Source organism: Lethenteron reissneri, chromosome 19 (genome assembly GCF_015708825.2).
Source record: "Lethenteron reissneri isolate LAM-NWPU_2019-01 chromosome 19, ASM1570882v1, whole genome shotgun sequence".
NCBI classification, from domain to species: domain Eukaryota; kingdom Metazoa; phylum Chordata; class Hyperoartia; order Petromyzontiformes; family Petromyzontidae; genus Lethenteron; species Lethenteron reissneri.
Window position 1 is genome coordinate 6536903 of NC_083797.1, and position 259454 is coordinate 6796356.

The 259454-nt window shown below is 43.9% G+C and overlaps 6 protein-coding genes across 10 annotated transcripts; 2 read left to right on the forward strand and 4 right to left on the reverse strand.

Moving 5' to 3' along the window:
* The first annotated feature begins 6843 nt into the window (after positions 1-6843).
* Positions 6844-158215, forward strand: LOC133344209 (microtubule-actin cross-linking factor 1-like). Of its 2 annotated transcripts, XM_061554252.1 has the most exons (94): positions 6844-8202; positions 15489-15655; positions 23221-23336; positions 23563-23669; positions 24285-24404; positions 24971-25066; positions 25529-25656; positions 29201-29294; positions 30052-30206; positions 31073-31271; positions 32281-32409; positions 32795-32872; positions 33491-33652; positions 33912-34016; positions 34479-34574; positions 34752-34877; positions 35708-35860; positions 36180-36334; positions 36962-37088; positions 37447-37630; positions 38038-38195; positions 39944-40122; positions 40837-40975; positions 42171-42364; positions 42907-43069; positions 44037-44120; positions 44634-44732; positions 46311-46409; positions 66064-66222; positions 68257-68345; positions 68976-69099; positions 70151-77656; positions 77810-77896; positions 78987-79130; positions 80933-81166; positions 82534-82665; positions 82943-83497; positions 84542-84718; positions 85857-85980; positions 86998-87206; positions 87924-88244; positions 88847-89013; positions 89740-89896; positions 91477-91606; positions 91936-91986; positions 93182-93417; positions 93667-93796; positions 94314-94513; positions 95725-96220; positions 97029-98284; positions 99188-99406; positions 106257-106418; positions 107189-107359; positions 108696-108862; positions 109933-110092; positions 110570-110896; positions 111149-111233; positions 111498-111739; positions 112579-112905; positions 117430-117537; positions 118005-118223; positions 120128-120331; positions 121882-122113; positions 123378-123604; positions 124050-124172; positions 124476-124577; positions 125364-125465; positions 125941-126114; positions 128084-128239; positions 129199-129396; positions 130170-130298; positions 131425-131589; positions 132133-132288; positions 132826-133032; positions 133872-133991; positions 135104-135273; positions 136460-136619; positions 137419-137613; positions 137897-138025; positions 138669-138812; positions 139713-139901; positions 140817-140931; positions 141698-141861; positions 142426-142588; positions 142726-142880; positions 144481-144555; positions 146462-146479; positions 147356-147473; positions 148055-148087; positions 149250-149318; positions 150313-150557; positions 152810-152923; positions 154173-154296; positions 156099-158215. In XM_061554252.1, exons 1-94 carry the CDS (start codon positions 7078-7080, stop codon positions 156356-156358), a joined length of 24543 nt encoding a protein of 8180 aa, XP_061410236.1. In that variant the 5' UTR covers positions 6844-7077; the 3' UTR covers positions 156359-158215. The 2 variants fall into 2 exon arrangements, with proteins under 2 accessions (XP_061410236.1, XP_061410237.1); XM_061554253.1 differs by lacking the exons at positions 6844-8202; positions 15489-15655; positions 23221-23336; ... (23 more) ...; positions 44634-44732; positions 46311-46409 and adding an exon at positions 61312-64187.
* Positions 51070-60382, forward strand: LOC133344210 (plectin-like). The gene is made up of 2 exons (XM_061554254.1): positions 51070-55101; positions 60246-60382. The coding sequence occupies exon 1, from the start codon at positions 51180-51182 to the stop codon at positions 53616-53618; it is 2439 nt and encodes an 812-aa protein (XP_061410238.1). The 5' UTR covers positions 51070-51179; the 3' UTR covers positions 53619-55101; positions 60246-60382.
* A 15481-nt stretch (positions 158216-173696) lies between the features above and the next one.
* ADHFE1 (alcohol dehydrogenase iron containing 1) lies at positions 173697-188992 on the reverse strand. Of its 2 annotated transcripts, none has more exons than XM_061554001.1 (14): positions 188830-188992; positions 187240-187280; positions 186973-187007; positions 186476-186529; positions 184822-184976; positions 183875-184071; positions 182781-182858; positions 182315-182420; positions 180322-180474; positions 178925-179023; positions 178566-178644; positions 178086-178182; positions 175492-175649; positions 173697-174197 (listed from the first exon to the last, which is right to left on the reverse strand). In XM_061554001.1, exons 1-14 carry the CDS (start codon positions 188889-188891, stop codon positions 174114-174116), a joined length of 1398 nt encoding a protein of 465 aa, XP_061409985.1. In that variant the 5' UTR covers positions 188892-188992; the 3' UTR covers positions 173697-174113. The 2 variants fall into 2 exon arrangements, with proteins under 2 accessions (XP_061409985.1, XP_061409984.1); XM_061554000.1 differs by having other exon boundaries at positions 186973-187010.
* Positions 188993-193844: 4852 nt separating this feature from the next.
* On the reverse strand, positions 193845-197145 carry LOC133344055 (adhesion G protein-coupled receptor F5-like). Its single transcript, XM_061554002.1, has 4 exons — positions 195709-197145; positions 195275-195316; positions 194424-194468; positions 193845-194060 (listed from the first exon to the last, which is right to left on the reverse strand). The coding sequence occupies exons 1-4, from the start codon at positions 196747-196749 to the stop codon at positions 194049-194051; spliced, it is 1140 nt and encodes a 379-aa protein (XP_061409986.1). The 5' UTR covers positions 196750-197145; the 3' UTR covers positions 193845-194048.
* A 4203-nt stretch (positions 197146-201348) lies between these two features.
* On the reverse strand, positions 201349-209692 carry LOC133344037 (uncharacterized). Its single transcript, XM_061553988.1, has 11 exons — positions 209607-209692; positions 209428-209455; positions 209156-209293; positions 205836-205939; positions 205521-205579; positions 205288-205436; positions 204525-204628; positions 204232-204290; positions 203999-204147; positions 202486-202707; positions 201349-201380 (listed from the first exon to the last, which is right to left on the reverse strand). Exons 3-11 carry the CDS (start codon positions 209265-209267, stop codon positions 201349-201351), a joined length of 990 nt encoding a protein of 329 aa, XP_061409972.1. The 5' UTR covers positions 209268-209293; positions 209428-209455; positions 209607-209692.
* A 5114-nt stretch (positions 209693-214806) lies between these two features.
* On the reverse strand, positions 214807-232386 carry LOC133344212 (adhesion G-protein coupled receptor F2-like). Of its 3 annotated transcripts, none has more exons than XM_061554257.1 (14): positions 232346-232386; positions 231144-231231; positions 228279-228291; positions 227895-228008; positions 227637-227737; positions 225481-226042; positions 223685-223791; positions 223000-223058; positions 221571-221710; positions 219894-220072; positions 219489-219659; positions 218038-219381; positions 217887-217928; positions 214807-216369 (listed from the first exon to the last, which is right to left on the reverse strand). In XM_061554257.1, exons 6-14 carry the CDS (start codon positions 225782-225784, stop codon positions 216289-216291), a joined length of 2427 nt encoding a protein of 808 aa, XP_061410241.1. In that variant the 5' UTR covers positions 225785-226042; positions 227637-227737; positions 227895-228008; positions 228279-228291; positions 231144-231231; positions 232346-232386; the 3' UTR covers positions 214807-216288. The 3 variants fall into 3 exon arrangements, with proteins under 3 accessions (XP_061410241.1, XP_061410240.1, XP_061410239.1); XM_061554256.1 differs by having other exon boundaries at positions 227637-227743; XM_061554255.1 differs by lacking the exon at positions 227637-227737.
* Between the last annotated feature and the right edge of the window lie 27068 nt (positions 232387-259454).

The following is a 259454-nucleotide window of genomic DNA, read 5'->3' on the forward strand; positions in this document are numbered from 1 at the left end:
ACAGTCAGTTTAGCCACAAACTGTGTTGAACAGCATGCCATTTAGATTAGCGGTTTTTATCCTTTATGGACCCGTTGACCCGATGTCAACCCTTAACATTTTTTCATGGACCGCAATGCACCAATAACATATTTTTGTTAACTACTCTAAAAGCGCTTTAAAATGGTAGTTAATAAAACCATACTTAAAATAATTAACCTGGGATTTGGTGAAATACATTTTAATTAATCTGGAACAGTTTTGTGGACCACTTCCCACGCAATGGCGGAGCCAGGATTTTCAGGTAGGGGGGGCAACCCCTCCAACAATGAAAAATTATAGAGTTGTTAGTTAGTAACGACTTGTCCCTTGCTTTTTATTTGACGCGTGTGCGGCGATGGCGCAGCCATCGATCGAGGGTTGAATTTGAACCATGTGTGATCGGCATCGCGCTCGCTGAAGGTGAATGCCTTCAGGGAAGTCGTGTACTGTATACGCAACTGCGCACAATTCTGTGAATCACTTATAACTGCTTTGCCGTTACTTATTGCCAATTATGGACTCAGACTATTGTCCTATAATCTCATAGAGTCCCTGGCACATCATAATATGCTAAACAGTGGCAGTGGGGGCTGCAAAATGCCGATTTATTACTAATAAACCGCAATGATCCGATCGAAATTAGGGATCCGATCGAAATTAGGGATTTTGATCGGATGATTGGCAGGACACGTGCCACCCCACTCCCCCCACTGGCTCCACCAGTGTTCCCACGGGCATGCGGGGACCACCAGTTATCCGCAGAGCACAAGTTAGGAACTGCACATTTCCCACGTACGATAGTGTGAGGCGTCATGGTGAGCATGCATGCACATTTTCCAAATTTGGCCACATTTATTTGTATGGGGTCAAAGGGAAACTTCAAGAAATGACTCCTCCTATCTTTCCAAAAAAGCATTACCTGTCATGCCAATGTAAACAGGGTGCTGATGTGATTATGGATTCAGGCTGGAATCAATAGCCATCTCACAGCTAAAATTATTCCCTGTGATGATCCATGCTGTAGCCTATGGAATGTTAATTTTTTTCCCAATGTGCACGTTGCTAAGGAGTTATGTATGTGTGTGTGTGGGTTTGCGTGTATTTTTATCATGCAGGTCCGGAAGCATGTCAATGACCTCTACGAAGACATGCGGGATGGGCATAACTTAATCACGTTACTGGAGGTGCTTTCTGGGGACACGTTGGTAAGCCTCGTGATGCATCTACATGTTTTATGGTTGTATAACCACACAATGTTATTCGTGCATAAATTAAGGATTAATGCAGAGTAGGGCATTACAAAATGACGTACCCGGCGACTGGGTTTAGTAGAAAAATACCTTCGGTGGGCGTGCATCCTCACAGTTGTTTTGAAACTACCATAGTAAAATAAGTATAACACATGTGCCCGGAGATGATAGTTTACAATCGGTGGACTGTTAACCTTTCCATGACATGGATTGGTAATGTGGCCTTTGACACACTATGGAACACAGGCTGCAAAGTATGAAAATTAACATGGAGAGCTGCATGCTGGGACTTGCATTCGGAGACAGAGAGATAAAGATGAATCGGAAAACAAATGCAAATTAGAGACTTTTACGGTCAGGAATATGAAGTGCGCTTGGGTAGGACCTATCATGTATGCATTTATGTTGAACTTATTTTGCACTGTACGTAGCCAACCATGCTTATCGTAGGAGCGGGGGCAGGACAACAAAAAATAAACACAAAAGGCAGCTCTACAGAAATGAGTTTTCAACCTAGTTTTAAAAGGGCATAACTCCTGTGTGCTTCCTAATATTGAAAGGAAGATCATTCGAGGAATGTCTGTGGCCAAAGGATGATACTGCTCATGAAATGCCAACCAAAGGCAGGCACAAACCCCAAGCAGGAGACCACCACCGATATGGAGTGATGAGATCGGCTTATGTGCAGGACCTCTAGATGGATTGTGGCAGTGCCGGACTGTGGGGGGGGGGTGGCAGCGACATGGGGAGGTTTTTATCCAGGAGTAGCTCAAAGACCGTCGGATGAAAAGAAAGTATCTCTAAATGCAACGGTGCTGAATCCTTGTATAACGTAACATTGTTAATACGTGTGTTGTCTTGCGTACTTCTCATACTTGAACATTATTTTCGTAGACAATAAGTACACGTTTAGAATAATAAACAACATAAATAGTATTGTTAGCTAAAAAAACTAAATGATTTGTGAACCCGCGAATGGCATTCTTTGTGTCACACGTTTATGTTTTATTATTATTATTCTTTGAGCACACCGGTGCCTAAGCTAATGTATCGTTAATTTATAGATTTAATACAAGTATCACTATATTGCTTTGTGAGGTCTGTGAACAGCTGTCAGTGGGTTAACGGTTAGTTTTGGTGGTACACACATGGAGTGGTATATGCGTCTTAATATAAAAAATGATTTTGGGAAGGTTTTTTCAAGATTCAGATTGAATTAACCTATTTGCAATTGCCTCGTCAATATTTCTAGATTTATATCTGAAGCTGCAAATAGAAAATCCCCATTCATCATTGGTGGTGAATTACAATTATCACTTGGGACGTTGTATCATTATTTCTCAAATGCATAATCTCTCAAATTACATCAGTCATTTGTAAAATATAAAGGTGCTTTTAACGTGACTACATATTTGTGTTCGTTATTGATAAGACTTTCAAATGTACATAAAGTGTATTTACCAGCTTGGCGTGATATTGACCAAAATGTAACATATTGCGGGTTTACTCTCCAACACACCGGTGTGTTGAACTAGTAACTAATTGGCACGTCTTGTTTTCGTGACAAGCCTTTTCAAATTGGCTGTGTTGGGGAGGCGGAGGCGACGGGTTTCCCTAAACATGTATATTTACGCGACCTAATCCCAAAGAAGAAACCCCTTATGGATGTCTGTTTCTTTTTCATATCGCTTCTTCCTGATCCTCCCACGCAACAGCAAAGGGAAAAAGGGCGAATGCGATTCCACCGACTTCAGAATGTCCACATTGCACTTGAATACTTACGGCACCGCCAGGTATGAAACTCACACTTTCATTCCATTCCCGTGCCGATCTTTTAAAATTCACACTCATGTGATGAAACAATAAGAATAGGTTTCACCATTTCTGACTTTAAAATAAGAGGCGTTAAGGTGTTCAAACACCAAATATATACCTTTTTGAATGGCATCAAGTCTGCATTAACCACACATCCTTGTGGGAAAACGTGCAAACAATAATGCGTTTAGAATAAATGCATTTTCTTTAAAACTGATTGGCTTACACCAGAGACAACCTTCTTGATGGCCTTGTCTTTCCACCAGTGTTAGACCAGAGAATACTAAAAGGCGAACAGTACAAGGACAATGCACGTGTCAGAGCATTTGTAGTTCGGAATGAGCCGTTCTATCGATTGATATCTATAGAGCTGTAGATTTAACTGTTCGACCCGAGCTGTACCATTTTGGTGTTTGAACATCTTTATGCCTACTGTTTAATTGCCAGAAATGGTAAAATTTCTTCTTATAATTAATCATTTTGATACTGGCAAAAAAGGTATCCCATAGATCGCACTCGCACGTTGGGTCAGAACATTCAATTGTTTTTCCGCTGGTCAACGTCACCATGCGAGTATCTCACAAGACCCTGTGACATGTGGTGAAATAAATGGCACGAGTGTGTCAATTTAGCCCTTTTCAAATTCCATGCCAGGAGTAGTTTTGTAGCACTGCTACCATTTAATTATTCGTCACCATGCTTACATATATTTTTTAATCAGGTGAAAGCCAGTTGAGATTGTCTCATTCTCAAGGGAGACCTGAGTCAAATAAAGCATGGTAGTAATAATGTGATCAAAGGTCAACAATAAGAATGTACAGAGCCTTGACTATTATTAATGCATTTCGAAATAAATATTTTCTAAGAATGAAACATTCACATGTCCAGTGAATACATTTTAAAATCAAGTACAAGGGATAGAGTGCAGCAGTGGTACAGTGGTTCATTATGAACCTGGTGACCTGAATGTTATTCCTGACCACGGCTAAAGTCTGTGGAGGGTGATACCTGAACCAAACCAACTCTGGGCTCTCATACCAACCTGAAACTGGCCAGAGTATTGAAGTATGGTGACACAACTCAATGAAATAGTTCTGGCATATATTTATTGCACGCACAATTATTCTAACAAGGGGGTTGTAAGGATCTGTCAGAGTTCTAAATGAATTATTATTCTCATGGCATAACACCAAGAGCACAATGAGAATACAATTGGGGAAAAGGCAAAAGCATATGAGGAAAATGCAATTATTTTAAATTACATCTGAAATGTATGGATATTCAAGTATTTATATCGCCTCCTGTTTACTGCCCACAGATCAAACTCGTCAACATCAGAAGTGATGACATTGCAGATGGGAACCCCAAGTTGACCCTGGGATTAATATGGACCATCATCCTCCACTTCCAGGTAGTGAATCGTTTTCAGACTTTCACAAGTGACTTGAAAACCACCGCTGCAGCGAGCATTTTCATACGGGCGATCTTTGTGACCGTGCTACTGAGGACGCCTAACCGTCACCGAAACGTCGTGTTTGTCATCGGTTAGCAGAGACCAACTGGAGCCAGCCGCCTTCAGGGGGCGTGTTGGCGTGACGGCGGCGTGGGGGAATGTCTGTGCGGCGTTTGCAAACGGCCTTTGTCAAAGGTCACGTCTATTGCTTACTTACCGCTGAACGGCTGTTGGTCTTTGCAAAGTCAACAAGCCCCCCTTTAATGATTACTTGCACGCAGTTGAGTTTCGTTTGCACGGTACGTTTCTCATCAAAATTAACGTTGCAGATCAACGTCAGTGTGTACGTATCATGATTGTGTATCTACCTAAATTTGTATGTGTGCCGACCTTTGGTCACATGCCTGAGGTAACGACTGTACAACTGTTGATGGTTCCAAGACAGGAGAACAAACATGACATGAATCATTGTTGAGACTTTGTAGTTTAATACACGTGTCGACACCTCGTTATACAATTGATAAATGCCAGATGTTGGGCAGCTATTCTTCTTCCACGCGTTGGTTGGGGAGCTATTGGGCTTACATTTTTTGGTTTACATTTTTTTTATCAAAGGCGTTTTACATTACTTCGAGGCAAAGGCCTGTTTGTCAGCCATTACCAGGATAATTAGAGACTAAACGTTATCTTGTAAGAATATAAACGCTTAAAAATGTAACACGACCCCACTAACATTCTCAACAGTTTTAAAACACTGTGTCATAGTAATGCTTATCCATTTATAGTTTCCCATATTCCAGTTGGTATTTTCCAAAGCTGATGCCAAGCCAACAGCAGTGTTTCATATTCACTGTGGCCTTCCCAACCACGACGCTGAATGACGCATGTGAAAAAAGATTTGCTTTTCATTTAGATCATGTCGCCTTGTGAGTTGGTGAAAATATTATAGGGAGACATTTGTTTACATCTACAGTATACCAAACCTACAGTGGCATATTTTGTTTTAATCATTGTTATATGTGCACTTATTATTGCCATCGAATTCAGGAACATACAACATATATGTATTAAGAGTAACTCTAGATTTGAAGCTTTTGTGACTGCAAGGATTCATATTTTTAGGTTTTTTCGGTAAAGTCACGTAGGTAAGAAATTAAAATTAATAAAAGTTCAATAAATAAAAAATATCACGACGTTTCGGAGGCAACACAAGACGGAAGCTTGTGTTGCCTCCGAAACGTCGTGATTTTATTTTATTTTTATTTTACTTTTATTAATTTAAATTTCTTACCTACGTGACTTTACCGAAAACACCTAAGAATATTAAGAGTAACGTTCCAAATTGTGACCACATTACTTACATCACTTGTGGGGGAGGTACATTCCACGGTCCTCGTGTTGAATACCAGCAACAGATTTATGAGCAAAGCAAAGGACGTTGCACACAGGCTCTTGATGTTTAGAACTAGACTGTAAGGATAACGCACTTTGTCCTTGTGAAGTCTCAGTATACTCTATGAGACCTCCTTTACCAGTGGCAAAATATAGTAGTAGGTTTTTACCCTTTAAACTGGTACAAAACTGACACCTTTAGACAAGGCATCATGTTTGCAATAACCACAACACAAGCAGTCAAAATGCAAACAAAAAGAAACAACTCTGATAATGATATGCACTGTCCTTGAACGTGCATATCATTATCAGAGTTGTTTTTTTTTTGTTTGCCTTTTGACTGCTTGTGTTGTGGTTATTGCAAACATGATGCCTTGTATAAAGGTGTCAGTTTTGTACCAGTTTAAAGGGTAAAAACCTACTACTAAGTCTCAGTATATCTGTGAAAAAAATAAGCGCATTTCACACATTGTACTTTTTCATACTTGGCGGATTATGGTCGTGTCTATGAATCATTCCAGGTGCGGGGATCGATGCTAGGGATGACCTTCACTGATATATATAACAGCTTACATATTTTCAGCGACAAGAGCACAGTACCTGTTTCCCTTTTTCGTACGAAAAAGCTTTTCGTACCCCAGTGCACGTTGTCTCGTGCGGTTAAGAATCGGGGGGGGGGGGGGGGGGTGTGAATGTGTTACTGGTTTAGAGTTGCTGGTGTTGTCTAAGCTTCCAGGAAATGTATTCTCCCAGCCTGCCAGCATTTTGGAACAGTAGCCTGGGGCGGTGCAAAATATTACAATGAGCACGGGCGGGCAGCCTATGGGCGCTGCTTGCTTGTTTGGCAGCCTCTCCCCTCCCGACCCTTCTCGCCACACTCACTGCTCTGGTCGCAGAGCAGCTGATTCCGAAGTGAGCTGTCTGTTCATTTGCGGCAGCAGGCTACGTATGTAGAGGCCGGCGTAAAAGGATGGCCATTCCGCTGAGTGCCGTGCCGCTGCGGTAGTACGTGTCATCAGGATTTCAGCGTCAGCGCTAATGGCTGAGTGCTCAAGGAGCTCCGAAGGTGATTAGATTTTGCTGCCTGCCTGGCCCCCTGGATTATGGTCGTATCGATGAACGTCGCCAAGCTTAGGAATCGGTGCCATGGGGAATAGGTGCGGCTGCGTCAGGGAGCAGAAGGAAGAACTGGTCGTTGATCCGAGCAAAGCGCCGCTGGACTTTGATCCAGCAAAGGATAAGGACTCCTCCAACAGGAAGAGGTGGAAAAAATGGAGCAAAAGGCAAGCATCGTCTGTAAAGTCACAGTTGTCGCAAGACCTCGACCCGCATGCGAGAGAAGCCGAGACCCCGACGCAAGCTTTTCATCCATGGCAGGTCGGTGACGTTAGCAACAGAAGCATTTTGCCGGCAGAAAATATCGACCATGTTGACATGGGGATGTTAAAAAATCCAATTGTCTACCCTGCTGAACGTGAGCTCGCTGGATATGGACGTGAGGCTGAGGCTAGCAAGAAGACACAACCTATGAGCGGGAGAGATAATAGTCATCTGGAAAACTGTTCAAGTAATAATTGTGTGATTGAGCCCACTGGTGGTTCAGAACTGTGCAGGCAAGAGAAGTTGAAACCAGATTCTGTGTCGACCGACCGTGGCTCAGCGGAGCACGTTAATAATAGATTTACTACACACGAGAGCGGCTCGCCATCGTTTCAACAAGATAATGAAGACGACCGCAAAAGACCAGCTTCGTCAAGTGTGTTGGCCAGTTCCAGTAGCGAAGACAAAGTTGACAGCAATGCGCCTGGATTGTTTAGATCTGGATCTGCCGTCTTCGAGCAGCCAGTCACAGATGGGTTGGCAACAGATAAGAGGGCAACTGTGTTGGTCAGCCACGAGCATGTCTCATCGGAGCTTGTGGATAATATCAGCGGTGATGCATCAGATCTGGGGGAGGATAACAATCCTGCTTCCGCTGATTTTGAGAGGCATTTGACGTTTAGCTGCGATGAAGTTCTACACATTAATGAGGACAGTTTGCAAGATGACGACACGGTTGGCGATCTTCCCAGCGCTGTGGCTGGCTGGGCAAGAGGTCAAAGGGTTGATGATAAGGCACGTCCACGTGAAGAAGGAGCTCTTAAGCCAGTTAATTCCCCATCTGTTGTTGGGAAACCAGCCTCGGGAATTAATGACTCGGACCATGGTGGTGAAGTATGTCAAAGACACATTCATCAGAGCGACATAATTAAGGCTGTTCACAGGCAAGAGGTAGGACCCTTTTCCGTTTTAAAAATCAATCACTTTCAACGCAATGACCGGTGGTGATGTTTTAGTCCCATAACATTGGTTGCATGTTTTAAAATTGGAAGCGTTTACAACACTACTGTGTTGCCCTCATGTGTGCTCGTGTAAAGCATCGTCCAAGTGAAACACATTGAAGGGCGTTTTTAGCTGTGTGAAAAAAATAACTCCTATAAAATATAAACTCAATACATTGCCAATATTGAGTGTGAACCATGCGGCAATGCACTCCACTGCGGAGTAACCCACCGTAAGTGAGCAGGCAATTTACTTGAGCAGATTAAGTTCTTACGGTGGCCAGAGCTGGTACAGTGGGGCGTTTGTGTGGTTCAGTTGCTTTATTCCAGAATGGTTGGCAGATGTTGAAAATGTGCTCATTATGGATGGGTTGGGGCCTCTATAAGTAATCGTGCACACCCTCAAGAACTGTAAAGCATGTGTTTTTCATTGAGCTCCTGCACGTATTGATTTGCAGCAGAAGCAGCTGCGTTGAACAGGACGTTTTGTTCGCTTGGCACAATCGGCGTTCATTATTTTTTGTCGTTTGTTCGGGACATGTATTTGTTTTGTGTGTACCTTGTTTTGAATTGACTTATCCGCAAGATGTGTCATTTCGAGGACCTCGGACAACAACAATAAATGTAAAACTTTACGAATAATGGCTGGAGATTCATAGGACTTAAAATGTGTATTCGTTCATCACTTATATAAATAACTTCTATTTCTTCACGTTGGAAACTCTGATGGCAGATTTTTATCCACCTTAAATAATTTCCATTTGTGTCTACCCACAATAAATATTTTTAAAAAATCGAAAACTTATTTCGGATGATTTTTGTTTTGCTAGTTTTTCTTGAGCCTAACTTTGCAGCCTTCTTTATTACATTCTTAGATAATTTTCGGTTATTTATTTCCATATATTATGAGTGTCATCAGAAAACATGTCTCAATTCATGGCCGTTCCTTTTTTCTCCAATATAATTGTACAAAAATACCTTCTGATGTCGCTGGGAATATATGTATGTTGAAGTTGTTTCACACAGTACGTAGCCAACCATGCTTATCGGAGGTGCGAATAACATTAGTGAGAGTGCATCTCATTACCTGGCTCTGCTTATGATATGTTATTTGTTACTCTCTTCATGTGTTACTCTCTTCATGCAGTCTCAATATAGCTTTTCCATCCTTGTAGATGGTTTCATAATTTGTAATATGTTTTATTTTATTTCATACTGTACCTGCTTTGTGAGGACTTTGATGACTGCAGACAATTTGTTTGAGTAAAATTCGTTTCCTTAGTCGACAATAGCAAAATAATGTTTCTAGATTTGAAGATAATGTTTAGTCTTTACTAGAATATGATCTCAATCTGATTTCAGAATCTGATAGGGCGCCATGGTGGTCAGATGTTAACCAGCTCGCCTGGTATACAGGAGGTCGTGGGTTCGATCCCAACCCTGATGCCTGTTGTGTGTTCTCCTCTGTGGTCGCATGGATTTTTTTCCGGGTCCTCCGGTTTTTCCCTCCACATTTATAAACATGCGTTTAAAGTATTTGGCTGATAGAAATTTCTACATCATAATCCACTTAATTAAGCTATTATTTGTGGGCAGGTCGTTTCTTAAAAAGAGCTTTGTAGCTCAGTGGGCCGTACCTGGCAAATAAAAATTGTTTTTTTATAGTTTATAGTTTGATTTCGAGTATAAAAGTAGTCTCTTGGTAGAAAACCCTTTCCTAAATCCGGCTTAGCTGGCCTTTAAATTGGCCATAGTAAATAATTTATATACATAAGATATAAGGCTCACGGTTCTTGTAACCCTTCAAGTAGTTCAAGTCACTAAGAGGTTGGAGTGCATATGGAGAACTGAATTTGCTGAAGCAATACAACTTACCACAATTCCTCAAGAATAACGTTTTAAAATCAGCTTTCATTCGCTGATGTAACATATGGATTGGGAACACGACAACGGCAAATTAAATTTAGCAAATCATAAAACGTTTGCAAATTAACAAGAAAACGTTCATTCTTGGAATGACACTGAACCTGAAATATGGAAGGCATGGATCAGAGAACAAAAACATATTGTCTACGTGGTATTTTTACTGTTAAATCTCCTCACGAAATCAAACAGAATCTCCAACACGATTTTGAATTAATTCAAGATCAATTGTCAACAGTAAGATTGCTCCTAAATCGTAAAAAACAAAGTCATGGTCTTTCCCTCAAACAAAAATCCAGTTTCATTCTCTTCACCTTATACTGATATCAGAAACAACATTATTGAACAAACGGAGCGCTTAACTACTTGTGTTTACTGATTGATTCCAAACAAAATAAAAAATAGGATTTTTATATTTAGAAACAAACATGGAAACAAACATTGTTTTTCCATTCGATTATGCCTGCAAATTTTGAAGCTATCACTGTTTGACTACGGTGATGCTGCTTACAGATCATCTTTTAATAAATTACTAAACAGACGAAACCCACTTTATAATTCTGCTATTCGATTTGCACTGGATGCACCATACAGGACCCACCATTGTGACCTCGACCTAAAATCCGATCGCTCATCACTTGATGTAACAAGAAATATAAATTGGGTCATGTTTATCCGTAACATTTTTTATTGCCAAATCTGCGCTATACTTAGCTGATTCATTTTACGCCATTGTCAAATCCAAGAAACCTAAGGTGTCCATCTAATTGCCTTTTAACCATCTCAAGAACACGATTTGGTAAAGGTGACGAAGCCTTTGCCATTGCAGCACCAACGTTTTGGAACAACCTTCTTTTCTGCCTTTTCACTTAAATCTTCCTTCAAAAAATATTTAGAAGCAAAAGATTAGTGCTGCATACAGCCACATTTCCAAATGTGATTTGTAAATGTGATCCTTAACAATATATTGAGATGAACACGTAGGCTTTCGCGACCAATATTATTCATAATAAAGGTTTATGGGTTAGATCGCGTAAGTGTAAATGTGTCGTAACCCTCCACCACCTGACACAGCCAGTAAGATTTGTGATGTAAACAAAACGTGCTATTTAGATTATTTTGCTGCTATAAATGTGTAGCTTCTGAAAACGAGCTATATAGCTACGTGGGCCTTACCCTGTAAAATACAAAGATTAGTTAAGTAAGCATGGGTTTTCTCCAAGTACTAGAATTGATTTACACAAGCCAAACATTTTCGTGCAATTGATGATCCTTCTGAATTGCAGGGCCTTCCTTATGGAGGAGCCTTCTGAAAAAGGTTTGAGGACTGAGTGAGCATTTGCAGGGTAAATAAAAGTCATGGTTAAATTTTATATTAAACTAGTTCATAAAGCCTGTCTTCACCAGGCAAGTTTCAATAAATATAAGAATTAACCTGATCTAATTTTTTTTATCTACGATCAGACACCAACAACTACTCCAAAAATGTGTATTTTTCCACAAAAAATAACACATTGTTGACGACTTGATTGAACTTGTTATATTTAACGATGTACCAATCGGAAATCACTCAATTTAAAGATTGTTATTTTTATATTTGGAAAGAACAAAAATGAATGAACTTAATATTATATGACAGGAAGCTTCTACCTTTTACCGTTTTCGAAATATTCAGATTTGAACATCATAAAATCAGTATTTTTTCATTCACAACCGCTTTAATCTGAAATATCTCAAAAAATAAAAGATAGAACAATGGTTCTCACTTGAATTTTATTTGCTGTTTAACGCTCTATCAATCTAAAAGAGAAACGAAATCTTTTTTTTGTACGGTTTCTGATTGCATTGGATACGTCTCAATCATTCAATGTAGAATATAAAAATGTAAAATGGGAAGCTTTGACATGTGCAGATAATTTACGTTAGTTGATCTAAATATAGATCAAAATACATTTGAATCATGTAAAGAACTGAGCTGGCTACCTTTCCTCTGCGCGTATGCATTTATATACATATCCTTAAAGACAAAGAGTAGTACAGTAGTGCAGTGGTTAGCGCGTTGCGCTATGAATCCAGCGCAGCCACCCAAGTTCGATTCCCACTCGTGGCCAATTTCTCACTACTGCTGGGCCTCCCGTGGGTCTATTCAGCCTTATTTAGTATCTGGTGCATGTGCAAAGAGCACTGGGAAGACCAAAGCGGCCGGGCGTGGTGCTGGCCTGTGTCGTGCCGATCTTAAGGGGTGCTCGCTAGCAGCACTTTCCCCAACAATCTGTTGAAAGCTATATGGGGGATTTTGACTTAAAACTTTCGTGACTGCAGGAATTCATTTTCTGGGTTCTTTTCGTTAAAGTCACTTAGATAGAATAAAAAAAAAATTAACATAAATAAAAATTCTACATGACTTTACTGAAAGAACCAAGAATATATATGGAGATCTTTTTTTTTCTTTCAGAAAAGCCTCGTATGAATCCTTGCAAAAACATACCGGGTCTAAGTGATTTATCCCTTATTTTGAAGTCTTTTTTCTCATGGATGGTCATGTCAGCTGTTATAAACATATCATAAAAAACCATGTTCTCTGTATATATGTCTCAATCCTGTAAAAATAATGGACTCAGTGGACCAACAGCGATGAGGCATCATTGACATCTGTGAGCCACCAGCTGTAAATCCAAAGGATTTTTTTCTTTTTAATCACGGAAGCACTAATTTCTAATACGGGCGACACCTGTAAAGGTTTACTTGACATGTTTTGTTTTAAATAAATATTTTGTTCGTGCACGATGTGCACTTGTTTTACTTAAATGGCTTTGTGCGGGGTCCGCCGATGATGCCGTAGAATTCTTGTACATTTCCGAGGTATAAACACGACCGAGGTTGTGTTCACGTACGGGACACTCTGTGCCCATCTCACACTCGTCACACAAGCTTGCCGTTGCCTAATTTAGTCTGAAACAGCGCGAGACCACACCTTGCAGGAGAAAAACCTAAGGGACCCTTAGATTTGTATTTTTTTACGGATAGTATTGAACAACAACTTGTAATTGTTTTTTTCATTTCGAATGGGGCTCCCAACCGTACACCGCTGCATTAACTTTAAAAAAAATCTAAACACTTCTACCGTGCACTGAAATAATGCGCACAAGACCCCCGTAATAATGCCGTGCGCACGATGTCGCCCCGCGTGTGAGGAGCTGATATGATTATGGTCTCGTTTATGCGAAGAATTTGGCGCACGCTCCGACATTGCTGTTGATAGCGGTTGTCTTTGTGGCGGCACCGTTTGATTGTTTTTGTAGCCGCTGCGGAATGTTAAGTGTCAATTTTCCCCCATTATCTAGGCACCGTTGGACAAGCGCCTAAATGGCTGTCAAAATGGCTGTCAAATTGCAAACAGCCATGGTGTCCTCTGTTTACCCACGTTAGTAGGTCATTTGTTTCCAGCATTAATTCACGTAATTGTTTTTGGCATGGAATACTTTCCTTAATTTTTTTTATGCGCTTAGCACAATTTTGCAGCATACGCTGGGATAGACGATCGCACATTTTAGTTTCGTAGGGTTTCTCTTCCACTGTGTAATTTTATTTTATTTGAAATTAACTTTTGGAAGGATGCAACCCCGGTGTAATGCTTCACGCGCACTTGACTTGCGATCCAGAGGCCTTCCAGTTCGATCTCCTGGCGCAGCAGTTGACACGATTGTGCGAGTTTCTTAAATCTCCCCAACCACCACCGCTTCTGTCCACCCAGCAGTATAAATGGGTGCACCGCAGTAAGCCGTTGGGCAGGAGGTGACGTGAGGTGGGGTAAAGTGTGGGTAATCTCACCTCCATCAAGACGTCTAGCCAGCATGGAAGAACAGGGCCACAAAATCACCTATAGCAGGGTTTTCGAGGGCCCCCTCTAGAGGAGGCCCTTCCACCAGTAGTGGCATGAGCAAAACATTGCAGGGTTGTGCCTTTACCTTCTATATGTTTGAATTTATAAAAAAAACGAGTAGGAAAAAAAGAGGCCAATGCATCTAAAGAAATTTAAAATAGTGAGCAGATCAATGGCTCACTTTTTGCTTGGATATTCTGTCTGCAAAGCAACGATTTAATTGGTAGTCCTGAAGGCAGTTGTTACCAATGTCTGGTTTTTCTTTTCTTAATGCCAAAAAAAGCTGAACTGTACCGTTAGGTTTGGTTTCCGTCTCGTGCTAAAGGAATGTTGGAAATACAGTGATGTAATTCCACTCATCGAAAATTTGCTCCAAAAGTCTTTCGGAGTGTTTTTTTTTTTAAACTTGCACTTAACCGGAAATTGTTATTAACGACACATATGCCATGTAAAAATAAGCACTGTATGCACGGAAGAAATGTGTAAACCCTGTAAATTTTCACATTTTGAAATCATATCTTTAAAAGTTATGGACACTAGTGACATTCACAGGAGGTGTTGATTCACCATTGGCACTGTGAAACAGAGTCGAGTGAGATGAAAGCTCGCCCGAGTTTTCCATAAAGGGTTATGTTCATTGTAGAGCAAGGTGCTATTTATGGAAAATGTATCGTTTCATCCTCGCCTCTCTGCTTAAATAACCGGGTGCATATTGACAAGTATGCACCGCTTGGTGGCAGCATTACGTTGTCTTTTTAAACGGCAATAATTTCCGAATGCAGATCTCCAACATTGAGTGATGTGTACCGTAATACACGATATAAATGATGTCTTTTGTTTTATGTATTTCCGCAAGGCTATCTGGTGAAGGGTTGGGGGTCCTTTTAACTTTTTAAAGGCACAAAGCAATCAACATTCTTGACCTCGTCCAATCAAGAAGGGGCGCTGTTGCTTCTTTGCTCTGCCCACGTGATTTTCTAAAAAAAGTTTTAATTGGTAATTTCAACAATGTCCAAAACACGTTAGATGCTGCTGCTGTTGTGTTGATGGTTAGCTCCGTTCAGAGATCGATCTCCTGGCGTGGCAGTTTTAGTAGAGGCCCTTCTCTGCCCAGATATGGCATGGGCAAGCGATTGCATCGATGCATCTTTACCAAAAAATCTGGTTAAATCTGCAACTTGCACTACTTAAAACTTTATTTAAGCAGTATCTTTTACATCTTGCGCTGTCTTACACTACCTAAACTGTCATCGAAATTGTAAAGATGAATGTAAGTTAAACTTCTTTCACACTGCATAGCCATCCGTGCTAATCAGAGGTGCGTTGGAGTATGGCTGTGCGCTGCCTCCAACATAAAGTTCAGTTTAACCTCATTGAGGTCGCGTGCATCCGTGACCCCATCTGACCCGCCTCGCTGGTGTTGCTGACAGATCTCGGAGATCCAGGTGACGGGACAGTCGGAGGACATGTCAGCCAAGGAGAAGCTGCTGCTGTGGTCCCAGCGCATGGTGGAGGTCTACCCTGCCGCCTCATGCCAGAACTTCTCAACTGCTTGGCGGGATGGACACCTCTTCAACGCCATCATCCATCGACACCGGTATGTGTGCGTGTGTAGTGTCGAACCTCTTTGGCGCACCGTACGTAGCCAACCGTGCTCATCGTAGGTGCTAGGGAAGGACAACAAACTGGAACAGGTGCTCTTTGCAGCCATTACCCGCCAGCTTGGCTTAGCCGTGTGGATGTATGTTGAACTTCTTTCACATCGTACATAGCCAACCGCGCTAATCGGAGGTGCCATGTTGGTAAGCCATTGCTCACCACCAACATGTTGTGTTTTTATACCCTGCTGTTTGGCCATCTCAACCGCTTATTGTTTCTGGGTTCAAGTCTTTAATCTTTTTTCCGTGGGTTAAAGATGAATTGTTAATTGTCATCGTCAATCATCAGCCATGATGAAGGCCTTCTCAAGCCGTTACCATCTCTCAGGCTTTATCGATGTTGCAATCCAGTGGACACCTTCTCGGGCGTGTTATAAATTTTTGAAACATGCGTCTCGATTATTTTGATTATTAGGCTGCGATACATATCCACAAGATAAGCCACTTAGTTGAGCTATTATTTTTGGACAGGTCGCTTTTGAAAAAGAAGCTAATAGCTCAAATTGGCTTTGACTTGTAAAATAAAATAGTTTAGTTTTATCTATAGATTTTAGTTATTTGTTTAGCTCTCCGAGACTTTACACTCCTATCGTGTTGTGTTGTTTGTTGTTGCAACGTTCTCACCCGCCCCTCTTAGACATCTGTGAAACAAGAGCTTTATAGCTCATCGGATTCCTTCAGTGTGAATACATATTCTGATTCTATTCCCTTAGCTAGCGACTTTGGTTTTTTCAGTTTTAATTTATTAGGTATAGCCCTGTGAGCCATGAGGCTCTTGACTCGGGTGCAACCGCAACAAACAAAAACATGAACAAAGAACATCTTTAAGTGACGACGCGCAACAGAAACATCCAGGAAAAAACTGTTAAATCTTCCAGAAAAAAGCACCGTATATCAACGATGTGTGCAAAAATCCCAATGGGATGCAAGTCTAACAATAACAACCATAAGACAATTTAGATTAAAGTTATCAGGCTGTCTCCATACTTCAACAAACATGGCTTAACCATACTTTTTCGAAATCACCAAAATACAGCTATAAAAACAATGTAACAGTGATCATAGGAACTGTGATTCAAATTTAGCAATAAACGATATCCATAACATGTACGACCAAACTTTACGGCCATAGCTGGCAGCATGAGTCACTTCATAACATCAAAATTTGTCAATGCACCTTTCAAGTTCAGCACACTATAATCGAAACTCAAGATTATACTTTGCAGCGGACATCTGGAGTGGTGCTGTCCAAGTCTACTTACTTAGTTTTTTTTAACCGATATAACGATGTCTTTAACATGCTTTTGTTTCTTTATGAATGTTTATGAAATGCACGGATACTCGGTGCTATTATATTCGCAATGAAGTTGTTGATGCTGTTGCGTGCATAATCGAAGTAATATAGCAAATAGCCCAGTGCACTTTTGGACTCATTTCTTCCGTTGAATTGTCAAATATTAGACATGTTATGTCAAGTGAGTTAAGCACACTGTCATCTATTTGATATTAGATTGCTTAATACCAGAGCGATGACATGATTAGAAACAAAGGCAGCATTTTAAGTTATTTATGTGTTTGTGTTTTAAATTTCAAACAAGACTGCATAAGTTCAGAAGAAAAACAAGACATTCACAGATGGAACTCATTATTTATTCAAATCAACATGCTTGCTCAGTTTGCTGACGTTAGCATCTGCTTGTCTAGACTTGCAATCTTGGCGTATATCAACAGTGTTACATGTGTATTTGACTATGAGTTAATTAACTTCGTTAAATGGGTTCATCACTTGATTTACCCTTGTTATCTTTACCTGAATGTTTGGGTCACGTTTAACCGACAAAGGTCATTAACAATTAAGGCAAGTGTCTTTTTTTTTAGGAATCTGCCAATTTTACATTTCAGTCCCCATCATTAAAATAAAGGTGGATATGTTAAGCTTTCACCAAACTTGACACATTTAACGTAAGTTTTGTTACCATGAATTAATGATTCTGCGTACAATCCCTTGCAATGTCCCTGTAGTGGAGATCACATTGCCGCCAATATCTGTTGGCTGCGGTCAGTGTGAGGTGTGTCCTCTGCTGACCACTTATTTGAGCCCTAAAGGATTTATCGTTGAGACTTGTTGCGTGAGTGTGGTATGCTGCTCCACAGCCAAGTATTTAGCTGGGGAAGCCAATCTACAGAGCGAGATGTGGCATTGCATTTGACAAAGTCGCATTGCTGTTTAACCGCAGAATTGACAAGAGTATAAAATTGACTCTTTCACGAAGGAGCCCCAGAAATCGCAGATGTCCGTAGACCTTACTTGAACCGATGTGTCTTCGTATGCACAGCAGTCATTATAGCTGATGGTGATACCGGTCTGTGTGCGTCAATGCAAACTCGTTTCAAAATCGCATTCCAGAAGTTGTTCCGTTGGCCGTTGCAGCTCTACTTTTCCCAAATAATGTTGGTAAACGTTTTATCGATGGAACTGATTATTTCTTCAGATGCTGTCGGTTTAAATCGACATGCTTTCTCTCATTTGCTGGCATTGGCAGCTGCTAGTCTAGACTCGTAATGTTTGGGTATATCAGCAGTATCACTTGTGCGCAACCATTTTTCTTTGCCGTAAAAACATTTCTTGTTACTCTTTGGTGTGTTACTCTTTGGTTCTTTCGGTAAAGTCACGTATTTTCTACCTACGTGACTTTACTGAAGAACCAAAGAGTATGGATTCCTGCAGTCATGAAAGCTTCAAATCAACATGTATTGTTATTTTATATCTCTCCTGTAATTCTTACACATTCACCTCTCCTCCTTCAACCCCACTGGCTTCCCGTTTACTACACCGCTCTCTTATCAAATACCTGATGCTCGTCTTTACATCTTTACATGGTCTTGCCCTCTCATCTCCTTCCAGGTCCCCTTCTCATCTTCTTCATTTCTAATCTTCTCTGTCTCTGTCTGTCCTTCCGTCTCCCTGTGCCCAATCCCATGTTTGGCACTTCTTCCTCCTTGCACCCCTCCACTGGAATCAACTTCTCTTGTACATTTCGATTTAAAGCTTTCGTGACTGCAGGGATTCATCTTCTTGGTTCTTTCGGTAAAGTCACGTAGAAGGGAAATAATAAAATAATACAAATAAAACACAATAAAATACAATTCTCACGACGTTTCGGCCACAACGCAAGGACGGCTGCTTGCGTTGTGGCCGAAACGTCGTGAGAATTGTATTTTACTATGTTCTCTTGTACATTTAGCAGTCCCCCTCAATAACATCCTTCTGTTTTGCTCTCAAAGCTCACCTCTCCTCCTCCAGTGCCCATTCCCTTCCCTCCCCTCGCTCCTCCACTTCTTCCCGTCCCTCCCATACCCTTTCGTGATCCCTAAGTACCCTCTATCGCTCTCACTCATTCTTATATCCTTGTACGCACCTGAAATTTAAATAATTATATTCTGTTACCATTTGGTAAGCTTTGTCAAGCGCCTCGAGTGAAGTTGCTCTATAAATATAAATGAGATTAGATTGTACATTTTATCCTTACAGTATACAAATTGTGGAAATATAAGTCAACGAAATTGCAAAAGAATCATCTTAAAGTGGTTTCATGCTCCAGCTTAGCATGGGGTGGCACTCCTCTCCTGCTTACTTCCATGAGCTTGTGGTGAAAAAAATTCCACATTCCTATGATGGGGGTGAGTCTACCCATAGGACAACCACTACTGACTGTAATGAGGTGATGTAATCAAAGGCAATGCCACGTGGCGAACTGTCACATCTGAGTGACTTGTGTTTGAAAATAGGTCGGTGGCTTTAAAAAAAACATATCTATAAGATGAAGTGAAGTGTATCCCGTTGATTCACTTGGTCCCAGAGGCCCTGGCTGAATGTTGACGGTCTCAGTGCAGAGTTGCTGCTTGTCGGGACAGGACTGGGCTTTGCCACTGGGCTGTGGTTCAGGAATTCAAGGCCCTGAATGTGCGGGTGTCTTTTCAAGTCGTCACAAGCATGGCTAACGTGGTGCAAACACGTGATGGGAATTTCAATGGCAGGCCACTAAATTGACTCGCTTGTAATGGATAGAATTTCAGCAGAACGTGGAATTTGCTTTTGTGAGCGAGGGTTTGAAAGGCGTGACCAAAAGCGACTTTCTTCAGTTACGTAAACGTGCAAGCAATTGGCTCTTAATCCCTATTGAAATGTCGTACAGGCAGCCACGTGCAATTACGTGGTTTGGACACTTTGGGTGTCTGGACAACGGTTCCGCTGGTGTATTCAGGTTACTGGAAATGTCTTGAAAAATCGCACAAATCTATGTAGAAATGATGAAGATGTTGAAATGGCCTCCATCACTTATCCCGTTCATCTTGCATTTAAAACGAATTTTTCACACCCTCTTGAAACATTCTGCACTGCAGTATCATTTGTCAGAACCCATTTTGTCCACACCATAGATAATCTCAGTCAAATGCTGTACCAAACAGACTGCAGTACATTCCAATAAAATGCACATATACAGCTGTCAGTGCTCCACACATGTCAATGATATTATTTGGACTATTTGAGATGTAATTTTCAGTTATCTGCATTCCACTACTAATTCCGTATGAGGCCAGCTTCCACCCATTTGGAGGAATGGTCTCTGATTTTTAGATTGGATTGAAAAATTGAAACACTTTAAGGACAATGTTTCAGTTTCATTTATTAGGTGTAGCCCTGTGAGCCATGCGGCTCTTGACTCGGGTGCAACCGCAACAAACAAAAACGTGAACAAGAAACATCTTAAAGTGACTACGCGCAACAGAAACATGCAGGACAAAAACAGCAAAATCTTCCAGAAAAAACCCACCGTATATCAACGCTGTGTGCAAAAATCCCAGTGGGATGCAAGTCAAACAATAACACTTCACCTCTCCTCCTTCAACCCCACTGGCTTTCCGTTTACTACACCGCTCTCTTATCAAATACCTGATGCTAGTCTTTACATCTTTCCATGGTCTTGCCCTCTCATCTCCTTCCATGTCCCCTTCTCATTTTATTAATTCTTAATCTTCTCTGTTTTATTGTTTAAAGAATAGCAAACGATGTCTCACGATGTGTGCTCTGTCAGTACATTGCATTGGTAGACGGTGATTGTTTCTAACTGATGGGTTTAATCGGAAGTATAAAGCTGCTGTGATAAATCGGTAATGTATGAAGTGACACGAGTCTACTTATGCAGGTTAAGACTTGAATTAACAACTATTCTGTGGTGCGCGGATCTGTCTTTAAAGGCTTAAACACCCAAACCACCAAATCCACGATTATCTCTTTTTTTTAATTGCGGCTAAGCATGAAGCTTGCATAACCACTGCATAACACATGTGGCATACTTAACATTAACACAATTTTATGATGTGCTGGTTTACCAGCTTGTGCACTAAACTGTGCATATTTGATTGTACCAGAGTGGAATGGGGTGGTGCGGTGCCACGGCAGTTACTGCCATCTGACTTTCATTCACAGCCTTGGGTAACATTAGTAGCGATTTCTATCTAAACCCTTCACCAGCCCGTATTCACCAGAATGGCGAAGTATGGCCGATCAACTCCCTAAACTGGTGTTGTGTGAAGAGGCCTTCATCAGCATTTGGTTGACAAAGGGATGTAAATAATTGTTATTTATATCACTTACACAAGTGTTGTAAATACATTTCACACCCACCATAACTTTAGTTTGTTTGCTTTATTACGATTATGTATTTGTCCCGATTAGCATGTTGGTACATTTTACTCTGCATTTTAGCAAACCGGTAATGTTGGTAGGCATATTCACTTCTTCACTCTGTAGGTATTGTGCCCAGGGCAATATAAGTGGTTTGCTAATGCCACACATTGTAGCCTCGGTATGATGCCTCTCATGAAAAGGCTATTTGTCTAAAAGCACACATGGTTGGATTTCAGTTCTTGAACTTTGTTTACGTGCAGTTGTGTTTTTTTGTGGATGTTGCAACTTTATACTCACAGGTTTTACCACGTGACAGTAATTTGATTCATAGATCAAAATAGCTTCAGATGTTAAGCAGAACATATTTCATTACGAGTATAAAACACATGGATGTCACGTGAACTCCATGTTGAGATTTCTTCAAGCAAAACAAATAATCCTGTGCAGTACGTACACATATATATGTTACTCGACATTCTTTTTTGAAAGGCTGACCATCTGTAGATAAATCTCATTCTAGAAAAGCAACAAGCAAAATGACACGAACGCGAGGGGTCAATCGAGGAGGATTTGCAGTGACGTAATGAGAGTGATTGGAGGTCTGGGATGGATTGCAGCTGTGCAGCTCTGGGGACATAACCGAGGGCAGTTGCTGTGACGAAGGCTGCTGAGTTAGAGCCTTTAAATTAGTTGGGATCATTGGAGGTGGCCAACTGGCACAAGGGGTCACGGTATTGAGTTACCACTGCTTGGATATACCAGGTGTGAATCTGGGCATCGAGTTAAACCGTAGCTACCTGTGATTGTAAAAAAAAACCTCTATGTTGAAATTGTCAGGTTTTTTTATTCACTTGCCTGAATTATAGCTCTGATTATTAAAAAAAAACGTACACATTCGATTGTCTTGCAAATAAAGTTGCTGTGTACCGGCGCATGATGAAGAATATGCCCTTTGGGTGTGTGGATTAAATTCTCATTTGAAGCGCTCTCAAAATTAGTTCTGTGATGTCTGCTTCGAGCAGGCTATTCTCCAGTATAGGGTGATACGTTGGTCGGCAATATTTCTGAATGGATGTTTTTCTATATGACGTGGTGTCAATTGTAATGAAGTTGAGTCAAAGACCCAAGCAATATCATTTATAGGTAGGATTTACAATATGTGGTCTTATAACACTGCAATCTTTGGAAGTTTGTTAGAAAACATGAATTAAAACAAGTGTATCACAATCGGGGAAAAAATGATAACAGATAAATAACACAGATTTCTAAGATTTTGGGGGTAATGACTCTTCTCACACCCAGTTTTTAAGTAAATTGTTTCATTAGATATTGGAAGAAACAGTGCTTTGATGAATCAATTAAAACATATTCTTAGGCTCAGAATAATTGCATCGGAGTCACTGACGTTCGAGGTGTGAAGAGCAGCTAATAATTGAACCAGCATGCGTCAAAATATTTGATTTCGTTATTAGGTAGCAACCTGGATAATCTGCTCACAGGTAATGCAGAGTTATTCGTAGTTTTACCGACATGTGAAGCTCTGTGTGTTCTCCTGGCAGCGTTCATGGCCGAACAAAGAAAATAAAATAATCTAGGTGGAGATAAAATGTAACGTTCTAGAATGGGTTTTCGGGGTGTGCCACGTGTTTGACATGATGCCAAACGACACAAAGAGCGCAACGAAGAGCTGAGAGGCACAATCGCGAAATCCTACGCATGAAAACCAATGTTGGCATTTCCTCAAGTCTTATTACAATGGGATTAACCCGCGTCTCACACATCACATTTCCTTTGTTGACTCACACTTTGCAGGCCGGATCTTGTGGACATGGAAAAAGTCAACATCCAGAGCAACAGGGAAAATCTGGCGCAAGCGTTTGCCCTTGCAGAAAAGGAACTCGGGGTCACAAGTCTACTGGACCCTGAAGGTGAATCTGTCTGCAATAATGAAAAGAAAACACGTATGGCAAGCCAATGCGGGTTTAATTATCTTGCGCTAATTACTGTTGTAACCAGGTATGTTTAATGTAAACCAGCTGTCGAAGCAAGTTCTAGTTTTTAGAGTTGCTCTTGAATACGTTTCTGAATTTAGGCTGTCAAAAGAACTCGTTTTTGTTGTTGTAATGAGATGGGTTTTTGTTGTTGTTGTTGCAGACATTGATGTTGTATCTCCGGATGAAAAGTCCATCATCACGTACGTGTCTTCGCTGTACGACGCAATGCCTGTTGTCCCTGACGTGTTCAATGGAATCAGTGCGGATGTAAGTACTTTTGCCATGCACACACAATATACTTCCTGGAATGAATGCATCCAGTGAAGAATTATCTAAGCAGTTAAAATGTTTTTAACTGTATTTTCACACAGAAGATGTACATTCTTATTATTTGTTTCATAATGAAGGTTTTTGGGTTATATCGCATAAATATAAATGTGTCATTAACCCACCACCACCCGATACTGTTAATTAGTAAGGTTTGTTGTCACGTGAACAGAACGTGCCAATTAGTTACTACTTCAGCACACCGGTGTGTTGGAGAGTAAACCCACAACATTTACAATCTGAGTAAACCGTTTTGCTGGTGATTACAACGAGCTTCATCAGGCGATTTTCCAGAATTGTGAAGAAGTCTTCCTTATCGGTCGCGAAAGCTAACGTGTTAACCTTATTATTTGCTTGTTTTCTTCTTGGCTTTTACTTACGAGCATGTGCTGTCAGCGAGCACCTGTGTAGTCCATCACCCCCTTCACAGAACTTGCTGTGAGTGCTAAAGACTCTATGGAGGGAATATTTGTGTCTGAGTTTGTTTGCGTAGTGAAAATAAAAACAAAAACTTTCCTTTGAATTGGAACTTACACGTTTATCTTATTTCACCAGGAGGCCGATCTGAAGTGGTCGGAGTACCAGGAGATGGTGAAGTCGCTGCTGCTTTGGATTTCACGACAGATTGAGATTATGGAGGACAGAACATTCCCTGACGACTTGGAACAGTTGAATGTGAGACACTACCTCGACATCTGGTGCCTGTGCCCTGTGGCTTAATTACCCCCCCTCTCCCTGAATCATATACATTGGTGAAATATAAGTTGACAAACAGATGTTAGATAAATTATTCTGAGATGTGTAATCTTTAATTAGAATAATCAAGTATGTCTTAAGCTTGTTAAAAGCAGAATACACAAATAGCACACTGCAATACGTTGTTTCACTCTTTGTCTTATAAGTTTTAAATGCTTGATATGTGTATTCCCATAAGTATTAAATACTTAAGTCACTGTGGAATTTTCTTTCCAATACATAAACACAGCACCTTCTTTCAGGAATGATGAACTTTTTTGTGTTATTCATGTAACTTACTGACGAAAAAAACTACAAACTAAACAATGTTCTATTTTACCAGGTAAGGCCCACTTGAGCAGTAGAGCTTTTTTTCAAAAGCGACCTAGGCCACAATTGATAGCTCAACGAAGTGGGTTATCACATGGGCATTTATTTCAGCAAACAAAAATGCTGTGTTGCAGCCACAATCTGAAGTTCCTCTTACCCGATGTTCTGTTCTGCAGGCACTTTATGCCCAATTCACCCACTTGAAAAACACCGAGTTCACGACGAGGCTGTCGGAGAAGCACAGAATCCACGAGCTCTACAAGACGCTGGAGGTGCGGATCGCACGGCAGCCACAACGCTCGTTGATTTTTTTAAACGACCAACACTGTTTCGATTTAAAGCTTTCGTGACTGCAGGGATTCGTCTTCTTGGTTTTTTCGGTAAAGTCACGTACAATGGAAATAATAAAATAATAAAAATAAAACAATAAAATAATTTTTTATTATGTTTCATTTTTATTCTTTTATTATTTCGGTAAAGTCACGTAGAATGGAAATAATAAAATAATAAAAATACAACATAATAAATAATTATTTTATAATGCTTCATTTTTTTATTTCCATTCTACATGATAAAGAATTATTTTATTATGTTTTATTTTTATTATTTTATTATTTCCATTCTACGTGACTTTACTGAAAGAACCAAGAAGACCGACACTGCGTCGCGCTCCGTTCATCCTCTTCTTTTTTGCGAGAGCAATTGCGATCGCTTCTGTGCCCTTGTCTTGGCAGGGCTGGTTTCAGTCAGGTCGAATCAAGCTGCCCGAGAAGAACCATCCCAACGATGTGGAGCGGGAGTGGAGCAGGCTCTTTAAAGCCATGGGCGAGCGGGAGACCACTCTTCGATTTGAAATAGCGAGGTCGGTAATGATTCGTCGTCGTGTTTAAATCAATAAGCCCTAAAGTGAAATATAGAGCGTTGCTGTATTTTATTTCCATTGCTGTCCAGTAGTTTTCCTTTCTGCTTGCTGTGTAGCTTCTTGAATTTTAGGATTTTTTAATGCATACATTTTTTCTTCTTACTATTTTGTTTAAATAATATTACCTGGATGCAATTAACAGAAATCCATTTTGTTAATTTTTTTCGTAACTCATTGGTAGCTTGTCATACAGACATAATAACATATTCATCTCTAAGTATATATATATATTTTTTAAATGTGTGGTCGGGGGGGGGGGGCAGGAAAACATAACAGGCTGAGGAATGTGGTGTAACTGACAAAAATGTGATCTGAGAGCGCCTGCCGTGCCTTGGCTTGTCAGGCTTGACAATGGTCCGTGGCAAGTGCGGTCTGGATTAATTTCAGTGCACTAAGCCAACAACGTTTAAGACCTCCGGGGCGAATTATTACAGGTACGCCCATCATGGCCGGACCTATCGGGACGCATGGGGAGTTTTACTTTTCGCCCGATTGGCGCGATGCTTTTCGTGGCCGGGGAGAAACTCCTTAAATAGCGCCTGCTCGCCGCGAAAAGCTTTCGTTTTTGGGAAGTTCATCTCAACTTGCCATCGTGAAAGATGTATTCTTAACTGTGGCAGTAATTTAGGATTCTTCGGAGAAACGTGCTCGTGTTTTTTTTTTATTTTCTTACGTAATTATTAGTACATTCAATCAAGATGGGGTAGCACGTGTTAGCGTCAGTTTGTCATTTGCAGCCCTGCTGAGGAAAGGGGTAAAAATACAGGAAATAGTCAAGGGAGGAAATTTTGATAAAAACAACTGGACTTAGGAGGGAAGCTTGACTTCCTTCAGCACTAGGAGCATGTCGAGTAGCTCTGCCGTGCATTATGGCTCTCTGCCACGCTCGTACGCTGGAGGTTTGCATGACATGGTGATGAATAGGGGGCAGTCTCCTGTAGGCATGTCCTACAGCAGTCACCCTGGAAGTACCATGCAGTATGCTTCTCTTCCAAGGTCATTCTCTGGCGGTGGTGGTAGCGGTGGTGGTGGTGGTGGCGATGGTTGTGGCTCATATGGAGTGATAATGGATGGAGCACAGTTTCCTGGTGACATGTTTTACAGTGGACAAGGTGGGAGTACAATGCAGTATGGCTCTCTTCCAAGGTCATTCTCTGGTGGTGGTGGTGGTAGTAGTGGTGGTGGTGGCGGTGGCTCATATGGAATGACAATAGATGGAGCACAGTCTCCTGCTGGCATGTCCTACAGCACTCAAGCTGGGAGCACCATGCAGTATGGTTCTTTCCCAAGGGCATTCTCTAGCGGTAGTGATGGCGGTGGTGGTAGCGGCTCTTATAGAATGACAATGGATGGGGCACCACAGTCTGCTACTGGCTTGTCTCCTCACGACAGCCAGGTTGCGAGCGCCGTGCGGTACGGTTCTCTGCCACGAGCTTTCTCTCGTGCTTGTCCTAGTGCGTCATATGGAATGGCTGTGGATGGGGCACAGTCTGCTGCTGGCTTGTCCTACAGCAATCCGGCTGCCAGCACCATGCAGTATGGTTCTCTGTCGCAGACAGCTGCTGGTGGCTCGTATGGGATGGCTTTAGGTGGAGGACAGTCTGGTGGTGGTATGTCCTACAGCAGTCAGCCTGCAGGCACCGTCCATTATGGATCTTTGCCAAGGTCGATGTCTGGTGCGTCATATAGAATGGTCGCTGGTGGGAGCCAGTCTGGACGTGGCATGTCGATCAGAAGTCAGTCGGTCAGCTCAAATGTTCGTGTTCCTGATGGGGGCCAGTCTGCGGGATCTTTACACCTAAACAATGCCGCGGGCAAAAGCGTGTCCTTTGCAGGAGCCTCTGCTGATAATTTTGACAATGCAGACGTGTACAGAAGCGTTTCTTACAGTAGCGGTAGCGGCCAAGGCCAGACACTTGGCAGAGCCACGAGCCCTCTGCCTTCTCCACAGTACGGTGCTGATGTCGCAGCGTCCGTCATGCGGCAGCGATCTCCCAGTCCGGCTGGTGTTGACCGTGGCCAGGTGGTCGGGCCAGTTCAGTTTGGCAACGTCGTGTTGAGGGGCCAGCCGTCGCAGTACAGCGGCGGGGTCGCGTCGTCTCTCGCCGATCGCAGTCAATCGGGCGGCATGACGCTATATACCGTCGAGCAGATACAGGCCTTCGCCCCCTCTTCAGACATCGGCATAGTGGATAGCAGCCAGGTGTTGACCCCAGCGCAAACGGGCAGCGGTCTCAGCAGCGCAGCTCACCTGAGGAGCAACGCCAGCCAGATGGCTCAAGCCAGCTTCGGAGGGGGGGGTGGGCACGGGTTGACAGGCATGCCGGCGTACGGTCAGTTGGTGGACACGGGTGGAGAGATGGCCAGGTAACGGTGATGACAGTAACCGCGCGTGTCGATGGCGGTGTGAAATTCCAGCGCTTGCTTGTGCGTCGCTGTTGCATAGGTGCGTACGCGTTAATGCATGCAATGCCGCATTGCATTGCTCGAGTCTAATTGTTATTTGTATATAAGCATTATGCACAATGCACATACATATTCAGATGTTTCATTTTTAAGTCGATGGCTTTTAATTTTAATCCCTAATCGAATTTGCATATAGTTATTCTATAATTATTGTCACCATTGTCATGGTGACACAAATATATAGTCTTTTCTTCAGCACTTTGTTGAAAAAAGTTAGACATCTCAAAAATAGTATAACGCATTGCAGTTATATACTGCAAATAGTCATTCTATTTAAATTAAATAAGTCACAAAATATACGTGATTAATTGCCATGTTTTCTTCATTTGGATATAGAACCGGCCGCATGCTTTCACAGCGATGCATGAGCCCCACCTGCTCACACCAAAACAAAGCGTGAGCACGTGAATGAGGGATAATTTTACAATGTCGTTTTTGAACAATGATCCGATATAAATATACCTGACGTAGTAGGTAAACTGCCATGTCGTTCGTGGGCACAAGAACAAAAATTCAGCCGCGCTGAATTAGCTCATTCGCTCTGCGGAAAGGTGACGGGAGAGGGCTGCCCGCTTCTCGCAATGGGAAGAACCGGGCATGCAGTTCCAGTTGGAACAGGAGAGACATTTCACATGGCGTATTTCATTTCAAGTGCCAGCTGCGGTGTAGCGGTTATGACACTGGACTTCGCCAGTTCTATTGAATCTCCGCACCTATATTCACGCGGCAGTACAGATGGCGTGAATGGTTTGCATGTCATTTTGTGGATCGGCGGATCGCACGTGGTGGGGTTAAGTGTGGGTACTCTCAACGCTTTCACGTCGTCTGGCTGGTGTGGACGAGTCTGCTAAATTAACTGTAGCGGCGCTCTCTAGATGGTTTATTTATGTATTATGCTTGTTCACCTCGGCAAGTGCAGCCGAGTCTCATGACAGTTTTTTTTCAGGAGGGTAATTGCGGGCCTGCGCCTTTATCGTATTCCTCTTGTGCTATCGCCACTCTGCCCTTTGATTGCCAGGCTCGAGGCGCTGCAAAGGTTGGCGAGGACAGCGGAGATGGACACGAGCCAGTGCGGTGACCTCCTGGCCAAAGCGTCGTCGGCCCTGCAGGCCGTATGTGTCACACCGCATTCTCTGCGCGTCTCTATTTATAGCCTAGCAGTGGAGGACAAAGGGACAAAGGCAGCAGCCTCGTGATGAACTGCACACGGTCTGCTGGTGGCAATGACATCCCTACGTGTGCTGTTTTAATGAGACGGCGGTTGGAATCCATTGCTGGCGCCTGCCTAATGAGCGAGATGTTAACTTTCTCTCCCCTGGAATACCGGAGGTTGTGGGTTGGAATCCCAACCCTGACGCCCGCATATTTGGAGTTTGCATGGTCTCTCCATGGTTGTGTGGATTTTTCTCCAGGTCCTCCGGTTTTTTTCTCCGCATTTATAAACACACGTTTAGAGTATTTGGCTGCTATAAATTACCACATGATCAGCCATTTGGTTGAGCTATCATTTGTGGACAGGTCTCTTCTGAAAAAGAGCTGTTTAGCTCAGTGGGCCTTTCCTGGTGAAAGAAAAATAGTTAATATTCAGTTAGTTGTCCCGAATCCCATTTGGATTCTGCAATGGGCTTTTAAAGATGTGGAAATTGATCTTTACAAAGAAGGAAACTTGCATAAGGCACCATTATAATGGCGTTAAAACAATTAAATGTAAATTCTGTGTTAATGTATTATTATAGCGTAGAAGCAGTTTCATAAGTTAATGTTTTGTCTTTAGTAAATAGTGTTTATTGGACAATTGTATTTATTTGTGTATCCTGTTCTCGCGTCAATACAGAACGTAATAGATGATCCATGTTTATTCATTCTTAGGACTCGAATCGAATTTCTTCCGGGCAGCAACCACAGAGCATGGCTGAGATTGCACAGTATTTAACGGAAACTGAAGTGAAGATCAGCAAACTCTTTGTGGACATCCAGAGTCTCAGAGAAGCAAAATATCTCCACTCGGAGCAGCTCTACTCCAGGTACGACATGTGGCTTCTTTCATTCACCCTGAATGCCAAACCAAAACAAATATCTCTAAGTATACTTCCGGGGAAGTGGCATGGTTGCCTTCCCGTCTCCGGCTGAGCACCACGGCGGCGAGATGTTGACTACCTCACCTGGTATACAGGAGGTCATGGGTGCGATCCCGACCCTGACGCCTGCTGTATATTTGGAGTTGACATGTTCTCCCTGTGGTCGCGTGGATTTATCTCCGGGTCCTCTGGGTTTTCTCTCCACATTTAGAATTGCGCGTTCAGATTTTTAAGAGTTTTTGGCTGCTATAAATTTCCATGCAAGGAGCCACCTCGTTCAGCTACCATCTGTGGCGAGTTTTGTTTTTGAGAAAAGAGGTATGGTAGCTCAGAGGGGCCTGTACCTGGTTAAATAAAAAAGTAGTTTTAGTTTAATGGAGCATGAGCTTTCTCCTTGTAAAAAGGTTTCAGTTTTGTTGCCAGAAAAAAGGGGGAAAACCCTATTATATTTGGTACTGGTAAAGGAGGTCTAATGATGTAGATGCTCACCCCGAGCCCTCATTACTTTGATAGTGACGTTGTCTTTGAGCTCTACGCCTTTTGGCGTCCTCTGGTCGAGCACCAATTGGGTCGAGGCTCAAAAGAAAGCCGTCCCTTGGTGTGGACAAATCCGTTTCAAGGACAATGCATATATTAGTGTGTTTTTTGTTTGCATCTGACTGCAAATATTGTGGTTAATGCAGACATGAATCCTTGTAAAAAGGTTTCAGTTTTGTTGCCAGAAAAAAAGGGGAAAAACCCTATTATTATATTTTGGTACTGGCAAAGGAGGTTTAACGATGAAGCTTTCTCGTCGTGCCGCGGCCGCACAGGGTCCTGCAGCTGCACGAGCAGTTGACGAGCATGCGCGCCGAGCAGGGCAAGCTCCTGGGCAGGGTGCAGCAGCTGCTGGAGGACAAGGCAAGGGACGCGGCCGCCTCGAGGGCGGCGGACGCAGAGCGCGTGCGGACCGAGGACGACTCCAACTTGAAGTATGCTCATGAGCTGCTCGCCTGGGTGGAGCACAGCCAGGTGCGTTTGTGGCTGCCCGGGGTTACGACACGGCAGATAAGTTGTATTCGCTCCTGATGTGCTCGTGGGTTTGCTGTAAATCGCGTGTTTCGGCGGCTTAGCGGTTAGCGCACCGTGCTATACGAGCCCGGGCCACCCGAGTTCGATTCCTGCTCACGACCAACGCCGGTGACAATGGGCCTCCCCCTATGTCGACTCGGCCTCAAATGAGTACCTGGTGCGGTGTGTAAATATCGCCGCTAGGGAGAGGAAGGCGGCCGGGCGTGGTGCTGGCCACCCACCCCCCTCGTGTGGCGTGCTGGCCTTCATAGGTGCTTGCGAACAGCACTTGTCCAAACAGTCTGTTCAGGCTATACGGAGGATCTTTGTATTTTGCTCGGCATGATTTTCTGACACGTCTGACATTTGGCTTCGCATTATGCCAGCAGCTGCCCAAGGGCATCGTGCTGTACAGCACGCACACACGATCCGCGCATACTCCGGAAAGCCGTTCAGCAACACGATCCGTGAAAACATATGCAGTCATAGTAGTAGTAGTAATAATCATGATGGTGTCGCAACTTGTACTCAATTGCTGTGTCGGCTGGAAACAAAACATGCAAAGTCTGCCATGCCCATCATTCAACAAAGACTTACAATTTTAAATATATCTCATGAGTAATCTGTGAAAGTTCTGAAGGCCATTTTCTGGATTTTGTTTTGTAATTACATTACTTATTTTAGTCTCTGTTAATACAAGTGCAGTCGCTTCTGTGCAAATACAAATAATATTGACTAAAATTTTATAAACAGAAAATTAAGTGTATTCTGTATGTGGTGGAAAATGGTTGCTGGTCACAAGATGTAACTTTCCACATTGGTGAAACACAGTTTAATAGCAGCTTTGCAAATTCCGCCATTCCAACAGCTTGACATATTTAAAAAAAATACAAATGTAAATGCATTAACATTACAACTGGCTCGCCCATGATGCTTGTGTAACCTACCTGGTGCTTCTGGGTTCTTACAGTTACAAATCGACTCGGGTGACTGGGGCTCCGATCTTCCTTCTGTCGAGGCGAATATGGAAAGCCACAAAACTCTACACAGATCCATCGAGGACTTCAGGTCAAGTGTGGAAGAAGCCATGGCCAACAAGGTACGGTTTATTACCACATCATTGATTCCCATAAAAATGTAATAAATTTGCTCTCCGGGAAGAGAGGCTTTGTTTATTCATAATCACGTTTTCATGGGTTCGATCACGAAAATGTAAATGTGTCGTTAAACCCATCACCACTCCCGACACAGCCAATTAGTAAGGTTTGTCACGTGAAGAAAACGTGCCAATTAGTTACTACTTCAGCACACCGGTTCATCGGAAAGTAAACCCACAAGATTTACGAGTTGCCTACTGCGTAAACCCACCGCATTTACATTTTGAGTGCTGTACTCAAAAGCCAACACGTTAAAATGGTTTGTAAAGTTGCACAAATGTGAGTGGAGTGCGACGTGTGTGTGCCATGTCCATTGTTGTTTTACAGAGCAAGTTGTCATCGACTGTGAAGGCCGAGTACGTTGGGCTTGTGAACAGCCTGGAGATAAAGTACACGAAACTCATGGTTTGTAACTTGGCTTATGCTTTCACACAGTGCAGCAAAGCCTAATGAGTACTCGTAATTAAGCATCGGTGTCTATCACGTAATTTAACTCTCTAATACTTTCTTGTAAATTTGAAGCTTTGAAATGTAGTTCGTGGATATCGGTTGAAGTGACCTCCTATTTAGGTCGGGATTCTGCCGTGGGTAGCGCACCGGACTTTTTGATCTCCTGGCGCAGCGGCTAACATAATGGGTCAAGTTTCCCGCCTCCGTCCACCCATGAGTATAAACGGGTTACAGCACATGAAGTAGATCAGCAGGTCCCATGCGATGGGATAAAGTTTAGGTACTCCAAAGACGTCTGGCCGGCATGGAAGAGATAGGTCAAATACCGTCTAGAGAGTCTCTTTCGAGCTTCCTAGAGCGTGGCCAAGAAACCAGACGGCTAGACCTTTACCTATTAGCTATCGTGATCTCTCTGTAAACACCAAGATTACCTTAGTTTAAAATAAAATTGCAATATTCCTCGTGAAACAATGTCATTTTTGCTCTAACTAATCCAAAGGGCACATACTTATTGACCACACCCTTTGGGCGATGGGAATTCTGAGCGGTTTGCATTGTGTGCCTTGAATTCAGAACGCGTCACGGAGCAGAGGGAGGCACCTGGACAGCTTGCACAGCTTCATCACACGCGCCACCAAGGAGCTCATCTGGCTGAACCAGAAGGAGGAAGACGAGGTGTCCTATGACTGGAGCGAGAAGAACAGCAGCACTGCCGTGAAGAAGGAGGCCTACGGTGTACGTTTATCCACTGCCCATAAGTCACTCGCACATCGCCGGAGAGCGTAAGAGGCGGTTTGTTTCACTGGTATAACTTTGTCCAGAAATATGTGGTTCTCAAGGGCCGATGTGAAAATGTGAAAAGCAAAGCAAGCCATGTAATTGTATGCATGCATATTGAACTTAATTCGCACCCTACGTAGCCGACCTTGGTAATATATTCGGAGGCGCAATGAAGACGTCATGTGATCGTCGTCATCTTTACTTCCTTGTGCAGGAATTTATGCGAGAGCTCGAGGAAAGGGAATCGAACATAAAGAGTATCCAGGAGAGTGGCGAGCAACTCCTGGCTGATGCCCACCCTGGCAAGCAGTCGATTCAGGTATGCAGCTTCATTACAAAGATGCACGTGATCATTGGTATAGCCGTAATGACGATATATATTCTTAGGTTTTTTCAGTAAAGTCACATAGGTGAAAATTAAAATTAATAAAAGTAAAATAAATATAAAATAAAAATCACGACGTTTCAGAGGCAACACAAGCTTCCGTCTTAAAGAGCTTGATACAGCTATCGTGCTGTGACGGTTCCATCTGAAGACGGAAGCTTGTGTTGCCTCCGAAACGTCGTGATTTTTATTTTATATTTATTTTACTTTTATTAATTTAAATTTTTCACCTACGTGACTTTACCGAAAAACCTAAGAATATGAATCCTTGCAGTCACGAAAGCTTCAAATATAGAAGTAATGACGATAATTTATTTCGCTAACCCAACCCTGACGTGTGCTTCCACTGAACTCTCCTTTGGAATTGGGTTGTTTGACTGTAATTGTGTGTTACAGGCCTACATTGCAGCCATGCAAACGCAGTGGAACTGGGTCCTCCAGCTGTGCTCTTGCGTAGAGACTCACCTGGCCGAGAACACCGCCTATTTCCAGGTACGCTTACGGCACTGAGTGACGTGTAAGTCGCTGTTATCCCTCTTTCAAAACTAGGAAACGTATTTGCGTGCGCATAGCTACTTCCTATGCAGCACATCTAAACGATGGAATTCTTCGTCTATTAATCTTGTCAAGACGGTGCGATGATCACGAACTTCCTTTACTCGTTGCCAGTTCTTTCAAGATGCCAAGGAGGTGGAACAGCAGCTGAACAACCTTCAGGACACCATCTGGAGGAAGTACAAATGCGACAAGTCGACAAGTTTGACCCGCCTAGAGAATCTCCTGCAGGACGCGATCGTGAGTACTTTTGAGTGTTTGAGAGTTTAGAGTGTTGGCTGCTATAAATGTCCACGTGATAAGCCACTTCGTTGAGCTGTCATTTGTGGCCAGGCCGCTTCTGAAAAAAGACCTATATCACTCAATGGGCCTTACCTGATCAAATAAAATAGTAGTAATATTTGTACTTTAATTCCTTTTTCATCCGAGATCCTAATTAAGTTGATTACGTGTGTAATGCTTACCCCAGTATTGATCCTTGTGGGTTGCCCCTTTTCCACGTTCATAACCACAATGATAATCGCAAGTCACCTGTGCCTTTTAACACGGGTTAGAATTGGAATAAATATGGTGAGGAAATATCCATGACTAGACTTAATGAAAACGTAGTTTGATGACGGGACGCTGCCATGGTATAATGGTTAGCATGCTCTACTTGTGATCCACGGGTCGCCAGTTCGAACTCCCTGTCATGATAGTTGAAGTTTTTAAAATCCCTCCTCCACCCATGTCCCCACAGCAGCAATACGAATGGGTGACACCGAGAGGTCAATCGATTGGAAGGGTCGCGTGTGGGTGGGATAAACAGTGGGTGTCTGCCACCTCTTCCAAGACGCCTGGCCGGTGTGGAATAGTCGGCCGATTCCCTTCTCAGAGAGCTTTCCAGAGCTCCCTCTAGTGGAGGCCTCTTTTGGCAGCAGTGGGAAATGAGCCAAGGCATTACACAAGGGCCGTTATCCCCTGTTACCTTTTCATCTCTCGGTTTATTGAATCATTGTAGTCCGTGACCGCTTGCTGTTCACCGACGCAGCACGTTCAATCGGGCTCGAATGTGTGATCGTGTTTCCTAGGAGGAAAAGGAGCAGCTCTCAAGCTACAAGAGCCGCGTGAACAACCTTGCGAGCAGAGCCAAGACTGTTGTGCAGCTCAAGCCCAGAAACCCGGACAGTTTCCTGCACGGCACCATTCCCATCAGGGCCATCTGTGATTACAAGCAGCTGGAGGTATGGATGCCCTCAGCGTGGCAACGTGTACTTCCACGGAATAAGTTCAGTACTTGCGAACTTTGTGTCGGCGTGCATCTGTTACGTGCACATGGCCAGCAGGCGACAAGGTTGCTTAAGGGATTGTTAATGTACGCATGCCCGCTCGTACTGTCTTATGTTTCAATATATGGCGACGACTAACAGCAGTGCACACGTGTTATTCTAATACTACATGAAGGCGTGCCGTGCAGGCCTTCATGGGTGCCACTCGCTAACAGCGCTTGCCCTAACAGCCCGTTAATAGGCTACGTGGGGGATACCTGTCTTTGTGTTGAAGATCACGCTGCACAAGAATGCCGAGTGCGTCCTGGAGGACAACTCGCAGCGCTCCAGGTGGAAGGTGATCAGCTCGAGCGGCAGCGAGGCCATGGTGCCCTCCGTGTGCTTCTCCGTGCCGGCGCCAAACAGGGAGGCGATCGACTTGGCCAGCAGGTGTGGCCCAGTGTGCTGTGGGTTCTATCATTGGCAGTTTGGCACGGTGATTAGAAGGCAACACTTAGTGCAATGGGTGTTGGCGGCAGCGGCACAGTGCGCTCTGAATTTGGCGATCTGCGTTCGATTCTTGGCCGCGGTTAACATCGGCGGTTAGTTCCTCCTGGGTGGCTCTCCCTTTCGACCAAATCCACACTGACCACTGTGGTGAAGTATGGTCAGACAGCCCCCCGATTGAGATGATGTGGAGAAGCCTCCATAAAACTTCTGGAGATTATTGATATTATTTCGTGTTATTTATAATGGGCATGTATTGACATACCCATTACATGTTTAAAGTGAGAAATAACCAAATCGTAACCTAAAGTTCTGGCTCATACTCCCTTTTCATATATTACACAGATATGGAATTATAATGAATTGGTTTATGCTAGGAATTCAACGAATGAACAAATACATTGGCTACCTTATATATCCCATTATGTAAGTATTTTTTTCTTTTACGGTTTTATACATGTTTTTAGTTTTTCTCAGGTTCAGTGTAAATAAAAATGGTGAGTTTGTTGTGCATTGCTGTTTCCAAGGATACTTCTGTAACCAATAAGCGACGGTGCGGTTCCTTGGCAGACTTGAGCAGCTGTACCATGACATAGGGACGCTCTGGCACCAGCTGTACACCAATATGCAGAGCGTGCTTTCCTGGCACTACTTTGTGAGTGACATCGACATCATCCGCTCTTGGAACACCAACATGGTATGGAAACACGCTGCGACCTTTCAACCAATGTTTATGAAATGCAAAGTCCATTGCTTTCGCCCTCGCTAAGAAAGATCGATAGAAAAAAGTGCCATTGTAAAAATAATCTCGGGCAAACATTAATACAATTAACACTTTTTTTTGGCATGTTAGTTTACAGCACAAACTTTAAACACGATTTTTACAATCGGACTTTTAAATGTTATCTTCAGGTAGTTTCGGTATGGATACGTGTGATAGTTAGTTCGATGCACTCCTGCTGTTGGACTTTTAATATACTCGCTAGAATTCCGCGACGTAGTTTGCTCCTTGTGATTTGCTGTGGCTTTGCGCGTTGTTCCGACGTCCACGACAGTTTCGCAACATTTCTCCGGAGGAGCACGCCAACGTCATGCATGATCTGACGGTGCATTACGAGGAGTTCTTGAAAAACAGCCGGGAGTCCGAGGTCTTCACCCCGTCGGAACTCTCTCAGCTGGAGCGCGACTTCAACTTCTGCCGACAGCACTACGAGGAACTGCTTCTGACGGTCGAAAAAGGTAATGTGAGGACAGTGGTGGTTCCTGCTTTGTTGACGGTGCTAATTTAGCAGATCGCATTTATCAGCTTGAAAGTACGTCTCGCAGTTTTCTCTGATGTTGCTGATATTGTCAGCAAAGTTGACAAGGTGCTTTTATTCCGTCGTCTCTAAACACATAATTTATATGATGTCACTCATGTTCACATCTGTGGGAAACATCAGCGGCAATCATCTGTCAGTCGGTGTCTGTATATCTCCAACATTCAGTCTTTTGTTTCTTCTGATGCAACGCATTGGGTTGATGTAGGTGCCAAGAAATTTGACAGCCGTGTCTGATTCATTGTATTCTCGGCGCCGATAGCTATCGCTTTCATTTGATTCACAATGCGAGTCCGTCTCTCTATCGCGTGTCTGGATGGCGTGCAGAGGACCAGGACGAGACTGCGTGTCGCAGTCTGATTGCCGAACTGCAGGGCGTGCAGCAACGCTTGGATAGCTGCGAGGAGCGCATGGTCCGCATGATCCGCACCCCCTTGGACCAGGATGCCCTGCAGGACAATGCCAACCGCATCTCCGAGCAGGAGGTGCGTGACTGCACGGCGCTCGCTCACAAGCAGTGCTGCCTAAGTGCCAGTGCCTTCCTTTTTGGGAGTGTCTTCTTCAGCCACAATCAGTTCCCTGCTGCATGATCGCGTAGCCCAACCGAGGCCATCTCTCATGGTTCTGCGATGTAACAATCCACCCACTCCTGTGATGTAACAATTCAGCATGGTTGGCTACGTGCGGTGCGAAAGAAGTTAAACGTACATGCATGCATACTTTCTGGAGTGGAAATAATATAACTTGACCAGTTGTTGACAAGTTTACCGAGCATTACATATCCTTACTTTTCTTTCGTCTCCGATGAGTTCAGTTATTTTTGTAAAAAATAATGTACATTCTTGATTTGAAGCTTTCATGACTGCAGGAATCCATACTCTTTGGTTCTTTCGGTAAAGTCACGTAGGTAGAAAATAAAATAAATTGCAACGTTTCGATCGCAACACAAGCGGCCGTCCTAAGGCGGAAAACATATAATCCAGCAGTGGATCAAAACGTCGTGATTTATTTAATTTCATACCTACGTGACTTTACCAAAAGAACCAAAGAGTATAAGTATAATGTACATTGTTATTTTTATTACAAAAAAAACTATTATAGTGAGAACAGCATTGCTCAATAAAGTAGGTTACATTTTGTGAAAGTGTAATTATTTTCGCTTCCAGAATGATGCGGTATATACTATTGCCAAGTGGTGAATTGAAACCGTTGTGCGAGGGACGTGACCGCGGTTGGGGCGTGTGTGGAACGACAGAAATGTCCACAGCCTTGCGACCGCTTGCCCGTGGCGCTACCCCAGCTATCTGGGGCCTGTGCATACACGTTTTGGGAAAGCAAGAAGGAATTTGCAGTGTTAAAATGCTTCTTGAGAAGCTCCGAGTATTTTTTGTTTGGCATGTCAGAATGTTTTTAATCATTTATTCATTGTTGTTGATGCTTTTTTTCAGCTCGAGCAAGAATGTGTAAAAATAGGTTGCTGTTGAACAGCGCAACTTTTATCATTTGTGTTCATTATAGGATTATATTCTGATAATAATTCGACATACCTTCATCATTAATCTTTCTTTTTATTGGTAGGCAGTTCCAAATCAGTATGTTTAGTATCATGGAAGTTTTCAATATTACGCATGATTTAGGTTTTGTATAACAAATGCGATCAACACATGATCTCATCGATGTAAATATCGTGTTCTTGAACATTCCTTGAATAAATAATGTTTCTTTGCCTGCTTATTCACAAGTTCCAATCATGTTTTTCTTCTACGGTAATTATGATTTTCGTACAAAATGTATTAGCATGTGGAAAATACGCTTCTGGAATTTAAATACATTTACGTGCAACTCTATGCTGGGAATTTCATCGACGAGCAAGTTGTAAGTTCGCAATGGAAGATGCCAGGCAATCATTCTGAATGCAATCTAGTAGGGTGTGATGGGCAGGGCACACGTGCAGTATGAAAAAGGGCCGGTTACAGAGACTGGCATTGGAGTATCACCCAGAGGTCAGCCAGACGATGAGACAATTGTCAACTGTCAAATAAACAGGAGCCGGCAAGGGGAGCAATGAAAAGTTGTGGTGGCATCAGCAGGGTTGCCATTGATAACCTTGATTCATTCAGCAAACCGGTACGGGGCACTCTTAACATGCTATTGCCGCGCCAGGTCATCTTGCTGACGCTGACGTTGATCGCTTTCGTCCCTTCCATTCTGTGCTCCTCCCTTTTCTGGGCAGCGCTTGCACGGAGACGTGGAGGAGGTGAAGGCCGGGCTGCAGCGCACGAGCGCGAGCTGCGAGTCCGTGCTCGGTCAGAGCGTGGCCGTGCCGAGCCAGACCCAGCTCCGCTCCGAGCACGCGGTCACCCTGCAGAGGATGGACCAAGTCTACTGCCTCTCCTCCGTCTACCTGGAAAAGTGAGGACGGCGCCACACCGACCCACACGCAGTCGTAGCCTTTGTCTCGTGTCACTCACAATCTGCTTCGGGACACCAAGGTCTCAAACTGTTACAGCCTCACGTCGGTTCTCTGCTGTCACCCCCCTTGGTGTGGAACTCTCTATCCCTTTACGTATCCACAACATCAAATGCACTCTGACTGTCAAAAGACATCTAAAGACCTCCATCTGTTTGGTCAGAGCTTTCGAGCTGCCCTGAGCTTGGCTCCGCGCCTCTGAGTTGTTGACTTGTCTGCAAGATCTGGCGCTTTATAAATGTCATTATTATTACGTGACCTTAATGGACCGATGTTTTTGTTGTGATGACGTTTTTTTGTTGTTTTGTGCTCTTTGTGTTTTGGTGCAATGTCTTAATTTAATGCTTTTTGATTTTGCTTGGTAAGTAGGTGTTTTAATTCACTTGGTAGTGGCTGTGTATGGGATTTGGTCCTCATATTTCATTGATGTACAGGGTTATGGGACGCTGTTAGTCTGAATGGCGCTATATAAAATTAAAGTGTTTACTTAATGTCATTTTTACGTTCATTTTATGATAATTTACTGATTTGGAAAAATGCTGCATAATTGGGTTCATAAAGACCCTACAAAACTATTTATGGAGAACATGAACTTAAAATGTTTATATAATAATTATTTTATTATATAATTGCTTTTTTAATTGTTTTCCCCGTAGGCTGAAGACTGTGGATTTGGTGATAAAGTCTGTGCAAGATGCAGAAGTTCTCGTGAAGACGTTTGAGACCAGGCTATGCGAGGAAGAAAGAGTTCCAACTGACCCACAGGAAATACAGCGCTATAAAACCATTCTCAAGGTGACACATCGATCAGTTTTTTTTCTTGTTGCCATTTTTGGCATTTACATTGCGTCACCCGCGCAGATTGAACCCTAATATGTTCCAGATACCACAATCCCTTGCTGGTAAGGACATAGGTTGTTAGCCTCCTAGTTTTGTTGCCTTGTTCGCATGTTTTTTTTTCTTTCCGAGCACTCTAAGATTCTTTTCACATGCAAAAAAAAAATAACAGAAAGAATTGGTCGCATATCCCAAAGCTGAATTCTCCTGAAAAATGACCCGGAGTCATAGTTATCACAGACACAGGTGTAGCCATGCAATTACCTGCTCACATCACTGTTGGAGGAAGGGCCTCTGCTAGAGGGAGCTCTATAGGTATTTGGCCTACTCTTCCACCCTGGCCGCACGTCTTGGACGAGGTGGGGGAGCGCCCACACTTCACCCCTCTGCACATGACCTGCCAGTACACTAACTTTATGCAGCTTGGTGGACAGCGGCAGAGGATTTTTTGTAAACTTTACCAACTGTCTTCTTGGTTCTTTCGGTAAAGTCACGTAGAATGGAAATAATAAAATGATAAAAATAAAACATAACAAAATAATTCTCACGACGTTTCGGCCACAACGCAAGCAGCCGTCCTCAGGTGAAGAACAGGTCTGTCGAGAAGACAGAGTCTGTCTTCTCGACATGTGACTTTACCGAAAGAACCAAGAAGATGAATCCCTGCAGTCACGAAAGCTTTAAATCGAAATGTACAAGAGAAGTTGATTCCAGTGGAGGGGTGCAAGGAGGAATAAGTGCCAAACATGGGATTGGGCACAGGGAGACGGAGGGACAGACAGAGACAGAGAAGATTAGAAATGAAGAAGATGAGAAGGGGACATGGAAGGAGATGAGAGGGCAAGACCATGGAAAGATGTTTCAGCTGCCGCACCGTATTGCAATTCCAATGACGCCAACCGCTTGTTGGCAATTCCCACTTCCAACTACCATTGAATATGTACATGCCTCTGGCATGACCCTGCCAGTGTTGTTCAACATAACTGCACGCGTTGTTAGTACAACTCATGGGCAGGCTACCTCATCCTGGCAGCCCGCAGCGTGCCACTGATGAACTTCTTGTTTTGTCGGCAGCACACCCCCCTCTCCCACATAGCCAAGAGCGCAAGTTTTGTAAATGCGGCACCGTGTCTGTGTCCCCCACCACCGCCAGCAATGGCGCACCGAGGTGGACCAGCAGCAGGACCTGTTCCACTCGCTGGAGGACGAGGTGCAGAGGGCGCGCGCCGTCAACGAGCGCATGTTCCGCGCCCACAGCGAGCGCGGCCCGGACGTCGATCGCTTCAAGGAGAGGGCGGATCAGCTGTGCGAGCGCTGGCACGGCGTCCACAGCCAGATCGACGCCAGGTGCCCCGCCCGCCCCCCTTTTAGTCGTTGTGATGACAATGACCGGAATAATAACTCTGCACGTTTGGTATTCACGGCCCATCCCAACAGACGGGGCGAGGCGATCGCGACGGGCGCTATGTTTCACTGCCTGTTGGGGGGGGGGCAGGGCGATGTTGTAATTGTTTGTTTTGACTCAATGAAGTAATTTGCGAGTCGTTTGCCTTGTGACGCCGCCAGCACGCTTGGCCTACTCGTTCACAAAGGGATCTTGATCGTCTGCAGTGGAACAGAGGGGAGAGATGTACTTTTTTTTGGTAAATACACCCGCGGTTTTGACCAGGGCGTTTGCCGGACCGCGAACCTCTGCAACAAGCGGGGAAAGGCGTTACCGCTTGGCAGCCGTGTCAATGCCTCGCATACATTCGCGCAGCTTATAGCCCGCTGAAGCGTTGCGCGCATGTAACAATTTCACCTACCAGCACGCGGAGGCGAAACGCTGGGCATCGTGCCGAACAACAACATGCGGCCCTTTGTGCAAACGTATCGCGTTGACATTGCAGAGCGCGGGAGCTGGAGGGCCTGCAGAAGCAGCTCGGCTACTACACGGAGACGTACGTGTGGCTGGACAGCTTTGTGCAAGAAGCCACGGGGCTCCAGGAAAGTCTCCAGTCCGCCAAGGCCACCGACAGCCGCAGCCTGACTGAACAGCTCCACCAGCAGCAGGTGTGTTGTGTGTACGAGCAGCCACTCGATCTGGCCTCTATATGTGTGTCAGGCCCTCTGGAAATCAGTGGAAGTAGTCTGGCTCTTCTTAAGATAAAATAATGAGCAAACAGATTGTTCTTCTTGGTTCTTTCGGTAAAGTCACGTAGAAGGGAAGTAATAAAATAATAAAAATAAAACATAATAAAATAATTCTCACGACGTTTTTTTGAAGACCTGTCTCCCCAACAGAGCTGGTCTTCACCTGAGGACGGCTGCTTGCGTTGTGGCCGAAACGTCGTGAGAATTATTTTATTATGTTTTATTTTTATTATTTTATTACTTCCCTTCTACGTGACTTTACCGAAAGAACCAAGAAGATGAATCCCTGCAGTCACGAAAGCTTTAAATCGAAATTTAAACAGGTTGTTGTTTTTTCCTTTGTTCGCCTTCCTTACTTCAACGTCAACATTCGTGTATTTTGTTTATACTTAGGATAATGAACGCTTGCTCACATGCCTCAGGAACTGAAAGTGCCTTACATCACACCTCATGTGAGCTATTCCAATGCCCTTCTACAGTCTAGCCAAGGGCACCCTCAGTGGCAGTTGTCCCTGTGCAGCACTAGATGTTTACGGTACCGGCTCTGTGGTTTTTCCCCATTGAGTAACTTATCAATCACAAATACAATTTTGCTGATTTGGACCATGGTACCTGTACACATGGACTGCTATTCTTCGTGTAACGTCACAGGAACTCCAACGTTCCACTCAGAATCAGACATGGCGCATCTATTTATTTATTTATGGTAAATAGACCCTGCTGTTTCAACCAGGGTGGCCACTGGTCTAGAACCGTGAACCTCTGTAACAAGCGGCAATGAGGGCTTGCCGCTGGGCCGTGGAATGTTTTGCTGGGCCAAGTGCTCCAGATGGAATTGTTGGTAAGCATTCGCACGAATATTGCGAGGCTGCGTTTTTTTTTTCAGAATTTGGTTGTGGAGTTGGAAAAGAACCTTCCCAAGCTGAACGAGTGCCAGGAATACTCCAACCAGTTCTGCACTGGAGTCAAGGTGAGCTCTAACCCTTTGCCGCTTTCAAATCACCATGCTCGTCCGACGTGTGCTCCCGGAGTGAGGCGGTGAGGTAAATACATATCAGGGAGCGGCCTCGTGACACGATTCGGCAGAACTAATTCTGGAATCGCTCGATTAGGTCTCTGTTACCAATACTAGGCAGCATTCTATCGTCCTTTTTAGAGAGTGGCTCACCAAATTTAAGTAATCCGACATGCAGTCGTGATATACAGCCTATGTGGCTTTACAAATAAATTACCACAGTGTTTTGTGTGTATGTGTGTGCATTCATACATACACGATTAGCCTCAGACTATCTACTTATAACATTAGAATGCCTGGTATAATTTGGGATTTTTATAAAATCAACATTCAAATCCGGCATCGCGTCGGCAGTTATTCCAGTACCGCATTATCACGTTGGCTGTTTCATCTCCGTGATAACGGGAGTACTGAGCTACCCAGTTTGCATTCAGTATTCCAATGCTGCCCCTTTTTCTCTCCAACCAGGACTACGAGATGCAGCTGATGACCTACAGGGCCATGGCGGAGAAGGCACCTGTGCGCAAGCGAATGCTGCAGTCGTCTGCTGATGTCACAGGGCAGCAGGTAGTAGGGATTTGGAGCCACGGGCTCTTTGCCACAAAAGTGGATCTTGCATTAAGCAGGGGGACTACAGTATCAATGTCACGATTGCGTAGTTTTACAGAGTTGTGCGTTGTACTGATCCCCGTTGTGTTTTTCGGGATGTATCACCGCGTGTTGTTTGGCACAATGTCCGACTTTTCACTCCATTTGCTGGGAGCTTATTCAGGAACTGGATGAAGCAGTTGACGTTCTCCGTCGGTTACATTGATCTTGTATGCACAAGAGATGAAACACAACATTGGCTGCTCAACTTAATTTATATTATCAAGGAAACTGTTGGTGAACTGCTACATTCAGTTCCCGAAGAAGCTCTTAGCAAGTGGAGCAAAGCATGATGCCAAACAACACGCAGTAAACAACGCACACGAAAAACTTACAATTTTTGTGTGTTTCATGCATAATTGGGAAACTTATTTTTTGCAAGCTTCTTATGCACTTAAGTAGGTTATATCAACGATAAAGTTATTTGTTCAGGAAAGCTTCCATAAGGGTTAAGACTTTCGTTCTTTGTTTTTCACGGAGATCCTGCAATGGGATGTTTGGCCAATTCTATTGCAAGGAATAGTTGGAATGTGGGACAACACTGGAGTCACCCGGAGAAAACCCACATATGTTCATGAGGATAGCGCAAAAAAAAAAACTTTTGCGGCACTGCCATCTCCGGGCTCCATCTTCCACCCAGTGGGTTTGGGAGTTGTCAAAATCTACTTGATCCATTGCCCCTCGCGTCCAAAAGTGCCGGATCACAGATATTCAACACCAAATGCGCCTGTGACTTAATTGTTCCTTCATTCTCAACAGAAAATTATTGACTTGATAGGTTCCAAGAACACAGGATGAGATGTTACTATTCTTTGTGCAATCACTTCCAAGAGTTCATTAACAGTGAGCCTGGTGAAATTTGGGGAGCGCATCGTCAGTAGTGAACGTTTGGTTCCTAGGGTGTTTCGGTCTTTCACACTATACACCCTCCCCAAAGGCGGCCAGCGACAGGGTGATCAATCCTACGCTTGCGTCCCATTCCCAATTAGTCATAGGAGTTGCCTTGTTGTTGATAGCCAACATCCCATAACATATTCGTTGTTAAAGATTGGCTTTTACCTTTTAGGCAATGTGGCCCTTTATTTTGATACAGATGCACGTCCTTGACGATATGTCTGTGCATTATGACAGACATGCAATCGACGTAGATACTGATGCACCTATTGGCTTCAGTATTTAATAATTTCAGCCCAAGACGTATTTGTGCGCGCTGGTTTTTCTACCACGAGAATCTGGATAACTAGTGGCTTATGCATATATGAGAAAGTGGGTCTGAGTTATATTAGCCTGAATCACGACCGCTTTATGAACAACACTTCTCTACAGCAGCGTTGACATTAATCACACTCTCGTGTTGTGCAAGTTGTTTTTGCTTTAATCCAGCCCCCTCGGCGAGAACGCTCCTCGTTCGCGGAGCGGATTGTGTACATCTCGGTTGACCGCTGCGCACGTGTTTGGATCGCCAATGACTTTGCGAAATGTTGTTCCCCCTTACAGTTCATGGAGCTGCGTAACCGTTACAGTAGCCAGATTACTCTGGCTCGACAGAACGAGAAGTTCATCGGCGACACGCTGCGGCGTGCCCGCGACGACGAGGTAGTGTCGCTAACGAGTTTTACTAACGACGCGTCGTGCGGTGACGTCGAACAACACTGGGCAGGGTCATGCCAGAGGCATGTACCTTGTATTCAACTCGAGTTGTCGGTGGGAATTTACCCACAACTATTGCAATTAATGTCACATTTTTGCGAAAATTTGAATGATGAAAAATATTTGATCATATTTGGATTCGGCGCCTTGGAAAATCTCTGAATACAAACTTCCCCAGTGCTCAGTTAAAACACAGAATAGCTCAACATTTATTTTATTTCCCCCATCAATTTTCTGGTGCTCAATTTTTTTTTCGGTTGTGTAAATTTATAATCATAGGTATGACTACTATATTGGCATGTTTCAGCTTTATACCCAACATCATCAGAATTTTCATGAACTACTTGCTAACTTATGCCCATCTGTATTTATGAAATGCCTGTATGTTCATATCGATTGACATTGATGGCAGTCAACCACAAACAGTGCTCATGGGACAGTGTTCCGTCTGCTGATTTGTTTAATTCCAAAAATCGCTGTTTGTGCGTGGAATTGGCATGGGCTCCATGTAAAATAGTTTTACGTGAATCTTGACGAAGGCTCATTAATTGTAAATAGTGTTAACCAGTCACGATGTTATTCCTTCATTTATCTTTTAATTTAGTTTCTGACATCTCGTTCTGCATTTGACATGTAGCGCACATGACCACTACAGTGCTCCACTTGTGAGGCACAGTGTGTGCATTGTGTGACATTAAATGTTTGAGTAACGGACCTGAAGTTATGGTCATTTTAGATTCTAAATATTGAAATTTTTTTTTTACTCGGTTGAAAGTAAACCAGTGTTGTTTTGACTAAACAGATTCTCTCTCAAATGCTGAGAGAAACTGTTGATTCCTGCAGCGATTAACGACATAAATGTTTTTTCGTGCAAAAACATTTTGTTACTTTTGTGGTTTGTGTAAGCAGCTTTTGTATCTAACACTACTAACATTTACGAAATGTAAATATGAAGTGATCTGAACTGTTGTTCAGTTCACTTTGATTGTACGTGTGTGCGCTCGTATGTGTGTGGGAGTTCATGCGTTGCGTTTGAAACAAACATTTGCTGTGCTGCAGAATGCTTGCTTGTCTGCATTATGAAGCAATACTGTGGCACATCCCGATAAGCCCTTTAGACTCTTCCACCAAACTGATCTGGTGCACCGTTGTTGCAGCACACGACCTGTGATGGACAATACAGCGTGCGCGCGATGAATTGTTTCCGAAAACTAAAATCCTTCGTTATTTGCCTTCACTTGTGTATGCTGAAATATAAATCTATATATACATTAGGGTTGCCATGATGTATGTAGCAATGCTACGATATATCGGATGATATCAAGTCCACAATAATATCGTCACTTCCTGACAATATTTATAACGTTCACGTGAAAAATATACGTAGTTTTTCATTCAATTGCTGCTTCATAAAACGTGTTTTGCGTAACTTGACAGCATGGTGTTTATACAATGCCATCAGCATCATGCATTGTCAAGTAATAATGAATAAAAACGACTTCTGCTCAGTTTATTTTGCGTGAACTGCAGTTTAATAACTTTTGAGCACTCTTTATTTGTGCTAGAAGTACATAAAGGCACAATAATAAGACGAGGCAGATGTGAAATACAGATTGAAGGTTAAGGAAAACTTTTATCGAGATTCTAAAATCATGAAATGTAATATCACAAAGTAAAAAAATTGTACCGTGGCAGCCCTAATATACACTTAATTGCCCAACATACAAAACTAAAAACTATCCTGCATGCTATGAAAGGTATCCCAGTGCAGGCCAAGTTAAACAAAAGATATTCCCCATAATATTTTGTAGTGGCAGCATCCTGTAGTAAGCAACACAGGTGTCGGCTATACTCGAAGGAACGGTATACTTTTTTTATCGAGGTAACAGTGTGATTTGCAGCTCCTTCAACTTAGCGGTAAGATAACGCGATGGAAGATGGGACAAGATATCTACAGCCGATGGCCAACACGTGGACAAATGTCTTATCTGTGATGTGGTTTTCCTGTCTTTGGTGTTTTTCTCTCTCTCCTATTAAGTATTCAGTTGTATTTTTACATTGCGTTACCATGTTTCCAAGGCAATGTGTAATTGGTGATCGTGAACACGGAGTGATTAGGGGTGAATCACACCATTTTAACCGTTTCATTGTTAATTGCTCGTTATGGATTGCAATGTTATTTAGTTTAATTGCTGAACTTTACAGTATTTGTAAACACCAAGAGCTGGTAAACCTATGGCATGTCACCTAGTACAATTATTTCGTGGCATTATATTTGACTGAACACTTCCAGATTATTGGTAGATTGCTTTTCATTGCACTAACACTTGGTTATTCTCCAGGATTTTCACTATCATTTGCAAGTGTGTGTTTGTGTGTAAATAGGATATATTATCCATTTTGTAGTTTGACATCCGTGTGATGCCATGTCCCTTTCTTCCTCTTTAACTCATTGCACATACAGTAATTTTGAATAACATATTAACTTACGTAATTATTTTACATGATGTCAGCATCACAAGAAGTGATCTAGAACAAAAAACCAAGTCGATTGCACGACATTTTATATACTTAATTTTCTCAATGTCCTTTGCCTCACTCGAATTACTTTCATACAGGGGAGAGCAATCGGCAATGTGCTCGCTCTGTGTTGTCGAGATCATGTGCAGAGTTTGCCACTACATGCGTTTAACACAATTCCTGTCTTTTTCTGCAGCGACCTCACGCAATAGTGAGTGTCTGCACGTGTCTGTGTTTTGTGACTCATCACAGTAACCCTATTTTCTGGCTGATGTTTGAAAAAAAACGACTAACTTTCACCCGTGACCTACTCGTTCTGCAAAAAACACACGTCTCTTTGTTTTGTATTTAAGAGGTAAACGCTGGTGGCTTTCAGAGTATCTGCCTAAATAAGCAAGGCGATGCAATTTACAGTAGTTCAATAAAAAAAGATACCTTTGTAACTAGCATCGCATAAAATAATTAAGGATTTCTACAGAACTTTTATATTTGTGTTTTCTCAGATCGTACCAAGTGTTAGCTTGGCATCCGACGTTTCGCTCCATGTGCTGGGAGCTTCTTCGGGAAATGAATTGGGCCACTCGCTGTAATCGGGGGAGAAAGTTAGTCGCTCCGTTAGGCTCCTGAAGAAGATCCCAGGATGGGGAGTGAAACGTCGGACACCATGCCAAAAAATATGCTGTACAATCTGACAACGCATCGGAGCTATCGTTAAGCATGACTTAAGCATGTGTTTACGATCATCGTAAGCTTTTAAACATTTAGCAACATTTATTTTACACACATTTTAATTAGCTTTCAGTGCAGATATTCGTTCGCAAAAAAATATTACGAATGCAATTTTTGACTACTTTGAAGTGTACATTTTTAAATTCCAGAAACATATCTTGAACATAAATGAATCTTTGTATATTTAACGGAGGGAATGGAAGCGGGAGTCGTAAGCGTTCACGGATAACTCGTTCATGTCAGTGGAGGTCATCACAGCTTCAAGTCGGCTCCCAGCGACGATGAAGAACCTGTATTGCTGCTAAAGCCTTTATCCAAGGGGCATTTGTGTGACTGCCATAACACCATGCAAGTGGCTTTGGAATCATCAGCCACACTGACTACTGCCCGCATTGCGTTGAAATGAAACTCTACATGTGTGACGTGAAGAATTAATGGCTTCCATGGCAGCTAAATTCTAGAAGTTGTGTGGCTGTGTGCTCTTCATGTGTGACTCCATAACATTTTGTTTCACTGCTTTTTCTTAACCCCTTAATACCCCAGTGTTTAATATCTTGTTTTCTACATTTCATTACCGTTTTCTTCCCCTTTCAATGTCTTTTTTCCCATTTTTCACTTTAATTTTTCCCCCTCACTTTTCTTCTTTATTCTTTCCTCTTGGTTGCGATTCTGTGTGCGTGCGGTGTGCGGGGTTGGCTCAAAGCAGGCACAGATGAGGCAGCAAACGGCGCGAGAAACACTCAGAAAGCAAGCGAAGATGGAAGCCGAGCTGGAGAAACAAAAGCAGATCTCGCAAAACTATGCCCAGGAAAAAGCACAGGCTGAGGCCGAGGCTGACAAACTGCGCCGGCAGATGCACCGAGAGACCCAGAACCGCCTCTCCTACACGGAGACGGTGACGCTGCAAAAACTGTCTATTGAGCGCCAGCTGATGGAGCTCAAGAGGCAGACGGAGCAGGAAATCGATCGGCAGACAACGATCGTTCAGGACGTTCTCTTGCAGCAGAAGCAAACCGAGCTGGAAGTGCAGAGCCTCAGGCAGGAGCTCAAGAAGTTGTCTCTGCAGAAAGAGGCCTTCGAGAAAGAGGTCATGCGCCTCAGGATGGCCGCGGAGGATGCAGCGCTTCAGAAGCTGCGTACCGAAAAGGAAACTAAAAAAATGAAGGACCTGGCTGAGGAGGAAGCCTGTAAGAGGCACAATGCTGAGCAAGAACTGAGAGCGAAGGCCATAGCAGAGCAAGAAGCGGCTCGTCAAACACAGTTTGCCCTCCACGAACTCGACAAAGTGCGCAGGGAAGTTGAAGAGGCTCAAAAACACCATGACATGGCTGAGACCAAGGCTAGAGAACAAGGGGAATTGGCTAAAGTAGCTGAACAGCACAAACAAGAAGCTGAAATAAAATTGAAGCATTCATCATTTCACGAGGAGCTCGAGGAAGGTGGCTTGCTAATGGAACAGCAAAAATCATGAAGTCGCTGATCACCGAAGTGGAACGGTGCAAAAAGTGGGCCGAGGAGGCAGAAGTTTGTCGTGATGCAGCCGAGAGGGAGCTGGAGAAGTGGAGGCAAAGGACCGATGAAGCGCTTCACTTTAAAGTCTTGGCAGAGGAGACGGCTAAAAAGAGAGCTCGTGCACAGGAGGAGGCCGAGCGCCAGAAGTCACTCGCTCAACACGAGGCGAAGGAATGCGCCAAATCGGAGGAGGCGGCTCTCCGGCAGAAACGGCACGCCGAAGACGAACTGGAGAAAATGAGAAAATTGGCCGCGGAAACCGCAAACGAGAAACGTTTGGCGGAGATGGAACTTGCGCGTTTGCGCACGTGCATGGAAGAAAATGCTCAGCACGTTGTGCTCCTGGAAGAGGAGGTAACGCGCGCCAGGGCTCACGCGTCAGAAGCGGTGCGTCAGAAAAGAATCCTCGAGGAAGAGCTCGCTAAAGTCAAAGCGCAGCTCCAGGAGCTCATTAAACTCAAGCTGCGTAACGAGAACGATCAAAGGAGATGGTCAGAACAGGAATTTAGTAAGATGCAGAAGGCCCTTGAGGAAGAAGCGGTCGCAAAGTTGAAGGACATGGAACAGGAGACTGTACAACTGAGAGCTCTGGCTGAGCAAGCAATGCAACAGAGCCTCCAAGCAGAGGCGGCCTTGGCTCAGCAGAGGGAAGATGCAAAGCAAATGTTCAGAGATAAGTTGGCTGCCATTCAGGAGGCATGCAGACTCAAGGAAGAATCGGAGCTGGCGCTCAAGGAAAAAGAGCAGGAGGCAGAGAGGCTGAAGGTTTTGGCCAAAGAGGAGGCATACCAGAGGCAGTTGGTTGAAGAAAAGGCAGCCCGAGAAAAAAAGGCCATAGAAGAAGAGAAGGAGCAAATGCGACTGCAGTCTGAGGACGAGATAAGGAAACAGCAGGTCATCGTTCAAGAAACATGTTTCCAGCGAACCTTAATACAAGAAGAAATCCAGCTGCTAAGAAATAAGGTGGATGATACTCTTCAGGAAAGGGTTAATTTGGAAGGACAGCTCCTGCAGCTGAAGGAATTGGCTGATGAAACTGCACGGCTGAAGGAACAGGCCGAGTTGGAGGCGCAACAGCAGAGACAGTTTGCCCTGCAGGAGGCCCGGAAGAAACGAGAAGCTGAGGATCACGTCCAGCGTTTGATGAAGGCTGAACGAGACGCGGCGCAGCAGTGTCGGTGCGCGCTTGACGAGCTTGAAAATCTCAGGCAACGGGAGCGCGAGGCACTGATTCTGAAAGAGCAGTCTGAGCAGGAAGCGGTCAGACAGATCGCGTTGGCAAAAGAAGCCGCTCAAACGCAAATAGAGGCGGAAACGCAGGCCAGTTTGGCGCTGCTGGAAATGAAGTGCGCGGAAAGTGAGAAATTGGCTTCTGAGGAAAAAGAGAAAATTCTGCGGATTGAAGAGGAGGCCAGCCGAGCCAAGAGGCTTGCTGCGGAGGCAGACCTCGCGAGGAAGCGGGCGGAGATGGAACTGCTTCTCTTTCAACAGCAGGCTGAAGAAGCACGGCGCCTGAAAGCTCAGGCTGAAGACTCTGCCGTGCATACTGCTCAGGCTCAGGAGGAGGCCGAACGGCGTCGAAAGGAAGCGGAGGAGAACGCGGGCAGATGTGCGGATGCTGAGGCCGAGGCCCTGCGGCAAAAGGCACTCGCGGAAGCTGAGATTGAACGACAAAGACGCATTGCTCAAGAGACGGACAACCAAAGGGCGTCGACTGAACTAGAATTGAACGAGCTACGCTCCCAGTTGGGTAAGACCAAATGTCAAAAGAAGGATCTAGAAGAAGAGCTGATTTCTCAGAAAGCTGAAGTAGCAGAGGCCGTGCATCAGAAGAGCATTGTGGAAGAAGAGCTGGCAGATCTTAAAGCTCGGATGCAAAAGGTGCTTGAAATGCACAACAACGATGAGCAAATGAAGAACCTTCATGAAAAAGCCGAAGAAGAGAAGAGTGTGCTACTGCTAGGAGAAGAAGAAAAGTTGAGGGTGGCCACGATGGAAGCAGAGCATCTCCGTGCAGAGGCGGACGAATCCGCCAGGCTGCAAAGGAAATCTGAGCAAGAATTGCAAAATCAGAGAGAGCTTACGGGGAGGATGGAGGAGGAGAAGCTCCAGGCAATCCTGGAAGGACTGCGGCTCCAGCAAGAGACGGAGGCGGTGCAGAGACAGCAAGAGAATGCGGAAGAAAATCTCAAAGCGTTGGCCGAAGACAAAGAGCGCTACCAGCAGCTGCTCGTGTCCGAGTCGGAGCTTTTCAAGAAGACGCTAAACGAAGGAGCACCGGCGTCAGGAAGCGCTGCTGGAGGAGGCGGATCGCCTCCGCCGACTCGTGGAGCAGCTCACCCTGGAGCGCTCGCAGGCACAGGAAGCGGCGGCGAATGCCAAAGCGCAGTTTGACAAAGCACCGACGTTGGTCACGGATGCTGGGCAGCAGACAGACCTCCACAAGCAAATGAAAAACATTGGCACCGACACCGTTTTTCTTTCGGATAAGGAATGCTCACGTGTGCATTGGCAAGACGGTGAAGACAAAACAACATCGAGCAGCGATGAGCGTCGTGAGGACAGCATTCCGCACGTGTCTGTGGGGGAGAGTGTGAAGCAAGGCGACGAAGATGTCATTCCGGGAGGCAGAAAATTGCAGCTTCAGCCCCGCGTAATGGTTGACACTGAGAAAATAATTCACCAAGCGGAGATTGATCAGGGACAGATAGCAAGCGCGTGCCATGATTTTGAATCTGGCAGCAAGATATGTCTAGAAATAGCAGTCCAGACCGAGCCAGGAGATTTTAGTTCAGAAAATAAAAATGGGCACCAAACAAAGCCAACGCGACTTGCTGAAAGAGATGAGTTAAGTGACGAAAAAACCAAAGAGTATGATGAAGGCACTGTTGGTCAACCTATATCAGTTGATGGGTCTTTTTTGAAAGAGTCTGAGATTAGTGCAAGCAATGCGGTAACATTGCCTACGGATGAGCATCATGTTTTGTCTCAGTGCGTGCAAGATGAGACGCTAAGAAAAGAAGAACCACTTAATATTGAGGTTTCGGCGAACAAAGCACGTGGTCTTTTCATTATCGAAGATATGTCTGTGGATGTAACATCTGGCTTAGATGAGGTTTCACTGCTCGAAGGGGAAGAACATCTTGGCAGAAGTGAGAATTCAACAGTTGTTCTTGAGCAGGGAGGAATCCGTCATGCGTTGGAAATGGGAGGTACTACTTTAACATCTGACCATCAGTGCGCAGAGGTTGAGCTCATTGCAGTTGAAGATGACAAACCATCAAATGTAGAAATAACCGGTGGAAGACAAGAAGATCAATGTGATGCCAGACTCGAGGCAATGGATACCCGTGCAGAAAGTGGAGTGGTTGAAAAAAAAGAAAAGAAACCACGCGATGAAATTATTAGCTTGAGTGATCATCTGAAGGCTGGCGATAAAGCAGGTTTAGTGACGGAAGGAGCTGAACCTGTATTTGAAACAGAAAAATTGCCCATAGACAAATCTCGTGAAACTGTAGTACAACAAGAATCCCATAATGACTACACGGGAATACTGCCTACATATGTTGACGCTACTACGTTAGTCGGTGAACAACCGTTGGAAATGACGGTCACTGAGGGTGGTAGTGCACGTGATTCACAATCAGAAATTACGGGTACTCGCTGTGATCAGGGGCCTGTCGTTGATGCCAGTGTTCAGCAAATGGGACCTTCCGATTCAACAGCAACCACATTCGGGGCTCAATCTGAAGTCGACGCAAAGACGCACCCAAGTATCGTAAAACTGGCGGTGGGTGCCGAAAGGACGACACTTCGAATAACAGGGGGTGCGCAAGGTGGTCAGACGGAGCCCATCGCAGACACCAAATTTACAGAGGTATTGGTGTGGTCATCTTTGACATTAAGTAGACGTGTGGTCTGCAGTCGTATGAATACCGTGAATATTCTCGTCACACAGAAGGTATATTTTACTGGTGAAAGTCAGGGTCGTTTTTTCATGCGTTGCCATTTTATTACATTTGATTAGTGTCTTTTTGACATGATTCTGAAAGCCACCAAGCCCTCCCTATGCATGCATAGCTTTGATCTTGTATTTGTGCGTGTTGTGTTTCGTCTGTGTGATTTTAAAACACACCAAGCTTCACCTATTGTTTTGTCTTCCACACTGGAAGCAGGGACTGCACTTGCATATTGACAAACGTTAGCCATGCCGTTTTACATATATAACTATTCCACACCTCAAGAACAAAAGTTAACATTTTCACACCTGGGACTGTTTTAAACATGTCATCGTTGCGGGTGACTACACCTTATTCTTTTTTTTTTTACCACCAATCGTTGCCTTGTTTTTTAGGATTATTTGCCTCATGACATCCGTTCTTATCGCTGTGAAAGTGAGCGTGTTTGCCTGACTACTTTTAAAGCAAGTTTTTGTCTTCTATGAGAATAGGCAGATTACTTTGCTATAATATTCCGTTTCTTTAACTCTGTATTCTACACAATACTTACAAGCGTATGCCTGGATAAACATCACAAGCCATTCATTCCTAAGTAGTTCACGTTATGGCCCCATGATGAACGATTGTAGGGTTTGAAATGGAACAACTCCGAATTATTGATCAAGAGTTACAGTATTGAAAATGTTTGAGCTATTTTGCATGATTTTGGAAATGATGGAAAAACTCCAGTCTTGCATCAAAGTGGCAAGAGATGAATAATGCCTTTAGGACATGATTCTATGAATCATTGTGCCAATGAATGTTCATTCCAGGGCATTCATTACTAGCTTGTTCAACTGGTGGTGGAGGGAAATGGCCTTGCTGACATTTGCTTTTTTTGCAAAGGATGCATCTCATGATGCATCCTGCCCTGGGCTGAAAGCTGCACTGCCTCTGCAAATCCTCTTGCCCTGTCGCCACCCCTTCAAGATGATGCACCGTGCCAAAATTCAACTCTGATCGTCACTTTAATTCTATTGTAGAAAACACAACTTTCAGAAGCAGCCCTGCAACGTCACACTGAACAGCAACACAGGCTGCAAGAGGAGCAGAGGCATCGGCAGCAGTGTGAATTCTTACTATTGCAGCAACAGCAGCAACAGCAACAGCAGCAACAAATGGCGGCAGAGATGTCACCTGAAAGGGGCGGAGGAAGACGGGAGACGATACAGGTCCTCAACGGGAGCCCTCTTCAGCAGCCAAAGATGTACCAAGTAGAAATGAAACAGCACGCCAACGTTGATCAGCCGAACTCGCCGACCAAAACGCGACGGAGGTTGTCCAGTGGCCGCGACGTGTCGAGGAGCAAGCAGGCAAGCAGCGTGCACGAGCAAGCTCTTTTGGCTGACAACATCGCAATCAAGTCGGCCGCCGAAATGGAAATAATGAGCTTGAAGTTGAACGCGGAGGACGAGCTGAGGAGGCAGAGGCGTTTCGCCAGCGACGTCCAGCGGCAGAAAGACCAGGCTGAGCAAGAAGCGCAGTACTTGCGCGTCCAGGTGGATAAGCTGACGAACCAGAAGGACGGGGTGGAGGCGGAACTGGAGAAGATGCGAGCGTGCTGCAAGCAAACGGAGCGCAGGAAGCAAGTGTCGGAGGAGCAGCTGGTGCTGTTGCAGAGAGAGATGCAGGATGGTCACTTGATCCGGCATCAGCTGGAAGAGGAGCTGCAGCGTAGGGAGAAGGAGCTGCAGGACAGCATGGCCCAGAAGCAGAGAGCCGAGGAGGAGGTAGCCCGGAGGACGTGGACGGAGGAGAGGCTGAGCATGCAGTGCAAGCTGTCCGAGCAGGAGCTGCAGCGCCAGAAGGCGTTGGCGGAAGAAAAGTTCCGCCAGCGCGAGACGGCGGAAATAGAGGCCAAGCGTCAGCTAGCCGTGGCGAGGGAGGCTCTCCAGAAGGAGGCGGTGCGGCACATGGACATGGTGACGAAGGAAAGACAATTGCTGCTGGACATTGAGAGTTACGTCCGAGCCAAGGAGAAAGATGAGAAAAGCATGCAAGTGCTTAAGCAGCGGATTGACGAACTTTCCAGGTCGAAGAATATGTCTGAGCAGGAGCTCGGCCTGTTGAGAAATCAAATCCACATGGTGCAGCTGGATAAGGCGAAAGCGGAAAAGCGCATCGTGGCCCAAGAGGAGCAGATCACGCTGCTCACACAGAAGCTGCGCAAGGCGGAAGAGCTCACACAAGAGAAACTGAGGGCGGAAAATGAGTACCTTAGAAAGATTACGAATCTTGAGCAGGAGCTGTTAAGCAGCAAGCGGTCGGCCGAAAGTCTGCATGGTAACTTGACTGAATTGAAGAGGGAGTATGACCATCAGCTGCAGAAGCTGGGAGAGCAGTCGCAGCAGGACATTTTAATGCGGGAGTCCGCAACCAAGATTTCCATGGAAAGGAAGGAGATGCAGCTGAAACAGAAGCTGGATGAGATGGCCAAAGAGCGATCTGTGCTGGATGAGAAGGTGGTGCAGATGAAGAGCTACTCGGAGCAGATACAGAAGAGCAAGTGTGAGGCGGAAAAGGAGGCGAGGGACTTGAAGGCGAAAGTGGATCTGGCGGACCGCGACAAGTCAAAGCTGGAGCAGGAGATCGTGAAACAGAAGGCCTACCTCGAAGAGCTGAAGAACCAGAAGGGCCGAATGGAGAAGGAGATGCAAATGAAGCAGGCGTCCGAGCGAGACGCCATCAGAAAACAGAGAGAGTACGAGTCGGAAGTGGTGAAGCTGAAGCAGACTGTGGTGGATACGGAGCGCAAGCGTCAGCTGTCGGAGCAGAGAATGCAGCAGCCGGGCGTCAGCAGCAAGCAGGAGCGCGAGATGGAGCAGAAGCTGATGCAGGAAATGGAGAAGCTGAGGGGACTTGAGCAGAAGCAGGAGGAGCAGCGGCGCTCGCGCGACTTGCTCGAGATGCAGAAAAGTAGCGCGGAAGCGGAAGCCGAGCGTCAGAAGAGGCTCGCTGGCGAGGAGAAGCTGAAGCAAGAGGCTCTCAAAACGCAGCTGGACTTGATGCGCAGGAAGCTGGAGATGTCCGACGTGGAGAAGAAGAGAATCGTGGATGAGCTTGAGCACTTAAAAAAAATGGCAGAGGTATCTTGCCCATCGCACACTGGCAGTTGCGTCTAAGTCGTGCATAGGGTGTTTCATAATAATTATGAATTTTTTTATAATTGGCATGAAATTTAGTCAGACGGGATTGTTTTTCGACAGTGTTACTGTATCAGTAGAAGAGGATATATATTTTTAATATAGTGGGATTATTCCTATGTTTATAACATTTGTGAGACAGATATTTTCTGGTAATTTAGCAATTCTAAAGAATATATGCAATTATAAATAATGCAAAATGCACTCTTACAAAAATTACGTGGAAGAAATGGCCAATTTATTTGAGAAAGGTTATGCGTTTTAACGTATTCATATTATTGGTCTGACTTGGTAAGCTTTTGGACAGCCCACATTCATTTACACAATCCCAATTTAGAAAAAACAGGCAAACATGTGCAGGTCTGAATGTGTTCCTTTTGTATTCCCTTTCAAAACTTTTCTGTCCTATCAACTTTTTTTTTCCGGGAAACATTGGTGGTGGTAAAAAAAGAAAAAAACATCCGTGTTTGTTTGTGCACAACCCTTGCAGGATGCATGAACCAAAACTTTTGTGTCCCAAGGCTTCTAACAGTTTTGCCACATCATAATTACTTCCTAACATTGGCGCGGCACTTGTGTGACAAGCGCGATGCAATTCAAACGTGCTAATAATGTCCTTGGCTAAGCCAGTTTTTCACTTCATCAGCTATCTTATACCCCACTGTTTTATTACAAATTAACACACTTATCCTGATGTGACTGTGACCACTCTCTGTTTTGACAGAGCATTTAAAATACCTGTTTGTGGAGAGAGGATATATTTTCATTACTCTTAGTCACAGTTGTGTTTTATTTAACTATCTCAGGTTGGCACTGGCCCTCTTCGTGTGTTCAAAAAGAAAAGAAAGCTAACTAGCTGGACAAATGGGTCTTACGAATGTGGGAAAAAAAGTAATGTGTGCCTTAAAAATACTGACTTTTTGTAATTTTCCGTCTTGGTGGTGGGTGCTTAATTTTTTATCATACCTCGTAGTTTTAACGCCGCAGGATATAACAACATTCTATACACATGCAGTCGTGTTATATCCCCTGAAGGTTTTATTTTTTCTAGTTTTTTTTTCTGCTTGGTGGCTGTAACTTTTCTGGAAAATCCATACCTTCCGCTGGGATTATTTTACTATTTATATATATTCTATTTCCTCGTTCTGTATTTGGTAAGCTTGCGATCCATTATTTGTTTTCCAAACCCTGACTTTTTTCCTTTTACCTTCTGTCATTCTGAATACAAAGGACCTCTACCTGTTATTGTAGACATCTATATACTTAAAATATCATAATATACCAAAAACATGGAGTGTAGTTATGTAAGCCCTTATGTGTATAAAATATATTTTATGCATGCTCTCTTTAACATTATGAATCCCATGGCTTCTTTCAGTTGCATTATATGTAGTGCATATAATCACTTTCATCTATAATTATTTGCATGTTCATAAAGTACAACTAACCATATTTCATTATACCGTTCTTAGAATTGTAAAGGCAATATACTAAAATATGCAGTCTATTTAAATATCATGTATTGCAATAGACATGCAAATGTTGGGGCCAATATTGGTTGACATTGGACCAACGTTGGCCCAGTGTCATCCAGCATTGACCTAACGTTGCATCTTATTGGGATGCTATGCAATAATATTTTTTAAAAATCACACTATTAAGCTGAACTAAAGTAGCATGTAATTATTGTCTTAAAATATTCATGTTTTCTAGATTTCCCTCACATCCATACTTAAGAAACACCACTGCTCCCTATTTACAATATGCATGCTTCATCAAAGCCACAGGGCTTGCCTGCTGGGAAAGAGCCATGGGAAAAAAAGCATTTTGAAACCTTGGCCTGACAAAAATATGTCTTGCCAATTTTTTTTCCCCCGCAGAGGACTAAATTAGACGAGTCGCAAATATCTCACGAGACTCAGGTGCTGCACAAGAAAATTGAGGAAGAAGCCTTTAAGCACAAGACTGAGAGGGAGACGCTCTTAATGAAGCAGAAGCTTCTCGACGAGGAAAAAGGAAAGCTGGAACAGATGTACGAGGAGGAACTCGACAAGGCCAAGGCCTTGCTGATGGCCGAAACGCGGCAGAGAAGGCAGCAGGAGGAAGAGAACAGGAATCTGCGTGCGCAGATTGAGGAGGGCATGAGAAAGCAGAGGAAGAGTGAGACGGAAATACAGCAGAAGCAGAAGGAGCTGATGGACATGGAGAAGAAAAAGTCTGACGAGGAGAAGCGCAGATGGGAAGGGGAGAACCGACTGTTGCAGCAGAGGCTCCGAGACTTGGAGCACCAGCAGCGGATTTTGGAGGAGCAGAAGAAATTGGACATGCAGCGTCTCGAAAAAGAGAGGAAACTAGAGCTTGAAAAGTTAGAGCAGAACAAAAAGCGAGAGATGGAGGCTCTGCAGAAGCTGACCATGAAGACCGACAAGGTCGCCGAGAGCAATGTCACTATAACTAGGTCAGGTGTCACTCACACAGAAAGCAACAGCAGCAGTCGCCAAACAAGCGAGCAGCAACAAAGTCCTGGCGATAGATACAGCCAGGTTGCAGCGACGCTTCTCGGCGCCTCGGGCAAAACTGTAATAGAGACATACACTGAATATCAAATGGAAATTGCTCTTAAGAAACCATTTTTAACCATACCGTCCGGTGTGTTGGCAGGAAAAACCCTTTCAATTTGGGAGATCCTTAATTCCAGTATTATTTCAGAAGTAAAGAGGAGGGATCTAAAGGCATCCTACAAGCAAGGTGTCACAACCGTGGAGACAATTATCATCATAATCATAGAAATTATTGAGGGCAAGGGTCCGAAGATTGACAGGAAAAAGCTCATCGGCGTCCAAGGAGTGAGACGCCCAGTTAGTCTGGAGGCACTGATTAACGCCGGATTGCTAAGCGAGGCGAAAGCTTCTCAGTCTTGCAGGGGACAGTGACCCTCGAGGAAATATCGCAGTCTCTGAAATCGCAATTACAGAGCGGCGGTGGGAATTGCTGGGATCCTTGTTGAGTCCACGAATGAAAAGGTGGGCATTTACAGTGCAATGAAACGAGGGATTCTAAGCCCGACCACTGCCTTGGAATTGCTCGAGGCTCAGGCTGCCACTGGCTACATATTAGACCCGGCTAACAATGGCAAGCTGACGGTAGATGATGCTTTCAGGAAGGGGTTGGTTGGCTCTGAATTTCGCGAAAAGCTGCTCACTGCTGAAAAAATTGCAACAGGCTTTACTGATATGCTCACGGGGAAAGTGCTGACACTGCAGAGGGTATTACAGAAAAGACCCGATTTGAAGGTTATGGCTGTTAATTTGTTGGAGGTACAGGCGGCCACAGGTGGGATAATTGAGCCACAGGCAAGCATTCGCCTTCCTCTGAAAATGGCTTATGAGCACAATGTCATAGACACGGATATGTTCCGAATTTTGTCAGGCGTTGGCGAGCAAGCCAAAGGTTTTCATGACCCAGACACGGGTGACAAAATCAGTTACAAAGACCTGTTGGGCAAATGTGTGTGCGATTCAGAATTTGGTTTATCTCTGCTTCCGGTGAAAGAAAAGGAAAAGGACAGGAGACCCTCGTCCAAATCATCTGTACGGGCCCGTAAGATCATTATCATAGATCCCGATACAAAGAGGGAAATGACTGTGTATGAGGCATACCGAAAAGGTTTCATTGATGTGCACACATATTATAAGCTCACAGAACAAGAAGGTGAGTGGAAAGAAACTGTAACAATAATGCCAGACGGCAGTGTCTCCACTCTTTTGATGGACAGCAAGTCCGGAAAAGAGTTTAACATTGATGATGCACTTGCGAAAGGCATATTAACCGAGGCTAGCTTTAAACAGTACAAGGAAGGATCTATTTCTGTCTCAGAATTGGCCGGTATGCTGAGTGCAAGCGCGCCTGTCCATGAAGTCCAACCATCATCTCCAAGATCACCACAAACTGGCAGTAGTGATGTGTTTGTGGAATATGGCAGCTTGTGTTCATTCAATGACCCCACAGAGGAAACCACGCCAGTCGCAGGGATTTTAGATCTTCACGAAAAGGAATACATTACCATCAAAGAAGCAATGAAGAGACATTTAGTTGATGGATCAACGGGTCAAAAGCTATTTGAGGCTCAGGCATGCACTGGGGGAATCATAGATCCAGCAACAGGGCAGAGATATTCCCTTGATGAAGCAGTTGCAAAACATCTTATTGATAAAATAATGAAAGAAAGGATTCAACTCGCTGAGAAGGCGTTCAAAGGGTTTGAAGATGCCCGTAATAAAACTGTCATTTCCACAGCGCAGGCCATGAAAAAAGGTTCCTTGTATACTGAGGCAGGGCAGAGATATCTTGAGGTGCAGTACTTAACAGGAGGCCTCATTGAACCTGGTATAAAAGGCCGAGTGCCAATTGATGAAGCTCTTCGGAAGGGCACAATTAGCGAGGTAATGATCAAGAAACTGCGCAATGTGTACGCTTACGCAAAATACATGATTTGCCCTAAAACAAAAGCAAAAATATCCTACAAGGAGGCGATGGATCGTTCCAAGATAGACGCCCCGACCGGCTTAAGGTTCCTCGAAGCTTCTACGCTGACCAGCTTGGGAGTGTCGGCCCAGCAGGCCATTGCTGTGTCTGGGTCTAGCTCGAGCTTTGGAAGCACTTCCTTCTTTGGCTCAGGTTCAAGTTCTGTTGACAGTGGTGGCCATAGCACAGGGTTTAGCACTCATACATTTTCTGGTCAGACTAGTTTTAGTTCTGGTCAGAGGGTTGCGACTTCTCCTACGATGCTTTCTAACGAGTCCGATCATTTTTTAGGGGTGGGCTCCGTGTCTGAGAGTTCTAAATTGCTCTCGGACACGGAGGCTCCCGAAATGATGATGCACGTTGCCGAGTCAGATTCCAGCCGATCCCTCCAGCCTTCCTGCGATGGCGCTTCGCACAAAGTAAAGGCGGCAGACGGCAGTGCCAACTTGTTCAATTCGGCTGGAACATATCGATCCCCTCCTTTGTCTAGCTATGCCATTTCCCATGATCACGTCGATGGGTCCATGCTTGGAAATACACCTGAGCAATTAATTGAGCATCACCATGGACATGATTACCTTACCCCTCCTGAAAAACAAAATGCGGAAGTTAAAGATGATGAAAATGTAACCTACTATATTTTGAAAAAGTCACCACCAGGGTCACCTCCAAATAAGATGTCCGATACTGATTTTGACAGTTCGAAAATAAATGTCACATCAGTAGTTTATTCTTCTGGAAGTTTGGCTGATTATATGGCACAGCCAACCAAAGAAAATGTCATCCCCGCAATCACAGACGTAGTAAACACCCTTGGTGTAGAAGGTTTATCGTATGGAAATGTAAGTGGCTCCAAAACTACATCTCCATCAACACAGAATTTAAAGTGTGTTTATTCTGACGAAGGCCTATGCATTAAGGCTTCAAACCAGCATCGTGAAGATGAACCGTGTGCTCCTCTCGATATCTGCGAAAGTGAATTGTACAACCAAGAAGGGAAAAATGTCACCGGAACCTCCCAGACGATTGAGGGTGCTCCACAAAGTGAGAAGAGATCTTATTTTGAACACGAAAAAGGGGAGAAGCCTTCAATGTCTGAGAACAGCTTCTACAATTTCTCCTGGGCACAACGGTGGCAGAAGGAGCAAGGCTGCTTGGTGCCACAGAATGAACTGGTAGAGTGCCCTCGCAATGGGGTTGCTGTGTACTTTGGGCTGGACAAGACACTGCTAGGGGACAGCGATGATGATGACCTCTCCTGTGATAACAGCCCGAAAGCTCAAGCATCTTGCAGTGTGGTGCGTAGCACTCAAAGCTGCATATGTTATCGGTTTAATAATCACTTTGTGATACTTTGCGCATTATTATGTATTCATTAACAAAACAAATGGGGGGGGAAACTAATTCTTTGAGGTATGTACCCTGTAAATGTGTAGCATCCAAGCTAATTTGATAAATGTATATTAGCAATAACTATGTGCATGGAAGCAACTCATTCAGTTACAGTCCATCATTTGAATATTTGTGTAAAATTTTACTTTTTATTCCTCTCTTCTGGAAATACACTTGGGTTGGGTGCTTTCAATGCAATATATTCTGTTTTTCCTTGCTGTGGTTTCACTTTCAAGGTCATCTCCATCCCTGCTGTCCCTCTCTAGCCACTAAGCTTTGTGCAGTGTTTTTTTTAATTAAAACCAGTGCTCAACATATGTGTGGAGTACAATGTTGAAACAAACCTGTGTGTGTGTGTGTACTTGTGTCACGTTAAGAGCCAAACCTATTGTGCGAATTTCTCATGGCGTTCAGCTCCTAAAACAAAGCTAGCTGCAACTTTTACTTTTAATCTCAACGTTGGGGCTATCCAGTGTCTAGTATCAACGTTGTATTGGATGTTTTTAATTGGGTATAATTGTGAACAACAGCCATATCACACATTAGTACTTCTAATCGGCATAATCATTGGTTCACTGCAGCTCAATGACTGAATAGTCCCGACAAGGCGTATGGTGACGTTAGGAGATATCCATGTGTGTGCTCGGCATTTGAAGGCCTGAAGACCAGAATCAGTGATTTTGCCGACAATGTGTTCAGGGAGGCATTTCCATACCATATCCGGACAGCAGATCTAAGGAAGCTTCTGTCCAGGGAGCATGTTCTGGCAACTGGTGGGCTAGGGCGAGACTTGACAGGGTTGTGCAGAAGCGCGTGGCACGGCGTCTTTCATACGGGGGTGGAAGCATGGCCTGGAGGTCTGTGGGGCAGTGGTTGGTGTGCATTTTGTACAAAACTGTGACAGCAGCAACTTGTTTGTCTTTATTCATCCACACGTGTATTCACTTTATCGGGATGTGCCATATGTATTTTTTTCGTTACATCCGTACTTAACCAAATGATGGAAATTTCAATGTTTTGACAAGGAAAACAACAAAACTGGCATGAGCCAAAATGGCGAGTGCATATTTTTGCAACGCTTAAATTCTTGGAACGTTTTGCTTCCGTTGACTGAGAGTTTGTTGGTGTTTAATGGTGGTGATGCTCTGAATGTGTGTGTTATGTCTAAAGTAGGGTGTGTTAATCTTGCTCAAAGTGTATTACCAAGCTGCAACAACTTTTAAGATATGCGAAGGCTCTTTATACAAATTTCTCATTAAAACTATTGGATATGTCCCATCTGCTAACGAGGTGTAGTGCCCTATATGTTGTACTATGCCTTTCACACTCCCTTTGAATTATCTGTGGAGAATTATAGAAAAAAATTCCAGTTTTATGGCCAAAAGTGGGAGTTGTGCAGCTGCTTGGTATGCATGCTTGGCATTATATTTGCCTAAAATTGTGAAAAGGTGAACTTTTCCAATTTGAAAGTGTTACTCTACGGTGTTACAGATATGCAAATTATATTTCAATAAAAAGTACATGAAAGTCATTGCAAATATAAAACCGTCCTGAAACATATAACTGTAGCACCGTACAGTCTCGACACTTTCGCAGAAACTGCGTTGAACTCTGCATGCACCGTGCTTGTATTTTCAATTGCCAAGCTTAACTCCACCTTGAGACGTTGGTGTTTTGACGTTGAAATGTGACGACGACGACCACAAAAAAAAAAAATCACGTGTACAATTTTTTATTTTTGCGCCACTAACCGGATTCTCGGCATCCTCGCCGCCCACCCAGACGTCCCTGGAACAGTCCAGAGAAGGTCACCTGTCAAAGGTGGACGAGCTTCTCTCGTGGGTGTCGGGCATCGGCGAGAATCTCCAGAGCAGACGAGCGCAGTCCAGTGGCCTCAGTCCCAGCTCTGAGCTGCTGGACCAGAGCTGCAATGAGCAGCAGGTGAGGAGGATGCGTTCAAATGTTTCGTGATTGCGCGATATTTGTTCGACGCGCGCGCGAAACTCTTACGTACGTACGTACGTGCATGTGCGTATCCCTTTACGTGAATTCATCGCACTGACGGATGAGGGCCTCCCCCACGCCGTGCAGGTCGTGCGAGTTGTTTGGCCATACTTCGCCACGTTGGTCAGTTGCTGGTTGTTGAAGGCGGGGAGCATAGACGTTGGGGTGTAACACAGTACAATATGCATTTTGCTGCACTGCACTTTGCCGACAACATAGCCCCTCGGCAGGCAAGAACGCCGTAACGAGCAGGTGTCATTTGTGACCACCTTTCCATATTGTGCGAAAAAAGTTCAACATACAGTAAACCCTGATTTGAAGCTTTCGTGACCGCAGGAATCAAATACTCTTTGGTTATTTCGGTTAAAGTCACGTCGGTAGAAATAAAATAAAATAATAAAAATAAAATAATAATAAAATAATATAATAATATAATAATAAAACATAATAAAATAACGAAAGCTTTAAATCGAAAAATAAAATAAATCACGACGTTTCGATCGCTACACAAGCGACCGTCATCAGGCGAAACCGATACAGCAGGACGACTGCTGATTTCAGCAGTTGTCCTGCTTGGACAGCAGTTGTCCTGCTTGACTGCTGAAATCAGCAGTTGTATCGGTTCCTCCTGATGACGGTCGCTTGTGTTGCGATCGAAACGTCGTGATTAATTGATTTTATTTCTACCTACGTGACTTTACCGAAAGAACCAAAGAGTATACAGTAAACCCTTGTTAATTCGACACATATCAGGGCTCTGGCCTTGCCACATTATCCAATATTCTGAATTACAGTGCATACATATGTAAGTTGACAAGAACAGTGAAGCATTGCATTGGCAGTGGTGTTGAAGCATCAGTTGTTAAATGTCTTTTAGCACCTTCAACATTAGCGAACACGTCCACAAATTAAAAATGTGTAAAATATGCCTGTAATTATGCACAATCCTGGCGATTCCGTTCGTCTTGAGTAGGGGGCACAATTTGATTAAAGAATCACACTTTTGTTCTCACATCGTTTTGCGCTGTAGCACCTTTAGTGGTTGCAGGGGTCCTCGTGAACTAAATCTGCACAACAGGATCTGATGCATCATGAGCTTTAGAACGATTTTAATTGATACGTTGATGCATATCCCCTCCCCCTACCATTGGTCTGAAATAAGTAACATATTTCGACAGTTGCCCTTCTAAAGAATGGCCTTCAGCCACAATGTTATCTTATTGTGTTCGAGCTACAAAGCAGTGCTTTATCAGCCCTTCTATATCGAGATAAGGGTGGAGCGGTGATGCAGTGTTGAACAAACTGCACCACGAACCCTGTCATATCTGAGTTCGATTCCCGGTCACGACTAAAGTGGCGATGATCGTCATGAGCCAGTCCTGGCCTCCCTGCACCGACCCACAATGAACAACGTGAGGAAGTATGGTCAAACAACCCCCCCCCCCCCCATTACCGAAAGATCTAGGTAGACCTAGACCTACATCCAGCAATGGTATAATAAATACACGTACAGAATAAAAATGTCAAATATTCAGTAATTTTCACGATATTTGCCAAAATGGTAATAATTATCAAGCCTTTTTACGCACTTAGAACACATGGCACTTCACAGTAATCTTTCAAAAAAAATCACTGGATTTACTCTGTCATTCTCAGTATGAAACAAACTCTACATGCGTCTCTACGTAAATGCTGTATAATCTAAAATTGATTGATCACCCTGTCGCTGGCCGCCTTTGGGGAGGGTGTATAGTATGAAAGGCCGAAACACCCTAGGACCCAAAGGTTCACTACTGACGATGCGCTCCCCAAATTTCACCAGGCTCACTGTTCATGAACTCTTGGAAGTGCTTGCACAAAGGATAATAACATCCCATCCTGTGTTCTTTGGAATCTAAAATCATTACAATTGCATTTCGATTAATCTTTGTCTGTGCTAATGAACTCTCACATTTTGCTCCATTCTTGCAGAGTTTGGTTGACCAGCTGTCCTCCCAGAAGGATGCTGTTGCTGAGGCCATTCGACAGACGGAGCTGTTTTTGGCTCAAAACGGCAGCAAGTGAGTGTCCACGTTTTTCATGGTTATTATACAGTAGACAACCCCTCTTAACGACCACTCCTGTTAACGACGGGCTGTTGTAGGTACAGTAAATGTTAATTAATGCTTTGATTTAACAATGTTTCTTTTAATTGTATGTATTTATAATATTAGTAGTTTTATGTATTAATACCCATTCTCTTTGGTTCTTTCGGTAAAGTTAGGTATAAAATAAAAATATATCACGACGTTTAAGGCGCAACACAAGCATCCGTCATCAGGTGGGAAAGCATGGTCTGCTGCTGAGGCAGACTGTTTTAAAAGGTTTGAAATGGGTGTAGCCCAAGGGTCATAAAGAAGTGGCCAGGGCTAGTGCTGTTAATGTGAGAAATTAGCATGTAACTGCTGTAAGATAGGAAAGCGGCCTCCTAGACGAGGGCAAAGAAGGAACTTTGGTGGCCAGGTGCATAGTGCTGCAGTGCACAATACCACTCTGCGTTCCAGGTTTGGGTTAAGTTTGGTGGGGCATTATCTGAGCTCAAAGATTTTTGGTGTTTTTCCGATGCATATATACATATCACAAATTGCGCAATTAACTTGCCGTTGGGGAAAAACAACTAAATTCTGCTTTTTCCTGTGCTGTGCATGAAGGCTATCGGAAGAACAGAAGGCCGAAATTCAGGCCAAGCTTGACAACCTCAAGCAAACCTACCAGCAGCTGTGCGAGCAGTCGGCAGAGGAGTTGCAACAGCTGCACAAGGAAGCGCAGCGCAAGGTAGCGTATTGCTCGGTCTCGGTGATGCTGGGTTGGCACAGGACAAGCATGGTCGTCGTGTTGCGTTGCAGACATTAATGCGGTGATTTTTTTTAACGCTGCATTTTCATTAAACGGAATGTCGGAATGTTCATTGTTTTTTGGTTGCACCTTAACGTGTGTTTTTGTTGATGCGTGCATGCTCAGCTCGTTCATTTTTTGTTATTTTTTCAAATGTGTTGCATTGCTCTCCTTTATAAACGTGCATGGTGGGGTTATTGCACCATAGGTTTTAATCCTGTTATATGCGTGTGTTTTTTTGTGAATTTATTTTTAATTGCATACCAGTATGGGTCCTTACATTTTGAGCGAAATTCAAATTTGCAACAATACAGGCGAAAAAAGTAAATCCTTGTCATGAATCAGCTACTACTACCACCGCTGCACCATTGGGACATTTGTATTCAAGCACCGCCACCTTGCACTGGAAGCAGAAAGTAACACACAGCAGGGCACTGGTGTTTTACTTACCTTCACGAGTACATCGTGTGGCTTGCCATAAACATGCACAGCATGGTCTGAACTTTAACAAAGAAATGTCTCGCGTGTTTGCAAAGAACAACAAAACGTCCGTGTGTGTCTCCCCACATCGAGTCTGGAGGTTCAAGTTAACATTTTTTTACTTGCCGTTAACTAACTGATGCTTCTGTGTCACAAAGCCATTGTGTTGTGAGTTCTAAAGAAGCATGCTGGACCAGCTTCCTTATCCCCTTTCACCTGTCATGCTGTTGGCATTGACCCTTGACAAAAATGCTTGCACCGCTTGTGTGACATCCTTTTGTTTTGGTAAGTACATACGTTGTCAATTTTACATTATTTTTTACTTGCTTTACAACTGCCTTTCGGTTTTTCGCATTCATTTATATCAATTGCATATTTTTTGGCAGTTTTAATGACGATTTTTGCTGCTTAATTACGTATTTATGTTGCTATTGTTTCTGTTTGCTAAAAAAATCCCTTGTGTACGCGTAGTTTCCACATTGATGCTGTTTAATCTCTTTTGGCTTTGCAGGGTAATGTGGCAATTGCCGGAATAATTAACCAAGGCACGTCAGAAGTCTTCTCAATATATCATGCGGTCAAGAAAGGGCTCCTTGATCACGAGACTGGCCTGACACTGTTAGAAACGCAAGTTATTTTGAGTGGTTTGGTCGATCCACGTGCAAACCAGGTGATCTCACTGAAAGAGGCCTTGCACAGGGGGCTCATTGATGACCACATTCACGGTCGTTTAGAAATTATTCAGCTCCATCGACAAGCGGTCAGTGCCATTCCACTTGACCGTATACATCATCTGCCCGTCGTAACAGCTGTGGACACAGGACAGATCCCAGAAGCCATTGGGGTGAAGATTCTAGAAGCACAGCTTGCAACAGGAGGATTAATTCACAAGGATTTCACCGATGACCTGTCACTGGAGAAGGCATCCCAGCTGAACTTAATAACACCACAGTTCCTCTCCAAGCTGCTGGAGAGGAACAAGACCTGCCAGAGCCTACTCGATCCCAATTCACTCGAGAAAGTGTCTCTCTCGGAGCTGTTGCAGCGATGTATTTACCATGAGGAAACTGGCCAAAAGCTTTTGCCTGTCGGGCAGACGACAGCAGGAATTATTTGCCTAAAGTCTGGTAGAAAGGTCAGTGTACTCAGGGCAGTTCACGAAGGGCTTATCGACAGGCACGTGATGCTTCGTCTTTTGGAATGCCAGCTTTTCGCAGGGGGCATTGTTGATCCTAGGACAGGGCGCAGGATGACTGCAGAAGAAGCTGTGAACCATAACCTTATCGACCACGAGACGATGTCCTCACTGCTAGTGCAGCAAGTCATGTCTGGCGGAATTGTGGATCCCTCCTGTGGTCAGAGACTCTCTGTGGATGAAGCTGTGGCTCAAAACATAATCTCTCCAACAAGTGCCCTGGTTGTTTTGGAATCTCTGCAGGCATTCAGAGGTCTCATTTGGGTGGAGTCTGGGGAGCTGATGCCAGTCTCAACTGCACTACATCAGGATGCTATTAGTACGGACACAGCACTGAAGGTTTTGGAAAACCGCCATTATGTGGCTGGGCTTTATGTACCTGAGGCTGGCGGAGTGTTGTCGATAAAGGAGTCTGCCAAAAGATCTGTGCTGGACATTGCGATTAGTGATAGCCTGAAGGGGATCCTTGTGCCAGATGAAAATCCATTCCTCAAGCAGCAGCCCTGTCAAATTCAGCAAGATGCTTCTGTAGGAGATGCAGAGGAACATGGCAGTGAAGTGGATGAAGAACATCTTCTGCTTAAATACGTTCTGGATCACAGTTACATGGACACTAAAACAGGGCACAGGCTAATAGTGATGGATGCTGGCGTTACATGCCTGACCAGAGGGGTAATCGAAGGAAGCCACGTAGAGATGGACATTAACGAACAAACGTTTTCTGATGAGAACCTAGCTCGTGAAGAGAACAGGGTGACTGAATTACTGCCGTGTGAGAAAGAAAGTAATAAAGGGGAAATGCCACGGATATCAAGTGATGCGCAAGATTTTACATTAAGCACTGATGTTGATAGCCAGCAGCATGGATCTGCAGATGAGATGGGTGACATGAAGGTGATTGAAATGTGTGCTTCCCTTACAAAAGCACTTTCAGATGTTGGCAACATAGACTTGTGCATGAAAGAAAAAGAGGAGAGCACTGCACTGACTGAAAAAGAAGCATCTGCACTGAGTAAAGATTCGGGCTACAGGTCCGTGGACGCAACCGAAGACAACACAATTCTTGAGAATGTTCTGTCACTGTCTGATGAGGCCATCTTCAATGAAGAAAAACATCTGGAGGAAATGCCATTGGAAGGAGCTGAAGGTAATCGCAAACGCTCCGAGACAGATGGAAACCTGACCCCTATGCAAAACATTGAAAGTGCCTTTGATCAAAACAGGGCAGATCACGATCGTGGTGTAGTGAGTGAAGTGGATGTAGCAGGTGGTGAAGTGTACGTTCCAAAGATGCACGTTGATGCCGAGAAAGATAAGACGCAGCGTATCGATTTGCAAAATGTAGGTTGTAGCCCGAACGCAGAGGACGTCGAGCGGAAGTTGAAAGAGCACTCCGATGAAGATGAGCGAGAGGAGAATGTCCCGAGAGATGATTGCTTGGTTGAAAAAGAAACATTTCATGATGTAGGGCAACTTGCTGAAACTGCTGTCGTGGTTTCTGAAGATGGAGCACGGCAGTCAAAAGATGTGCGGGTTTCCAATATTGATGAAGCGGAAGCGTTGCAGAAGCCTGTGGGCCTACATATTAAACAAGAAAAGATGCCTTTTGAACCTCCTGAGTTAACTAAGTCAAAAAATATAAATAGTGAGTTACTAAAACATACTGATGATGATGATGAGAAGGAGTATATCACTCATGATATAAAGGAAACTACCTCGGAGGAAATAGGAAATGTGTTGGACCTTGAGGATATTTTTCAAAGCGTTGTTGAATGCTCGGACACTGATGAAATGAGCCAGGATGGAGAGAGCCTCCATATGATCAGTCATCCCTTACGGGAGCCAGAGATTGCCTCAAATGTTTTTGATGATCAAACCGAACCAAATGACAATATTAGCTCCAATTTAGCTACAGACAAATGGCACGGAGAGACAACAGCCAACATATTACAAGCCCACACCGAACAAACAGAAGCAAATAATGGCCAGAGTGCGATGAATTTCACCACGAAGGATGAGTTGAACAACGTGGTGAATCAAGAGCTGGTCAAAGATGTATCGGGATTACAGAAAATGAAAACGGCCGTTCCTTCAGAAGCAGAATTATTGTTATCCGCTGACCAAATGGTGAACGATGATACAAGATTGTCTTCTGGTAGCGTTAGCTCAGAAAGTTGCCAGGATGACAAACACGCCGTTGCCATTTGCTCCGAAGCAAAGCCTGCTCCTGCACTGCCTGCTGTAGAGATGGTCAAGAAGGTTGGTGAGGAGGTGATGCTGCTTGAAATTAAAGGTGAAGAAGAGGAAAGAGACACCGATGCAAAGGTGACTGAGACAGATGTTGTTACTGGAAAATTCCAAACGGACAATGTTGTAGGTCCGCACAAAGACGACGATACACTATTTAACTCTTCAGGAAAATGTAATCTTAAAGATGAGACCGTAACTGTGAAAGCAGTTGATGGTAGTCATGTCAAAGGCTCAATGACGCATGTTGAAAAGGTTGAAAGTGAGGATGTGAACAATGAGTTTGGAACGTGTGTTCCTTTCGAGAAAGACATTGCAGGTGTGCCGAGCGAACGGCCTGATGGAGTTGTGGTTGAAGGAGCTTCAGGAGTGGTGGGTGAATGTGAGAAGAGAGAGCAAATGAAAGCAACGGAAACCACTGAGAACTATTTGGAGGACACGCCCGTTCACGTGGTTGACATTGAAGAGTTGGAACAGGATCAAGAGCAACGCAGGCACGAGACGAGCGAACATGAGGAAGGCGTTTCTCTAACTTGTGAAGTTGAGGAGCAGCGAGGAGGTGATGAATGCTCAGATGAGCAACCTCTCACAGGAGAAGAGGTTTCCTTCCATGAAGTTGTGAAACATGAGCGACACGGTGTGAAAAGTACCGATGAAGAATGTCAAAATAGGAACAATATTCATTCTCCTGAAATGGGTCAAGGCCAAGTCAGTGTAAAACCTGATGATGTTAAAGTGGTGTCTGAAACGGTTTCCACTGCTGAGGTAAAGCAAGGGCAAACGGGAGTACAGCAGACGCATGAGGATTCTCACACTGGGCAGGATGTCTCTTCTGATGCAAGCCAGCAAAAGAGAGACACAGAGAAACATGATCATGATTCTGAGAGTGTCAAAGATGTCCCGTCTGATGCAAGCCAGCAAGAGAGAGACACGGTAAAACATGAAGATGATTCTGAGAGTGTAAAAGATGTCCCTTCTGATGCAAGCCAGCAAGAGAGAGACACAGTAAAACATGAAGATGATTCTGAGAGTGTAAAAGATGTCCCTTCTGATGCAAGCCAGCAAGAGAGAGACACAGTAAAACATGAAGATGATTCTGAGAGTGTAAAAGATGTCCCTTCTGATGCAAGTCAGCAAGAGAGAGACACAGCAAAACAGGAAGATGTTTCTCAGAGTGTAAAAGATGTCCCGTCTGATGCAAGCCAGCAAGAGAGAGACACGGAGAAACATGAAGATGATTCTGAGAGTGTAAAAGATGTCCCTTCTGATGCAAGCCAGCAAGAGAGAGACACGGCAAAACAGGAAGATGATTCTGAGAGTGTAAAAGATGTCCCTTCGTCTGATGCAAGCCATCAAGAGAGAGACACGGCAAAACAGGAAGATGATTCTGAAAGTGTAAACGATCTCCCTTCTGATGCAAGCCAGCAAGAGAGAGACACGGCAAAACATGAAGATTATTCTGAGAGTGTAAAAGATGTCCCGTCTGATGCAAGCCAGCAAGAGAGAGACACGGTAAAACATGAAGATGATTCTGAGAGTGTAAAAGATGTCCCATCTGATGCAAGTCAGCAAGAGAGAGATACGGTGAAACATGAAGATGATTCTGAAAGTGTAAAAGATGTCCCGTCTGATGCAAGCCAGCAAGAGAGAGACACGGTAAAACATGATGATGATTCTGAGAGTGTAAAAGATGTCCCGTCTGATGCAAGCCAGCAAGAGAGAGACACAGTAAAACATGAAGATGATTCTGAGAGTGTTAAAGATGTCCCTTCTGATGCAAGCCAGCAAGAGAGAGACACGGCGAAACATGAAGATGTTTCTGAGAGTGTAAAAGATGTCCCGTCTGATGCAAGCCAGCAAGAGAGAGACACGGTAAAACATGAAGATGATTCTGAGAGTGTAAAAGATGTCCCGTCTGATGCAAGCCAGCAAGAGAGAGACACGGAGAAACATGATGATGATTCTGAGAGTGTAAAAGATGCCCCGTCTGATGCAAGCCAGCAAGAGAGAGACACGGTAAAACATGAAGATGATTCTGAGAGTGTGAAAGATGTCCCGTCTGACGCAAGCCAACAAGAGATAGACACGGTAAAACAGGAAGATGATTCTGAGAGTGTAAAAGATGTCCCTTCTGATGCAAGCCAGCAAGAGAGAGACACAGTAAAACATGAAGATGATTCTGAGAGTGTAAAAGATGTCCCTTCTGATGCAAGCCAGCAAGAGAGAGACACAGTAAAACATGAAGATGATTCTGAGAGTGTAAAAGATGTCCCTTCTGATGCAAGCCAGCAAGAGAGAGACACGGTTAAACAGGAAGATGTTTCTCAGAGTGTAAAAGATGTCCCTCCTGATGCAAGCCAGCAAGAGAGAGACACGGTTAAACAGGAAGATGTTTCTCAGAGTGTAAAAGATGTCCCTTCTGATGCAAGCCAGCAAGAGAGAGACACGGACAACCATGAAGATAATTCTGAGAGTGTAAAAGATGTCCCGTCTGATACAAGCCAGCAAGAGAGAGACACGGTTAAACATGAAGATGATTCTGAGAGTTTAAGAGATGTCCCTTCTGATGCAAGTCAGCAAGAGAGAGACACGGTGAAACAGGAAGATGATTCTGAGAGTGTCAAAGATGTCCCGTCTGATGCAAGCCAGCAAGAGAGAGACACGGTTAAACAGGAAGATGATTATGAGAGTGTAAAAGATGTCCCGTCTGATGTAAGCCAGCAAGAGAGAGACACGGAGAAACATGAAGATGATTCTGAGAGTGTAAAAGATGTCCCGTCTGATGCAAGCCAGCAAAAGAGAGACACGGAGAAACATGATGATGAATCTGAGAGTGTAAAATATGTCCCGTCTGATGCAAGCCAGCAAGAGAGAGACACGGAGAAACATGAAGATGATTCTGAGAGTGTAAGAGATGTCCCTTCTGATGCAAGCCAGCAAGAGAGAGACACGGTTAAACAGGAAGATGATTATGAGAGTGTAAAAGATGTCCCGTCTGATGCAAGCCAGCAAGAGAGAGACACGGAGAAACATGAAGATGATTCTGAGAGTGTAAGAGATGTCCCTTCTGATGCAAGCCAGCAAGAGAGAGACACGGTGAAACAGGAAGATGATTCTGAGAGTGTAAAAGATGTCCCGTCTGATACAAGCCAGCAAAAGAGAGACACGGTAAAACATGAAGATGATTTTGAGAGTGTCAAAGATGTCCTGTCTGATGCAAGCCAGCAAGAGAGAGACACGGTAAAACATGAAGATGATTCTGAGAGTGTAAAAGATGTCCCTTCTGATACAAGCCAGCAAGAGAGAGATGCGGCAAAACAGGAAGATAATTCTGAGAGTGTAAAAGATGTCCCGTCTGATGCAAGCCAGCAAGAGAGAGACACGGCAAAACAGGAAGATGATTTTGAGAGTGTAAAAGATGTCCCTTCTGATGCAAGTCAGCAAGAGAGAGACACGGTAAAACATGAAGATGATTCTGAGAGTGTAAAAGATGTCCCTTCTGATACAAGCCAGCAAGAGAGAGATGCGGCAAAACAGGAAGATAATTCTGAGAGTGTAAAAGATGTCCCGTCTGATGCAAGCCAGCAAGAGAGAGACACGGCAAAACAGGAAGATGATTTTGAGAGTGTAAAAGATGTCCCTTCTGATGCAAGTCAGCAAGAGAGAGACACGGCAAAACAGGAAGATGATTCTGAGAGTGTAAAAGATGTTCCGTCTGATGCAAGTCAGCAAGAGAGAGACACGGTTAAACAGGAAGATGATTCTGAGAGTGTAAAAGATGTCCCTTCTGATGCAAGCCAGCAAGAGCAAGGGATGGTGAAACGTGAAGATCACGATCCTCACAGTGAGAAAGATACATTTGTTTCAAGTGCAAATCAACAAGAGCAAGATACATTGAAAAAAGAATACGACCATTATAGGGGGGAAGATCCAACTTCTAGTGCAGGTCAACAAAAGCCAGAGATAATAAAACCTAATGCTGAAAAACATGACCCTTTTAATGTAATTGAGCTAGATGCCTCTTATAATGCAAACCAACAAGAGCGAGACACACTGCACCATGAAGATGATGATTCCCAAAGTGCGAAAGATACACCTTCTCCTTGTGCGAATCGACAAGAGCCAGATCCAGTGAAATATGAAGGTGATTCTCATGGGGGGAGAGATATATCATCTAATGTGAGCCAACAAGAGAGAGGGACCTTGAAACATGATGATGATCGTCCTCATAGCACGGACGATACGCCGCCTTCTGAAATGATTGAGCAAGTACAAGGTCAATTGAGAGTGGAACCCAAAGATGCAAGCGTGTCATCTGGAAAAGTCTTCGCTGCAACAGAAGCTTCAAAGTTAGAGCCAACTCCTTTGCCATTGAATGACAGTTTACTTGATACCGGTGATACGAAAGAAAAGCCATTAGATCAGAGCCTATTTCAAGAGGTGCCAGTGCAGGCAGCTTGTCAAATTGAAGAGAAGCTTACGCCTCTTGAAGGTGACCTTTCCAAGAATGCCACCGCTAAAGATATACAGCAGGAGGGCGGCAGCAACAACGTGGACATCGTCATTGGCAAAGAGGTAATATGTGAATACATTATTATTGCACTTTTCTTCATGGTATCCCATTAATTGCAAATATGCATTGTATTTCTGAAAATAATAAACGATGTACGTGTATTTATTATTTATTTTCTCATTCTCGCTGTTTTTTGTCTTTTTTTTTCCCAAAAGGCTTTGCCCGAGCCCCACTCGGCAAGGGATGGTCGTTGTGAACGAGAAGATGTGACACACGATGAAGGCTCCGTCATTGACCTGGAGGTCCGGGTTTTAGTGCCGGGAAGATGTATCCCCAGTTCGCTGCTATCGCTCTCGCATCATGCCTGCCCCTGTGCATGTCACATCCTGTGCCTGGGCTAGGGCATGTGAACAGTTAAATTTATTTCACGCGTTGAAAGTTGTAATGTGTGTGTATGCGTGTGTGTGAGTCTTTGTTGTTAACGTTGCCTTGATTTTTAATCTGTGTGAATGCAAGCAGGTGCCCTTCCGTTGTGCCGTGTATTGTATTGATTTTTTTAGGCCTTGGGTTTTGTTAATGTTTGAGATTTTTTTCTTTTTCGACTGCATGGAGAGATTATTTTTTTTTGTCAGTTGAATGGTTGCTCATATGCTTTGCATTTTTATTTATTCATCGAATTATTTTTTGCAACTGCGTGAAAAAGTGTTATATGGTCAAAATATTCGTGGTATTCTGGCCTATTTGTTTTACTGACTTCTGCGGTTTTCCTCTAATGGACAACAGATGGTCCGCTGTGCATGTTTATGGCTCACCCGCAAGGGTCATTTCAGAACCATGGACATTTAAGTCTAGAAACCGGTGCTTATTCACATGCATTTTTAGCAAGGGACTTTGCTGTTGGAGTCTTTGGGTTGGGTAAACGTGTGCACATTTAACTTGCGTTTTGAGTACCTGTTTTCAGAGGTGGTCAACATTTTTTTCCTCTCCAAACTAGCCTTCATACATTGTTACAGGCTTCATCATCAGCCACTTGCCTACTCACTGATGGATGAAGGCTCCTCCGCATTGTCACCATTTCTCGTGGTCCCACGGGGGCCGTCAAAATCCATCTCACGCCTGCGCACGAGCTGATATCATTGCCTATTTCATCGCTTACACTGGGGGGGTGACATTGTTTCGAAAACAATTTGTTCCGTTCAAAGAAAAACATTCTGCGGTGGTGCAAGACCTGTCGGTGTGCTTCAAATTCGATCAGTGGTCATTGGTTTAATTTCTATGGTGCAAAACCCCACTATCAGCCAGTTAGACACTTGTAAATGTTACCATGTGAAAGATATCGATGTATGGATGGTGCATGGCGGGGTTTTAAATGGGAACACACGTGCCTTGCAGCAAGTCCTGGAGGTGCGGCAACAAGAGTGTTCACAGAAGCTGAGCGACCTGGAGTCCTGGCTGGATGAAGCATCCAGTGGCCTCTCCAACCAGGATAACCTCCACGAACTCAACGATCTGCAACAACAACAGCTGCAGCACCAGGCAAGTCGCAGGCTTGCTAGAAATTGGTAATCGTATCACAGTGGAAGCTGGATGTGTAAGCACACTCCTTGGGAGCAAGGTCAGCTGTGGTTATGTCCGACATATGCTTGTGTCAGAAGTTGTCCATCGGCGTGCCCTTACCAGAATAAATTAAGCAAACGGATTTGCATTTCTAGGGTGCTTATAAGCCTTGGCAACTCAAAGAAAGCATCTTACGTCACATCTCATCTCGACCCATTCATTGTCCAAGTGGAGCCCCAGTGGCTGCTGTCTCTACGCAGAACAAAGTTTACACACACACGCACGTGTATCCCTGTTTGTGTTCAGTTTCATTTATTTAAGTTACATTTATTAGGTGTAACCCTGTGAGCCATGCGGCTCTTGACTCGGGTGCAACCGCAACAAAACAAAAACATGAACAAGAAACATCTTAAAGTGACTACACGCAACAGAAAAATCCTGGAACAAACAGCAAAGTCTTCCATAAAAAAAAACACCGCATTTCAACGCTGTGTGCAAAAAATCCCAGTGGGATGCAAGTCAAACAATAGCAACCATAAGACAATGTGGATTAAAGTTATCAGGCCAACTCTGTACTACAACAAACAAACATGGCCAGACCACACCGTTGTTGCTTATATAATAACAGTGCTTATAACAGTTTCTACTGTAATATACAAAATAATTAATGGGCTGGGCTGGAAATGATATGCGAGCACGGATTAAACAAACTCATCACAATAATCATTACCACTTCATGGTGTTACGTAAATGGCTAACATTTCAGGCATTTAATCTTCTTCAGAGCAGGGAGAGGCATACGGACGTAATAGTTGGAGATCATGCTTTACCCTGGGGCCCTCATAAAACCTGGAAGTTTTAAGAACTGTTAACAAATGAAACCGCTTTCTATAAGTGGACACTGAGTATGAATTTATTTGTGGACATTGAGAAGTAAAATAAATAAATATATCCACACACATAAACGGATTAAATAAACATTACCACTGCACAAGGTTTCATGTGCAGTGTGTAGCTTTTCGATTGCTTGTTTTGTTCTTCGGCATAATGTCCTGACATTTTCATTCCAGTTGCTGGGATCTTCTTGAGAAACCAGACTAGCTCCTTCGAAACACGCAGTACAAGTTACAAAACACATCCGGAGTTCTCCAAACATGAAGTTACTAAATGCGAATGTGTCGAACTGCCGAATGGGAAATGCACGTTATTGAAGCAGTAAGCATTGTCGCTCCGGCATGGCCAATTGTTGACTGTCGTGTCCTGTTCAGTGTTTTTGGCGGTGAATCTTCGGTCGCGTGCTTTGATCTTAAACGTGCATTGAAAAATGTTGACACTCCGACTGATGCTCCTGCTGTTGTGGAGTGACTCATGCAGCCAGCTATGGCTGCAGAGTTTGGTAATACATGTTGTTTACGCCGTTTATTGTGAAAATGCGGTCACAGTTCCTATGATCACTGTTTCATAGCTTTTATGGCTTTATTTTGGTGATTTTTGAAAAGTTTTTCGGTTTGGCCATGTTTGTTTGTTGTAGTACAGAGTTAGACTGATGGCCTAAATCTAAGTTGTCTTGTGGTTGTTGTTGTTTGACTTGCATCCCACTGGGATTTTTGCACACAGCGTTGGTGTACGGTGCTTTTTCTGCAATATGTTGCTGTCTTTTCTTGGATTTTCTGTTTGCACATAGTCACTTTAAGATGTTTTCCTGTTCATGAATGGCTCACAGGGCTATACCTAATTAATGAAACTTGAAACCCGACGTGCCTCTTTGACCGCACTCGCAGATGCTGCAGAGGGACCTGGCGACCCGCGCCGGCGAGATGGAGGAGATGGTGCGCAACACGCAGCGCTTCCTCGACGAGAACCGCGAGCGGCTCGACCCCGAGTTCGTGGCCGCCGTGGAGAAGAAACTCGCCGGCGCCAAGAGCAAACTAGGCGAGCTGCAGGCCGAGGCCCAGGCCAAGCAGAGGCAGCTCGATGCCTCCGTGAGCACCGCCATCAAGCAGAAGACCGAGAAGGTAAGGCGCTGCCAACTTCGTCTGCTGCCAATCCGCGGTCGGGTTCGACCATCGTCCCCTTACAGTGACTTGCCTTGGCCCCCCCCCCCCCCAAGTCTACAGTCAAAATTCAGCCTCTTGCGTTGCGTAAGCACTCCCCCCCCTCCCCCTCCCCTGTCCGCTCGGTGAGTTCTCAACAAGTAAAATCAAATGAGGTTCCCATGGTGTAAATGCTTACCCCGAGCTCTCATACTCTGATGGTGCATTGTCTTTGAGTTGTGCGACTTTTGGCGTCATCTGGTCCAACCCATGTGAGACTAGGCTCTAAGGAAAGCTGTCTCGGGTGTGGACCAATCAACTTCAAGGACATTGCATACATTATCAGAGTTATGTCTTTTGTTTGTATTATGACTGCAGGTATTGCGGTCTATGCAAACATGACTCCTTGTAAAAGGTGTCAGTTTTGTTGCCAGATAGAAGGGTAAAAAAACCAATTATCAAGTAAAATCAATGTCGCGTACCCGCTGACAAGGCCTCTACAAGCAGAGGTGGGGAACCTACGGGCTCACGAGCCGAACAGGGCCCGTAACTTGGCTTCAGCGGCCAACTGCTTCACTTCGACAATGGCTGCAAACGATATTTATCCATCACTGCAAGAACCTTAGCTGCACTAATCGGGCACTGGAGGGGAATATTTTTCACCTGGCAACACCGCGTTCCTCATAACTTGGCTTCAGCGGCCCACTGCTTCACTTCGACAATGCCGGCAAACGATATTTATCCGTCACTGCAAGAACCTTAGCTGCACTAATCGGGCACTGGAGGGGAATATTTTTCACCTGGCAACACCGCGTTCCTCATTTTAGCGCCACGCTCGGTCGCTTCTGTTGCTGAAAGGACCTCTTGCCCTGACAGAAGTGACCAAGGTGTGTGTCAGTGTGTAGACCCCCCACCACCACCACCATAGGTATTTCAAAGTCCTCGTCGGTGCTCAGTAAGGATGATATTCCCCACCCGTAGCCTCCAGTGTTCATCCACATGTGACCACTGTCACCTGATGTCTACGACTCAAATATGAATGATCAGATCCAACGTAAGACTGGTACCAATATGATTTTTTTTATTCACTATCATCATTCCTTTGTTGACGTGTTGATAATGCTTCAATATGTGGTTGGTTTGATGAACCGTTAACAAGGCTGTCATGCACTTGACTGCACAATTTTATAAAATGCGGAGAAACGATTTCAACATGTGTACCTGACATGATGCTGCTCTCATACTGATGCAACGTTCCTCATTATTAGCCGATTGAATCGTGGCGTTACATGTCAAGTCCATTTAAGCTGAACAGTTTGTCGTCGGCTCGTGTATTTCCGTTGCAACAGCTGGCCGCCGCAGAACAGCTGGAAGAAAACAAGGACAAGATCGATCAGCTCCTTGGGTGGCTCTCATCTCTGGAGGAACCCCAGGATGAGGTGGACAGCCGCAGTGCCATTTCGGAACACGATGCGATGAAGGTGAGAAAGACCAGGCTCTTCACCATATCTCCCTTTGTATTTTCTAATGCAGCTAGCTGCAATGTTCGGTCGACAAAATAACACCTTCCATCAGCACGGTTGGTTCCGTACGGTGCGAAAGAAGTTCAGCGTACGTACATACAAGCGTTGTCTTCTGGGTTCGTCGGCCTGCTGTTACATTCCCGGTTTGAATACTTTACTCGTACGGTCGGTGGTAGAACACGGCAACAGGCCGAAGTGGTTTACGCCCAGCCGTGTGCCGTGTGCCCGCGAGCAGGCCTACCACCAGCAGGTGCTTGCACAGCAGCAGGGCTTCCTCATCGCGGCGCAGCAGTCCCAGGCTTTCCTGGACAAGCACGGCGCCTCCCTGCCTCCCGATGAGCGCGAGAAGCTGGAGCGCAACCTGGCCAACCTGCGCGACCGCTTCGAGGCCACGCTGGCGCTCGCCGACGGCAAGTGGCGCCTGGTGCAGGAGATGCAGGACGACGCGGGCAAGTTCGGCGGCGAATGCGACGAGTTCGAGGGCTGGCTCGACCAGGCCGAGGGCGACATGGGGGAGCTGGGACGATCGGCCGCCGACCCCGAGTCGCTGCGGAGCGTGCGGCGGAGGCACGGCAGCTTCTCGGACGACGTGGTGTCGCACAAGGGCGACCTGCGCTACCTCAGCCGCTCGGGCCAGAAGGTGCTGGGCGCGATCAAGGCGTACGAGGAGCTGTGCGCCAAGGTCACCGACGGGCCCTCGGGACCCAGCTTCAACACGGACGCGATCGCCGTCACCATCAAAGACAGGCTTCAGCAGGTCAACGGGCGGTTCGGCACTCTGCGCGCACAGGTATGGATATGTGAGGGTTTGTGTGTGTGTGTGTGTGTTTTTTTATAATAATTTTAATGATGCTAATGGTGCCTTGGTGTAATGGGTAGCAAGCTGGACTTTTAATTTCAGAGGTCGCCGGTTCAATTCCATCTCCCGGTGCAGCAGTTGAACACGATGGGTCCGCCTCAGTCCGTGCAGCAGTATAAATGGATGCACCACAGTTAGTCGTTCGGCAGGCAGGTCGCCATTGCTGGCGGAGGGGACACGGTGTGCACTCGTGACTATGATAAGTATTGTGGTGACGGGGGGTGGGGGTAGTGCTGCTGCTGCTGCCGTGGGGTAATGGTTGGCGTGATTGGAATTGCAATCTGGATTTGATCTTCTGGCGCAGCAACTGCAACAAAGGGGCAAGTTTCTAAATCCTCCGCCTCTGTCCACCAAGCTGCATTTAGTGTACCAGCAGGTCACGTGCAGTGGGGTAAAGTGTGGGCACTCCCCCACCTCTTCCAAGATGTCTGGCCAGCGTTGATGAGTAGGCCGAATACCCTCTGTCGAGGCTCACTAGAGGCTCTTTCTGTTGCAGACCCTTCCTCCAGCGATGGCATTGGCATGTTCTTGCAGGGTCGCACCTTTACCTTATTTGTGATCACGTGTTTCATTTGTCTGGGACTGTTTTTCAGACATTTTCTGAAATGGAATGCTTGGCCAATTCCATTAATGTGTGCTCGGGTAAATTAAAATAAATTGAGTTAACATAACTTATTAATGAAATAAAATGGTAATTCTAGATTTGAAGCTTTCGTGACTGCAAGGATTCATACTCTTAGGTTTTTTCGGTAAAGTCACGTAGGTAAAATAATAATAAAAATAAAATAATAATAAATGAAAAATTACTAAATTAAATCACGACGTTTCGGAGGCAACACAAGTCTCCGTCTTCAGGTGGGACCGTCACAGCTAATTTTCCGGCATCAGATAAAATATTCCATATTTTTTTCTTAAAAATTAATTAATCCCATACGCTTCGCATGTGTGCTCTGTGTTTATGTGTTTATTCCTTAGTGCGATGACCTTGGAAGCCAGCTGGTGGACAGACAGGAAAAGTACAAGCACTACCAGGAGGCATCGTCAGAGCTGGTGCCCTGGCTGCAGCAGGCTGAGCTCGCGGCCGACAAGCTGAAGTCCGACCCCGTGGCCGCCACCGCCGATGGCCTGCAGAGGCAGCTGGAGGAAGCAAAGGTAAAGCAGTGTGCCACACCACTGCATGCATAGAGGCAGACCGTGAGCCCAGGTCAGAGGTCGCAACCGGGTACCCGATACCCGTACCCTACCCGATACCCGGCTACCCGTACCCAGCCGAGTACGGGTACCCGTTTGCGACCCTGGTGCGGCCGGGTACGGGTAGACCGTGAGTCACTGGTGAGTAACTGTTTGTCACTCATTTCCCCACGTCTTGTCTCTTCTCACAATTCAAGTTCCTAGAATCAACCCACCCGCGCCTGCAACATGGCTTCATCCCAGAGGTCGCAATCAGGTACCCGATACCCGTACCCTACCCGTACCTGGCCGGGTACGGGTACGGCTGGGTACGGGTACGGGTACCCGTTTGCGACCCTGGTGCGGCCGGGTACGGGTACGAGTAAGGAATCAAAACCCGTTTGCGACCTCTGGCCCAGGTGATTTAGTCGATACTGCCTGGGGTGGCAAATGCAACCAGTATCCACCATGGGCAGTGCACACCATTGACAGTTAGCTTAGTATGTATGGGCCAACACGGTGGCGAGATGATAACTACTTTTCCTGGTGTACAGGAGGTCGTGGGTTCGGTCTCGACCCTGACGCTTGTATATTTGGAGTTTGCATGTTCTCCCCAAGGTCGTGTGGATTTTTCTCCGGGTCCTCCGGTTTTTCCCTCCACAGTTAGAAACATGCGTTTAGAGTATTTGGCTGCAATGAATGTACACATGATAAACCACTTCGTTGAGCTATCATTTGTGGCCAGGTCACTTCTGAAAAAGAGCTATATCTCAGTGAAACTTAGTTGGTAAAATAATTTTTTTTAAAGAAATATATTTCTACGCTATCTGTTTAATAAACACACTTCCTGTGTACGTTCATATTCCATAGATGTTTCATATCACGTTCAAGTGTGAATAAAGTGTGCTACCCGTCAAGTGGTCTCCCGCCGTAGTTTACTATACTACATATATATGTGGTGTTATATTCACGTGAATTGTGAGATTACCAGTTGGGCTTACATTTTCACCAAAATTTTTCCCTCAAATCAAATTACATTGCAAATTGAAATCTCAACAGTGGGCGTGCGCATTTTCTCTAAAACTGAGATGCATTTTTTAATTATTATTTTTAACTTCAGAAACTGAAGGAAGATGTGACGGCTCACAAGACCGCCATGCAGAGATTCACTCGAGCAACGGAGGCGCTTCTCGCGACGACTGGCGAGCCGCTCACAAACCAGCAGGAAATTCAAAACACACTGGGTGAGTTGCACGCGTGCAATATTAATTGTATGTTGAGAGTTTCACCTGCGTATACAAGTTTTCAAGTTTCTTTTATTTGGTATAGCCCTGTGAGCCATGCGGCTCTTGAATCAGGTGCAACCGCAACAAGCAAAATATGAACAGAGGACATCTTAAAGCGACGACGCGCAACAGAAACATCCTGGATAAACCAGCAAATATTCCAGAAAATAAACCACCGTGTTACAACTCTGTGCAAAAATCCCAGTGTGATGCAAGTAATAGCAATAACATCATAACAATACCATCATACAATACAATACCATACATCATACAATACCATACATACATCATACAATACCATATATACTATACATCATACAATACTATCATAATAATACCACATGCGTAATAACAATACCATCCATCTGCAGCCCTTTTGTGAATCCAATGCTCGATGGGGGCATCAGCACACCGCGCAGTTTGTGAGTGGTTATTTGATCATACTTCACCATGCTGGTCAGTGCGGGTTGGTGAAGGTGGGCTGCTTAGACATGGGAATGTAGAAGTACAGCACCGTAACGGATTTTGTTTTCTGACCACAACCTGCAGGAAAAAAACCCCGTAAAATATAGTTTTGCCAAGTGGAAGCGCATTTTTCCACTTGTTTCAAAATGTTTCTGTTCACTCCCGGGTGCCGCCCAGATGGATGCAGCAGGTATATCACAGTGGACGTGAAACATCTCGTGACTTTACACATATATAAGAAGAGTAGGCCTTGTGTGCCGGTTTCACTATCTCAAATTTTCCAAATGAGAAAATGACTCACAAATTACCTAACTGGGTAAAGCCACATATTGGGAAATAACTACAGACTGCAATTGTCTATGAAATATAGTGCCTTTATTATAGCCTTGCGCTATAAGAATTGCGCAACACCCACTGGGACTAATGATTGGATTCGGTGTCTCGCTGAATCGGTACGTCGAGACCGCTTGGCTTTACTGGGGACGCTTTGTCGCGTGATCACCTTGGCAGACGACGCGACGAGGAGGTATGAGGAGCTGTCGCGCTCGTCAGCCGAGCACGGGGAGCGCCTGGAGGCGGCCCTGGAGCAGTCGGTGAGCCTGCAGGACGGCCTGGAGAAGATGCTGCAGTGGCTCGAGGAGGCCGAGAGGCAGGTGGAGGAAGAGGCCAGCGGCCCCGTCACATCCCACTCCGTGCGGCAGATGATGACCGACAATGAGGTAAGGACCAGAGGTCGCAACCGGGTACCCGATACCCGTACCCTCCCCCATACCCGGCTACCCGTACCCAGCTGGGTACGGGTACGGGTAGGCCATGAGTCACTGGTGAGTAACCGTTTGTCACTCATTTCGGGTAGGGTACGGGTAGGGAACGGGTACCCGTACCCAGCTGGGTACAGGTACGGGTAGCCGTTTGCGACCCTGGTGCGGCCGGGTACGGGTACGGCTAAGGAATCAAAACCCGTTTGCGACCTCTGGTAAGGACCCAGTTAAATGCCATAGTAAACCAAAAGGTTTTTAAATGGGATTTAAATAGTGGAAGGGACTTAAGTTGAGCCACTCCCCGCACACAGGGATTGGCTGAAGTGCCCCGTGGTTATTGATTGATTTCAACGGCGAACAAAATTTTTGCTTCCCGCAGTAAAAGGTAAACAAGAGCTGGCGCACTCGATGGCAGCAGTGTAAATATCAACTTCCAGGTTGTTAATAACCTCTGGGATTTGTATGGGACCCGCAATGCAAAATGCTAAATCTGCAGGTGAACTTGTAGCATCGAAGGCCACCCTAATTTTGGGCATGAATGAGTTATAAATCCGACAAACAGAGCCAAGGTCAGCAGAACCAAACAATATTCACCGTTGTTATCATCGCTAGTGAGTTGATATCGCCGTGGCCGCTCATTACCACTACCGCCCTGACCCTCTCTCGCTGTCTCAGTCACTGCAAGAGGAGCTGAAGCGCAAGCGTGGCCGCATGGCGTCCATGCGCGAGAAAATCGAGGGCCTGCTCGCCACGGCCGACCCCGTGACCGCCGCCGACCTGAAGGAGAAGCTGCGGCGCCTGGAGGAGAGATTTGAGACGCTGGACGGCCGGTGCCAGGACAAGGACGCCAACCTGGGCGGCTTGGCGGAGAAGATGGAGGTGGTGGAGAGAGCCACCGAACGGATGGGCTCCCTCATGGCTCCGGGAGAGAAGGGCTTCAACATGGTGGATGGAGGGGGAGGCATGGATTTCTCCGAAATGAGCCGGGATGTGAAGGTACGTTATGACGGAACTTTTTATGTTTAGTTCACATGTTTAGGCAAATGTATGGTATTGCAAGTTTAGATATTTAAAGTTATTATGAATATCAAAAGAGTTATTTTCAATATGTCCAAAAGTCACGTAGGTATAAAATAAAATAAATCACGTACGTGACTTTGCCGAAAGAACCAAAGAGTATGGATTCCTGCAGTCACGAAAGCTTCAAATCAAGAATGTTACATAAATTACCAAGGACGTTAATTAGCATTTTTAAGGCAGTTCTCGGGTTCAGCTCCCTGCAGGTAAGACTACTTCCTGGAAAAATGGTAATTTCAAGGCACGTACATACATACATACATATGCATACATACAGGTAAAGCCCACGCCAAAAATACCAACACACCAAAATTATATTACTGCCTTTGGAGTTCCTGAAGAAGCTCCCAGCACGTGGAGCAAAACGTCGGACATCGTCCCGGACAACATGCGGTCCGACCCGAAAAACACATCGGAGAGCTACTCCTTAAGTTCAACTATTTCCCATTTGCAAAAAGTTTCATTAATTATCATTTCTTTTCACCAAGTGACGACTCGCAATGCTTCGCGTTGCATTTCAGTGGCGAAGCTCGGAGCTGTCGGCGGAATCCGAGAAGATGGAGGAGCTGCAGAAGCTGGCGAAGGAGCTCGCGGAGATGGAACCGTCAGCCGCCAGGGACCAGATGCTGGAGAAGATTAACGGCATCCTCGCAGAGTGGCACCAGCTCCAGGAGGAAGTCCGGGAGAGGTGGGGCTTCCCTTCTCAGAGCGTGTGCACGTTGCATTGTGGGAAGGAAAAATGGGCCAACTCTGCACGCAGGTCCTAAATGTGTTCGCACTATTAACTTACTGGCATTCGTAATAGTAATTGGTAGCCCATGGTTTGTCGGTCCAGGTTGTCCGTTGTTTTACCATACTTTACCAAGCTGGTCAGTGTAAGTTGCTAATAATGAGGGGGGTGGGGCAGAACTATATGTGTGTATGTTGAACTTCTTTTGCACTGTACATAGCTAACCGTGCTAATTTGAGGTGCGGGGGAGGGACAGCAAACTAATCACAAAGAGCAGTTCTCAAGAAATTATTTTTCAATAGAGATTTAAAAGTGCATAGCTCCAGTGGCTTTGTAATATCAGAAGGAAGAGCATTCCAGATGGCTGCAGAAGTGCATCTGAAGCAATGTAAAGGACAAAGACAGGCTGGGAAAAACAGGAAGAGATAGACAAAAGAAAGGGAAATTATGTGAGAAGAGAGACGAGCAGTTGGGTGCTCAATGGAGTGAAAGGCTCGGGCTGAAAATAAGTCAACGCACGGAGACTAAATCTTCCTTCACACCCGAACCCTGCGAATTTACCGAGCGCTGCGATGTAACCCGACGCTGTGCAAGAGTGGATAACCTCCTGCATCGGTTCTCGTGTGGCCGTGGCTTTTGCGCATCCTCACCGTCGCGGCGTGACGCGCGCGTGTCGACACGCAGGGAGGCGAAGGTGGCGTCGTTCCAGCTGCAGCTGGACGACTTCCGTGTCCTGGTGGAATCTCTGCGCCAGTGGCTCACGGAAACGGAGGGCAGAGTGCCGTCGGACGCGTCCACCGGCGCGGCGGAGAGCCTTCAGGAACATGTGCAGCTCGTCCAGGTGCCTGTATTTTAAGCGTTTTTTTTTTACGTATTAAAATTGAGATCTCCCCATGTCATCTGGGATCCCTGGAGGTCGAGTATGATGATCGTTCGTGGACAGCATATGATGGTCAGGGTTTGTGGATACGTTGATGGCTGATAAGGGCAATCCTGGAACCACATATCTTTTTCGATTTAAAGCTTTCGTGACTGCACGGATTCATCTTCTTGGTTCTTTCGGTAAAGTCACATAGAAGGGAAATAATAAAATAATACAAATAAAACAATCAAATAATTCTCACGACGTTTCGGCCACAACGCAAGCAACCTGTTCTTCACCTGAGGACGGCTGCTTGCGTTGTGGCCGAAACGTCGTGAGAATTATTTTATTGGTTTATTTTTATTATTTTATTATTTCCCTTCTACGTGACTTTACCGAAAGAACCAAGAAGTTGAACCACATATCTGTTGAAACGGTGGTGCGAGTTTCTAAATTCCCCACCCCCCTCTGCCTCTGTCCACCCAAGAGTATAAATAGCGACATCACAGTTATTAAATCGGCAGGTGATGTGTGGGTATTATTCCCACCTCTTTGGAAGTGTCTGGCCAGCTGGAAAAGTAGGCCAAAAATAACCCTGCGGCCATCTCTTTAGAGCTCCCTCTGGTGGAGGCGCTTCCACCAGCAGTGACGTGAGCAAGCATTTGCAGTTGCTCTTTGATTATAAAGTGGTTGATAAAGATTCAGATACAGATTAGGTTGCCCGGTTGGCACAGAAGTCAGAGCACTTAGCCAGCACTGCTGAGATCCTGGGTCTGCAGCTTTTGATCATATAAGCAGCCGTGATTAAACTGGGTTCTGAAGTGGAGCGGGTCGATGGTCTCAACCCCACTCGCCAAGTTCAAGTTTAAGTTCATTTATTAGGTATAGCCCTGTGAGCCATTCGGCTCTTGAATCGGGTGCAACCGCAACAAACAAAAAACAAAAACATGAACAAAAAAACATCTTAAAGTGAATATGTGACTGAGTGAAAACAGAAAATCCAAGTAAAGACTGCAAAATATTGAAGAAAGAACACCGTACACCAACGCTGTGTGCAATGAATCTACACCAAAAAATGCCATTACATTCGTTTTTTTTCCTATTTTGATAACATTGGCCCACACCAGAAACGCACACTTTTTAAAATCTCCGTCTCACCGGTGCTATAGAATAAAGGCCGCCAAAAGGCGAGCGGTCCAAGGAGGATGCAAACGCCTTACCATTAATAGCTCGGGTTATGGAGTTGTACCTATGAAGTGTTAAGATGTTCAAACACTAAATAGATACCTTTTTACAAAGCATCAAGTCTGCAGAAAGTATAAAACCTATTTTTGATACTGGAAAAAAGGTCCCATAGATATATCATTGAAGAATCAATCACAATTATGCGTGTTTTTTTGCAGACTTGATGCCTCGTAATAGGGGTCTATTTGGTGTTTTTTCATCTTCACACCTGCATTTAATGCAGAAAGGGTAAAGCCTCCCATCTCCTTTGCAAAACTATTCTTTGGCCTATCGACTAATTCTTGCCAATGTCACTTGCATCTTGACTTCCACAGAGTCTCCTTGTGGAGTGGGAGGCTAAAGGCCCGAACGTGGATGACGTCAAAAAGCAGGCCGAAGAACTGGAGAAGCTTCTTGCAACAATGGTATCCGCTGATGCGGTAACAGAGAGCCAGGTCAAATCAGGTGCGGATGGTCATCGGTTACACTTGCCAACATGAGGCTGCTGCAGAGCTTTGCCGATCAAATGACCCGTGCTTTGCAATGCCATGGCCAGAGATAGACAGACCTGCCCTTGCTGTGTGCAGCGTACTTAACGTTGTGGCATTTCCCATGCCGTCAAGTGCCCGCGATGTGTGTCGTCTGATGTTCATGTCTGTAGTTATTGAGCTGCAGTTCACAGAAACCAGCTGCTTTGATTGTGCACTCTGTGTTTGGTTTGCATTGGCTGTTTGATCACTTTTAAGTTGCGTACTTGCCATTATTTCTTTTCTTTTGTGTTCCTGTTACCATAGGTTCTATACCAAGTTCCTCACCTAGTGTAAATGGTCACTCCACCAGTAAAGGTGAGATTAATGCATGTGAACTGTCTGCTGATGTTTTCAGAGATGCAAAGTTTACTCATGAGTAAGATTTTTTTCATAGCAGACGTCATATGCAAAGCATGATGTTTCGAACTCTTGTCTTCGTTGCACATCAACGTTGTTTTGTTGCTGTATTTATATTCATTGTCGACTTATGTTTTATCTATTTTGAGTAATGAATGCATTTTGTTAAACCCAAAAAATTGCAATGGAAGTTAATGCAGTTTTCAGATATACAAGTATTATGATGTACTTGCAGAATAATTATCTTAATTCGCCCCTCTATCATGGTGACATAGATAATGTCTCTTGCATTACGTAAATACATGACCCTCTAACCAGGCCTTCAGCGTAACTGAATTTCACAGCAACCCAAGTCACATTTTTTACCGCTATAATTAATTGATTGATGAATAGCCTGTCACATATATGTACAGTAAATGGTGTTTCTTCCTTAATATGATAAAAAATTAATATATTTTGGAGTTGAGCCAAATAGAGCAGCTACTGTGCACATCTGCGTGTGTGTCTTTGTGTGCTCGTGGTGAGGGGAGAGCGGTGGCAGAGTGATTAGCGCACTGCACGCCGAACCCGGCGACCTGAATTCGATTCTGACCAACGGCCACCAATATCAGTGACGGCGATTGTCTGAACCAGTCCTGGGCCTCTCCTAGGTCAACTCAGCCTCAAATGAGTACCTGGTGCGATGTGTAAACATCACCACTAGGCAGACAAAGGTGGCCGGGCATGATGCTGTGGCCACCCATGCCCTCGTGTGCCTTCCCGGCCTTCACGTAGGTGCTTGTCAACAGCACTTGACCCAACAGTCTGTTAAGGCTATAGAAGGGATCTTTGTCTTGTGCGTGGGTCTGTGCGTGCGTACGCGTGCGACGTGCACCCATGTACTCGTGCGTTGGGGTTAATTCGTCTTGTGCGGTTGCACATGATACATGTTTTCTGGGTTAGATCGTGTAAATATAAATATATTTACGCAATCTAACCGAAAATTATATAAATATATTTATGCGATCTAACCCAAAAAACCTGGTTTGTGGATGTACTACTTGTGTGGGCAAATAACTGTGCACAAGCTTGTGTGTGCTTCCACATCCCCGTACGTGTAAGAATGCACATTTTGTCTGTGTGTAAATCCGTGCGCGCGCGTGCGCACGTACAGAGCTGGCCACGATTCAGAGCGACGTGTCGGACGTGAGCGGGCGCTACGACGAGCTGGGCCACGCCCTGAGGGACAGGGAGCGAGCGGCCGCGTCGGCGCTGGAGAGGGTAGAGCAGGTGCGCGGCGATGCCGACTCCCTCATGGGCTGGCTGGCAGACAAGCTGCAGGACGTGTCCGGGTGGAGCGGCGCTCCCTCCGAGGGCAGTGCCATCAAATCTGAGGCCGAGCGCAACAAGGTGAGGGGCCCCACCGGGTTCCGTGTAGCAACACAAATTGCCCGAGTACTGCGTGAGGGTTTATCGCAGTTGTGCTGTAATCTAGCATCTTGGCAGGCCAGGGTTGGTGGGTTGTCTACATTTATGGATCTCCCAAAAATACTGGCCGAGGAGATGACAATCCTAACCTAATGGAATTTATTGTAGCGTTCTTCTTAATGAGATGCGCTGAAGGTTTAAACGTGTCCCTTCAATGCAATTTCTTTTCAGCTACTACTCTCTGAGATTGAAAACAACTTGCCCAAAGTGCAGGCTCTCAGACAGCAGCTACGGGAGCTCTTGGAGAAAAACCCAGACTCTCCCGAAGCGGACAAGTGGAGGAGCATGCTGAAGGAACTTGGTCAGTGACCAATGCATTTTACTTTTCACATAACTGCCCCTACGTGATGTATTATCCTCTTTTGATTTCCATTCTACAAACCGAGCCACGCTAGGGTCTTTGCCGAGCCAGCCCGGCACAACTCACGAGGCGCCAGATTTTTTCTTTTCCCACTGCAGGACTCGAATCGTGACAACGCTAGTGTCACTACCTTCCAAGTGCACTCTGACTGCTGATGCAACATATAACGAAAATTATTAATCCCCCCCCCCCCCCCGCCAATGCTGGCCGTGATTGGCTGAGAGCCAGATTGAGAGCCAGATTCAGATGTATTTTGAGGCCAGAGTTCCACGGTTTCGTTCTGGCTTGGCTTGGCAAATGGTCAGTGGAAAAGCACCTATACTGGCGTGGCTTGGATATGCCAGTGATAAAAGGGGAGGGGAGGGGCGCGGTGATATTTAGTCGCTGTCAATGCATTGGGTCGCCACCCAGTTCGTGCTGCGCTAATGTTGTTGTATGCGTTGGCGTCGCCTCCCAGATGATCAGTGGGCGGCAGTTCACCAGTCGGCGAGCGAGAGGCAGCAGCAGCTGGAGGAGTCGTGCGGCCTCCTGGAGACGTTCCGCTCACTCGAGTCCCAGCTGAGCCAGTGGCTGATGGAGAAGCAGCTTATGATGAGCGTCCTGGGTCCCCTCTCCATCGATCCCAATATGCTGGCCAACCAGAAACAGCAGGTCCAGGTGAGGGTGTATTCACTTCAAATTGTGGGCACTCTTGACTTAAAGCTTTCGTGGCTGCAGGAATTCGTATTCTTTGGGTCTTTTGGTAAAGCTGCGTAGATGGGAAAAATATAATAAAATTAAATAATAAAAATAATAACAATATCATGAGCTGCTCTCACCTGATGACGATTGCTTGTGTTGTGATCTTAATGTCGTGATATTGTTCTTATTTTTATTATTTTACTCTTTGGTTCTTTCGGTAAAGTCACGGAGAAAGAGATTAAATTAAATAATAGAATACGACGTTTCGATTGCAACACAAGCAATCGTCATCAGGAGTAATTCCTGCAGTCACGAAAGCTTTGAATCTAGTTTTATAATTTTATTATTTTTTACATCTACGTGTCTTCACAGAAAGACCCAAAGAATATTGTGGTCACTGTTTTATTTTTTTATTTTACCCCATGTTTCCTTATTATCCTTCATTATTCTTGTCCGTTATTGGTTTCTAAACTCTTTTAATTCATCTTCGATTTTCTTCCGACGTCTTCCTCTGTTAATTTGATCATCTTTCGGTTTCCACTGCATAGTTACATTTGTCCATCTCTCATTAGTCGTTCTCAATCTGGCCATCCCCTTTGTTATTTTCTTCAACAGTATCGGGACCCCTGTTTTTTTCCTAATTTCTTCATCCCTCAAACCTGTCTCTTCAAACGCACTCTAAAAATACCCCCCTTTTCATAGATCTTTGGCAAACGTTTAGCTTTGTCACAAATTTCTGAGCTAATAATAATGTATGCGATCCTTAAACTAAAGTAGCAGGAATGTAATACTCAACCTTGTGATGTGTTTCACACGTGAATATTTGTAACCCTTTCCCATTCGGAGATGTCTACAAGTTGCACGGTGGGTCCCATTAACCTCTGAATCTCAGAACATGCAAGCGGCTCAATTAATTTTACTTAGAGAGGCATTGCGTCGTTGTTTTCAAGACATTGTACTCGCCCCCGAGAGCTGTAGAGACACGACCGCTCTATGTGGTAGCTGGCGCCAAACTGTGCCACACGACCTCCCGCATGGCCTTGTGGGAGCCTTGGTCGCGATAACGTTATTTTATCTTAGTTTTCCTTCCGGTTTCGTTTTGATGGTGTACACGTCCGTCGTCGGAATGTGGAATAGGGTTAACACTCGCAAAAAATATTTCAATGCCCGCCACCGCCGTTTCACAGTTCATGCTCAAAGAGTTCGAGGCACGGCGGCCACAGTACGACCAACTCAACCAAGCGGCGCAAGGCATTCTGGGCAAAGGGGGCGAGAACCGCGAAGCCAATGAGCGCGTCGCGGAGCAGCACGCGGCCGTCAACGGCACCTGGGGCGACATCACGGGCCAGCTGTCGAGCCGCTCGGACCGCATCGACAAGGCCCTGGAGACGAGCGCGACGTACGCCGACGCGCTGCGGGAGCTCTCCGACAAAGTCTCGGACCTGGGCGCAAAGCTGAGCAAGCAGGGGCCGCTGAGCACCCAGCCCGAGGTGGTGAAGCGGCAGCTGGAGGAGGCGGGGGAGATCGCCGGGGAGATTGAGCTGCAGAAGGACCAGCTGGAGGAGGCCGAGTACCTGTGCCAGGAGCTCTCGGACCTGGTCCAGGAGCCGTATCTCCAGACGGAGATCCGGAGGAGGCTCGGTAGTGTCATGGTACCTTTCAAAGAGCTGGAGGAAAGAGCAGGTGAGGTTCTTTTTAGTCGATGCTGTCCAAATGCACGTTAACTTTTTTTTATTTTGTCACGATTGCCGATTACAGTCCCCAGTGGTTCAAAATGTCAAGTGGCCAGCCACACAAACAGCACTGTTGATGTTGCAATAGGTGAGACTAAGTATATTTCTTGAGCAAGGTTATACGATTTTTGGAAAAGAGACTCTGGGAGTGAATTTCATTGTTCCTGCTACACTTATTTCTTAGGATATGGAACTACAACAATACTGTCAATTATTTACTCAGGAAAACCGCATTGTGTCTAAAGACTCCTATTGGGAGGTTCGACATTGATGTTTGGTCAGTGTCATTGTTGAGTATTTGGCTTCATGTCAGATGAAATGGGAGTACCATGAGAAAACCCACCAGCACTGTCACCTCCTGGCTATCTTGCAGCCACAACAATGGAGTCTTGAATCTATCTGTATGAAGCTTGTGTCACCTCGTATCTGTGTGTTTTCTCTAGGTACTGTGGTTTTCCTTCTTGCATGTTAAGAATTAGCCTAACCTACATCCTAATGCAGAACCCTCTTAAAAAAAAGAGTCATGAGACTCTGATGCTTTCCTGGGTAAACAACGAGCATTAGTATTATAATACCATATTGAGAATATATTCATATGGATGTTTAAAGTTTTTATTTCAATACCGTACGTTCACAAGCATTACATCGCAGGGAAACGAGAGATGGCAGCACTTTGGGTAGGCCTTCATCCAGCAGTGGATTGACCATGGCTGACAATGACGATGATGTTAATGGTATCCTTGGCACTATTTTTACAGGCGACCGGATGAATCAGCTGCAGACGGCGTTGGCCAGCTCCCAGCAGTTCCAGCAGATGTTCGACGAGCTTCGTGGCTGGCTGGATGAGCAACGTGGGGAGCAAGCCACCATGCCCCCGATATCAGCCAAGATAGACCAGCTGCAGGCCCAGCTGCAACAACAAAGTGACTTTCTGAAGTCCCTGAACCAGCACGCCGGCACCTACCATGTAGTCGTGGCAGAGGGGGAGGCTCTGCTTCAGGCCACTCAGCCCGGGGCGGAGAAGACTGCCCTGCAGACGCAGCTTGCGTCCCTGAAGGAGCATTGGGAGGACCTCATGAAGCAAGCGGGAGACCGGCACCACAGGCTGCAGGATGCCCTGAAGAAGGCACAGCATTACAAGCAGCTGGCGGATGAGCTAAGACCGTGGGTTGAGGACAGCGAGGGAAAACTGACAGCCATTGACAAGGTGAGCATTGATCAGACAGAAGTCGACAGGCAGTTGGCAGGTGGGAAGGCCATGAGGCAAGACGTGGAGAGGCGCCACAGCATGCTGGAGGCGCTGAACACGGCAGCCGACAACTTAATTGACTCCTGCCAAGTAGACGAGGAAATGATCCGGGATGAGAAGGCCGAGCTCAACCAAAGGATGGACAACTTGACGGAGAACGTCTTGCTTCGGGTCGAGGGCTTGGAGGAGATGGCGCAGAGGCTCAAAGAGTTCCACGACTCGCAGAAAGACATCCAGAAGAAGCTTGACGACGCCGGCCAGCAGATTCGTTCGCACGACGCCATGGGAAACCAGGCTTTCAACAACAAGCAGCTCGAGAAGATGAAGGCATACCACGAGGGCATGGAAGCGCTGGCCCCACAGGTGGACTACATGCACAACTTTGCCCTTGGCCTCGTGGCCGATGCCTCCGAGGGCAGCGACACGTCTTCGGTCGTGCAGCTCGCCGAGGAGACGCGCAGCTCGTTCGACAGCGCCCTGGCCGGCATCACCGAGCGCTGCAGCGTCTTGGACGGTCGGCTGCAGGGGGTGAACCGCTTCCAGGGCCACGTGAGGGAGCTCTTCACGTCGCTGACGGACCTGGACGATGAGCTCGACACGATGGGGCCAACAGCTCGCGATGTAGACACGCTGCAGTGCCAGCTGGAAGACCTTGGCAGCATCCAGGAAAAGCTACTGAACCTCCGCGATGAAATCAGGAAAGCCGGCGAAGGATGCACTAAGATGCAGGAGAATGAATCCGGGATGGATCTGCAGGGGGTCAAGGTAAGAATGTTAAAGTTAACTTTGCAGTATACATTTGGCACATTTTATCGTGGAATGTGTCGACACGGGAATGTATTGGGTTTATTTTATAAATTATCAAGCGGTGTGGTATCTTATTTTCTTTGCAAGTAGTGTCATTTTGTCATTCTAAATCAATTTGCAAAATAAAATATAAAATATATCTCTAAATTGTGGCCATCGTTAGTCTTACAATAATTGTCTTATTTAGACGCTTGGCCATGTCTCCAATATTAATCCAATCACACTTATTGGCATCATGTCACGAGACTAAGAAATGTCAATTCGGAAAACTCACATGCAGCAGATCATCACGCGATGTTAGAGGACGGCCTATATAGTGAGATATTACAGAACCAATTCTGAGATATTTTTCACGTGACCTCTTCACCACAACTAGGGGCACTGATATTGAAAAATATTTGTCGCGTGACCATTTAACAGGTTGTTATTTTGTCAAGCTAATCGATACATTTAACGTTTAACGTACATTTTGTGCAGTCATCCGTGAAAAAGCTGGCAATGCAACCTCCATAATTTTCAGAATCCGGATTAAAACCACCCTGGCATTGCCGGCTCAATGGTTTGACTCTTCAGCCACATAGTCATCTCCTACATTAAATTGTATCCTCTACCAGTACCTGACCTGGGCACCACGAACTACTGCTGGTCCCCAAGGCCGTGAGAAGCGTTCCGCCGATCTGTTGCGGATATAAAAAAATTTTCTCACAAAACACCATCGTTTTTATTGCATGGCGGTGCGCAAAAACATTTCTGTGGGGTGAGAGCGGTCCAGATATGTTGGCGAACCACCTACATTCCCCAGTGCTCATCAGTGTTGGATCCAAGACCGTGTAGCTAAAGCCGATGTGTTCACGCTGACAGAGGGAGGTGGAGACCCTGAAGAAGCAGAGCGGTCGGCTGGCCGACAGGACGGACGCACGGCAAGCGGAGTTGCAGGAGACGCTGGCCCAGGTGGAGGACTTCCACCGCAAGATACAGGTGCTGAGCCAGCAGCTGCAGGCTGCCGAGGCCACCGAGGACGGACAGGGCCCGGTGGCTGCCGAGCTCGAGCTGATCAACCAGCAGATGGAGACCTTCCAGGTATGCCTCGTCATTGCGTTGTACCTCCGGATTTTCAATGTTTCAAGCAACTTGTACCACCTAAATTTCGATTTAAAGCTTTCGTGACTGCAGGGATTCATCTTCTTGGTTCTTTCGGTAAAGTCACGTAGAATGGAAATAATAAAATAATAAAAATAAAACATAATAAAAGAATTTTCACGACGTTTCGGCCATTCAGACGCTGTCTTTCCGACAGACCTGTTCTTCACCTGAGGACGGCTGCTTACGTTGTGGCCGAAACGTCGTGAGAATTATTTAATTATGTTTTATTTTTATTATTTTATTATTTCCATTCTACGTGACTTTACCGAAAGAACCGAGAAGTTGTACCACCTAATTTAAGTAAATTGTGAGGTTTTTTTATTTGAGGGAGTGAGATTAAAATTAAACAAATTAAGATATTGGATTTTTTTTAATTCCTTAGGACAATTTTTATAGACCATTCACAGTGTAAGAATTGAAAACGCCTTTGTGCTAACAAGAGTTGTACTCTTAGGTTTTTTCGGTAAAGTCACGTAGGTAAAAAAATATAAATAAAATTAATAAAAGTAAGATAAAAAATCACGACGTTTCGGAGGTAACACAATTTTATTTTTTTACCTACGTGACTTTACCGAAAAAACCTAAGAGTATGAATCATTGCAGTCACGAAAGCTTCAAATCTAGAACAAGAGTTGTGTCACCTAATGTCACGTGACACCCCTGTTGGCGGGAAAAGCACGGATATGCCAAATTAGGGACGTCACTTCCTGTGATGTCATATTTTTCATGGCGTGGGGATGCCCTCATCCAGAAGTGGATTGGGGAAAAGGCCGTACACGTACATCTATATTCTGTAAAAAAGAAACTTAATTTGTCCATCTGTGCAGCTTGCAATGTGAGTGAATTTGTTTGTAAAGTCGAGCATTCTAACCGGAGTAACCTGGGAGTGATATGATTCATCTTATGACATTTGACCTTGATAAAAAAAAACACACAAGGGAAAATTGTCACTGAAAATTATTTGGGTGTTTGGACATGTCTAAAATCTTTTTCAAATGCACATTTTTTTTAAATTTTGAGATTAGTTGTTTAGCAAAATTAAGACTTTTAAACCGTGAGTATTTTCTAGTAGTTTTTCATATGCACAAAAACCATGGTGGAATGAATGTTAAATTATTTTTATTTAGCATTGCAAACAAATTGTCATCTATAATTTTGCACATGCTATGAACGTTATAATGACATTTTTGCTAAACAAAAATGTTTCAAGAACAAAGTTCCTCTTTTCTATTGATGGCGAGATATTATCTACCTCACCAGTTTTACAGGAGGTCATGGCTTCAATGCCGACCCTGACACTTGTATATTTGAAGTTTGCGTGTTCTCCCTGTGGTTGCGTGGATTTTCTCCGTGTCCTCCGGTTTTTCCCTCCACATTTAGAAACATGCATTTAGAGTATTTGGCTGACTTAAATTCAGTTGAGCTTTTCATTTGTGGCCAGGTCGATTCTGAAAAAGAGCCATATATATAACTAAAGTTTCTGCTATTGAGGTTAACAGCTGATGGTCAATGTCAAAAATAGAAAATCACAACGCCCTGCTCATGCGTAGTTTTATGTCTGTTCATTTTGTAAGAAGCAAAAAAAAATGCTCACAGTTTTCCATAACAAAAATTTTCTCAGGCTTATGAATAATTTATGTGAGAAGTTGTGCGTGGAGGTCAGCCAACCGTGCATGACTTGCTGTGCTGTCGGGTCTGTCCTTTGTTAGCCGGTTTTGACGACTGCCTTGCACAAGCATATTCAATGCGTCTCTCAGTGGTGAAGCTTCTCTTTCAAACTGCCAAGTCCACGGGCCCTTTTTAATGCTACAGTAAACGCTGTATGCAGATCATATTCCAGCCACAGAACATGCTTTTGACATCTCCGATTTATGTTTCATGGCATGGCCCTTTTTGAGATGGGCGCATGCAATTATTTTTAATGATCGATGCAAGTCGTTTTTAATTGGTTTCAGTTAATTCGCTGTTTCTGGTGGTTGTCGTGCATTTGTGTTGGCAGCCTCTCATCGTCTTTCCACGTCAACATTTGTCCAACAGCAGGGAAAAACAAATGTCTAAGTGTACTGACATGCTTTCTCGTGACAGCAACCCCTTTCAGAATACTAGCATGTTTATTTGGCCCTGCTTGTGACAGCTAATGTGTTTACTTCTCAATACTGCAATACTGCATTCCATGGTCAAATTCCACGTTGTTTTTTTTTTTCAAAGCCTGAAAAAAACATTTTGTTTCATATACAATAAAACCATTGCAAAGATTTTCATTTCTGAGAGTAGCGTGAATTAACGCGCAAGGATTTACATACGGGCAGCAAGATTACATTCCAACAATGTTTTCCCATTCAAAAATCCCCACGCAGAGACTTGGCAGTGTCCCCTCTCTAAATGCAAACATGTGTACGAGCTTGTACATCCTGCTTGCAGAGTAAGCCTGTGAGAAATGGGTAAGGGCATTGCTATTTTATTGGATGTGTTTTTGGTTGGGGGGGAAAAAAATCCCCGGTTCCACCACAGGCCCCCAGTTGATGAGTTGTCTTAGAAGACTACATCTGACAGCATGCTGGGGCTGTCTTTGTCTCTTTTGCATGTGTCCCATTCACTGAAGTTAACCCATATAAATTAAGCAACCATTGGGTTGGAGTTACTTTTAAGCCTTGCCAACACTTAAGTGAATGCTAAGACTGTCTTCCTTCTCAATGCATCTACATCTCACAGCTGCTGCGTCTGACTGTTTCAAGACGTTCCATAAGATTGGGTTTATTGCACACATGTCCATATCAATAGATGTTGGCCACATTTTACAAGCAGCAAATGAAAGTTGCATTTACAATGCAATACTCTTGGCATACGTCATTTTAAAGTTAACAATTATGGCCTTGATTTACTTGCTTTATTTTTTAAACGTTGGTATTGTCTTTTTTTAAGTGAAATGTAATAATCTCAGCAAGAAAAACACGAAGATGTAGAAAAACCATGGAAGTTAGAACATGTTTAAACAATAGTGGCCCATGTTGGAGGTAGGGAATCAAAATTTATCACCTAAGTTTGGAAAAGCCATTGTGGAAAGCAAGCATTGTTACATCCAATGGCTCGCTCTGCATTGTCTGCCCGTGTTTCTCCAACCGCTGAAGCTCCATGCAGAATTAAGTGGATCAGGAGGGCATCTGCGTGAGGCCCTGCATGAAAGGGAAATTGGGGCGTAAAGAAAGAATGAATGAATGCAGGCTTTATGTTGAGGGAGCGGCTGGAGAGTTGAGGCCAGTGCAGTGTGGCGTGTGAACGTGAGCACACACTCTCCCAGCTTTCTCTCTGTTGCCTTAGCGGGTTTGATTTTATGGTTTTATTTTTGTTCCATACAATATTTACAATCCAAATAAATTGAGGAGTAATAAAAGGCTAAACTGGACAGAAGGGTCTCGGCCGGCTACGTCGGTCACTGACGGGTCGTGTGTCATTTTATTCAAGTTGAAGGCGGAATAAAGTTTCTAACAACTTAATGGTCATCAAGGTCGACAAGAGTTGAAATGCGTGCTCTTGAAAGTTGTTTATGCAGTACGCCAGCTTATGTGTGTTCCGCTACGCCATAGCATCACCTGGGAAACTTTTAGCGAAATGGGGAAGACTTCAAGCAAGCCTACCTGCTTAGGCCGTAGCTCGTGCGCCGGGAAGGTGGCCGAAGACGAAGCCTACGCGGACGACTTTTACGTCCCGCGCCGAACGGTCTTCGATACCGTCCGACTCAACGACCAGATTGACGGAGTGTCCTCATCCAATGGAACATTGAAGTCTGTGCAGGAAGACTTGAATTTGAACTCCAAGTGCCTGCCTGCCCTGCCCAATGGCTCCTTGCAGCGGGATTTAACGAGAAAGGACAGCAAAACCCTGGACAGAGGCAGTTACGCCACCTTGCAACGGGATCTTGACACGGACAGCTTCCAAGGCACTCTCCGAGAACGGGTTCCGGCAGACCGAAGATCCTGGCGATCCGTTACTGGGCACGAGGTCACGGAAGTGACAGAAGTTATAGAAACGACAATTACTGAAATAATTGAAATCACGGAGTTTCCCGTCACGGTCGGGCGCAGACACGTGGAGGAGTTCGCCGTTGAGGTTTGCTTCATCGGAAAACCTTTGTTATGTGTCCGTAAGTTGTGAATGATGGTGTGCGTGAATGGTAGCTTCGTAATGGTTACCGCATTGTGTGATCTCAGCATTGCATAGCATAGTCCTGTAGCTAAAGTAGCCGCGTGATGTCGATGCAGCAATATATTCCTAAACCTATTTGTGCGGAACTTTTTGGGGGGTTTTCTTTGAGCACTGTATTTTGGTTTCCTCACACATGCCAGGCACTCATTGATGGAAATGACCAAACTTCCCCATGCATGTATTATGTTGTACTTCTCTCGCACAGTACGTGTTTTGAGACTCTGTGAAGATATCCTGGGTGAAAATGGAGCGGATTGTTATCGTTTTTATCTCTTGACTTTTATTACTATTCATGCTCGCCGTGTAAGTTAGTATTTGAACGTGGCCTTGGCCTCCCCTTAGTTAATTTAGCAAGGAGTGGGGAGCCAAAGACAGCCAAGTTAGGTGCTGTCAAAACCACTTCATCATGTACAGCGCCGGAGTTAATAGTTGCTCGCTAATAGCACTTGTTACAACATTCAGCCTAAATGGGGCATCTTTGTGTGAAGTGTGTATGTGTCTGGAGTGTGTGTTTACACATGTGCGTGCAGCAATTTTGTAATGAAATATATTGGCAAAAAGTTGGCAGTTTGAATTGATATGCTGTGGATGTTGGCAACTGGTGAATAAGACTGGGAGACGGAGTTTCTTGTAATTTTTAAAGAATAAGGACTCTGTAAACCATTCCGTTTACTTTATTTCAGTGTATATATTTGAACTCGGTTATTTATTGCAATTTATCTTTTTTTTGTTCCGACCTTTAATAGTTTAATAATAATACAATTGCTGTATATTATTAGGCCACAAATATTGATCCTATTAACATTCTGTTTAAAGGTGTGTTTGTAATTGTTGATAGATTTGGGACACTTAAAAACAGATTCTTTGCCAAATACGCTTGCAAATGCACTGGTATGTTAGCCAACTACTTGGAATGTTTAGCCGAATTAATTGCAGGCTGCTCCTTGTTCATGTGTAGTGGCTTTTGTGTCGCAATTTTTCTAATGCTGGCCTGGGAAGTGGCAAAGTCCTTCAGATCAAATGAGGCCATTGCACAAAGGAGCACACAAACACCTGCGTCAATACGGCCTGATTGATGGACAATAAAGAGGAGTGCACATTTGTACTCCTCAGTTTTGAACGGATTTGAACAGCGGTTGTGCAAAAGATAAAAGTGCCGCAACAGGGAGTGTGATTGTTTAAAATACGTCCCCACAAAGGTATCCATCTGATGAATGCTATGAAAATGTTCACGACAAGATGTTGGGTTGCGGGTTTTAACAAGAATGTTGAGGGAGTTTCGTGCTTTTTCAGTCTACCACAAACCGTTTCTTGAAATATGTCTCGACGCGTAGCGTCTCTAACAAAACATATTTGGCACAAACTAAACGTTAGTGTATTTTTTGACAATATAAGTAAAAATAATTAATAAGCAGACAATACTCATTGTTCACATATCTGTCCCTCTGCATACAAATTTACTTTTTTTTCACATCCCATTAGCCATAGGACTTCCAGGATTGCATAATTTTAGTGCCATTGGTTTGACAATAAATCAGTATTGATATACTACACAGTGCCTCATCAGCACTCAGGCTTGCTTGAACCAATGCCGTAATGTGTCAACATACTTTTATTTTTGACATGGACGGACAGATCTGTGAAGGTTTATTGTCTGGTGACTTATTTTGTTACCCGATGATTGTTTTGTGTAATGTATTTAACATTTTTGTATGAAAACTAAGGCCCAAACTTAACATTGAGGGTCCTTTCCCAAATACATTGGAAGTTCACCAGCACGAGACCTACTGCAAGTTTAACTGCAGAAATGTACAAATTAGCAGATATACTAGAAGCATATAATTTACACTCCGTGTGCTTCAATGAATTTGTGCGATTCAGTCTCTATTCAATTCAATATTCATTTATTTTACTTTGCGGTGAAAGTGGCAACCTCCAGCAGGGATAACTTGAAGCAATGACATACAAGAACAACATTATTCTTGGTTCTTTCAGTAAAGTCACATAGAAGGGGAAAAAAATGTAACAATAAAATTCTCATGACGTTTCGATTGCAACACAAGCAATCATCATTAGGTGTGAAAACCACAGCAAGAACATTTGAAAAAAGTGGCGTTTTTTATTATTATTTCCCTTCTACGTGACTTTACCGAAAGAACCAAGAATATGAATCCCTGCAGTCACGAAAGCTTTAAATAGAAGAACAACATTGTAACACTGATTCGTGGTCACACATCCAGATGCGTGTATTTTGAATGAAAGAGTCATTACTAATCAAATCTGGGGTGGTCACGTGAGCCCGTTGCACGCAACAGATAAGAATCGAACAACATTGATCCTAACACGTGCAATGTGGTCCTTGCAACACACGCATAAAGATCTATATTAACCGATACATCGTTACACTCCTCGGCCACACATTCATACAATGTGTTTAGCTCTACATCATTACTTCATTTACTAAAGCCATTCCAACCCATTTTGTTTGGCATCCCCTGCTAGAAGCCATCACCGCTCGCTCGCTTGCTCTCACTCGCTTACCACGGCCGCCGCCTTCTCTGTTTTTTTTGGGGGTTATCCACAGAGTTTCCAGAAGGGGGAGGTGGAGCCCTTGCAGGTGAGCGTGCAGGAGTTGAACACGCTGGGCCACGGCCTGGTGCAGAGCGCCGCCAAGTCGGTAGCAACGCAGGGCCTAGAGCACGAGCTGGAAGAGACCAACGCTTGCTGGAACACTCTCAACAAAAAGGTGAGCTCCAGACTCGCGTCCATAGAGTGTGGTCAGTCTTCGGCACATGAACACAATTCGTTCTGGAGGCCCGTTCGTAAGTCGAACGGTTCGTAAGTCAGAGCACAATAATCTATCGTATTTAAATGCCCCCACACACACACACACACAAACACTTGCTCCCAGCACGAAGCAGACTCATTACATCCCGCGGAGGATCGCTCAGCTGAACAAAATAGTTCCAACGGTTCGATTTGCAAGCGAGAGTTCGCGTTTTAAGTCGGTGTTAAAAAAATAATGATCCTGGAAGCTGGTTCGTAAGTGAGGGTGTTCGTAAGTGTCGGTGCTCGTAAGCCGAGCACTGTCTGTACCCTCTTTTCCCCCACTGGCACATGTGAACCAAGCCAGCTCCTGGCTCTCGCAGCGTGGGTGGATTTTCACGGGCCGTTAACTGAAACACCACTGCTGGCGGAAGGGCCTCCATTTGAGAGAGCTCTAGAAAACCCCTCTATTGGGAATATTGGCCTATTCTTCCACGTTGGTCGGATGTCTTGCAAGAGGTGGGAGGACCCACACTTGAACCTCCGGATCACATTTATAGTGTATCCATGTGTTCTGCTGCATGCACAGAGGCGGTGGAGAAGATATGAGACCTGCCCATTGTTTCAGCTGCTGGGCCAGAGGTGGAACCGACGACCCCCTGGACTCCAAATCCATTGTGCTAACCGTTACACCATGGCAGAATCCCTTGTGTTTTGTGCTGTTGTTAAATCGCCGTGTTGGGTTTTCAGGTGGCCGAGCGAGCTGTGCAGTTGCAGAGGGCCCTGCTGCATTGTGGGAAGTTCCAGGATGCCCTGGAGTCCCTGCTGAGCTGGCTCGCCGACACAGAGGAGCTCATAGCCAATCAGAAGCCTCCCTCGGCTGAGTACAAGGTGGTCAAGGCTCAGATCCAGGAGCAGAAGGTACAGCAATGTCCGTTGTTGTTTCGACTTCATATCCTTTCATATCCTTTGTCTGTACACGTGAAGGACAACGTCGCATATCCGACTCTCTGGGGACTGAGGTTTAATGGGAACTGTTGAAAGTTCAGATATGTGAACTATAGTAGATGAGATTTACTCCATGTAAAATTAGGTTACTGGACAAGAATAAAGCGCAAACTGCTTTCAACATGGGAAAATGCTTCACTATAATTAAGCAAATGTAGACCGCGAGATTTGTTAGTTAGTTAATCTTCTTCATCCCTTATGTGCCATGAGGCCGCAGTGAGTTCCCTCCACTTGCTTCCTGTCCTTGGCAACATGTTGAGCGTCGCCCCAAGAGAGGCTGGTCGCTGCCACCAGCTCCAACTTCACGGTCCTGCGTCACGTGGTCTCGGGTCTCCCAGGTTTCATTTTGCCCGGCGGTGTCCATCTTAGGGCAATTTTGGGTGTACGGTCCTGGTCCATTCTGAGGACATATCTGAGTCGCCGTCTCTCGATGTCCTGTGTGATATCCGGACAACCGGTCTCCCTGTACAGTTCGGTGTTGTGGATTTTGTTTGGCCAGAAGATGCAACAGATTCTCCTGAGGCACCTGTTATGGAGATTAGGAATACATTACTGCGTGTGAAGAGGTTGGATTGGTGAAAATTCGTAAATACTCCACAGGGTGCTTCATCGGTCATGGCGGATACGTGACATTGTACTGTGTTCAACTATTACCATTCCATAGGTATCCCTCTTTAAAATAACATTCTCATGAACTTTTTGCGTTTTATCTTTACCAGATTCTCTAAATATATTACATATTTTGACTGCTCAAGGATCTTAATAAGCAACCAGTATTATTGATCTTGTGAGCCAGGGTATAGATCATGCATTGAAATATATAAAACAAAAACTTAAAGACATTTATTTTTAATGACTCATGCCTTCAATTATTACTCTCCAAGATGAAAAGATAAATACGTAGGTCAGAGAAACATAACGCAAATTCGAGACGCTGCATTTACCGTCAAAGAAAGTGGGCTTGGGCAAGACACTTTCACGGGAATGGATGGTGACTAACGGACAAGGCTGCTGATGGAATGATAGCCAAAGGAGTGAACACACTCAAAAGGATGACCATTGCGGAGATGGAGCGAAGTGTTTAGCTGTTGTGCAGGAGCTAGATGAAACTTTGATCCAGAAATGGATCACTCCGTTTAAAGCATTTCTCTGAAACCCACGATTCACACAGCTGCCGATTGTAGTGCTTGTGTGGCTTCGTGGTGCCGGGGGCCAGGGCGGATGTCATCATTTGTTCTTTCTGCGATAGCTCCTGGCGCTGCTGTTGGACGACCGCAAGCACAGCATCGAGGTCATCCGCAAAGAGGGGCAGCAAATCGCCGACTCGGCCGACGCTCCCGACAAGGAGAAGATCCTCAAGCAGCTGTCCAGCCTGGGCCGCCGTTGGGAGGCCCTCACCTCCAAGGCCGATGCCAGGTGCTCGTCGGGATTGCCATAATACAGGGTTTTTTTGGGGTTAGATCGTGTAAATATATAAATTTGTCGTTAAACCCACCGCCACCACCACCCGACACAGCCAATTAGTAAGCGTTGTCACGTAAATAGAACGTGCCAATTCATTACTAGTACAGCACACCGGTGTGTTGGAGAGCAAAGCCACAACATTTACAATCTGAGTACGACGTTTCGCCAGTAATAATAACTAGCTTCATCAGGCAACAGCCAGATTTGTGGAGAAGTGTTTCGTTCCTTAAATAGAGGGGTAGATGTGATGACAAAACCTTTGTGCTCTTCTTGCACGAAGTGGGGGGGGGGGGGGGGGGGTGGGGGAATTAATAAATGCTTATAAGTCGAGCCAGAGACGATAAATGTTTCACGACACTGGCTTCCGGCACACTCGATGAAAGACCATGGTAGATCGTTGTACTTTTGTAAACGTACGCATTCGTACTTGAAATCAATTGTAACATTTATTAATCTCTTTTCAGCAACCACTGTAAGTTTAGAATGTGCTCTATAGGACGTTAATAGGCAACGTCCATTTAAACAGACATAATTCCATCTCGCCACATGAAAATAGATGATTTTATACTGAGACAGACTTTAAATATTTGTAAACATTTTTACTTATCGTAAAATATGCTGCAGAGTTAAAAACAAGTGTGTGACCATTTCGATTTAAAGCTTTCGTGACTGCAGGGATTCATCTTCTTGGTTCTTTCGGTAAAGTCACGTAGAATGTAAATAATAAAATAATAAAAATTAAACATAATAAAATAATTCTCACGACGTTGTCTCTGTCTTCTCGACAGACCTGTTCTCCACCTGAGGACAGCTGCTTGCGTTGTGGCCGAAACGTCGTGCGAATTATTTTATCATGTTTTATTTTTATTATTTTATTATTTCCATTCTACGTGACTTTACCGAAAGAACCAAGAAGAAAAAAAACAAGTGTGTGACCACGTTAAGAGTTAATCGGCGTTCGGGCAGCGCTTTTCCAACGAGTTCTCACGAGCGGTCTCGTCCCGGTTGTGTCTGCAATGCAGGCAGAAGCAGCTGGAGGGGATTCTGGTGGTGGCTCAGCAGTTCCACGAGACGCTGGAGCCATTGTCGGAGTGGCTGAGCGGCACGGAGAAGAAGCTGTCCAACCTGGAGCCCATCGGCACTCAGGCCGTCAAGATCCAGCAGCAAATCAGTCAACACAAGGTGTGGGATCCTGGCTCTCCCAGCCCCAGGATGTGTTACTCTTTCTTGCACTAAACAGCGGACGCATTTTAAAATTCAATTTTACATATATATCTTGAAATGTTTTCTCATCTTATGTTGCGGTGCGTAAGAAGTTTAACATATATACATGTTGACTAATAATCGCGTTTTTTTTTCGAAATAAATTGTCTATTGTGTGTTTTATTATGACCGCCAAACATCAAGCCTGCCTACCATTATTAATTCTTCGTAATTTATTTGCTTAAGTTTTGTGCTTGTGTCTCGTGCCTTTTTTGTCATCGTTTACCATCAAGTTTCCTTTATTTACGTTTTTATCCCTTCCATGTTTGCTCGCTCATCACAAAAAACACACGCACTATTCTACGTGGGTGGCAAATTGACACCACAACAAAACAAACCAAAAAAACGAAACGAAACCGGACAAAATCGCCCGCCGGCTTTCATCGCGCGCCGCAGTCTCTGGAGGAGGACGTCAACGCTCGGAGCAAACCACTGCACCAGCTGCTCGGCCTGGGCCAGGCCCTAAAGGCGTCGAGTGGCGGGGGCGAGCGCGAGGCCGTGCAGGTGCAGCTGGAGCAGGTGCAGGCTCGCTACCTGGAGACGGCCGAACGCGCCAGGCGCCGCGGGGAGCTGCTGGGCCAGGCGCTGGCGCACGCGCGACTCTTCGGAGACGATGAGGTGGAGCTGCTCAATTGGCTGGCCGAGGCGCAGGACCGGCTGGCCGACATGTCCCCCAGCGATCACCAGCCGGACGTGCTGCAGGCTCAGCATGATGAGCACCTGGTAGCATTGCCCGCCGGACCCCACAGCACCTCACTCGCGCTCCTCTTATTTTCATTTCAGTTTTTGTTTCCGTTGCGTTGAAACGTATGTGTCATTTTTTGCATTCTGATCGTTTTCGTTTTTTTGGTCACCCGTAATGTCTTCATGTGATTTGTGTTTTTTTGGTGCGCGTTTGGTGGCAGGAGGTTTGTTGAGTGGGGTTGCTTGTGGTTGGCTCGGGAATTGCGCTAAAAGGCCAGGGTGTGTTTTCAGAGCCTTCACGAGGAGATCGTCTCACGGAAGCAGACGGTCGACCAGGCGATTAAGAACGGACAAAACCTTCTCAAGCAAACCACAGGTGGGCATTTATTCTGGAACAAATTACATTTAGTTCCTGTTTATTATATAATTGTAATAAGGGATTTCCTACTCAAATGAGCATTGAGGCGGTGCTCATCTTCGATCAGCCAGCGGTAGAAATTCTACATTTGTCCAAATTGCTTTCGTACTTAACTCGCTATCTTCCCCGATTTCTTGTACACGAGGACAAACAAATGAAGTTCAGGGAAACACGCTCACTGTAACAAAGAGCTCTGCTTGCCCCGAAACGTCCGTGGTGCAGGCGATGAGATTCTCACCATCCAGGAGAAGTTGGACGGCATAAAGTCTCGCTACGCCGAGATCACGGGCAGCAGCACACGTGCCCTCAAGACGCTCGAAAAGGCCCTGCACCTTGCCACCAAGTTCCACGGCACCCACCGGGAGCTCAACGAATGGCTGGGCCATGCCGAGAGCGAGATGGCTACCTGCGACACGCGCCTGGCCGTGGGCGAGCAGCTCACCGCGATGCAGGACCGCGTCAACGTGAGCTTTCCGCGCTTGCACCCAACGTCGCCGCAGCCGCCGCCGCCACTGCTGTGCTTGCTCCACGTTACGGGCTGTTGATGATCATAAGATGGGAATCGTTTAAAACTTTTTGTCAGTCCATTGCTTAGTGAAGGTCTCCCCATGCCGTGTCCTTCATGGGGGTTATTTGTCTAAACTTTTCCATGATAGTGCGAGCATCCCATGTCCGGATTAAATATCTTAACCTTGGCCGGGAATCTAACTCAAGTCACCAGGTTCATATTACGGTGTGCTAACAACTGTGCCGCTGCTCCGCCACGACTCGCATTATTCGATAAAAAACGCCATATTCATCGTAGACTTATATTCCTTTTTTACAGATATTACTGAATATGTGCACCACATCTCTTCACGTACAAATTAAGCATTCCGCGTTGACGAATTCCACACGGCACGGCGCAAGTTTTCATTGGCAGGAGATTCGGAACAAACGGCAGTCGGGACGGCGAGCAGCCGAGGCGTTCATCTTCTTGGTTCTTTCGGTAAAGTCACGTAGAAGGGAAGTAATAAAATAATAAAAATAAAACATAATAAAAGAATTCTCACGACGTTTCGTCTGACACTGTCTCCACGATAGACCTGGTCTTCACCTGAGGACGGCTGCTTGCGTTGTGGCCGAAACGTCGTGAGAATTATTTTATTATGTTTTATTTTTATTATTTTATTACTTCCCTTCTACGTGACTTTACCGAAAGAACCAAGAAGATGAATCCCTGCAGTCACGAAAGCTTTAAATCGTAAGCCGAGGCGTTCTTACAACACCGATCCGTCCGATACCCCTTCCACCACTGCCGCAGACGCTGCACAAGGACGTGATGGAGCGGCGGCTGACGCTCGACACGGTGAACGAGGTGAGCAGCGCCCTGCTCGAGCTGGTGCCGTGGCGCGCCCGCGAGGGCCTGGACCGCCTTGTGGCCGACGACAACGCGCGCTACCGCGTCGTGAGTGACGCCGTCGCGCGCAAGACGGACGAGCTGGACGCCGCCGTCCAGCGCTCGCAGCAGTTCGAGCAGACGGCCGACAACGAGCTGGCGTGGGTCGCGGAGACGGAGCGCAAGCTGCGCGCGCTCGGCGACGTCAGCCTCGAGCAGGACACCACCACGTCGCAGCTGCAAGTCCAGAAGGTGGGGGGCGGGGGGCACTCTCTGTTGCCTCAGCTGGTCTTCTGGCTCCTGACTTTTTGCAAGTGAAAGATATCGTCGGATCCGCTAGCCAACCTAGGTCATCTCCTACAGGGCTCCCCTATCGTGATTTCTCAGTACCTACATATATTCTACTCATCCAGGCAGTTGTCACGCTCGCCCACCGCACCCCATAATGCACTGCGTCCTCTTGCCAACCGCACAAAACGCCGCCCAGCCCCATAATTAGAGCAGCCTGCAGAGTAACCTCCCCACCTCCTTCCTCTCACCCTGTCATTACTTTCCATATGTGCTCCCGCATGACAGATCACCCAGAATGCAATACAATTGCAAACCCAGCATTTACCAGAGTTATATGTGAAGTGCGCTTTTGCTAAACAGTCCACTGCTGCATAAAGTCCTCCCCATGCCAGAATCAGAAAATTAATTTCTGCTGGAGGAATCCAATGAGCTATCAGGCTGTTTTTTCACAGATTTCCAGTGCAAGTCATTCCTGGAGGTTGTTTGACCAAACTCCACACTGGTCTGTAGGTGCAGGAAGGCCTTGCAGGTTTAGATAATGAAACTCGGGATGCCAGCTTTATATTGCATGGTCCTAAAACACTGCACCACTACTGCTGTACTAATTATCTAAATGTATATATATGTAAATGTTATCAGATTTTAGCGATTAATGAATTGGTTACTTTTAAAGGTTGTACATATTTTACCACTCTTGTCATGAACAAACATTGTCTTGTCACTGAAAATATATATTTGCAGGTTTCCCTCTCTTTATGCGAGTTCGGTTTGTGCAATTTTGCATATGCAGCCTACCTATTTCTACCAAAGATTAACTCTACGCGGTTTGAATCACTCACGTGGGACCACGGTGCGTGTGCTGTATGCCATGCAACAATGCATTGATTCGTCGAATGTGATTAATTGTTAAGCGTGTCAAAATCGTTTGTGTAAAGTTCATGAACATTATATGGTGTAACTTTTTTGGCTACAAATACAACAAAACTGTACAAAAAGTGGAAAATAGAGGAAAAATCCAAATTGTACGAACATTTTTTTTATATTATTCAATCTTTTTGCAACGTTATATTCCTGGGCGGAGGCGAGGGCAAATTATCACACGTCTTAATACGCATGCAGTATCAACGTTTTCTTTTTTAAATTTCTCCGCTCTTCCGCTTGCGTTGACTGGGCGTCGAGTGGTGTGCTCCGTAGGAAAGCGTCACATTCAGTAAATGCTGTAAAATGTTGAGAGTAAACACAGAGGGTGATCGTGGTGCACGTGTGTGGGCTCGGACCTCAGAGGCCGGCTATTCGTGTGAGTCAGCACGGCTGTATTACCTTTCGATTTAAAGCTTTCGTGACTGCAGGGATTCATCTTCTTGGTTCTTTCGGTAAAGTCACGTAGAAGGGAAGTAATAAAATAATACAAATAAAACATAATAAAACAATTCTCACGACGTTTCGGCCACAACGCAAGCAGCCGTCCTCAGGTGAAAACCAGGTCCGTCGAGGCGACAGAGTCTGAATGAAACAGCACACGGGCTTAGAGCATATATATAAGCTGGGCGCATTGACAAAGGAATTTGCATATCAACAGGAATTTAGCATATTTATGGGAAATGCAGGAATGTAATTAGTACTGCATATGCATGTGCATTATGCAGGATTAACAGCATCAAAGGGAGCTACAGTTACTGCTGCTGCAACATTAGCAAAGATGAGCGTTTTGAATTAGCTCAATTAAAAAAGAGGGATGACATTGTCATCCTCTCAGCCGACAAAGGCAATGCCACTGTCATCATGGACAAAATAGAATACAACAACAAAATTCAAGAACTACTCAACGATGGCAGCTATACAAAAATAAAAAGAGACCCCACCAACAGCCTCGTCTCCAAAACCAACAACATCATTTCTGCTTCAACCGCATTAATTGATCAGACCAAACAGTTCTCGTTGAAACCTTCTGCAGCCAGGCCACCAAGATTGTACGGCTTGCCAAAGATACATAAAGAAGATACACCTCTTCGTCCCATTGTCTCTACTATCAACTCCCCCACTTACAAACTGGCTCGTTTTTTGTCCGAAATCCTACGGCCTTTCACTGGAAAAACCACCTCTGCAGTACTAAACTCTACTGACCTGGTATCGACAATCAAGGGGATTGCCCTGTCCCCAGACGACCTGCTTGTCAATTTTGATGTGGTTTCCTTGTTCACCAAGGTGCCTGTGCCTGACACCATCGCAATCATTGAAGACTTGGTTCATCAAGGACTGAATGCTGGGGTACCCCCCCTGGTGAGACACTGCTTAACCAATACATACTTCACCTGGAATGGAACCTTCTACAAGCAAATTGAGGGCACCCCAATGGGCTCCCCCCTATCTCCGGTTGTAGCCAACATCTTCATGGAGAAATTTGAGACGGACGCCATCCAGACTGCCACTCTACGCCCGACCTTATGGAAGAGGTACGTAGACGACACTTTTGTCATCTGGCCACATGGCCGGCCTGCTCTAGACCAATTTCTCGACCACATCAATTCCATACACCCAGCCATCAGATTCACCATGGAAGTCGAAAATGATGGCAAGCTACCCTTTTTGGATGTCCTAATCAAAAGGAGACCTGATGGTTCAATGAGCCACTCTGTCTACAGGAAAGCCACCCACACGGATGCTTATCTAAAACCGGATTCCCACCACCATCCATCCCAGAAGAATTCCCTCATCAAGACTCTATATCATAGAGCCCAATGCATCTCCGACCATGAACACATTTCCAGTGAACTCAAACACGTACGCCAAGCTCTTAAGGCTAATGGTTACTCCGACTACACAATCCGCAAAGCCATCACTCCAACCATCAAGAAGGATCCTGTTGAGGAGCCTTTCAAGACCATCACCTTACCCTACATTGCTGGGGTCACAAAAAAGATCTCCAAAATCCTGATTAAACACAAGATCCAGGTCCCATTCAACACAGTACATAAAATCCGTGATCTGGTCCCGTCTGTAAAAGATGTGGTTCCAGACATACAGTACCCTGGCGTCTACAAACTAAGTTGCCTCTGTGGTAGCAGTTACATTGGAGAAACCAAACGACATGTCTCGGACCGCATCCGTGAACATAAGGCAGACCTGAAACACGGTAGGACAAACACCTCAGCCGTGGCAGATCACTGTTACAATTCAGTGGGCTCACATGACATTGACTTCTCCAAGACAGAGGTTCTCTGCAAGCCATCTGGCTATCATGAGAGATTCGTTCATGAGGCGATCCACATATACAAACACAGAGACAATTTCAACCGAGAAGATGGATTCTGGCTTAGCAATCATTGGAAGGACGTAATAAACCATTTCGGATCTTAACTGATTGTGTTCACGTTAACGGTGACTTTCAGACCGCGTTCCACTCACTGGCATGGTGCAGTGTGCAGAGTAATGTATGGTGTCGTAATTGTACAGTAAACATATAGCAGTATGATACACATTAGGGTGGGTAGAATAATACATAGTGTTATATTAAAATGGATAAGGCAGCAACTGCAGCAGCAGCAGCAAGTGCAGCAGCAGCAGCAAGTGCAGCAGCAGCAGCAAGTGCAGCAGCAGCAGCAACTGCAGCAGCAGCAACTGCAGCAGCAGCAGAAACTGCAGCAGCAGCAGCAACTGCTGCAGCAGCAGTAACTGTAGCTCCCTTTGATGCTGTTAATCCTGCATAATGCACATGCATATGCAGTACTAATTACATTCCTGCATTTCCCATAAATATGCTAAATTCCTGTTGATATGCAAATTCCTTTGTCAATGCGCCCAGCTTATATATATGCTCTAAGCCCGTGTACTGTTTCATTCAGACTCTGTCGCCTCGACGGACCTGGTTTTCACCTGAGGACGGCTGCTTGCGTTGTGGCCGAAACGTCGTGAGAATTGTTTTATTATGTTTTATTTTTATTATTTTATTACTTCCCTTCTACGTGACTTTACCGAAAGAACCAAGAAGGCTGTATTACAGTTGCCTCTTTCAGTCCACCTGGCATTACTACGTAGAAGTTTATTTTATTTTGTATTTCTCTGAATTATTAACTTCTTTTTTAACATGCTATTGCTGATGGGAAAAAATGTGAGCCCATTGATTTCCATGTTTTGCCTTTTAGAACTATTGTCAAAAGTCAATTTGATTCGTGCTCAAATGCGCATCGAGGCAGTGCTCATCTCCTGTTTACAACCCTGAGAAAATTGTGGAAACTCCACATTCATATGGCAGGGATGAGTCTACCCGTTGGACAAACGCTTTTGACTTCCACGCAAAGTGGTGCTTATTTTACCGACTCCAGAGAGATGGTGGGCAGAGACAACCGCCCAACCAGGATTTGAACTTGCAACCTGATTACAAGCCGCTCGCTCTACCACTAACACTGAGCCACCTGGCTGGATCGACGTTTTAACTGCTCATCATTTGAATGGATGCTTATTTATTTCTTCTGTTTTTGCCTTCAGGCGTTCACCATCGACATTCTTAGACACAAGGACTCCATTGACCAGTTGGTGAAGACTGGCGATGAGCTGAAAGTCTCATGCAGTGAAGAGGAGAAAGCTGCCATGGAGGTATTTTCCATACTTGGTTTAGATCAACATTATTCTTAAATAAAATGAAGGGCATCAGATCGTTGATTATTTTATTTTCATACTCTTATACAAGTTCTTGCATTCCAAACCCTATGTAGTTTGGCGGCGTTTCAAGTGAACTCCCTGTTTGCAAACGCCAAGTTATGATCGTCCCACAAAATTAATTAAACTTGCATGAAATGTACAGATAGGGCATTGATGTAACTGTGCATCCAACGAAGTAAGAGTCAATTAATCGAATCAACATTTTTTTAAATGTTAAACCTTTTCCAGCAACAACACTTAACAAATGGTCAGTAACAGTAACAACTAGCCAGAAGAACTATCCAACCTGTTGTTGGCGAATGGGGGAGAAACGTGACGAACGAGTTCGGATTCAAACCCTAAGCAGGGATCGTGCGGTGCGGCCGGTCACGTGGTGGGATTTGTGCCATGGTCCCCTGCAGAGCAAGCTCGCGTCCCTGCTGGAGCGTTACGACGTGGTGAGCCGGCTGAACACCGCGCGCCTCAGCCAGTTGGAGCGCGCCCAGCTGCTGTCCACCCAGTTCTGGGAGACCTACGAGGAGCTCATGCCCTGGCTGGTCGAGACCAGAGAGTCGCTCGGCCACCTGCCCCCGCCCTCCATCGAGCAGGAGACCCTGCGGCAGCAGCAGGAGGAGCTGCGGGTGAGCGCTTTGCGGCTTTGTGCAGTTTGCGGTGGCAGGGGTGGCCAGCTGGGAATCAGGTGGAGGGGTGGGGGTGCACCTCCGATTAGCACAGTTGGACAGTTGGCTACGTACAATATGTAAGAAGTTCAACACACTGGCATAGACTCACACAGAGACACACAGACTCACATAGAGACTCATAGACTCGCACAGAGACCCATTGACTCGCACAGAGACCCATAGACTCCCAGAGAGACCCATAGACTTACAGAGAGACCCATAGACTCATACAGAGACCCATAGACTCACACAGAGACCCATAGACTCACAGAGAGACCTATAGACGCACACAGACACCCATAGACTCACAGAGAGACCCATATATTCACACAGAGACCCATAGACTCACACAGAGACCCATAGACTCCCAGAGAGACCCATAGACTCCCAGAGAGACCCATAGACTCACACAGAGACCCATAGACTCACAGAAAGACCCATAGCCTCACACAGAGACCCATAGACTTACACAGAGACCCATAGACTCACACAGAGACCCATAGACTCACACAGAGACCCATAGACTCCCAGAGAAACCCATAGACTACCAGAGAGACCCATAGACTCACAGAGAGACCCATAGACTCACAGAGAGACCCATAGACTCACAGAGAGACCCATAGACTCACAGAGAGACCCATAGACTCACAGAGAGACCCATAGACTCACAGAGAGACCCATAGACTCACAAAGAGACCCATAGACTCACACAGAGACCCATAGACTCACACAGAGACCCATAGACTCACACAGAGCCCCATATACTCACACAGAGACCCATAGACTCACACAGAGACCCATAGACTCACACAGAGACCCATAGACTTACAGAGAGAACCATAGACTCACAGAGAGACCCATAGATTCACACAGAGACCCATAGACTCACAGATAGACCCATAGACTCCCAGAGAGACCCATAGACTCCCAGAGAGACCCATAGACTCACACAGAGACCCATAGACTCACACAGAGACCCATAGTTTGTTGTTCTTCCCCCACACCTCCGATGAGCATGGTTGGCAGCCACGTACGGTGCGAAAGAAGTTCAGCATACATGCAGTCGTGCATTCGTGCTCGCGCGAACAGCTGTCAGAAACGACGAGCGTCATTTGTTGCTTGTAGTTAGTTCGATGGAGCCACTGGACATAGCCAAATTTATATCATTAAGGGAAGGTACAATGATATAACGTAACGTGAGACCCTGTCTTAAATTTAGGTGGCTTTTTTTTCAATTTCTATTTGCTTCGTTACAATATTTAGAATTTTTGTCATTTTGGTGACCCAGGTGTCTCGTGTTAATGAGACTATCCTGGTCACTTGGGTTCTCACTTGGTTAAAGCAATTAAACTTGAACCTTGAACTAATTTTAGAGGGCAAGCCACTTCTTGATTGGGATTACCAACCAAGCAAGCCCATTCCCCCCAAGTACATTATGACTTTAGATAGCAATGAAGTAAGTTGGACACTGTCAACTAGAATACACTTAAAGATACATCAGGAGTAATATCGAGTCGTTTTTTTTTATTTTGGGTTTTAAATTTGTAGCATTTAGCATTCACAGAATTAAGTGTTCAATTGCCTTTATATTGCAATGCAATGTCACGTATCCAAGGCTTGTTAAAGTCTCAATTAATATGTATTATTTATTGGCACTCCAGCGATGCATTAACTTGACGTGATCAACGGCTACGATACGATTTAAAACTCCAATGATAATTTTCTAATTTTTACCTTCGAGTTTTTTTTTAATTGTTGCTCACCCACTCCACCGGCCGCTAACGTTGAGCTGCCGCTGACCATCCACTGTTCCCAAGTCTCACCGTGGGGCCCCTTTCTTCCCCATGGCTCCACCCTCTTAGCAATTGCGGGAGTCCATCGCGGAGCACAAGCCGTACGTGGACAAGCTGAAGAAGATCGGTCCGCAGCTGGAGGAGCTGAGCCTGTCGGAGGGGCCGGCGCTGCGCGAGAAGTACACGGGCGCCGAGCGGCTGTTCGAGGCGATCCGCGAGGACGTGCGGCTGCGAGCGCTCGGCCTGGATGAGGCCTTGTCCCAGTCGTCGCAGGTGCGGGGCCGCCCCCTTAATTTTACTTTTTTTTTTCTTTCACTATTTTTATTTCACCAGGTGTAAGGCCCACTGAGCTCTCCATAGCTCTTTTTTTTATCGGAAGCGGCCAGTCCACAGGTGACAGCTCGGTGAGAAAGTGGATTATCGCGTGGGCATTTATAGCAGCCGAATGCTCGTGAAAGCACGTCGATTCTAAAGGTAGAGAGACAAAACTGGGGGGACCCGGAGAAAATTCTACGCCACCACAGGGAGAGGGAACATGCAAACTTCAAATAAGCAGGCTTCAAGGTCGGGATCAAACCCACGACCTCCTGTATACCAGGCGAGGTAGTTAACGTCTCGCCACCGTGGCGCCTCATTGTATTTGCGTCTCCGCCATCGCCGCGTGACTCGCAAGGAGGACAGTGGGGCGGAGTATAAAGAACTGGTTTTATTACCAGAATGTTACGTGCACACAAGTATAATTATATTGAGCTGGATGTTAAAACAACGACTTACCGAGTTCCTGGTATGGTACTTATTTCAAATGTTTAACAATTGTCAACCACGTACCGTTGGAAAATGTAGGCGCAAAGTGTTGACTATGCCATACAGTCCCAGTGTAGATTTTAGTTTACTCTGCCTAGTATGGTGATTGGTGAAAGATGATGGATGCGTGAAACTATTCATTGTTTGAATAACTCGAGTGAATGTGCCATGTCTTTTGTTTTGTGAAAACTAAACTTTGTCTTTATGTACCTTTCCCATGCTCCTCTTGTATTAATAGCCAGCAACTGTATTTGCTGGTTTTTGTGTCTTACGATACAAGTCACCAGTTTTAGTGTTTACTATGCTACTAATTTCACGTCCTGATATTCATATATGCGTAATTTAAAATGTTGTCTGCTGATCATTTATTCGTTAAATAATAAAACAATAACAACAATCACCCGCTAACATAAATCTTGGTTTAAACTTAAGGCTGATAATCCCTTCGTGATTAATTTCATTTCCATTTTATATCTGGCTCTGTACCAAATTCACAAGGACAATATTTCATTCTATATGCTATGATCCACAATAATACATGTGCTCCGACCATCTGAAATGCGATTTCAGGCATATCCAACCATGTCCGATGGAACATTAAACAAATGGCAGTGAAGCATTCTTTGCAATTAACACATTATAATTAAAAGCTGCCATGATGTGATCCTGGTCTACTGCATGCCTCGCAAATATCTTCTTGCCTAACATGTTGATTTCTTGAATTCTGTGTTGCATGAGGACTTAATCTATCACATCGCTACGCTGTTTGCTTTTCTGTGCATTCTTCTGCTTGGATCTCTGAATGGCTTCTACTGATGTTCAGATTAAAGAGGTAAGTGTATTTCTGTCTGCCCGTTATTCGCAACATAACCATCTGCAAAGTGCTGCTAGTTTTGCAAACTCCTTTAAGAGGCAGTTGTCTGTTGTTGTTGTTTTTTTCTTCTGTTGACAAGTACTCGTATATATTTATACACGCGCAAAAACAAATTACATGCCCTCTTGGTCCACTTTGGCTCTAGTTTCACGACAAGATGGACGTGATGCTGGAAGGCCTGGGCAGGATCATCGAGCGGCTGCGAATGCCGCCACCCATTCCGGCCGAGGCAGAGAAGATCAAGGAGCAGCTCGCGGAGAACAAGAACATCGCTCTGGAGCTGGAGAAGCTCCAGCCAATGTTCAACCTCCTCAAGGAGAGCGGCGAAGAGCTCGTGGGCCTCTCCGGGGGCGCCGAGAAGGAGCTCAATGCTAAAGGTTTGTTTACTTTGCCACCCTTGTTGGAATCCGAATATTTATTTATATACTTGAGGAATCCAATGAGCCACAAGGCTCTTTTTCCCAGATGCCCAGTATGGAACATGGGCATCGACACTTCAACGTCCCTGTTGCGTTAAAACAGTGAACAAAATTTGGCTCGATTATTGCTGCCTTTGGGAGTTGTTTTTTTGTAGAGAGTAATTTGTGTATTCTTTTGATGTCAATTGCATAAGCACGCATGCGAATATTTTATTTTGAATATTTAATGGTTGCATTGGTGAGGTTGAAAATTTGTAATGACGTTTACAATTTTGCACAAAGCATGGTTCAGTATAATAGTTGCTAGGCCTGTAACGAATCACCGTGCTACAGGGATTCACAGACTTGACACGATTATAGACCACGATTTGATTAAAACATCAATTATTATCATTTTTGCCATCTAGTTTGTATTGTACAGTTTCGTTCTCTCCATTAGACTATACAATTACCAAAACATTTTATATATGGTGTATACATTCTAAATATTACCTTTCTTGAAGAATGCACATATGTATTCTGCATGTAAGAATTAATTTAAATTAGCTTATCATTGCATTCGTGCACCAATATGAGCCTCTACCAATGACCCAATCACCAAGAAAGCACTCGACCTCATGAGCTAGGCAGGGTTGATCTTAGTGCTTGGGGCGGGCAATCGCCATGCACACTAGGTTGTCAAAATCCATTGCTGCACTGTGCTTTTGTTCTCCCCGTCCTCACCGCCCTACACTGACCAGTGTGATGAACGTTTGACCAAATGATCCCCATGACCCCCACACGGTGTGGCGATGCCCCTCGTCCATGAGTGTATTCACGAGATGGCTTTACACGTCAACTCCAGTCATGCTCTCAGCAGCGGCTTTTGGTTAACCCGTTGAACAAAGACGGTCACCGCATCGCACTCTTTCAGATCCGCTTTTGCGCTCTTCTGTAATTAGGAAGCCACTGGAGCTACACACTTTCAAGTCTGTTGTCCTTCCCCCCCCACACCTCCGATTAGCACGGTTGGCTGCATACGGTGCGAAATAAATTATTTTTACATACATAGACTGACACAGAGACCCATAGACATGCATAGAATCATCGTTTGTTGTCCTTCCCCTGCACCTCCGATTATCACGGTTGCCTACGTACCATGCGAAATAAGTTAAACATACACGCATACATATATGAGCGTGTGTCGCTGGCCGCCCCACTCCCCCCCTTTGTAATGACGCAGCCATCAAGGACAAGCTGGGCCAGATGCTGTCGCTGTGGGAGGAGATCCAGTCTCGCTCGGAGGAGCGGGAGAACCGTCTCCTGGACGTGCTGGATCTGGCTGAGCGCTTCTGGACCGACCTGGGCACCATGCTGGCCACTCTGAAGGAGACGCGCGAGTACATGCAGGACCTGGAGGAGCTGGGCGTGGACCCGTCGCTCATCAAGCAGCAGGAGGAGTACATGCTGGTACGCGCGCGCCGCTGTGGGTCAAGGGCAAGGTCCCGTCGTGGCCAGCGCTATCGATACCGCCACACCCTGTCACGTGATCCTCTGATGTGTTATTGGGTCGTTAGCGCGTGTTGTTTGTCACGGTGTCTGACGTTTCGCTGCACGTGGTGGCGAACGGCACGCGGTACGACCCAGAAGCGAATCGGAGAGATATACAGCACAACTGTAAATCCTACGTAGTAGCTTACCTAGGTATTGTGAAGTCAATGTCAAACCCTCAAGGTTTTCTCTTCCAGTATCCCACCATCCAGTTGTTGGTCTTCAAACTAATTTACTGACATCTGCATACCCACTCTAATGCCTTGTGTGGGCGGTTTAATAACATTTATATTGTTTTATTAAAGTCATAGATATAAAATGAAATGCAGCAGTACTAACAGACAACCTGTTGTATATCAATCAGGCTAACAAGAATGACATCGATGGATTCCAAGAGGACCTTGAGATTCTGAGGTATCTGGGAACAAATCTGATATCGGCTTGCGGAGAACCGGACAAGCCTGAAGTAAAGAAGAGCATCGATGAGGTATGATTACACACCCAAACTTCATTTTAAATTTTAAACATGAAATCCAAAGTACGTCACACACACACATTTACGTTATTTGATCAAACAATCTTCTTGGTTCTTTCGGTAAAATCACGTAGAAGGGAGATAATAAAATAATAAAAATAAAACATAATAAAATAATACAATTGATCAAACAATGTCTGTTGTGCCGATTAAAAAGTCCCTTGGAATTATTTACATGTCATGGAATGTATTAATCGATCAAAAATTGTTGTTTTATGTACTGAAGGCACTGCCACTATGCACTGTTTTTTAAAGATGAATTCTTCCTGGGATCGGCTGAACAAATGCTGGAAGGACCGCATGGACAAATTGGAGGAGGCTATGAAGACGGCCATGCAATACCAGGATGCATTGCAGGTGGGGCAGCTCATACATTCCTTCATTCCTCCACAACTCTTGCATGTGCCATTGCATTGTTCGCTTGCCTGCACCGCTTGTGCAAAGGTCGGTCGAAATCCTGACAGAATTAGGCCAATGAAAGGTCTCGCCAACATATTGTTAGGCTTCTCTCGAAGACTCGTTCATGCTTTCGCATAATATACTATCAAAACTGTTTCATAACAACACCATTTTGTGACAATGGCAATCATTTTTTTAAATAGAGCAGTAAGATTGAGCCTAACATAATTAACAATCGACGGGTTTTGTTCATTAACTGACGGCTTCTCGTCTCTGAGGAGGTGTTTTCGTGCTGTGCCTGAGCAAAGCGAAATGAAACGCGCACTCAGCTTTTATCTACCCGCCACGACCCACATGGTGTGGGGAGAACCCTCATCCAGCAGTGGATTGACGAAGAGGGTTGCACGCATACGAATGTTGCGTCCACCGGGCACTTGAATGCCCCAGCAACTCAGAGAGCCTTACATCTCATCTCAACCATTCCAGTGCCTTGCTGCAGTCGAGCCAAATGGGTACCCCCCCCCCACCTCGCATCCCCCTCGTCCCCCACCCACCTCCCCCAGCAGTGGCAACTGTCTACGTGCGGCACTCGGTGTACCTAGCCGGTCCACATTTGCGATTGCGCTGCGGCACTGGACGTCTTAATTGAAAGAGGGCTTTCGTAGCTCATCGCATTCCTCCAGTCCAAATTCAAAGATTCTGATTCTGACGCACGATAACTGTGCGCGCTGCGTAACTCGACAGAGCATGTTCGACTGGGTGGAGAACGCCACCACGGAGATGGAAAACCTGCCGCCGGTCGGAACCGACCTGGAGACGGTCAAGCGGCAGATGGAGGATCTCAAGGTGAGGGGCCGCACATTTCTCTGCGTTAGAGTTTCTCTTCCTTCTCCTCCTTCTTCTCGACGCGTTTATTCGGGGGTGGCGTCTCTGAATCTCATTCGCCACTCCGCCGCGTGAGCGGCATCCTCACGGCTTCGGCCAACGCTCACCACAATTCCCCTCGATCTGGTCTTTTTGTCTGATGGTGTTTGTCGAGAGTATGTATAGATGTACGTATCCTTTATTGTTACCTTCTGAGAGCAAGAGTCTCTTCGGCAGGGGAGACCTGAACCGCAAAGCAATGCAATAAAATTTGTAAACAAATACGCGAAATATCTAACAACCGTGAACATGATGAGTAATGAATGAACAGGACACAATAATGCATTTTATATTGTTAAAAATACCACTTCATATCCAGGAAGATGCATTTTAGCTATATAATTGGCATAGAATGATGTTCTTATTACTTGCATGTTTCCCGTTCCCTTTTTTGCAGCAACTGAAAACCGAGAGCTACCAACAGCAGATCGAGATGGAGCGTCTGAGCCACCAGGGCGAGCTGATGCTCAAGAGGGTGAAGGAGGAGGAGAACCGCATGGTGATCGCGGGGCCGCTCCGCGACCTCAAGGAGCAGTGGGAGACCCTCGACACCAAAATACTCAGCAGACAGGTGTGTAATCAACCAGGTCGACGACAAGCGACTGGGTCTCCGTCTGTTTATTTCTTCGTTATCTGGACAGCTCACGTTCCGCTCTCCCGGTCGTTCCGCGGCGCGTCGCGTGAGCTGGCATCCCGCTCCCGCGCCGCTCTCTCGCTCTCGCTTCTCCGCTCCCGCGCACCGCTGGCAGACGGCGCGCTGGGAGCCGTCTCCGCGTCGCCACGTGGCCGATGGCTCGCGGAGACCCGCGACGTGGCCCAGCTTCCAGCTCCCACCAACTGACCCCGAGCCCCTTCCGGCTCCCCCTTATATCCCCTTCCCGCGTCACCCAGACTCCGCCCTTCACCACACTCGTTAAGAACTTTCCAGATAATACCACCCCCTAGCGCCCGCGGGCTCCGCCCTTGAACCCTGCCCCCCGATGGTTCGTGTCGCCTGGTTGGCTTAGGGGCTGGGGCGGCGAAGCCCCAGCATACGCTCGCATTACAGGTGCAAGGGCATTAACCGAGTTTGCAGCTCTATTAAGGGTTCTGCATGTCGAATGAGACTCAATGGGAAGTGTATGAATTGACTTGCAATGCAAAGTGTGGCTGGTTCGATCTCATGAGATAATGTTTTGTTGACCTAATCGTTGCATGAAATTGGGAAAGTGACGTCTATCATACTCTTGGTTTTTTTCGGTAAAGTGACGTTGGTAAAACAATTTAATTAATTAAATCACGACGTTTCGGGTGCAACACAAGCGTCCTTCAGGTGGGGACAACTTAGCGAAAGCACAACCGCTTAAGGACGCTTGTGTTGCGCCCGCAACGTCGTGATTTTATTTATTAAAATTTTTTACCGACGTGACTTTACCGAAAAAAACCAAAGCGTATGAATCCTTGCAGTCACGAAAACTTCAAATCTGATGTCTATCATTTTAATGTTTCTATGAATTGTGAGCGTCCTTGTAGGAAGTGTCGTTGTCAGCCTGCCGCTCAGTCACAGCACTTGTGTGATTTTCATTTGAAGAGAAAGAGAAGGAACCGGGAACGTCTGGTATTGATGATTAGCCATGCATGACCTATGACCTTGACCGAGTTCTGAAACCGTGACGGCAAACTGTCTCCGTACCAATGGCTGTGAATAGTGCACTGCCCGGTGGACAAAGCAGGTATTGCTCATGATGTCAAACGTGGCTGGGTGGTGGAGGGCAAAGCGGAAAGAGGCTTGAGGTCACTCACGCATTTTTATTGACAATTGTAGATCGGAATAACAATCACCCCATCTGATTGATTGGCTGGTACCGCCACCTCTGCAATTTTCGCGGCATTTGTTTAAGTACCTTTCGCTCTCTGGTGTGTTTTTGGATTGTACCGCGCGTGTTGTTCGGCGTGATGTCCGACGTTTCGCTCCACGTGCCGGGAGATACTTCTGAAATTGAATTCCGAATGCTCCCAGCACGCGGAGTAAAACGTCGGCAATCAAGCCGAAAAACACGCGGCACAACCAGAAATTCTCAATACACCATGAGCACCCTGTACAGGACAACCTCAGAAACTAAACTAAAACTTAACTATTTTTATTTTACCAGGTAAGCCCCACTGAGCTATATAGCTCTTTTTCAGGAACGACTTGGCCACAAATAATAGCTCAATGAAGTTGCTTATGTGGAAATTTATAGCAGCCAAATGCTCTTAAAAAGATGTTTCTAAATGGAGAGGGAAAAGCCGGAGGACTTGGAGAAAAATCCAAGCGACCAACCAGTGAGAGATATGCAAACTCCAAATATCCAGGCGTCAGGATCAGGATCGATCCCACGACCTCCTGTATACCAGGCGAGGTAGTTAACATCTCGCCACCGTGACATCCATGCCCTGTAATCCCCCAGCTTGTGCGTCAAGCACTGCAGTGCCGTCCGTGGGGGTCATGATGTGAAGTCCCACCCCCCCGTGTTCCGGAACATTCTATTGACGAGCGTGCGATCCCGCGTGCAATGCAGCACAAGATGGAGGCGGCGCTGCTGGCCCTGGGGCAGTTCCAGCACGCGCTGGACGAGCTGCTCACCTGGCTGGAGCACACCGAGGGCCTCCTGGAGGAGCAGAAACCCGTCGCCAACGAACCCAAGGCCATCGAGATCGAGCTGGCCAAACACCACGTACGCGGAAACGCTTTGACACGCACACGCCCGGCGGGTCGGCAGCCTGGGGCTCCGACGCCGCGTGCGGCTCTTTAAGCAACCGCTTCGTGACGTTGTTCACGTGCATTGCGGCTCTTGAAATATTGCAGTTTTTTTTTGTTTGGACCGAATTTGAAAAAATGCATCTTCTTGTTATTTTGGTTGCCACAATCCCTGCACGCGCCCAAACCCCCCCCTCACTTTCAGGCCTCGTTTAACCCCCTTTCACCGTCGCACGGATATATTTCGAATCGGTAAACGTGTGGGAGCGGAGTTGTCTTGCCCAGGATTTTACGTGCTCTCTGTCATCATCACCTTCTCAAGTTTACCTACTGATGGATTGTCTTTGGTTTTTTTTATCCAAGAGCCCGTTAAGATAGGAACAATTTTTTGCGAGCGAGAGATGGATTAAAATACGCGCATCGTACAGCAAACGGGTTCCACGGGATAAACAATTTAAAATGCAGAAATTAAACAAGTAATGCCAAAAGACTGAAAGAGAACGTGCAGAAAAACAAAAAACTGGTTCCAAGTGAAAATTAAGACAAGTTAACGGCAAAATCAAAACAAGGAACAAATATAAATACATCATATGTTTAAAACAATTTAAATACAATAAGGATGTGAATGAATTTTGGGTCATTTAGTGTTGGTATAAATGTACGCAAAACGTCCCTAAATTCCAAGTCACTGTCATATTCCTTTTGCGTAGTTTATCAGACAGCTCACGTCAATGCAACGCCAAACTTAGGCCAGCTTATCAGAAGACGGCCTCCACGATGCAGCTACGCAAGTGACTCCGCCGTGGCTCACGTCACACCGATCTCCCCGTAGTAGTAGACACAAGCATTTGGCTCGGATCCTGCGCTCGACGCGGCCCCCGACGACGCCCGAGCGACTCCCCGCGCTTGCCGTGGTCCTCCTCCACCCCCCCGCAGGTGCTGCGTAACGACGTGCTGGCGCACCAGTCGACGGTGGGCACAGTGCAGCGCGCCGGCCAGGACCTCGTGCTCTCGAGCTCCGGTGCCGAGGCCAGCGGCCTGCAGGGTCGGCTCGACGACCTCGCCGCGCGCTGGGAGAGCGTGCTGAGCTGCACCGAGCAGCGGCAGGCCCAGCTGGAGGGCTCCCTGCGCAAGGTACGCGCAACCTGCCCGAGACGCCGTTATGGCGTCCGCACTGCGTGTTAACCCTTTCCCCAGTCTGATGACGGAACGCACAAAACCGGAAGAAAAGCTAAACTAAAATAGGTTTATCAGTACCGAGGCTTTTCACAAGGCCATGCAGGATGGTCGTGTGGTGCAGTTTAGTGCCATCTATCGTAGAGTGCGGTTGTGTCACTACAGTTCTCTGCGATGAGTACAGTGCCTCTCTAAATACAATTAACGCCGAGCCGCTTGCACTTTGCGAGATTCAGAGGTGAACGGGACCCACCCTGCAACTTGAAGACTTCTCGAAACGGGAAAGGGGTTAACCGCCACACTGCAGGTCTTTTAAATCTAGATTGAAAATACATTTCTTTAGAACTGATTTTTGTGTTTAGTTTGTTGTTTCGCCGCACCTCTCGATTAGCATGGCTGGCTACGTACGGTGCGAAAGACGTTCAACGTACATACTCACGCTTAGGTCACAGCGCATTCTCACGTCGTGAGAATTTTATTGTTTTATACTTTTATTATTTTATTATTTCCCTTCTACGTGACTTTACCAAAAGAACCAAGAATAGGAGGGGGGGAGGTTAATATGTCTATGCCTTGCAGATGGTCTCTTAAACCACAATTAGACTTGAACCCTCTTTAACTGGTAAGTTAGAATAAAAATGGTCCACTCCATAATGACTGATGCAATTGCAGGTGTGACATTGCCAACAGAGTGATGATGACTTTGCACGCACGTTGCTTCTCGCCTACAGGCCCAGGGCTTTCAGGGTGAGATGGATGGGCTCCTGCAGTGGCTGTCCGACATGGAGAACCAGCTGAGTGACACAAAGCCGGTCGGGGGCCTTCCCGAGACTGCCAAGGAGCAGCTCAGTACTCACATGGTACACCTACCGACATCCATGCCCCCACCCCCATCACGGCCCAATCGTGGTGCCACCCCCCCCCCCCCCCGGCACACTTACACTCTTTTCCTATCATTAAGTTGTATTGAAATTCTGTACCGCCGCCCCAAAATGTCAGAATCGGAATCTTTATTTATGCTGGAGGTATCCGATGAGCTAGAAAGCTCTCTTTCACGGTTGTCCAGTAGGGGTGGGTTAGAAATATGAAAGGAATAAGAATAGGTTTTACCCTTTGTGGCAATAAAACAGGTGTTTAGATGTTCAAACACCAAATAGATACCTTTTTCAAGGAATCAAATCTGATGTGCGTCAGAAAGTTCCAACAACAACCGATACAAAAATGCGATAGTAGTGCAAGTATTTTATTCTTTTATTTTATTTTACCGGGTAAAGCCCGCGGAGCTCAGCTTATTTTTCAGAAGCGACCTGCCCACAAATGATAGCTCAACGAAGTGGCTTATCCCGTGGACATTTATAGCAGCCAAATAATCTTGAAGGCGTGACGTTGATTCTAAATTTGGAGGGGAAAAAATCCCAGCGAGGCACTTAGCATCTCGCCACCGTACCATCTTTGTCTTGTTATGAGACTATTACATTTCCACCGAGTACCCGCGCAGACAGCGGTGGTACCACGTGTGGTTAGAGAATGGCACAGGAAGGTGACGTTACAGACCTGTTGCTCAAGTCACTTGCATAAATCTCTTTATCCACACTTGGTTATACCCTCTTTATATGATTTTCAAAGTGCGTTTGTCACGTGTGAAAATAATGTTTTGGTTGAAATGCGCTGAATTAATTGAAACACCGAATGTGGTATGATTAGGCATTCCGTGCTGCCCATTGGTGACTGGTCTGAGACGATTAACAAAAAAATTCACACCTCCGATGAGCACGGTTGGCTACGTACCAGCGCGAAAGAAGTTCAACATGCATACATATATACACCTTCATGAATGCAAAGAATAACCCTCGTTAATCACCAGTGATTACCCGGATTCGAATCTACGTTGACCGCTGTGCTGTTGGCTCGGCGCTCTCAACCACGCGACACAAAAGTACAATGATGAATTTCTCGTGTCCTCGACATATTTGTGCCACCCTGCAGGAGATGTGCGAGGAGTACCAGGTCAAGCACGGGCTGTACACCAAGGTGCTGGAGCAGTGTCAGCGGATGCAGAATGAGCAATCTGGTGAACCCACGTTGAAGTACGGCATTCAGGACCTGGAGCACAAGTGGAAGATCGTCGGCAACAAGCTGAACGAGAGAAGGGTGAGCCTCGCATGGCGCTGCATCATTGGGAATGATTTTACTTAATGACTGCAATTTAGAGGGTTCATGCGATAATTTATCTACGTAGGCATTTAATGGAGAAATATTAGCCAGTGAATAAAGGTTAACATTCCTTTAAATGTGAAACCTGCTAAAGTAGGCACACATTTTCTCTTAATTAATGGTTGATGATTAAATAATGAGCATCTTTGTAAAAATTATGGTTGAGTGCGTGTTTTGTTTTTAAACTGCATAGCATCCTATGCTAATTTTCAACATTCAACATTCTGTGTTAAATTTCGATTTAAAGCTTTCGTGACTGCAGGGATTCATCTTCTTGGGTCTTTCGGTAAAGTCACGTGACTTTACCGAAAGAACCAAGAAGATGAATCCTGTGTTAATTTTCAATATCCTGTGTTAATGTTCAACATTCAATAACCGTTATATATTTATTTGGACCGAAGAAGGGATGGGATACATTTTAATTGAACATTAACGTGATGATGGCTGTCGGTTTTCTTGATGCGTAATTGCTGTGGGCAGGCCAAGTTGGAGACCGCTCTGAAAACGGCGATTGAATTCCACAACTCTCTGCAAGATTTCATCGGCTGGCTGACGCAGATGGAGAACAACCTGAACACACTATCGCCAGCCAGCCTCATCCTGGACTCTGTTCTGTTTCAGATCGATGAGCACAAGGTAATGCACGTAGTATTTTACCGCGCCAACGTTATCGTTCCACATTAAACAGCGTGTCGTCGAAATCTTGGGCTGCGAGGGTGCCCCTGTGTATATGTGTTATCTTAACAAAACCTCACTTGTTTGCCATAAAGACCAAAATCAGTCTATGCATAGCTTGGGATGTTATTAATATTGCTTTTTAATGTTTTATTAAACACAAACTCTCTATATAAAAAGCAATATGAGGTGGAACACCACAGTTTATACAACTGAAAATGTACATGCCAATTCTGGAACATACAATCCAAGGCCACATTAGTTGCCGTGCGACTGCGTGACACTTAATGTTTCTGCGCGGCATTGACACTCTGATAACTACAGTGTCAGCATTGCTTTGCCAGATGTTCCCTTCTATAGCTTAGAGTGTATATCCGCCCACGTTAATTCATAGCGTTCGCGATTTTCAGTGTACACGAGTAACGCCGGTCGATGCGACGAACCGAGCGCTGACGATTCGCATAAAAACTTTGCACCTCGGGGTGGGGGGGGGAGCAGATGCTCGCGAACGAAGTGAACACGCATCGGGAGCAGATCATCGAGCTGGACAAGACGGGCACGCACCTCAAGTACTTCAGCCAGAAGCAGGACGTGGCGCTCATCAAGAACCTGCTGCTGAGCGTGCAGGCGCGCTGGGAGCACATCATGCAATCCACGCTGGAGCGTGGCCGCTCGCTCGATGACGCTCGCAAGCGAGCCAAGCAGGTTCGCGTCACATGCGGCAACATGCGTGGCGGCGCAGCGCAGTAACGCTCGCCGCTCGTTCTGGACAAAGATGGGCGGGGGGGGGGGGGGGGACTCTGTGTGTTCTTGGTCCCCTACTGATGCGTGTGCAGCTCCGGCATTTCCAGGTGCGCCGATTTCTGCCGATAATAATGCGGGTTTGATATTTTGCTACCGAGGTAGACATTGGCCTTTGTGCGGCCGTACGGCTCTCTGATGTGTTCATGGCTTGTACCGCCTGTTGTTCTGTGCAATGTCTTGTGTTTTGCCCCACGTGATGGGAGATTCTTTACGAACTTCATAACGTGAAGAAACAGTGCTGCTGCATGTCCGGCCATCATGAACAAAACACGCTTCACAACTGGAAAAACACATCAGAGAGCAACTAGATAGTTATTGATGATAGCGAATCCGTTTTCTATCAAAGACATTGCCATGTATCAAAATAAGTAAATAATCGACATCCGTTTTTCTATATTGAAATGAAATGTTATATTGTGTGACAGCCTAAGAGCTTTCGAGACCAATATTGTTCATCAATATTTGTTTCAACAAATAAAATACTGCTCAAATGCAACAAGTTATTGGCAAAAGCACTCTGTCTGCATAACGTGCCCCTATTCAACACAAAAAAATTGCAACGATAATAATTAAAAAACATAGCTTTTAATTGTAGGCCATCCCATCCCTTCTTCAATGTTATCACCTTATTTTGTGCAGTGTTTTGAAATAAACTCACATTTGAGCGTTTTAGAAATCCCAAATGTATGTTTCTGTGTTCACACTGTTTAAGTATTACTGTTGGGTTGTGTTTTTTTCAGTTTCACGAGTCCTGGACTAAACTCATGGACTGGCTGGAGGGGGCAGAGAAAGGACTCGACCATGAGCTGGACTGTGGCAACGACCCGGAGCGGATTAAACTCATGCTTGGCCGGCACAAGGCACGTCAATTATTATTTATTGTTTTTTATTTATATACAATGTATAGTAGCCAGACAATATTCTGGCCAGGTGGCTCGGCAATTGAGTGAACAACGCGGAAGGTTTACGAGTTCAAATCCTGTGTGGAGGTTGACTCAAGCCATCATCCCTCCAAGGTCAATAAAATGTAGACCACTTAATGGGGAGGTCAACAGTGGTTGTATAATGGACAAACTTGCACTCACTGAAGCATTAGTGGTTAAATAAGTAAATTATTCATGTCAATTTATGCCAATATCAAGCAGTCAAAGTGTCAGACACTCAAAACAGAGTGGTTGTTCATCCGTGTTGAAATCCTTTAGTCATTGGTGGAAATTCCACATTCCCATGCTAGGGGTCAATCTATGCACATAATTAATGAAATTATACTAATTATTTTTAAAAGTCGAACATTGGGGGATGCTGCTTAGGTTGAATGGTTATCGCACATTCGACTCGCAATACAGCAGTTGAAACTATGGGAAATGTTCCTCAATGTTTCTTAATTTTTCCCTGCATCATGAATGCGTACACCACAACTAGACGATTGGCAGATCACGTGTGGCGTATTCCCACTTCTTCCAAGACACCTTGGCCAGCATTGAAGAGTAGGCCAAATATCCTGTAGAAACATTGCCACGAGGGAGTCAAAGGTGGCCGTGCTTGGTTCTGACCACCCACCCCTTCGTATGCCGTGCCGGCCTTCACAGGTGCTCGCTAATAGCACTTGCTCCTGATGTCTGTTAAGGCTTCATAATAAAGGTTTTTGAGATAGATCGTGTATATATAAATGTGTCGTTAACCCACCACCACCCGACAGCCAATTAGAAAGGTTTGTCGCGTGAACAAAACGTGCCAATTAGCTATTACTTCAGCACATCGGTGTGATGGCGAGTAAACCCCACAAACATTTACAATTTGAGTACGAAGTTTCGCCTGCGTTTACAACCAGCTTCATCAGGCCATTTGCCAGACGAGAAAATGTGTTAAGTTGACTAACCTCTACAGGGGACGATACTCCTCCATCACGACAATAACATGTCATATTTGTCTTTGTGGTGTCCCCCCCCCCCCCCCCCACCGACTGCCACAGGACATACAAAAATCCCTGGGAGCCAAGCAGCCCATTTACGACTCAACAACGCGCACCGGCCGCACGCTCAAGGAGCGCGCCACGCTGGTGGACGACGACCAGCGGCTCGACAACATGCTGAGCGAGCTGCGTGACAAGTGGGATACGATCTGCGGCAAGTCCGTCGAGAGGTAATGTAGGCAGCGCGGGGATTGCGACGATTCGTACCCTCCCCCCCCCCCCCACTCGAGATTCAACGAATTATCCTCGGGAGTGGTGTCGCCATTCGAGTCAAGAGTCGATTCTATTTTGTTGTCATCGCTGTGGTGTATGTATGCATTGAACTTTTTTTGCACCGTACGTTGTCAAACTGCTAATCCGATGGTGGCGGGGAATCGGTGTACGTGGAATATCGAGTGGCTGCAGTTGTTATTTAAGCCAGCGGCATGCGATGCATTTTCCAAGTTTGAGGAGTTACTCGCAAGATACACAATTGGGAAAAGACACAAAATAACACTGCCCCTCGACCGGCAGATGAAAGCCAGCTGCCACTGGGGTTCCCTTAGCTAGACTAGAGCAGGGCATTGGATTGGTCGAGATGAAATGTAGGGCAAGTCGCTTTGAGTTGCTGAGGCTTTTAAGCAAGTGCCATATGAATGTATATTCTCTTATACAAATCTCTAATAATATAATGGATGTTTAATTGCATCATTTGATACAAGTGTTGTGAGTCTAAGAATGTATTTAAATCGATTAATCTAACATTGCAGTTTGCCTGAATAGGTAGCATTAACAACCACATCAAATTACATTTTTAGTACTCTCTGGATCTTTCAGTGAAGTCACATAGATAGAAAAAATTATAGAATAAAAGAAGGCACGACTTTTCGGTCGCACGGACGCTTGTGTTGCGACCGAAGCGTCATATTAACTTTTATTCTATTATTTTGTCTTCCTACGTGACTTTACCGAAAGAACCAGAGAGTATGGATTCCTGCAGTCACGAAAGCTTCAAATCAAGATTCAATTTATAGTGTAACGAACATCAATAACTAGCTTAATCCATCAACAATAATACATGTTTACAGTTGTGTTCCTTTTTAATGTTAGTTTTTTTTTAACATGCATGTTTAAATCCTGTAATTTAGTTATTTGTATAGTAATCATTTTATTAATCGATGGGTACAGTCCAACTCCCATATCGATGCAGTTCATCGCGTTACTCTAAGCACTGGGTTTCAAAAGCGACGCAATAAAACTTTGTTCCTCCTCCTGCAGTTGTTCACCCCTGCATGTTGGCACCAGTGGCGATTGCCCTATGCCCGCCTAACGCCCGTTCTGTTTTACTCGTGTGTGTGTGTGTGTGTGTACGCGCAGGCAGCACAAGCTGGAGGAGGCTCTGCTCTTCTCCGGCCAGTTTGCCGAGGCGCTGCAGGTGCTCATTGACTGGCTGTACAAGGTGGAGCCTCACCTGGCTGAGGACCAGCCGGTGCATGGCGACGTAGCGCTCGTTATGACCCTCATCGACGCCCACAAGGTGCGTGCATTCAAAACGTAACTAAACTAAAATAAATTTTATTTTTTTCAGAAGCAACCTGGCTGTCATGAATGATAGGTCAACGAAGTGGCTTATCGCCTGGAAATTTATAGCAGCCAGATACTCTAAGCGCACATTGAGTCCAAATAAGGGAAAAACCTGGAGGCCCCGGAGAAAATTTCACACGACCACAGAGAGAGAATGCAAACTCCAAATATACAAGCGTCAGGGTTGGGATTGCCCCAGGACCTCCTGCATATCAGACGAGGTAGTTAACATCTCACCACCATGGCACCCCAGAATGAATGGACGTTCCAATGAAGACATATTCCCTGTGTAGCCTATGCTGACTGTTGGGACGAGTGCCGTTAGCGAGCAACTATGAAGGCCAGCACAGTGCACAAGAGGGGTGTGGGGGGGGGCAGTGTGACCTGCACCAAGCCTGGCTGCCTTTGTCTTTCCAGTCTTATTGTTTACACAGAACACCATGCTGTACTGGCATGGCGCACAAGGAGGTGGGTGGCCAGCACCATGCCCGACCGCTTTTGTCTCCACAGTGGCGATGTTTACACAGCGTAGCAGGCACTTATTTGAGGCTGAGTCGACCTCGGGGATGTCCGGGACAGGTTCAGATAATCACCTCTTGTTGGCCATGAGAGCGAATCGAACTCTAGTCACCGGTTTCATAGCGCAGCGCACTAACCGCTGCACTACCGCTCCCGATATACAAATGCACACGTGCAGGAATACTTATGTAAATGTGGGCGCATGTGTGTTTCTCCTTCTCTCTCTCTCGCAGGTGTTCCAAAGGGAGCTGGGCAAGCGTGCGAGCAGCGTGAACGCCCTGAAGCGCTCAGCACGCGACCTCCTGGACAGCAGCAAGAGCGACGCGTCGTGGGTGCGTGCCCAGATGGCGGAGCTGAGCGCGCGCTGGGACACGGTCTGCAAGCTCTCGGTCAGCAAGCAGGCTCGTCTCGACGACGCGCTCAAGCAGGTACGTGACGGGCCATGCGGCGCGCGATCCACCCCGCCCCCGCGCAAGCGCGCCGTCCCGCGCGTTCGCGACTAGGTCATCCGATTGGCATGTTGCAGGTCACGTGTGCTGGGGTAAAGTATGAGCGGCACTTGCACGTCTTCAACGATATCTGGCCAGCATAGAAGAGTAGGCCAATGTGTACCCTCGAGCTGCCTGTAATGGGAGGCCCGTCCACCAGCAGGGGCAGGCCCTGTGGGCGTGGCATGACGGTAACCAAACGAGCGTGTGTCTGTGTGTTAAGGCGGAGGTGTTCCGGACACTCGTGCAAAGCATCATGGATGTTCTGGCGGAGGCTGAGAAGACGCTGCGGTTCCACGGGACGCTGCCCGATGACGAGGACTCCCTGAGGCTCCTCATCGCCCAACACAAGGTGCTCAACAGCGTAGTAGTTGCAATTGACATCAGCAAACATTGTTCTCCAGTCGCCTACGTTTACTCTTAACCCCTCAATTGATCTATTCTAACGTTGCCGCCAATGCTCGTTTGAGTAGGAGAATGCTTTGGGTTGTTGTAATATTATAGAATGCATGAATATGATAGATATAATGAACATGACCATGATTTCGTAGCAATTGTTATGCATATCAGCTGATTTGTGTTGTATAAAATATAATTTATAAATCATTCCATTTTTTACGGTCATTTGCCAATCCACTGCTTCATTAAGACCTCGCCACACCATATCAGTCATGGGGGTGGTTTGACCATACTTCACCACGCTGGTCAGTGCGGGTTGGTGAAGGGGAGACTGAGGACCGGTTCAGGCATCGCTCGCCCGATGATGGTGGCCTTGGCCAGAAATGGAACTCTGCTAACTGGGTTTATAGCAACACGTCACTAACTACTACCTTTTAAAATCATCTACAAGCAATGATTTAATTTGCCGCTATTTGAAAGTTATCTTCATTAAACCTCGGTACACTTTTGCTTCAGAAAAAAACTACGATGCATTTTCTTTCATGCATACAAACACGTGAGTCTTGATTGGCCGTGGCGGTCGGGGATTTTTGTAGGAGTTCACGGAGAGGTTGGAAGCTCAGCGCTCGGAGGTGATCAGGGCCGTTTCCATGGGAGAAGCCATCCTGGCAGTCTGCCACCCGGACTCTGCATCCGCCATAAAGCAGTGGATCAACATCATTCGCACCCGCTTTGAGGAGGTGAGACAGTGTCTCTATACGGTGCGTGACGATGTGTAGTTTATTGACTTTTATTACCATCAGGGATTAATTTCTCGCCCGAATATGTTCCGGGTTGCTGATACGCTGGAGTGAGCACGAGGAGTCATCACGGATGCAATGAGACGTGTACTGGGTGTATTGTGCGAGTTGCAGAAATATTTTCTGGAGTTGCTGACCTGAACAGACACGGTTGAAATTAAGCCACGGTTATCGTTTCTTTAGAACAGTTTTTAGTGTTTAGTTTGTTGTCCTTCCCCCACACCTCCGATTAGCAACGTTGGCTACGTACGTTGTGAAAGAAGTTCAACATACATACACAGTACATTCCCAGACAACATATTCTCTCTGATATTACACACATTCATGGTTATGAATATGAACGGCTGGCCATGCCATTTTCTGGTCACTGCTGCTTTGCTTGTGATGGTATATCCCCTAATTGGATTAGCTAACAAGCAGCATTTATTTATTTTAGTCAGTCAGCTTGTCTAATTTGAGTCAATTGAATACGTAGGCTTTCGCAACCAATATTATTCACAATTTAAGGTTTTTGGGTTAGATCGCGTAAGTATAAATGTGTCGTAACGCTGTACCATTTGACAGCCAATTAGTAAGGGATTTGTCACGTTAACAAAACGCCAATTAGTTACTACTTCAGCTCACCAGTGTGTTGGAGAGTAAATCCACAACATTTACAATTTGAGTGCGATGGTCTTTGGTGGGCAGCCCTGTTCATCATCGTGATCGATAGTTTTCGTCTACTTGTAGTAATCGCTGACTGTCTAACATAAAAAAACCCACTTAAATTGATGAACATTCCCGTCGCAAATGCCGTGAACGCGCTGGGTTGTTACTCACTCGGGGTGACGTGGGCCGCAGGTGATGACGTGGGCCCGGCAGCACCAGACGCGGCTGGAGGCCGCCCTCTCGGAGCTCGTGTCCAACTCGCAGCTCCTCGAGGAGATGCTCGCCTGGCTGCAGAAAGCGCAGGAGATGCTGGCGCAGAGAGACCAGGAGACCCTCCCTGAGCAGATCGAGTCTCTGCACTATCTCATCTCGGAGCACCAGGTCTGCCGCCCGCACCCATCGCGTAGCATTTACTCGCGTGCTCTTCCAGGTGGAAGCAGTGATGACAAAACTAAAATCTTGTGAAATTTCGATTTAAAGCTTTCGTGACTGCAGGGATTCATCTTCTTGGTTTTTTCGTAAAGTCACGTAGAATGGAAATAATAAAATAATAAAAATAAAACATAATTAAATGCTGCTAATCCTGCGTAATGCACGGGCATAATGACTTTAAACCCCTCGCCAAACCTCCTACGAATTTCACAAGTAGTACTAATCGCATATCTGCATTTCCCATAAATATGCTAAATTCCTCTTGATATGCAAATTATTTTGTCAAGGTGCTCTTCGCCCCTCCATCCCAGCATAAATAGTCGCTCCAAGCCTGGGGTTGTGTCATTCAGACTCTGTCTTCTCGACAGACCTGTTCTTCACCTGAGGATGGCTGCTTGCGTTGTGGCCGAAACGTCGTGAGAATAATTTTATTATGTTTTATTTTTATTATTTTATTATTTCCATTCTACGTGACTTACCGAAAGAACCAAGAAGAAGAAAAATCTTGTGATAACGTCTCTGCTGTGAAAATGTTAACTTTGCTTACGCTCGTAATAGTTCTTGCCGAGAATTCCAGCGGCTGGCACGAGCACTGATGCACCTAGCATGGGGTGTTTGCCCGATAAATTCGAAATGTGAAAATGGAGGAACCTATGTTGATAGAGGAGTTACTGTCGGTTTGAAAGGGTTGAACTCGAACATCTACATTTTTTATTTTATTGCAGTGCGATTTCTGTTAAATTATTTTTAAAAAAATGTTTGCTCAAGCAACTGTATTTATATCACGTTATAGAAAAAAAATGTTTGCTTGATTGTATGTATTCACATAAATATAAATACGTTCATTGGTACTGTCTTCTGTAGGGCTTTATGGAGGAGATGATGAGCAAGCAGCCAGAGATGGAGCAGATGACAAAGTCTTACAAGCGCAAACCTTCAGAATCTCATGCACTGTTCGACAGAACTCGTGGGAGTACTCGTAAGTACACAACTCATTCAACGCCGGGATTATTCTATTGAGATTCAAACCAAAGAAGAAGAAAACTAATTGTGCGTTCACGTGTCGATAACGTGACGGCATGATGCCGGATGCACTCTGCTGTCCGGATATGGAAACTGCCTCCCTGAACATCATTGTCGGCAAAATCACTAATTCTGGTCTATTCTATTCTATTTTGTATTCATATAGCGCCCTTTCCAGGGCGCTTTAAGTTGCAATCCGACGGCGTTCAGTGAGGAAAGTGATGGAATGGATGGAGGGACAGGGGCTGGCAATGGAGCTGCGCCACTAAAACAGTAATAAAGAAAATAATAAAACAAAATTAATAAGAATAACGTTGAAGATGAGAAGAGGGAGAATGGGAGAGGGTGAATGGAGAGGTGAGGAAGGCACGAGGGGTGGTAGTATTTTGGTGACGGTGGGAGCAAGGGGTGTCAGCAGCCAGCTGGAGCGGCGCTATCGCCATCTTGGTGGTGAAGGTGATCAGCTCCGTAGGAGAGCCGCCCGAGTCCGATGGTCCTCAGGCCTTCAAATGCCGAGCACATGGACATCCCCTTACTTCATCACACGCCTCGTAGGACTGAGTCCTTGAGCTGCAGCGAACCAACGATTATGCCGATTAGGCGTCCTGACGTCTGATACGGCTGTTGTTTCACAATTGCACCAAGGGAAAAACAAACACACACAAAACGTGTGGTGTACCCGCGAGCACTGCGCACCTCCTCCCGCGTTGTGATCCCTGCAGGAAAGCGTGGAGGGTCCCAGTCGACCGCTCCAGCGTCGCCCTCCCAGCCCCTGGAGACCAAGAACCCCCGCATCACGCTGCTCTTCAACCGTTGGCGGCAGGTCTGGCTCGTGGCGCTGGAGAGGCAGCGGAAGCTGCAGGACGCGCTGGAGAGACTCCAGGAGGTGAGGGCTTTCTTTGATCTTCGCTGGCCTTTGCTGTGGGTGGAACGGTTACGCCCACTAAGATTGGGTTAGGAACGTGGAATATTGTGAGGCAATGGTCTCGGCCCCACTTTGCCAATGACTGCGCAAGATACCGTCGCTGTGGATTTGGTCAAGCGCTTATTTGGGCTCAATTCCAGCTCCGTGCAATCAAATACCGGTTTGACTGTCGTGCAGTGCAATGCCCCTCACTCTCGCATGCAGGGCAAGTGGGAAGTGCTGCCATCTGCTCGTTGGACTGAGTCACTTGCTCTGTAATATCCAGTTCCACTGTCCGTTCTCCAACACAGAGGGTTGCATTGCTCTGTGAGAGATCTAAACGGATACTTTGTATCGTAACGGCACCAACAGCACGATGGGGTTAATAATGTGAAAATATCACCAAAAGAAACAAAACATGAAATATTTAAATGTCTATTTCACGAGTTCAATATGTAAAAAACACATACTTGTACATTGTAGGTTTAATTGCCGACTCGTTTGATTGTTGAGCCTCATGTCCCTGTTTTGCGTTTCCGACAACAGCTGAAGGAGTTTGAAAACTTTGACTTTGACGTCTGGCGGAAGCGGTACATGCAGTGGATGAACCACAAAAAGTCCCGTGTCATGGACTTTTTCCGGAGAATGGATAAAGATCAAGACGGCAAGATTACCCGACAAGAATTTATCGATGGAATCCTGTCCTCCAGTGAGCATCGTTTGTACTTGTTCAATCTGAAAACATCTGTATTTCTGCGAGAAATTACATTTCAACTGTATTCGCAGTCTATAAATTGACACAACTCATAATTGACAGCATCTGTGTTTTTTTGAATATTTCTCCAGGGTTTCCAACCAATCGCCTGGAAATGACAGCAGTGGCAGATATCTTTGACAGGGATGGCGATGGCTACATCGACTATTATGAGTTCATTGCTGCCTTGCATCCGAACAAAGATGCTTACAGGCCCATCACCGATGCAGACAAGATTGAGGACGAGGTACAATCATGCTGACACGGCTACGGCAGTGTGTGTTGCATCTCATTATACTTAATGCAGCTGGGCAGGCTTGTGGTTAGCACACTTGCTATCGGGACAGATCGAATGGGGTTGACATTTAATTTCTTACATCCAACTAGCAATAGAGTGGGACATGATTTAACGACATTGGTTGCTGTGAAATTGGTATTCTGAAGCCAGTGACATGTCTTGTAAGAATGGGCTGTTGTATACAATATTTAAAATTAAATTGCCAATTGTTATTATTCACTTCACTGTGCAAATGTATAAATGTATCTCACTGAACTTTATGAAAGATGTATTTTACATGAAAACAACTTTAGACATTTGAATGGAATTGACATAGCAGTCCCATAGTTATCACGTCCCACTTTATGATATGTATTTATTTCTAATCGCATGTATGTATGTTGAACGTCTTTCGCGTTATAGGTGTGCAACTCGTATGTTAGTGTAGAGGGTATTATTGTATAGAACCAGAGGGCAGACGTTTATAATTTTGAAGGCTTGTAATTATTCGTCCCCTCATGATTCCATGTGTAGTGTCTCGAAATTACACACACTGACACGGAGTAACAGGTCACCTGCTTACACTTTATTAATCCCACTCTCGCACCCATTGTAGGCACTCCTATGACTGCCTTCCACTGTCACCACACACTCTGCTTCTCCTACTATCCGCTCTCACCTACTCCGCACCTCACCTCCTCTGCATCTTACCTACTGTCTCCTATCTCACCTCTGCCCTCTCCTACACTGCCCCGTACCCACTCACACGTCTGCCCCGGGCGGGGGGTTCAGCCAACACAGAGCAGCGAGGTCCCGTTGGCGACTCGAGCGACAGCCGCAAGATGTCTTCTCTCTTGGTCCCCGAACAACCCAACTTTGATTCTAGATTTGAAGCTTTCGTGACTGCAAGGATTCATACTCTTAAGGTTTTTTTTCCGGTAAAGTCACGTAGGTAAAAAAAATATTAATAAAAAAATAAAATAATATTAAATGAAAATAACAAAATCAAAGAATTATTAAAAATATTTTATTATTTATTTTTTCATTTTTTGCCTACGTGACTTTACCTAAAAAAACCTAAGAGTATGAACTTAACTTTGTTCACACACACTCCCGCTTAGATACCCCTCCTCATTCCGAGTCCTCACGTGCTCCCCACGTGAGCTGTCGCCACCACGGCGCCTCTCGCACTCATTAATCCCTAATCATCGCCACCATCTCCCGTCTCTCCAGCGCCAACCTCCTGCCCCAAAGCGCTCACCTGCTCGTCCTCGCTTGCATCCGCTCAACTGCGCACATCTCTACTCTACACATGCATTGTCATTATCCCGAATTATGAGTTTGATTGAAGAATTGGTTGTTATTTTTACCAACATCATGGTGAATTTAGCTGCATGTGAACCAATTACAACACGAACGATTTACAATAATGATTCAGTTTAATGTCGGATTTTATTCTGGACAATAAGGATTCTTACAGGCACGATTCGATGAATTATTAGAAGCATGATAATCTATTATTACCCAGGAATAGTGCGTGATCTGACGTACAACTGTCTTGACCTTGCAGGTGACCAGACAGGTTGCTGCCTGCAAGTGTACCAGGAGATTCCAGGTGGAGCAGATTGGTGAAAACAAGTACCGAGTGAGTTTTGATGTTTTTTAACTTAAATATTTTTTCGTGCGAGCCAGAAAATACGTAAATGTTTCCAATCTCATTGGTCGGGCGAATACATTGATTTGCATGGCGAGAATGTATTTCCATCGGCATGCATAACGCAAATAGAACTGTTTTCTATCTGATTTTTGTTTTCATATGCTATAATCATACCTAAACTTTTGCATTGCTTTTGTATAACAAAAACATGATCAAAAGTTAATCTCTTTATTTAAACCTTTTTTTACAATGGGGGGATATCTTTCAAAGTTGTCGGCTTAACATTTACACTGCTTTAATTTGTTTATTTCCATCGCCCTCATTAACATGTGAAGCACTCAGGAGTCTGTATTTCATGGTTCATATATGCAGCTTGCTATTTAATAAGAACGGGCATCTGTCAGGCGGGATGTAACCCAATCCTACCTTTTACAGGAATATGTTTTGGCTAACACATTAGTGATTTCATATCGGAGCTTGTTTGGGAATGTGGTAATTTTACATTGGCAGCCTCACTTTGAAAGTGTCAACATATGTATTTTATTTGAACAAACCCAGCGAAACGTCGTATTCAAATTGTAAATGTTGTGGATTTACTCTCTGTAGTAGTAACTAATTGGCACTTTGTTTCCCGTGACAAACCTTACCGGCTGTGTCGGGTGGTGGAGGGTTACGGCACGTTTATACTTACACAATCTAACCCAAAAACCATTATCATGAATAATAAAGCCTACGTGTTAAACTGAACAAACCCCTTGGGATTATGTACGGCAACTCCCTTTATCGCCTTGGCAATTGGATCGTGAGCGACTGCATTTTGGCATTCAAACTCCGTGGCACTGATCTACAAAGCCCAAGTCACCTGATCAAACGGCTGTTGCTGAATGCACCCACAGTTTGAGAGAGCCCTTTGTTAAAAGCTGTCACAGCCGTGTGATGCGCCTATGGAGAAACAAAATAAAAGCGCTCTCGCTATGCACACACGGCATGGCGCGAAGTGACACAAAGTGACACAGAGCAGTGCTGAGCGACGGCGGGATGAGCGGGGATTTTGTGAAAGGGCCTCTTGTCCTCCAGCTTTCGCCGTTTTGTCGTCTTCGTACCCCCACCTCCCCCCCACCTCTGTTTTGCCCCCATCAGCCAAATTTTCTCTCTGCTATTTTTTTGTGTGGCTTCTCTCCCCGATTTGCCAAGCCCAGCACCTCCGAGACCCTGACCCCCGTGTGTGTGATGGTGTGCATGCCGGCCAGTGGCCTTCCACCGTTGAGAGGAAGGTAGAGCGAGGAGGTTTTTATTTGGCCAGTAGGGTGAGCACATCGTAGAGCTCTGTGTTGCCGATGAGACCGTCGTCGTATGGAACATTTAGAAGCCCCTAGGTGGTGCCGGTGAACTCTTTCATGAACTCACGTAGCGACGTTAAAATGCAATTCCTTGTATTTTACCAATACTAAATCTGGCACGTGTTAACATTCTATGTAGCACAGCTCTCCGATTGTTTTTTTGCCGGTCTGTACCACGTGTTGTTCACTCCGTGTGCTTGGAGCTTTTTTTTATAAATTCCTGAAGAAGCTCCCTGCACTTGGATCGAAACATCAGACATCATGCTGAACAGCACGGCGTGTGCAACCCAAAAATATCAGAGAGCCATGTAGCCAATCTTCATAGAATTATATATCACATTTTACGTGTTACATTTCAAATGAAATTCAAATGAAGAGTACCGTTGTCTTGTTCTACAAACACAGTATTGGTAAAGTCAAGGTGGCGCATTAAGAAGCTTGCTGGGCATTTTGCCCATGCATTGTAGCTTTGTGTGTTGCTCTTTTAACAATTTTTTTCTTTATTTTGGTTTTTTTTCTTCTCTGTGTCTTTCTCTTCTTTCCTTGGTGTGTAGTTCTACCTTGGGAATCAGGTACTGAGGGTTTGTGTTTGGCCATGCGCTGCTTGTGGTGATCATTGCTTCTCATCAATGGTTTTTCTCTGAATATCATTTTTTATATATTTCTGCCATTTTTGCTTGTGCATGAATATGGTTCTTTAAAAAGTCTGCAGTTGGTTGGGGGGGGGAGCTGGTTGCAGGAATCACACGATAAAATATAATTATGACAAATTAATGTGAGATTTTCAAACGAAACAGGAAAAATTGAGACGCAAGATGTTTTTCCACATTTCAAAAGACGTTTCCCATGTGCTGTGGACTTTTTAAAGTTTAACCTCAATTTGTGGTTTGAAAAAAAAAAAATCTTGTTGTGCTTCGTCCTTCAGAGGAGTTTCAGATTGTACGAATGCACCGAGTGAATTGCGCATGAACAGCGAACCGTGCATATTTCATGTCAGTCATACTTAACACCAAATTTTAACCTCAGATTGAAATAACATTTATTTACTGAACATTTGTGGCCAATCACTGCTCCGAATCAAAACAAACGAATTCTTGTAATTCTTGCCTTTTAAAACGCTCTTATTTCTTGTTTTTTACCTTAAAAGTCAGTTGATTTCTGTACAGTGAATCTGCCTATCCTAGCACGTGAGCTCCCGTAACCTTTGTAAATATACAAGCAAACACCCTTTATTTTACTCATAGGAATGAACGTACCGTGATGGGGGGTAGATGGACAACAACCGTTGTACTGTGGGAGATTAGTACGATTAACAGAGCAGCTTGAATGTATGTCAAAATACATATATGTTTTTTACTCCATATTCTTGGCCTCGTAAACTGCGGTCAGAGCCCATTGACCATCGCCCGTGCGGTTGCCTGCTAACGCCTCGCCGTGCCCTGCGACAGTTCGGCGACTCGCAGCAGCTGCGCCTGGTGCGCATCTTGCGTAGCACCGTGATGGTGCGCGTCGGTGGAGGCTGGATGGCTCTCGACGAATTTCTGGTGAAGAACGACCCCTGCCGAGGTACGGGTGATCTCCAATCCCTCCGTCCTTCGTTTTGCCCTCACGACTTCATCATACCGCTCTTCGCCGATTCCCTTCGCGCTAAATGTGCGGCCAGTTTCATTACGGCTGCGCAGGTTTTCCGCGGTTGTGCTACACAGCTAGTCGGCGTGTTTACCTTGTTCGTGCCGCGTGTTGTTCGGCCTGGGCACGTGGAGCGAAACGTTGGGACGCCGTGCCGAACGACGAGCGTTGAAACCTGAAAGCTCGTCGGCGATTAACTTGATTAGATCTAATTGCCAGCCACTGACGTTTTAATATAATAAAAAAAGATCGAATGTAAAGTATATGGTGTTCTATTGCCAAAGCTTATACTGTTTTTTTTCTTCATAACATGTAACACGTTTCTATGACATGCTGGAAAAAAAAGTGTCGTTCGGATGAAAATATGCCATTGCACTGTACTTAAGTGGTGTGTTATGTTCCCGTGTGTGTGTGTGTGCATCTGCCTGTGTGTGTGTGCATCTGCCTGTGTGTGTATGTATGTGTGTGCTCTTTCAAATTCTTTTATTTTAATCTTCCTGTTTATTTCACATGGCCAGAGCAAATCAACTGGATGTGGCACTTTATCAAAGGTAGTTTCTGCCCTGCCCATTGGGCTGTGTGAGATTAGTATGATCGACAGAGCAGCTTCAGTATATACCTTTCCCTTATTCCACATTTCGGCTTCGTAATATTCGGTCAGAGCTGTTCCTTGTGGTATGTGGATAGGCTCACATCTTAGTATCCACCGCATGTCCCTGAAACGAGTGCCTCTTTGTCCCAGACTTTCCAGACTACATTTTTACAAATTGAGCGATGATGTAAGCGCCAGCCATAATTTGAATTGTAACGTTACGATTTTCTCAAGATTCATACATTCATCATACGTATTTGCAGTTGAATTGAGAGGCAATAAGCGTAAGATCAATTACATTTACAAAAATAATTGACTCGTCTATTTTAAGAATGCACTGCCACCTTCAACAAGACGAATTGTACTCGTTCATAAAAAAAACAAATTTCGGCGTACGCAAGAGATGGCGTATATTTGTGAAATCCTGGTCTGGAAACTCATAAGAAGTCAAACCGAACTCTCAAGCTGGGCAATTATTACACAGCCTTGCAATGCCGAACTCCAAGCTATAACATATGCCATGGTGGGCGTTGGGAACGTTTTGCACGATCCTCAGCATGGTTAATATGGCAGCTGCTTGCTCCACTTTCCCCCTGCAGCTCTTCCTTCAAGAACGAAACGGCGTTATCTTTGATCCCTACTTCCATCAATCCCATTGTGTCTTAGTCTGCATCTCTGGACCTTGCATAAGTCGATGTTTCTCTCTCGCGCTGCCTGTGGCGATGTATATACGGTGCCTGCCGCGGAACGCGTTTTTAAGAAACTTTCAAGCAGTTTTGTCAGTCTTTCTTTTTTGCCATTCCCCTTGTTTAAAAATGGACGAAAGTATTCAGACGTTTTACAGAAATTATAGCAATTTGTCCGAGGGAAAACTAGGAGCACGCAAGTTTGTTTGTTATTTTAACTCGAATTGTTTTGCATTTGAGACCTGTAATTTGGTGCTGTGCTCTATATAGCCTTAAGAGAGAGGAGCTATTGTGAAAATCGGGCGCGCGTGCGCGATATAAAAATGTGTTTTTCTTCTTCTCCTTAAACGAAGCTGTGTCCGGGCCTGGTGCTTGCTCCTCCTCCTCCTGTGTGACACATTCTGCCTTTTGCCTCTTGACTCACATTTCTTCTAGTTCACCACCACGGGAATAAAATGCTGCGGTCGGAGTCAAACTCTTCAATAACCACTCAGTCTGCCATAGGTTGGCAACGTTTCTCTTCTCGTCTCATTTCCTTGGTTTCCCCCCCCCCCTGCTTTAAATAAATGTTTTCCACACAGTGGCTTGATTTATTCAAGCTGCACAAAAGTGTAATGCTCTCCTAACCTTTAGTCGGTGTGTGTGTGTGTTAACTTTAAGCCTCCCTCCTCCTGCCTCTGCAGTTATTCCCGCATGTGTTTTGTTTTTTGTTTTATGTCCGTGCACGTGGTGTTGGTTTCTTAATCTTTCAAGGGATGGTGCTGCGACCGCAGAGAACCCTTTATTTGACACTTTGCGATTTGATTGTGATCTTTAAACAGTGTATTTGCAGCTTGTTTGTGCTTTTTTTTTATGTTGTTCGAGTGTTTACGACAACAATTTGCTTTTATAAACTCTGTTTCGTCACGTAAGCTTCATTCATATTTAGAGCAAGGCATGGGAGCTGAAACATTGTTAACCTGCTTTGCAAGCAATATTTCCAAGACTGTTTGCCTGTTTAAGAAGATGCATGTGTTCATCATGAAACCATGTATGTGCTTGTTTTAATTGTAATGAAATTCAGATATTTTGTAACTTTTTTACCAAATGTCTGTATTTGTTTTTTTATATTTCCGTATTGAACTTTGCAACCGATTCCATCTCGTGACAAGGCAGATGCAATGAGCTCCTTAATCCCCCCCCCCCCCCGCCTCTGTCTACCGAGCAGTATAAAATATCGCTTGTGGTGGGGTTAAGTGTGGGTACTCCCACCTCTTCCAATACGCATCTGGCCAGCGTGGAAGAGTAGGCCAAAGTACCCTCGTGCTCCCTCTGGTGTACTCCCTTCCACCAGCAGTTGATGCGAGCAAGCAATTTCAGGCCTGCAAATTTACTCATGGCTAATGATATATATATTCTCATGCCACAGCAGGGGCTGCGAAATTACAGTGCGGGCACACCTGAACTGTGCGTGTTTTTATTTCTCTCTCTCATGACTGCTGTCCGGTTACCACCACAGCGAAGGGTCGAACCAACCTGGAGCTCCGTGAGAAGTTCATCCTACCCGAGGGAGCCAGCCAGTCCATGACGCCCTTCAGGATGCGAGGGAAGCGCTCCCGCCCGTCTTCCCGCACGGCCTCGCCGACGCGCGCTGGATTCGCGCACTCTCACGGCCACGGGCACGCCTACACCCCAACGCACAACAGCGGCAGCTGCGCAACGCCGCCCTCCTCGGGCTCCTCCAATACCCCCAGCACGCCCAGGGTGAGTGCCCCAGCGGGGGGCTTCCCTCGCTTTTTGGGGAGAGCGGCCCGGCGGCACAACGCAACCCGCCCCCCACCCCGTTTCCGCAGCGCGAAAAAAGCCACCGCCGAGGGAGTGAGAAAGAGTGGACAGCTGTGTGTGCACTCCTGTGTGTGTGTTTGTGCCGTGCAAGACGGATTGCATTTCGTTGGAAGCCAGCTTCCTGTTATGCTATATTCTGCCGAGGCGTAATGGTTAGAGATATTTATGCTGCTATACATTTCCACGCGATAAGCCACTTTGTTGAGCTATCATTTGTGGTCGAGTCGCTTCTGAAAAAGAGCTACATAGCTCAGTGGGCCTTACCTGGTAAAATAAAAAAAAGTTGAGTTCGTTAGCACAGTGGATTTGTAATTCAGAGGTTGCCAGTTTGAACTACGGCATGGCAGATGACACCGTTTTTAAAATTCCCCTGCCGCCTTTGTCCATCCCAGCAATATAATTGGGTTACGCCACAGTCAGTCAATCGCCAGGTGGCATGTAGTGGGGTAAAGTGTGGGTACTCACACTTCATCCCAGATGTCTGGCCATTGTGCAAGAGTGGGCCAAAATAGCCCCTGAAGGGCATCTCTAGAGCTTCCTGTAGTGGAGGCCCTTCCACCAAGCAATGCCATAAGCAAGCAATTGCTGGACTGCCCTAATAACCTTTAAAGTTGATCTGATAACTGTTTCTTACATTGTGAATAATCGTTCTGAAGTTTGATGGAATATGTCTCAAGTGTGCCTCTTGTATTATTGTGAATTTACCTACCAAATGATCTTCGTGCAAATGCTATTTGTTCATTAGGGTCATTGTGTTTATAGTTGTGTTTGTGTAATGAGCAGTGATAACGGAGCAGTAACATGGACAAACACAAATGCCATAACACATACTTGGCACGTACCTGGCCTCCAACTATCTTTGGTAAAAACAGTTGTGCAATTTGCCATGTAGTGTCTGTGTGCAGAACCGAATGTAATTTTGCACTGTCTGTTGTCATGTGACAACAGATCTTTGTCACTTTTAAAGACTTGCCTGTTTTGTTGTAAAATGTACTATTATTTGAATGAACACTGCTTGCATGGCAATATAATGAAGATCATCTCAGCTAATGTGTTTTCTGTACTGACCTATAGCTCATGAGAATGTATGGCTTTTGTAATTTGCAAGTTAATCGACAAAATATATGTAGAATTATTTTTTTATAGTTGGCTGGGTGCCGAGGGTGCAGAGTGAGCACGGCTGAAAATCTGGGTTAAAATCCAATCAATGACCCATGTTTAAATTGGCTTCTCCCTCGCAGTGAGTTAATGGTCCCAGCCAAGTGATCGATTACTCTACCAAAGAATATCATTAAACATGGTTTTGACCCTATTTTAACAATATTCTAGTTCTGATGATAAACAAAAAAACCATCCCAAGTAATTAACATATCTAGAGCAGGGCATCTTGTTTCGAGGCAATTGAAGGAATCTCAGAAGTAGTTCTGCGAGGTCCGCTTCTGTGAGATGGTCTGACATTGGGTTATAGCTATACTTTGACAGTTTTATTTTAAATATACATGTCATATATTCTGGCATGTAAGCAATGGTGCAAGTCAGGTTGCAATTATTGCAGAGAGCATTAACCTTTATGAAGATTTTGTGCATGCATGAATCTACACGATTAATGTTACCCTCCTATTATTATGAGATACGTTTTGATCGCATGCATGTTTCTCGAAATTAGATTGTGCGTGTGTTTTGCGCGTGCGTATCATTGCTTGTGGCAATGACGAATTCTGTGCAAATATTAGCTTGTAGATGCTAGCGCACATCTTCACACTCAGGCTTCCAATAGAATGAGGCTGCCCTCTACAGTAACAAAAAACCTCCATTCTACGCTACTGCATTCTCATTCTTGGTTTGATTTTGTGAACTCACATGCTTGGTTTATTTCACATAACATTTGGTATGCATGCAAATTGGAGTGTTTTATCTGTGCGTATACGTATATGTGTATACGTGTGTATATATATGTAATCATATATATAAGCTTTGCTTTATTCTTATTTAATTTTGATCTCCCCTTTTCCCCCACCCCCATGGCATAACCCATCCAATTCCACTTTTTTTCTGTCTCCATTGAATCAAACCCTTCCAAACCTGGCCTCTGCCATGCCTCTTTCCCCTCCCATCCCAACAATGTGTTGTGTCTTCTGTCTCTCCCTCTTCATGGTTTCATCGTTCTCCAGCAACCTTCAGCTTTGAGCCTTAGCCGCAATTATGACAAGCCTTGGCTTGTCAACAGCAAAACCTCAACGCCAGCAAGGCCAATTGGCCAAGACTGTGAGAGTCCACCCTTCGAGGTACGCAAACAATGCCAAGTGTGCCTCGGTACTTTAAGGAAGAGTGTCGATTTGAGTGGCTGTTTCTCTTTCTGCTGCCTGCCCACTGGGAAGAGGTTTTCCGCGTTCTCGGTGCGGTATCGGAAATTGTATAACCGTAATCCGGTCACGCTCGATATTTTTTGTTGTTGTTGTTGAGTACATGCTTTGATAAACTGCTTCGAACATGTCTAATATTGCATTGGTGAGGAATGGAACTAGTTTTTTTTTTAGGATTTTGGACTTTAATCATTTACAACACAAAGTGTGTGGGTTTTTTTTTTCTGGATGGCTGAAAAGTACAGGGCGATCCAATTATAGACATCCCACTGTTTTATTACGACCCGGGTCTCGTGGTTACAAGAGGAAATTGTCTGCCTCCCGCCCCCAACTTTCACCTTGTATAACCCTGTTGGAGTTTTTGTTTCCTTGTTGGGCTATATCTGAGACCACACACGTGTCTGTGACAAAATCACGAGTCACCAGTCGCCTCGACTTACGCATGACTGAATAACAACAGAAACCTACGTGTGACTAAGTATATGAAGAAACAACGAAAGTTATATAATAAATGGATGGAGATAGGTGGGACACACGTGTGAATTCAATGTTGTTTTACCTCATCTTATATTAATTTTATTATAGTGGGATATCTGTACATGGATCACCCTGTGTCAACAGCAAATGCTACTGAAAGGAATAAAAATGCAAGCTAACATTTTGGACATTGAACTTGTGGATGTCCATAGGTTCGGCTTGCAATTGTATTCCTACTAACTGTATACCTCTTTTATTTTAACAATAATTTTCAGCCATCAACAATCCGCTGCTGAAAGAAGGCCTCCCCATGCCATTGCAGTCATGTGGGTTTAACCGTAAAGTACTTTACCACACTAGTCAGTCAGAGTTGGTGAATGGGGGGGGGTGTGTCCATGACCTGTTCAGATATCGCCACGGGTGTTTGCCATGGCCAGGAATTAAACTCAGGTCGTGCTGAATTCACGGCATTATGTGCTATGCAACTATAAGGATCACCCCTCCCTTGTATTTTACCAAAGAACACACGCTAAAGTAACCCCTGTCAATATTGGCTGGAAGATTATTATTATTATCAACTAACTTATAAGAGACTGTATATTGAGTTACGAAAATAACGGAGAGATGTGATGAACAGCACGGTAGCGAGGCCCTAATGTGCTGTTATTCACTGTTCTTCACATGCCCCTGGCAGGTCACTCCTGTGCAGGGCAGCAGACTCCGGCCTCCGGGTTACCTGTCTGGCAAAAGCCTTCACACCGGCGACGACAGCCTGACGTCAGACTCTGCCTCCGAAACGCACCCACCGTGCACGCTAGGTGAGTTGCTGGCATTTCTGGGAAGGTATTTTTTTATTTAAAACTCCCTTCCACGCTCGTGCGAACGACTTACTGCTGAGTTTTCAGAATAATAAGTGCGGGGCAGAGGTCGCAACCGGGTACCCGATACCCGTACCCTGCCCGATACCCGGCTACCCGTACCCGGCCAGGTACGGGTACCCGTTTGCGACCCTGGTGCAGCTGGGTACGGGTACGGCTAGACCGTGAGTCACTGGTGAGTAACCGTTTATCACTCATTTCCCAACGTCTTGTCTCTTTTCACAATTCAAGTTCCTAGAATCAACCCACCCGCGCCTGCAACATGGCTTCATCCCAGAGGTCGCAATCAAGTACCCGATACCCGTATTCTACCCGTACCCGGCCAAGTACGGGTAGGGTACGGGTACAGCCGGGTACGGGTACGGGTACCCGTTTGCAACCCTGGTGCGGCTGGGTACGGGTACGGGTAAGGAATCAAAACCCGTTTGCGACCTCTGGTGCGAGGGGGGGGGGAATTGTGGCAGTCTCAAATGTCCTCGTTTTTGTGGCGGTTCATTGTAGTGGAAGTATCGTGTGGCACATGAGTGCTCTTCAAAAATAATGATTGTATGATTTTTTTTTAAATCCCAGGTCTTGAAAAACACTCTTGGTTTCAGTGGGCTGTTACCTAGTCACAAAGGTCACCTATATTATATGTGTGCATACTCATAGAGCAATGCGCTGGCCACAGTAAATAGCTTGAGGTTATTTATGTTTGTATTGTTTTCAACACTTGATGACGGTCTCCCTTAATTATAGATTTGAAGCTTTCGTGACTGCAAGGAATCATACTCTTAGTTCTTTCGGTAAAGTTATGTAGGTAAAAAAATTAATTAAAATTAATAAAAATGAAACAATAAAAATCACGACGTTTCGGAGGCAACACAAGTCTCCGTCATCAGGTGGGACCATCACAGCCATTATACTGCGTCACAGCCAGAATTTGGCTGTGACGGTCCCACCTGATGACGGAGACTTGTGTTGCCTCCGAAACATCGTGATTTTTATTGTTTTATTTTTATTAATTTTAATTTCATTTTTTACCTACGTGACTTTGAATGTTACAGTGCTGAACATTGCATGGATTCTATGTCTGGCATTTAATGAGTGTAAATATGATTGTAGCCAGAGTGCAGTGGTTAGCACGCTAGTCTTTCAATTCAGACGTAGCTGGTGTGACCATTGAAACATTGGAGAAGGTTATTAAATCCCCCCCCCCCTGTCTCTGTCCACCCAGCAGTATAAATGATTACACTACAGATAGTCAATCGGCATGTTGCATACAGTGGGGTTAAGTGTTGGTACTCCCAACTCTTCCGAGACATCTGGCCATCGTTGAAGGGTAGGCCGAATATGCTCCAGAGGGGCTCTCTAGAAATAAGATGGTGCAAAGGCATGCTAAAAAACACACCAGGAAGGCACCGCTCCCATCATCGCTTGTGTATCGTGTCGGTCACTACCACATCGCACGGACAGTTCTCTCTGCCTTGTCTACCACTAACTCATGAGAGATTTGAAAGTGTGGCTGTATTATCGCTTAGGCAACCGACTCAAAAAGGGTCGATAGTGGTGAGGCCATCTATCCAGGCAGCGGTGAAACATTACGGACTCGTCAGTAGCGGTACAGTCATCAGCACCATCTAGGGCAAGGAAGGGAAGGCCCTTCTATGCCAGCATTGGCTTGAGGGGAACGCACTTGCTGAACCGCGCCATTCATCCCCGTTCTCACACATGTTTTGCGTGCGCGCGTGTATCACCTGCAGCCGATTCAAGCCGGTCCCCCAGTCGGACGAGCAGCGCGCTGGGCAGCCGCACGGGCAGCCGCCGCGGCAGCGAGTCGTCCGAGTTGGACGCTTCGGAGCGCTCCATCCTGCAGTCGGACAGCGAGCCACGGCCCGCCTCACGCACGGGCGCCCGGCAAACGCCCAAGGGCTCCAAGATCCCCACCACCAACTCGGCCACCAAGCTCGGCGGCCCAGCGTCCTCCTCCGCCTCATCGGCCAGCAAAGGCGCGCGCAGATAGTGACCGGGGCGGCACCTGGGCCTCCCAACCCCCCCGCCCCGCCCGCCACCTCCGCCGTCGCTAGACGAGAGCTGAAAGAGATGTAAATTATTTGTGTAAGAATAAAGGAGAAAACAAATAAAATATATAATAATGGAGCTTGCAACGCAGCAGCAGCAAAAGTGACCTTTGTTTTATGCTACGGATGGCCTTACTTATGTAATTTGTGCGTTTTACAAGGAGGTACTTTGTGAACGAATGTCCATAATAATTGTTCATCTTCATTGTTGTCGCCGTCGTTGATAATGTTTAGAAATAGCTCACCTCTTCACCTCTAATCTTGCTTTGCACGGGAGATGTGTCAGAATTGGATGGCCTGTTTTTGATTGTTTGTAAGGAGACAAGCTTTCGGGGCTCCGTGGAGCTCTATCCATCTTTGTCACTTTTTTTTTAAGTTGTCTTCGGAGCATAAATTATGTGTGACGAAGGCTGCCGAAGAACTTTATATGCACGAACAATGCTATCCATTATTGTCAAACACTATGAGGATACCTCAGTAGAAGGTGAACTGAAACTGCTAAGCATTGCATGGCTCACACTAACGGAACACTAGGTATTAAACGTACACTAGGATATTAAAAGAAAACTGAAATATCTTCAAAGGGATATTTAACATTGAAGACTGGAATTTCGAGAAGCTTGACTTTGTTTAAAATGAGATTAACCGAACTAACTTGGCTGAAAAAGCAAAAGCGTATGAAAGCACTATTTCCCCCCCCCCCCCCCCCCACTCGTTTATATCGGATGTACGGAAATGAAATGAACAACAAATCAAGCCATTTCTAGCTTCAAATAAAAAAAATGGATTTCTTTGCCAGATTTTTCTGTTTCACCCAAGTTTAAACACTACATTAGCAGTTCAACAAATTTTGTTTTGTACAAAAGCAGATGCGCTTGCAATAAAAGAAGCTTGAACAGTTATCCCGAATATTTTGTATTTGATTTTTGCTTCATTTCGTGTTCATGGTCAACAAATATTTGTATTCGGTGTTACAGACGTCAAACACATAGATATGCCATGCTTTGATATATTTCACGAACATTTGCTGCTAAATTCTGATCAACGATAATGGTCACAACATTTGCAATGCTGTTTATGTATAATTAATTGAAAAACGATGGTATTATATGGGCACCTGTATAGGTCTCGAAGTGTATGGGTGACATTTTCATTAAGGTTGCGATAGTCATGTTTGCGAGATTTAATGAATTATAACTTTCTTGCTCCATTGATGGCTAACATTGTAATAGCAATGTTTCAAATAAATTGCTTGGTCATGCTGCAAGAGTACATGTGCTAAATACGAAAGAAAAATTCTGCTATTCTAAAAAGTTACATAAGAGTAATGTTTTGCTTTTTTTTAAGCAGAAAATCTTTGGATGAAAAGACACTCAAAGATCTATCAATTATGTACTCCACTTTTAATTCATTATCCCTTATAACACGTATACACATCCAATCAAATGTATTATTTTTTTTAGCAGAAAAGTCTATACATCACGTGAACAAGTTCCTTTTTGCTGCTGCCTTACATTTATGCCAGGGCTGTCCAATTTGCCCCGTGGGCCAGAATGAATCTCGTCTAATGCAGCCCGCGGCGTTACTCAAATTACCATTTAAAAATGGCGCCCGCCACGTGTTTTTAATCACGATGATAACATTTACTGCGCACAACTCTGTGGACTAATTACTTGGACGGTCTTGGTCAGAATAGAGCAGTGCTTCTTAACCTTTACTGCAGCCTTTGCACCCCTTTGGTTCCCAATCGTACACAAAAATGTGTAACGTTAATAAATGCATCGGTGGGATGAAACAAAGTCGTTGTTACGTGGCCGTGCTTAATTTGTGTATCGATTTGCCTTCTAAAAAAATCTGCCGATGTCTCGCACCCCCATGGAGGTGCGTGCACCCCAGGTTAAGAACCACTGGCGGAGAGGATGTGTGGAGTCACTGGAGTGGGGAAGGGTGCAGAGGGAGGTCATGTGAACCGAGGACCGCTACCTCGCGGTCTAAGTGCTGGAAGCGCGTTCACAGTGCATCTCACTTTCATCATTCTCGCTGCATCTCTCTCGTATCTCAGTACACAGTATTCACATCTCTCTCATGTCTTCCGTATAGCTCTTCCGAATACTCCTGAAATAAAGTTATAAGTTGTCTCATAATAAGGCTGTGACCTCTGGCTCTGCATGTTAATCAATACAACCGTCAATTCAAAAGGTGTGCACACCTTTACGCCAATGGCATTGCTTAGAAAGAACTTATGTTGAAACATCCTGCACTGCCATTCCAAAATTGGCCTATATTTTTTTTTACAGAGTAATCTGCACCAAATGGAGTATCGCCTTTTAACTGCATCATGACCGGAGATTATATCTGTTCAATTCTTTTAATGGAATACAATTTGTGAACATCACCATTTAGAGCATTGCTTGATACCTGCTACAGATAAAGTGTGTACCCAATGACTGCTCTGCATTATACTGATCATGAACTGTTAACCTCTTAATGGGACCATGGACCATCGACTATTAGGTGGCCGTCTTGTCTTATTGTTGTTTAATGATTGTCGTGCGTGTAGCCACTGGATCTTGTGAACTTGATTGGCCATGCGTGTGTGTGTGCGTATTTATGTTGAACTTATATTCTTGGTTCTTTCGGTAAAGTCACGTAGAAGGGAAATAATAAAATATTGTTTTATATTTTTATTATTTTATTATTTCCCTTCTACGTGACTTTACCGAAAGAACCAAGAATATGAATCACTGCAGTCACGAAAGCTTTAAATCAAAATTTATGTTGAACTTCTTTCGCACCGTCACCTCCATGTGGGCACCGCTCATTTGCGCCTGGACCAAAGCATTTTTGGAGTCATCACATCTATCCTTTCATTTTAAAAACCCCAAAGCAGTTATAATTCGGTAGATCTTACCAGATAGCTTAACGCTTATATACTTACACAGATGTACTGCTTAAACGTATGCCAAGACAGAGAATATTCGGATAGATATCAAGGCGCGTCTTGTTACGTGAACTTCGGGTGTGCTTTCTTATAAATACAGCGCAATAGGACTTAAGAGCAGTCCATAACTCGAGCTGCGTGCCTTCAAGCGTTCTCCAATGATCAGCAGGGACCCAGGGCCACACCTGAAGCTGCCATGTGGGGTGGTTTCAGGGCAATCCAGTTTGGAGAACTCACCTCAACAGCCTCACCCAAGTGAATGGTAAATAGCTCACTTATACGCATTGCTCATTTTTTTTGGAATAAAATGTTTGCGTTCGTGGTCTGCAGTTATTTTAAACGTGCGTACTATAATCATGGTCTTACACTACGGGCGAATTAACAGTTGTTGGTGAATACCAGCTCTAGGTGCACCATTGAAATCTACTGCAATGCAACATATCCAAAATAACCGGTTTTTTATTGGGGAGGGAGGGGGGGGGGAATTGGTAATGATTATTGTGTTGAAAGTGGAAAGGGTTGTTTTCTTTACAGAAATAACTTAAACAGTGAAACAGCATACACGTTTAAAACTGTAAAGATGGATCCGTTCACCCACCCCCCTTTGTTCAGATTTCACGACATAAGTTGGTATCACTTGTAACCAAATGAGGTCCCAAAGAGATTGATTGTTGTAAAGAGGGGCGGGGGGGGGTGAAGCGAGGACAACTCGAGTGAAATAATTAATGGACAGGCCCACGGGATACGGGATTGGTGGAAAATAACGAGATGGAAAATAGTGGTGGGGAGGAGGTGATATAAAAGTGGTGTCACGAGGAGTGTATGCACACACAGCGTAGACGCACGGTAGATGCGTTCCAAAAAAAACCGCACGAGACGTCTGCCTGCCGGGTAGCGCACAAAGTGAATGCACACAGTACACGCACATAGTACACGCGTAATGACGACCTGACACACTTCTCTTGAGATGGCACTTTATTGAAGACACGGTGACACATGACATCAGGCGGAGACCCCCACTGCAGCAGCCCCGAGTCTCCCGCGCATCTCGCCCTTTTATACCGACACGAGGCCACGCTCCCCCTTCCCGAACTTTCTCGCTGACTCTGGACGCTCGCTCCGCCGGCAGACTCCACCGTCCTCTTCCCTCGCCTGACCACGCTCTCTTCTCGAACATTCCCGTGGCCACTAGTCCCTTCGCACTCGCAACTGACTCCCTTGCCATTACCTCCCGTAGCCACTAGTGCATTCGTACTGTAGGCTGACTCCCCTGCCATTACCTCCCGTGGCCACTAGTGCATTCGTACTGTAGGCTGACTCCCCTGCCATTACCTCCCGTGGCCACTAGTGCATTCGTACTGTAGGCTGACTCCCCTGCCATTACCTCCCGTGGCCACTAGTGCATTCGTACTGTAGGCTGACTCCCCTGCCATTACCTCCCGTAGCCACTAGTGCATTCGTACTGTAGGCTGACTCCCCTGCCATTACCTCCCGTGGCCACTAGTGCATTCGTACTGTAGGCTGACTCCCCTGCCATTACCTCCCGTGGCCACTAGTGCATTCGTACTGTAGGCTGACTCCCCTGCCATTACCTCCCGTGGCCACTAGTGCATTCGTACTGTAGGCTGACTCCCCTGCCATTACCTCCCGTGGCCACTAGGCCCCACACACCGCATGCAGGGTCTATAGTCATTACACATGCACACAGTCCACACAGTTGTCCCACCTCCGACCACAACATAGCTGCATATGGGTGAATTAAAACGGAATAGAGCGAATTTTCGGTAGAAATAGGTTGGCCACACATGAGAAATCGCACAAACCGAACCCGTATAAATCGAGGGACACCTGTATAGCGTGAAACAATTATATCCAATGACCAATGAGGAATCGCGTGAAATCTGTTAAGCAAAGCATTGATATTTATTTAACAATATGCAAAAGCAATATCGAAAACATAAATATAATTGAAAGAGATTCAGCAATCGAAAGTTACAAGGCAGTTGGCAGGCTCAACATTCAACCGACATCAAATTTACATTTACTTTCTAGAATATTACCATTCATCCCATCCACAGCAAGTAACACCTGTCGACATTTTGAGAGGGACCAGTTACTTTTTCATTAAATAGCTTAAACATGAAGGTGGCCGAAGAACGTTAAGGAGACTGCTTCATTCATTTCTTTACACCAATTTTTCAGTGTGTAAAACACAACATCGAAAGGAAAACATTGACATTCCGATGTTATCGTAGGGATGGCTACAACATCGATGTCAACGCATCAAAACCAAGAACATCCCCCCTGCACCCTCCCTTGGTGCTGCTGATCCTGCATAATGCATGGGCATAATATGACTTTGAAACCCCCCCGCCCACCTCCTACGCATTTCCCATGAATATGCTAAATTCCTCTTGATATGCACATTCTTTTGTTAAGGCGCTCCTCTTCCACCTCCTACCCAGCTTATATATACGCTCCTAGCTTGGCAATGTCTCATTCTTCACCTGAAGACGGCTGCTTGCGTTGTAGCCGAAACGTCGTGAGAATTATTTTATTTTATTATGTTTTATTTTTATTGTTTTATTACTTCCCTTCTACGTGACTTTACCGAAAGAACCAAGAAGAAGAACATCGATGTTAACGTTGTTTTGTTTGCCCCATGCCTACTCCACCACGAACGAGCCGAAAGTAACCCGCACCAACGATCCAGGTGAGAACGCTCTCCGCAGGTGCGCGTCACCATGGGACGAAGCGGGCTTCAAAGCATTGAAGACCCAGTTTGACTCCAGGCCACCGTGAAGGTTTCCTAAGGTTTCTGGGAGTTTCTCAGACCACCCCACAGGTGCCAACCTCTCAGCCAACAGCAATCTTGCCTCTATAGAATATTACTTTACAGATTACTTCACAGAACATTACTTTATATATTACTTTACATATTACTTTGCATAATATTGCTATAGAGATTACCTTACATAAAATTACTTTACAGATTACTTTACCGAATACTTCACATAATATTACTTTACAGATTACTTTACATAATATTGCTCTACAGATTACCTTACATAAAAATTACTTTACAGATTACTTTACAGAATATTACTTATTATCTACAATATGTACTACACCTGTTCGTGACGGGTGGGCGATGGGCGACAGGAAATTTCGTAAAAAAATGTGACCATCGTTTATTTGGCGTGAAAAACACAACATCCAAAGGAAAACATCAATATCCTGATGTATCAGTTTGGTTGCTCATTCCTAGACTGAATAGCCTTATACACGGTAACTTGGGGAGTCTTTGCACGTGTATATGTGTGTGTGTTTAAGCAGCTTCTGTTTGTTCGGATAGCGGGGGCTAAACGGGCGCAGCACGGGCTGGAGAAGAGATGGACTTGATGTGGTACAGGAGGATGTTGGAGCTGAGCAGGACTTGGCCAATGACCGGTTTTTCCAGCGGTGTCAAGATCGGCCGCTGTGGAGGAGGCTCGTGAAGGACGCGACTGGGCAATTGGAGGCAGTCCGCCCTCCAACAACAACGGAGGGCGGAGGAGCGACGCTCACAACAATCGGAGCGCGCGCCGGGTGGATAAAAAGCAGCGAGTTGGCACAGGAGGGAGCCTCTTGCCAGTCATCTCAGTCAACCCATGGCACCTGGGTTTGTCACTTGGCCTCAAGGTCCATTAAATGACGTCACGCACCTAGGGGGGGGAGGGGGGTCAGACATCTGTGACGATGTGTGACCGGGGTGGGAGGGGGGGTTGAGAAATGTGACGTCACATCACAATGCGCAACTTTAAATACATTTTAACAATATAATTGTTATAACAACACTAATTTAGATTAATTTTCTTTATTAACTATTTGATTATTTAAATTGACTAAGGTCACCTTTTATTTATTCATTTTGCTTCTCCATGGGAGAATGGAGAAGCATACATTTTGTAATTTTTTTGAATGATTGTTATTAAACATTTTCATTTTAATGATCCTACCAGGGCTTTTCATTCTGTGGAATGAAAATGTGATTGTTATCATTGTACTCTCCATTTTGCTTCGTTTTACTACAAAGTTTCAAGTATTTTTTTAATAGTCATAATTGCGTTTAATATTTGATAATTATGAGAAAATTTCAATATAATATTGTGAGCATCTGCAGTTTTAGTTCGACGTTGGATATTTTCAAGTGAATTTTATGCTAAATTTCAGCTTTCCAACGCCTCCTTTTTAATACGTGTTTCTCCTACAACATCAGAGTGCAGCGCCACATTAAATACGCACTACAATGACAATAGTTTTAAGTGATTTGAAGCATGTTTTATTTTTTTAATGGAAAAAAAAAATTTGGGGGGGGGGGGCTGAGCTTTGTGACGTCATATTTAAAGGGGGTCTGACTTTTGTGACGCCGTGTGACGCCGTGTGACGAGGGGGGGAGGGGGGGTCAAAAATCGGCCAAGTTCAAGGCTGGATTTCGTTAAGTCCCCCCCCCTTCCGCTCTCAACGGCCGAATGGACTCGTCTGGCTCCGCCCACTCGCCTGGCTCCGCCCACTCGCCTGGCCCCGCCCACCGTCAATACTACGTCACAACTCGTCACAGACATGTTGTGACGTCACACACTTCGAGGCGGTGTTGTGAGGTTGACGCTCCACGTTTAAGCTCCCGACAACCACGCTAAGTTTTAGCTACAGGACATTCACTGAGCTCCACTTACAACAGCTGCTTTGGCCATGGAGTTCAAGTTCTTTAAACTGCTCCTGTCGCTATTGCTGCTGCTTCTTGTGGGGTTCGATCCTTCGGCTGCAAAGCCCGTGATGTCCAAAAACAGCATCAGTGCGCCCGAGGGTAAGAGAACCAGGAGGGATAAATAGAGATCCTAATCTTCTTGGTTCTTTCGGTAAAGTCACGTAGAAGGGAAATAATAAAAAAATATCAAAAATAAAACGTAATAAAATAGAGAATTGTATTTTATAAAAATAATAAAAAAGAATAAAAATAAAACATAATAAAATATAGAATTGTATTTTATTATGTTTTATTTTTATTATTTTATTATTTCCCTTCTACGTGACTTTACCGAAAGAACCAAGAAGATGAATCTCTGCAGTCACGAAAGCTTTAAATAGAGATCCTAATTCCACCAGGAATCCACTGATCTCCATTAGGACTTTACACGTGCGCTGGTGATGATAGTGGCATTGTTGGTGGATATGGGCAGCAGTGGCGCTGTGGTTAGCGCGCTGCGATAGAAACCCAGCAACCCGAGTTCGATTTCTACTCACGGCCAACACCAGTGATGATTATCCGAACCGTTCATGGTCCTCCCCGAAGTCGACTCAATCTCACATGTGGACTGTACCTGTACCTGTTGTGTGGTGCGCAAACATCGCCACTGGGGAGACAAGGGTGGTCGGGCATGGTGCTGACCACCAACCCCTCGTGTACCATGTTGGCCTTCATAGTTGCTTGCTTACAGCACTTGCCTCAACAATTTGTTAAAGCTATATGAGGGGTCTTTGTCTTTGTTTTTTGTTAGTTGCTGGATGTTGTGATGCAGGACATGGTGTTGAAGGGAATGCTATATGGTTGCCTTGTAGTCCTCGTGGTTTGCTTTTGCCGATAAGGGTTTGGTGTTGATTATGGGTTTTGTTGGTAGTAGTCGTTGTGATGCAATAGTAGCAATGTTGATGCTGGTAAATATGGACTAAATTGAGGTCCTTCAAATTGGTAAAACAAAAGGCTGTTTTATTATGTAGAATCCGTATTATTTAATTATTTTCCTCCTACGTGACTTTACCGAAAGAACCAAGAATACGAATCCCCGCAGTCACGAAAGCTTTACATCGAAAAATTCACTTATAAATATATACAAATAAAAAAAATGTGTTATCTTATCTTGGCCAACAGCACGTGTTACCTCGTGGTTATTTTAGACCCTCATGCTTTTATTCCCCGACCAAATGTCGCAAGTCTATAAGACATTCTACCGATGCCAGTGTTACATTGCCCGCATATGGAATATTCTGAGACTCTCATACATGCCTTCATTACTTCTCTGTTGGACTGCATTTAAACTCGCTCTCCCACGGTTTCCCTGCTTTGCTCATTTCAAGGTTAAAAAATTAACCCGTAAAAACTAAGTTTTTCACTATAAATCCTTTATATGCGTGGCGGCTAGAGTCCTCTCGTCCTCTGGCTTGAGATGGCTGCCACCTATGGGTCAGATGATTGCCTGCCACCATTAAGCAATTGGTAATTAAACATAATTTTTTTTCCTAAAAAGTGTAAAATTTTGGGAAAAATTTTTCACGAAAATAAATTGTCACGCACAACGAGTCTGTGTGGAAAATGTCAGCTCGATGGGATCACAGGAAGTGGGTTAAAAAACGACCGAAAGATTTGCACGGTCGTAAGCGCGCAAGCAAGCAAGTGAACTTAATATAAAGGATTTAAAAACGGGCCAGAATTCTTCTGCGAGGCTCTTGGGCCGTACTCTGAGAGCCTTTTGAGTGCAGAGGCTTCGGTGCAAGCAATGCCAGTAAAAGGTTTGGTGTCATACACATAGGATGGGTATGTGATGATTTTTCCATCGTTACACGTTGGTTCTGGTGGTCGGTCGGTCGTTCAGGAGTGGAGCCGGCGATGGGAATGTCCGGCTGGATTCAGCGGATGCGCGGCGTGAAAACGACGACAGCTCCCCCTCCGACCAGCACGACTGCCATCCCTCAAGCACCTGACATGGCCCACAAATCTTCAGGTAATTATCTTATGATTAATAACCCTCTAGCCTTAACTCCAAGCCCATCCGTAATGCTAAACATATCCCTAACTGTAAACCCTAACTTTGTAAGTAGCGATTAAAAAATAATAGGCTTCACCCTTTCTGGCAATAATATAGGAAGTGTTTAAGATTTTCCCACACCAAATACACACCTACTGGAAGGCATGGAGTCTGCATTAACCACAAATGTTTGTGGTAAAACATGCGAACAAACACGCTTTGAAAATGAATTCTTGTCCTTGAGACTAATTGGCCTACACCAGAGACAGCCTCCTTTCTCGCCTTGTCTCACCAGCAGTGGCGGCTCCTGCAAAATCTCTCAGGGGGGCAAATGTCTGGATGATTGATAAGGATAAGGTCCACCCATGCAATGGATAAATTAACAGCTTAAGCATGTAAAGGCAACTTCACTTCTTTAATATTAATGAAAAATAAAGTGACTCTTACAATACATCTTGTTTGTTTCTATACTCACTATTAAAACAAACCACTTAAGTTTCTTTTATTAAAGATTCCACTAGGTGGCGACAAATTATATTGTTGGATGAAACGTGCTTACGTATGATGACGTAAGCACGTATGGTGACGTAAGCACGTTAGGGCGAGCCCTCCCGGAAGCCATAGAGAATGCATTGCAGCGCCCCCGTTCGAAAAAAAACATCTTTGAATGTAAGTCTATGGGACCACTCGGGGCGATTCTCAGCTGGAGGGAAATCGCCCAAAAAGAGGCGGTACTCCACAGAACGTGACATGACGCTGATTGGACTATATCCAGAGGCACATTGACTGCTCGCGAAACTCTGTGGTTGAATGACATTGGTGGTGCGTCGCCCATTCGCCCTAATGAAGAAACCGCCCCTGCTCACCAGTGTTAGACCAGAGAACGCCAAAAGGAATGCAAATATTAAAGCATTAATAACTGGGGTTGAGCAGTTATATTACTGTCCCTAACCCTGACTAATTAGGATGTGGGTCACCCCTCTTGATATGTTGCTGAAGATTAATGTGTTTGTTCTCCATTGTGTGTGGACGCAGTCTACAAGACGGTTATCTTGTCCGTCCTGAGTTCCATAGGGCTGATCGCCCTGTGTGTTGGTGCAAGGCTTCTATACTGGCGTTTCGTGAGGTGAGTGTGATGATGATGAGGGTAAAATGCTACAGGGTCCAGGGAGCACATGTTTCTTAAAATCAACCGCTCTTTTCCATTGGTTCCATGTCAACCTACTCCCTTCCATGTAAAACACTGCGTATGTTCTTTGTAAAAACATAATTGTAGAATGTTTGGAGTCAAGGGTAAGCCCTTCATGTTAAAGTGACTTGGAGAAAAACGAAAAACGAACAGCCCTTATCTTGTAGCTACACAACTAATCAGCGTGTCCTTGGCAGTTTAGCACGCGTTGTATTTGATGGTACGATTCACTTCTGTAAAGTCAGTGTCATGTTTTGAAATGAATAATGCATCCAAAATCGCATTCTTGCAAAACAGCATCACCCCATGTTAGACAATGGTCCATGGAAACAGATATCACGCAATGAAGTGACCTCTCATCTACACCACGCGGCAATAATTCCCCATCTGCTTTTACAGAGTAACTTCCACCACGTAACTCTCAGAGCTCGAATTTAACAGAATGCAATGCACTTCTCAGCTCAGTTTCATCACAGGCAGCTACGTGTAGTAAAACATCGCAGCAGTGCCAGTTCACACCAAGATCTCTCTACACCAGGGGTCGGGAACCTTTTTGACTGGGAGAGCCATGAAAGCCAAATATTTCTAAATATATTGCATTGAGAGCCATATAGTATTTTTAACGTATAATAAATTAAATATGTATTACTTTTAATGCGACTTCTGGTGCTGCATGGTTTTGCTGATGGCCTTGTAGTCTGGTTCGTACGTGGTGAGGTTGAGCTTCATGCAGGCGTTGAGGCCCCGTGACCCGTGAAATTTATCTTCAAAACTAATTTCTGTTTACTTTAAAATGACACAGTATTATTAAGCAATATCACAAGTATTTTAAAATCAGTTCCAAACTGATTTTTGTATTTTTTTTTATCAACTCAAAATTGTCTGGGAGCCATATGCCGTCACCAGAAGAGCCATATATGGCTCGCGAGCCATAGGTTCCCGACCGCTGCTCTACACCAACAAGCCACCACTAATCAGTGATGAATAAATAATTAGAAGAAACTTCAAATGCATGTGAAGCTTTGTGAGACAATGTCTAGGTGTGCGTGTAGTAGAAGCTAGGACAGGGGTCGGCAACCTCTGACTCTGGAGTAGCGTGCGGCTCTTTAAGGGTTCATATTCTTAGGTGTTTTCGGTAAAGTCACGTAGGTAAAACATCAAAATTAATAAAAATAATAAAATAAAATAAAGATCACGACGTTTCTTTATTTTATTTTATTACTTTTATTAATTTTGATGTTTTACCTACGTGACTTTACCGAAAACATCCTAAGAATATGATTCCTTGCAGTCACGAAAGCTTCAAGTCTAGAATCTTTAAGGGTTGCTTCGTGACGTTATTTATTAAGGACCGTCTCGTATTCACCACAGTGCATTATGGCTGTTGAAATATTGAGGTCTTTTTTGCCAAATTCGAAAAAAACGGTTCTTGTTATTTTGATCGCCAACCCCTGATGTAGGAAGATAACAGCACTGTGCAGGAATATAGGAACCCATGGTGATGTAGGAAGATAACAGCACTGTGCAGGAATATAGGAACCCATGGTGAACACTGCACAAGTCACGTGCACTGCATCCTAGCAAGGCAACCTTTCATGTCTAAACCATTTTCTTCTGCTTCTCTTTTGCACTTTCTGTGGTAGCTCTTCACCACAGGCTGCAGATGACGGTGGCGAAGCCGATCTCATGAACAATGATGAAGAAGCTATTCCACCATCACTTCGGAGCGATATCTCACGAGCCTTCAGGGCAATTTGCCAATGCATAATGCCGCAACCAAGGGCCGTGGATGAAGAGGAAGAAGAAGCCGTTGCACCAGGCGGATGGTTTATGGAGATCCTCACTACCTTGGTGGAAAGCTTGAAGCCTGAGCCAGGGACCAGCAGCAACACAGAAGGCGGCGGTGGTGGTGGTGGTGGTGGTGATGACCACAACAAGACGCGCCATAAGGAGAAGAACCAGAAGTCAGGTGAGAGAAGTGTGTGTGTGTCTGTGTGCATCTACCAGTCATCTCCAGAGGTTGCAAACGGGTTTTGATTCCTTACCCGTACCTGGCCGCACCAGGGTCGCAAATGGGTACCCGTACCCGGCCGGGTACGGGTACTCGTTCCCTACCCGTACCCTACCCGAAATGAGTGACAAACGGTTACTCACCAGTGACTCACGGCCTACCCGTACCCGTACCCGGCCGCACCAGGGTCGCAAACGGCTACCCGTACCCGGCCGGGAAAGATTTATGCCTGTTGTGGATAAAGACACCCACTGAAATGACTTCATAAGTAGTCATGTCTGTGACATCTCCCCTGGGAACATGCTATGTAACACAAGGTGTGACACAGGTTAGGATATCATGAAAATGTATATGTGAAACTTCGCAGTTGGTCGTGGTTTCAAATACTTGAATTTTCCTGCCACATTAGTAGCTGCTTAGCTCCAAGGGCCCGCTGCATGGCATTGTCAAGGCTCTGTTACGGCGTAGGCTCACTGGGAAATGCCGCGTGGTGTCGTGGTTCTGCTCCGACTCTGTGTGGCCTCGGTGAAGATGCCACTCTCCCCTGCTTGCTGCTACTTTAACATGATCTGTCCCCTTGCAGGCAAAAAGAAAGAAAAGTTCAAGAAACTCATGGCAAATAAGAGAACGCAAGCAAAGAAACTTCACAGCAAATTCAAGACGGGCTTCAAGAATAAAATGAAAAAATGTAAATGCAGGAAGAAGCGTAAATAGTCGTGGACAGCAACTCCATTCTCCGACAACCCCTCCCCGCTCCTCCTCTTCACTCCGAACATTTATGAATCCACATGATCACATCTCTCATCATATCGCATTCCCTGCTCCCTTCTTCAACTCTTCACAAAGTTAATGATCCCTCGTTTAGCCAAAACAGATTGTTGGGGCAAGGCCGGCATAGTACACAATGGACTGGGTGGTCACGCCCGGCCGCCTTTGTTTCCGCATTAACGATCTTTTTGCATTCACCATGGCCTCATCTGAGTTTGAGTCAACCCACAAAAGACCCAGGACTGTTGGCCGTGAGCGGTACTGGAATTCCAGTCACCGGGTTCATAGCGCAGTGAGCTAATCACTACACTCCCAAGGATGGAAGGTCAAGCTCCTGCCGGGGGGCCTTCACCGTATCAGCATGCCGGGCACAGAGGGAAGCTTCGTGTCCATGGAAAGCAAGCCAGGCCGAGGCTGCGGGTTCTCCACTGCTGCACTGCATGGACATTGCGGACATCGTCGGTGGTGCAGGGGACTCCATCGCCGTGGCTCCCTTCTCCCTCCTGGCTTCAGCCCCTCGCCGCCCCCCTTTTTCTTTCCAACTTAATTTTGGCTGACTACCTTTCAACCCCCAAGCTTTCTGTCGCCCCTCAACTACGACCAGGCTTTTCCCAAAACCTTTTTTTATCAATCCATCTTACTTGGCTGCATCAAAACCTCACCATGTATAATAACCCAATTTATTTTTTAAAATTATTGTGATGCTCGGTACAATTTTATAATTGCTGTAAAGCGCCTTGTTAAAGGCACTATGTAAATATTATTAAGATAAGATGCACACTTGCACAAATGTTGATATACATGTAACATACCACGGAGAGATCGAATCACAGTTGTAAAACTAATAAATACTAATTTTATTTGAAATGTATTTACAAAGTCTTGGTGCTTCTGTTGAACAATGCAATATTCACATTTTCATACATGATTCTGCAGCTTCACACGTGGTCACTCCTGCGAATGATCTGTTTAATTCCCAGCCAGGTCCGTCATCCCAGGCTTGGCTCAGAGCGCACATCCTCTTTCTCACTCGAGCCTACAATCCTCACATTTATACTCGCTGAATCAGAATGTTTATTTCAGTCTGCTTTGAAAACCCATTGCTCTAAAGTGGCCTTCCCTCTTTAGTTTGGTCAGTTGCCCCGTTTCTGCTTTTGTTTGCTGCTTTTAGTGCATTGCACATTGGGATCCTAGGATGAAATGCGGATTATAAATTTGAATAATTATTTAGATTGGAGGAATCTAATGAGATACGAAGCTCTTTTTCACAGATGTCCAGTAGGGGTGGGTCAGGGCCCTGGTTTCCCAACGGGTAATAAAACAACAACTCTTGAGTTTGTACTTCTTGCCTTGGGGCCACTTCGCCTTACCCCTGGTTTCTGAGTCATCGAGTGGCCCATCACGACGATGCTGAATTGACACCAAGTGCTCTGCTGCTCCATGTTGGCCCCACACAAGGTATTGGGGCTAACAATCCACCACCCTGGATATTCCATTCACAATGGTAATTTGGGGTTGACAATCAAAGAATCAATTATTTGTTCAATATTGCCTTGCCGGCCATAATAGGTGCTACTCACTAACAGCACTTGCCGCAACACTCTGTGAAAGCTACACGGTGGGGGGGAATCTTGTCTTTGTTGTGGAGACGCGGTCAGATTTACAATAACGCCAATGCCATTCACTCTCAAATATTAACATTATTATTTGAGTGCCTACGTACTAAGGGGCCGTCCATGAATGACGTCACGCACCTAGAGAGAGGGGGTCAGACATTTGTGACGATGTGTGACGAGGGGGGAAGGGGAGGTTTAGAAATGTGGCGTCACATCAAAATGCACAACTTTAAATAAATAGACAACACGTTCTACTTAATTAAATATACTTTTTAGTACATGTTTTATCCTACAACATCAGAGGGCAGCGCCACATTACATACGCACTACAATGACAATAGTTTAAAGCGATTTGAAGCATGTATTTTTTTTGCGGGGGGGGGGGGGGCAGAGCTTTGTGACGTCATATTTGAGGGGGAGGGTCTGACTTTTTGTGACGCCGTGTGACGAAAGGGGGGGGGGGCAAAAATCGTCAAAATCTCGTGACGTCATTTATGGACGGCCCCTTACTCCGGTATATGGCTTTTGAGATGCATCTCCTCGGAGCGTGGGGCTTATCTGGTTCCTCCAGCTTCCTCTGGCATGGAAAAAACAAGCGAGTCTTCGAGACTCGGTGTCTTTCCAGGCACACTCATTTATTCTGCATCATCTTGCATCAGCAGCATCCGCGTATTATCTTATCATTGACTTCGTCATCGACTTGTGTAATCGTTTAATTTAGTTTGCATCATCAACGGCATCTGCATGTCTGCGAGCCGTATTTCCACCACTGTCAGAAGAGAATAGCTCGTAAAACTACTCGAAAGTTTACTTTAAACAATTTATGAAAAAAAATGTTGTACAATGGTACCAATAATACCCATGATTTTTTGTGGAATGGGTTGCACTGTCGCGATATGAGGGATGTAATGTAGATACCACATCCAACTAAGGTCACCCTGGGCGTGTTCTTACCATTTAAAGAGGTATAGAACAGGAATCTGCAGAAATAGCGATTTCGATTCCATGCTCAACCCCATGCTCCAACCCATAATAGCTCGACCCCATGCTGAACCCATGCTCAGACACATACCAGATGAATCCCATGCTCAGATCCTTCGCTGGATCCGACTGCTTGTTGTGTGGCATTGCTTCCCATTGGCTGCTTAAGGCTAATGCGTAAGGGGCCGTGTAAGGACATGTTAGGGTGGTGCAAGGACTACGGCCAGGCAGCAGAAAGCAGATTGGTTGAGGACAAGGAGAGATTTGGCAGGAAAGAGAAACGAGAGGGGAGCGTGAGAGGCAAACATGGAAAGTTTGAGGAACGTACTGGAGGGTTCCAGAAAATCGAGGGTATATAAAGGGGGTGTGAAGTGCGCTCGGGGCTCTTAGGATATTTGTAAAGTCCTTACCTGAACATCGCTGCACGTGTACCCTCTTGCACATGCATACTCCCTCCATATGTCACGGACTCACTATTGCGCTAAATCGACACTCTCCTCCCCATTGATCCCACGCAAGCCGTGTCCCGAGCTCGTGATTGACGTGATTCCACAGTGGCTTCACACTTACCTCCACACACTTTTCACCATTCCACAATTAAAGCAAAAGTGGCAAGCTTTTTACATTTCACGCAGAATCGGCCAAACATTAATTACAAGGTGTTATTTTGTTTTGCTTTGTATGAAAGCAGCAGCGATTGCAACAAAGTTGTAGAATGATTGACCAAAATATATATCCATCACTTTACGACTTGCACCCATCAATCTAACTGCCAGAATTGGCAAATTACCAGTCATCATTCTCTTTTTTTCTGCTGTGATGCTTCCATTTCTTGTCTTCAATCATTTTTGTATGTTCTCCGACATTCTCATCGCTTTTGTTTGGCATCTTTGACCCATTTCATAACTCTCCTCTTATTCTTCTATAATTTTCTAATCAAGCACTTTTATTCTCACACCTTACCGAAACAAAATAAGCCTGATACGAAAAGCTTTCATTTTCGGACTGTAAGTACACATTTATTATTTTTGGTATAATTATGGCAGTGACTTGCTGATAAGAATAGACAAGTTTCTGTTCCTCAAAAAAAGAGTTGGAATTTATAAACACTTTTAAGCGCTATGTAAGAATTTCTCATTGACTGGATATCATCTGAAAATCACGGGGGGGGGGGGGGGTGGGAATCATTCAAAAATCCCTTCCAAATGAAATTAGAACGTGCTGCGTCTTCTTACCAATCATTTCTCTCCATGCAGTACCTGCACAAAATATTGCATCAAGCGTGCATTTCGAGCACCGAAAATGTGTGCCTATTACAATTAGTTTTTAAAAATACAGTATAGTTTGAACAAAATGTGAGATATATCCGATGCTGTGCGAGAACATTATTTTGGTCGGAGCTTCCTTCCTCAGTAAATTCTCATTGATGCTTCAAACAACGCTGCCAGGTCCTCTTCATTTTGGGGCCTTGGAGACAACTTGGTGACTCGTTCCTGAAACAGATTAAGGCCGGAGAGTTGACGTGTACAAAACATAAACTTGCCCATTCGCCAATTTATATTCAATGTCAAAGGTCAAAGGTGCAGCCCTGCAATGTATTGCTAACGTCACTGATGGCGGAAGGGCATCCACTATCCCTATTGAAATCCAGAACCATTACGCACACTTCAAGGAACATTCATTTATCACATCAAGTTTAAAGGGTTACCAGTAGAGTCTGGCGATTCATTGCTCGCAGCACTGCTTGCAGAAGGGCTTCCACTTGAGGGAGCTATAGACAGTCATTTATAGAGGGTACTTTGGTCGACTGATATCTTAAAAGAGATGGGAGTATCTACACTTGACCACACCACACACAACCTGCCAATAGATTCAACTGCTGTGCCAGGAGATTGAATCGGCGACCTTTGGATCGCAAGTCCACTGTGTTAAACGTTCGACCATGCAGCATTTATATTCAATGTAAGTATGTAATATAAGCTTGGGCAATTTACACAAACACTTCTATTTACAAATTGTTATGCATTGCCCATGATGACAAGATTAAACTTTGAATAAAAGTGTGTCTGTTCTTTTTCATAACATATATAGGTAGTGTGATAAATTACCAAATACTTTGACTTATCAGATCTCGGAAGCTAAACAGGTTAGTACCTGGATGAGTACCCGCCATGCGCAGCAGGTTCTGATAGGCTGTGAGGCTAAGTAGTGCATTGCAGAGTGCAATGCAAACAAAGTACATTGTTCTGCTATACATCTATGCTCCCATGTCTATGCTGCTTAACTTCAAACAACCTGCACTGACCAGCATGTGGGGAAGCCCTCATCCAGCAGTGGATTGACACAAGGTTCTGTATATGTGCCGTGTATTATAATCAACAATCGTACGGAGTTACGGCACACCAAATTACACAAATGGAAAATCAGAAATTTTGAAAAGTTACATTGGCAACGTAAAAAAAATGCGACAGCAATAAAGTGTACCGGCCATGGGGCAGCCAACTGAACTTGATGGGCTCTCGACAATACAGGGTGCTTCAAAAAATGTTAACATTTATATGGGACCATCGTTTTTAATGGCAAAAGAACGGATAATACACTTCAACATGATAACAAATTTATGTTAATAGCTTAAAAAACTCAAAGAGTCTCCACTTGTTCGCCATCATTGTCAACACATGCCTAGAATCTTCTCCAGGTGGTCTCCAGAGCCCAGAGGCACATATCTTGTGCTATTGTTGCAAATTCTCAAAAGTGTCCAATATTTTTTGAGCACCCTGTACTCACCTGGGGCAGGGTTCCCTTGACGAGTGCGGGGATGTCCTGGGACGAGTACCCCACAGCGCTCAAGCCATCCTCGACGTTGAGGTCAAACAAAAGCGCACGCAGAGTGTCGGCAAGAATGGACCCCGCGTCAGCTCGCTTGGCTTGGCTTACGTCCGCCCCTAGGCAGAGGCAAGCATTCGTGGAGGTGTAGTGGTTGGCTCGCCGCGCTACAAACCCGGCGCACCCGATTTCGATTCCCGCTTGCAGTCAACGCCGGTGACGAATATCTGAACCAGTTCCCTGGGCCTCTCCTTCGGTTGATTCAGTCTTAAATGAGTAATTATTGCGGTGTGTGAACATTGCCACTGGGCAGACGAAGGCAATCGGGCGTGTTGCTGGTAACCCACCTCCTCGCGTACCGTGCCGGCCTTCATAGGTGCTCGCTAACAGCACTTGCCCCAAGAGTCTCTGTTAAGGCTAAAGGCTATACATACAGGGGATCTTTGTCTTGTTCATTTGTTTGGACAAAGCAATATAAGGCTAAGGCTTTTCAAGAAAAAAATAATTAAGGATTCCATGATCTGACTCGGGAAAAAACCCATCTGAGTCAGATTTGGCATGGTACATAAAATACAGAAACTAATATCTGGTACGAAAGATGTATTACCGAAGCTATCAACAGAAGGTGTGTACAGGATTAATTGCTCTTGTGGCAAATGTTATGTTGGGCAGACAGGACGAATGATCAACATGAGACTAAAAGAACACCAAAGGAATATTAAATTCTCACAAATACAACTGTCAGTAGCAGCAGAACACACTTGCCAACAATGACACTCGATTGATTTTGATAATGTTGAAGTTCTGTGCAAAACTAGTTACTACTGGCTAAGACTAATTAGATAAGCTATCGAAATTGAGAGAAAAAAACATAATTTAACCGTTCGGATAGCGACAGACTTAGAGCTGCTTGGAAGAGAATCATCAATAATACATTGTTCAAATGCATGCCTATACAGATCACCATACGTCAAAGGGGATTGATTACCTGTTGGCATGCATAATGTATGTTGATGACCATATGAATAACCCAACCGGTAATGAATACCATTGTAATTTATATGCATTCATTAATCCCTCCCCCACTTCGCGATCGAAGGGCTCACAAGGAGACGTCATCACATCTACCCCTCTATTTAAGGAACGAAACAAGAGGATTTCTCTACAAATCTGGCTGCCGGGTGATGATGCTAGTTGTAATTACTGGCGAAACGTCGTACTCAGATTGTAAATGTTGTGGATTTGCTCTCCAACACACCGGTGTGCTGTACTAGTGACGAATTGGCATGTTCTGTTTACGTGACAAACCTTACTAATTAGCTGTTTCGGGTGGTGGCGGGTTTAACGACACATTTATATTTATGCGATCTAACCCAAAAAACTTGTATTGTGGATAAAAAAAGAACATCGTCAAGGAACGTTTATAGCAATGGCCCATTCACTCTGCAAGTAGAGAGGGCTGATAGGTACAGAGCATATATAATGACATTTAACTCATTAACAATTTTTTTCTGGCAAAAAACAGGTGTTAAGATCTTCTTGGGTCTTTCGGTAAAGTCACGTAGAATGGAAATAATAAAATAATAAAAATAAAACATAATAAAATAATTCTCACGACGTTTCGGCCACAACGCAAGCAGCCGTCCTCAGGTGAAGAACAGGTTTGTCGAGAAGACAGAGTCTGAACGACACACCCCAGGCTTGGAGCGTCTATTTAAGCTGGGTTGGAGGGGGGGAGAGCGCCTTGACAAAAGAATTTGCAAATCAAGAGGAATTTAGCATATTTATGGGAAATGCAGATATGCGATTAGTACTACTTGTGAAATGCGTAGGTGGGCGGGGGGTTTAAAGTCATATTATGCCCGTGCATTATGCAGGATAAGCAGCATCAAAGGGAGGGGATAGGGGTAGCATTAATAAAGGGAAGGAATGTTAATGGTATGCATTATTTTATTATTTCCATTCTACGTGACTTTACTGAAAGAACCAAGAAGAGGTGTTAAGATGTTAAAACACCAAACTGAAACCTTTTACAAGGAATCATGTCTGCATTAACCACAATGCTTGTGGTCAGAATGCAAACAAAAAAAACATTCTAATAATATATGTATTGTCTTTGAAACTGATTGGTCCACACCAGAGACAGCTTTCTTTCAAGCCTCGTCTCAAACGCTGTTAGACCAGAGGACACCATATTAACACCTGTTTTGTTGCCAGATAAAAGGGGAAAACCTATTCTCATATTTTGGTACTGGCAAAGGAGGTCCCATGATATTTTTTTTATTTTACCAGGTTAAGGTCCACTGAGCTATAATTCCACATCTCTTTTTCAGAAGCGATCTGGCCACAAACGATAGCCCAACGAAGTGGCTTATCACGTGGAAATTTACCGCAGCCCAATACTCTGAAAGCATGTTTCTAAACGTGGATGGCAAAACCGGAGGACCGTTTATACAGACATCAACCTTCCCTGTTCTGCTACATTAGACTGTATTTAAAACAATGGATATAACCATTTCTCAAACAGCCAACTGGCATGCCGGCGGCAGCCCTACCAAGGATTGCAGCTGCCTCGAGATGTCGCTCTGGGCACATGGCGGCGGTGAACGTGAAGACAGCAGGGGAGGTCAGCACCACCGAGAGACCGTGAGGCTGAAATGAACAAAAACATCAGGAAGTAATGATTCACTCCCTCGGAAATTCAGTGGATTGTTAAGATTTGCTGGTTACGATTCTAATGAACAATTCTCATTGGTATCTTTTTACCATTTTGTGAATTGTGTTACTCATTTGTTCTGTCCAGTGTGTAATTTTGTTCATCCCGTTTGACTAAATATCATGAGAATACGATTTGCACATAATTATCATTAACTTAAATAATATCTTCTCACATGCACGATTTAATGCACATGTATTGAAGCCATAATACAGTATTTTAATGTTAATTTATGCATATGTACTTGCCTATTAGATGTTTGATTTTTTCTTTTACACACAGAAACATAACTAAAGTGTTGAATGTGCTAATTTCTCACCAAAATTGGGTGATCCACATTGTAGTCCTTTGCTCTGTAATGTTTTACCATTCCAGCTATGGGGTACGACATCCCGTGACTGAAAATGCGCACGTGAAAAAAAACCTTATTATGAACGCAGTGTAAAAAAAACCTGCCAGGTTGTAAACCAGAACGCACGAATATCAATGAAAGTTGTAAAATAGCTTACACACACCCTCTCACATCGTAACAAAAAAACTCAACACATTCAGCAATAACACTGCCTTAATTGGAAATATATATGTATACATATACTGTAATAGCTGTAATAGGTGACATTTCAGGCAACGGACCTTTGTTCATCGCACGTGTGGTGATGCAAGTGTAATAAACTCTACCAGAGATGGACGCCGGCATTCCCAAAGCCGATCCCTGCAAACACGCTGGCGAGGTGCATGCTGGAGCGTGCCTCCAGGTCATCTTGCTGCCTCACTGCCCTATGGCACAAACACACAAGTGTCCAGGGGTATTTGAAATTGTTCGCATGGCAACCTTTACAGCCGGGGCGACTCGCTGGTAGAGTGCTTGGCTCACAATCGGAGGGTTTGCGAGTTCAAATCCCGGATGAAGGTTGGCTCAGCCCACCGTCCCTCCTGGGGATTTAATAAAAAAAAACGAATTCCACTTTGTGGGCGTGTCAACTGTGGTTGTTCTATGGCAGGGGTCTGCAACCAATAACACGAAGAGCCGCAATGCATGTGAATACGTGACGGTGGTCCTGAATAAACAACTTTCACGAAGCAGTTACTTGAAGAGGCGCATGCGGCTCCAGAGACGCAGGCTCAGGGGCTCGAAAAAAGGAGATGTCCATATGAGCGGGAAATCGATCTGACTTTGTTCACGAGTAAAAACAACTTCTTAGCGTTTTAAGCTCCGCTATTAATTCTATATACTGGTATACATTAGCAGGCTATCAGCTTCAAGGTCACACTCCACAGCAGTCAAATTACTTGGTGCACTGATGATGTGGATGACATGTTGAGGTATTTAGCACAAGACTTAAAGCAATTTGTAGCTTTAGGATGGCCATTCCCTAAGTGTTAAACCATCAACATCTGAAATATACTAATTGAGGGCCAAAATAAAGAAAAATTGGATTCCAGTTAAATGCCTCTACTTATTGGATGCTTTTTGTGCTTTGTTATTTTTAAAGGAGAATATGAAAGCGTTAACCATAGGCAGAGGAAGTTATTGACAGCTTTAGGTGATTATTAAAAATGTAATCTCTTGCTTTGCAAAATTATATTCAGGAAGCATTGTACTTTTAAAACTAGTGTATGGTAGCAAAATGTTTAAGTCAAAAATGGTATAAAAAAATTACAATATACCATTGTTTCATATACAACGGGGTGGAACGCTGGTGCGTGAATTAACAAATTTCACTCAACCCAGACACCCGAGTTTAGTGGTAAAGAATGGTAAGACAACTCTGATGACCGACACCACATGGAGGAGGCCATCATCCAGCAGTGAATTGATGCGGGGCTGCACATGATCACCAAATGAATGGACAACAACCGTACAACTCAGCAGTGGCTTGTCTAAACGAGAAAAAAGGGGAAAACCTATTCTCATATTTTGGTACTGACAAAGGAGGTCCCATGATATTTTTTTTATTTTACCAGGTTAAGATCCACTGAGCTATAATTCCACATCTCTTTTTCAGAAGCGATCTGTCTGTATAAACGGTCCTAAAAATGTGTTGGGGTGAAGAATGTAGGGACGCACAACGCACCTCTTCATGTATTTGGCCACGATTTTCAGGGCATGAATTGACCACACGTCACTGATGGGGTTACTGCCTTGGTACGCGGGCCGGTTGATTGGATTGGGAGGGCACGGCGAGCGCTGGTGGTAGGGGAGAGCCGTGTACGACTCCAGCGCATGGCTACACATCCAGTCAAACACAGCAGTGAGAAGGTTAATGCACAAGTCCATCGACAGATTGAGGTGGAGTTTAATGCGATTTAGATTTTATATTGGAGTAAAAATATATATACTGCTCATAATATTCTAAATAACACATCTGAATGTCCTTTGAGAGATAATACCGAAGCTACTATGCCTTTATAAGTCGGCGCATAAGTACTGCATGTTTCATTACTGCAACTTTTTGGTATGTGTGTGTGTGTTTTTTTTTAAAATCATTTATATTAAGTTCACTTGCTTGCTTGCACGCTTACGACTGAAAATCTTTCGGTCGTTTTTTAACCCACTTCCCGTGATCCAATCGAGCTGACATTTTGCACACAGACTCGTTGTGCGTGACAATTTATTTTCGTGAAATTTTTTTCCCAAAATTTTCAACATTTTAGGGAAATTTATTTTATATTTAATTACCAATTGCTTAATGGTGGCAGGCAATCATCTGACCCATAGGTGGCAGCCATCTCAAGCCAGAGGACGAGAGGACTCTAGCCGCCACGCATATAAAGGATTTATAGTGAAAAACTTTGTTTTTACGGGTTAATTTTTTGTGCGTTTGCTTTGTTTCGGCACAAGAGTTTTCTAAAACTATTGGTCGGCATCGAAATCTCACCAACCACAACTGGGCATGTAATGGTTTACGGCCTCAATCGATTTTCTGAATTGTGTTGCTCCATCGCGCGCGTGGGTTTTCCTCCGGGTTTCTCCGGTTTCCTCCCACTCGTATAAACGCTCGTCATTAATTGGCTGAAAAAAAATCTTCAAAATAACAAAAACAAAATGCGTGATCCTCCTGAAAGAGTCCTGCGACACAGTGTGGCTCTCTTGGATACATATTTCAAGAAGCTCCTTGGAGATTTCTCTTGTACAGTCCCCTATACATGTGTAATGTGAGGATATATCCGGGTCGCTGACGGATCACAACTCGTCACGATGATTGGCTCTGCCGGTCCTAGGGGCGTGGCCCTGACGTAATGGGAAGGTGACAGCTGTAAGTAGAGGATTGGTTCTGCTGGCTTTAGCCACAGCCAATGGGGAGACGAGTCAGGGGCGTGGTCCCGGGAGCCTACGATGGAGTCTGGAAGATTCCATAGAGGCTAACCAGGATTGGTGGAAAGGTACCACGTGACCCGGGTATTAAATAGGAGTGGAGACGAACAACACGTGGTCAGAACTGGAACGAACGGAGGGAGAGGCCAAGCGAGAGTCCAGGCTGCCACGTGGCTGTGCGCGTCTCTCTCTCTCTATCCCTCTCACGCTGTCTGTCAGCAGCGTGAACGAGTGTTGTAACATTCATGATTCAGGCTCGTGATAAATTCAATGACAATCAATGATGAGATGTTTCATTACAATACTGTGTATTTATCTCCTTCCTCATTTGTACTGCCGTCACGGTATTATCTGTTGGATATACTTCATGTCTTGTGAGTAACGTCAGTCTCATTACCACTGTCCGTCTTGCTCTGTGCCATTTGGATTTTGTCTCGATAGTACTGCCCGTCTCATTTGTACTCCCTCAGATCTAGTTTCTATCTTGTCTGTGCGATCTGGTTTGTCTTGTCCTGCTTCATTTGTGTGATCTGTCTCATTCGTTCTGCCAGCCCAAATGCAACATCACATCATTTATGTATATCATAAATAATCGATTCTGACACATGCAATTCCATGCCTGCATTATGTGCGTAAAATAAAATGTTTAGTCAATAAACCATTACATTCCAAATCACAACATGATCTACTCATTAATGAAATGTGTGTCTGTGCTCACAGTTTAAAGTGCGGGTAGTGGCTATTGGGCTCACCAGAGAACGTCAAATCCACTGTTAGCACAAACGCGCTCCGGCATGTGCAGTGTGTGCAGTGGATCCACCAGCCCCAGCGTTGGTTTCATGGCTCTGCTTGCAATGCCTGCTCACAGACAATCGATTACATTCCCATTGAAAAGAGCTGACAGTTGACATGACAAATCATTTGGCTAATCATCGAACAAAGACGGGCACTGTATCGCGCGCTTTCGAATGCGCTTTTGCGGCCACCTGGAATGCTCTTCCTTCCAATATCAAAAACTCATTTGTTTAGAACTGCTTTGTGTGTGTTAGTTTGTTGCCCTTCCCCCGCAGCTCCGATTAGCACGGTTGGTTACGTATGGTGTGAAAACAGTTCATCATACATACATACATTACAGTGTCAGCTTTATCAGAACTATACATAGCCAAGGTGTGGATGAAATCAGATGCATGGCTTAACTTTCAACCAAGCTTAGATTACCTGTTTTAGCCTTCAGTGGCTCATAGTCAAAAATAGCCACTCCTGTCGTCTCGCTGCCAGTGCCAGCTGTTGTAGGCACTAGACAAATAAAATTAAAGAACTGCGTGAATTTGTGTTAAAAGTGAACGCGAACATTTGGCACATGGCATATTCAACTCAAGAATATCACTTGATTGTCAGTAATGAAGGTTATTCGACAATACCTCACCATCCTTGGCAATGTGATTTAAAGGGGACCCAGGAGCAGTTCAGATATCACTTGTCATTCTTGGCCGAGAATCAAACTTAGGTCATCAGTGAAAGTGCAGTGATATTCTTAGATTTTTCGGTAAAGTCACGTAGGTAAAAAATTTAAATTAATAAAAGTAAAATAAAAATAAAATAATATTAGGATAAAAATAAGGGGATCGTCTGTAGCCTATGACAACGTGGCAAGGTGAAACACCCAGACGCACATTTATTCATGTGAACCTTATCTTCTACCAGTTATACTTAGGAGTGGAGCAGTGATGCACTGGTTAGTTCACTGCACTTTCTAGATTTGAAGCTTTCGTGACTGCAAGGATTCATACTCTGGGTTTTTCGGTAAAGTCACTTAGGTAAAAAATAAAATAAAAGAAATGAAAACAACTAAAATAACTTAACATGTAAAATAGGAAATTAAACCAAGAGGTTGTGTGTGAAAGTATGAATCAAGAAAAAAATATATATTTTTTAACATATAGATACAAATAAAACAAGAAATTAGCTTTCAATGGTCTATATAAATATTATAGTCTCTATCCAATGATGAATGTCAAATGGTAAGCAAGTCTAAGGCTGGTATTACCTGATCAAGTATTTCCAGAAGCACACTCTAGAATTCTATTTGAGGCCATTTGTACATTTATTATCACGAGGTCAACATGTCCTCCCATTGCTACTTAGGAAGCCGCTGGAGCAATAGTGCCCTTTTAAATCTGGATTGAAAACTCATTTCTTTAGAACTGCTTTTTCGTGTATAGTTTGTTTTCCTTCCCTCGCACCACTGATAAGCACGGTTGGCTACGTACGGTGCAAATAGGTTCAATGTACATACGTGCAACATACATTACCGGCAATGAGAGGTTTGAGTGTGGCGGTGACGGGCATGCCCTTTCCAATGGGGGCGTTCACAAAGTCTAGGAAATCGGCATCAGGGCTGGCGCTGTACAGGTTTGAGGCTTTGCACGTGTCCATGACGGAGCCCCCGCCAACAGCCACGTAAGCATCGAACTCACCACTGCGTGCAAATGCGATGGCTTTCTTGAAGCTGCAACGCAGCCCAGGGCAGCAGGAAACACAAACATGCCATTACACTTTTGTCAGTCCCCAGTGGCTCAGCGGTAGAGCGAGCAGCTCACACACGGAAGGTTGCAAAAGTTCGAATTCTGGTTTGGGGGGGGGGGGGGGGGGGTGAGTCAGCCCCATCATCATAATCGGGGGTTGTTAAAAGCAGTACCATTTTGTAGGGAAGTCAACTATGGTTGTCTGATGGAAATACTTGCCCCAGCTATGGGAATGTGGAAATTATATCACTGGCTCAGGGCTGGAAACAGGAAATAATCGCCACCTCATCGCTCATTTGAGTAAGAATTCATTCTGATTATTTCTTAGTCAGTTCTTTATGAATTCAAAAGCTTGAACCTAAAATATATAGATAATATATGCATTGTCCTTGAAACTGATTGGTCCACACCAGAGACAGCTTTCTTTTGAGCCTCTCGTCTCCAGAGGACGCCAACAGGCGTGTACAGCCCGGGCTATACGCCTTTTGTTTGCATTCTGACCACAAGCATTGTGGTTAATGCAGACATGATTCCTTGTAAAAGGTGTTGCCAGAAAAAAGGGGAAAAAGCTATTATCGTAAGTAGTGTGCTTATATCAGAAGATGCCCTTTGCCTCCCCCACCCCCACCAGCGTAATGTAAGAATGTGTTGCTCATATGAGAACGGTGCAAGTATAATGTGTCATGTCCAGCTGCGACTGTATTGTTTTCTCGGGAATGGTGATTGATGAGAACCTGGTGTCTGTTGGCTCCACACGCACATCGTCGTAAACCTTGAAGTTGATTTTGCTGCTCACGAGAGAATCGAGCACTGCCCTCACTGGAGGTAGCCGTGACAGGTTTTTATCCGTCATCACACACACATTGCGCGCTCCAAGGTTCTGCAAATCCTGCAAGAAATTACATTAAAACTAAAAAAAACTATAGACAATTTTTCTTCTACAAGGCCCACTGAGCTATATAGCTATTTTTCAGAAGCGACCAGGCCACAAATGATAGCTCAACGAAGTGGCTCATCATGTGGAAATGTACAGCAGCCAAATACTCTCAACGCATGTTCCTAAATGTGGAGGGAAAAACCGGAGGACCAGGGGATACATCCACGTGACCATGGGGTGAGAGATGTTGCAAACTCCAAATATGTAGGCATCAGGGTTGGGATCGAACCCCACGACCTCCTGCATACCAGGCGAGGTAGTTAACATCTCACCACCATGATAGCAGTGGCAAGAAATCTTCATTATACATTGTCGTTGAAATCCATAGCTTGCAGTCAACCATACAAACCTTCAAAACATTTAATCTGACATTCATTGTAATTTACACCATTGGAACCTCCTTTGCCAGTAGCAAAATATGATAATTGTTTTTTTACCCTTTTATCTGGCAACAAAACCGACACTTTTTTTTGTTGTGGAACCAATCAATTTCAAGGACAGTGCATACATCATCAGAATTGTGATTTTTGTTTGCATTCCAACCGCAGGTATTGTGGTCAATGCAAACATTACTCCTTGTAAAAAAAGGTGTCGGTTTTGTTGCCAGATAAAAGGGTAAAAAAACAATTATCATTCATTGTAATGTTATATTAGAGCTGCCAGATGTCATCAGCATATAAGTGATGGCTGACAAAAAAACTTTGCCAAGCAGGATGGGTATTCAAAATAGCAGGGGGCCAAAGATTGAGCATTTGTGGGACACCTTAGTACACATATTTAGGAAAGGAAGACAGCCATTGAGTGGCACAAGCAGAACCAGGAGAGAAGTGTGGCTGATACACCTACATAACTACGGAGACACTCATTGATTGCATGACCAATCGTGTCAAAAGTAGCGGAGCGTGTTTTCGGAGAACTAGGAGAGTGATCCACAGTTTGAAGAGAGGAAAGGGCCATTTCTCACATGTAGGAGAGCAGTTTCAGTGGAACGGCCTTAGCAAAAACCAGATTGTACTGCGTTGTGGTGACCATAGAAGGAGAGGTGTACAGAGATGTGGGAGATGATGACCCGTTTTTAGGACTTTTCTAAAGAAAGGGAGGTCTGAGACAGGATGTTAGGGTTTAGTATGTAGGATTTTTCACGATGGGAGTGACAACATCACCTTGAGAGGCTAAGGGAATGGTACCAGATGAGATGGGGGGCATTAGCGATTTTGATTATGCATGTTGCCAGGGTAGGTAAACACCTAAGGATGAGTTTGGTGCAAAGAGGATCAATAATGGAAGATAAACAATTGGTTTGAGATTATTTGTAACGTTTGTGATGACAGCATGTCAAGGATAGGTGGTGGATCATTATTAATGGATATTATTGATTTAATTTTTTTCTCATATTGTCATTTAATTGTAATTCTTGCAAATCCATGTAATATGATATGTTGCAGACATACCATGCCAATCTCTTGCGTCACTCCTTCTCCATAACGAATGTTGGAGCATGCCATCTGAAGAGAAAACAAAGAAAAAGCGCCGTTTATCACATGTTACAAAGACAAATCTGACGAAGTTATGCTACAAAGGGGTTTACAGTTTTTTTTTTTATGCTTCACAACCTTTGGTTTTAATGTAAAACATATATTTAGGATGTTCCTACAATCACATCTCGTAAAGGTGCATGAATCTTAGCGGATCTCAGAAGCTAAGCAGATATTTGGTTAGTGCTTGCATGGTTGACGACCTTGGCTTGCGAGATTGTATAGGCATGGCACTGCGAGGTGGCCAGGAGATGGCAGTGATTTGAGGTATCCCCTCACAAGCGAGTGCCTTCTCCACGTACTCTCGTTTCCTCCTACATTTTGTCACCCGTAAATGGTAATGGATAAACGTCCCAAAACAGGAAACCCTTTAAATCCAATTTTTTTTTACTGTACTGATCCCCATACCTCACCTCAAAGGCATAATCTGTCTGCCTCTTGCTTGCTTCTGCTGTAACACAAAACCATGCAATTCATAATTAACCATCTTGTACAAATTATAAGTGAAGCAACACATTCTGAATTATTTTAGGGGAAAGTAAAACAACGCTGGATTCGACCACCACATCTGATAGTAAAGTGAGTGTGAATGCCGGATTCGTTACCCTACCTGTTGCAGTGTGAATGATGTATGCGTTACCCTACCTGTTGCAGTGTGAATGATGTATGCGTTACTCTACCTGTTGCAGTGTACGCATGGGAATGAGCAGGACAGCGACACCTGTTGGTCATCGACATTGAAATTAAACAGCAGCTTAACTTGTCACAAGTGTAGTGGCATAGAATAGTAATGTAGCAGTATAGCGCAGGCTGCTGGCAGCGAAGGGGATCTGCGGCTTACGGCAGCCCTGACGTCAGTAGGCCACGTGATACATCAGAGGGGGATCTGGAGGAAAGGTCACAGAAGGGGTACACCAAGAACCCCCTGGTAGGTTCTAGAAAGGCGGCGTGGACAGTTTAAGTAGGGCCCGAGTTCGATTCTCGCTCACGGCCACCACCGGTGACGATAATTTGAACCGGTCCTGGGCCTCCCCTAGGTCGACTCAGCCTCAAACGAGTAACTGGTGTGGTGTGTGAACATCGCCACTGGGGAGACAAAGACGTGGTGAATCCAAGTCCCGAGCGAAGCTGGGTAGTAAAGCTAGTATGTATATATACTGTACGTGGTCTCGTACACATTCATTGCATCTTAATGCCTGTCAACCCCTTATCAGTGCCCTACCTTATTACAGACCAACTCAGACTTTATTGGTCACCCCGTGCCCTGACCTTAAATCTCAACGTTCATCCTACAAAGTCCCATCACAAGGGAGAAGAAACACATCCGGTGTTGCCCGTATTGAAACGGCTGTACACTGCATGGACCTGAAAACTCAATTTCCCCTAAACCGTGTGGGTCGACAACTTTTAGAACACAAATCCACCCATTACCCAGAGCGAGTCGGATTACGCGACATTACTGCGCCTCTCGCGTTGCAAGCACTTTGGGGAGTCGTCATTCGCTCTTTTTTTTTGCAAGCTTAGGGGAGTGTCAAAACCCCCCCCCCCAACACAGTTCAGGTCATTTCAGTTCAGTTCATGTATTCGGTAGAGCCCTGTGAGCCATGCGGCTCTTGAATGCGGTGCAACCGCAACAAACAAAAACATGAAATATCTTAAAGTGACTACGCGCAATAGAAAAATCCAGGAAAAAACAGCAAGATCTTCCAGAAAAAGCGCCGTATATCAACGATGTGTGCAAAATCCCAGTGGGATGCAAGTCAAACAATAACCATAAGACAATTTAAATTAAAGTTACGTCTAACTCTGTACTACAACAAAAAAATATGGCTAAACCAAAACGTCGAAATCACCAAAATAAAGCTACAAAAACAATGTAACAGTGATCATAGGAACTGTGATTCAAATTTAACAATAAACGATATATACATAACATGTACGACCAAACTTTGCAGCAATAGCTGGCAGCATGAGTCACTCCATAACAGCAGGAGTATCAGTCGGAGTATCAAAAAATTTCAATGCACCTTTAAAGATCAGCACACTATAATCAAAACTCAAGATCATACTTTGCAGCGGTCATCCGGAGTGACACATTTAATTTCAGGCCACTGAATAGCAGTGGCAGCCAGGGGTGTACAACTCCTCTAGAGCAGTTTTGAGTGAATATCTCACAGGTAGCGATCCAATTTGCAGTTTATACACACACACATAGCCTCCCGCTGATAGAATGTTGAAAGGAGGCCAACTTCAAAAGGGGAGAAACTCACGAAGCTTGCCGCAGCGCCTTGAGCAGCTGCACAACGTGATCGACCCTCAATGACACAGCCATGGCCGGCGGCCCTTGCAAAAGCGAACGCGACAGCGTCGTCGGCGGCGCACAGAAAGTGGCTCGGGAAGAATGCCAGGAACGGTGGTGCTGGTTGGAGAGTGGGAAAATGAAACCCCCCACCACCTCCCACCACGAGCCTCCATTGGCTAGTTGGCTTGTTGAGTGGAAGGTCACAGAGTGTGGGGGGGGGAGTTGGGTAAAAGTTGTTTTTGAATTGGGGGGTGGTGGGCAAATGTGTCTGTGTGCATGGCAGTCGATATCAGCAGATGGACTGCATGAAACTTGTACAGGATACCCAGGCTGTAATCCTGTAATTGTAAACAACATCATACCAGCGGTGACCAGATATCCATGGGTTTCTGTTTGAGGGTTGTCTGCGATTATCGCAAGGTCAGTTTCCCAGAGCTAAGAAAACAAACCAATGGTAAAAAAAAAACATTAAACTGGTACTCTTAGTTTTTTTTCGGTAAAGTCACGTAGGTAAAAAAATGAAATAAAAATTTATAAAAATAAAATAATATGTTATACATTTTAATTTCATTTTTTTTTACCTACGTGACTTTACCGAAGAAACTACGAGTATGAATCCTTGCAGTCACGAAAGCTTCAAATCTAGAATTATTGAACTGGTGTTGGAGAAACATTTGTAAACATTACTCAAATGGGTATTACACACAGCAGCGTCGCCACCTTGCTGCAACATCTTCGCCAGGACTCGCCTTGAAAAAAGTCTTTAAGACTCAAGTGAGGCTTTCCTGGGTTAACAAGTGTAATCATAAGAATACGTTGTATTTGACATTGTTATGTTATTATATGTGCTGTGCTATGCAAACTACTGCAACACAAATACGTACACATTTCCGAAAAGTTCTTCAAACTGCAGTTCACTCGACATAAGCTTGACACAATTTTTCTATCCATCTTGAATTTCCAGTCTACATCTCTAAACAATGCACAATTTCGTCGGCTATACAAGAAATGAGCTCCAAATGAACTTGTAAAAAAAAACGATGACTTCACGTAGACGACATGCTGTCAATAACTCTGAAAAAGCCATACTTTTACCAAAAATAGCTTTGCATGAACAAAATAAACCAGCGAGTTTGTTATTGCAGAAATATGTTGTCAGGAAATAAAACTGAAAACTACATTTGAGCAGCAATAATATGCAGCAACAGTATTTTTCAAAATGGATATGAATCAGTACTGTATAGGAATATCGTAGCAACCTTAGGTTATTTTTGGATGTTTATAGATTTCAAAAATGTTTTGATAATTTAAATAGTTGTTAAGTCTACGTATTTACAGTATGTTGGGCACAATACATTGCAATGGTTTCACAAACCGCCAGATGTTTTTTACATCTATTTTTGTAGTTATTTATTAATGCTATTTTCTAATTGTTATGCATACAACTTTTTTTTACCCAGGCTTCTCATGAAAAATAGACTAGCAGTATGTACCATAGGTATGTGTAACTTCTTTGACACCTTACGTGCTATTAGGAGTTGCGCGGGGAAGGACAACAAACTAAACAAAAATAAGTTCTATAGAAATAGGTTTTCAATCTAGACTGTGATAGAGTAACACATTAAAGATACTACTATAATACAACATGTGAATCGCGTTAGATCTGTTTTCTGATGACTGTATAGAAAGAACATGACCAACAACTTAATTACATTGTGTGTGCATTTTGCCTTGCCATGGCATGTATTAGTATGCTGATCAAAATAGCACGTGCCGATCGCTGTATTAGATAAGACAATATGAAGGCATTAAGAAACCGCCCAGGCGAGGTCTCTGCATCTGACAATGACACTGTCCACTTAAACACATTCCTGCGGAGGGAGCTGGTAGGAACGTTGGGTTGCTCGGTCAATGGCCAGGGTCAACGGCGGCGTGGTGTATTCCGCAAATATGCCCGACTGTGAGGGCGGGTACAAGCCGGCGTGAGTAGGTTAAACGTTGAGTTTTATAAGGGCACCACGGGGTGACTAGCCCCTCCCCACCCAGCCCCACCCCTCCCACCCAGCCCCACCCTCCGCACCCAGCCCCTCCCCACCCAGTCCCTCCCCACCCAGCCTCACCCCTCCCACCCAGCCCCACCCCCCACCCAGCCCCTCCCCACCCAGCCCCACCCCTCCCACCCCCCACCCAGCCCCACCCTCCGCACCCAGCCCCTCCCCACCCTCCCCTCCCTACCCAGCCCCTCCCCACCCAGCCCCTCCCTCCCCACCCATCCCCTCCCTGCACGACGGACACAATAATCCCCTGTGGGCTGGTGTAACCAGGAGGTTCCTACCAGTATATTGGTAAAGGTCCCGTCAATTGAGACGTGCTATGCGAATTTTCGAAATATTTTGCCATTGAAAATAACGTATTCGCTCAATGGGCCTAACTAATATATCCAGTATCCTTGATTTAACCAGGAGATTATACATTGGCACTTTTACTCTTTGGTTCTTTCGGTAAAGTCACGTATAAAGAGAAGAGAAAATAAATTAAATAATAGCATACGACGTTTCTATTGCAACACAAGCAATCATCATCAGGTATAGATGAGGCTTTATATAGCTTTATATAGCCTCGACACAGAGGCGTAGTTTCTCTGTGTGCCTATTTGTGTGTCGCTCTCTATGTGTCTCTGTGTTATCTCTCTCTGCTTATATGTCTGTCTATGTGTCTCCGGTTCTGTGTTTTGTCTCTCTCTCAAATTTAGCATTCTCTGGAAGAACGTAATCAACCAGCTACGGTGTTGACTGTTATGTTAGCCGAATCTCTGTGTTGTATTGCCTTATATTTCTAAGTGTACTAGGTTTGTTTTCTCTTTCATTTATACCTGATGATGATTGCTTGTGTTGCAATCGAAACGTCGTATGCTAGTATTTAATTTATTTTCTCTTTCTACGTGACTTTACCGAAAGAACCAAAGAGTAATTCCTGCAGTCACAAAAGCTCCAAATTAAGTTTGATTGGCACGTTTGTAAAGGCGTACCCGAGTTATAACACCCAATCCAAACAATGTGTGTGTTCGTATTGGGGATTTCCCGTTTATATAAACGACTGTGAAATTGCATTTTCACCAGCCACACCTGCACAATTAAGCTCAAATTGGTCCAATATTTCCATAGCATGCACTTACTTCATCAAGCATATTGAGTCATAGTATTCATAGCAGGATGTACTGTATAAGAAAAAAACATAATTTGGGTACCACAGAGTGAAACATTTGATAATTTTCTGTTTGATAGATTGATGTAAAACAGCTTGGAATGAGAATTACACAGCGCTGGCAAATTGCACATTCAGATTTAAACTTAATTTTATTCCAAAGCGCCCTTACGTTTCTCCATGATTGCATTGCACAGACACATCCAAAGTTTAGATAACCACAACCAGTAACGTGCACGCCAAGAATATACCCAAATGCAAAAATAAAATGAAAAAATGAAATGAAAAAACATTGTACTTTATATGTAACCACCCTTGAATAATCTCTCATGCATGACTAATGTGAATAACTAATTATTTTATTTCTAACTACGTGACTTTACCGAAATAACCAACGAGTATGGATTCCTGCAAGTCACGATAGCTTCAAATCAAGATTGAATGTGAATAAGTAAAATAAATGCAGGTTATATTATCTTTATGGGTCAGGCTGAACAACCACATGCAACAATGTACGGGTAAGCGATGTTTTGCCGTGGTGTGGTTTATCCTATTGCAGCTCTACTCTGCCCAGATTGTATGAGCGCATACTCTCATCCTATATACATACACACATTCCTCATTGCTTACCCACAACATGTAGCAATTTAACATTCAGCATTCTAACGTCTAATATAAAGTAGCGCCACGTATTAAGCCAACGCTACGGTTTATTTTGCGTGAATATTGTAGAATACAATATGCTTATTCTTGGTTCTTTCGGTAAAGTCACGTAGAAGAGAAATAATAAAATAAAATAAATATTTAAAAAAAAAATTCATACGATGTTTCGATAGCAACACAACACAAGAAAAAACTGGCACTTTTTTTCAAATTTTCTTGCTGTAGATTTCACACCTGATGATGATTGCTTGTGTTGCAGTCGAAACGTCGTGAGAATTGTATTGTTTTTTATTTTTATTATTTTATTATTTCCCTTCTACGTGACTTTACCGAAAGAACCAATAATCTGAATCCCTGCATTCACGAAAGCTTCTAATCAAAATTTACAATATGCTTCTTAAAAAAAACATTGGACAGTCTACACATATTTAGAGGCCTTACGTTGCACCGTGTCCATACCAAATGCGTCACTCAATCGTGGTACTGGCACCAAATAGCCCTTTGCTACGCTGGTTCCATGTTCTCTCAGCAGAATCACCAGCAGGCATCATTTACGCTGTGTTTGTATTGAAAGTAAGGCTATGTCTGATACTCACTTTTCATAGCCACTGCGGTTTTCAAAATTGACAGCACACATTTGTTACAGTTGTAGCATTATATTAGCGTAACAGATGTATCAATGTATAACATCGTAAAGCGTGCTTTTTTCCCGCTATCCAAACCACAGGACTATACTTTTAACATATTTCCCTGTTTGAAATTCTATTGCATGTTAATATGCCTTGTAGGTGACAAGTAAACGTTTAATTGCAAGCTGGAAGTGAGTAAGTGCAGTTAATGTAAAGCATGATTAACAATGCCATATGCGTTTACCAGTATAGTGATGTGTTAAACAACACTGCCATATCCTTTGTTGATGTAAAAGCCTCATCACATTGGCTCCTAATTGTTTTCAGAAGCAGGTTTGAGGCTAGTATAAAGGTTTTTTTCCTAAGGTTAGAATATACACGATGATCCATTTAGAGATACACCACTAAAATATTTGGGATACGTAATAAATATTTGAATTCTCCCGTCAATCGCAATACTGTTACAGATATAATTTTTTTTCTAAATATCTCCTAATATACATTGTTTCACGTAGCCATCACGTTTACAATCGAGTATTCAATCACCCGTTAAGAAGAAAGGAAGATGGTGTTTTGAAATATATGGGGTATCTATAAATGGATTGCCATGTACTTTCAATGCAAATTTTGACACGTCTGGATTAAGAGCGGCTTGCGTTGGGGAGATTTCGCCTCCTTCTTACGTATAGATTCACAAATCCACCTACAAAACATTCAGCAAAACATAAACGTTAATTTTTTACCAAACCAACGTATTCATTTCAGTAACATTCTATCTCCCAAATGTAAAGACATTAACATTGACTGGCTGCAGAAATTATAATCATCGCTGTTAAATATAAAAGTTAATGGGATGTCAAAGTTGACGTACTGCATCGTTCCGTTTTTAAGATCACCAGGCAATCGGTTCTACCAAAAAATAATTACATCAGCGTTCGGTCAACTAAAATGTAAAATGTTCGTGAATAATCAAATATATATTTAAACCGATGTGTACCTCTTCTCAAAGAAATCGATTATATTTCTGCACATATAACATTAAAATAGGATTTTACTTCTTACTTACAGGTATGATATATTTCTTCAAGAATATTCGTAATGCTTGGATTACCTTTGAGTGTGAAAGGAAAATAGGTTTAATGCATTCAACATTATATCAGACCTTTTAATATCTGAACATTGTGTCTCATATTCGTGGTTCTTTCGGAAAAGTCACGTAGAAGAGAAACAATAAATTAAAAAAATATAAAACAATATATTTTTTCCTTTATTGTTTCCCTAAAGTCACGTAGAAGGGAAACAATAAAAAATATTTATTTATTTATTTACTTCCCTTCTACGTGACTTTACCGAAAGAACCAAGAATATGAATCCCTGCAGTCACAAAAGCTTTAAATAAAAATTGTGTCCATCCCAGTGAATATCATAATTAGGCAGATTTATCCACAACATTCTATCAAAATTGTGTAGCATACTGCAATAAAGTCCAACACAATACCACCAGAACTCCGTAAAAATGAGTTCATGTAACCTGAACAAGATTAATTCCTGGACTGTCTAGAGTCAAATCCAGACAGGTGGCAACTCTACCTGGGTTCCCTCCATCACCAACCTGCGCCGACCAAAGTGGTGAAGTATGGTCAAACAATCCTACGGCCGACACAGCGCTGTGATGCTTTCATCCAGCATTGGATTAACAAAGGGCTCAATATCATTACTGTACCTTGTCTTCGGGTGACAATGAAATAGACTCACTTGTTGAACACTGTGATTAATCATACAATACTTTCTATGAACCCACATATGTACATATTTGATTTTTTTCCACAGCATTGTACAGTGTAAGGGATGCGAGGTTGCATGCGAATACTACATCAAAAACAAATCGTTTCAATATTAACATTATTGCTTGCTTACCTTATCGTTCCACATCACTTCAATGATTAGGATAAATAATCCCTACAAATGAAATGAAATTACTGTAATCAGTGTTTTTTTCTCAATGTAAATACAGTGTTTATTAACGGATGTATGAATGTTAACCAATACTTATGTTCAAGAACCTGTTTTGGTGGTGGAGTGCGCAGTTCATAATCAGTTTGCGAGTTCAAATCGAAGTCAGATGTTAACTCAGCCCTTTATCCCTCTGGGTTCTATATAAACGCGTATCACTTTGAGGCTTACCGATGGAAAGACTCCCTCCCAACATATAAATGTTGAATTCCCACATCTGGCTTAGGGTTGTAAATAGGAGTAGGATAATGATATTCAGATGAGAGGGGAAAACACTTTGACTTAAACTTTTTTTTAACTTTGCAAAGTACAGAAATTTGATTAATTTACACTGTTACCTGTAGAGCGTTGAGCACACTGAAGATGTAATGGAATGCTATTGGACTCTTCTTGTCCAAGGTGAAAATTCCAATTCCCCATGTAAGCCCCAAAATGAATGGGAGGACTGTGATGGTCTTTAGGATCCGCATGATATTCCCCGTAGTGCCGGCACCATTCACCCGTGTCACTGGCCCATTCTTCAGCAATTTACAAAGCACAACGAGTCCAATGAGCAGGTTGATGCCGATGATGGTGAGGGCTGGCACGACAAAAGCCAGGAGGGCACGAGAATTGTACCATTGAAGCCAGCAGGCGTTTCCACTGACATATCCACGTGGATAAGTTACTGCTATGGTGACAATGGCCACTACCAGGGGACATCCATAGCCCACGAGCACCAGAAACCGTTTCACGTGACGTTTCTTCATGATGGGGAATATAAAGTGTACGGAGCAAAACAAACCGATCGCCTTGCAAAGTGTTAAAAAGAATAGGGCCAAGTAAAAAAAGTGGGCAATAAAGACGGCAGCATGGCATAGCATTGTATTGTGTTTGCTCGACTTTGCTGAGGCAATGATAAACCAGACGTCAGCACATAAGAGCGACACGCAGATGTTGATTAGAACGATGTGCCGGGAGTATTTGGTGAGGTCACTCTTGATGCTCTTCCAGACGAGGGCCTCGAGAAAGATTGCAATGATCAGGCTCAGGATGGATATTCCAAGACATACATAGGTGATAATCGACAAGATATTCGAGCAGGTCTCTTTCGATGAGAAAAGGGTGCTGAAAGGCGTCAGGTGACCGCACTCGCATATTGTGAAACTGGCCGTCGACTCGAGCACGGTGCATCCGTTGTTGTTCCAGCCTCCCGTGCCTCCTTCTGTGTCGATGTTATAGTCCCAAAATGCACAGGTTGGCTCAGTCTCGTCTGGGGCGTACAGTGTAGACATATTCAAGATTATACTCTTGCTGCCTTGTGCATTGTCAACAATGGCCATTATTAGGCTGTTGATGTTGTACGGGTTGTTACACGGCAGAGATATGCCGATCCTCATCGGTAAGATTTGCGACAGGCTTGTAAATATAATGCTATTGATGGAGACTGGGTCTGCAGTGTTGATCCCTTGATAGGATACCAAGACGCTGCTGTTTTCAAATGTAAAAGGGATGGGGTTGTGCGTGTTAATGTCGAGTACGTTTCCCTTGAGCACGATGTTGGTTTTTCTTATGGAGGAATTTGTTGAAAAGAATGTTGCATATCTTTCAATGGACCTCAACAGGCTTGAGCTGTCTGATAGGCCTTCCTTTGCAATTTGGTCCCATGGTTTTTTCAGTGTTATATTTAAGATGTTGCTGGACGCTGTCAAAAAATCCTGCAAATATATGCACAAATATCCATCAGATGTTTAAGTGTTCAGCATACAAGATCAACATTGGTATGTATGGATGAGATGCACCTCGCAAAATGTAAATTATATTTTTGCAATTTCTTGTTTGCGCTACTGCTGGCGGTATGGCCTCCACTAGTGAGAACGCTCTAAAGAGAATTCTTCTAGAGAATATTTGGCTCACTCTTCTACGCCGGCTATAGGTGTGTTGGAAGAAGTAGGAGAACCCACACTTCACACCACCACGTGCGAACTGCCGATCAACTGTGGTGTACCGATTTATTGGGAGATTTCAGACACTTGTCCAATGTTTCAACTGCCATGCCAGGAGATAGAACGGTGACCTCTTCATTGTCAGTTTGGCGTGTCAACGATTAGACCATGGCAGCATCCCCAGCATAAGTACAGTTACATAATTGTGCACGTTTTGTGCATTTGTTACAATAATCTGCTTTAATGTGTTTTATTTATGGTATGCTTGTGTGCGCTTGCATTATCCATTGCACACAAAAACTGAGCACAGCTTTGCTAAAGCTTCAGTTGTGCTCGTAGTTTTGCATATTATGTTTTACATGGCTGCGTGTCAGGAAGGAAACCGGCTTCTGACAACTATAAATGGTGATTGTGATGGGAGAAAAAAAACATACGCTGATGGTTGTGAGATTGTGCAATGTTGAAGGGCAACATTAAGTCGTCTGGATATCATAATGTGTGCTTGAGGACGCAGATGTGCAAAGGCTTTTACATCCATATTTTGCCAAGTGATGTTTGCGGGGGTGCCAGATGTATATTCTGTGGTAGCTTTGCTGATGGTTTCTAATATGGTAGCGGACGCATGCAAGTCTCCATTGTAGAAATTGCCGTTTGGTGGCATCGTTGTAGCATTCGCCAGCAAACTCAGAATGGCTGTCGCCCTCTTTTGCACATCTCCGTAAGCCAGTAGAACCTAAAAAAGGGACAATATCATACAATCAGGTAATGAATATGGAAAAACGTATTATCATACTCTTTTATTCTTTCGGTAAAGTCACGTAGGTATAAAAATATAAAAATAACCAAAAGTATGGATTCCTGCAGTCATGAAAGCTTCAAATCAACGTATTATCACTTTAACAAAATGGAGGTAATGATTAGACAATTAGATTATACAGTGTTTTTAGGCTTATAATACAATGCATTGAGATTACATGCAATCAGTCAATAACATTGACGATTCGTACATGTAGGGCGGTGACGCTGTGGTTGGTGCACCTCGTTCTAAAATATGATGACGTTAACACAACGGGCCACGATCACAAATCAGCGTTAATAAATGTGTGAACCGGTCCCGAGTTCTCAACCTTTGCCAAGCTGCAGTGAAGTTTTGGTCCCAACAACCCCTCCCCCCCCATCCAAATTCTCGGGACACGTTGTGGACAATGCCTTAACCTGCCAATGGATTGACTAAAGGGCATTGACTAAAGGCATTGACTAAAGGGCATTGACTTGAAAACGTTGCACGCGACGGTTTCGTGGGAGCCCTCCGTCGCAAGCGCCATGCTACATTTGAGATTTGTGAATTGAATTGTGACTGAATTGTGACAACTTTTCGAGAGAGTGAATATTAAATTGCCGATTGTGAAAGTAACGAATTAGTGATTAATCCATTAAATTAAATTCTCAATATTCCAATACACGCATCAATTAAATTATTTTAAATGTGTATTTTTTGTATTCAACAACTTTACAGTGTACACATTCACAATATAAATTCTATACATTTACATGCATATTGATTCTAGAGAACCCCATAATCATAAAAAATTTATATACAGAAATTTTGGACACATAGGTCTGTAAAAACGATTCTGTTGGATGTAACACAGAATCAGTTCATTGGAATGATTCTAGCTTTAGGCTCCTCATAGTGAAACACAGACGAATGTTTAATGCATGTTGTAATAGCGTAGCAGCAATGTGCTATACAATGCAGTCAGGTACAATTAGTGAAGTGTACCTTAGACATCTCGACAAGCTTCTTGAACACGGGAGATGTGCAGTTGTATATCTCGTCTCCCCACTGGCCACCTGAGCCACACGGACGCTCAACAAAGCCGTCATATTCAACTGGACAATTTTGCCGTTCGATGTTACCTTCAGCAGTGGCAGACCACGTCCCATTGCGGGAACATTCCCCAAGTCCTTTTTGCCATCAAAAATTAAAGCGAAGAAACGTTACGTGTTGTCACGGCGGATACTACAACGTGCAGTCATTATTGAAAAAAAAAAACACTGAATGTCACACTGCGTGTACCCATAAGCAGGTATACAATTTAGATTTCAATTGTTAATTGTCCACAATGTCGCGCTGTTGCTTATTACCAGAGATGGTCACTACCATTTGGGAAATATTCTCCATCACATGCACGGTAAAAATGATGAGAAGCGTTGAATAACCAGTTAATGTAAAATATAATTCACTGCCAGCTATCCAATCCGTGGTACGCAATATACGATTCATCCAAAAAATACCGTACATATTATTATTACCTGGTAATCCTCGTCTGAAATCAATCTCAATGTTCGTCTTCAACTTATTCGCCGTGTTGGAGAACTCGCATGTATAGTTCACCTTCGTACTGCTGCAGTTATTCAACGGCACCTTGTATACACTGCATTCAGTGGCCATGGAAGAGGCAGCTGCAAATAGCACGTGGTTTTAATGGACTATTTTTATAAAATCTATTATTGACAGCCCTTAGTCAATCCACAGTTTTTGGTGTGTGTTTATTTTCTCGTCCTTCCCCCCGGCACCTCTGATTAGCACGGTTGGCCATGTATGGTGCGAAAGAAGTTCAACATTCAACCATACTTCACAAAGCTGGTCAGTCCAGGGAGGTGAAGGGAGAACCAGAACGAGTTTAGATATCACTTGGCAATGATGTTTGCGATGGCTGAGAATTGAACTAAGGTTGTTGGGTTCATAGTGGAGTGTTGTAAACACGAGAGCACCATGACCTTAACATTTAAAAAGTATAATATGAGCAAAGGTGGTGCTAATTGGGTTGACAGCACTTCCAAAGAATACACGTAGCATTAGATGGAATTTCTTTTGACAACTACCATTATGCTTCGTGAACAATAATACACAGAGCTACCAATCGCAGTGATGGGAAATGCTAAAATATTACTTCTGAATAAACATATTTTTCATTATAAACTTAGGCAACAATACTACGTGGCAAATATGTGAAATATGACTTTTTAACCATCATAATACGTATTATGCAATCTACAGGATGCCGGTTCAATTTCCACACGTGGAGATTGTTTACCCAACAATACAGATAGGTTCACCACAGTCGATCGACAGGTTGCAAATGTAGTGGTACTTCCACCTCTTCTAAGACACCTGACCAACAGGGAAGCGCAGGCCATAAACACGCTATTGTGAGGCTTTTTAGAGCTTCCTCGAGTGGAGGCTCTTCCGCCAGCAGTGAAATAAGCAAACGATTGCAGGCTGCACCTCTAACCCTTCTCTTTTTGCACACTACATCAATTCATGAGCTAGTTTGGCACACACATTTGAGAAAAAATTTGCAACGGAAGCAGGCGGACTTTCCAGGACAACAAGCATAAGCACCAAGTTCAATGTTTGCTGGACTGTGAAGACACTTTTAGTTTTTTTAAAATAAATTTTGCATATTTGTCAGTGGCTGCACAAGCGTTGATCTAGCCGGCTCTGTATTTGTAGTGGGTTCAACTGAGTCGCAGACGTACTCTTGGAGGCAACACATTTATTTAACACCAAGACACGGGGTAACTGCCCCTTAACAGAATAACAACCTATGGTGGTGACCACCAGGCTAACTACGCTAGTTATCACGTAACTACGTAACTAGCTACTACGGACCGTGATCACAGCTCGGGTTCAGGTCCACGTGTTGGAGACTCGGAGAACATAGAACTTAGACGAAGGTTTCTTCAGGATGAACAACAACGCCAATCCCTCTGGGGGACCCGGCTTATATTCTCTGCGGCGTGGCTGGCTCCGCCCTTGGCCACGACCACCTTCCAGAATCTTCGAGCAGGATCTGGACCCCGATCACGTGACCACCCCGAGCCCCCACTTGGGACCCCTTTGTAGACTTAACTGGTCACGTGTCCTCTAGGGTCAACCAGAGTGCTATGGCCTTTAGTAACCCTATTCCTACGGCCGGCACTCCCACACCCTATCCTGTAGGGCTGGCACTGCACGCCAAGCGTGATGGCATCCAGCGCTATCAATCAGCGCTGACCGAGCTCCTCTAGGACCGGTACTACACCCAAATCATAGTGGTATCCGCAATGTCATTACATCGCACACCGTTTCTCTCTATGGCTGGCAGTACACAGTGACATCTTGCGATGTCACTCCATATTTATAAACACAGTGACAGTGCAATGTTTGCTCACCCAAAACCACGGTGTCTCCTTCATACCAGGTGACGGAGACATTCTGCACATCCTTCGCAAGACAGCACGTGACGCTTGGTGCTATGTCGTTGCAACTCTGATAGGTTGAGTTGGCCAACATAAAGGCTCCATAGGGACGCAATACCACATTTTCCAGTATGGCTTGTGCCACGTGGGTCACATTTCCCACTTTAAGCTGGCACGTGTAGTTGCCTGCGGAGTTTTATTTATTCGTTATCATCGCACATCACATCGCTTCACAGGGGCAATCTGCATTGTGGCCTAGTGTTCATGCACAAATATGATTCACTATGACAATAATAAGTAGTGATATTTTTTGCATATTCTTTGTGTTGCGTCGTTCGTGCACATTGCACCTCAAAAGGTTTTCCCCGCACGGAGGGGTGGGGAAAACCACAGGCGAGCGTGAAGGCAAGCCAGAACCAGCGCAAATAATTGTCCATGCGGTGTCCCTCGATTTGAATGTTTGATCAGCTTCCAAAACTGAGTGTGTATACGTGTGGCAGAAGACAGGAGTGTGTGAGGGCTGAGGGGATAGCACAACAATCATCGTACAGATGGAAATTAATCAACTTGCTGTACTGACATACCCTGGCAAAACCAAATGAATTGACCAAAACTGAATGTAGCACCCCAAAGTGTTCGATAGTATGCTTTGCTGTCGTGTATAGTGGCATTGCTAAGCAAGTATACGAGATATTAATTGGACATAGTGTTCTTAAAATTAAGCAAATATTCCCAAACGTTTGTACGCCAAATACGTTTCATGAATCAGCATGCCTCTTTAGATTATTTGATTCCATGAAAATAGTGTTAATTTCATTGCAGAAGTTCACATAGTACAGTAATCTTAAAATGTATTGAAGTTGAACAAAAGCGACCATTTGGACAACAATTGACCGATATATTTGTGTTCTAAACTATGAATTGCATGTGTAATCCACACACCTTCATAAATTGTTCTCATTTCATTTATAACCAGTGTAGATTTCACGGATGTGATTCCACTCATTGTTGAGAAATGCATCTCTTGGCCATTCTCCTGCACAGTTTCACCATTCTTGGTCCACGTCACACCGACTTGGACATTGCTTGGCAGAACACAATCCAGCTTCACCCGGCATCCCTCTGTGATGGCTGACGATGGATCAGCTGGGATAAACGCCAAGCCTGCGGCAGTAACGATACGGTAATAACATTAGGTGGAACATTAAAGACGGGCCACAGTGCGATTTTGGCCACGCAACCCAGAATCTCAAAATCAGAATCTTTACTTCGATTGGATAAATCCAATGAGCTATGAAGTTCTTTTTCAAGGATCAGTTCAACACGTACGCCTTAGTAATTTGGCAGTGTCGGGTGGAGGCGGGTTTAACGACACATTTATATTTGCGCGATCTAACCCAAAAAACAAACTTTATTATGTTTCTTCAAAGATGTCCAGTAAGAGCGGGTCAGCAAAAAGTTCGAACAACAAACAATACAAATAGAGAAAAGGTAAGCAAGTCACAATAGATATATACAAAGTTCAAATTGCATAAGCCCATTAATTCCTGCCGATTTTTCAATATCAAATGCAAGCTTGGGCAAGGTTCAGGTTAACTTAAAACCAATTGAACTGGTTACGATTCAATCAGTTTAAAATGCCTCAGAAGATTAAGTTCCGGGTCACAGTTTAACAACAACAAAAAAGTGTAATGCCGTTCAAGTATTTCAAAACCAAAACTGTTGTTTTATTACACTGCCAATATGGTTTGAATGGCTGAATCAAGGATGACTATGTGTGTTGTCAGATATATGGGCAGACGGAGCTACAAGGAAGACAAGTATAGATGCAGAGAAAAATATATTTTATCTCACTGGCCACTTTTGCAAGCAGGAAAAATAAAATTAACGTTGGATTTTATGCATGTTATATCATTCAATAAACATACAGACCTCCACGTGCACCTCTCTGCATCTCTATTTGCCCTCTGTGCATTTCAAAATGAAGCGAACACTGCAAAGGTAAACGTCACGTCTGTTTATCTTTGTCCCTCTGCGTCTCTAGAAGTGTCTGTGTCTGTCTGTGTTCATGTCTGAGTCTGAGTGCAGCTCTTACCTTGTAAGGCTAGGTGCAGAGCTTTGTGCAACTAACATACCCCAAGTGATGTCGTGCCCTGAACCAGTAGCAAACATTCCACATTCCCATGGCAGGAGCGAGTCCAGCCATATGGCAACCATTGTTGACTTCTCCACAAAGTGGTACTTAATTTATCGACCCACGGAGGAACGGATGATCGGGCTTAGTCAACCTCAAAACCAGTATTTTAATGAGCGGCCGCAGAAGCGCATGTGAACGCACGCGATTCAGTGACCGTCTTTGTTCGATGGAAAGCCAAAAGCCACTGGAGTTCGAGTGATGGATTATGTTCGTTGACGAAATTAGCAAGGCATTGTGGTTCATGCACATACCACTCACCTTTCACGGTGGTGTTCAGCTTTTGTGCCATGTCAACAGGTAGTCCTTGTTGCTGAAGGTATTCTAAACCATTTTGGGTAAAATTGAGCAAGTCGACAATATCCATGAAGCCTCCCTGAACCTGAAAGTCTGCAATGACATTGTTTGGTCTGCAAAAAATATATGTATTAGGCATTTATACTTTCATAATCCGACAAGATGTAAACAAAACGTGCAGCAAATGAAACGATTACCTGAATCCCAATACGGATGTACGTAAGACTCCACTGTACTTTATGGGAAGGTTGTTGAGCTGAGAAAAGAGTCAAACTAAACATTACAAAAATAAAATGTCTCAACATTTAAATTAATCTTGGTGCGATATTGATCAAATGCAATTATTTTATTCAGAAGGGCACACAACCATTTGGATATATACATGAAAACAATGCTTTTAAATTGTTCTAATGTACTCTTCTTTTTTAGCCTGGAGTATCAGAAATTCTTGATGGCAAAAGTACTGCACAGTACTATTTCAGCACAGTACCTGATATGTGAGATCGCCAGATAGTGACTGATATTCAGTGGAACGGACATCATTGAGGCCTTCTGAGAATGACATGTTGAGAACAAGTGACATTTTTTCTGTCACTGCAAGAAAACATACGTGACAAGAGTTAATCAAATGTACTTGTTCTTTTAAAATATCTCTGCATTGATATGTCGTTAGAATCTGGACAAAATTTGAATGACAACAACAACATATCCAGAAAAGGTCATTTTGGAAGCGTGCACGCATACTCTGTGTGACGTGAATATCAGAATTGAAATGACGTGGACCAGCTAGTTGGCAATCGTCAACGTGCCCAGCAAACATCTTATCGGCGACCCCATCACCACATTGCCTGGTTTCAATTCCTCGATGAAACTATTGGCAAGCACTTAACCATAAACGCACAGACCACGGAGTATCCGGATTCGTCATGCACAAGTGGAAAATCTAAAACTCTGCTGTGAGCAACTGACTGAGGCCATGAACACCAAACCATGGAACTTCGCACTGCCAGAAATATAAACTGGAAAGCGGTGGGTGAGTGAGTCGGTGTATCTGCAATTCTCAGACTAAGCAATTCAATAGTTAAATTACATGGACCTGCATCTCTTGTAGGTTATTTAACTATGATTCATTCTTATTTATTTTACCAGGTTAGGCGCACTGCGCCTTCAATTAGCACGGTTGGATACGTACAGTGCGAAACAAGTTCCACAGAGATCAGCAAGGCATTGTGGTTAATTCGCATACCACTCACCTGTCACGGTGGTGTTCCGCTTTTGTGCCATGTCAACAGGTAGTCCTCGTTGCTGAAGGTATTCTAAATCATTTCGGATAAATTTGAGCAGGTCGAAAATATCCATGTAGCCTCCCTGAACCTGAAAGTCTGCAATTACATTGTTTGGTCTGCAAAAAATATATGTATTAGGCATTTATACTTTCATAATCCGACAAGATGTAAACAAAACGTGCAGCAAATGAAACGATTACCTGAATCCCAATACGGATGTACGTAAGACTCCACTGTACTCTATGTAAAGGTTGTTGAGCTGAGAATGCACAGATGAATAAAAATAAAAGAGTCAAGCTATACATTACAAAAATAAAATGTCTCAACATTCTCAATTAATCTTGGTGCGATATTGATCAAATGCAATTATTTTATTCAGAAGGGCACATAACCATTTGGATATATACATGAAAACAGTGCTTTTAAATTGTTCTACTGTACTCTTCTTTTTTAGCCTGGAGTATCAGAAATTATTGATGGCAAAAGTACTGCACAGTACTATTTCAGCACAGTACCTGATTTGTGAGATCGCTAGATAGTGACTGATATTCAGTGGAACGGACATCATTGAGGCCTTCTGAGAAAAACATGTTGAGAACAAGTGACATTTCTGCTGTCACTGCAAGAAAACACACGTAACAAAAGTTAATCAAACGTGTCCGCGAGCACAAGTCAGATCTGAAACACGGCAGAACCGATTCTTCGGCCGTTGCCGATCATTGCTACAACTCTGTGGGCTCTCATGAAATTGTCTTTTCCGAGACCAAGGTACTCTGCAAACCTCCTGGCTACCATCAAAGGTTTGTACACGAAGCCATACAAATATACAAACACAGACATAATTTCAACCGTGATGATGGGTACAAACTGAGTAATCATTGGAAAGATGTGATTAACCATGCAAACAAGATTTAACTACACATATTTGGACCATCTTATTTGACAGACAACTATTCTTGAGTTACTGTCACATTACCATAATAAAGGCTCATTCCTTTGTTATGTAGACTAGCCGTAGTCTCAAGCCGTACCTTACCATATTAATAAAAGTGGGCCGGTCCTGGCCCATCCCCCTCCCCTCAACCAGTATATATACGGGGTAGTATCCCTTGGAATCTCTCATTTACTTGATACAGCAAGCGTGCTGTGACGGTTCCACCTGAAGACGGAAGCTTGTGTTGCCTCCGAAACGTCGTGATTTTTATTTTATTTTTATTTTACTTTTATTAATTTAGATTTTTTACCTACGTGACTTTACCGAAAAAACCTAAGAATATTAATCAAACGTACTTCTTCTTTTAAAATATCTCTGCATTGATATGTCGTTAGAATCTGGCCAAAATCTGAATGACAACAACAACATATCCAGAAAAAGTCATTTTGGAAGCATGCACGTTTACTCTGTGTGACGTGAATATCAGAATTGAAATGACGTGGACCAGCTCGTTGACAATCGCCAACGTGCCCAGAAAACATCTTATTGGTTACCCCATCCTCGATTAAACCATTGGCAAGCACTTAACCATAAATGCACAGACCACGGAGTATCCGGATTTGTCATGCACAAATGGAAAATCTAAAACTCTGCTGTGAGCGACTAACTGAGGCCATGAACACCAAACCTATGGAACTTCGCACTGCCAGAAATATAAACTGGAAAGCGGTGGGTGGGTGAGTGGGTGTATCTGCAATTCTCAGACTAAGCGATCCAATAGTTAAATTACATGGACCTGCATCTCTTGTAGGTTATTTAACTATGATTTATTCTTCTTTATTTGACCAGGTTAGGCGCACTGCACCTCCAATTAGCACGATTGGCTACATACCAGAGGTGTGGACTCGAGTCATGTGACTTGGACTCGAGTCAGACTCGAGTCATGAATTTGATGACTTCAGACTCGACTTGGACTTGCATAACAATGACTTTGTCCCACCTCTGAGGTGTGGACTCGAGTCATGTGACTTGGACTCGAGTCAGACTCGAGTCATGAATTTGATGACTTCAGACTCGACTTGGACTTGCATAACAATGACTTTGTCCCACCTCTGCTACATACAGTGCGAAACAAGTTGAACATACATACGAGCTATACAGCTATTTTTTCAGAAGCGACCTGACCACATACGACAGCTCAAGGAAGTTACTTCTAATGTGGAAATACAAAGCAGCCAAATTATCTAAACTTTATACTCAGGTCTCCCTTGAAAAAGAGATCCCTGGTCTCAATGTGCTCATACGTGAATGTAAAATAAGATAATATGTGTATCGATGTACATTACATATTTTGAAACCTTGATCTAACATTCTTCAGGGAACTGGCCAAGTTGATTGATAGACGCGGGAGAACATTAGCGCAGGGGACATTTTGTCAATGGGCATTTTAAACTTTACAAATAAATGGCATGTTAGATACAGGAACAAAAAAACATTAAGTGAGAACTTTAAATAAAGTGATAATTGGTTCTTTACCCTTCTATCTGGCAACAAAACTGACACCTTTTTGCAAGGAGTCATGTTTGCATAGACCGCAATACCTGCAGTCATAATACAAACAAAAGAACATAACTCTGATAATGTGCACTGTCCTTGAAGTTGATTGGTCCACACCCGAGACAGCTTTCCTTCGAGCCTAGTCTCATATGGGTTGGACCAGATGACGCCAAAAGGCGCACAACTCAAGGACAATGCACCATCAGAGTATGAGAGCTCGGGGCAAGCATCTACACTATGGGGACCTCATTTGCCAGTAAAAATATGATAATTGGTTCTTTACCCTTCTATCTGGCAACAAAACTGACACCTTTTTGCAAGGAGTCATGTTTGCATAGACCGCAATACCTGCAGTCATAATACAAACAAAAGAACATAACTCTGATAATGTGCACTGTCCTTGAAGTTGATTGGTCCACACCCGAGACAGCTTTCCTTCGAGCCTAGTCTCATATGGGTTGGACCAGATGACGCCAAAAGGCGCACAACTCAAGGACAATGCACCATCAGAGTGACTTTACCGAAAGAACCAAGAATATGAATCCCGGCAGTCACAAAAGCTTTAAATACAAATTTAGTGTCCCTTTAGTATACCTCTAAACGACTGCAAGATAGTAATATGAGCAAGTTATTTGATGTTTGCTTACCAACATCTGATTGTCAAATAATTGTTTAATTTTGTTGTCGTTATTAAGCTTTTGTGGCCAGAGTTACTCTCTCATACCTGTCAACCCATACGGTGTACCCGTATTCTTGTACAGGGAAATTGAGTTTTAAAGTCCATACGGTGTACAGACGTTTCAATACGGACAACAACGAAGTGTTTTGTCTATTTGTTTGTGTTTCTCCCTTGTGATGGGACTTTGTAGGATGAACGTTGAGATTTATAAGAGCACGGGGTGACCAATAAGGTCTGCATTGGTCTGTAATAAGGTAGGGCAACGATAAAGGGTTGACAGGTATGTCGTAATTTAACACGTAGGCTTTCGCGACCACTATCATCTATAATAGATGTCTTTTGGATTAGATCGTGTAAATATATAAATGTGTACTCTTCGGTTCTTTCGTTAAAGTCACGTAGGTATAAAATAGAATAAATTAAATCACGACGTTTCGGGCGCAACACAAGCGTCCGTCATCAGGTGGGACAACTACAGCAAGAAACAATTGCTGAAGTGCGGTATTATACAGTGTCTAACATTTTGCTCCACAGTCCTTGAAGAGGCTTCCAGCACGTGCAGCGAAACGTCGGACATATCAAACAACACGTGGCGCAACCCGAAACCGCAACGGGAGAGCTGCATCGATTCCCCATTTAATAGATCATGAGAAAAGTGTGTGTACCTGTAACCTTGTGGACAAACAAGGGTTCTGCTGGTACACCCAATGCTTTGAATGGCCACTTGCTGCGAAGATCGTCGTCACTGAAGTTGGCTTGGCTGGATGTAAGTTCCATTTCCACAAAGAAAGTGTTGTAGGTCACTGTTTGGTAAAGGTGAGCCATTCAAGCAGTATTAAAGAACTGTGCTTGTTGAGTTCTTTCAGCCATCAACACGGTTTATTTTAGACAGTAACAACCACACAAGTATCAATCGTTACTTAGGTTGCATGCTTACCATCATCAATAACTCTGCCGGATCCATTCTGTATTGGGGAAACAAAGAAAATCAACCAATTGTACCCGTGTACTTCTAATTGTAATGTGTATGTTTAATAAGTCAATGCGTGTTGTCATTACACCTTGAGGTCCTCTACTTTGTGTGCAATGGAATAAATAAAATGACATTCATCTTACACTGGCATCTTTTTGAAGGCGACTGCTTTCCAAAGGTAAGAAGAAAATGGTTTCCCACAAAATAACGCAAGCCGTGAGCCCAGCGCTCATCATTGTACCGTAGGCCATTTCGAACTCACATCTGAAGAATGAAGTAATGAGGTTAAAATACAATGTCACACGATCATTGAAAAGTTTTTTGCACGATCCTGTTCATGCAAATTAGTTGTTTACAACCATAATGCAGTGTTGCTCTTGGGAAACATGGTATGCCATTGTAGTTAACGTCGGATATTGTTCTACATTCAGTGGCTTAGATGCATAACATCGTGGACATTGTAAGGGCAGTATGCACAATTGTTTCACATTGTATCAGAATAAAAGTATTTTTTTCTGGCTGGCTTCCTGCCTGGATTCCTGGCTGACTGGCGCATAAGTGCGCGTCCATCGTAGGCGCGTTATCACCCACATAGACGTGATAAAGTCACCCGTATCCCACGGCGACGCGCTGATGCCACGCATTTGGGAGGGTAGGGGAGGGTGTGCAGGGGATACGCTAATATATCATTGTATCAGGCAAAAGTTTTGCTGGCTGGCTGGCTGGAGGGATGGATGGTCACGTCCCTAAAGGATATGTGGTCTGCTAGTATTCCTAAACAAATGGAGGACGTGCAAAATGGTTAATGCTTAAAATTAAAGGCAATTTTTAAACGTCATTGTAAGACTAAAAATGAATAGTAAAACACATATAGAATGTGGTAGGGTGATAATGGTCACGAGCAAAGGACACAAGCTAATTGTACCAGTTTGGAGACTTGTACGTTTTGCAATCACACCGATGCACAAAAAAACACACGGCTCAAGGAATTAATGAGATATCAAAGACATTTTATTGACTTACAAACTAAGTGGGCTTGGTAGGGCGCACTGTTCGACGGGATAATGGTTGAAGGATGAGAATGCTGATGGAATGGCAGCTAATGGAGAAAACATGCTCGAGATGACAGCCACCAGAGATGCAGTTATAAGATCAGCTCGTACAGGGGCAACATGGAGTATGAAATCGCTAGACAATGAAGGATGTCAACAGCATAGCAAAGCCTTCATCCGGAAGTGGGTAGACCATTGCTAAGGATGATGGTGGAAATTAATGTGTTGTATATACTGTTTGATGTATCTTAATTTTGGAGCTTTCGTGACTACAGGAATTATTCTTTGGTTCATTCGGTTAAGTCACGTCTAAAGATAAAATAATATATTTGATGTATGTTAAGTGTTAATGCATTTTGACACATACCTGTATTACAGAATCCTTCACGTGTCTGTCTTGTCAGTCTTTGAAAGTTGATGCACACCGTACTTTGCGTGGCTGCCAGAATGATCGCTCGCAACTTTGCAAGCTCTTACCGCAGATGAAATCACACTATGTGCTCACGCCCTGCAAATGCTGGACTCGGAGACGCCTCAATAGGTCATTTTTAATGTACAGTGGCTGGTCCCACCCTAATGTTACGACATTCAACAGAGGGAGGGATTTGTTTGGAATATTGTGTTGCTAAGTCACATTTGGAAGGTTGCTCCTTTTAACACCCTCACCGTTTGCCATCTTCTCCCTCTGGCTGTACGCACTGCTGATTCTTTCCCACTCTTTAAATTCAGGCGTAAGCCGAATGGAACACTTTGTTTGATGAAAATTGCACGTTGTGATGGGGTTTCTCAGAATTGACATAAAGTGTTGGATTTGAATGATTGTTGCCTTGAGGCTTAGTGAGGGTTCCCCATCGCTACAGGTAAGCCCCTCCAAAAATAGCTTCCCGAAGCCACGTGTCTTCAGTGAACGTTGATGACTTTATACTATACTGATGAGTCGATCATGATGCAATCGGTCTATAGTTGTTTCTTTGTTTTATTTGCTGGAGAAACAAACAAGTTCGGTAGGCAATTAGAGATATCAGTCGGAGAGATACAATTGTAAAACTGAGCAGCGTATGTGTACCTGGGGCAGCTATTGAAGGCGGACTGAAAGAAAAAAATACTCGGACGAGAGCAGAGTTTAGAGTGCTATGGCAAGTCGAACTTGATCAGAAAAATTAACAAAGCAATGCACGTAAAACTAACATTTTAAAACGGTTTCATCCGATATGACACGTGGTTGAGAAACATGGGCATTCATGGTAAATATATCAAACAGAATACTGAAAAAAAAAAGCGTGGCAAAACTCACGCTTGGAATTGCAGTGATACGACACAAAGGTGAGCCGTTGGACTAGAGAACATATGGCAGGTTAATGGTACTGTATACTCCATGCCACGGTATTCTGAAAGCCGAGTGGGCTTGGGCAGGTCACGTCACGAGAAAGAATGATGACCGATGATCAAGATTAATCACGGTTTGGCAACCAAGAAAACGAATGTTCCCTGAGGACATCCACAGTTCATGTCCAGCAGTTTGATGGACTATACTGGTAGGAACCTCCTGGTTACACCAGCCCATAGGGGATTATTGTGTCCGTCCGTCCGTCGTGCATCCAAAAATGGGAGGGGTGGGGCTGGGGAGGGTGGGGCTGGGTGGAGGGTGGGAGGGGTGGGGCTGGGTGAGGAGGGGCTGGTCACCCCGTGGTGCCCTTATAAAACTCAACGTTTAACCTACTCACGCCGGCTTGTGCCCGCCCTCACAGTCGGGCATATTTGCGGAATACACCACGCCGCCGTTGACCCTGGCCATTGACCGAGCAACCCAACGTTCCTACCAGCTCCCTCCGCAGGAATGTGTAATTGCATCGCAGGATCGTGAAGGCTATAGGCAGCTTCGGGAGGCCTTCATCCAGCAGTGGATTGATCATGGCTGATGAAGATGTACATTTCCATAGCTTAGACATTTACTTGTTGAAAATATGAATTATATTTCAAATAACAAACAATTAATGCACGGAATCTAACGGTGCACAGCATCTAAACCATTGCACGAACTCCGGTCATCCTCGCAGCGGCTTCTGGCTAGCCACTGAACAAAGACGGTTGCGAGGCCCCGACGTCCACCCCGTCCGCCCTCACGGCGAAGGTAGGGCACGAAACGTCGACTCTTGCCTCCCGAGCGCGGTCGGTCACTGGAGTCACGGCGACTTGGCGAAGTCCGCGCGGCAGCTGATGCGAAACGTCCATCCTGGTGGGCGACCTCGCACGCAATTATTAGTGGCCATCCATTTAGTAGGTACGCATCAAGGGGGGATTAACCCAAATGTGTACGCTTGCGTATGGGGGTCTACTGACAATGTGCGTACGCATAGGAAACGGGGGGGGGGGGGGTGGTGAAGCCTCGATAATAATTTGTCTACATTGGCCTTTAAATTAGTTAGATAGTCTGGCGGTGGACTATCTGTTTGCTTAAACAAGTTAATATTATTCATCCTTGATCGTTTCTGCATGGATTAAATATCGGCCGTTCTATAGGATTCGGGGGGGGGAGGTGTAAAAAGTCCGCGTGCGTACAAAGGACAGGTGAAGGAGTGGGGTCAAGTTCTGACAGATTTTTCTGCGTACCTACTAGATGGATGGCCCATGAGCGCTCACTCACGCACACGTGGTAAGCTACCTCGTGATCGCCCACCACGCGTTTGACCCTCGCAAGGGCTCGGCACGCACACGCGGTCGCTCCACGCGGAAAGCGCAAACACCCACGCCACACGCTTTGGTTCTTTTCGGTAAAGTCACGTAGTTAGAAATAAAATCAAACAAATCACGACGTTTCGAGCGCAACACAAGCAGACCGTCATCAGGTGGGACAACCACAGCAAGAAAAAATTATTGTGGTTGCTTCAGCAATTTTGATATACAAATTCCTTTGTCAAGGCGCCCTACCTCCTCTAACCCAGCTTAAATATACGCTGCCAAGCTTGGTGGTGTTCATTCAGACGCTGTCTTTCCGACAGACCTGTTCTTCACCTGAGGACGGCTGCTTGCGCTGTGGCCGAAACGTCGTGAGAATTGTAATTTTATTATGTTTAATTTTTATTATTTTATTATTTCCCTTCTACGTGACTTTACCGAAAGAACCAAGAAGATGCTTCAGCAATTGTTTCTTGCTGTGGTTGTCCCACCTGATGGAGGACGCTTGTGTTGCGCCCGAAACGTCGTTATTATGTCATTTCTAACTACGTGACTTTACTGAAAGAATCAGAGAGTATGGATTCCTGCAGTCACGAAAGCTTCAAACCACGCCACGTACAATCGATGCTAATACTTTAATTGAACGATAAGCACAGGCGTATAAAAAACATCAATCTCACGGGTGTGACTTGGCAGTCTAAAGCGGTGCTCATAACTCTGCCGACCGAATCAACCTCCTCAGTAATCTCTACGTACCTCGTACCAGCATGCTAACCTGGGAGGGATTACATTGTTATGATAATATCCAATTCAGGGACTCTGCGATGTAAAACTGTCCTGCTGGTGTGGTGATGTGTGTGTGTTCATACCCTTTGGTTCTTTCGGTAAAGTCAGCGTAGTTAGAAATAAAATCAAACAAATCAGCGACGTTTCGATTGCAACACAGCTCCCACTTCAGCAATGTTTTCTTGCCGTGGTTTTACCACCTGATGATGATGATGATTGCTTGTGTTGCAATCGAAACGTCGTGATTTATACTATGATACCTCCTTTACCAGTGGCAAAATATAGTAATAGGTTTTAACCCTTTCAACTGGTACAAAAACTGACACCTTTATACAAGGGATCATGTTTGCAATAACCACAACACAAGCAGTCAAAATGCAAACAAAAATAAACAACTCTGATAATGAAATGCACTGTCTATGCACTGCATATAAAGGTGTTAGTTTTTGTACCAGTTGAAAGGGTAAAAACATATTACTATGTCGTGATTTATTTTATTTAATTTCTAACCACGTGACTTTACCGAAAGAAACAAAAAGTATGGATTCCTGCAGTCACGAAAGCTTCAAATCAAGTGTGCGTTCTAGATTTGAAGCTTTCGTGACTGCAAGGATTCATATTCTTAGGTTTTTTCCGGTAAAGTCACGTAGGTAAAACATTTTTAATTAATAAAAGTAAAATAAAAATAAAATAAAAATCACGACGTTTCGGAGGCAACACAAGCCTCCGTCTTCAGGTGGAACCGTCACAACACGATAGCTATCGTGCTGTGACGGTTTATTTTATTTTACTTTTATTAATTTTATTTTTTTACCTACGTGACTTTACCGGAAAAGACCTAAGAATATCAAGTGTGCGTGTTCAGTCTGGGGGTCACGAGTGGCTTTGAAGCCGTGGCACCACACGTCACTGCATTGTGCACTTCAGAAGCGCTTCTGTGGCCCTCTGGAACGTTCTTCCATTTCGATATTAAGAAGCCACTGGAGCTATGCACTTTTAAATATAGGGTAAAAACGAATTTCTTTAGAACAGCTTTTCGTGTTTAGTTTGTTGTCCTTCCGCCACACCTCTCATAAGAATGGTTGGCTACATACAGTGTGAAAGAAGTTCAACTCATACAACCATATATACAGCAGCGGTCCCCAAACTTTTTGGCACCTGAGGACGATCGCTTGTTGTTGCGATCGAAATGTCGTGATATTTTATTTATTTTCCTATCTACGTGGCTTTACCGAAAGATCCTAAGAGTATTTACTTGAAGTTACATTCCACATTATAATTTTTTTCATAATAATGTTTGATTTCCCACCCCCCTGACCTTTTTAATTTAGTTTTAACGATACTATCCCACTATGAATATATTGTAAATAAAGAGAGTTGATTATTAGAAAAAAAACTATCCAAAATGGATTGAAAAAAACTGCATCCCAAGAAAAAAATGTCCAATCAAACCCACCATGGAGTACTCAAAGGAGCACTCCACCAAGAATGAGGAATCTTCTTGGTTCTTTCGGTAAAATCACGTAGAAGGGAAATAATAAAATAGTAAAAATAAAACATTATAAAATACAATTCTCACGACGTTTCGGCCACAACGCAAGCAGCCGTCCTCAGGTGAAGAACAGGGCTGTCGGAAAGACAGCGTCTGAATGAAACACCACCAGGCTTGGCAGCGTATATTTAAGCTGGGTTAGAGGAGGAGGGCGCCTTGACAAAAGGAATTTGCATATCAACAGAGGAAATTAGCATATTTATGAAAGCTTTAAATTGAAAAAGAATGAGGAAATCGACGGAAGCAACCAAAGATTAAGACTACGTTCCCATGAACATTGCAATAGGTTTGTATGCTTGTTGAACTTCTTTCAAACCGTACATAACTAACCCAATTTTCAGAATCTGAAAATTCACTTTAGAAGTTCCACAAAGTGTTTTAGTTTTATATTAACCGGAAAGGATGAGTAAATAGGAAATGGCATCACTTATATTTCCTCACACATGCAATTACTAAACAGTGTTTGTCTTAATGTTTTCCAGCTGCCTTGGTGTCACGTGGGATCGAGTGACATTACTTTTACAAGCAGGAATATGCATCATATTATTACATAATGTAATTGATTAAAACATTGGAAAGCAAGATCTGAAATTGTCCTTAAAAAAACAAAAATACAACACTCAACCTTAGTATATAGTATATATGCGTAGAAAGGCTAAATGTTAATTTGAAGTTGAGTAGTAGTTTACAAATATAACAATGAAAACGTAACCATCGATCATAGTTCAGTTAGAGCTAGAGAAGAGGGTGGTGAATTTATCATCGATGTCTTTGAATAGAATTCCTTGGTATGAAGAAGGAATATTTTCGAAAGCCATTCCGTTTCAGCATTTTTTGCACCTAAAAAAATCAAGATAAAATACACTATTAAACAGTTTACACAAAGTACAATGCATACATGACACGATCTATTTAAGTAAAATGTAAAATTACAGAATGCTAATGCATAACACATTTGCAATTATGTTATAGACCGAATGAGGTGTCGTGAATAACTCACAATTACTGTTTAATTGGCTTTCCATGTGGTTAATGAAAGTGGTCACGTGTGTGCCTTTTAAAAATTGAGTGTAGTTTGCTCATTATGTTTACGGTACCTAACCAATGCTCGACCTCTGACAAAGAAAAGTACAATATTGTGTTTTTTCACGTCAATAAATCATCAAAGCTGCTTCTGGGACACACCTCGCCATAGCTTTCTTTGGATAGATTTCCCAGTTGTTGAAAATGAAATCAACCACCGCTGATCTATGGAGGCAACTCCAATACCTGTCTGTCACTTGCCCTCCTCAATCCTGCACGTGCCCCAACCATAACGACGTCTTCCTAGTTACATTAACAACACTTATCTTGCTGCATCCTATTTCAAACTTATAATTTGCCCTACCCATAAATGTCCGACCATATTTTCCTCGTTTACGTGTTTAAAAGTCCTTGAGGCAACAAGGCACATTCCGCTGAAGCTCATAACAAGGAGTTGATATTGGTGAGCGGTAGAACACTCAACAGTTGCTCTTTTTTTCTAGATTTGAAGCTTTCGTGACTGAAAGGATTCATATTCTTAGGTTTTTTCGGTAAAGTCACGTAGGCAAAAAATTAAAATTAATAAAAGTAAAATACAGCCCTTTGTCAATGCAGTTCTTTGACCATACTCTCACCATGCTGATCAGTTCGCATTGGTGAACCAAGAGGTGGATCTGGATCAGTTCAGAATGCACTCACCATGGCCGTTGGCCAAGGCTGGGAATTGAACTCAGATCGCCAGGCTCACAGTCAAGTGTAAACCACTGTGCCCACCGCTTGTCTAATTGGCCAACTATAGGCTCATCTGCTTTTGGTACGTGTGCTGTTTTAGGTTGCTCACAATCCTTGACCAGAGACTCTTTAGCCACCATTATTAGACGACTCCTACTCACGTCGTTTCACATCTTCCATGAAGGAAATATGGCTTGGAGACTTTATATGTTCTGTATTTAAAATAGCAATTCCATTGACGTCTTCAGGAAGGTTGTTACTGTTTTGTGCTCTGTATTGTGTATGAACTAAAACTCCTTTCCTATGCCATGTTGCATCCGAGTGCGTGACAAATTAAGTGAAAAATTTTACCGACAATGGGACCATGTTGAGCCATCAATCTACTACTGTAAATTTCTCATCAAAACATGAGACATCAAGGATTGACACAATAAATCTATAACTGCATGCACTATGATTTATCCGTGAGGTAGATTAAACGTATAATTATAATTAATTCGGATTCAATGACTACAATTGATTGCGGGTTGACAACACACATGCATCTACGAGGTGTGGATGCACGTGTCTTTAATGTTGATAGACGTGCGTAGTAGACTTACGTCTGGATCGTTTAATACGTTGCAGTAACAAATGAACAATCCCTGAAAAAAAGAACAATAACGAGGCAACGAATAAAAAAAAATTTACGTAATCACATATACTGTAATAATGTGTGACATTGGAAAACAATCATATGATGTGCATACATACCTGACAACCATTAACGATTGTGAAACATATATCCAATCCGCGATTCGGAATAAAAAAATCGACGGCCCCTAAAAACCAGAACAAGCCTAGAATGACCACGAGCACTGAGAAACAGCGTAACATGTTTCTGTTGGCTCTGCGCCTCGATGCTCCGATGGGTTTCCGCATTTTCTTTACGCATACAATCGCCACTGTGCTCAGGTTGACCACCAGTATGACAACAACTGGCACAACGAAGGAGAGTATGACGTTATTCTCGGTTGCAAGCCAACAGAACTTGACGTTGCTGTAGTTTGTCTTGGCGACGCTAACGGTGATGACCATGATGATCAATGGTACTCCGTATCCTATGCAAAAAGCAGCGATGGTGAATTGTCTCCAGTAGTCCTTGGAGTGAATGGGAAAGGTCAGCTGGTAGCTTATAAGTCCTCCCTCACAAAGCATCCAGAAGAAGAAGGCGAGGTAACAGAAGTGCATCAGTGCAGTGATGGGGATACACATGGTTTGGGTCAGCTTCCCTTCAAGAAAGCTTGCCAGCAAAAATAAAACGTGCGCACACATGAGCTTGATGCATATGTGCAGCAAAATTGTCAACTTTAGGCAACTGCTTCTCTTCATGAATGTTTTCCGTCTCATGGTGACGGAGAGCAATACAATGGAAACGGCCAACGTACAGATTGATATTGTTAACACGATATTTGTCAGGATATCGCTTGTTCCAGAATCAGGGTTGGTCGATGACATCAGAACCGCGAAGGGTGTGAAGTGATCGCAAGAGCAATGAACGGTGTTGTTGCTCACAACGGTGGTACAGCCCTCTTTAAACCAACCACTTGTGAAGTTGTAATTGCTGTTATTCGAATTCCAGTACACGCACACGGACGTTTTGATGAATAAGTTTTTGTTAATCGGCGAGAATTTCAGACTAATACTCGGCTTTTTAGAACTGGTATTTGTTTTCAGAGCAGAAATAATCACAATCGAATTAACAGTACAATCTTTGCAATCAGACTCTTGCTGTATTGGCAGGATTTTGTGAAGGTTTGAAAATACGATGGCTGAAAATGTGTTGTTCATATCCAATCCATATTCAACGTTTATTTGCATACGGACGCTATTGATAGTATTTATAATGTCAATTTGCGTATAGAATTCACGGTATATGGTAGTTGTGACATTAACGATTGTATTGTTGTTTGAAATTATAAAATTAGCAGGGGAAAACAACGATGTAAATTTCTCTATAGCTTTGAGGATACTTGAACTGACAACGCTAGAAGTGTTAGAAGTCCATATAGCAACATTATTTTCTGAAAAAAGTTTGCTGGTCACGTTTATGAAGATCTGAAAGAAAAACGATTCCATTATGCAACGTATTAATAAAATATTAAAATATCAAAATATGAAAAATGAGTGAATAACCAAATATGAATTCGTAAATGAAACCTTACCTCGTATTGCTTTGCATTAGGTGACATTTTTAATGATTCTGATTTGTCTGCCAAAAAATTTAATATATCAGCAGTTTCCTTGAAACCATTTGGCGATTGATTTTCAGAGTAAAAGCTGAAATTCTGTATTTGATCTAAAACACTGGAAACTCCGTATGTGTCGGTGATATTCTGCAAAGAGAACACATTAGTTGCATGCACCTGTTTGCTGGCTAATCATTGATCATCGCCTGCTTTCAGATGTGCTTTTGCGGCTTTCTGGAACGCTTTTCCTTCCGTTATATATGTATCGTGCATACCCAACCGTGCTTATCGGATGTGTGGGTGAAGGACAACAAAATAAACACAAAAAGTAGTTCTAAAAAAATCAATGATGATGAAAGTGCTGAACATTTAATCACATACCTTAATACTATCATAGATTTCTTCAAACTGACAAGAGCTCTGAGTATTCCATTTTCCATTTTCGGAACATGTCCTTTTAGATTGTATGTTGGGTTTGTTTGGGCATAGTTGTGTTTCTTCTTGTCCTGGTTTTGTTTCTTGCCATGTAATACCAGATATGGTCTCCTTGGGGCAAGTAGCTGACAAAACCACGTAAAACAAGTAATATTTACACCGTTTTTTCGTGGAGAAAATTTACAAATACAGAACTCGTGTTGTCCTTCACCCAATTACCCACGAGCCATTGGGTCCATGAAAACTCCAAATATCAGGGGCCCTATTCTTCCAATTATCCATTATTATCTCGCAAATTTTCGAAAAGTGAATTGCAGAACGACTTTCGATGTTATACACGTTTTCCCTGTTAAGAGGAGGCAAGTGACAAATCCTTCCCATTTCACATGGGTTGTTTGCATATTTTTCACATGAAAAACAGATCAATCTCTGTAGATATACACCGAGAAGTAGACCCTGTAACACATACCACACAGCCAACACAGAGATAAACACTGAGACCCACACAGAAACATGAAACAGAAAAACACAAAGACTGAGACACACAGAGAGATGGTGACATTGAGAGAGGCACAGAGATACAGATATAGACACAGAGACACCTACAGACATGGAGACACATACACAGACATGGAGACACAAATAAACAAGAATACGGAGACAAACACAACGACAGAGACACAAATACAGACGGAGACAGAAACAAGGAAACACATAGAGAGACATAGAGACACCCAGAGGGACAGGAGACATACGCAGAGACACGGAGAGAGAAAGAACAGACACGGAAGCGCAGATATAGAAACGCAGAGAAAAATAGAGAAATCGAGAGACCTGGAGACACTGCTATAAATGTGTCTCCGTGTCACTGATTGTCTCCGTACTTGTCTGGGTCTCCGTGTCTCTCTCGGTGTATTCGTAGATATGTCTCCGTTTGTGTGTGTGTCTAGCCTCCATCTGTGTGTGTGTCTCCATGTCTTTGTGTTTCTCTGTCTCCATCTCTATCTCCTTATCTCGAAGTGTGTATCCTTGTGTATGTTTCTCCGTATCTCTGTCTTCAAACCTCTGTATCTCCTTGCATCCGTCTATCTCTATTTGCATATATCTCCCACTGTCCTTATGTCTGTGTGTCTTTCTGTAACTTCATCTCTCTTTCTACATCTGTGTCTCTATCGGAATACTGAGATACAGAGAGTGATTGAAATACAGAGAGAGAGGGACAGGGATATACAAATAGACACGAAGCCACACAGAGATGTGTCATTTTTTTAAATAGCATGCATTTAAATTAATTAAATGTTCTTCCAATAATGCGCACATTTTTTTCGGGCAGCATCGAGTTGCCGTGGAAATGCAATAACCGGCCTCCCGCCCCCCAGAAGGTACTATGGCAAAATCGTCATAACTCCATTCCACATTTTTTTGCAAATAGGAGCAGTTAAGTGTGCAAGTTTCACCAATTATCCACACCCCCACCAGGAATGTGGGAGAAACTCGCAAATAACCCCGTGGATAATGGGATCCGTGATATTGGCCCCCCACATTACCACGCATAAGAAGCGTCGTCTTGTATGCAGTTAATTTTGTAAAAAAATATATAATTAGATTTTTTTTTTTACTTACATTTTATATTAAAATATTTTCGGTCCGTTTCATAAATTCCAATTCTTCCGTTGAGTATGGTTTTAAGACTCGCTGTTTTAACATTTTCTGGTTGATTAGCTTCAACAACTAAATCAAAGCTGACAATGACGCTGCCAGAACTGTTGGTACAAATAAGCAATTATTATATTGAGTTTTATTGATACAAATACAGTATAGCCACATTTGTCACATTTACTTATATCAGCACATATGTTAAACTTAGTTGTACAGGCGTTATTGTAAACATATTGACACTGTTTTTGCTTCTACAACGAATGTATGTTGATTATAACTTATTTATTTAAATAACATTCAATATTTGTACTATCAGAGCATTACTAAACATTGTATTCACAAAGTTAAAGTTACTCATATAAATACATAGAGTACGATTAAAGTCAAACATAATTTTTCCCAGTGATAATATTCTAGATGTGGCATGCACTGATTTCCAAAATAAGAACACCAAAGGAATATGAAATACTCCCAAATACAGCAGTTGACAGTGGCAGAACACACGTGCCAACAAGGACACTCAATTGATTTTGATCATGTTGAAGTTATGTGCAAAACTAGTTACGGCTGGTCAGGACTAATTACATCTATCGAAATTGAGAGAAATAAAAATAATAATTTTAACCGTTCGCATCACAAGTGACGTCATCACATCTATTCCTCTATTTATGGAACGAAACAGGAGGATTTCTCCATAAATCTGGCTGTCGCCTGATGATGCTAGTTGTAATTACTGGGGAAACGTCGTATTCAGATTGTAAATGTTGTGGATTTACTCTCCAGCACAACAATGTGCTGTACTAGAAGCGAATGGGAATGTTTTGTTTACGTGACAAACCTAATTGTCCGTATCGGGTGGTGGCGAGTTTAACAACACATTTATATTAACGCGATCTTCACCCCCGAAGAAACTATCTTATGGTAAATTATGCATCTATCAGTTTTGTGTACGAGCTCCCAGACCTGGCTGGAGCACAATTTTCTACCACTGAATAGAGCAGTCAGAGGGCAGCCCACCTGCTATGTGTTTTCATGTTACCCTAAACACAACTAATACCTGTCATCTAGACCAAATGGATGTCAATCTTGATTGAAGTTTTCGTGACTGCAGGAATCCATACTCTTTGTTTCTCTCGGTGAAGTCACATAGGTATATTTTATTTCATACCTACGTGACTTTACCGAAATAACCAAAGAGTACAAATGGATGTCGTTAATTCGAATTAAGGTATGATCGGTAGTATTAATTGTTCATCATATTTAGAATGCACTTATATATTGATTTATTTGAGGTAAGCTTAAATGGAATTTACAGTATGCAAAGCTTTCAATATCATTGATTTATTTTAAATGTAAATCCATAAAATTGTATTTTTGTACAGAATGTAGATACCTGAATTGGATATTGGAGACGCCTTGAAATCCTGTTATGTTTGCATATGTTTCATTGAGCTAAAATGGGTTACAAAACATCAGGTAAGTGCACAACACTTTCACAGTATAATTTAACGCATGATAGGGGCTCTTACATAAGCATGTTATTTCAGAATTATTGCATTACAAAAATATGCTACCAACAGTACTGAAGAACACTGTTTTAAACGGTGTTACATTAGACCGTGGCTTTAGTTAGCCAGTTGAGGAGAGACGCAGGCAGAAACGGACACAGGCTTAGCGTTCATAATAAACGTTTTTGGGTTAGAATTGTAAATGTTGTGGTTCCACTCTTCAACACACCGGTGGGTTAAAGTAGTGAACTATTTGTCTTTTGTCAACGTGACACTTTTTTGCTGATTGGCCGTGTCGGGTGGTGGAGGGTTACGACGCATTTATAAATAACGCGATCTGACCCAAAAAACGTTTATGATGAATAATATTGGTCGTGAAAGCCTACGGGTTCAACTGACAGGCTTAGCGACAGACGCTCAAGAGAGGTGCATACAGAGACGTACTTGCCACTGCCTGTGGTTGGCATATTAATTCCGACATTTTAAACCTCAATCGTGCTACGAACGTTATCGCACACGTGGATGCCTGTTTTAACATGTTATCATATGAATCTGTGTACAGGTACTTACAAATTTAGCCACGATATTTGACATGGTGTTGTATTCGTTTGAAGTAGTTATGTTCAGGTCTCCATTGTACTCTGTGTTGATGAACTTTATCTGGCACGTGCATGTAACTACACAAAAAATATCGCACAATTAGCAGCAAATTATGAAAAAACATATTGCTATTTCATGTATGGACCTTTGTCAATTCACTGTTAGATAAGTGTCCCCTCACAGCATGTAGGTGGTGGTTATTTTACCATACTTCAACAGACTGGTCAGTGTGGGTTGGAGAAGGGGGAGAGCGTAAACTTGGGGAGTATCGAGTCAAAGTAAAGGACAACTATTTATTTTGCAACATTGCCTTTTGCTGCCCACAGTGTAGTGCAGCCCTTTGTTTCTGTAATGTCGCACTCAAATACGATGTCTTACTTAAGTTATATAAATATTTATTATACAATACAGCAGAGGTGGGACAAAGTCATTGTTATGCAAGTCCAAGTCGAGTCTGAAGTCATCAAATTCATGACTCGAGTCTGACTCGAGTCCAAGTCACATGACTCGAGTCCACACCTCAGAGGTGGGACAAAGTCATTGTTATGCAAGTCCAAGTCGAGTCTGAAGTCATCAAATTCATGACTCGAGTCTGACTCGAGTCCAAGTCACATGACTCGAGTCCACACCTCAGAGGTGGGACAAAGTCATTGTTATGCAAGTCCAAGTCGAGTCTGAAGTCATCAAATTCATGACTCGAGTCTGACTCGAGTCCAAGTCACATGACTCGAGTCCACACCTCTGCAATACAGTCCACCCGACTTTATAGGTTATCAGATGGACGCAGGTGGACTAATTTACAACTGGGTGAATTCTATGTAGCTGCTACACGACGCTCACGACACAGCTGACTGACTATATAGGAGCCGTCGGTGTAGTAGCTACGGCGTAGATATATAACTCCTTTCGCTAGCCTTCCAAGACGATGAGGACAATCCACAGCGATAACAGCGACGACGATCCGGACCTGACTCCGAACTCTCTCCTGGATTTTTCTGTTGCGCTTAGTCACTTTAAGATGTTTCTTGTTCATGTTTTTGTTTGTTGCGGTTGCACCCAATTCAAGAGCCGAATGGCTCACAGGGCTATACCTAATAAATGAACTGAACTGTTGGAGATTTCCTTAGCCTCACTAACGCCTCGTGGGTTCCACCCCTCCCCCCGCGGTGAATCATCACCCAGTTACCTCACTTGATCCTGCCTGTCCTCATCACTGCAATCATTATTTGTGGCCACTAGGCTACGTACTGTCCTTACATATAGGCTAAAATTCAGGCATGTATGATGGTCACCAATACAAGCCATGCCCAAGCTCTAATCTTCTTTATTTCTCAGATCTCATGAGATCAGGTGCATTTTGGGTGATTTTGTCATAGGCGATTTGGTACACAATTCAGATACATTTTCACGACATATGACAGTCTCTGGATGGATTGTTGTAGATACAATATAATTCAGTCCCGTAAAATATGCATGCATATGTACATAAAATAATCATAAACGACACACTAATCATGCAAAAATTCTCTGTAACAAATCCAATATTTGTGTTTATAAAGTGGAGTTTTTTCAAAAATTGACAATTTATGAAAAAAACTTGTTACATTATAACGAGCACAAAAGAAACACTTGTGCCTCTGCTGACAAAATATTACTCATACACAAACATTTGACAAAGTAACAATACATATGCATCTCCAACAGGCAATGTCATACGTGCTTTTAAACAAAAGATATATCTTCGTGTGATTCATTGCTTTTCTCACCAGTGAGGTTATTGGAGGTGTTGGAGGTAGGAGAGGGTGAAGAAACATTATTTGCTGTTGATCTATTTGATACCGTGGTGTTTTTTGTTGTAGTTGAGTTCAGGTGCGTGGAAGTGGTGGGCATGTTTTGTGTTGTAAAAGTGGTTGCAGCATTGTTGGTTGTTGGAGTGGATTGCAGTAGTGTTTGTTGTGGTAGACATCTGTTGTTTTGTAAAAGTTGGTGCAGCATTGTTGGTTGTTGGAGTGGTTGCAGTAGTGTTTGTTGTGGTGGACATGTGTTGTTTTGTAAAAGTGGGTGCAACATTGTTGGTTGTCAGAGTGGTTGCAGTAGTGTTTGTTGTGGTGGACATGTGTTGTGTTGTAAAAGTGGTTTCAGTGTTGTTGGTTGGAGGAGTGGTTGCAGTATTGGTTGGTGTTGGCTGGCAGCTTTTGTTGTTTGGAGTTTCCAGGAAGACACATTCAAAACCAGGGATTTCTGAGTTTGTACACTGGTTGGATGTTTGGCTTCCTTCCATGTTCCAAGTAAATTTTCGAACGCAGCTGCATTGTGACACTAGACAGACTGAACAAACAGACGTAAACTGTTATACAGAAATATTTGGAGCTGCTGTTATGTAACATTTAGGACACTGGGCATCAGAGTTGAGAGGTTGCCAGGTTGATTCTATTTTCTGGCATTGCATTTGAAACAAAGGTGGAAGCTTATTAAAATCCCCCCTACCTCAGTTCATCCAGCAGTATAGATAGGTACACTAGTGCCAGATTAAGCTAGTGAGGGGCCTGTAGCATCTTACCTATAAAAGTCATGTTTTGTCTGTCTGTGTGTGGCACAGTAAGGGGCACAGGTGGTGCATCAGCCAGTCATCTCGGTAATCTCAGTCAGTCGACCCGTGGCACCTGGGTCTGCCCCGCGACCTCCTGCCAGCGGGCGTTCGACACTTCACGTGGCCTCAAGGTGCACATGGCCTGGCACAAGCGTCGTGGTGACGTCACCGCCACTTAGTGGCAAATGGCGGTTTTTGTTGTTGTTGTGGACACACCTTGTGACGCATTTAACTCACAAACTGCTGGCTTTACGTTTCAACAAACTACACACGTACGACGCGATAAGCTCCCGACCGACAAATCGAGATTTCTTTTCCCATCCGTCAAGTGTAAAGTAGTTAAATTAAAATTGGTATCACTATTTTGTATTACATTACCACGCTAAGCGCGCGCCAAAACACGCATCTGCGCATGCGCGAGAACGCTGACTCGTGGTTCCCCTAGCAACGCACACGCGATCGGGAAAAAAATTATCATTTGTCTTCAAAATGCAAAAATAAATACACAACGCTGAGGTAAATTCTTCAGTGTGATGTCCCCCCCCCCCACCCAAATGCATGCAGTTACTACTATAGAGTCCGTAGATATTACTACTATAGTCCGTAGCCACTACTACTGTAGAGCGGGCGGGGGGATGGTGGGGGGGTGTGGCAGGCCAACCCCAGCCGGCCAAAGCTCCACCTCGGCCGGCCGGGCAATCTAGGCGACTCGGCCTCACCACGTCGTTTACGATGTCCAATGGCGGAGCCAGTGGGGCGGGTGGGGTGGCACGTGCCCCCTATTTGGGATTTCGATCGGATCATTGGGGTTTATTAGTAATAAATCGGCATTTTGCGACCCCACTGCCACTGTGTAGCATATTATTACGTGCCAGGGACTCTATGAGATGATAGGATAATAGTCTGAGTCCATAATTGGCAATAAGTAACGGCAAAGCAGTTATAAATGACTCACAGAATTGTGCGCAGTTGCGTATACAGGACACGACTTCCCTGAAGGCATTCACCTTCAGCGAGCGCGATGCCGACCACACAACGCGGTTCGAATTCGACCCTCGATCGATGGCTGCGCCATCGCCGCACACGCATCGAATAAAAAACAAGGGACAAGTCCTTACTAACAACTCCTATTAGTTTTCATTGCTGGAGTGGTTGCGTCCCTTACCTGAAAATCCTGGCTCCGCCATTAACGATATCGTTTACGATAAATTAGTTTGGTTAGGTCTTTTACATTGTTCTAGGTTACCATATTGGCAGATTCATATACATGAATGATATAATTTCACACATGTATAAATCACCTCACGTACCCTCTGGGACATTGCCACGTACCTCCAGGGGTTCGCGTACCCCCGGCTGAGAACCACTGCTCTAGAGCTTCCTCGAGTGGGGGACCCTTCCGCCAGCAATGACGTGAGCAAGCAATTGCAGAGCTGCACCTTTCCAGAAAAAAACTGTAGTTTGCACTTTTCAAGCTCTCTCTCCAAAACACACATAATTAGACAGAGTTTTAAGTGACGTGGTTATGCTCTCCGTATTGACACCTTCGTTTTATTCAATAATTGCTATTAGCTTTAAACGAAACAATACCTTTTGTTAAATTGACAGATTTGGTCGTAAAAAAATCTGTTATTACTGCTGTGACATTTTCAATGGGGATTGCATTGTCTTCCACAATGATTTCAATGTTCAAAAGGCGGTTTCCTATGAGAGAATAGAGGGGGAAAATTGTATTACAAATGTTTGTTGTATGATTTTATTATTGATGAATTCTGAATACGTGTAAATGCCAAAAAAAACCTATGTACTGTGTTTACATTTCGAGAAAGTTTTATTTAGATTTTGCATCGAAGATTTCCTCATTGTCGTCATATTTGTTGGGAAGTCTACAGCATAATATGCATTTAATTATAGGCATTGGAAGCAAAAGGTTTGAAGTAAAACAAATCTGAAAAGTATATTTTGAAGACTTACCATTTTCAAGCACCTAAAGAGAAATAAAAGTTGGAAAAATCAGTTCGTTAAAGACATGAATTTTTTTTTACTTTATCTTTAAAAAAAGATGTTGACATTGTTTGAACAAAGAAATGCATATTTATGAAAGTTCAGTTAATATGCAATCAAGAACACACCAATTGTCCAGTAAACTAGTTAATTAATTATACAATTGGACAACAATGTTCTCGTAAATATCAACTTTCGTTACCATTCTATCGTATAAAAACCTCTGTACCATATAGGATTACAGGATGGGAAATGTCTTTGTTATCAGATTTAGCGACATCAACTTCAATGTAAAAAAAAGCAAAATAACTTGGGAAGATCAAACGACCGATCGCAGCCAATTAATTAATCCATTAGGTCTTCAGTACAAGGACATCTGCTTGCTATGTTATCAGCGAGCAATATCAGACACACTCCATACTTTCTTAAGTAATCACTTACATTTTAGCATTTGTGAATGGCATTTGTTGCCAAGTTAATTTCTGAGAATACCGTGACACACGATGCAAAATGATATGCTTGGTCCTTGGGCAAACCCTACAAAATGCAACTATCACGTATTAATCAAGAGCACTGCCCGACAAAGAAGACAAGGACAAAAGTATTGAGAAGGTTATCCGTGGAATGATGTTAAGAGAATGGGTGATATGTATTCGTGAAGACAGGGTGGATGCAGATTTGGCTCTAGTATTCAAAGTGGCAGATCTCATAAAGGTAAATACAGGGTTCTTCAATTTTTTTTTAACACTTCTGAGAATTTGCAACAATACCACGAGAAATGTGCCTCCGGGCTCTGGAGACCACCTGGAGAAGATTCCAGGCACGCGTTGACAACGATGGCGAACAAGTGGAGACTCTTTGACTTTATGAAGCTATTAACATATTTGTTATTATGTTACAGTGTATTATCCGTTCTTTTTCCATTAAAAACGATAGTCCCATGTAAGTGTAAAAAAAAATTAAGCACCCTGTATTAACATTCGCATTCAATTTGTGTATACAATTATGTGCATGTATTATGAGCGTAAAATCAATTATGATCTAGGAATCTGTGTTGTATATGTACTGTACATATACACTACAATGCATATGTGTAGTGACACAGCGCTAACTGCTGTACAGCAGCTGCAACTGCAGGTAGACACTTAGCGCACATGCCATTGAGCATATACATGGTGTGTGTGTTGGCAGGGTGGAGGAACTGGGGCAAGGGTCACGCAAGACCTCGTGGGGAGGCCCTTGGAACCATCTGGTGGGTTCGAGAAGGGAGGCGTGGCTGGGGCGGAGCCAGGCCACCCCGAGGGGAATAAAAGCGGCGGAGAGCGAGAGCTCGGGGCTGCCGGTTCTGGGAGTGGACTCATCTCGTTGCCGCCACCTTCGCCCGATCATTGTGCGGCCGGACAGTGGTTGGCTGTCGATGCCGTCGGTGCAACGCGGATAGGGTCGTGTCTGGGCCGGGTCGTGCGGCAGCATGGTCGTGAGAGAGAGAGGGGGCCGGAGTTGGTGGCATGAACGAGAGATAATAAAGAAGGACGGTGGTCCCTGCGACTACCTCGTCTCCGACTGAGTGTGTGTGCGCCGCACGCCACCCGCACACACACACACACAAGCCTCGAAAAGGAAGAAGAGACCTACGACACTGCACATGTACAGTACCTGACTCTTAATGTAAGGAAAATAATGACCTCTGCCGTGTCAAGTCTCTGGCAACGCTATGCAATGCTTCGTCCTAGCTTCAGTAAAGTACACACAGAAAAAAGGACAGCTATACATGTTATAATATTCCTGTCATGCCTTTTTTATTTATTTAGAATTGTTTTAACATAACCTGATGTAACTAGACATCAGGTGTAAATTGGGTTAAATTTATTCCCTGGACATTTACACTCGTTAATGTAGATGCGGTGAAAAAGATTATTTCATAAAATTTGCGTATCCTCTTGTCAATTCCCATCACTTATCATGTGCAGTCTCTGGCTGACCAATGATCTGAACTGATTTACCTTTTTGGGCCTAAGGTTAACTTCTTGTTCCGAATAAAACGGATGAAGTGACTGACTGACCAACATGGATCAATGACATATTTCAGAGATATAAATAAGCATACTCCAATAGACAAACCCGGATGCAGATTATGTTAATCTAGATTGCTCGGAAATGTTACGTACACCACGAAGCTTGTTTGGAGGAAAAGTCATGGGAGGCGTGCACACTGATCATGGGGATTCAGAGAAACAATTACGGTTTCTGGTGTGTTTGCAAAGCTGTTCGACTAGCTGGGAAGGATTCTGAGCCAGGAGACAGAGTTTGATAGAAAGCAGTGATTCGCTGAAGTTGTTTGGATTCATGGAGGAAGGAGGGTTTTATCCCAAGAAGATGTAGGTAGAGTGTGCTAATAATTATTTATCGAACCAATGACTGCCAGTTATGGTAGTGTTGCCTCTCTAATGCATTATGGGTCAGCTTGCATTGATTGTGAGGAGGCATGTTGCTTCAAAAGCAGCGGGCACAAAGGTGCTTGCGAGGGATCCTTCAGCACGGACAACCTGACATCTGAGAAAGGCCTCAGAGGAGACCTGAAAGTGCCTGGCAGACTCTGCGTTAAAATTGACAGAAGTGTTTGGTCAGATCATGTGAAAAGTGGTCTGTTGTGTAGACGTGCTGCAGAGTGGTGTGAGAACAATGAGACAATGCAGGCAAGAGTTTATGAACATCACAAACCTTAAACAACACCGTTACTGTTAATAACATCCAGTTAAAGTTTCTTAATTATTGTGGAGATGGTTTTTGCAGGATGAGACATTTATACCGTGTAAGTGGATGCATGACACTGACCGTAACGTTGCCCATACACAGTGACCACAGGAGAGGCATCCATAATGTGAGAAGAATATTTTTCATCACTCTGTCAAACATAGCCACTCTTGCACAAGATACATACGACAGTCGAGCACATGTTACACATACAAGAACTCAATTTTGCCGAATTTCTAGTGAAAATAAAATAACATTACAGCCTTTTGTAAAAGACACCGCAGGATGGCGTGTCAACATGCTGTTGGGTTGTTTGACCATACTTTACCGCGCTGGTCAATGTGGATTGGAGAAGGGAGGTCCAGAAATTATTCAGATGTCATGAGCCACTGATGTTACATGTGACTAGGAATTTAACTCAGGTGGCTGTGTTCACAGCACAGCACCCGAGCCACAGCACTGCCCCTTCCCCCAGTAATTATCGACAATTAATTACACCCCATAATATTATCACTTGCGAAACGTCGAATTAAAATTGTTAATGTTACATCATGGGACCTCCTTTGCCAGTACCAAAATATAATAATAGGGGTTTTTTCCCCTTTTTTCTGGCAACAAAACTGAAACCTCTTTACAAGGATTCGTGTCTGCATTAACCACAATACTTGCAGTCAAAATGAGTGTGTTTTTTATTTGCATTTTGACTGCAAGTATTGTGGTTAATGCAGACATGTATCCTTGTAAAAAGGTTTCGTTTTGTTGCCATAAAAAAGGGGAAAACACCTTATTATTGTAAATGGTGTCTGTTTACTCTCCAACACACCGGTGTGCTGCATTGATAACTAATTGGCACGTTTTGTTTACCTGACAAACCTTATTAATTGACTGTTGAGCGATGGCGAGTAAACGACATATTTACACCATCTAACCCAAAAAAATCTTCATGGTGGATATTGGTCGCGAAATCCTACGTGTTAAACTAATTAACACACCGTTTCATATGCAGTACCGTACTGTTCTTTGTGTACAAGTTAGACTACATTCAGTGAATGTGAAAATTCGTTTATTGTACTAGAAGTGACAATTCGATGCAATATACCATTCGTCAAAACATTGTCTATAACTTAACAGTCTAAAAGTATATTCGAATACTGTAGGCACAATTGCACACATAATACCGCAATGCACAAACTATATTACGGATCATTAACAGTGTTAATTATGCAATACGTTTCAGCACTAAGTAACAAATTAGATGGAGAGTGTTCGTTAACTCTGCTTACCTGTGGTGCTCTTGTACAGCACTGTGTTAACGCCTGTGCTTTGTCACCGTGCTTCCGACACAGTCACTGATAATAAAGTTGCCAAACCACTCCACATGTGGAGGCATGACAAGGAAGCTATGAAGTCCCATACATTAGTCGGTTATTTTAATTAAATTTCACCTTGCCCCATATACACAAAAAAGCACCGTGACTAAGTTGAAGTTTTTTGATCACGAACAATAAAACAACAAAAACAACACAAGTATGCATAGGTACATGGAGAGATTGATGCATGACATTATTTCATGACGTCACGCACCTGGGGGGGGGGGGGGGGTCAGACATTTGTGGCGATGTGTGACGAGGGGGGGGGGGTGATAAATGTGACGTCACATCAAAATGCGTAACTTTAAATAAATATAGACAACACGTTCTACTTAATTAAATAGACTTAAAAAAATGTTTTCTCCTACAACATCAGAGTGCAGTATCACATTAAATACGCACTACAATGACAATAGTTTAAAGCGATTTGAAGCATGTTTGATTTATTTTGGTGCAAAGCTTTGTGACGTCATATTTGAGGGGGGGGTCTGACTTTTTGTGACGCCGTGTGACGAGGGGGGGGGGGGTGAAAAATTGTCCAAAATCGCGTGAAGTCATTTATGGACGGCCCCATAGCCGTGGCAAGCGGTGCTCCTTTCTCCGTAGCGACGTTTCGCCTCCAACGTTTGAAGGCGTCTTTAAAAGGGCATTTCTCAAAACACAGGTTAAGGCAATTCAGACGGCGAAGGGCAGAAAGGTTTAAGGGAGGACGAATGGAACGTGTGCGACAGGACGTGGTGTGGACATGCTGAGTGACTCATAACATTAGAGATGCCAACGGTTTGAGGAGGCCTTCATCCGGCAGTAGATTGATCATGGCTGATTATTATTATTTCTTACAATGCACCTATTGTACATAGATATGCAACAGCTAATGTGGTGGGAGATATATTTAACTATGCTTACAAAATGTGAAAACATCTACGTAACATGGGGAGTCTGATCTCTACACACGGTAAACAGCGCAGGCCCAACTCTTCTCTACCAAAAACACAAATAACACTACTCTATAATTTTTTAGATGTTGTCTGCTTCAGAGATGAAATGTGCTGTTTATTATGGATTTTTACGCCCTGAATTCAAATATGACAATTAAAAGAACTAATTGTCTACTGCTCCCAAGATATTTAAGTTTTTACATTTTACATCTATGTATATTGTGGAGATAGAATTTTACTTAGAAATTGTAAACCTAGGTCTTTTAATGTGTTTATGGTTGCTTTACTTGATAGCATGTCACTTGTCCTGTTCATGTAACACGATGAGGGTCGCTTGTGTTGCAATCGAAACATCGTAGTTTTGTTGATTATTTTTTTTAACCTATCTACGTGACTTTACGGAAATAACCAAAGAGTATGGATTCCTGCAGTCACGAAAGATTCAAATCAAGATTGGAGCATCTCTTGTCACTGTCCAGCAATAGTCTGAAGGCATTGATGGGCTCCATTTTCCCTGATAGCGTTTCTCCATTGTTGCAATGTCCTGGTGGAATCGCTCGCCATGCTTATCGCTCACTGCTCCGCAGTTCGGTAGGAAAATATCTAAATTAGTGGAAAAAATTGTATCTTTAGTGACATCTTAATTATGGAGCTTTCGTGACTGCAGGAATTATTTTTTGGTTCTTTCGGTTAAGTCACGTCTAAAGATAAAATAATAAATTAAAATAAAAGCATATTACGACGTTTCGATTGCAACACAAGCAATCATCATCAGGCAAAAAAAAAAGAAATAGCAAAAAAAAATCTAACTAGAAAACTATAGACAGAGTTTTCTAGTTAGATTTTTTGTTGCTATTTCTTTTTTTTTTGCCTGATGATGATTGCTTGTGTTGCAATCGAAACGTCGTAATATGCTTTTATTTTAATTTATTATTTTATCTTTAGACGTGACTTAACCGAAAGAACTTAAGTGACATGTTGCAACCAAGGCTGTTGTATGCCTTGAGGAGGTTTTCTACCAACTTCCTGTAGTTGTCTGCCTTGTTGTTTCCGAGAAAATCTGTTGCCACTAACTGGGAGGCGTTCCATGCCGTCTTTTCCTTGCCACGCAGTGCACTGTCAGATGCATAATCTCGAAGAAGTTCACGAATCTGAGGACCAACAAAGACACCTTCCTTTATCTTAGCTTCACTTAACCTTGGGAATTTTCCATGGAGGTACTTGAAAGCTGCTTGTGTTTTGTCTATGGCTTTGACAAAGTTCTTCATCAGACCCAGCTTGATGTGCAAGGGTGGTAACAAAATCTCCCTTGATTCAATAAGTGGTGGATGCTGAACACTTTTCCTCCCAGGCTCCAATGACTGTCGGAGTGGCCAATCTATCTTGATGTAGTGGGAATCTCTCGCATGACTATCCCATTCGCAGAGAAAACAGCAGCACTTTGTGTATCCAGTCTGCAGACCAAGCAAGAGAGCAACAACCTTCAAATCGCCACAAAGCTGCCACTGATGTTGGTCATAGTTTACGCACCTCAAAAGTTGTTTCATGTTGTCATAGGTTTCCTTCATATGGACTGCATGACCAACTGGAATTCATGGCAAAACATTTCCATTATGCAGTAAAACAGCTTTAAAACTCATCTTTGACGAATCAATGAACAGTCTCCACTCATCTGGATCATGAACGATGTTGAGGGCTGCCACCACACCATCGATGTTGTTGCAGGCTACAAGATCACCTTCCATGAAGAAGAATGGGACAAGATCCTTTTGATGGTCACGGAACATGGAAACCCTAACATCACCTGCCAGGAGATTCCACTGCTGCAGTTTGGAGCCCAACAGCTCTGCCTTACTGTTGGGTAGTTCCAAATCCCTGACAATGTCTTTCAGTTCACCTTGTGTTATGAGGTGTGGTACAGAGGAGTTTAACAATGCTTCCATTTTTTTTTAACTGACACATTTCATAACACTGACAGTATGACCATTTAATTTATAGCACATAATTACATTCTGACTTACGAACCATTCGATTTACGAATGGGTCTCAGGAACTGGCCCGTAGCATATACTACTTTTGCTACTAGGATAATCCGGGACTGGCCCCAGGCAAATCTGACACTGTGATGTCGAAACGCACTGCCCCCCCCCCACCAAGGCCGGCCGCCCCCGATTCGCCGTACCCCCAGGGACGGCTCTGCCGTCTGGACACTCCTGACGTTCGTGGAACTCAACATTTGAGTTATTTTTGTGTTTGAAAAAGATTGTATCTAGATGACAAAACAATGTTGAATGGATAATATTCAAATGTAGACAGATAATCCGATGGCGTGCAGAAATGAGATACCACCTGACCTTAGAAACAATCCTTCTACACACCAATTCAAACAAGGTTTGGGGTGTTTGGCTCTCAATGAGATGTTATATATTTACTAATTCACATAAAGCAATAATCTTTATTCTCTACTGAAAATGATCTATCAGTGTTTTTTGTGATTGATTGCTGGATGTTGAATGATGTAAAAGCTGATTGCTACACATATCAGGTTCCCTGCATGACAAAACAAAATCCAGGCTGTCTTTCCGGGAAATCTCTAAATGTATGCAAATAAAAAAAAGTCACGTAGATTAAGTGCACCTTACACACGCTATTTTTTTGTACGTACCTCGAGGGTTTTTTTTCCTGGCAAACTGGTTATTTCTGCTCCATTGATCCAATAACCAAAACAACCAAACAACGTCTCACATTACTGCTAGAAAATTTGAGGATTTGTCATGAAGTCTCGTGAAGATCCCCTGTTTGTGAAAGTATTACTCTACTTGGTGGCAGCCTGCCCGATGGGTGAGGCAATGTGACACGTGACAACCACCTAAACCGGCCACTGACCTGACAACACTCACCTGAACCTCAGTAGTCACTTAAAGCCACTCAAGAGACACCAGACACAGACTCTCAGCACTCATATGACACCGGACTCTCATGAATCACCCAACACCACTTACCACTCAACAAACATTCACCCTCACCAGACACAGTGCCTGATTAAGCTAGTGCGGGGCCTGTAGCTAATGTTATAAAGGGGCTTTAAATAAAATAAAAAAACATAAATATGAAAACTCTAATTTTGTACTTGCATAGTAAAGTAATTGCATTTTTCATTTGCTATACAACCAGATAATACGACAAATAGCTAACCTTAAACACCCAGTCGTTCATAAAAGTTGAAGGCAGTCTAGTACTATAATAATAGAGCAAGTGCAGAATCACTGAACCGGAAATGATAGCTTGAAAGCATTTAGCGCGGGGCCCTTGAAAGTGCGGGGCCCGTAGCATATGTAAATAAGCACTGATCAGACACACACTCACCTTTCTCCATTCAAATGACACCACTAGTCACATACTCACCACTCAGAACACACTCACCAGACTATCACCACTCTTTAGTGCTGCCTAACGGCGTGTGCGACTTCACGATGATATTGGTCCCGGTCTAGCACGGCGTGTAGAGTTTGTGCTGTTGTTAATTGTAGCCATGTTTTGATGTTACTGAGCCGTGTCGTTTTGGCCGTCCTGGTCGTTTTTTTCCTTCGATTTTTCCTTCCAGGATTTGCTTTAATAGCTGGTATTTGTGGTCGTTTCGGGCAATGTGGCCTAGGTAGTAACACTTCCTGCTAATGATGGTCTTCAGCAGTTGCCTGTCAGTGCCCAAAACGACCACAAATACCAGCTATTAAAGCAAATCCTGGAAGGAAAATCGAAGGGAAAAAACGACCAGGACGGCCAAAAACGACATGGCTCAGCATATGATATTTATACCCACGAGACACTCACCCGACACTACTTTGAAACGACTAGCAGCAGACACAGTAGTCACAAAATAAAGTGTATGAGCACACTTTGACCAATAGGCAACACACCACCACTCATTATGATTAAAGCCAACGACTCATCGGTTGTACATTGCTCACATTTATGCCCATCGGCTCCCGAATTTGCTCATGTTAGAATGCTCCCCAACTGATGACACAAATGTTGAAGTAAACGTTTTGGCGAGGCGTTCATCCAGAAGTGGATTTATCATGCCTGACGATAACCATTTTAGGTCCTCGTCAGTGCACTGCAGTCTTTAATAATGGTACTAAATTAGCTTGCGTCTTCGTTCAGTTTCGTTAATTGAATTCAGTCCTTGCTGAATAGTCGTAATCACCGTCATACTTTATGATTTGCATTTTCTCATGATCATAGTTGATACGAAAAAAAAAACACTTTGCTGTTGAATATTTTCGTCATTAATTTTGTTCGCGAAGTTAAAAGTGGTTGCAATAATAATACGATGTGTAACTTTGAAATTGAATGTATGTCACCAGAAAAGAAAAGAAAACATCTAAGCATGTGCTCTTGTGGTAGCAACAGCAGGAGGCAGCATTGCATTGTGGCTTCAGGGGGGCAAGGGAAGAGTGCGACAACTCTAAATTTGTCTTTGTCTAAAGTCTAAAATGTTGCGAGTGAATAGTGTAGTGGTTATCGCACTGCATTACGAGTTCAATTCCCGCTCACGATTAACATTTGTGATGAATATATCTACCAGTCATGGGCCACCCCTAGGTCAACTCAGCCTTAAATAAGTACTTGATTCAGTGTGTAACATCAGTTTTGGAAATACAAAGGTGGACGGGCATGGTGCTTGCTAAATACTGACAGTCCATTAACACTAACAGTCTGGTAATGGCTCCATTGAAATTGGTCAGATTGTTTCTGCTAATTACCAATATATGAGTTAAAATCGAGCTCAAACGCATCATAGCATTGCATTCGAGTGAATATAACGACTAATGTAAATCACAATAGACGAAAGGAAATATTTTTGATGAGAAGGAAAATGACAATGCAAAGGACAATGTATGCCTTTGGCGGTACTTATTTCATGAATTATGGCTTGGTTTAGAAATAAGGGTTGCTTGCGGCCATGGCAACAGCAAAGTGAGCCACACTGCAGTAATATCGGTATCAAAGTGCCAAGTCGTGACAAGGGAAGAAACGGAAACCATGGAGATGCGATTCAACCACCAATTTATTTTGTTTATTCCAGAATCCTTGCTACCTCAGGGCCATTTATAGAGACGACCGAGGCAGTCTGTGCAGTTTCACAATTGCTCTGCAAATGTGCACCAATTTACAGTTTGAAGCTGCAATTTAATTGCGTACAGGATTAAAACGCAATGGTAAAGAGCTCACGATGTGGTTTTAAGTTAGATAAGTAGACTGTTTCGTAGTACTGCGATAGGACAGATCTTGAAATGCAAGAATGGGTATAGACACAACACATCTATGCTCTTAAATGGAAGCTTAACGTACATTTCTTATTTGTCATGCAGCAATTTACTCGAGCATCCGGGTCTCAATCAGCAAATAGTGTTACCTATTTCCAAAGTGTAAAATTAACGATTTTATTGCAATAAATACAAGGCATTAAGCAATACCGAATAGACAGTTTTAGCGTGAAAGCAGTTGTCGGAATATACTGTAAACTGAAGTATTGCATGAAAGGATTTTGTTTAGTTTCGATTTAAAGCTTTCGTGACTGCAGTGATTAATATTCTTGGTTCTTTCCGTAAAATAATTGGTTTTTTACCCTTCTATCTGGCAACAAAACTGACACCTTTTTACAAGGAGTCATGTTTGCATAGACTGCAATACCTGCAGTCATAATACAAACAAAAGAACCTAACTCTGATAATATGCACTGTTTTGTTGCCAGATAGAAGGGTAAAAAAAAAACCAATTATCATATTTTTACTGGCAAATGAGGTTCCCATAGTGTCTGTCCGAAAAAGTCACGTAGAAGGGAAATAATAAAATAATAAACATTTTACATAATACATTTCTTATTTTATTATGTTTAATTGTATTATGTTTATTTATTATTATTTTATTTTAAACATAATTTCAAAAATGTATTTTATTATGTTAAATGCTTATTATTTTATTATTTCCCTTCTACCTGACTTTACCGAAAGAACCAAGAATATACAGGGACACTGTTTGTGTATTACGTCTTTTAGGAATCCTTTTTCTTAACGACATGAAGCTTTGCTCTATGTTTGACAATCCATCCATTGACTGTGTTGCATTCAGCAAGCTTGCGCTCACGTGCTTTGTGTTATTGATGTAGTTAAAGGTGCAGCCATGAAATTCCGTTGCTCACGCCACCGCTGGCAGAAGGAAGGTCTCTAGAAAGTGTCCCTCTGCAGGGCGTTTGGCCTACTCATCCACGCAGACGTCTTGGTAAGAGTTGGGAGCACCCACGTTTTAATGGCCGGCGTGCTCATTTGTGACTGCTGGGTAGGGGATGTAACACATTCCTGCGGAGGGAGCTGGTAGGAACGTTGGGTTGCTCGGTCAATGGCCAGGGTCAACGGCGGCGTGGTGTATTCCGCAAATATGCCCGACTGTGAGGGCGGGCACAAGCCGGCGTGAGTAGGTTAAACGTTGAGTTTTATAAGGGCACCACGGGATGACCAGCCCCTCCCCACCCAGCCCCACCCTCCTACCCAGCCCCTCCCCACCCTCCCCTCTCCACCCAGCCCGACCCCTCCCATTTTTGTATGCACGACGGACGGATACAATAATCCCCTGTGGGCTGGTGTAACCAGGAGGTTCCTACCAGTAGTAGGTAATAATGGGCCCCTAACGTGATGTTTGTTCGCGTTCCAATGCAGGGGCAACAAGAGTGTTGCAGTTTTAATGTAGAATCCAGTTTTGTCTCATGATATAAATATTGCAAAAATCGGCAGCAAAAAAAAAGTAAAAAGCCGTGGATTCATCCATGCCTCACTTTTGTTATTTGTATGGAATAATGGCGAGGTGTTTTTTTTTTGTCATCAGCACATAACTCGCTGACGTGTCCTTCTCTTTTCAAGCACCTTGACCACATTCTCTGTTGCAGCCGAGGGTTCTATTCTTAATTCCTTCAGCAAGCATTTTTGTGCAGTTTTCCCCTAGTTTCTAGCACCCTTCCCCGGGATAAAGGTTGTCGATAACAAACACAGTGATTTACAGCACATAGGCCTGTGCGACGATTACTCACATCCTGCTATAATTTACAGGATAAAAATGCTGCATGAAGGACTCATAGTTTAACTAGAGTATATATGGCTTACTGTATATAGCTGCAACATTTTTGCTGTCGCTTTTTAACGTGCATATATAAAATGTAAATGCCACTAGAATAGTTAATTTGTGCTGCATTTAATCACAAGTACTGCACCTTCTGTTTGTGTGTGGTATTTTGTGGGTTTGAAGAAACTTACCTCTTTAGATAATAATCCACTGCACATGTGCATATTTGACTGAAGAGTCATCGTCAGGAATGATCTATCTACTGCCGGATGGAGGCTTCCTTTAATTCGTAACCGTCTTTAGCGATTTTGTGATGCAACAATCCTCTAGCTCTAGGAAACAAGGCAATTTCATAATTCTATCTTAATTATGTATGTATGTATGTTTAACTTCTTTCGCACATAGCCAACCGTGCTAACACGTAGCCAACTGTGCGAATTATGGACATCTCAGGCGCGATCCCTCCTTTGGCTGGCACTCTTATTAGACCTAAACACCATCAATCATCCCTTCTATCAATGTATCCTGCTCTAGCCGACTTTTTTGGACAGTCAAAACGGTGCCTTTAACTTGAAAAAAAAATCCTTATCTATTCCATATATTCTAATTCCTACGATTTTTATTCCAAGAAAGCACCTCGCCATGCTTCTTCGTTCAGTTTTATTTTATTGTTATACTTGCTTTGCCACGGTCAACATTTCTGACCGATATATCCCAGGACTTAATATTGACTGAATTAAAAGACAAATTTGTATGCTTCTTGCAATTTATTTAAGAGGAGTAAGCTTGAATTGCCATGCCAATATTCCTGTGCTCAAAACTGTCATCTACCCTGACATGGTTGTGCACTGAATGATTTTTGTTAAGGTTTCATTTTTCATGATCGTAAACTTTTAATTTCTCTAAAAAATGTAACTTAAAATATAGACATGCATTCAGTGGATATTTGCACTCGTCTCACTGATGTAAGTTGGAGTAAAAAATATTTAAGGTCTGGGGTAAAAGCAGCTCTTCTGCATTTAAATGCAACATTATAACCCATTTGTGAGCTAAGGAAATGTATATGTGTGTGTTTGCCGGAATGACCTATCAGAAAATCGTGTCTGGATGGTGAAATTGTTTGTAGGTGAATGGTTAATTATTATTTCCATTAAGTTACTGTATTTATGTATAGAAATATCCCATACACATTGACTACTATATTTACCCAATAATGTCAGTGTGTAACGCGCGTGACGTCACTCCACGTCGACCAGCCCCCCTCATTAATAATCATGAACAAGTTACGTCCTCCACATGGACCCGCCCCCCCCCCGTCATTAATAATCATGTCGGGTGACGTCACTCCGCATGGAGCACCCTCCCACCACATTAATAATCATGAGCTGGTGACGTCACTCCACTTGGAGCACCCCCCCTCATTAATAATCATGCGCAGGTGACGGTACGCCACATTGAACAGCTCCCCTCATTAATAATCATGACCAGGTGACGTCCTCCAAATGGACCCCCCACTCATTAATAATCATGAGCGGGTGACGTCACTCCACATGGGGGTAGGGGGGGGGCGCCTCCTCCCCCCTCCTCAGCGTCAACTTACAACCCTCACTACAAAGGGCAGAACCCTCACGTCACGCGATCTCCGTGACGCTGTTGAGACATATAAGTAAAAAGGACGTCATGATGAACAAGGGATTATAACCTTTAAATGAAATAGGTCTTACAAATGTCACACGAATGGATGCAATGAATATCACGTCGCGGTCTGCTTTTCGCTTGCAAGTTTCAGATTTACTGCAATACACGCGTCCTTGGACGGTCAAAAGGCTAGTGTATAATGACAAGAAGATATATATAAAGCCCATGCAAAATATATGGTCGGTGTACTGGATAGCAAGACTTTAAGTTTTGTTTTTCATAATCAACGTTTTTGGGTTAGATCGCGTTATTTATATATGTGTCGTAACCCTCCACCACCCGACACGGCCAATCAGCAAAAAAGTGTCACGGTGACAAAAGACAACGTGACACTTTTTTGCTGATTGGCCGTGTCGGGTGGTGGAGGGTTACGACACATTTATAAATAACGCGATCTAACCCAAAAACGTTGATTATGAATAATATTGGTCGCGAAAGCCTACGTGTTAAGTTTTGTTTGTATTAAATTGGACTACTTTATATTATTAGTTCTTAATATTTCAGGAATAAAAATATGCGTGCAATGGAAGGATACAATAACAAATATGGATACATTCTAGATTTGAAGCTTTCGTGACTGCAATGATTCATATTCTTAGGTTTTTTCGGTAAAGTCACGTAGGTTGTGTTGCCTCCGAAACGTCGTGATTTTTATTTTTATTTTATTTTACTTTTTATGTTTTTTACCTACGTGACTTTACCGAGAAAACCTAAAAATATGGATACAGTTATATATATTAGTCTAGGTATAAATTGTATATAAAGAGAGAAATATTTATATGTGATAGTTATATTGGTCCAATATGCACATTCACTTTGTTCAGCTGATTCGTAACAGCAATCATAAAGATGGGATAAGTCTGTCTACGTGCAGATTAAACCAATAGGGTTTTATGATCGGGAATATTGATGAAAAGCAACTTCTGTCCTGCATCTGATGCACTTGCATAGCATTATGAAAGAATTCGTTTCAATCTGGCCAGATGGCTCAGTGGTGGGAGTGAGCACCACGCAATTTTAAGGTTGAAAGGTCAAATCCTGGCGGGTGGTGACTCAGCTCATCCCTCTGGGTTTGATAAATAGGTACAACTTTTCGTGTCAGATGGATAGACTTGTCCCTGCAATAGGAAAAAGGAGTTATCCCCACTGGCTGTAAATGGGCAATGGTCACTGCTTCAATAATTAGCAGGAAATAACGTAGGTCTTTTTAGAGTTTCATGTATTATTTCGATGCATGGATTTATTTGCAAACACATTGGTCTATGCATGTGAAAACATTTTTTTTTCAGCATAAGAACAAGTGAATTAATTTTACACTGCAAAGTTAAGGTTGGAGGGGGAAAGGAAAAAAAAATGAACAGTATGATATTGTGATAATAAAATAATGGGGACTGGAAATTAATAAAACGTAGGCTTGTAATTTCGTACTAAATTTGAGATATTGCAAATAACATTCGAAGGCAATTCTCAGCAATTAACGTAAACAAAAAATATATCTACCTTTTTGCTTAATAATTATTTCTTCCGAAGTGATGGTGACGAGTTAACGTCCCCACAGCGCGTCACTTCTTCCACGTCGTCCGATCGGCGTGCGCGTGCGCGCGCACCACGCGCACGCGCGCGCACGCTCGGCGTCATTTGCTTCCACGTCGGCAAAATCCACGTCCGAAACAAGGGGTCTTTCGTGGATGCGCGCGCACCGGGTGACGGTGGATGAGAGGCTCCCTCAGAGCCACCCGCTCGTTCTCTCGCTCGTCGATTGTCGCCCCCCCCCACGGGGCAGCGTTATAGATCACAACTGTTAATTTGTTCCTACGCGTGCGTTCAATTCAGTATGAAAATGAGCGAGCACTTGTTTTACAAGGATTTAAGCCGCACAGCTGATATATATAAAGGGTGGCCCAAAGGTTAGGATGCATATGATTAATTTTAAGAAATTACGTAGGGTTATTTAATTTATTTTAACAAATATTTTTTTTTTATTAAAGATGTCATCTTTAAACATTCAGCAATTATGCTTTAGTCTCAATTCATGCAGGCTTCTTGGTCAAGTTTTGCTAAACGATGGATTTGAGGTGACACCATCGTAATAAATGTATTTATATTAATAATGACAATAGATACAATATTAACTTAAAGAATCATCAATTGATATGTTTTTATGTCAGTGTTAAGATACATTAAATAATCCTATGTGTCTTGACCTTTGGGCCACTCTGTATAGTACCATATACAATATATGTGAAATATTGCAAGAAAAAATGTCAGTAGATTGTCAATCTACTTCATCCAGCAGTAGTAGATTGTCAATCTACTGCTGGATGAAAGTCTACGTTGTTTCAATCATAATGAAATCTGTTTGATGGTGCTTCGCTATACGGTTGTTGAATGGAAATGGCCAGGACCAGTTAGATATCACTCCCCTCTGAAATTAGCTGTGGCCAGGAACTCAGTTTTCCAGGTTCATAGCACAGTGCGGTAACTATTATCCTACCGCTCCATCCACCCCCACACTACAAATATGCACGCGTTGAGATGAAAACGTTCCGTTCCACAAATTCACGTGTAGTTTATTATTTAAAATGTTTTATAGTCAGAAATGTTTCGATCATCATATTAGTTATGAGTAAAAAAATTACATGGCGATTACTGTGCGTCAATTTTTGTACCCATGGCAGTGTCACCAACATGTACAGAGGGCCTCTTCTTTCCAACGGGGGGGAATCGGCCTAATTGCCCATGTTGGCGATGTGGCTTTGTAAACTGTTGTATATTGATGAATAGGCATCAATGGACAAACAAACACATTCAGAAAATTTAACACGTAAGGCTTCAGAAAGTTCACCTTTTTTCCCAGTGAACAATGATAAAAAAAAATATTATTTTTGAAATCTCGAAATGTCCACGTAAAAAATGTCAATTATTTATTTACGTAATGTAAGTGATAATTAACCCTCCCACCAGAAAAAAACAGATCAATTGCATGCTTTTTTTCCTACACCACGTAAGTGCAATTGGATGCACTGCGAAGATTTATTTCACGAGAGACGCAGCTCCTTCCTACAAATTAATTGGCTTGCGGCCTTGACTCGCGGCTCGATTTTTATTGCAGCCTCAAAGCCCGGCGAGGTTGTCTCCGCGAAGCCATCACAATTACGGCGAAAGCGGAGAACTGCGAACAGCACGTGCAAGCGAGCGCAATGGCAGGTCGTGCAAGTGGTGGGGGGCAGCGGTGGAGGGGAGGGGGGGTGGTGGGGGGGGTGGTGGGGGTGTACCGGCACCATGGGGAGGTGGCTGGGATCTGGTCTCCATGGTAACTACCGCCCCAACCTCCGCCCCCCTTTCCTATCAGCACACTCCATCTGTGCTGTTCGCAGCTGCTATGGAGGTCACTGAGCAAAATAAGCCTTTTAACCCTTCCCTAGACCAGACACGTCTGCCAGCTCAGCTCTTGTCCTTGGAAAATGTAAAAATGCGCGATGCCTTGTCACAGTTTTGTTCATCTTGGGTTTATAATGGTTATTGTGGAAACAAAAGTGGCGAAAAACAAGGCGCTGTTTCTCTACCCTTTTGTTAGAAACGAAAATCAGTGCTTTTACATTTAGTTCAGATAAATCCGAGTAAAATATAAGATAATCGTATATTTAAAAATATATATATGTTGGGTGAAAATAATTTAGAGAGAGAAAAAGCCCAGCCCAAACAAGTAAGGCATGCACACAATAGCAACGGTGGTGTATGCTGACATTTCTTTTTCCATTTTCTGTTGAAATTTCAAATGTAACACATTGCTGCCACTGTTGCCTTCTGGCCGAGTTGTCCTTGAAAGAGATCTGTATAGCTCAATTGGCTTTGAAACGTGAAAATACAAATTAAGGGGTGCTCCACATATACGCCTGATTGTTGATTGCATTGAGGTATTACTGCATTTGCCTTGAAATTGAGGTCACATTGCCACCTCAGTGAGACGAGCCGATTTGGTGGTCATGGTCCTGACCATTTCGCTTTGCAATAGGAATTTGGATTACATCAGCGTGAATAAACGGATTGTGGCTGTAAACCAAAATAAAATAATACAGTGAACACTTACAGAAACATTAATTATTTATACACTTTGAACAAATTACTTAAGAACCAAGCGTGTATTCCTTTAATGGAAAATTGGTTTTAAGTAGGTTTCCCCCCCACCATTTTGAGATAATTTAATGCAGAAATCATTACCTAGTTATCGAGCAGAACATCCATTGAATATTTACAATGCCTGTCACACATTTTTAACACACAGACATGTGGACATGATTCAAGTTGGCCAGGCTTTCGGGGCTAGTACACCATAACTCATCCAAAACAGATATCTTGATTTGATCACAGACATTTATTTTTGCTTAGCGTTTTTGTTAAATAATTAGGAGAAATAAATAGAATAAAACAGCTTGTGTTTGACGACCCCCAACAGTTCTAAATGTATTACTGTACTTGCTTTCCATAAATGCCCTTGTAGAAGTACCTTAAAACGCAAATCTGGTTGGTATATATTTTCTACATTGGTAAAATATTCTTAACTCACCATAAATAAATGTTAACACGTTCTGCAAGTTTAAACAATCAGTACATTTTCCTATTATGCTGTTGTTACCGGTGAGAAGACTTTTTGAATATGCGTGACAACTCATAATATTTGTAAGATTCGCTTGAATTTTTTCCCGAACAAAATGAACGTGCAAACAATACAAAACGAAATACAACTGTTGTCAAAAACGGTGGAATTAATTTTGTACGAACAGTGTCACGAACATATTTTTGGTTCTTTCGGTAAAGTCACATAGAAGGGAAATAATAAAATAATATAAATATAAAATAATAAAAGCCTGGCCAACTTGAATCATGTCCACATGTCTGAGTGTTAATATTTATATTATTTTATTATTTCCCTTCTACGTGACTTTACCGACAGAACCAAGAATATGAATCCCTGCAGTCACGAAAGCTTAAAATCAGTACTCTTAGTTTTTTCGGTAAAGTCACGTAGGTAAAAAATGAAATTAAAATTAACAAAAAATAAAATAATAAAAATCACGACGTTTCGGAGGCAACACAAGTCTCCGTCATCAGGTGGGACCGTCACAGCCAGATTTGCTGATGACGGAGACTTGCGTTGCCTCCGAAACGTCGTGATTTTTATTTTTTTTAATTAATTTAATTTTAATTTTTTACCTACGTGACTTTACCGAATGAATCCTTGCAGTCGCGAAAGCTTCAAATCTAGAATCTTTAAATCAGTGTCACGAACGTTTGAGTTGTTCCCCATGGCATCATTAACCAATGGAAACATAGCCAAAATTGGACATCTGATTATCCAAATGACCCCCTCTCCCCCTTAGCCTCTGTCTGTAAAAGGCATCTGTGATAGCAGGGGCGGGGTCACGTGTGCCATCAGCAGTTGTCCACGAAACCCTTTTTTAAGTCTCAGCTGTTCGTCAGACCCAAGCCTCGCGCTTGCCGCTATTGTTGGCCCTCCAAATTGGTTCTGTGAGAATTATTTATGCATGGATGCACCACTTTTGTGATGCTTCGCGGGACTAATTGTGCCGAGGGTTGCACATGCGTTCGTTGTGCGCGCGGCGTTTATAAACTCAGCGAGAGCACTCGTTCATTATTAATTTCCTGCCATCGTTTTGGCTGACCCTTTCTCAGCTGTGAATGATAGTTGTTTGTACAATTTATCGCCACACTTTTCTGTTCTTTTTAAACAAGCCAGTCGTTTAATGACCGGTCTTATATCATGTCCTCTAGGTATTGCAGACGTGAGCTTTGGACCCTTTTCGCCTCACACTTAATATAACTGCTTTTTTTTCTTTCTCAAGTTTTACAAAATTCAGATGTGCCCTGTCTTGCTGCACCTGAACTACAGTATGTACACATTGTTCAGATTTAACTGTATAATGGAATAAACTATATTTGACATTTAAAAAAAAAATCCATCAATACAATGTCTAGAATTGAAAGTATGCACAAGCAAAGATATTATCAATGCCATTCTTTCCATAGAGCTTGTCGGCGCATGGCTCACCCTTGTGTTCGAGGAGGATGAGATGGCTAGCCAGCTGTTTCTCTTTCCCAGTGGGATTCTGCTGACAGACGACTATGTAATAACCTGCCAGAAATGGATACTCAGCCTGTCAATAGCAGGGGTCGGAGTGAGTGCTGTCGCTGGTTTGCCACACTGTGAACCTTATGGGGGACTGCCGATGAGGAGAATTGGATTGTGAAAGAGTGATTTTGTTTTAAGAGTGCACACACTAGCCCTACTATGTGGCATAGTTGACGAACTTGGCTCATTTAACTTCCAATGTTTTCGTGTCCAAACCTTGGCATGCGTGATATTTAATTATTCACTCGATTGTATATTCGACCTGAAATTATAACAACGTGGCGTGCTAGATCGTTGCTGCAATACATCTCTTTTGCTCATATGTATCTAAGGCACACCTGCAAATCTAGAACATGTGGAGTGCATATTAAAAGGAGATTTATTGCATGGAATGACAATATATTGATGACTTGCATTCAGCATAAAGGTTATTTTCTTATGAATGCAGCAAACATGTTGGGTTTCAACATGATATATAATTCTGTATTGCAACCCCTTTTTTGGAATCCATTATGTCTTATAAAAAAAGCCTTATTTAACGCAATGGCTATTCCCCATTAAGAACAGATGTGAAAACATATTTCAATGAAGGTGCTATTTCCCAGTCTTAGAAATGTGCATACATTGAAGTGCATACCTGTGGCAAAAACTGTGTGGACTGTAAATCAGGACAGGGCTGATTAGGCCCCTAAAGGAGGTCCAGAACTACGGTGGGGCTGGTGGAGATGTGTGGGAGACAGCTGAAAGTCAGCATGGGATATTAGCACAGTGATATGTGTGTGTGTGTGTAGCACGCAACTTATTTTTGGCCACTCCACAGCTGAGGGGTCCAGTTTGTGTCACTGGGGCAAGCATTCAGATGTGTTGTGAGTGTGCCCAAGTCAAAATAAACTCACGCGCAGACACAACCCATTTGGAGTTAACCGATTTTATCCGGAGACGCTTACCCATGGATTTCACTGAATTGATTGTTGCAGTTCACGTCATACATTCACACAAAATAACAGAGATCGTGGAATTTGATAAGATGTGATGATTGTCATTGTGCTTTGATTATTGATATTGTGTTCCACGTAATGTACACTACCAGAATACATACGCTATTCATATTCACTGTCGTCTCACGTTATCATTTGTACAACGAATGCACTAAAATACATTCAAAAAGTGACCCGCGTCAACACTTTATTTTTATCTTCTTGGTTCTTTCGGTAAAGTCACGTAGAAGGGAAGCAATAAAATAATACGACGTTTCGGCCACAACGCAAGCAGCCGTCCTCAGGTGAAGAATGGAGCTTATATATATAAAAGCTCCTAGCTTGGTAGTCTCATTCTTCACCTGAGGACGGCTGCTTGCGTTGTGGCCGAAACGTCGTGAGAATTATTTTATTTTATTATGTTTTATTTTTATTATTTTATTGCTTCCCTTCTACGTGACTTTACCGAAAGAACCAAGAAGATGGATCCCTGCAGTCACGAAAGCTTTAAATCGAAACTTTATTTTTAATCAAAAGTGTTTTTATACCTCCTCCCGTTCGGCAGTATAACAATGGAGCACGCTGCAAACGTCTCCATGGCACATATTGATGATGAGATCACGCCCAAAGTAACGGTGGTGCAAAAGATAATCCTTTAAGCATGCAGTGCACAATCCCTCTAAAAGCATAGAGAATTACAGTCGATTTAGTTTCGCCTATATATATAAATACACGACCTAATTGAATCATTTCAATGAACAACTTACGAGGTGCCGCTTAGCATAATTATGCAATGTATTCCAAATGGCTTGTGCATTACCATTTAATCAGTGGTCAGCAATATGGACGTGAACACCACAAAATATACATAATTAAATTTCATTATATTTATCTTGCTTGCTCCAACCTTTTCTTGTAATTATTGTACAATATATCACAAGTTGAATCCTTTGTGTAGCATACTTGCACGACACAGCTGCCTCTGATAACGCTAATTATACCTCTTACAATCTTTGAATGCGAATGGTTCAAAATTAACTTGACGTATTTAATTGCAGGACATTTACAAATCCAAATGAAGTCAAGCGACAACCCTAACCTATTAACCTCTCCGACGAAAATAATGCTTTAAAAGCATACTGATGAAATTTTGTTCACAAACATATCGCACAGATGGTTAACAATATCTAGACAACTCTAAGACGGCCATGCACATATGGATGTCTGCTTTTGTCCGTGAAAATAAATGGTAAAATCAGCATAAGCTGAAAAAAGAACGAGAGCCCTCCATTTTGTTTGAATTTCAACTGCAGCTTCTGCGACTCTCCACACCGTTAATGAAGATCAAAGAGGACACAACATCGCAATTCCTGAACTGTATAACATTTACATCGGCAATGCATAGTTTCGTACAACTCAATGAAAATGTTCAGCTTTTATGTTCAAAGGAAACACGAAAGAATGTGGAGGGGAGCAGTGGCGCGGTGGTTTGCGCACTGCAACATGAACCTCAGCGACATGCGCTAAAATTCCTGGCCATGGTTAACATCAGCAGTGAGTGACATCAGAACTGGTCTAAGGTCCTCCCGTACACCGAACCACACTCACCATGCTGGTGACCTATGGCCAAAGCAGCCCACACGACTGACATGATGAACGGGAGGCCTTCATCCAGCAGTGGATTGACAAAGAGCTGTCATCCTTTTTCAAGATATATTTTTAAATGTCACAAAATGAAATAAATAAAGTATGCATATAGCACAGCGTTGCATATTTCGAATGTTTTCGAAGGAAGCAAAAACAAAAACCCAACAACCTTAAACCAGAAGGGGTGTGACGTTTCATATGAGTTCAATGGAGCTGCTATGGTTACCCCGGACACAGACACAGAGTTTGTATGCCCATTGCTCAGCTCAGCAATTTATTTCCTGCAGCCTCTTTCCAGTGTGGTTGGACACTGGCATGCCTGGCATGGTAGGGCGTGGGGGGGGGGGGTTCCGTGGAGAGCTGGCAGCTGCTGCTGCTCCACAATTAGTAACGGGAGACGGGGGTTCCATCCATCCCAGGGTAGTGGGGGACCATGGGGTATTGGCGAGGATCTGGGTAGGAAGACCGATATGTTATCCCCTGGAGGTGAATAATACCATGGCGTTGCGCTGACCCATGTGCTTGGCTCGTCTGAAAAAAAAAGTGTTGCTGGGTATTGTGTTCGCAATTAAGACGTGCTCTCTGCCTTACCAATTTCCCTCATTTCTTGCGATTTGTTTACACATTGTTGTATTTGTTCATATTGGTTTACGTGCTGTGCACGTGTGTCTTAACTGCCGCATATATGTATTAAAAAAACACGCACACTTGTAAATTTAGACATTCGTATACAAACATTACGTTGGTCTTCTCAGTCGGTGAACTCACAATTTCCAGGGGAAGTCCCATGACCTCCTATCAGCAAGCCTTCGACACTGCACTTGGCCACATACTCCACATAGACTGGCAAAAGTGGCGTGGTGATATCACTGCCACTTCGTTGCAAATATAAATTGTTGTATATATATGAGTGTGTGGAGCCTGACGATGTGATGCTGTACAGTGTGCTACTAGTATGGCAAAGGTTTACTTTGATTTTCTAACGACAGCCACAATTCTAGGGAAGCGAACAACGTTGAAATAGTTGTATGCCTGTTGGGAAAATACTCTTGATGAATCCACATCCTGCCTCAGCCAGATCAAGAAAAGCAACGCTGGTTTGTGATTATATATTTTTATGTTACAAAATCCCCCGGAGCAGGGCAAAAAAAAGCATAAAGGACTGATGTTGCTTTGCATCCCCTTTGAGTCGTTGATGAATGCTTTGCAATGCAAGCTCTTTGTTTCTTATTTCTGATTTCTTTTGGGAAAACAACACACACACACACGCGTGGCACGCATTGAATCGTGCATTCATCACATGATTATAAAGTGATTGTTGACCCACATGTTCAGCGGTTTGGCTCGCCATCACGGGGGGGGCAGCAGATGGACAAGAGCACAAAATGAATTGTCACCATATGAATTCGCGAGTGGAAAGGATTTTCACATGGGTACGAAGCGACACAAGCATCGTTTTATGCGCACATATATACATCTCCGTCAAGTTACATTTTGGATAATTACAAATTGTCATCGGATACCGAGCTCTTTAAATATATAAAGGACTTGTGAAAGGCATGATACTCAAGTGAGCATTTATTGTTGTCATCCATGTCTCAAGTTGCCGAGTTACAAGTTTATCAGTATTCTAGATTTGAAGCTTTCGTGACTGCAAGGATTCATACTCTTAGGTCTTTTCGGTAAAGTCATGTAGGTAAAAAATAAAATTAAAATTAATAAAAGTAAAATAAAAAATCACGACGTTTCGGAGGCAACACAAGCTTCCGTCTTCAGGTGGAACCGTCACAGCACGATTGCCGTATCAAGTAAAGTAAGAGTATATAGTGCCATGTATGCAGAAGTCTGGATTGTCTGGGTCATCTTGAGCCTTCTTCGAAACTGTGTCAAACGTGATTTGAAGCTTTCGTGACTGCAGGAATCGGTTGACACAGTTTCACAGTTTCGATCGCAACACAGGCGGTCGTCATCAGGCAAAGGATGGCGATCGAAACGTCGTGATTTGTTTTATTTTATTTCTAACTACGTGACTTTACCGAAAGAACCAATGAGTATGTGTGTCAACCGTGTTTATTTCAGTTGCGTGAACAAAGCTTAACGTTAAAACGTTAACACTGTGAAGGCTGTTTTCCTTATCGCTCTGGGTGTGCATACCAGTGCTGCAAATGCGTAATGGAGATTGGTATACTTTTTTGGGTGATGCTGTATGGTCCATTGCTGTACATGAGTCCCTGTGTGCAGATTTTTTTTCTCCGTAATTACCAATCCCCCCACGTGTACGTACTGTTTAAGCTGATTGATTTCCTTGCACATTTTACAGATCTGCGATTGTAGTAGGCTGCACCATGGTAGGTCATGAGAACTGGACTTCCCAAAACACTGAGGTAGGTTAGGCTAAATGGTTGCCTATCCAGACTCACACTTACCATTACTGTCTCGATATGTTTCTATGTATAGTCACCTCTAACAGTTCTGATATCATTGTCAGCCATCATCTGTCCAAAATGCATTTCACTGATACACACAAATGCATTGCTTCATCTCCGTGTAGGTCGTATTCTCGCCCCATTCTCTCGTTTGACCTCTATGCTTAAATACTAGATCCATGGCTGGCTGAAACTTGGTCTCAGTACTGTCACTGTGGGGGGTGGAGCCAGGGAGGGGTCCGTGTCTATTAGGGGTGTATCAAATGCATTCATTTATCGAATTTAATAAAATCATACACTTATACGATAAATGCATGGCATTATGTGTGTATGACACAATGAGTTTAATTCGTATGTTGTATGTTAAGGATTTATCTGCCCCCCCCCCCCCCCCTCTGGCCATGTGTGCAAAAGTCGTGGTACAAATGTTCCAAATGAGAAAATTCGCAAATTCGATTCGCAATGATTTTTGGGTAAAATCGCGCAAGTAAAATGTGTGTCGTGAACCCTCCCCCACCCGACGACACAGCTAATGAATACAGTTGTTACTCGAACAAACAGTGTATTACCGATCGGCAAACACCACCGGTATGTTGAAGAGTAACCTCAGACAACATTTAACCACCGGCTTTTTAGACGTTTCGCTGTGGGAAGGTCCTCCAATCTTTGGCCTTCTGAAATCGGTGGAGCGATGCCATCGGTGGCCCATCATTTGTTATTTAAGCTTACAATAAACCACGTTAGATTTGGAAATGTAAACAGTATACTGTATATACAGATACAGAACTTACATAATGGAACACGTTAGTCATAGTTAATTGGATAGCTACGTTAGATTATAATAAATTGCGTGACATGTTATTGAGCTACACATATTTACATGGTGAGTGAATTAGTTATACTCAATGATTAGTGATGGTATTGTTATGTTGCGTTAGTTACAATGAACGTAAATTGCCTTTAAACATTGACCCCCTCCCCCCCGAGTGTGAAACTACTGCAGACTATTATCGACTGTGATAACCTTGCTCCGTAATAATGTAGTGCACACCATATGCATGTACGAGTGATTAAATTTAGAGGCCACTACATTAATCACAATAAAAAAAACCGTGGCCCCGAATCGTGACAATTCATAGACTCGCAAGAAATTGTGTCGGTCCTAATGGCTATGCGTGCGAAATATTCAATTTCCCAATGTCACTATAACCATGGCAAACTCTAATCCACCTCTCTCACTCTTCGTCGATAAACAAAATAAGTGAACAATCAATTTTAGATTTGAAGCTTTCGTGACTGCAAGGATTCATACTCTTTATCTGTAAAGTCACGTAGGTAAAAAAAAAAAATAAAAAAAATAATAACAAGTGAAAAATCAGTTCTACAAATACAGTATTGGAATAAGATTAGCAAAACCTGCTCCCCCCCTCCCTTCTCTCTCCCCTCCTGCAGCCGACCTCTGCAGTGCTGCCGTGTGGCCCACTTTACTCCAGTGACCCGGGTGCTACTGCAGGGTCCACTTTCTGCCCTGCCTCCTTCCCCCACTTCTCCCCCTCCCCCTACTGCCGAGGCCTATATAACCTCGTGCCACGGCAGATCTCTCGCCTACTTCAGCAGTTTTTTTCTCGCTGTGGTTGTCCCACCTGATGACGATTGCTTGTGCTGCGATCGAAACGTCGTGATCTATTATTTTTCTACCTACGTGACTTTACCGAAATTCCTGCAGTCACGAAAGCTTCAAATCAAAACTGGTTAATTACCCCGTTTCCCCACCGCCACAACAGAAAACCGCCCCCGAAAACAAACAATCCAATGCAAATACGGTGCTGGTGAATTAATAATTATCCACCACGCCCTGGTAATTGTAGCAGCAACCAGGACTGTGTTGGCTCTGGCGGTAGCTTGTGTGGTTTTGGCATCGATACCCTGGTCCCTTCCCCTCTCCCTCCGACACAGACTGAGCCAAACAGCAGAAACGCCGCCACCACCACCACTACTACTGAACGAAATCGTTACTAAGCTCACTCTTGGCTCCCGTATGTTTTCCAGCAGCGTTTCTTATTCATTTTCTGTCTGCGTCGCAGTAAGCATTCCCTCTCCCCCCCAGCCCCGAACTTGTGCCACGGTGGAAATAAATCACGTGCATGAAGTTAGCTGTGTTCTTTGTAGTTTGATTACAGTGTTGTCACCGATTTAGAATCAAAAGGAATATGTTCTGCATTGTCCCGTGTGAGACACCGATATGACCCTGCACAAACAACGAAGTTGCTTGGTGTCAGGGCTTTGCAACACACTTCAAATGTGATCGAGAGGTGGCCATTTCAATCACCCGGCCCGGCAAACGAAACAGCAAAGAGAACGTTTATCCTGGTAGGAACCACCTGGTTCCACCAGCCCACACGGGATTATTGTGTCCGTCCGTCCGTCGTGAATCCAAAAATGGGAGGGGTGGGGCAGGGTGGAGAGGGGAGGGTGGGGAGGGGCTGGGTGGGAAGGGTGGGGCTGGGTGGAGGGTGGGAGGGGTGGGGCTGGGTGGAGAGGGGAGGGTGGGGAGGGGCTGGGTGGAGAGGGGAGGGTGGGGAGGGGCTGGGCTGGGTGGGGAGGGTGGGGCTGGGTGGAGGGTGGGAGGGGAGGGGCTGGGTGGGGAGGGTGGGGCTGGGTGGAGGGTGGGAGGGGAGGGGCTGGGTGGGGAGGGGAGGGTGGGGAGGGGCTGGGCTGGGTGGGGAGGGTGGAGCTGGGTGGGGGGTGGGAGGGGTGGGGCTGGGTGGGGAGGGGCTGGTCACCCCTTGGTGCCCTTATAAAACTCAACGTTTAACCGACTCACGCCGGCTTGTGCCCGCCCTCACAGTCGGGGATATTTGCGGAATACACCACGTCGCCGTTGACCCTGGCCATTGACCAAGCAACCCAACGTTCCTACCAGCTCCCTCCGCAGGATTGTGTTTCATCCCCCACCCAGCAGTCACAAATGAGCACGCCGGCCAGTAAAGCGTGAGTGCTCCCAACTCTTACCAAGACGTCTGCGTGGATGAGTAGGCCAAACGCCCTCCAGAGGGACACTTTCTAGAGACCTTCGTTCTGCCAGCGGTGGCATGAGCAAAGGAATTTCATGGCTGCACCTTTAACTGCATCAATAACACAAAGCACGTGAGCGCAAGCTTGCTGAATGCAACACAGTCAATGGATGGATTGTCCAGCAACACGCATTTACATCTGACGCCACGTACAGTATTCGCAATTGTCATGACACGCATTATTTCAACGAGCATATTCGCGAAGACATCGCATCTGACCTATTTTATGTGATTTATATAGACGGGGGCAAACCCCAACGAAGTGTATTTACTTGCATCTCTCGTGACAACAACGAGTGTACCGGTAACTGCTCGCAAGCAACCGAACTAAAAAAAAGAGAAAAAAACATTCCTAAAGCCCATGGATGTTTTTTTTTTGCTATCCATGGCAAGACATACAAGCTCAGGCATGCCCTCATAAGGATGCTTTTCGGGGCTTCTCGCTGTGCTGCTGTGCATTGCACACGTGCAGATCTCCACCGCCCCTCCCCCCCCCGTACTTTTTTGGCACGTGGGTTGGGAATTCCAACTTAGGATCATTCCTCTGTGGATACAAGGAAGTCAGCAGAAAAGCCAAAAACGGTGACATAACCGTACGCACATGGCAATGCCGTGTGTGTGTGTACAGAGCGCCGTGCGTGTCGCTCCTTTGTCCTCCTGCCTCCCACGTGACGGTAGTCCTTTCACAAGGGGACCACAGAGGGCTGGGCATTGTTTGGAAACGTCTGTTTCCCCTCATTTTGTTGTTGTTGTACAAGAACTTGCCATTGTTCGAGGAAGCTGGCCGCAAGAAGTGTCCACGGGCCCCCACACCAGGACCTGAGCCGGTGGGCGGACTGATTTTGGACAGCGGAAATGTGGGCAGCGCAGTCGCTCCGATCGCCGTCCTTTCACCGAGTCGACCCAGACCACCCTTCAGGTTTAAATCCGCGAGAAATCGCACGTGGTGAATAATGAGGTTTCTCAAGAAGGATAAAGTATCACGACCCAAAATGTGCGACGCATCCTACAAATACCGTACGTGTATACAGCAGTTACCGTTAAAGAACGCAATTCCCAATCCGCAAATACGAAGAAGACATCGTAGCGATACACTCCTATACTCATATTCTTAGGTTTTTTTCGGTAAAGTCACGTAGGTAAAACATTTAAATTAATAAAAGTAAATAAAAGTAAAATAAAAATCACGACGTTTCGGAGGCAACACAAGCTTCCGTCTTCAGGTGGAACCGTCACGGCACGATAGCTGTATCAAGTAGCAATCGTGCTGTGACGGTTCCACCTGAAGACGGAAGCTTGTGTTGCCTCCGAAACGTCGTAATTTTTATTTTTATTTTATTAATTTTAATTTTTTACCTACGTGACTTTACCGAAAAACCTAAGAATATGAATCCTTGCAGTCACGAAAGCTTCAAATCTAGAATTAATACTCCGATACTCTGGCTCGACCGCCTCGATGCGAAATTGTAGTTGTTGCTGTGCACCTACATCAGCCGTACGACAAGAAGGCGACATCGCTGTGAGGAATGACCGACGGACAAGGCTGGTGGTGGAATAGAGGTCAAGAGAGAGAATGGGGCGTGAATACGACTGGCGCGGAGATGGAGCAATGAATTTGTGTGCGGCAGCGAGATGCATTTTGGACAGATGATGGCTTGACAATGATCTCAGAGCTGTTACAGGTGACTACAGATAAACACATCTAGACAGTAATGGTAAGTGTAAGTCTGGATAGGCAACTGAAGTATACCATTCAGCCAGGCCTAAATCAGTGTTTTGGAAACTTCAGTTCTCATGACCTCCCACGGTGCAGCCTTCGACAATTGCAGATGTGTAAAAATGTGCAAGGAAATCACGCAGCTAAACAGGACGCACACGTGAGGGTTGGTAATTACGTAAGAAAAAGCTGCACACAGGTACTGGGAGTTTGAAACCCACTGCCCTAGATCTTGCCAGAACGGTTACATCGACGCCGACTTATGCTTCATGGGCGAGCTGCTGTGTGGTGATGGTTAGCACCAGAGTTCGCCGATGCATTTCCAATTTCCATCTCCCAGTGCAGCGGTTGGAATGGTGGTGCAAGTTGATCAAATTTCCCTCCCAGCACGCCTCCGTTCTCCCAGCATTACAGGCGGGTGCAAAATTTAAATCGATGGGCATTTTGCGTGGTGGTGGGGTAAAGTGTGGGTACGCCCACATCTTCGAACACATCTGGGCTCAACGTGGAAACATAGGCCAAGTACCCTCAAGTGTTCGCTCTCGTGCAACGGTTCTCTTGAATTTTGTTTCAACCGAGTAGCCCTTGCAGACCCAACATGGCTTTCGCGCTCAATAGCTACTCGAGTAAACCGCATTGTATATGATCAATAAAGTCTAGAATGTTACATCGTTCTCGGTTGCCATACGGATCGAAATGGGATCGTAATTATTTTATATTAGAAGATTCATACGTGATAATTCACCAATGACCCTCATGTATCATATAATTTCACACATTTATAATCAGATACCCCTCGGTTGAGAGCCATTGCTCTATTGGAGGCCCTTCCACCAGCAGCAGTGCGAGTGAGCGGTTTGGGCTGCACCTTAACCTTTTAACCTCTCAAAAGTTAATCGTTTATCCATCCCAGGGATAGTAAATTATTTACTATCAAAATACTGTGAGATGCATTGAGTAGGTGAAAAATCTCAAGCTTTATGCACCCTTTCTCATCCTGAATTAGTTTGCAATTAGAACACCAGTTGGGAGAAAAAAATACCAGTGGCAAACATTTTTCTCACGCAAATATTTGCAATGATTGAGTCGCGTATTCACTAGACAATCCATGGTATGCATTATATACATTTGCGCTGTTGAACTGAGAAGCCTTGTCAATGAAAAAAATATGTAAACGATCCTATGAATGAGAGCCTTCGTCAGAGATTATCTCCATTCGTACTTGTCAACATTGGCTTGAGAAATGTATTTTCCTTTTCATAGTTGCATGCAGCA

Bases quoted from the DNA above. Each gene is read 5' to 3' on its own strand.
- LOC133344037 (XM_061553988.1), bottom strand. From the start codon at position 209,267: ATGGAACTTACATCCAGCCAAGCCAACTTCAGTGACGACGATCTTCGC. The intron at 204,629-205,287 runs GTGAGTGGTATG...GTTTTCTTGCAG, and splicing joins GCGGAACACCACCGTGACAG to TGACAGAAAAAATGTCACTT. The intron at 201,381-202,485 runs GTGTGTGGATTA...ATTTGGGTGTAG, and splicing joins AATGAGAACAATTTATGAAG to TACCGGTCCTAGAGGAGCTC.
- LOC133344209 (XM_061554252.1), top strand. From the start codon at position 7,078: ATGGGGAATAGGTGCGGCTGCGTCAGGGAGCAGAAGGAAGAACTGGTC. The intron at 37,631-38,037 runs GTAATGTGAGGA...GATGGCGTGCAG, and splicing joins GCTTCTGACGGTCGAAAAAG to AGGACCAGGACGAGACTGCG. The intron at 94,514-95,724 runs GTGAGGGTGTAT...GCCGTTTCACAG, and splicing joins ACCAGAAACAGCAGGTCCAG to TTCATGCTCAAAGAGTTCGA.
- LOC133344210 (XM_061554254.1), top strand. From the start codon at position 51,180: ATGAAGTCGCTGATCACCGAAGTGGAACGGTGCAAAAAGTGGGCCGAG.
- LOC133344055 (XM_061554002.1), bottom strand. From the start codon at position 196,749: ATGAGGATCGGCATATCTCTGCCGTGTAACAACCCGTACAACATCAAC. The intron at 195,317-195,708 runs GTAACAGTGTAA...TTTCATTTGTAG, and splicing joins GTGTGCTCAACGCTCTACAG to GGATTATTTATCCTAATCAT. The intron at 194,469-195,274 runs GTAAGCAAGCAA...TCACACTCAAAG, and splicing joins AAGTGATGTGGAACGATAAG to GTAATCCAAGCATTACGAAT.
- LOC133344212 (XM_061554255.1), bottom strand. From the start codon at position 225,784: ATGTTGCACCCACTTTTACAAAACAACACATGTCCACCACAACAAACA. The intron at 223,792-225,480 runs GTGAGAAAAGCA...TTTTTTGTGTAG, and splicing joins CACCTCCAATAACCTCACTG to TTACATGCACGTGCCAGATA. The intron at 220,073-221,570 runs GTAAGTAAAAAA...TGGTTTTGTCAG, and splicing joins AAAATATTTTAATATAAAAT to CTACTTGCCCCAAGGAGACC.
- ADHFE1 (XM_061554000.1), bottom strand. From the start codon at position 188,891: ATGGCTGTGTCATTGAGGGTCGATCACGTTGTGCAGCTGCTCAAGGCG. The intron at 180,475-182,314 runs GTGAGCCCAATA...CTGGATGTGTAG, and splicing joins AGTGGATTTGACGTTCTCTG to CCATGCGCTGGAGTCGTACA. The intron at 178,183-178,565 runs GTGAGAAATTAG...TGTTCATTTCAG, and splicing joins ATGTGGATCACCCAATTTTG to CCTCACGGTCTCTCGGTGGT.